A 288,358-nucleotide genomic window follows, 5' to 3' on the forward strand; every position below is an offset into this window, starting at 1 on the left:
CAGGCACCTGAGCTTAACGTTGAAAGATAAGCAGAAAGTTGACAGGCAAAAGCAGACCAATACAAAACAGACAAGTACAGGCAACTCTCCCCCATCCTTTATAATTCCAAGGTTAACATAAGAGGAACACCACTCACTATTATAACTATTTCCACAAGTGCATTCAGAAGAGAAGCAGGTCACTTGGTTGGAAAGGAAGTAGAGGGAACTTCCCAGATGGTGATGCCAAAGCTGAGTCTTGAAGGGTGAGCAGGACTAAGCAAAAGAGAAGGACAAGCCTGAGCAAAGGCCTGGAATGTGGAAGCCCATGCTGCATTGACAAGAGAGTGACTATCCAGGATGTCCTGAGTGTTTGACACCTGGAGGGCCTGGGAAGAGGATTTGTCTATCACAGGAAAGTGGGGCCCTGTCATAGAGAACTTTGATGGGCACACCACAGAGTGGAGAACTGATTCTGAATACCCTGGGAATCCAGGGAAGATTCCCAAGGAGAATGGTGACATAATTTTTTCATCTGTGGCCCTTTGGGAAGACAACCCTGGAGGCAAAATGGATTAGCCAGCCACATGTCAGAGGTGGGAGTTCATTATAATGTAAAATACAGGAAACCTGAACTAGGGCTTTGGAACTGGGAATGAAAGAAATCAGCAGTAAAGAGACAGGAGATATTGGAGAGGTAGGTCTGAAGTCAGAGGTGAAGAGCAAAACGCTGTCCGAGATTCTTTGAATGAGCCACGGTGATGAAAAATAACTCAAAGGGAAGTTAAAAGTTTAGCTGGGACAAAACAAGTGGTGCTTATAAACATTCACAGCCATAGAGAGGTAGTAATGCTTTCTTTAGAGCTCGCAGACTACTTCTTAGTTCAGCTCGAATTTCTCACCTCTTGCCCCAATCCCTAAACTGGATTTGATAAAAACTGTGAAGATTTAGCAGGGGATACTGTTGTAGTTTATCTTATGACAGGGCCGAAAGTAAGCTCATCACACGAGATGAATTGTGCCGAAGCACAGCAGTAGAGGGCTGCCGCTCGCTCAGGCAATACAGCCCCGTCTGTCCTGCTGTGGTAGCTTTTATTAAAGCATTATCTACGTTTACATTTTAAGACTTGTTTTCTTAACATTTCAGAAATGCCAAAGCAGCAACCTATGTTTTTATTAATTATACAAGCAATAATTGGCTTTCTTGAAAACATGCCGTGCTTCGTCCTTGAGCGCAAAAGCAGCACAAAGTTCCCACCATTATTTTGATTATACTGAAGTAGCACAAGGACATTTCCTTGCGTTCCCACCACTCTGATTATACTGAGGACATCTCGTGGATCAGTGCCCAAAGCACTCAATGCTTCTTCGCAGGCTCCCGGTTTGCCGGGGGGGCGGGGGGCTCAAAGCATTCAGGACTGTTCACAGCTCTGGCTTATTCGCATGCCCCCAGTTTGCCGGGGAGGGGGGGCTCAAAGCAATCAGGACTGTTTGCAGTTCTGGCTTATTCGCCAGCCCCCAGTTTGCTGGGGGGGGGGGGGGCTCATGGGTCACGTCTCCTTTCCATGTCCTCAGTTATTCCATTACAGGATACTGTCTTTAGAGGCTAGGCTCGAACCAGGACAATAGCTTCTTAACAGCAACTTCTTAACATTTTTGAACTTTGCTTTTCTACATGATGATTAGTTAGATGCAACTCTAGTGTAAATTACAGCATTTATTTGCTCTTATCTTCAAGGAATAATATGCAGCCAGATAAATTGCAGTAATTTGCCACTTTGCAACAACACCAGGCAAGGCACCTGATCATCAGTAGCTACTGGACACTCTTGTGTGTCATGTGTAAGGTGGGCACTGCACAACCAGTAGTGAGCAAGACCAACATTGTCCCTGCCTTCATTTCTAGTTGAGGAAGATGGGTGTGACAAAACAGGTGTGAGGGGTTCAGACAATGCCTCCATTTACTTCTTAATTTCAAGATTAAAATAAAAGAAACATTCTTGCTATATAATTATGTCCACAAATTCATTCAGAAGAGAGGCTGGTCATCCAGATGGAAAGGAAGCAGAGAGAGCTTCCCAGACGGTGATGCCAAAGCTGAGTCCTGAAAAGTGAGCAGTGTGATTGTAATCTTTCACAATGATAATGTTTTTTTCTATTTTACTTTTGTTTTACTTTTACTAATATATTTTTCTTTATTTTCATTTTACATCATTTTAATCATGTATTATATAAGATTGGATTTAATTATATAAGATTGGATTTAATCATGTATTACATAAGATTTTTACATGTTCATGGTGAATCAAATCATTATAGAATGACCCTTTGAACCCCAATTAATACTTTTTGTCTTAGTATTTTTAGTCTGATATTAATATAATTGACCTTGCTTTATTTTGATTAGCACGTACCTGGCAAATTTCCTTCCATCCTTTTATTTCAAACGTTTCTGTAGCCTTATGATTTGCCAGGTTTGGCATAAACAGCATATGGCTAGACTTGTTAATTTTCATCCAAAATGACAATCTCTGACTTTAACTGGAGAGTTTACCCCATTGACAATTTTTTATTACTGATTATGTAATAAAGTATAAATTTCAAATATGAACTTATTACTACCTTCTTACACTTTTCTTTCTATTTTCCTGCCTTTCCATAAATCTTTTTCTACTTTCTCGACTTCTAAAAGCTGATTTACTTGTTTTTCTTTGTTTTTCTCATTGCCTACCTCATGACTGAAATAGCAGATAGTAAAATGGTACGAATATGAAATTATTCAAAGTAATCGGAAATGGTAAAGGGATCAATTTTCCTGCCACATACAATAATGCGGTGAAGATCACCCTGATGTGTGAAACAGGGAGGCACTGGTGTCAAAAGAAACAAGTGTATCCTTCATGGCGCACAGAACAGCGTGTACGTTACTATTGTTTCACTGTAACCATTTGTTTCAAACTTTGGGCTGTACAGCAGCTCGGATATTAAGGGTCTGGAGCAAGTGCAAACACAGTACTCTCGGGAAGGGGTGGCGCTAAGGTCGATACCGGACCGGAAGTCGCTTTGCTGCCGTTTTTACCTCAGCTGCCTTGAAGCTCTCCTCCGTGTAGCGCCTTCCGGGCGCTGAGGTATCTTGTGAGGGCTTTGAAGACGGAGGGGTGGGTGAGGGTGTCATCGAAGGGGATTTGGGGGTTGATAATGGGTGGCTTTGGAGGCAGTATGGGGACTTGTTCGAATTTGAGTTGAGCGCTCAGATCATTATTTTCTGTCTTCTTATATTGTCAGCTGAGACCACAGTTGGGTATGTATTGTTTTCGTTAAGCTCTAAGTATTTTCTAATTTCCGTTATTATTATTTTTTTTACCAAGAGTTTAGAAATGCCTTTTCAATTTTCAAAAGTTAAGGCTTTTGTTTCTAACGCGACTTCTCTGTGCCCCGTGTGATGCTTATTCATTGGAAAGTGTTCAGACTTCCTTTAAGACTAAGGCCAGGGTGAGTTTTTATTAATATTGCATCTGTAGCTCGAAACTAGTATGTGTTCTCTGGTTGATAACTGTCTTAACCAAAACGTGTGTATTCTTTGTGTGTGTGCTTGCTCTTTTAATCTTTGAGAGTAATGATTTGCGTGTGTGTGCAAATGCACGCAAACGTTTAAAAACATTTGTATATTTATATATTTTAGTAGGCGTTACTGGGTTCCGGTAGGAGTAGTTTTCAGAATAAGGACTGTCAAATTCTTCTAGGTGAGTGAGTCAGGGCTGACAGCGCACAGCGTGGCACGTGCAAGTGGGGGAGGGGCAGGGCTTGGCATGGCTCAGCATGTGAGAGGTAAGGCAGAGCAGAGTATGTACAGGAAGTGGGGAGGGGTATATGAGGCTGAGAGTCTGGGAGGCGGGCAGGGCCTGGCAGCGCATGGGACCCACAGGGCTGGGAGCCTTAAGGCAAGACAGAGTGTGTCCAAGAAGGCAGAGTCAGGCATGTGGAGCCTGGAGAGACTAGGCAGACTGGGCGGGACAGAAAGGTGGGCGGAGCATGTCTGAGGGGCTGGGCCGGCTGGGCAGAGGAGGCTTGTCTGGGACCATGGTGTAGGGCAAGCAGGGTAGCAGGTGTGTCCTGGAGGGTGGACAAGGCAGGCTGAGCCCTCTAAGTGTAAGGAGGTGGAGTCTAGCTTTTCTGGGTGGATATGCAGGGCCTTATGAATTCGACTGGGCAAGATGCAGCCAGATGGACTAGCCAAGTGTGTCTGGATAAGGTGGGCAAGCAGGGCCAGGTGGTGCCAGTCATTCCCAGGCAGGCAAGACCTAGTGCATCCAGGCAGGTGCTGTGGGCCCCAGCCACAGTGGCCAGAGGGTGAGGCCAGGAGTGTTGGGGCAGGGTGAGCCCATCCCCACCCACTTAGTGCTGACCCAGAGCCCTCCTTCCATCAGCACAGGAGCGCTACTTATAATCCCTGGTCTCTGGTGAATCTAGGACACAGGGTGGTTGGGGGAATGGAGCTGGTGCGAGGGTCTGCCCGTCAGTTCTTAACTGTGATACTCTCAGAGACTTTGCCATAGTCCCCCTGACAACTGCTCACTCGATCACACCTGCCTCAACTACAGAAGTCTGAGCTGTCCCAGAAGTACCAGGTGGGGGCAATGCCATCGGCAGGAAAGGAGGCCATACACCAGCTGTTGTCTGAAAAGGACCTGCCTCAGTACTGAAGCTTATACCAGGACTTTTATATACGAGATTCTTGACAACCAAAGCCTGATGAGTGTATGGCAGGGCCCCTGCGTGGAAGGGTAAGGACATTGAAGGCAGGGAGGCTCAGCAATGAAGAGAGAGGCGGCACGGAGTGTCCAGAGATCATTTAAGAAACAAATTGGGGAGACCTGTCAGCATTTTTCTCGCCTACAGCCCTGGATGAATGACACTGAGGACTTCCCATTCCTAGATTCTGCACTGCAGAAGCAGGCAATGGATACGAAGAAAAGGAAGAATTTGAAGAAAACAGTGGAGTGGAAGGTGACAGAAATGGTGGAATGGGGGGCATGGAGGCAGAGGTTGGGGGCAGAATGCAAGGTAGTAGTACAGGGTTAGGGGGCTGACACTGATTCCCCTGCCCCTGCTTTGACCACTCTTGTCTCACAGAAGGAGAAGCAGCAGAAGCTCATGGAAAAGTCAGAAGACCCAGAGCAGTCAGGTGCCGAGCACCCAGCCTCACTGCGACAGTGCCTGGGGCCTGACTGTGTGCACCCCACCCGGCCAGGCTCCAAGTACTGCTCGGACGACTGTGGCATGAAGCTGGCAGCTGCGTGAGTGCACCTGGAGGTTAAGCAACAGGGAATAAAGTAGGGCATGATCTATGCCAGCTGTAAGTCCATCTACCCCGCTACCTATGCATCCTCCACCATTCGTCCACTCACCCACCTATCCATCCACCCTTACATCCACCGACCCGCTGAACCACCCATCCACATTCCATCCACCAACCCACTCATTCACCCTCAACAGTCACTTACCCACCCAGCTGTCTAGCCATGCACCCAACCATCCACCATCCAAGCACGCATTCACCAACATTCACTCATCTACCATTCATTATCCTAAACATCCACCATTCGGCCACTCATCCATTTCTTCTTATTTTGATGCCCCCACATACGCATTCCATTCTTGCTGTCTCCCCTTCCAGCCGCATCTATGCGATCCTGCCCAAGCGCATCCAGCAGTGGCAGAAGAGCCCTTGCATTGCTGAGGAGCATGGCAAGAAAATGCTCGAGCGCATCCACCGTGAGCAGCAGGACACCCACACCCGCCTGAAGGACTTAGAGTGCCATTTCCATGAACTTGAGGCCATCATTCAGCGTGGCAAGCAGCAGGCTGTGTGCAAAGATGAAGAGGTGAGTGGGAATGGGTGGGGTGGAGCAGAAAGGTGCCTGATATCTTGCCCTGCCGTCCCCACCCTGCACTGCTTTACTGGCCCTTCTACTGTCCTATGCAGAGTGACAAGCATGGCAGGAACAGCGTCAACCTGCAGATCTTCTGTGTCTCCTGCGGGCAACCCATCAATACGCAGGCTGCCCTGCGCCACATGGAGCGCTGCTTCGCCAAGGTTGGAGCATTGGCTGGGGGAAGATGGGGCAAGGGTGTTTTGGGCTGGGTGGGGTCCATGAGGAGGGGGGCAGGTTTGGTGCCGGGTATTTGTTGTAGAAGAGAATACAACACACATCCATGGCTCTACCCATTTGTGCTTTTCTTCCATCCTAAGTAAAGGGGCCAAGATTTGGGCATCAGCCACTGGTGAGGGGGGGACATCGGCTGAGCAGACAGGAGCGTAGGGTCCACAGGGAGCAAATGTGTTGTTTGGGGCTTTTTCATGGGAGGTTACGCAGTGTGTGTCTATAGTTCCTCCCATTTGTACTCTTTTTTCCCCAGTATGAGCGCAAATCGCCCTTCACGTCCATGTACCCCACTCGCATTGAGGGGTGAGTGTGAGTGCTGCTCAGGGTCAAAGGCACGATGTGGACAAGGTCAGGAGCAGGGTGGGCAAGATCAAGGGCAGGATGTGGGTAGGCTCAGAGACAGAGGCGGGCAGATTAGCGGCAGGGTATAGGTGGGGTTGGGGACAAAGTGTGGGCAGGGTTCAGGGTGGGACCAGCCTCCTCCTGACCCTTAGCACCTCACTTTCACCTCTCCCCAGAGCCACAAGGCTCTTCTGTGATGTTTACGACCCACGGAGTAAGAGGTACTGTAAGCGACTCCAGGTGTTATGCCCTGAGCACTCGAAGGACCCCAAGGTGAGACTTTTCTTTCTCTACCTCATCGCCCTCCATTCCTCCCCTTCTCCCTACCTGACCACCTTGCTCTCGTCCTCCAGTGCTTGATTGCCTCCTATTCCTTCTTCCTTCTGCCCGACTGCCTTCATGCCTCCTGACCAATCCCTATGTATCCCCTCCTCCTTTCCTGACCTCCCCTACACCCCCCCTCACTGCCCAATCACTTTCTAGTTTTACTTTTCTCCCTGCCTGTTTATTTATTCATAATCTCCTTGCCTGACCCCGCACCCCAACATTTCTCTCTCCCTCTGCCTGACCAGCCTCCGTTCCTCTGCTCCTCACTGCATAACCATTCCCCATTCTTCCCTTCTCCTTGCTTGCTCATCTCCCTTCTTTTCCTAGCCCCTGCCTGACCACCCCACAATCCCCCCTCCCTCCCTGCATGGTTACCCTCAATTCCTCTCTTCTCACTTGCTGACTTCCTTCCATTCTTACTCTCCCTGCCTCACTTCCCCAATCGCCTTCTCACTGCTTGTCATGTCCTAAATCCCTTCTTCTTCCCTGTTTGATCAGCCCCCATCCCTTTCACCCTCCCAGCCTTATTCCTCACCTCCCCCATGCTTTACCAACCCTCATTCATCTACTTCTCCCTGTCAGACCCCCCCTCCATCCTTCCTCTCCTTCCTGTTTGATCTCTTTCTGTTCTTCCGTCCTTCCTGCCTGATCACCTCCATTCCTACATCCCTGCTTAACTTCTTCCTCCATTCTCCATGATTGATCATCCCCCTTTGGCCCCCTCTTCTTTACCTAATCACTGAATTCCTCTCTTCCCCCCGCTAGGTCACCACTCCCCATTGCTCTCCTTCCTGCCTGCCTGCCCTCTATTCCCCTCTTCCTTGCATCCTGCCTGCCTGATCACCCTCCATTTGCCACCCTTCACGTACCTCATCATCTTTCATTCTTCCCCACAGGTACCGGATGAAGAAGTGTGCGGTTGCCCACTGGTGAAAAACGTCTTTGAGCCCACCGGTAATTTCTGTTGCCTCCCCAAACGCTTGTGCAATCACCACTACTGCTGGGAGAAGCTGAGACGTGCCGAGGTGGACCTAGAGCGCGTGTGCATGGTACGTTACATGGTACGTTACATGGTACGCCCCTTAGGGGCTGAGAAGCGGGATGGAATCCTAGAAGGCCCTTCTCATGCTTGCCCCCCACAGTTGCTCAAGCTGGAAGAGCTGGTTGAGCAGGAGCACAAGGTGCGCACAGCCATGAAGAATCGGGCAGGGCTGCTGGCCCTGATGCTTCATCAGACAACCCAGCATGACCCGCTCACCACTGACCTACGCTCCAGAGTAGACAGCTGAGCTCTGCTCAGCTGAGGTCCTGTACTCAACACCCTGTGCAAGGGAGACACTCTACGAATTCCTCACACACCTGTTCCTCTAACATCTTTCTCAGGGCATCTCAGAGTTTCTCTGCGCTTCTCTGTTCCCCATTTAGTCTCCTGTCTCGGTCTACGCCTCCTTGAGGTGGGGTGGTCCTCAAAATCCCCCTCTTTCTGTCCGTTCCTGTATCCTCCATCTCTTTCTTTCCTGAATCTGGGCCAGGAGATCTGCCCTGCCCTCATCTCCCACCATCCAGAGTTTTGTTTAAAAACTTTAGAACAAGAGATTTTAATATCCTCTGGTGGCCCCTAAGCCGTTCTCTCTGGCCACAAACCCAATTCCGAACCTCCAGTGGTGGTGGGTGACAGTGCAGCTTTACTTGGGGGGTGGGCTACAGTGCACATTTGGGGGTGCCTGTGATGCCCACTGTGCTCGGTGCATCCTCTTCTGTCAACGGAGATGTGATCTTATGAAGGGAATGCCAGTGACTCTTGTTCTCCTAAGTCCCCCATCCCAGTCCATCAAATATGTAGTTGGCACCTGATCAGTGTCCCTTGACCAACTTCTGTATAATTGTTAATATTCCCCAGGCCAGAGGTGCTGGGGAAACGTTGCAATGGAGGGAATAGGTGAGTGTGGGATAGTCCTCCTTGGTGATTCCACTTTGGGACACTGAGGAGAGTTCAGGGTGTCATAGCAATTATGTCCCTGCCCCCACTCACCTTGTTCCACCCTTTACCATACCACGAGGTCCCGGCCTTTTCTGTCAGCCTTGGCCCCTGCCAGTCCAGTCCTGGTCTATCTGTCTCCCCCACAAACCTGCCCATCCTGTCCTGTCCTCCTCCTCCCACTACCCTGCCCTGGGTCTGCCCTTTCCAGCTGGCTCTGCCCATTTCAAGCCTATAGGGTTGCCGGAAGAGGGCTGGGACCTCTGCCACATCTGCCTTTGCCAGCCCCAGCCAGGCCTCCTGTGCCAGTAGAGGTGTGTCAAGCAGTGCTGCCTGTGGGTACTGGTATGTCTCAAATGATGGACTTGAACTACTCTTCCTATTCTTTTTATATTCACGGGCCCCTTAGGGATATTTTCATTAATTTTCACTGTTACATTTTTACCCGGGGACTCACATATTTCACCTAAATGTTTAAGTATGTTGCTCTAGACTTATATCTCATATTCCACGATAACTAGTATATTAGTTCTCTAATGCACTACGTATCTGGTGCAATATCTCCTTTTTTATTACTAGTATTGTATTTTTTTCTTTTAAACTTCATCAGATTTTCCAGGAGCTGAGCCATATAGTCAATTATTAGAAAGGCTTACCTTTTTGTTTTATTTATACTCCCTAAATTTATATTTATGTACTTAAGCTTTTACTATATACTTAAGCTTTATGTACTTAAGCTTTTATTAACTGCCACCTTGATTTTTTTGTTTTGTGTTTCATTTTTCTATGTGTTTGCTTCATTTTGTTCTTTTTCTACCTTCTTGAGTCAAATTCCTAACGGTTATTTTTTGGTTTCCCAGTCTTTTTTTTAATAGTAAAGGATTTGAGACTCTACACTTTTTTCTAAATGTAGCTGTGTCTCATAAACTCTGGTGTGAAAGGTGCAACTTCAGAAGTGATTTCTCACTTTGATCCTAGCTATTGAGGAACGTTTCTTAGTTTCTAACTGGTTAAAGTAGTTTGGTTATCTTTTCTTTCTTTCTTTGTAATTATGGTTTTACTGTGATCAGAGAATGTAGCCTGTTGAATCTGAACTTGTAAACATTACTCAAGATTTTCTCTGTGGGCCAGATTACTCAATTGAATTTTGTAAAACTTTCATGGATATAAGAGAAGAAACTATATTCTCGGTTAGGTACAGATTACTCATTAGGACTTTTCAATCTAGTTTGAGGATTAACATTTCTTTACTCTGATTTTTTGTCTTTTTGTCTACTCCATCTGTTATATTATCAAAAGATAGAATAAATGTTATATTTTAAAACAAATTTCTCCTTATAGTTCTGTTTTTGGCAGGTGGGTGGGGGGATCCTAAAGTATGTATCTTTGGCCATTTTTCACAATGCCACTATGTGTTTTCTTTGTTTTGCTTGTTGAGTCCTTTTGACCTTGAATTTACTTTGGTAAGTACATCATCACTGCTGCTTTTATTTTGCTGCCACTAATCTGGTGTGTCTTTGGCTAAACCTTTATTTTGCATTTGTCTCTTTGTTTAAGATATACTTCTTTTAACTGCATATGAGAGTATTTTTTGCTCTAATCCCACATTTGTGTCTTGAGATTCAGTCCATTTAAATTTGTATAATGATGATAACCTTATTTTTTTGTATTATATTATCCTTATTATCAGTTTTACTACTTCCTAAATATAACTTTCATTCTCTTCTTCTTCCTAACACCTTTATGACATTTCTGTTCAGTTTTGTCCCCCCCCATACCTCATTAGTTTGGTAATTTTTATGTTTACTAATTGTCCAGTTATATATTTGGTCCTCTCTAACAGGCATGATTTATGTTTTTTCTATTATTTGATCAGAATATAATTAACCTTTCTTGGTAGAGAAAGATACTCTATCCTCCATATTTGCCTCAGCAAGGTGAACAGTATTATTTCCGGATTTTTCTAGAAACATTTAAACTGCTTTTATGAAGACTGTATTTTTCTTAGGTTAAGTCAATTCTGCTTCAAGAAAGCTTACTTAACATTTTTATTCAAAGTCCCCAGTCACTTTATTTGTCATAATTTAACTATAGCTATATGAATGTGTGCTTGAGGGTGTGTATTTTACCACAACAGTCATTGCTAACCATTGTCTTGCTCTGTTATTTTGAGATCTATCTTCTGATTTAGTATTCATTTATTTAGAATACTTCCTGTAGTGTTTTCCTCAAATAGAGTAAATTGGTAGAATAGGGTTCATATTATTTAATGTCTGAAGCTGTTTATTTCTCCATGGTCTATGGGAAGCAGCTTCTAAAATGGCTCCCAATGATCCTTGCCTCCTGGTATTCACGGCCTTGTGTAATTCCCTCCATTTGAGTAACTTGCTTCTAATCAATAGCATACCTTTAACACTGAGGAGATGCCACCTTCGTGATTAGATTACAAGAGATTGTAGCTTCTGTCTTGCTAACAGGCTGTCCCCCTTGTTGGATTTAGTGAACCAACTTGCCATGTTGGGGAGGCCCGTATAGCAGGGAACTGAGGGTGGCCTTTCACCAACAGTCGGTATGAAACTGAGGCTCTCAGTCCAACAGCCCACATGAACTGAATCCTGTAAACAACCATATAAGTGAACTTAGAAGCGGATCCTTCCCCAGTTGAGCCATCAGATGAGGCCCCAAGCCTAGCTGAGACCTTGAATGCAGCCTCATGAGAGACCCTAAAACAGAGGACCAAGCTAAGCTGTGCCCAGATTCCAGACTCATATAAACTATGAGATAATAAATGTGTGTTTTGTTAGGCCACTAAGTTTATGGGGATGTAGAGCCAGGCAATTAGGGACTGGAGGGTCAGTGGCTTTGTGAGGGACTTCTGGAATGAAAGCCATAACATCTTTCAGGAATGGTCAGTGTTTAGCTGCTCCATAAGTCAGTTTTGGAAACTATGCGGGTCAGTAACTGGCAGTCTGGGAAGACGGATGATTGGAAGCCTGCTGGGGGTGTGGCACTGGTGTGCCCGTGTTGGGCATTATTATTCAAGGTTCCTGTGGTCATCATGGATTAATGATATGAGGAGCATGGGCCATGCCAGTGACCGGGGGACTTTGAAGTATCCTCTGGCAGTCCCTGTAGTCCAACCATAGGTGGCTTCTGCTGGTCAGTAAATGATGGGCAGCCAGAGGAATCAGGGGCATGGTCCCAGGGATTTGGGACCTCACGTGGCCAGAGATCAACTTTCCTGAGTTCGTCAATCACTGGAGGACCTGGTGCACACCTGGTTTTCAGTGTCTAAGAAGTGGGTGGGGAGGGTGAGTTTGAGTTTTCATCTCTGTCAGAAGAGGGAGGACCAGGTAGGTTGCCCTGGATGTGCACTGAAACATGCAGAAGCTCAGTTTATGCACACAAGATGTTGTCTCCCCTCAGCCTGAGCACTTTGAAGACAATGGAAAATAGGAATATTGTTTATTGGGAGCCAACCCTGCATGGGGTTCAGAATCGCAGAGTGACAGGGACTTCCCTGGTGGTCCAGTGGTTAAGACTCCGCGCTCCCAATGTAGGGGGCATGGGTTTGATCCCTGGTTGGGGAAGATCCCACATGCCGCGTGGCACGGCCAAAAAAAAAAAAAAAAAAAAAAAAAGAATCGCAGAGTGACTGAGTATGGGCACTTTGGAGTCAGCTGAACTTGGCTTAAGTATTTCCTGGTCCTTCTACTTGCTAGCAGTGTGACCTTGGGCAACCGACTTCACCTCACTGTGCTTCCGCTGCTTCTACTGTCAAATGGTCCAAATGATGATCATTGTCAGGTAGCTGACAAGGTTGCAGTGAAAATTAAATGAGGTACCTGATATTGATCACCAGGGCCTCAGGGCAGAGGCAAGTTCCAGACTTGGCGTCCCTGAGACAGGTCACCATCTTCCTGCTGCATGAGCACCACGTGGCTGGTGTCCCACATCCAGAGCCCTTCCTGTTTCAGTGGAAAATGTGGTGCAGCCGATGGAAGAAAGGTGAGATGGGAGGGTCAGCCCCACAGCCTAGAGGAGGGGGAGGCAGCTCCCTGCAGGGTGTCTGCGAGCGAGGTCTGGGTCAGGGTGACCACCGGCCCCAGTCAGGGAGACGCTACCCCCTGATGTCCCGCACAGGCCCTTCAGTCCTCACTGGCTCTGTGCACATGCTCAGTTGATCCCCACCAGAGCTGCTTTCCCCCAGCACAATACTGTTAAATAAGCTATAGACCTAATTCAAATTTCACCATTTTTCCCACTAGTGTTCTTTTTGTTTCAAGATCTTCTCCAACCTTTGACTGTTCCTCCGTCTATCCTTGTCTTTAATGACCTTGACACTTTTGAAAAGTACAGTTCAGGTATTTTGTAGAATGTCTCTCAACTTAGGTGTGTCTGTTATTTTCTCATGATTAGATTGTGGTTTTGCATTTTAGCAAGAATGCCACAGAAATGTCCTCAGTGCACTTCTTGAGGAGGTACGTGATGTCGATGTTAAACTTGATCATTTGGTTAAGGTAATATCTGCTGGTTTCTCCATTGTAAAGTTTCTATTTTTCGCATTGTACTTAATAAATACCTTGGGGAAGATACTTTGAGACTATGCGAATATTCTGTTTCTATTCAATCTTTTGCCCACTAATTTTAGCATTTATCAGTGGATCTTGCCTACAACAATTATTACCGTGGTGTTTGCCCAATAGTGGTTTTGTATTTCCTTCATTCCTTCTACATTTATTAATTGGGATTATTCTCTAAGAAAGAGCTGTCCCTCCCCTCTCACTTATTTATTGTCTTTTTATTCACTTTTTAATTTATATCAGTATGGACTCATGGATATTTATTTTATTCTCTGGGTTATCCTCCAATACAGTAGCCCCTCCTTATCTGCAGTTTAGTTTTCCACAGTTTCAGTTACCCATGGTCAAATGTGGTCCAAAAATATTAAATGGAAAATTCCAGAAACCAACAATTTATAAGTTTTAAAATTGTGTGCCATTCTGAGTGGTGTGATTAAATCTCCCGCCATCCTGCTTCATCCTGCCTGGGGCTGTGAATCATCCCTTCATCCAGTGTATCCCACCCGTTTGTTGCAATATAGCAGTGATTGTGTTCAAGTAACCACTATTTTACTTAATAATGGCCTCAAAGTGCAGGAGTAGTGATGCTGGCAGTTTGGCTATTCTCTACTGTGCCTAACTTATAAATTAAACTTTATCATAGGTATGTATGTGTATAGGGAAAAATAGTATGTATGAGGTTTGGTACAATATGTGGTTTCAGGCATCCATTGGGGATCTTGGAACATATCCCCCATGGATAAGGGGGGAGCTACTGAACTAGCATTATTTATTGTGTTGCTCACATTGTCCCAGCTGTGGCCATTGGGAGCTCCTTCACGTTGGCTCCTGTGTCCTTTTTTTTATTGTTTAAATAAACTTTAAAAAATCTACAATAGCTTTCGATTTATAGAAAAGTCTCAAAGATAGTTTTCTCTATCGTTAACATCCTACATTGCTATGGTATGTTTGTCACAACTAAGGAACCAACATTGGTACATTACTGTTAACTAAACTACACACTTTATTTGCATTTCTTTGGTTTTAAACTAATGCTTTTTTTTTCTGTTGCAGGATCTCATCCAGGACACCACATTACATTTATTCATCATGTCTCTTTGGCTTCCCCTAGACTGTGAGTTTCTCAAACTTTCCTTGTTGTGATGACCTTGACAGTTTCTAGGAGTACTGGTCAAGTGATTGATAGAACATTCTTCAGTTGGTCTTATCTGACATTTTTCTCATTACCAGACTAGGGTTTGAGATTTTGGGAAGAATACCACAGAAGTGAAGTACCATTCTCATCACTTCATATCAGGGGTACATGCTATCAACCTGACTTATCCCCAATAATGTTAACCTTGATCACTCCCTTGGCAGAGGTTTGCCAGCTTTCTCCACTATAAAGTTACTCCCCACCCCCTTTCTATACTCCACTCTTAGGAAGCAAGTCACTAAGCACACCCAGGGATGGGGAGAGGATGTTAACCACTACCTCCTGGATGGGGAAATATCTACACACATTATTTGAAATTCTCCAAGTTATCTGTCTCATCTCTCCCATTTATTAATTTATTCAATCATGTATTTATATCAGTATGGACTTATGGATATTCATTTTTATTTCATGGGTTATAATCCAATACTATTGTTTATGTTTTGTTGCTCAGATCTCTAGCTTTGGCCATTAGGAGCTCCTCTGGGTTGGCTTCTGTATCTTTTTGACATGCCCTGCCTTTTTTGAGTACGTGCTTACTTTTTGGCACCACAAGATGTTTCAGGTTCATCTTGTAGTTTCCCTGCTCCAGCCCTGGACTCAAGCACTTCTCCAAGAAGCCCTAACTCCTTTTATTGGAGAATGGTATTGAGAAACAGGATCTGGGCACTAAATGTGCTCACTGACTAGGCAGAACACTCCAGTGTTACCTAGTATATTCTTAGAGCCCAATCAAGAGACAGAAATCACACAGGAGTTTGAAGAGAGCATGTTTAATATAAGTAATTAACTATAACAGGGAATTGGAGGAATGGGAGATTGGCTACTAAGAGGTAAAGAGCACTGCAAAGAATAGCAAATATAGGGAGTAGCCTTTATCCCTAGTGCTGAGATAAAGCACCTGAGAAAGAGGCCACTCCCCATCTCTCCACCCCGGCTTAGAATTTGATCTAATTGGAAAGGGCACGACCAAGACCCATTGGATGGCAGAGAAGTTTGCTGAGCTGGTTGGCAGGGCTTGATGGAAGTCTGCCCTCTGGGATGACGGGGGAAGACGTTTATGGGATGTGCCACATGCTTATGGCCGCTGGGTGCTACTGTCCACCTAGGGATGCACTGCAGAAGCCATGGGTGCTGCAGGAACTTGGTGAGAGCAGCACACCAGAGCTAGGAAGAGAAGTCACTTCCTCCTCCAGTGTCTTTCTATGCCCTCTACTGATAACTGAAATACTTAGGCTAATTTCTTTCCTTTCCCATCCTCTTCAGTGCCATTATACTATTCATTTTTAATATAGGTATGTTCATTTGTTAGCTTATATGTCATTTAGGGTTCACCCCACATTGTAGTTAATTTTAATTTTTTGGAGGATGTGAAACAGTATGGTTTCATGAATCAAAGCTACACAAAAAGGTATATTCAGAGAAGCGTCACTTATCTCCTTGTCCCTGCTATCCTGTCCCTTTCCCACCTATCCCCTGTAGGTAAGTGAGCTCTTTAGTTTCAAGTGTATCCTCCTGTATTTCTTTTGCAAGGACATGTATGTCTTCTTATATCCCCTTCTTTCTAGACACTCTTTAAAGCTTCACTTTCTTCACTTAACAGTATGAAATCATTCCATATCCATTCATAGTCTTCCTTTTGTTGGAGATCTTTAAGGTGGATTTCTAGATGTAGGATTGCTGACTCAAGAGGTAAGAACAAATGTAGTCTAGTTAGATATTACCCAATTCCTCGCCAGAAGGATTGAAGCAGTTTGTGTTCCCAACAGAAATATACTAGAGTGCTTTTTTCCCCACAGCCTCACCAACATAACATATTGTCACACTTTTAATTTTTACCAGTCTGATAGATGAGACATGGCATCTTGGTGTTATTTTAATGTGCATTTTGCTAATTGTAAGTAAGTTTGAGCTTTAAAAATATATTTGGTGGCCATCGTACGTCTCTTTTTCTTTTTGTGAATTACCTGTTCATGTCTTCCCATTTTTTAAATTTGTTTTTTATTAAAGTATAGTTGATTCACAACGTTGTGTTAATTTCTGCTGTACAGCAGTGATTCAGTTATACATATTCTTTTAAAATATTTTTTCCCTTGTTTATCCATTCCATATATAATAGCTTGCATATGCTAACCCCAGCGTCCCACTCCATCCCTCCCCCACCCTCCATCCCCCTTGGAAACCACTAGTCTGTTTTCTACATCTGTGAGTCTGTTTCTCTTTCGTAGATGCATTTGTGTCATGTTTTAGATTTCATATATAAGTGATATCATATGGTGTTTGTCTTTCTCTTTCTGACTTACTGCACTTAGTATGATAATCTCTAGTTGCATCCCTGTTGCTGAAAATGGCATTATCTCATTCTTTTTGATGGCTGAGTAGTATTCCATTGTATATATGTACCACATCTTCTTTATCCATTCATCTGTCAATGGACATTTAGGTTGCTCCCACATTTTTAAAATGAGGTTTTTAGGCCCATGTTTCTCAATTTTTAAGAGTTCTTTATATCAGGGATCAGCAAACTAGAACCCATAGGCCAAATCTGGCCCACCACCAGTTTTTATAAATAAAGTTTTATTGAAACACAGCCACACTCATTTGTTTACATATTGTCTATGCTGCTTTCACACTACCCCTGCAGAGTTGGTAGTGTAGATTGAGTCAATTCTTTTCGTTCTTTTTTTTCTTTAAGAATTTACCAAGTGTAATAAATTAGAGGTGAAGTCACAACAAAAGAATTTATGGCGTCCAAAAAAATTCACAAGTAGAAGATTCCTTCTATCAACTTCTCAGAGTCCCATGAGCTCTCCCCTGACCTCTGAAAGATGGGTTTTACCAAAATCTGGTTTACACTGAACTTTTCAGGTATATATGATCTGAAAAGAAAGAAGTATCTGATAAGAACCTGCCTGGTGCTCCTTCCTTGTTGCAGCCCTTCTTTGTGTAAGTGATCAGAATCAGGTCCAAGTGACACAGAACCAAGCATGACATATCACACCAAACACCATTTCCTGTCCAACCAATTCTCATCTCTCTCCAGTAATGAAGAGGTGGACGTTCTTCTTGGACTGCAGCATCTGTGCAGCCCGCTCGACCCCGACCACAGCAGCCAACCTCTGGGCATCGTACTTGGAGTAGAGGACAGTGCAGGTCCAGGCAGCTTCCTCTCCTCTGGTGGTGGCTTGCAGCATGTTACAGACTTCACTGTAGAAGTGGGGATATGTTGGCAGTTCATAGAAAATCAGGTTCCTGATGCCTTTTATTGTGTATCTTTTGTAGAAATGGAAGCGCTCTGTGAGGAGCAGGAACTGCTTCTCTCCTTGAAGGAAGAAGTGTCTGGCCCTGGAGACACCAGACTTCTGGGCACACTCGCAGATATGAGTGAAGTTCAGTTCCTCCTTCTTGAAGTAATTTCGGAGACGCACAAAGTCCAAGTAGGAGGGGACATAGATAAGCGTGTGAGACATGACTGCATCACGATACTGAGGCAAAATCTTGTTGACGAAAAAGTTAAACCTGGCATCAATCACTGAAGCTAGGTTTTCAGCTTCCATCCTCTGGAAGACACGTGGGAGCTGCACCAGGACATGACTGATGCAGCCTGTCATTGGGACGTTCCTCACAGCCACCTGGCCTTGCCCATGGACGCAGTATTTGATGAACACAGAGTTGATCTGGGCATCCTGCAGGGCCCCAGACAGCAGCGTCTGACGATAGTACTTGGACCAATTATTGAGGCTCCACATGCGCACTCGAGAAAAGTCCACCCCATGTGAGTCCAAGGGCAGTAGGTCCATGTGGTTCATCAAATGCAAGACATGCTCCCAGTTCTGCATCAGGTAAATGTCAGCTTGATCAATGATGAGAAGCTCAATAGAAGACAGAAAGTCAAAATCTCTCTTCTTCTCTCCTTCTCCACCAATGATGGTCCTCAAGCCCAGAGGGGAGGCAATGAGGATGTCTGACGAATAGAAGGGGGCATAAAGTCGGATGCTTCTCTGCAGTATTGCCACTCCAGTCCTGAAGTGGTCATCGATGTTGCCGACAAATACAGCTTCATAATCCTCAGGCCTCTTCAGGTTGGGTGGTCTCTCCTCGGGATCTGAGCCATACTCTCCATTAAACCTCTTTTTGTTGCCTACAATTATTTTCTTCTTGCTGTCGCCCTCAAGAAGACTGATGAAGAGCTGTACCACCCGCAAAGCAGCTTCCCGGAATGGCACCACTATCAGCACCTTGGGCCTCGTTAGCCCTTGGTCCCTGAAGTCATCATCATCACCCACCCCAAGTTTCTGGCTTCGGCACCTGCTGTTGTTGGTAAGCACCTGGGCATTGGCTTTGAGGACGTGATTTATCACATGTAGGCAGTACACGTGGCGGATCTCTTCCCCATTCTTCAGGGCAGTCCTTTCTGGGTAGAACAGGTCCTGGTAAGAATTCATAATTAAGAAGAGCTCTTTCTGGAGGGGTGTGAAGGGGCTACTTGAATTTGGGGGACCAGAGAGGAACTGGCTGTTGGTCTTGATCCAGGTGGATTCCAGAGGCTTCTGGAGATGAAGTGACTTTAAGTCAATGTCCTTTGGGGGTTTAAAGGTTTCCGGTTTCCAACTGTTGAAACCTGGATGAAAAGACAAGCTGGCCCAGGCTGGGCCATTTTAGCTGGTGGGTAGTTTTGGGATTTGTGGCAACAGCCTGGATTTCTTTTTCTTTCAGTTCTTTGTTTACATGTTGTGCAAATGGATCTTGTAATGCTTTCAGAGAACAGTTGCCTTCTCTTTCCTCTTCGAGAAAGTTGGTTTCTAGGCTGAAGAGTGACTCATGTTTTGCATCTGTAAACTCCTCTGGGGATTCCTCTGATGTGCCAGGTGGCCCGTGCCCATCTTTTCCCTTAGGGTCAGCAGGTAAGGCCGCATTCTTCTGCATGTCAGTAGACGCTACTGCCGTCTCTTCCTCCACACTGATGTCACTATCGCCATCTTCAAGATTCATTTCTGTCTCATCTATAACACTGTCTTCTTCTTCCTCTTCCTCCTCCTCATCTTCCTTGGAAACATCCTTTAATGTGGCAAGTAGTCTGTTGTAACCAGAAACTTGTTCTGGTTCACTCTCTGCTTCACTTTCAGAACTTGAAGTATCTAAACTCTCTGACAGTTGACAAGTCTGTGGTTTTGCTTCCTTTCTGGAAACCCTTGGAAGGTGGAAAACAGAAGTTCAATGTTTTGAAATAAAAGATTTGGTAAAGCTGTCTTCTCTTGTAACTTAGAAAGAAGATCAGTGGACGAAAGCAGTTCAGGAGCTTGTAGTTCTAAAGAAGTCATGATCCACACCATTGTAAAGAAATCATACCCCAATAAAGATGTTAAAAAAAAAAGTCATGATCAAGTGGGGTTTATTCCAGAGACACAAGGATAGTTCAACATCAGCCCGAGAGGCTTGTCTGCTCACCCGCCGGGGTGGGCGGGGCTGGGAGCTCAATTCTTTTCATTCTTGTTTCTTTATTCTGCTCTGTGGTAGTTATTTCCACTATTTTATCTTCCAGGTCACTTATCCGTTCTTCTGCCTCAGTTATTCTGCTATTGATTCCTTCTAGAGAATTTTGTATTTCATTTATTGTGTTGTTCATCATTGTTTCTTTGCGCTTTAATTCTTCTAGGTCCTTGTTAAACGTTTCTTGTATTTTCTCCATTCTATTTCCAAGATTTTGGATCATCTTTACTATCATTACTCTGAATTCTTTTTCAGGTAGACTGCCTATTTCCTCTTCATTCGTTAGGTCTGGTGGGTTTTTACCTTGCTCCTTCATCTGCTGTGTGTTTCTCTGTCTTCTCATTTTGCTTAACTTACTGTGTTTGGTGTCTCCTTTTTGCAGGCTGCAGGTTCGTAGTTCTTGTTGTTTTTGCTGTCTTCCCCCAGTGGCTAAGCTTGGTTCAGTGGGTTGTGCGGGCTTCCTGGTGGGGGGGACTGGTGCCTGTGTTCTTGTGGATGAGGCTGGATCTTGTCTTTCTGGTGGGCAGAACCGTGTCCGGTGGTGTTTTGCGGTGTCTGGGACCTTATTATGATTTTAGGCAGCCTCTCTGCTAATGGGTGGGGTTGTGTTCCTGCCTTGCTAGTTGTAGGGTGTCCAGCACTGTAGCTGGCTGGTTGTTGAATGGAGCTGGCTCTTAGCTTTGAATTGGAGATCTCTGGGAGAGCTTTCACTGTTTGATTTTACGTGGAGCTGGGAGGTCTCTGGTGGTCCAATGTCCTGATGTCGGCTTTCCCACCTCAGAGGCACAGGCCTGACACTTGGCTGGAGCACCAAGACCCTGTCAGCCACACGGCTCAGAATTAAAGGGAGAAAGAAAGAAAGAAAGAAAGAAAGAGAGAGAGAGAGAGAGAGAGAGAGAGAGGGAGGCAGGGAAGGAGGGTGGGAGGGAGGAAGAGAGAGAGAGAGAGAGAGAGAGAGAGAGAGAGAAAGAAGGAAAGAAAGAAAGAAAGAGAGAAAGGAAGGAAGGAAGGAGAAAAGAAAGAAAAAATAAAGTTATTAAAATAAAAAAATATTAAAAATTTTTAAAAAAAGAAAAAAGAAAGAAGAGAGCAGCCGAACCAAAAGAACAACTCCACCAGTGATATCAAGCCCTAAAACTATACTAAAAAAAAACCAAAAGCAAAAAAAACCGGACAGACAGGACCCTAGGACAAATGGTAAAAGGAAAGCTATACAAACAAAATCACACAAAGGATACACATACACACTCACAAAAGGAGAAAAAGGAAAAAATATATATATAAAGGAAGAGTAACGAAATCAATAAAGATATCTACCAATGATAATAAACTCTAAATACTAAACTAAGATAAACATAAAACCAGAAACAAATTAGATGCAGAAAGGAAACTCCAAGTCTACAGTTGTTCCCAAAGTCCACTGCCTCAATTTTGGCATGATTCGTTGTCTATTCAGGTATTCCAGAGATGCAAGTTGATTGTGAAGATTTAATCCACTGCTCCTGAGGCTGCTGGGAGAAATTTCCCTTTCTCTTATTTTTTGCACGGCTCCTGGGGTTCGGCTTTGGATTTGGTCCCACGTCTGCATGTAGGTCGCCTGAGGGTGTCTGTTCTTCGCTCAGACAGGATGGGGTTAAAGTAGCAGCTGATTAGGGGGCTCTGGCTCACTCGGGCCAGGGGGAGGGAGGGGTACAGAATGCGGGGCAAACCTGTGGTGGCAGAGGCCGGCGTGACATTGCAACAGCCTGAGGTGCGCTGTGTGTTCTCCCGGGGAAGTTGTCCCTGGATCATGGGACCCTGGCAGTGGCGGGCTGCACAGGCTCCCGGAGAGGAGGTGTGGATAGTGACCTGTGCTCACACACAGGCTTCTTGGTGGCTGCAGCAGCAGCCTTAGCGTCTCATGCCCATCTCTCATGTCCGCACTGATAGCTGCGGCTCACGCTCATCTCTGGAGCTCGTTTAGGCGGTGCTCTGAATCCCCTCTCCTTGCGCACCCCCAAACAATGGTCCTCCAACACTTCTAGGTAGGTCTCTGGACCTGCTGTGGCACTGTGGGGCCAGCTCACACTCTGATCTGGCCTTACTCCTGCATGTACTTGTCTCCAAAGTCCACAGTTGCCCCCAAAGTCCACAGCCTCGATTGTGGGAACACTCGTTTTCTCTTCAGATATTTCACAGATTCAGGTTTTACCAAGCCAATTGCAGGGGTTTAATCCGCTGCTCCTGTGGCTGCATGGAGAGATTTCCCTTTCTCTTCCTTGGTCGCATAGCCCCTGGAGTTCACCTTTGGTTTTGGCCCTTCCTCTGCCTGTCAGCCACCCTCAGGCATCTGTTCCTGCCCAGCCAAGAGGGGTGAAAGCAGAGGCTGATTAGGGCTCACTTGCTCACTCAGGCCGGGGAGAGGGAGGGATACAGCTGTCACAGTTGGGGTGTGGGGGGAGTGCCTGCAGTGGCAGAGGCCAGCAGGAAGTTGCTACAGCCTGAGGCATGCCATGCATTCTCCCAGGGAAGTTGGCCCCAGATAATGGGACCCTTGGCAGTGGTGGGCAGCACAGGCTCCCAGGAAGGTGTGGGCAGTGACCTGCACTTGCTCCCGGGACCCTCGGCAGCAGCAGCGGCAGCCGTCGCGCCCACCTCTGGGATCCTAGGTAGCAGCTGCGGCTCGCATGGGTGATGCCCTGCCGTCTGTGAGTGCATGTAGGTAGAAGCTCCTATGGTGGGATTGCCCCTCTCCTTGAGCACCCTGCAACAATGGTCTCTTGCCTCTCAGGAAGGCCTAGGCTTTTTCCCAGACTCCCTCAGTTGTGGTGCACTAGCCCCCTTCAGGCTGTGTTCACGCAGCCAACCCCAGTCCTCTCCCTGGGGTCTGACCTCCGAAGCCTGAGCCTCAGTGCCCAGCCCCCACCTGCCCTGAACAGACAAGCATCTCAGGCTGGGGAGTGGTGGTTGGCACCAATCCTCTGTGCGGGATTCTCTCTGCTTTGCCCTCCGCAACCCTGTTGCTGCGCTGTCTTCCATGGCTCCGAAGCTTCCGCACCGCCACCCCGCATCTCCGCCAGTGAATGGGCTTCCTAGTGTGTGGAAACTTTTCCTCCTTCACGGCTCCCTCCCAGAGGGGCAAGTCCTGTCCCTACTCTTTTGTCTCTGTTTTTTTCTTTTTTCTTTTGCCCTACCCAGCCACGTGGAGATTTTCTTGCCTTTTTGTAAGTCTGAGGTCTTCTGCCAGCGTTCAGTAGGTGTTCTGTAGGAGTTGTTCCATGTGTAGATGTATTTTAGATGTATTTGTGGGGAGGAAGGTGATCTCCATGTCCTACTCCCCTGCCATCTTGAAGGTCCTCCTGGAAGTTTTATATTTTTTAATTACAGATTCAATTTCACTTCTAGTGATCAGTCGGTTCAAACTGTGTTTCTGCTTGACTCTGTCTTGGCAGGCTGTATGTTTCTAGAAATTTGTCCATTTCTTCTAGGTTGTCCAATTTGTTGGCATATAACTGTTCACAGTATTCTCTTATGATTTTTTTTTTTTTTTTTTTTTTTTTTGCAGTACGTGGGCCTCTCACTGTTGTCGCCTCTCCCGTTGTGGAGCACAGGCTCCGGACGCGCAGGCTCAGCGGCCATGGCTCACGGGCCCAGCTGCTCCATGGCATGTGGGATCTTCCCGGACCGGGGCATGAACCTGTGTCCCCTGCATCGGCAGGCGGACTCTCAACCGCTGCGCCACCAGGGAAGCCCTCTCTTATGATTTTTTTAATCTCTGTGATATCATTATTATCTCTCTTCTTTCATTTCTTATTTTGTTTATTTGGGTCCTCTCTCTTTTCTTCTTTGTGAGCCTGGCTAAAAGTTTATCAGTTTCATTATCCTTTTGAAAACCCAGCTTTTGGTTTCATTTACCTTTTTGGTTTTTTTATCTCTATTTTTTTTACTTCCTCTCTGATCTTTATTATTTCCTTCCTACTTCTGACTTTGGGCTTTGTTTGTTCTTCTTTTTCTAATTCTTTCATGTGGTAAGCTAGGTTGTTTAGTTGAGATTTTTCTTATTTCTCGAGAATGGTCTGTACTGCTATGAACTGATTTTGCTGCATCCCACAGATTTTGGAAAATTGTGTTTTCATTTTCATTTGTCTTGAGGTATTTTCTGATTTCCTCTTTGATTTCATTGTTGACTTTTTTTTTAATAGCATGTTGTTTAGTCTCCACGTGTTTGTTCTTTCCCCCTTTTTCTTTCTGTAGTTATTTTCTAGCTTTGTGCCTTTGTGGTCAGAAAAGATACTTGAAATAATTTCTATCCTCGTAAATTTGTTGAGGCTTGTTTTGTGACTTAGTATGTGATCTATCCTGGAGAGCGTTCCATTTGCACCTGAAAAGAATGTGTATTCTGCTTTCTTTGCACGTAGTGCCCTGTAGATATCAATTAAGTCCAACTGGTCTATTGTGTCATTTAGGACCTCTATTGCTTTATTGATTTTCTGTCTCAGTGATCTGCCCGTTGATGTCAGTGGGGCGTTAAAGTCTCCTACTCTTATTGTACTATTGTCAATTTCTTCCTTTATGTCTGTCAGTATTTGCTTTACATATTTAGGTGCTCCTGTATTGGGCACATATATGTTAACGAGTGTAGTATCCTCTTCTTCTATTGATCCCTTTATCATTATATAATGCCCTTCTTTGTCTTTCATTATAGCCTTTGTTTTAAAGTGTATTTTGATACGAGTATTGCTAGCCCTGCTTTCTTGTCATTTCCATTTGCACAAAATAACTTTTTCCATCCCCTCACTTTCATTCTGTGTGTGTTTTCTCACCCTGAAGTCTCTTGTAGGCAGCATGTTGAAGGGTCTTGTTTTTTTATCCAGTCAGCCACCCTGTTTTGTTTGGAGTATTTAGTCCATTGAGATTTAAAGTAATTATTGATAGGTATGTATTTATTACCATTTAATTCCTTGTTTTCTCATTTTTTTGTAGTTTTTTGTTCATTTCTTTTTCTTTTTGTGGTTTGATGATTTTCTTTTGTAGTATGCCTGAGTTCCTTTCTTTTTGTTTTTTTGTGTATCTATTGTTGATTTTTGATTTGTGGTTACCGTGGGATTCATATATGTTGACCCATAATTGTATCTACTTGCTATAAACTGATAATCATTTAAGTTCACACACATTCTAAAAGATGTACATTTTTTACTTCCCTCCCCCACATTTTGTGATTTTGATGTTCTATTTTACATGTTCATGCTTATCCTTTTGCTGTTAATTGTAGTTACAATTGCTTTTACAAAATTTTTTTTGATTGTTTTTTAATCTATGTACTGGCTTATTTAAGTGATCATCAATCCTTTTATATATCTGCCTTTCCAATAGATTCTTGCTTCTTTTCTTTTTAGAGAAAACCCTTCAATATTTCTTTTAGGGAGGTTAATATTGCTGAATTCCTTTAGCTTTTGCTTGTCTGAGAAATTCTTTATCTTTCTTTCTATTCTAAATGGTAATCTTGCTGGGTAGGGTATCCTAAGTTGCAGGTTTTTCCCTTTCAGGACTTTGAATATATCATGCCACTCCCTCTGGCCTGCAAAGTTTCTGAAGAGAAATCAGCTGAGAGCCTTATGGGGGTTCCCTTGTAACTGACTCCATGTTTCTTTGCCGCCTTTAGAGTCCTCTCTTTATCTTTAACTTTTTCCATTTTAATTATGATACATCTTGGTGTGAGTCTGTATGGGTTCATCTTGCTTGGGACCCTCTGTGCTTCCTGTACCTGGATATCTGTTTCTTTCTTTAGGTTTCAGAAGTTTTCAACCATAATTTCTTCAAATACATTTCAATTCCCTTTCCTCTCTTTTCTCCTTCTGGAAGCCCTATAATGCGGATGTTGGCATGTTTTATATTATGCCGTAGATCTCGTATGTTGCTTTCGTTTTCTTTTTCATTTGTCTTTCTGTCTGCTGTTCTAATTGGGTGGTTTCCATTTTTCTATCTTCCAGATCAGTTATGTGTTCTTCTGTATCACCTAGTCTGCTGTTAATTCCTCCTAGTGTATTTGTCATTTCAGTTATTTTATTCTTCAGTTCTGCCTGTTTCTTTTTAATATTTTCTTGTTCCTTGTTAAAATTCTCACTGTGTTCATATATCTGTTTCCTTAATTCAGTTAGCATTTTATTGCTAATGCTTTGAACTCTTTAATAATAATAAATAATTTCTGTTTCATTAGTTGTTTTTTCAGGGGTTTTCTCTTGTTCTTTCATCTGAAAAAATCCCTCTGCCTTCTCATTTTGCTTAACTTCCTCTGTCTCTATGAAATTAGGTGAAATAGTTACCTATACCAATCTTGAAGGAGGGTCCTTGTGTGGGAGCATCACAATACTGTCTTCATGTGCCCAGTGGCTTTGATGGGAGAGCTGGATCTGAAGTGAGCATGAATCACATCTTCCCCCAGAGTGTGCTGGTAGCTATCACATTGGTAGAAGGTGGGGCTGGAAATGGAGGGGCTAGAGCCAGGGCCAGATGTGGTCTAGGGCTTCTCCTCTGCTCAGTGGCCAACACCACCCTGTTGGGGGTGGGGGTGGGGGTACGGGTGGGGGTGGGTCCTAAGTTGCTGGAGCATAAGTCCTAAGAGTCTGGTCTGAGCTGGCTCCATTCCCTCTAAGTGTGTGCTCTCCCGTCTCCCAGCACGGGCACCCTTGTCCCAAAGGGGAGCAGTACTGGAGGAAGAGGAGCTGGAGCAGGTGCTTGGTGTGGGTCAGGGCACAGGCTTTAGCAGTACCAGCACCAGTCACTGTTCTGGACCATTCCTGCAAGTGCCAGCAATGGCTGCCTTCACCTTGTTTAGATGCCATGCTGGGTCTGAGCCAGCTCGGTCCCTCACAACTGTGCACTCCCCTCTGCCATGGTAGCCCTCACCCTAATGCAGAGCTGCACCATGGAGCAAGTGGAGCCAGAGCAGATGCTTAGCTCAGGCTGGGTCACATGCTGGGTTGGTCATGGGAAACCAGCCAGAGTCCTGGGTAGTTTCAATATGCTTCCCCACCCTTGTTCCGGGGAGTAAGCAAGCATGTGCATGCTCTTCATGAGTGGTGTGTAGGTTTCTTACAGCCCTCCTATTAGTCTCACTGGTTTTCAAACCAGCTCCAGTTTCTTGTCTTCCCCGTGTCAGACCCCAAGGCTGGGTGCTCAATATGTGGCTTGAACTTCTCACTCCCCAGGGAGGACCTCTGAGCCTGTGCAGTCCCCTTCATCTTCTGTGCCCCCTCTCAGGGGTGCAGGTCTTGACCTGATTGCTTCTCTTCCCTTCCTAGCTGATTCTGTGTGGATCATTTTTACAGCCATTTTGCCAGTCTCCAGTTTGTTTTCAGTGAGAATTGTTCCACACGTTGATGTATTTTTCATGTGTTTGTGGGTATAGGTGAGCTCTGCATCCTCTTCCTCTGCCATCTTGATCTCCCCTTCTCTCTTCCCTCCTCCTTTTTTCAATCTCCTCTTCTCCTGAACTTTGAAAAACTTTAAGAATGACAGAAACAGGTTTCAAAAAAACTGTTCTGAAAGCTGCAGGCATGAGATTGCACCTCTGATCCTGAGAAGAAGGCATGGAAAACTGGAACAGTCCCTCAACAGTTCGAACCACAAATTTTCAGCAGTTACAGATAAGAAAAATTGCAGCCTGGGACAGACCACAGTCATATGCCCTTCTTGCCCTATATAAATTAATCCTGCCTCAGCTTGGGAAGTTTATCGTTCTTAAGTTTCTAACTGATGCACATCCGTTGAGTAAAATCTTTAAGTACTCTTAGAGTCACAGTTTTTCTCTCGACAGGTTCATTCTGTAATAATAAAGGGGTTAATTCATCAAAAGGACATAACAATCCTGAATGTTTAGGGACCTAATAACAGAGCTTCAAAAAATGTCAAGAAAAACCTGATAGAACTGCAAGGAGAAATAAATCAATCCACAATTACAGTCCAATATTTCAACACCCTTCTCTCAATAATCACTAGAATAAGTAAACAGAAGAGAAGAAGTAAGGATATAGAAGACTTGGATAACACTATCAACCAACTTGCCCTCATTGACATTTATAGAGCACATCGGCAGACTACACTTCCTTTACAAGAGCACATGTAACCCATTTACCAAGATAGACCATATTCAGGGTCATGGAACCAATCAAATACATTTAAAAGTATTCATATCATACAAAGTATGGCCTGGGACCAGAACTGAATTAAATTAGACATCAAAACCAGAAAGATCCCTGGAAAATCCCCAAATGTTTTGAAACTAAATTACATACTTCTAAATAATCTGTAGATGAAAGAAGAAATAAAACTTGAAATTATAAGATATTTTGACCTAAATGAAAATGAAAGCACAGCATATAAAAATTGGGGGATTCAGCTAAAGAAATATTTAGAGGTACATTTATAGCACTAAGCATTTATATTAGAAATTAAGAATGCTCTTAAAGCAGTAATCTCAGCTTCCTTCTTAAGAAACAAAAGCTGTACGAGCAAATTAAATCTAAAGTAATTAGAAGAAGGGAAATAATAAAGATCAGAGCAGAAATCAATGAAATAGAAACCAGAAAATCTATAGAGGAAATCAATGAAACCAGAAGCTAGTTCTTTGAGAAGATCAATAAAATTGTGAAACCTCTAACCAGAATGATCAGGAAAAAAAGAGAGAAGACACTAGTCACTAAGATTAAGAATGACAGAGGTGAAATCACTGCAGGTCCTAAAGATGTAAAAAAGGATAAAAGGGAGCACTATTAGCAAAGATGGAGGAGTTAGGACCCCTGGAATTTCACCCTTCCATAAAAGCAATGAAAAAACTGGCAAAATATTGTCAAAATCAACTTTTTCACAACTCTGGAAATCAACCAAAGTTTTTCAGTTACCTGGGAAGCATTTAATCAAGAACATATACTGAATCTCAGTACGAACAGCAAGTTCTGTGGCATTTTAACTTTCCCTACTCCCACCCCCAGCTCCCCAGTTCAGTGGCAGACTTGAAAAGACCACATTCCCGGTACCGGTAGGCAGAACGGAGTTATTGCTCTTTCTAAGAGCTGCTATAAACATGGGAGGACAAATATCTCTTTAAGACCCTGCTTTCAATTCTTTTGAATATATATCCAGAAGTGGAATTGCTGGATCATATGGTAGTTCTATTGTTAATTTTTTGAGAAACTGTTAACACTTTTTTCCATAGTGACTGTACATTTTACATTCCCACTAACAGTGCACAAGGGTTCCAATTATTCCACATCCTTGCCAACACTAGTTATTTTCTGTTTTTTGATAGTAGCTCTGCTAATGAGTGTGAAGCGGTATTACATGTAGTTTGGATTTGTATTTCTCTAACAATTAGTGATGTTGAGTGTATTTTCATGTGCCTGTTGTCCATCTGTGTGTCTTCCTTGGAAAATGTCTATTCAGGTCCTCTGCCCACTTTTTTTTTTTGGCCGCACTGTGCAGCTTACGGGATCTTAGTTTCCTGACCAGGGATTGAACCCGTGACCCCTTCATTGGAAGCACAAAGTCTTAACCACTGGACTGCCAGGGAAGTCCCATGCCCACTTTTTAATTGGGTTGTTTTGTTGTTGAGTTTTAGGAGTTCTGTATATATTCTGGATATTAATCCCTTATCAGATATACAGTTTGCAATCATTTTCACCCATTTTGTGTGCTGCCTTTTTCACTCTATTGATAGTGTCTTTTTAAAAATTAATTAATTTGTTTTTGGCTGCATTGGGTCTTCGCTGCTGTGCGTGGGCTTTCTCTAGTTGTGGCACGCCGGGGCTACTCTTTGTTGCGGTGCACAGGCTTCTCATTGTGGTGGCTTCTCTTGTTGCGGAGCCTGGGCTCTAGGCGCGGGCTTCAGTAATTGTGGCACGTGGGCTCGGTAGCTGTGGATTGCAGGCTCTAGAGCGCAGGCTCAGTAGTTGTGGCACACGGGCTTTGTTGCTCCACGGCATGTGGGATCTTCCTGGACCAGGGCTTGAACCCATGTCCCCTGCATTGGGAGGTGGATGCTTAACCACTGCACCACCAAGGAAGCCCTGATAGTGTCTTCTGATGCACAAAAATTTTTAATTTTCATGAAGTTCAATTTGTCAAATTTTTTTGGTTGTTGTTGTTGCCTATGCTTTTGGTGTCATACCCAAGAAACCATTGCTGAATCTAAGGTTGTGAAGTGTTTGCCCTATGTTCTTAGAGTTTTAGATCTTACATTTAGGTCATGGATCCATTTTGAGTTATTTTTTTAATATGGTGTTAGGTACGGATCCAACTTCATTCTTTCCCATGTGGATATTCAGTTTTCCCAGCACCATTTGTTGAAATGGCTGTTTTTCCCCCACTGATAGCCTTGATAGTACTGATCGCCTTGATAGTCTTGATAGCCTTCTCAAAAATCATTTGATCATATATACAAGGGTTTATTTCTGGATTCTCTGTTCTATTCCATTGGCTTATATGTTTGTCTTTATGCCAGTACCATATTGTTTTGATTACTGTACCTTTGTAGTAAGACTGAAATCAGGAATTGTGAGTCGTCCAGTTTTGTTCTTCTTTTTCAAGATTGTTTTGGCTATTCAAGGTCCCTTGAGATTCTATATGAATTTTAGGATTTTTTTTGTGTGAAAAAAATTGGGATTTTGATAAAGATTGCATTGAATCTAGATCAGTATTGACATCTTACCTATGTTTTCTAATCTATGAACATGGGTTATTTTTCCATTTATTTCTGTCTTTATTTTCTTTCAGAAATGTTTTGTAGTTTTCATTGTACAAGTCTTTTAACTTCCTTGGTTAAGTTAATTCCTAAATATTTTTATTCCTTTTGATATTATAAATGCAATTGGTTTTTAAATTTCCTTTTTGGATTGTTCATTGTTAGTGCATACAAATGCAACTGATTTTTGTGTGCTGACCTTATGTCTTGCTACTTTGCTGAATTTGTATATTAGTTCTAACAGGGTTTTTTTTTGGTGTCTCTATGGAATGTAGGGTTTTCTACATATAAGAGCATATTATCTGTGAACAGAGATCATTTTACTTCTTCTTTTCCAATTTATATGCCTTTTATTTCTTTATCTTGCCTAATTGCTCTGGTCAGGACTTCCACTACTTTGAATAGCAGTAGCAAAGGTGGGCATCCTTGCTTTGTGTCTGACCTTAGAGGAAGTTTTCAGTCTTTTACCACTGAGTATGGTATTTTCTGTGGGTTTTTCATACATCAATCTTACTATGTTGAGGTAGTTTCTTTCAATTCCTAGTTTGTTGATTTTTTTTTATCATGAAAGAGTGTTGAATTTTGTCAAATGCTTTTTCTCCATCAATTGAAATGACCATTTGGCTTTTCGACCTTTCATTTTGTTAAGTTGGTGTATTACATTGTTCAGTTTTCATGTTGAGCCAACCATGCATTCCAGAAATAAATCCCACTTGATCATGTTGTATAATCCTAATATGCTGTTAATTTGGTTTGTTGACTATTTTTGCATCAATGTTCATAAGGGATTTTTGTCTGTGATGGATTTTTTTTTTCCTGTAGTGTCTGTCTGGCTTTGGGATCAGCATAAGGCTGGCTGATTATGAATGAATTATGAATGAATTAGGGAACATTCCCTACTCTTCAATTTTTTTTGAAAAGCTTGAGAAGGAATGATGTTAGTTTTTCTTTAAATGTTTGGTAGAATTCATTGGGAAAGCTATTAGGCCCAGAGATTTCCTTTCTTGGGAGATTTTTGATTACCGATTCAATCTTTTTACTAATTATTGGTCTCTTCAGATTTTCTATTTCTTCATGGTTTAGTCTTGGTAGGCTTTGTTTTTCTAGGAATTTGTCCGTTTCATTTAGGTTATCCAATTTGTTGGCATACAATTGCTCAGAGTACTCTCTTTTAATTCTTTTTATTTCTGTAGAATCAGTAGTAATGTACTCACTTTCATTTTTGATTTTAATAATTTGAATCCTCTGTTTCTTTCTTAGTCCATCTAGCTAAATGTTTATCCATTTTGTTGATCTTTTCAAGAATCAGCTTTGGGTTTTGTTGCTTTTCTATCACTTTTCTATTCTCTATTTCATTTTATCTCTAATCTTTATTATTTCTTTCCTTCTGCTAGCTTTGGATTTAATTTTTTCCTCTTTTACAGGTTCCTTAAGTTGCAAAGTTAGATGTTGACTTGAGATCTTTCTTGTTTTTTAATGTGTTTATAGCTATAAATTATCCCTTAGCATTGCTTTCACAGTGTCACATAAGCTTTTCTTTTTCTTAATTTTACTTATTTTTGGGCTGTGTTGGGTCTTCGTTGCTGTGCACAGGCTTTCTCTAGTTGTGGCAAGCAAGGGCTACTCTTTGTTGCAGTGCACAGGCTTCTCATTGTGGTGGCTTCTCTTGTTGCAGGGCAGGGGCTCCAGGCACCAGGCTTCAGTAGTTGTAGCACGCGGGCTCAATAGTTGTGGTATGCGGGCTCTAGGGTGCATGGGCTTCAGTAGTTGTGGTGCGTGGGCTCAGTATTTGTGGCTCATGGGCTCTAGAGCGCAGACTCAGTAGTTGTGGTGCATGGGATTAGTTGGTCCATGGCATGCGGGATGGTCCTGGACCAGGGATTGAACCCATGTCCCCTGCATTGGCAGGCAGATTCTTAACCACTGCACCACTAGGGAAGTCCTCCATAAGCTTTTGTATGTTATGTTTTCTTTTTCATTTGTCGCTAAGTATTTCCTAATTTCCCTTGTGATTTCTTTATTGATCCATTGGATGCTTAAAAGTGTGTTGTTTAGCTTCCACAGATTTCTGAAATTTCCCGTTTTCTTTCTGTTATTGATCTCTAATTTCATCCCATTGCTTTTATTTTTTTAATATTTTATTTTCTTCTTATATTTTATACAGCAGGTTCTTATTAGTTATCTATTTTATACATATTAGTTTATATATGTCAATCCCAATCTCCCAATTCATCCCACCACCGCCCGCACCCCACTTTCCTCCCTTGGTGTCCATACGTTTGTTCTCTACATCTGTGTCTCTATTTCTGCCTTGCAAACCAGTTCACCAGTACCATTTTTCTAGATTCCACATATATACATTAATATACGATATTTGTTTTTCTCTTTCTGCCTTACTTCACTCTGTATGACAGTCTCTAGATCCATCCACGTCTCTACAAATTACCCAATTTCGTTCCTTTTTATGGCTGAGTAATATTCCATTGTATATATGTGCCACATCTTCTTTACCCATTTGATTGTCGATGGGCATTAGGTTGCTTCCATGCCCTGGCTATTGTAAATAGTGCTGCAATGAACATTTGGGTGCATGTGTCTTTTTGAATTATGGTTTTCTCTGGGTATATGCTCTGTAGTGGGATTGCTGGGCCATATGGTAATTCTATGTTTTGTTTTTTAAGGAACCTCCATACTGTTCTCCACAGTGGCTGTATCAATTTACATTCCCACCAACAGTGCAAGAGGGTTCCGTTTTCTCCACATCCTCTCCAGCATTTGTTGCTTATAGATTTTCTGATGATGCCCATTCTCATTGTTTTTAGAAAAGATACTCTGTATGATATCTAACTTTTAGAAAATATTGAGATTTAATCTGTGGCCTAACATGTGGTCTATCCTGGAATATGTCCCATGTACACTTGTGAAGGATGTGTATTCTGCTGTAGTGGGTAGAGTGTTCTGTATATGTCTGTTAGATCGAGTTTGTTTACTGTGTTGTTCATGTCCTCTGTTTCCTTAGTTATCTCTTGTCTGGTTGTTGTATTCATTATTGTGAGTAGAGTATTGAAGTCTCCAACTATTATTGTAGAACTATCTATTTCTCCATTCAATTCTGTCAATTTTTTCTTCATATATTTTGATGTTCTGTTATTAGGCATGTAAATGTTTATAATTGTTATATATTCTCACTGTTACGAACTTTTTATTAATATATAATGTCCTTCCTTGTCTCTTGTCAAGAGTTTTTGACTAAAAATTTATTAGTCTGATATTCGTATAGCCATCCCTGCTCTCTTTTGTTTATTATGCATGGAATAACCTTTTACATACTTTAACTTTCAGCCTATTAGTGTTCGGGGATCTAAAATGAATTTCTTGTAGACCCCATACAGTTGGATCACTTTTTTGAAAAAAATCCTTTCTGCCAATCTCTATCTTTTGATTGGAGAGTTTAATCCATTTACATTAAAGTAATTACTGATAAGGAGGGACTTACTTCCATTTTGGCATTTGTTTTCTGTATGTCTTTTAGCTTTCTGTCCCTCCTTCCCTGCAACACTGTCTTCCTTTGCGTTTAGTTGTTGGGTTTTTTTTTTTTTTGATAATGAAATTTTAAAATTCCTTTCTTATTTCCTTTGGTGTATATTTTATAGCAATTTTCTTTGTGGTTACCATGGGGGTTTCATTTAACATCCTAAAGTTATTACACTCTAATTTGAATTTACACCAGCTTAATTTCAGTAACATATACAAATTTCTCCTTTAATAGCCCCATCCCCACCTCTTTCAGTTGTTGAGTTCACAAAATTACTTCTTTATACATTGTGTGTTCAAAAACATAAGCTAATAATTTTTAAAAATACATTAGCCTGTCAAACTATGAAGATAACAAAATGTGGAGTTACAAACCAAAGTTATACTAATAGTAGCTTCTAGATTAATAATTGCTTTTTATAATGTAGTAGTCTCTTAAATCATGTAGAAAACAAACAGTGTAGTTATGCACCGTTGTTACAATAATGCTGCCTCTTATAATTGCCCATGTATGTACCTTTACTGAGATCTTTATTTTTTCATATGGCTTCAAGTTACTCTCTATTGTCCTTTCATTTCAACCTTCAGGACTCCCTTTATCATTTCTTTTTTTTTTAACATCTTTATTGGATGTATAATTGGAGTGTTGGAGTATATTGGAGTATAATTGCTGTACAATGGTGTGTTGGTTTCTGCTTTATAAGAAAGTGAATCAGTTATACATATACATATGTTCCCATATCTCTTCCCTCTTGCGTCTCCCTCCCTCCCACCCTCCGTATCCCACCCCTTTAGATGGTCACAAAGCACCGAGCTGATCTCCCTGTGCTATGCGGCTGCTTCCCACTAGCTATCTATTTTACGTTTGGTAGTATATATATGTCCATGCCACTCTCTCACTTTGTGAAGACTATTTCTTAAAATAAACCTTAAAACTTTGGTTTTTATAACATCCAATATATGAATCACCAACAACTGTTGTAGGAACACTGTGCTGGGAGTCCTTCACACTCCAGCATTGCCTTAACTGTCTAGTAGAGGAGAGAAACCTGCAACCCACACAGTGACACAAAGCAGAATGACAGAGGTGTTGTGAGAAAACTGAAAAAGGAGGAGCAAGGGGTTTGGGGAAGGCTTCCCAGTGGGGCAGGCACCTGAGCTTAACGTTGAAAGATAAGCAGAAAGTTGACAGGCAAAAGCAGACCAATACAAAACAGACAAGTACAGGCAACTCTCCCCCATCCTTTATAATTCCAAGGTTAACATAAGAGGAACACCACTCACTATTATAACTATTTCCACAAGTGCATTCAGAAGAGAAGCAGGTCACTTGGTTGGAAAGGAAGTAGAGGGAACTTCCCAGATGGTGATGCCAAAGCTGAGTCTTGAAGGGTGAGCAGGACTAAGCAAAAGAGAAGGACAAGCCTGAGCAAAGGCCTGGAATGTGGAAGCCCATGCTGCATTGACAAGAGAGTGACTATCCAGGATGTCCTGAGTGTTTGACACCTGGAGGGCCTGGGAAGAGGATTTGTCTATCACAGGAAAGTGGGGCCCTGTCATAGAGAACTTTGATGGGCACACCACAGAGTGGAGAACTGATTCTGAATACCCTGGGAATCCAGGGAAGATTCCCAAGGAGAATGGTGACATAATTTTTTCATCTGTGGCCCTTTGGGAAGACAACCCTGGAGGCAAAATGGATTAGCCAGCCACATGTCAGAGGTGGGAGTTCATTATAATGTAAAATACAGGAAACCTGAACTAGGGCTTTGGAACTGGGAATGAAAGAAATCAGCAGTAAAGAGACAGGAGATATTGGAGAGGTAGGTCTGAAGTCAGAGGTGAAGAGCAAAACGCTGTCCGAGATTCTTTGAATGAGCCACGGTGATGAAAAATAACTCAAAGGGAAGTTAAAAGTTTAGCTGGGACAAAACAAGTGGTGCTTATAAACATTCACAGCCATAGAGAGGTAGTAATGCTTTCTTTAGAGCTCGCAGACTACTTCTTAGTTCAGCTCGAATTTCTCACCTCTTGCCCCAATCCCTAAACTGGATTTGATAAAAACTGTGAAGATTTAGCAGGGGATACTGTTGTAGTTTATCTTATGACAGGGCCGAAAGTAAGCTCATCACACGAGATGAATTGTGCCGAAGCACAGCAGTAGAGGGCTGCCGCTCGCTCAGGCAATACAGCCCCGTCTGTCCTGCTGTGGTAGCTTTTATTAAAGCATTATCTACGTTTACATTTTAAGACTTGTTTTCTTAACATTTCAGAAATGCCAAAGCAGCAACCTATGTTTTTATTAATTATACAAGCAATAATTGGCTTTCTTGAAAACATGCCGTGCTTCGTCCTTGAGCGCAAAAGCAGCACAAAGTTCCCACCATTATTTTGATTATACTGAAGTAGCACAAGGACATTTCCTTGCGTTCCCACCACTCTGATTATACTGAGGACATCTCGTGGATCAGTGCCCAAAGCACTCAATGCTTCTTCGCAGGCTCCCGGTTTGCCGGGGGGGGCGGGGGGCTCAAAGCATTCAGGACTGTTCACAGCTCTGGCTTATTCGCATGCCCCCAGTTTGCCGGGGAGGGGGGGCTCAAAGCAATCAGGACTGTTTGCAGTTCTGGCTTATTCGCCAGCCCCCAGTTTGCTGGGGGGGGGGCTCATGGGTCACGTCTCCTTTCCATGTCCTCAGTTATTCCATTACAGGATACTGTCTTTAGAGGCTAGGCTCGAACCAGGACAATAGCTTCTTAACAGCAACTTCTTAACATTTTTGAACTTTGCTTTTCTACATGATGATTAGTTAGATGCAACTCTAGTGTAAATTACAGCATTTATTTGCTCTTATCTTCAAGGAATAATATGCAGCCAGATAAATTGCAGTAATTTGCCACTTTGCAACAACACCAGGCAAGGCACCTGATCATCAGTAGCTACTGGACACTCTTGTGTGTCATGTGTAAGGTGGGCACTGCACAACCAGTAGTGAGCAAGACCAACATTGTCCCTGCCTTCATTTCTAGTTGAGGAAGATGGGTGTGACAAAACAGGTGTGAGGGGTTCAGACAATGCCTCCATTTACTTCTTAATTTCAAGATTAAAATAAAAGAAACATTCTTGCTATATAATTATGTCCACAAATTCATTCAGAAGAGAGGCTGGTCATCCAGATGGAAAGGAAGCAGAGAGAGCTTCCCAGACGGTGATGCCAAAGCTGAGTCCTGAAAAGTGAGCAGTGTGATTGTAATCTTTCACAATGATAATGTTTTTTTCTATTTTACTTTTGTTTTACTTTTACTAATATATTTTTCTTTATTTTCATTTTACATCATTTTAATCATGTATTATATAAGATTGGAATTTTTAAATGTTCATGGTGAATCAAATCATTATAGAATGACCCTTTGAACCCCAATTAATACTTTTTGTCTTAGTATTTTTAGTCTGATATTAATATAATTGACCTTGCTTTATTTTGATTAGCACGTACCTGGCAAATTTCCTTCCATCCTTTTATTTCAAACGTTTCTGTAGCCTTATGATTTGCCAGGTTTGGCATAAACAGCATATGGCTAGACTTGTTAATTTTCATCCAAAATGACAATCTCTGACTTTAACTGGAGAGTTTACCCCATTGACAATTTTTTATTACTGATTATGTAATAAAGTATAAATTTCAAATATGAACTTATTACTACCTTCTTACACTTTTCTTTCTATTTTCCTGCCTTTCCATAAATCTTTTTCTACTTTCTCGACTTCTGAAAGCTGATTTACTTGTTTTTCTTTGTTTTTCTCATTGCCTACCTCATGACTGAAATAGCAGATAGTAAAATGGTACGAATATGAAATTATTCAAAGTAATCGGAAATGGTAAAGGGATCAATTTTCCTGCCACATACAATAATGCGGTGAAGATCACCCTGATGTGTGAAACAGGGAGGCACTGGTGTCAAAAGAAACAAGTGTATCCTTCATGGCGCACAGAACAGCGTGTACGTTACTATTGTTTCACTGTAACCATTTGTTTCAAACTTTGGGCTGTACAGCAGCTCGGATATTAAGGGTCTGGAGCAAGTGCAAACACAGTACTCTCGGGAAGGGGTGGCGCTAAGGTCGATACCGGACCGGAAGTCGCTTTGCTGCCGTTTTTACCTCAGCTGCCTTGAAGCTCTCCTCCGTGTAGCGCCTTCCGGGCGCTGAGGTATCTTGTGAGGGCTTTGAAGACGGAGGGGTGGGTGAGGGTGTCATCGAAGGGGATTTGGGGGTTGATAATGGGTGGCTTTGGAGGCAGTATGGGGACTTGTTCGAATTTGAGTTGAGCGCTCAGATCATTATTTTCTGTCTTCTTATATTGTCAGCTGAGACCACAGTTGGGTATGTATTGTTTTCGTTAAGCTCTAAGTATTTTCTAATTTCCGTTATTATTATTTTTTTTACCAAGAGTTTAGAAATGCCTTTTCAATTTTCAAAAGTTAAGGCTTTTGTTTCTAACGCGACTTCTCTGTGCCCCGTGTGATGCTTATTCATTGGAAAGTGTTCAGACTTCCTTTAAGACTAAGGCCAGGGTGAGTTTTTATTAATATTGCATCTGTAGCTCGAAACTAGTATGTGTTCTCTGGTTGATAACTGTCTTAACCAAAACGTGTGTATTCTTTGTGTGTGTGCTTGCTCTTTTAATCTTTGAGAGTAATGATTTGCGTGTGTGTGCAAATGCACGCAAACGTTTAAAAACATTTGTATATTTATATATTTTAGTAGGCGTTACTGGGTTCCGGTAGGAGTAGTTTTCAGAATAAGGACTGTCAAATTCTTCTAGGTGAGTGAGTCAGGGCTGACAGCGCACAGCGTGGCACGTGCAAGTGGGGGAGGGGCAGGGCTTGGCATGGCTCAGCATGTGAGAGGTAAGGCAGAGCAGAGTATGTACAGGAAGTGGGGAGGGGTATATGAGGCTGAGAGTCTGGGAGGCGGGCAGGGCCTGGCAGCGCATGGGACCCACAGGGCTGGGAGCCTTAAGGCAAGACAGAGTGTGTCCAAGAAGGCAGAGTCAGGCATGTGGAGCCTGGAGAGACTAGGCAGACTGGGCGGGACAGAAAGGTGGGCGGAGCATGTCTGAGGGGCTGGGCCGGCTGGGCAGAGGAGGCTTGTCTGGGACCATGGTGTAGGGCAAGCAGGGTAGCAGGTGTGTCCTGGAGGGTGGACAAGGCAGGCTGAGCCCTCTAAGTGTAAGGAGGTGGAGTCTAGCTTTTCTGGGTGGATATGCAGGGCCTTATGAATTCGACTGGGCAAGATGCAGCCAGATGGACTAGCCAAGTGTGTCTGGATAAGGTGGGCAAGCAGGGCCAGGTGGTGCCAGTCATTCCCAGGCAGGCAAGACCTAGTGCATCCAGGCAGGTGCTGTGGGCCCCAGCCACAGTGGCCAGAGGGTGAGGCCAGGAGTGTTGGGGCAGGGTGAGCCCATCCCCACCCACTTAGTGCTGACCCAGAGCCCTCCTTCCATCAGCACAGGAGCGCTACTTATAATCCCTGGTCTCTGGTGAATCTAGGACACAGGGTGGTTGGGGGAATGGAGCTGGTGCGAGGGTCTGCCCGTCAGTTCTTAACTGTGATACTCTCAGAGACTTTGCCATAGTCCCCCTGACAACTGCTCACTCGATCACACCTGCCTCAACTACAGAAGTCTGAGCTGTCCCAGAAGTACCAGGTGGGGGCAATGCCATCGGCAGGAAAGGAGGCCATACACCAGCTGTTGTCTGAAAAGGACCTGCCTCAGTACTGAAGCTTATACCAGGACTTTTATATACGAGATTCTTGACAACCAAAGCCTGATGAGTGTATGGCAGGGCCCCTGCGTGGAAGGGTAAGGACATTGAAGGCAGGGAGGCTCAGCAATGAAGAGAGAGGCGGCACGGAGTGTCCAGAGATCATTTAAGAAACAAATTGGGGAGACCTGTCAGCATTTTTCTCGCCTACAGCCCTGGATGAATGACACTGAGGACTTCCCATTCCTAGATTCTGCACTGCAGAAGCAGGCAATGGATACGAAGAAAAGGAAGAATTTGAAGAAAACAGTGGAGTGGAAGGTGACAGAAATGGTGGAATGGGGGGCATGGAGGCAGAGGTTGGGGGCAGAATGCAAGGTAGTAGTACAGGGTTAGGGGGCTGACACTGATTCCCCTGCCCCTGCTTTGACCACTCTTGTCTCACAGAAGGAGAAGCAGCAGAAGCTCATGGAAAAGTCAGAAGACCCAGAGCAGTCAGGTGCCGAGCACCCAGCCTCACTGCGACAGTGCCTGGGGCCTGACTGTGTGCACCCCACCCGGCCAGGCTCCAAGTACTGCTCGGACGACTGTGGCATGAAGCTGGCAGCTGCGTGAGTGCACCTGGAGGTTAAGCAACAGGGAATAAAGTAGGGCATGATCTATGCCAGCTGTAAGTCCATCTACCCCGCTACCTATGCATCCTCCACCATTCGTCCACTCACCCACCTATCCATCCACCCTTACATCCACCGACCCGCTGAACCACCCATCCACATTCCATCCACCAACCCACTCATTCACCCTCAACAGTCACTTACCCACCCAGCTGTCTAGCCATGCACCCAACCATCCACCATCCAAGCACGCATTCACCAACATTCACTCATCTACCATTCATTATCCTAAACATCCACCATTCGGCCACTCATCCATTTCTTCTTATTTTGATGCCCCCACATACGCATTCCATTCTTGCTGTCTCCCCTTCCAGCCGCATCTATGCGATCCTGCCCAAGCGCATCCAGCAGTGGCAGAAGAGCCCTTGCATTGCTGAGGAGCATGGCAAGAAAATGCTCGAGCGCATCCACCGTGAGCAGCAGGACACCCACACCCGCCTGAAGGACTTAGAGTGCCATTTCCATGAACTTGAGGCCATCATTCAGCGTGGCAAGCAGCAGGCTGTGTGCAAAGATGAAGAGGTGAGTGGGAATGGGTGGGGTGGAGCAGAAAGGTGCCTGATATCTTGCCCTGCCGTCCCCACCCTGCACTGCTTTACTGGCCCTTCTACTGTCCTATGCAGAGTGACAAGCATGGCAGGAACAGCGTCAACCTGCAGATCTTCTGTGTCTCCTGCGGGCAACCCATCAATACGCAGGCTGCCCTGCGCCACATGGAGCGCTGCTTCGCCAAGGTTGGAGCATTGGCTGGGGGAAGATGGGGCAAGGGTGTTTTGGGCTGGGTGGGGTCCATGAGGAGGGGGGCAGGTTTGGTGCCGGGTATTTGTTGTAGAAGAGAATACAACACACATCCATGGCTCTACCCATTTGTGCTTTTCTTCCATCCTAAGTAAAGGGGCCAAGATTTGGGCATCAGCCACTGGTGAGGGGGGGACATCGGCTGAGCAGACAGGAGCGTAGGGTCCACAGGGAGCAAATGTGTTGTTTGGGGCTTTTTCATGGGAGGTTACGCAGTGTGTGTCTATAGTTCCTCCCATTTGTACTCTTTTTTCCCCAGTATGAGCGCAAATCGCCCTTCACGTCCATGTACCCCACTCGCATTGAGGGGTGAGTGTGAGTGCTGCTCAGGGTCAAAGGCATGATGTGGACAAGGTCAGGAGCAGGGTGGGCAAGATCAAGGGCAGGATGTGGGTAGGCTCAGAGACAGAGGTGGGCAGATTAGCGGCAGGGTATAGGTGGGGTTGGGGACAAAGTGTGGGCAGGGTTCAGGGTGGGACCAGCCTCCTCCTGACCCTTAGCACCTCACTTTCACCTCTCCCCAGAGCCACAAGGCTCTTCTGTGATGTTTACGACCCACGGAGTAAGAGGTACTGTAAGCGACTCCAGGTGTTATGCCCTGAGCACTCGAAGGACCCCAAGGTGAGACTTTTCTTTCTCTACCTCATCGCCCTCCATTCCTCCCCTTCTCCCTACCTGACCACCTTGCTCTCGTCCTCCAGTGCTTGATTGCCTCCTATTCCTTCTTCCTTCTGCCCGACTGCCTTCATGCCTCCTGACCAATCCCTATGTATCCCCTCCTCCTTTCCTGACCTCCCCTACACCCCCCCTCACTGCCCAATCACTTTCTAGTTTTACTTTTCTCCCTGCCTGTTTATTTATTCATAATCTCCTTGCCTGACCCCGCACCCCAACATTTCTCTCTCCCTCTGCCTGACCAGCCTCCGTTCCTCTGCTCCTCACTGCATAACCATTCCCCATTCTTCCCTTCTCCTTGCTTGCTCATCTCCCTTCTTTTCCTAGCCCCTGCCTGACCACCCCACAATCCCCCCTCCCTCCCTGCATGGTTACCCTCAATTCCTCTCTTCTCACTTGCTGACTTCCTTCCATTCTTACTCTCCCTGCCTCACTTCCCCAATCGCCTTCTCACTGCTTGTCATGTCCTAAATCCCTTCTTCTTCCCTGTTTGATCAGCCCCCATCCCTTTCACCCTCCCAGCCTTATTCCTCACCTCCCCCATGCTTTACCAACCCTCATTCATCTACTTCTCCCTGTCAGACCCCCCCTCCATCCTTCCTCTCCTTCCTGTTTGATCTCTTTCTGTTCTTCCGTCCTTCCTGCCTGATCACCTCCATTCCTACATCCCTGCTTAACTTCTTCCTCCATTCTCCATGATTGATCATCCCCCTTTGGCCCCCTCTTCTTTACCTAATCACTGAATTCCTCTCTTCCCCCCGCTAGGTCACCACTCCCCATTGCTCTCCTTCCTGCCTGCCTGCCCTCTATTCCCCTCTTCCTTGCATCCTGCCTGCCTGATCACCCTCCATTTGCCACCCTTCACGTACCTCATCATCTTTCATTCTTCCCCACAGGTACCGGATGAAGAAGTGTGCGGTTGCCCACTGGTGAAAAACGTCTTTGAGCCCACCGGTAATTTCTGTTGCCTCCCCAAACGCTTGTGCAATCACCACTACTGCTGGGAGAAGCTGAGACGTGCCGAGGTGGACCTAGAGCGCGTGCGCATGGTACGTTATGTGGTACATTACATGGTACGTTACATGGTACGCCCCTTAGGGGCTGAGAAGCGGGATGGAATCCTAGAAGGCCCTTCTCATGCTTGCCCCCCACAGTTGCTCAAGCTGGAAGAGCTGGTTGAGCAGGAGCACAAGGTGTGCACAGCCATGAAGAATCGGGCAGGGCTGCTGGCCCTGATGCTTCATCAGACAACCCAGCATGACCCGCTCACCACTGACCTACGCTCCAGAGTAGACAGCTGAGCTCTGCTCAGCTGAGGTCCTGTACTCAACACCCTGTGCAAGGGAGACACTACGAATTCCTCACACACCTGTTCCTCTAACATCTTTCTCAGGGCATCTCAGAGTTTCTCTGCGCTTCTCTGTTCCCCATTTAGTCTCCTGTCTCGGTCTACGCCTCCTTGAGGTGGGGTGGTCCTCAAAATCCCCCTCTTTCTGTCCGTTCCTGTATCCTCCGTCTCTTTCTTTCCTGAATCTGGGCCAGGAGATCTGCCCTGCCCTCATCTCCCACCATCCAGAGTTTTGTTTAAAAACTTTAGAACAAGAGATTTTAATATCCTCTGGTGGCCCCTAAGCCGTTCTCTCTGGCCACAAACCCAATTCCGAACCTCCAGTGGTGGTGGGTGACAGTGCAGCTTTACTTGGGGGGTGGGCTACAGTGCACATTTGGGGGTGCCTGTGATGCCCACTGTGCTCGGTGCATCCTCTTCTGTCAACGGAGATGTGATCTTATGAAGGGAATGCCAGTGACTCTTGTTCTCCTAAGTCCCCCATCCCAGTCCATCAAATATGTAGTTGGCACCTGATCAGTGTCCCTTGACCAACTTCTGTATAATTGTTAATATTCCCCAGGCCAGAGGTGCTGGGGAAACGTTGCAATGGAGGGAATAGGTGAGTGTGGGATAGTCCTCCTTGGTGATTCCACTTTGGGACACTGAGGAGAGTTCAGGGTGTCATAGCAATTATGTCCCTGCCCCCACTCACCTTGTTCCACCCTTTACCATACCGGCCTTTTCTGTCAGCCTTGGCCCCTGCCAGTCCAGTCCTGGTCTATCTGTCTCCCCCACAAACCTGCCCATCCTGTCCTGTCCTCCTCCTCCCACTACCCTGCCCTGGGTCTGCCCTTTCCAGCTGGCTCTGCCCATTTCAAGCCTATAGGGTTGCCGGAAGAGGGCTGGGACCTCTGCCACATCTGCCTTTGCCAGCCCCAGCCAGGCCTCCTGTGCCAGTAGAGGTGTGTCAAGCAGTGCTGCCTGTGGGTACTGGTATGTCTCAAATGATGGACTTGAACTACTCTTCCTATTCTTTTTATATTCACGGGCCCCTTAGGGATATTTTCATTAATTTTCACTGTTACATTTTTACCCGGGGACTCACATATTTCACCTAAATGTTTAAGTATGTTGCTCTAGACTTATATCTCATATTCCACGATAACTAGTATATTAGTTCTCTAATGCACTACGTATCTGGTGCAATATCTCCTTTTTTATTACTAGTATTGTATTTTTTTCTTTTAAACTTCATCAGATTTTCCAGGAGCTGAGCCATATAGTCAATTATTAGAAAGGCTTACCTTTTTGTTTTATTTATACTCCCTAAATTTATATTTATGTACTTAAGCTTTTACTATATACTTAAGCTTTATGTACTTAAGCTTTTATTAACTGCCACCTTGATTTTTTTGTTTTGTGTTTCATTTTTCTATGTGTTTGCTTCATTTTGTTCTTTTTCTACCTTCTTGAGTCAAATTCCTAACGGTTATTTTTTGGTTTCCCAGTCTTTTTTTTAATAGTAAAGGATTTGAGACTCTACACTTTTTTCTAAATGTAGCTGTGTCTCATAAACTCTGGTGTGAAAGGTGCAACTTCAGAAGTGATTTCTCACTTTGATCCTAGCTATTGAGGAACGTTTCTTAGTTTCTAACTGGTTAAAGTAGTTTGGTTATCTTTTCTTTCTTTCTTTGTAATTATGGTTTTACTGTGATCAGAGAATGTAGCCTGTTGAATCTGAACTTGTAAACATTACTCAAGATTTTCTCTGTGGGCCAGATTACTCAATTGAATTTTGTAAAACTTTCATGGATATAAGAGAAGAAACTATATTCTCGGTTAGGTACAGATTACTCATTAGGACTTTTCAATCTAGTTTGAGGATTAACATTTCTTTACTCTGATTTTTTGTCTTTTTGTCTACTCCATCTGTTATATTATCAAAAGATAGAATAAATGTTATATTTTAAAACAAATTTCTCCTTATAGTTCTGTTTTTGGCAGGTGGGTGGGGGGATCCTAAAGTATGTATCTTTGGCCATTTTTCACAATGCCACTATGTGTTTTCTTTGTTTTGCTTGTTGAGTCCTTTTGACCTTGAATTTACTTTGGTAAGTACATCATCACTGCTGCTTTTATTTTGCTGCCACTAATCTGGTGTGTCTTTGGCTAAACCTTTATTTTGCATTTGTCTCTTTGTTTAAGATATACTTCTTTTAACTGCATATGAGAGTATTTTTTGCTCTAATCCCACATTTGTGTCTTGAGATTCAGTCCATTTAAATTTGTATAATGATGATAACCTTATTTTTTTGTATTATATTATCCTTATTATCAGTTTTACTACTTCCTAAATATAACTTTCATTCTCTTCTTCTTCCTAACACCTTTATGACATTTCTGTTCAGTTTTGTCCCCCCCCATACCTCATTAGTTTGGTAATTTTTATGTTTACTAATTGTCCAGTTATATATTTGGTCCTCTCTAACAGGCATGATTTATGTTTTTTCTATTATTTGATCAGAATATAATTAACCTTTCTTGGTAGAGAAAGATACTCTATCCTCCATATTTGCCTCAGCAAGGTGAACAGTATTATTTCCGGATTTTTCTAGAAACATTTAAACTGCTTTTATGAAGACTGTATTTTTCTTAGGTTAAGTCAATTCTGCTTCAAGAAAGCTTACTTAACATTTTTATTCAAAGTCCCCAGTCACTTTATTTGTCATAATTTAACTATAGCTATATGAATGTGTGCTTGAGGGTGTGTATTTTACCACAACAGTCATTGCTAACCATTGTCTTGCTCTGTTATTTTGAGATCTATCTTCTGATTTAGTATTCATTTATTTAGAATACTTCCTGTAGTGTTTTCCTCAAATAGAGTAAATTGGTAGAATAGGGTTCATATTATTTAATGTCTGAAGCTGTTTATTTCTCCATGGTCTATGGGAAGCAGCTTCTAAAATGGCTCCCAATGATCCTTGCCTCCTGGTATTCACGGCCTTGTGTAATTCCCTCCATTTGAGTAACTTGCTTCTAATCAATAGCATACCTTTAACACTGAGGAGATGCCACCTTCGTGATTAGATTACAAGAGATTGTAGCTTCTGTCTTGCTAACAGGCTGTCCCCCTTGTTGGATTTAGTGAACCAACTTGCCATGTTGGGGAGGCCCGTATAGCAGGGAACTGAGGGTGGCCTTTCACCAACAGTCGGTATGAAACTGAGGCTCTCAGTCCAACAGCCCACATGAACTGAATCCTGTAAACAACCATATAAGTGAACTTGGAAGCGGATCCTTCCCCAGTTGAGCCATCAGATGAGGCCCCAAGCCTAGCTGAGACCTTGAATGCAGCCTCATGAGAGACCCTAAAACAGAGGACCAAGCTAAGCTGTGCCCAGATTCCAGACTCATATAAACTATGAGATAATAAATGTGTGTTTTGTTAGGCCACTAAGTTTATGGGGATGTAGAGCCAGGCAATTAGGGACTGGAGGGTCAGTGGCTTTGTGAGGGACTTCTGGAATGAAAGCCATAACATCTTTCAGGAATGGTCAGTGTTTAGCTGCTCCATAAGTCAGTTTTGGAAACTATGCGGGTCAGTAACTGGCAGTCTGGGAAGACGGATGATTGGAAGCCTGCTGGGGGTGTGGCACTGGTGTGCCCGTGTTGGGCATTATTATTCAAGGTTCCTGTGGTCATCATGGATTAATGATATGAGGAGCATGGGCCATGCCAGTGACCGGGGGACTTTGAAGTATCCTCTGGCAGTCCCTGTAGTCCAACCATAGGTGGCTTCTGCTGGTCAGTAAATGATGGGCAGCCAGAGGAATCAGGGGCATGGTCCCAGGGATTTGGGACCTCACGTGGCCAGAGATCAACTTTCCTGAGTTCGTCAATCACTGGAGGACCTGGTGCACACCTGGTTTTCAGTGTCTAAGAAGTGGGTGGGGAGGGTGAGTTTGAGTTTTCATCTCTGTCAGAAGAGGGAGGACCAGGTAGGTTGCCCTGGATGTGCACTGAAACATGCAGAAGCTCAGTTTATGCACACAAGATGTTGTCTCCCCTCAGCCTGAGCACTTTGAAGACAATGGAAAATAGGAATATTGTTTATTGGGAGCCAACCCTGCATGGGGTTCAGAATCGCAGAGTGACAGGGACTTCCCTGGTGGTCCAGTGGTTAAGACTCCGCGCTCCCAATGTAGGGGGCATGGGTTTGATCCCTGGTTGGGGAAGATCCCACATGCCGCGTGGCACGGCCAAAAAAAAAAAAAAAAAAAAAAAAGAATCGCAGAGTGACTGAGTATGGGCACTTTGGAGTCAGCTGAACTTGGCTTAAGTATTTCCTGGTCCTTCTACTTGCTAGCAGTGTGACCTTGGGCAACCGACTTCACCTCACTGTGCTTCCGCTGCTTCTACTGTCAAATGGTCCAAATGATGATCATTGTCAGGTAGCTGACAAGGTTGCAGTGAAAATTAAATGAGGTACCTGATATTGATCACCAGGGCCTCAGGGCAGAGGCAAGTTCCAGACTTGGCGTCCCTGAGACAGGTCACCATCTTCCTGCTGCATGAGCACCACGTGGCTGGTGTCCCACATCCAGAGCCCTTCCTGTTTCAGTGGAAAATGTGGTGCAGCCGATGGAAGAAAGGTGAGATGGGAGGGTCAGCCCCACAGCCTAGAGGAGGGGGAGGCAGCTCCCTGCAGGGTGTCTGCGAGCGAGGTCTGGGTCAGGGTGACCACCGGCCCCAGTCAGGGAGACGCTACCCCCTGATGTCCCGCACAGGCCCTTCAGTCCTCACTGGCTCTGTGCACATGCTCAGTTGATCCCCACCAGAGCTGCTTTCCCCCAGCACAATACTGTTAAATAAGCTATAGACCTAATTCAAATTTCACCATTTTTCCCACTAGTGTTCTTTTTGTTTCAAGATCTTCTCCAACCTTTGACTGTTCCTCCGTCTATCCTTGTCTTTAATGACCTTGACACTTTTGAAAAGTACAGTTCAGGTATTTTGTAGAATGTCTCTCAACTTAGGTGTGTCTGTTATTTTCTCATGATTAGATTGTGGTTTTGCATTTTAGCAAGAATGCCACAGAAATGTCCTCAGTGCACTTCTTGAGGAGGTACGTGATGTCGATGTTAAACTTGATCATTTGGTTAAGGTAATATCTGCTGGTTTCTCCATTGTAAAGTTTCTATTTTTCGCATTGTACTTAATAAATACCTTGGGGAAGATACTTTGAGACTATGCGAATATTCTGTTTCTATTCAATCTTTTGCCCACTAATTTTAGCATTTATCAGTGGATCTTGCCTACAACAATTATTACCGTGGTGTTTGCCCAATAGTGGTTTTGTATTTCCTTCATTCCTTCTACATTTATTAATTGGGATTATTCTCTAAGAAAGAGCTGTCCCTCCCCTCTCACTTATTTATTGTCTTTTTATTCACTTTTTAATTTATATCAGTATGGACTCATGGATATTTATTTTATTCTCTGGGTTATCCTCCAATACAGTAGCCCCTCCTTATCTGCAGTTTAGTTTTCCACAGTTTCAGTTACCCATGGTCAAATGTGGTCCAAAAATATTAAATGGAAAATTCCAGAAACCAACAATTTATAAGTTTTAAAATTGTGTGCCATTCTGAGTGGTGTGATTAAATCTCCCGCCATCCCGCTTCATCCTGCCTGGGGCTGTGAATCATCCCTTCATCCAGTGTATCCCACCCGTTTGTTGCAATATAGCAGTGATTGTGTTCAAGTAACCACTATTTTACTTAATAATGGCCTCAAAGTGCAGGAGTAGTGATGCTGGCAGTTTGGCTATTCTCTACTGTGCCTAACTTATAAATTAAACTTTATCATAGGTATGTATGTGTATAGGGAAAAATAGTATGTATGAGGTTTGGTACAATATGTGGTTTCAGGCATCCATTGGGGATCTTGGAACATATCCCCCATGGATAAGGGGGGAGCTACTGAACTAGCATTATTTATTGTGTTGCTCACATTGTCCCAGCTGTGGCCATTGGGAGCTCCTTCACGTTGGCTCCTGTGTCCTTTTTTTTATTGTTTAAATAAACTTTAAAAAATCTACAATAGCTTTCGATTTATAGAAAAGTCTCAAAGATAGTTTTCTCTATCGTTAACATCCTACATTGCTATGGTATGTTTGTCACAACTAAGGAACCAACATTGGTACATTACTGTTAACTAAACTACACACTTTATTTGCATTTCTTTGGTTTTAAACTAATGCTTTTTTTTTCTGTTGCAGGATCTCATCCAGGACACCACATTACATTTATTCATCATGTCTCTTTGGCTTCCCCTAGACTGTGAGTTTCTCAAACTTTCCTTGTTGTGATGACCTTGACAGTTTCTAGGAGTACTGGTCAAGTGATTGATAGAACATTCTTCAGTTGGTCTTATCTGACATTTTTCTCATTACCAGACTAGGGTTTGAGATTTTGGGAAGAATACCACAGAAGTGAAGTACCATTCTCATCACTTCATATCAGGGGTACATGCTATCAACCTGACTTATCCCCAATAATGTTAACCTTGATCACTCCCTTGGCAGAGGTTTGCCAGCTTTCTCCACTATAAAGTTACTCCCCACCCCCTTTCTATACTCCACTCTTAGGAAGCAAGTCACTAAGCACACCCAGGGATGGGGAGAGGATGTTAACCACTACCTCCTGGATGGGGAAATATCTACACACATTATTTGAAATTCTCCAAGTTATCTGTCTCATCTCTCCCATTTATTAATTTATTCAATCATGTATTTATATCAGTATGGACTTATGGATATTCATTTTTATTTCATGGGTTATAATCCAATACTATTGTTTATGTTTTGTTGCTCAGATCTCTAGCTTTGGCCATTAGGAGCTCCTCTGGGTTGGCTTCTGTATCTTTTTGACATGCCCTGCCTTTTTTGAGTACGTGCTTACTTTTTGGCACCACAAGATGTTTCAGGTTCATCTTGTAGTTTCCCTGCTCCAGCCCTGGACTCAAGCACTTCTCCAAGAAGCCCTAACTCCTTTTATTGGAGAATGGTATTGAGAAACAGGATCTGGGCACTAAATGTGCTCACTGACTAGGCAGAACACTCCAGTGTTACCTAGTATATTCTTAGAGCCCAATCAAGAGACAGAAATCACACAGGAGTTTGAAGAGAGCATGTTTAATATAAGTAATTAACTATAACAGGGAATTGGAGGAATGGGAGATTGGCTACTAAGAGGTAAAGAGCACTGCAAAGAATAGCAAATATAGGGAGTAGCCTTTATCCCTAGTGCTGAGATAAAGCACCTGAGAAAGAGGCCACTCCCCATCTCTCCACCCCGGCTTAGAATTTGATCTAATTGGAAAGGGCACGACCAAGACCCATTGGATGGCAGAGAAGTTTGCTGAGCTGGTTGGCAGGGCTTGATGGAAGTCTGCCCTCTGGGATGACGGGGGAAGACGTTTATGGGATGTGCCACATGCTTATGGCCGCTGGGTGCTACTGTCCACCTAGGGATGCACTGCAGAAGCCATGGGTGCTGCAGGAACTTGGTGAGAGCAGCACACCAGAGCTAGGAAGAGAAGTCACTTCCTCCTCCAGTGTCTTTCTATGCCCTCTACTGATAACTGAAATACTTAGGCTAATTTCTTTCCTTTCCCATCCTCTTCAGTGCCATTATACTATTCATTTTTAATATAGGTATGTTCATTTGTTAGCTTATATGTCATTTAGGGTTCACCCCACATTGTAGTTAATTTTAATTTTTTGGAGGATGTGAAACAGTATGGTTTCATGAATCAAAGCTACACAAAAAGGTATATTCAGAGAAGCGTCACTTATCTCCTTGTCCCTGCTATCCTGTCCCTTTCCCACCTATCCCCTGTAGGTAAGTGAGCTCTTTAGTTTCAAGTGTATCCTCCTGTATTTCTTTTGCAAGGACATGTATGTCTTCTTATATCCCCTTCTTTCTAGACACTCTTTAAAGCTTCACTTTCTTCACTTAACAGTATGAAATCATTCCATATCCATTCATAGTCTTCCTTTTGTTGGAGATCTTTAAGGTGGATTTCTAGATGTAGGATTGCTGACTCAAGAGGTAAGAACAAATGTAGTCTAGTTAGATATTACCCAATTCCTCACCAGAAGGATTGAAGCAGTTTGTGTTCCCAACAGAAATATACTAGAGTGCTTTTTTCCCCACAGCCTCACCAACATAACATATTGTCACACTTTTAATTTTTACCAGTCTGATAGATGAGACATGGCATCTTGGTGTTATTTTAATGTGCATTTTGCTAATTGTAAGTAAGTTTGAGCTTTAAAAATATATTTGGTGGCCATCGTACGTCTCTTTTTCTTTTTGTGAATTACCTGTTCATGTCTTCCCATTTTTTAAATTTGTTTTTTATTAAAGTATAGTTGATTCACAACGTTGTGTTAATTTCTGCTGTACAGCAGTGATTCAGTTATACATATTCTTTTAAAATATTTTTTCCCTTGTTTATCCATTCCATATATAATAGCTTGCATATGCTAACCCCAGCGTCCCACTCCATCCCTCCCCCACCCTCCATCCCCCTTGGAAACCACTAGTCTGTTTTCTACATCTGTGAGTCTGTTTCTGTTTCGTAGATGCATTTGTGTCATGTTTTAGATTTCATATATAAGTGATATCATATGGTGTTTGTCTTTCTCTTTCTGACTTACTGCACTTAGTATGATAATCTCTAGTTGCATCCCTGTTGCTGAAAATGGCATTATCTCATTCTTTTTGATGGCTGAGTAGTATTCCATTGTATATATGTACCACATCTTCTTTATCCATTCATCTGTCAATGGACATTTAGGTTGCTCCCACATTTTTAAAATGAGGTTTTTAGGCCCATGTTTCTCAATTTTTAAGAGTTCTTTATATCAGGGATCAGCAAACTAGAACCCATAGGCCAAATCTGGCCCACCACCAGTTTTTATAAATAAAGTTTTATTGAAACACAGCCACACTCATTTGTTTACATATTGTCTATGCTGCTTTCACACTACCCCTGCAGAGTTGGTAGTGTAGATTGAGTCAATTCTTTTCGTTCTTTTTTTTCTTTAAGAATTTACCAAGTGTAATAAATTAGAGGTGAAGTCACAACAAAAGAATTTATGGCGTCCAAAAAAATTCACAAGTAGAAGATTCCTTCTATCAACTTCTCAGAGTCCCATGAGCTCTCCCCTGACCTCTGAAAGATGGGTTTTACCAAAATCTGGTTTACACTGAACTTTTCAGGTATATATGATCTGAAAAGAAAGAAGTATCTGATAAGAACCTGCCTGGTGCTCCTTCCTTGTTGCAGCCCTTCTTTGTGTAAGTGATCAGAATCAGGTCCAAGTGACACAGAACCAAGCATGACATATCACACCAAACACCATTTCCTGTCCAACCAATTCTCATCTCTCTCCAGTAATGAAGAGGTGGACGTTCTTCTTGGACTGCAGCATCTGTGCAGCCCGCTCGACCCCGACCACAGCAGCCAACCTCTGGGCATCGTACTTGGAGTAGAGGACAGTGCAGGTCCAGGCAGCTTCCTCTCCTCTGGTGGTGGCTTGCAGCATGTTACAGACTTCACTGTAGAAGTGGGGATATGTTGGCAGTTCATAGAAAATCAGGTTCCTGATGCCTTTTATTGTGTATCTTTTGTAGAAATGGAAGCGCTCTGTGAGGAGCAGGAACTGCTTCTCTCCTTGAAGGAAGAAGTGTCTGGCCCTGGAGACACCAGACTTCTGGGCACACTCGCAGATATGAGTGAAGTTCAGTTCCTCCTTCTTGAAGTAATTTCGGAGACGCACAAAGTCCAAGTAGGAGGGGACATAGATAAGCGTGTGAGACATGACTGCATCACGATACTGAGGCAAAATCTTGTTGACGAAAAAGTTAAACCTGGCATCAATCACTGAAGCTAGGTTTTCAGCTTCCATCCTCTGGAAGACACGTGGGAGCTGCACCAGGACATGACTGATGCAGCCTGTCATTGGGACGTTCCTCACAGCCACCTGGCCTTGCCCATGGACGCAGTATTTGATGAACACAGAGTTGATCTGGGCATCCTGCAGGGCCCCAGACAGCAGCGTCTGACGATAGTACTTGGACCAATTATTGAGGCTCCACATGCGCACTCGAGAAAAGTCCACCCCATGTGAGTCCAAGGGCAGTAGGTCCATGTGGTTCATCAAATGCAAGACATGCTCCCAGTTCTGCATCAGGTAAATGTCAGCTTGATCAATGATGAGAAGCTCAATAGAAGACAGAAAGTCAAAATCTCTCTTCTTCTCTCCTTCTCCACCAATGATGGTCCTCAAGCCCAGAGGGGAGGCAATGAGGATGTCTGACGAATAGAAGGGGGCATAAAGTCGGATGCTTCTCTGCAGTATTGCCACTCCAGTCCTGAAGTGGTCATCGATGTTGCCGACAAATACAGCTTCATAATCCTCAGGCCTCTTCAGGTTGGGTGGTCTCTCCTCGGGATCTGAGCCATACTCTCCATTAAACCTCTTTTTGTTGCCTACAATTATTTTCTTCTTGCTGTCGCCCTCAAGAAGACTGATGAAGAGCTGTACCACCCGCAAAGCAGCTTCCCGGAATGGCACCACTATCAGCACCTTGGGCCTCGTTAGCCCTTGGTCCCTGAAGTCATCATCATCACCCACCCCAAGTTTCTGGCTTCGGCACCTGCTGTTGTTGGTAAGCACCTGGGCATTGGCTTTGAGGACGTGATTTATCACATGCAGGCAGTACACGTGGCGGATCTCTTCCCCATTCTTCAGGGCAGTCCTTTATGGTTAGAACAGTTCCCGGTAAGAATTCATAATTAAGAAGAGCTCTTTCTGGAGGGGTGTGAAGGGGCTACTTGAATTTGGGGGACCAGAGAGGAACTGGCTGTTGGTCTTGATCCAGGTGAATCCAGAGGCTTCTGGAGATGAAGTGACTTTAAGTCAATGTCCTTTGGGGGTTTAAAGGTTTCCGGTTTCCAACTGTTGAAACCTGGATGAAAAGACAAGCTGGCCCAGGCTGGGCCATTTTAGCTGGTGGGTAGTTTTGGGATTTGTGGCAACAGCCTGGATTTCTTTTTCTTTCAGTTCTTTGTTTACATGTTGTGCAAATGGATCTTGTAATGCTTTCAGAGAACAGTTGCCTTCTCTTTCCTCTTCGAGAAAGTTGGTTTCTAGGCTGAAGAGTGACTCATGTTTTGCATCTGTAAACTCCTCTGGGGATTCCTCTGATGTGCCAGGTGGCCCGTGCCCATCTTTTCCCTTAGGGTCAGCAGGTAAGGCCGCATTCTTCTGCATGTCAGTAGACGCTACTGCCGTCTCTTCCTCCACACTGATGTCACTATTGCCATCTTCAAGATTCATTTCTGTCTCATCTATAACACTGTCTTCTTCTTCCTCTTCCTCCTCCTCATCTTCCTTGGAAACATCCTTTAATGTGGCAAGTAGTCTGTTGTAACCAGAAACTTGTTCTGGTTCACTCTCTGCTTCACTTTCAGAACTTGAAGTATCTAAACTCTCTGACAGTTGACAAGTCTGTGGTTTTGCTTCCTTTCTGGAAACCCTTGGAAGGTGGAAAACAGAAGTTCAATGTTTTGAAATAAAAGATTTGGTAAAGCTGTCTTCTCTTGTAACTTAGAAAGAAGATCAGTGGACGAAAGCAGTTCAGGAGCTTGTAGTTCTAAAGAAGTCATGATCCACACCATTGTAAAGAAATCATACCCCAATAAAGATGTTAAAAAAAAAAGTCATGATCAAGTGGGGTTTATTCCAGAGACACAAGGATAGTTCAACATCAGCCCGAGAGGCTTGTCTGCTCACCCGCCGGGGTGGGCGGGGCTGGGAGCTCAATTCTTTTCATTCTTGTTTCTTTATTCTGCTCTGTGGTAGTTATTTCCACTATTTTATCTTCCAGGTCACTTATCCGTTCTTCTGCCTCAGTTATTCTGCTATTGATTCCTTCTAGAGAATTTTGTATTTCATTTATTGTGTTGTTCATCATTGTTTCTTTGCGCTTTAATTCTTCTAGGTCCTTGTTAAACGTTTCTTGTATTTTCTCCATTCTATTTCCAAGATTTTGGATCATCTTTACTATCATTACTCTGAATTCTTTTTCAGGAAGACTGCCTATTTCCTCATCATTTGTTTGGTCTGGTGGGTTTTTACCTTGCTCCTTCATCTGCTGTGTGTTTCTCTGTCTTCTCATTTTGCTTAACTTACTGTGTTTGGTGTCTCCTTTTTGCAGGCTGCAGGTTCGTAGTTCTTGTTGTTTTTGATGTCTGCCCCCAGTGGCTAAGGTTGGTTCAGTGGGTTGTGCGAGCTTCCTGGTGGGGGGGACTGGTGCCTGTGTTCTTGTGGATGAGGCTGGATCTTGTCTTTCTGGTGGGCAGAACCGTGTCCGGTGGTGTTTTGCGGTGTCTGGGGCCTTATTATGATTTTAGGCAGCCTCTCTGCTAATGGGTGGAGTTGTGTTCCTGCCTTGCTAGTTGTAGGGTGTCCAGCACTGTAGCTGGCTGGTTGTTGAATGGAGCTGGCTCTTAGCTTTGAGATGGAGATCTCTGGGAGAGCTTTCACTGTTTGATATTACGTGGAGCTGGGAGGTCTCTGGTGGTCCAATGTCCTGATGTCGGCTTTCCCACCTCAGAGGCACAGGCCTGACACTTGGCTGGAGCACCAAGACCCTGTCAGCCACACGGCTCAGAATTAAAGGGAGAAAGAAAGAAAGAAAGAAAGAAAGAGAGAGAGAGAGAGAGAGAGGGAGGGAGGCAGGGAAGGAGGGTGGGAGGGAGGAAGAGAGAGAGAGAGAGAGAGAGAGAGAGAAAGAAGGAAAGAAAGAAAGAAAGAGAGAAAGGAAGGAAGGAAGGAGAAAAGAAAGAAAAAATAAAGTTATTAAAATAAAAAAAATATTAAAAATTTTTAAAAAAAGAAAGAAGAGAGCAGCCGAACCAAAAGAACAACTCCACCAGTGATATCAAGCCCTAAAACTATACTAAAAAAAAAAACCAAAAGCAAAAAAAACCGGACAGACAGGACCCTAGGACAAATGGTAAAAGGAAAGCTATACAAACAAAATCACACAAAGGATACACATACACACTCACAAAAGGAGAAAAAGGAAAAAATATATATATAAAGGAAGAGTAACGAAATCAATAAAGATATCTACCAATGATAATAAACTCTAAATACTAAACTAAGATAAACATAAAACCAGAAACAAATTAGATGCAGAAAGCAAACTCCAAGTCTACAGTTGTTCCCAAAGTCCACTGCCTCAATTTTGGCATGATTCGTTGTCTATTCAGGTATTCCAGAGATGCAAGTTGATTGTGAAGATTTAATCCACTGCTCCTGAGGCTGCTGGGAGAAATTTCCCTTTCTCTTATTTTTTGCACGGCTCCTGGGGTTCGGCTTTGGATTTGGTCCCACGTCTGCATGTAGGTCGCCTGAGGGTGTCTGTTCTTCGCTCAGACAGGATGGGGTTAAAGTAGCAGCTGATTAGGGGGCTCTGGCTCACTCGGGCCAGGGGGAGGGAGGGGTACAGAATGCGGGGCAAACCTGTGGTGGCAGAGGCCGGCGTGACATTGCAACAGCCTGAGGTGCGCTGTGTGTTCTCCCGGGGAAGTTGTCCCTGGATCATGGGACCCTGGCAGTGGCGGGCTGCACAGGCTCCCGGAGAGGAGGTGTGGATAGTGACCTGTGCTCACACACAGGCTTCTTGGTGGCTGCAGCAGCAGCCTTAGCGTCTCATGCCCATCTCTCATGTCCGCACTGATAGCTGCGGCTCACGCTCATCTCTGGAGCTCGTTTAGGCGGTGCTCTGAATCCCCTCTCCTTGCGCACCCCCAAACAATGGTCCTCCAACACTTCTAGGTAGGTCTCTGGACCTGCTGTGGCACTGTGGGGCCAGCTCAGACTCTGATCTGGCCTTACTCCTGCATGTACTTGTCTCCAAAGTCCACAGTTGCCCCCAAAGTCCACAGCCTCGATTGTGGGAACACTCGTTTTCTCTTCAGATATTTCACAGATTCAGGTTTTACCAAGCCAATTGCAGGGGTTTAATCCGCTGCTCCTGTGGCTGCACGGAGAGATTTCCCTTTCTCTTCCTTGGTCGCATAGCCCCTGGAGTTCACCTTTGGTTTTGGCCCTTCCTCTGCCTGTCAGCCACCCTCAGGCATCTGTTCCTGCCCAGCCAAGAGGGGTGAAAGCAGAGGCTGATTAGGGCTCACTTGCTCACTCAGGCCGGGGAGAGGGAGGGATACAGCTGTCACAGTTGGGGTGTGGGGGGAGTGCCTGCAGTGGCAGAGGCCAGCAGGAAGTTGCTACAGCCTGAGGCATGCCATGCATTCTCCCAGGGAAGTTGGCCCCAGATAATGGGACCCTTGGCAGTGGTGGGCAGCACAGGCTCCCAGGAAGGTGTGGGCAGTGACCTGCACTTGCTCCCGGGACCCTCGGCAGCAGCAGCGGCAGCCGTCGCGCCCGCCTCTGGGATCCTAGGTAGCAGCTGCGGCTCGCATGGGTGATGCCCTGCCGTCTGTGAGTGCATGTAGGTAGAAGCTCCTATGGTGGGATTGCCCCTCTCCTTGAGCACCCTGCAACAATGGTCTCTTGCCTCTCAGGAAGGCCTAGGCTTTTTCCCAGACTCCCTCAGTTGTGGTGCACTAGCCCCCTTCAGGCTGTGTTCACGCAGCCAACCCCAGTCCTCTCCCTGGGGTCTGACCTCCGAAGCCTGAGCCTCAGTGCCCAGCCCCCACCTGCCCTGAACAGACAAGCATCTCAGGCTGGGGAGTGGTGGTTGGCACCAATCCTCTGTGCGGGATTCTCTCTGCTTTGCCCTCCGCAACCCTGTTGCTGCGCTGTCTTCCATGGCTCCGAAGCTTCCGCACCGCCACCCCGCATCTCCGCCAGTGAATGGGCTTCCTAGTGTGTGGAAACTTTTCCTCCTTCACGGCTCCCTCCCAGAGGGGCAAGTCCTGTCCCTACTCTTTTGTCTCTGTTTTTTTCTTTTTTTCTTTTGCCCTACCCAGCCACGTGGAGATTTTCTTGCCTTTTTGTAAGTCTGAGGTCTTCTGCCAGCGTTCAGTAGGTGTTCTGTAGGAGTTGTTCCATGTGTAGATGTATTTTAGATGTATTTGTGGGGAGGAAGGTGATCTCCATGTCCTACTCCCCTGCCATCTTGAAGGTCCTCCTGGAAGTTTTATATTTTTTAATTACAGATTCAATTTCACTTCTAGTGATCAGTCTGTTCAAACTGTGTTTCTGCTTGACTCTGTCTTGGCAGGCTGTATGTTTCTAGAAATTTGTCCATTTCTTCTAGGTTGTCCAATTTGTTGGCATATAACTGTTCACAGTATTCTCTTATGATTTTTTTTTTTTTTTTTTTTTTTTGCAGTACGTGGGCCTCTCACTGTTGTCGCCTCTCCCGTTGTGGAGCACAGGCTCCGGACGCGCAGGCTCAGCGGCCATGGCTCACGGGCCCAGCTGCTCCATGGCATGTGGGATCTTCCCGGACCGGGGCATGAACCTGTGTCCCCTGCATCGGCAGGCGGACTCTCAACCGCTGCGCCACCAGGGAAGCCCTCTCTTATGATTTTTTTAATCTCTGTGATATCATTATTATCTCTCTTCTTTCATTTCTTATTTTGTTTATTTGGGTCCTCTCTCTTTTCTTCTTTGTGAGCCTGGCTAAAAGTTTATCAGTTTCATTATCCTTTTGAAAACCCAGCTTTTGGTTTCATTTACCTTTTTGGTTTTTTTATCTCTATTTTTTTTACTTCCTCTCTGATCTTTATTATTTCCTTCCTACTTCTGACTTTGGGCTTTGTTTGTTCTTCTTTTTCTAATTCTTTCATGTGGTAAGCTAGGTTGTTTAGTTGAGATTTTTCTTATTTCTCGAGAATGGTCTGTACTGCTATGAACTGATTTTGCTGCATCCCACAGATTTTGGAAAATTGTGTTTTCATTTTCATTTGTCTTGAGGTATTTTCTGATTTCCTCTTTGATTTCATTGTTGACTTTTTTTTTAATAGCATGTTGTTTAGTCTCCACGTGTTTGTTCTTTCCCCCTTTTTCTTTCTGTAGTTATTTTCTAGCTTTGTGCCTTTGTGGTCAGAAAAGATACTTGAAATAATTTCTATCCTCGTAAATTTGTTGAGGCTTGTTTTGTGACTTAGTATGTGATCTATCCTGGAGAGCGTTCCATTTGCACCTGAAAAGAATGTGTATTCTGCTTTCTTTGCACGTAGTGCCCTGTAGATATCAATTAAGTCCAACTGGTCTATTGTGTCATTTAGGACCTCTATTGCTTTATTGATTTTCTGTCTCAGTGATCTGCCCGTTGATGTCAGTGGGGCGTTAAAGTCTCCTACTCTTATTGTACTATTGTCAATTTCTTCCTTTATGTCTGTCAGTATTTGCTTTACATATTTAGGTGCTCCTGTATTGGGCACATATATGTTAACGAGTGTAGTATCCTCTTCTTCTATTGATCCCTTTATCATTATATAATGCCCTTCTTTGTCTTTCATTATAGCCTTTGTTTTAAAGTGTATTTTGATACGAGTATTGCTAGCCCTGCTTTCTTGTCATTTCCATTTGCACAAAATAACTTTTTCCATCCCCTCACTTTCATTCTGTGTGTGTTTTCTCACCCTGAAGTCTCTTGTAGGCAGCATGTTGAAGGGTCTTGTTTTTTTATCCAGTCAGCCACCCTGTTTTGTTTGGAGTATTTAGTCCATTGAGATTTAAAGTAATTATTGATAGGTATGTATTTATTACCATTTAATTCCTTGTTTTCTCATTTTTTTGTAGTTTTTTGTTCATTTCTTTTTCTTTTTGTGGTTTGATGATTTTCTTTTGTAGTATGCCTGAGTTCCTTTCTTTTTGTTTTTTTGTGTATCTATTGTTGATTTTTGATTTGTGGTTACCGTGGGATTCATATATGTTGACCCATAATTGTATCTACTTGCTATAAACTGATAATCATTTAAGTTCACACACATTCTAAAAGATGTACATTTTTTACTTCCCTCCCCCACATTTTGTGATTTTGATGTTCTATTTTACATGTTCATGCTTATCCTTTTGCTGTTAATTGTAGTTACAATTGCTTTTACAAAATTTTTTTTGATTGTTTTTTAATCTATGTACTGGCTTATTTAAGTGATCATCAATCCTTTTATATATCTGCCTTTCCAATAGATTCTTGCTTCTTTTCTTTTTAGAGAAAACCCTTCAATATTTCTTTTAGGGAGGTTAATATTGCTGAATTCCTTTAGCTTTTGCTTGTCTGAGAAATTCTTTATCTTTCTTTCTATTCTAAATGGTAATCTTGCTGGGTAGGGTATCCTAAGTTGCAGGTTTTTCCCTTTCAGGACTTTGAATATATCATGCCACTCCCTCTGGCCTGCAAAGTTTCTGAAGAGAAATCAGCTGAGAGCCTTATGGGGGTTCCCTTGTAACTGACTCCATGTTTCTTTGCCGCCTTTAGAGTCCTCTCTTTATCTTTAACTTTTTCCATTTTAATTATGATACATCTTGGTGTGAGTCTGTATGGGTTCATCTTGCTTGGGACCCTCTGTGCTTCCTGTACCTGGATATCTGTTTCTTTCTTTAGGTTTCAGAAGTTTTCAACCATAATTTCTTCAAATACATTTCAATTCCCTTTCCTCTCTTTTCTCCTTCTGGAAGCCCTATAATGCGGATGTTGGCATGTTTTATATTATGCCGTAGATCTCGTATGTTGCTTTCGTTTTCTTTTTCATTTGTCTTTCTGTCTGCTGTTCTAATTGGGTGGTTTCCATTTTTCTATCTTCCAGATCAGTTATGTGTTCTTCTGTATCACCTAGTCTGCTGTTAATTCCTCCTAGTGTATTTGTCATTTCAGTTATTTTATTCTTCAGTTCTGCCTGTTTCTTTTTAATATTTTCTTGTTCCTTGTTAAAATTCTCACTGTGTTCATATATCTGTTTCCTTAATTCAGTTAGCATTTTATTGCTAATGCTTTGAACTCTTTAATAATAATAAATAATTTCTGTTTCATTAGTTGTTTTTTCAGGGGTTTTCTCTTGTTCTTTCATCTGAAAAAATCCCTCTGCCTTCTCATTTTGCTTAACTTCCTCTGTCTCTATGAAATTAGGTGAAATAGTTACCTATACCAATCTTGAAGGAGGGTCCTTGTGTGGGAGCATCACAATACTGTCTTCAGGTGCCCAGTGGCTTTGATGGGAGAGCTGGATCTGAAGTGAGCATGAATCACATCTTCCCCCAGAGTGTGCTGGTAGCTATCACATTGGTAGAAGGTGGGGCTGGAAATGGAGGGGCTAGAGCCAGGGCCAGATGTGGTCTAGGGCTTCTCCTCTGCTCAGTGGCCAACACCACCCTGTTGGGGGTGGGGGTGGGGGTACGGGTGGGGGTGGGTCCTAAGTTGCTGGAGCATAAGTCCTAAGAGTCTGGTCTGAGCTGGCTCCATTCCCTCTAAGTGTGTGCTCTCCCGTCTCCCAGCACGGGCACCCTTGTCCCAAAGGGGAGCAGTACTGGAGGAAGAGGAGCTGGAGCAGGTGCTTGGTGTGGGTCAGGGCACAGGCTTTAGCAGTACCAGCACCAGTCACTGTTCTGGACCATTCCTGCAAGTGCCAGCAATGGCTGCCTTCACCTTGTTTAGATGCCATGCTGGGTCTGAGCCAGCTCGGTCCCTCACAACTGTGCACTCCCCTCTGCCATGGTAGCCCTCACCCTAATGCAGAGCTGCACCATGGAGCAAGTGGAGCCAGAGCAGATGCTTAGCTCAGGCTGGGTCACATGCTGGGTTGGTCATGGGAAACCAGCCAGAGTCCTGGGTAGTTTCAATATGCTTCCCCACCCTTGTTCTGGGGCGTAAGCAAGCATGTGCATGCTCTTCATGAGTGGTGTGTAGGTTTCTTACAGCCCTCCTGTTAGTCTCACTGGTTTTCAAACCAGCTCCAGTTTCTTGTCTTCCCCGTGTCAGACCCCAAGGCTGGGTGCTCAATATGTGGCTTGAACTTCTCACTCCCCAGGGAGGACCTCTGAGCCTGTGCAGTCCCCTTCATCTTCTGTGCCCCCTCTCAGGGGTGCAGGTCTTGACCTGATTGCTTCTCTTCCCTTCCTAGCTGATTCTGTGTGGATCATTTTTACAGCCATTTTGCCAGTCTCCAGTTTGTTTTCAGTGAGAATTGTTCCACACGTTGATGTATTTTTCATGTGTTTGTGGGTATAGGTGAGCTCTGCATCCTCTTCCTCTGCCATCTTGATCTCCCCTTCTCTCTTCCCTCCTCCTTTTTTCAATCTCCTCTTCTCCTGAACTTTGAAAAACTTTAAGAATGACAGAAACAGGTTTCAAAAAAACTGTTCTGAAAGCTGCAGGCATGAGATTGCACCTCTGATCCTGAGAAGAAGGCATGGAAAACTGGAACACTCTCTCAACAGTTCGAACCACAAATTTTCAGCAGTTACAGATAAGAAAAATTGCAGCCTGGGACAGACCACAGTCATATGCCCTTCTTGCCCTATATAAATTAATCCTGCCTCAGCTTGGGAAGTTTATCGTTCTTAAGTTTCTAACTGATGCACATCCGTTGAGTAAAATCTTTAAGTACTCTCAGAGTCACAGTTTTTCTCTCGACAGGTTCATTCTGTAGTAATAAAGGGGTTAATTCGTCAAAAGGACATAACAATCCTGAATGTTTAGGGACCTAATAACAGAGCTTCAAAAAATGTCAAGAAAAACCTGATAGAACTGCAAGGAGAAATAAATCAATCCACAATTACAGTCCAATATTTCAACACCCTTCTCTCAATAATCACTAGAATAAGTAAACAGAAGAGAAGAAGTAAGGATATAGAAGACTTGGATAACACTATCAACCAACTTGCCCTCATTGACATTTATAGAGCACATCGGCAGACTACACTTCCTTTACAAGAGCACATGTAACCCATTTACCAAGATAGACCATATTCAGGGTCATGGAACCAATCAAATACATTTAAAAGTATTCATATCATACAAAGTATGGCCTGGGACCAGAACTGAATTAAATCAGACATCAAAACCAGAAAGATCCCTGGAAAATCCCCAAATGTTTTGAAACTAAATTACATACTTCTAAATAATCTGTAGATGAAAGAAGAAATAAAACTTGAAATTATAAGATATTTTGACCTAACTGAAAATGAAAACACAGCATATAAAAATTGGGGGATTCAGCTAAAGAAATATTTAGAGGTACATTTATAGCACTAAGCATTTATATTAGAAATTAAGAATGCTCTTAAAGCAGTATTCTCAGCTTCCTTCTTAAGAAACAAAAGCTGTACGAGCAAATTAAATCTAAAGTAATTAGAAGAAGGGAAATAATAAAGATCAGAGCAGAAATCAATGAAATAGATACCAGAAAATCAATAGAGGAAATCAATGAAACCAGAAGCTAGTTCTTTGAGAAGATCAATAAAATTGTGAAACCTCTAACCAGAATGATCAGGAAAAAAAGAGAGAAGACACTAGTCACTAAGATTAAGAATGACAGAGGTGAAATCACTGCAGGTCCTAAAGATGTAAAAAAGGATAAAAGGGAGCACTATTAGCAAAGATGGAGGAGTAAGGACCCCTGGAATTTCACCCTTCCATAAAAGCAATGAAAAAACTGGCACAATATTGTCAAAATCAACTTTTTCACAACTCTGGAAATTAACCAAAGTTTTTCAGTTACCTGGGAAGCATTTAGTCAAGAACATATACTGAATCTCAGTACGAACAGCAAGTTCTGTGGCATTTTAACTTTCCCTACTCCCACCCCCAACTCCCCAGTTCAGTGGCAGACTTGAAAAGACCACTTTCCTGGTACCGGTAGGAGCAGAACGGAGTTATTGCTCTTTCTAAGAGCTGCTATAAACATGGGAGGACAAATATCTCTTTAAGACCCTGCTTTCAATTCTTTTGAATATATATCCAGAAGTGGAATTGCTGGATCATATGGTAGTTCTACTGTTAATTTTTTGAGAAACTGTTAACACTTTTTTCCATAGTGACTGTACATTTTACATTCCCACTAACAGTGCACAAGGGTTCCAATTTTTCCACATCCTTGCCAACACTAGTTATTTTCTGTTTTTTGATAGTAGCTCTGCTAATGAGTGTGAAGCGGTATTACATGTAGTTTGGATTTGTATTTCTCTAACAATTAGTGATGTTGAGTGTATTTTCATGTGCCTGTTGTCCATCTGTGTGTCTTCCTTGGAAAATGTCTATTCAGGTCCTCTGTCCACTTTTTTTTTTTTTTGGCCGCACTGTGCAGCTTACGGGATCTTAGTTCCCTGACCAGGGATTGAACCTGTGACCCCTGCATTGGAAGCACAAAGTCTTAACCACTGGACTGCCAGGGAAGTCCCATGCCCACTTTTTAATTGGGTTGTTTTGTTGTTGAGTTTTAGGAGTTCTCTATATATTCTGGATATTAATCCCTTATCAGATATAAAATTTGCAATTATTTTCACCCCTTTGTGTGTTGCCTTTTTTACTCTATTGATAGTGTCTTTTTAAAAATTAATTAATTTATTTTTGGCTGTATTGGGTCTTCGTTGCTGTGCGTGGGCTTTCTCTAGTTGTGGCAAGCCGGGGCTACTCTTTGTTGCGGTGCACAGGCTTCTCATTGTGGTGGCTTCTCTTGTTGCAGAGCCTGGGCTCTAGGTGCGGGCTTCAGTAATTGTGGCACGTGGGCTCAGTAGTTGTGGCTTGCAGGCTCTAGAGCGCAGGCTCAGTAGTTGTGGCACACGGGCTTAGTTGCTCCATGGCATGTGGGATCTTCCTGGACCAGGGCTTGAACCCATGTCCCCTGCTTTGGGAGGTGGATGCTTAACCACTGCACCACCAAGGAAGCCCTGATAGTGTCTTCTGATGCACAAAAATTTTAAATTTTCATGAAGTTCAATTTGTCAAATTTTTTTGGTTGTTGTTGTTGCCTATGCTTTTGGTGTCATACCCAAGAAACCATTGCTGAATCTAATGTTGTGAAGTGTTTGCCCTATGTTCTTAGAGTTTTAGATCTTACATTTAGGTCATGGATCCATTTTGAGTTTTTTTTTTAATATGGTGTTAGGTACGGATCCAACTTCATTCTTTCCCATGTGGATATTCAGTTTTCCCAGCACCATTTGTTGAAATGGCTGTTTTTCCCCCACTGAATGGTCTTGATAGCCTTCTCAAAAATCATTTGATCATATATACAAGGGTTTATTTCTGGATTCTGTTCTATTCCATTGGCTTATATGTTTGTTTTTATGCCAGTACCATATTGTTTTGATTACTGTACCTTTGTAGTAAGACTGAAATCAGGAAATGTGAGTCGTCCAGTTTTGTTCTTCTTTTTCAAGATTGTTTTGGCTATTCAAGGTCCCTTGAGATTCTATATGAATTTTAGGATTTTTTTGTGTGAAAAAAAATTGGGATTTTGATAAGGATTGCATTGAATCTAGATCAGTTTTGACATCTTAACTATGTTTTCTAATCTATGAACATGGGTTATTTTTCCATTTATTTCTGTCTTTATTTTCTTTCAGAAATGTTTTGTAGTTTTCATTGTACAAGTCTTTTAACTTCCTTGGTTAAGTTAATTCCTAAATATTTTTATTCCTTTTGATATAAATGCAATTGGTTTTTAAATTTCCCTTTTGGGTTGTCCATTGTTAGTGCATACAAATGCAACTGATTTTTGTGTGCTGACCTTATGTCTTGCTACTTTGCTGAATTTGTATATTAGTTCTAACAGGGTTTTTTTGGGGGGGCGTCTCTATGGAATGTAGGGTTTTCTACATATAAGAGCATATTATCTGTGAACAGAGATCATTTTACTTCTTCTTTTCCAATTTATATGCCTTTTATTTCTTTTTCTTGCCTAATTGCTCTGGTCAGGACTTCCACGATTATGTTGAATAGAAGTAGCAAAGGTGGGCATCCTTGCCTTGTGTCTGATCTTAGAGGAAGTTTTCAGTCTTTTACCACTGAGTATGGTATTTTCTGTGGGTTTTTCATACATCAATCTTACTATGTTGAGGTAGTTTCTTTCAATTCCTAGTTGTTGATTTTTTTTTAATCATGAAAGAGTGTTGAATTTTGTCAAATGCTTTTTCTCCATCAATTGAAATGACCATTTGGCTTTTCGACCTTTCATTTTGTTAAGTTGGTGTATTACATTGTTCAGTTTTCATGTTGAGCCAACCATGCATTCCAGAAATAAATCCCACTTGATCATGTTGTATAATCCTAATATGCTGTTAATTTGGTTTGTTGACTATTTTTGCATCAATGTTCATAAGGGATTTTGGTCTGTGATGGATTTTTTTTTCTTGTAGTGTCTGTCTGGCTTTGGGATCAGCATAAGGCTGGCCTCATAGAATGAATTAGGGAACATTCCCTACTCTTCAATTTTTTTTTGAAAAGCTTGAGAAGGAATGATGTTAGTTTTTCTTTAAATGTTTGGTAGAATTCATTGGGAAAGCTATTAGGCCCAGAGATTTCCTTTCTTGGGAGATTTTTGATTACCGATTCAATCTTTTTACTAATTATTGGTCTCTTCAGATTTTCTATTTCTTCATGGTTTAGTCTTGGTAGGCTTTGTTTTTCTAGGAATTTGTCCATTTCATTTAGGTTATCCAATTTGTTGGCATACAATTGCTCAGAGTACTCTCTTTTAATTCTTTTTATTTCTGTAGAATCAGTAGTAATGTACACTTTCATTTTTGATTTTAATAATTTGAATTCTCTGTTTCTTTCTTAGTCCATCTAGCTAAATGTTTATCCATTTTGTTGATCTTTTCAAGAATCAGCTTTGGGTTTTGTTGCTTTTCTATCACTTTTCTATTCTCTATTTCATTTTATCTCTAATCTTTATTATTTCTTTCCTTCTGCTAGCTTTGGATTTAATTTTTTCCTCTTTTACAGGTTCCTTAAGTTGTAAAGTTAGATGTTGACTTGAGATCTTTCTTGTTTTTTAATGTGTTTATAGCTATAATTATCCCTTAGCATTGCTTTCACAGTGTCACATAAGCTTTTCTTTTTCTTAATTTTACTTATTTTTGGGCTGTGTTGGGTCTTCGTTGCTGTGCACAGGCTTTCTCTAGTTGTGGCAAGCAAGGGCTACTCTTTGTTGCAGTGCACAGGCTTCTCATTGTGGTGGCTTCTCTTGTTGCAGGGCAGGGGCTCCAGGCACCAGGCTTCAGTAGTTGTAGCACGCGGGCTCAGTAGTTGTGGTATGCGGGCTCTAGGGTGCATGGGCTTCAGTAGTTGTGGTGCGTGGGCTCAGTATTTGTGGCTCATGGGCTCTAGAGCGCAGACTCAGTAGTTGTGGTGCATGGGATTAGTTGGTCCATGGCATGCGGGATGGTCCTGGACCAGGGATTGAACCCATGTCCCCTGCATTGGCAGGCAGATTCTTAACCACTGCACCACTAGGGAAGTCCTCCATAAGCTTTTGTATGTTATGTTTTCTTTTTCATTTGTCGCTAAGTATTTCCTAATTTCCCTTGTGATTTCTTTATTGATCCATTGGATGCTTAAAAGTGTGTTGTTTAGCTTCCACAGATTTCTGAAATTTCCCGTTTTCTTTCTGTTATTGATCTCTAATTTCATCCCATTGCTTTTATTTTTTTAATATTTTATATTATTCTTATTTTTTATACAGGAGGTTCTTATTAGTTATCTATTTTATACATATTAGTTTATATATGTCAATCCCAATCTCCCAATTCATCCCACCACCGCCCGCACCCCACTTTCCTCCCTTGGTGTCTATACGTTTGTTCTCTACATCTGTGTCTCTATTTCTGCCTTGCAAACCGGTTCACCAGTACCATTTTTCTAGATTCCACATATATACATTAATATACGATATTTGTTTTTCTCTTTCTGCCTTACTTCACTCTGTATGACAGTCTCTAGATCCATCCACGTCTCTACAAATTACCCAATTTTGTTCCTTTTTATGGCTGAGTAATATTCCATTGTATATATGTGCCACATCTTCTTTACCCATTTGATTGTCGATGGGCATTTAGGTTGCTTCCATGCCCTGGCTATTGTAAATAGTGCTGCAATGAACATTTGGGTGCATGTGTCTTTTTGAATTATGGTTTTCTCTGGGTATATGCTCAGTAGTGGGATTGCTGGGCCATATGGTAATTCTATGTTTTGTTTTTTTTTTGTTTTGTTTTTTTTTTTTTTTTAACATCTTTATTGGGGTATAATTGCTTTACAATGGTGTGTTAGTTTCTGCTTTATAACAAAGTGAATCAGTCATACATAAACATATGTTCCCATATGTCTTCCCTGTTGCGTCTCCCTCCCTCCCACCCTCCCTATCCCACCCCTCCAGGCTGTCACAAAGCACCGAGCCAATATCCCTGTGCCATGCGGCTGCTTCCCACTAGCTATCTACCTTACTATGTTTGTTAGTGTGTATATGCCCATGACTCTCTCTCGCCCTGTCAAAGCTCACCCTTCCCCCTCCCCATAACCTCAAGTCCGTTCTCTAGGAGGTCTGCGTCTTTATTCCTGCTTTACCCCTAGGTTCTTCATGACATTTTTTTTCTTAAATTCCATATATATGTGTTAGCATACGGTATTTGTCTTTTTCTTTCTGACTTACTTCACTCTGTATGACAGACTCTAGGTCTATCCACCTCATTACAAATAGCTCAATTTCGTTTCTTTTTATGGCTGAGTAATATTCCATTGTATATATGTGCCACATCTTCTTTATCCATTCATCCGATGACGGGCACTTAGGTTGTTTCCATCTCCGGGCTATTGTAAATAGAGCTGCAATGAACATTTTGGTACATGACTCTTTTTGAATTTTGGTTTTCTCAGGGTATATGCCCAGTAGTGGGATTGCTGGGTCATATGGTAGTTCTATTTGTAGTTTTTTAAGGAACCTCCATACTGTTCTCCATAGTGGCTGAACCAATTCACATTCCCACCAGCAGTGCAAGAGTGTTCCCTTTTCTCCACACCCTCTCCAGCATTTATTGTTTCTAGATCTTTTGATGATGGCCATTCTGACTGGTGTGAGATGATATCTCATTGTAGTTTTGATTTGCATTTCTCTAATGATTAATGATGTTGAGCATTCTTTCATGTGTTTGTTGGCAGTCTGTATATCTTCTTTGGAGAAATGTCTATTTAGGTCTTCTGCCCATTTTTGGATTGGGTTGTTTGTTTTCTTGTTATTGAGCTGCATGAGCTGCTTGTAAATTTTGGAGATTAATCCTTTGTCAGTTGCTTCATTTGCAAATATTTTCTCCCATTCTGAGGGTTGTCTTTTGGTCCTGTTTATGGTTTCCTTTGCTGTGCAAAAGCTTTGAAGTTTCATTAGGTCCCATTTGTTTATTTTTGTTTTTATTTCCATTACTCTAGGAGGTGGGTCAGAAAGGATCTTGCTGTGATTTATGTCATAGAGTGTTCTGCCTATGTTTTCCTCTAAGAGTTTAATAGTTTCTGGCCTTACATTTAGGTCTTTAATCCATTTTGAGCTTATTTTTGTGTATGGTGTTAGGGAGTGATCTAATCTCATACTTTTACATGTACCTGTCCAGTTTTCCCAGCACCACTTATTGAAGAGGCTGTCCTTTCTCCATTGTACATTACTGCCACCTTTATTAAAGATAAGGTGTCCATATGTGCATGGGTTTATCTCTGGGCTTTCTATCCTGTTCCATTGATCTATCTTTCTGTTTTTGTGCCAGTAGCATACCGTCTTGATAACTGTAGCTTTGTAGTATAGTCTGAAGTCAGGGAGCCTGATTCCTCCAGTTCCTTCTTTCGTTCTCAAGATTGCTTTGGCTATTCGGGGTCTTTTGTGTTTCCATACAAATTGTGAAATTTTTTGTTCTAGTTCTGTGAAAAATGCCAGTGGTAGTTTGATAGGGATTGCATTGAATCTATAGATTGCTTTCAGTAGTAGAGTCATTTTCACAATGTTGATTCTTCCAATCCAAGAACATGGTATATCTCTCCATCTATTTGTATCATCTTTAATTTCTTTCATCAGTGTCTTATAATTTTCTGCATACAGGTCTTTTGTCTCCTTAGGTAGGTTTATTCCTAGATATTTTATTCTTTTTGTTGCAATGGTAAATGGGAGTGTTTTCTTGATTTCACTTTCAGATTTTTCATCATTAGTATATAGGAATGCCAGAGATTTCTGTGCATTAATTTTGTATCCTGCCACTTTACCAACTTCATTGATTAGCTCTAGTAGTTTTCTGGTAGCATCTTTAGGGTTCTCTATGTATAGGATCATGTCATCTGCAAACAGTGACAGCTTTACTTCTTCTTTTCTGATTTGGATTTCTTTTATTTCCTTTTCTTCTCTGATTGCTGTGACTAAAACTTCCAAAACAATGTTGAATAATAGTGGTGAGAGTGGGCAACCTTGTCTTGTTCCTGATCTTAGTGGAAATGCTTTCAGTTTTTCACCATTGAGGATGATGTTTGCTGTGGGCTTGTCATATATGGCCTTTATTATGTTGAGGAAAGTTCCCTCTATGCCTACTTTCTGCAGGGTTTTTATCATAAATGGGTGTTGAATTTTGTCAAAAGCTTTCTCTGCATCTATTGAGATGATCATATGGTTTTTCTCCTTCAATTTGTTAATATGGTTTATCACATTGATAGATTTGCGTATATTGAAGAATCCTTGCATTCCTGGAATAAACCCCACTTGATCATGGTGTATGATCTTTTTAATGTGCTGTTGGATTCTGTTTGCTAGTATTTTGTTGAGGATTTTTGCATCTATGTTCATCAGTGATATTGGCCTGTAGTTTTCTTTCTTTGTGACATCCTTGTCTGGTTTTGTTATCAAGGTGATGGTGGCCTCGTAGAAGGAATTTGGGAGTGGTCCTCCCTCTGCTATATTTTGGAAGAGTTTGAGAAGGATAGGTGTTAGCTCTTCTCTAAATGTTTGATAGAATTCGCCTGTAAAGCCATCTGGTCCTGGGCTTTTCTTTGTTGGAAGGTTTTTAATCACAGTTTCAATTTCAGTGCTTGTGATTGGTCTGTTCATATTTTCTATTTCTTCCTGATTCAGTCTTGGCAGGTTGTGCATTTCTAAGAATTTGTCCATTTCTTCCAGATTGTCCATTTTATTGGCATAGAGTTGCTTGTAGTAATCTCTCATGATCTCTTTTATCTCTGTGTCAGTTGTTACCTCTCCTTTTTCATTTCTAATTCTATTGATTTGAGTCTTCTCCCTTTTTTTCTTGATGAGTCTGGCTAGTGGTTTATCTATTTTGTTTATCTTCTCAAAGAACCAGCTTTTAGTTTTATTGATCTTTGCTATTGTTTCCTTCATTTCTTTTTCATTTATATCTGATCTGATTTTTATGATTTCTTTCCTTCTGCTAGCTTTGGGGTTTTTTTGTTCTTCTTTCTCTAATTGCTTGAGGTGCAAGGTTAGGTTGTTTATTCGAGATGTTTCCTGCTTCTTAAGGTGGGCTTGTATTGCTATAAAATTCCCCCTTAGAACTGCTTTTGCTGCATCCCACAGGTTTTGGGTCGTTGTGTCTCCATTGTCATTTGTTTCTAGGTATTTTTTGATTTCCTCTTTGATTTCTTCAGTGATATCTTCATTATTAAGTAGTGTATTGTTTAGCCTCCATGTGTTTGTATTTTTTACAGATCTTTTCCTGTAATTGATATCTAGTCTCATAGCGTTGTGGTCAGAAAAGATACTTGATACAATTTCAATTTTCTTAAATTTACCAAGGCTTGATTTGTGACCTAAGATATGATCTATCCTGGAGAATGTTCCATGAGCACTTGAGAAAAATGTGTATTCTGTTGTTTTTGGATGGAGTGTCCTATAAATATCAATTAAGTCCATCTTGTTTAATGTATCATTTAAAGCTTGTGTTTCCTTATTTATATTCATTTTGGATGATCTGTCCATGGGTGAAAGTGGGGTGTTTAAGTCCCCTACTATGAATGTGTTACTGTCGATTTCCCCTTTTATGGCTGTTAGTATTTGCCTTATGTATTGAGGTGCTCTTATGTTGGGTGCATAAATATTTACAATTGTTATATCTTCTTCTTGGATCGATCCCTTGATCATTATGTTGTGTCCTTCTTTGTCTCTTTTAATAGTCCTTATTTTAAAGTCTATTTTGTCTGATATGAGAATTGCTACTCCAGCTTTCTTTTGGTTTCCATTTGCATGGAATATCTTTTTCCATCCCCTTACTTTCAGTCTGTATGTGTCTCTAGGTCTGAAGTGGGTCTCTTGTAGACAGCATATATAAGGGTCTTGTTTTTGTATCCATTCAGCTAATCTGTGTCTTTTGGTGGGAGCATTTAGTCCATTTACATTTAAGGTAATTATCGATATGTATGTTCCTATTCCCATTTTCTAAATTGTTTTGGGTTCGTTATTATAGGTCTTTTCCTTCTCTTGTGTTTCTTGCCTAAAAAAGATCCTTTAGCATTTGTTGTAAAGCTGGTTTGGTGGTGCTGAACTCTCTCAGCTTTTGCTTGTCTGTAAAGGATTTAATTTCTCCATCAAATCTGAATGAGATCCTTGCTGGGTAGAGTAGTCTTGGCTGCATGTTTTTCTCCTTCATCACTTTCAGTATGTCCTGCCACTCCCTTCTGGCTTGTAGGGTTTCTGCTGAGAGATCAGCTGTTAACCTTATGGGGATTCCCTTATGTGTTATTTGTTGTTTTTCCCTTGCTGCTTTTAATATGCTTTCTTTGTATTTAATTTTTGACAGTTTGATTAATATGTGTCTTGGCGTATTTCTCCTTGTATTTATCCTGTATGGGACTCTCTGTGCTTCCTGGACTTGATTAACTATTTCCTTTCCCATGTTAGGGAAGTTTTCAACTATAATCTCTTCAAATATTTTCTCAGTCCCTTTCTTTTTCTCTTCTTCTTCTGGAACCCCTATAATTCGAATGTTGGTGCGTTTAATGTTGTCCCAGAGGTCTCTGAGACTGTCCTCAGTTCTTTTCATTCTTTTTTCTTTATTCTGCTCTGCAGTAGTTATTTCCACTATTTTATCTTCCAGGTCACTTATCCGTTCTTCTGCCTCAGTTATTCTGCTATTGATCCCATCTAGAGTACTTTTAATTTCATTTATTGTGTTGTTCATCGTTGCTTGTTTCATCTTTAGTTCTTCTAGGTCCTTGTTAACTGATTCTTGCATTTTGTCCAATCTATTGTCCATTCTATCTCCAAGATTTCGGATCAACCTTACTATCATTATTCTGAATTCTCTTTCAGGTAGACTGCCTATTTCCTCTTCATTTGTTAGGTCTGGTGCATTTTTATCTTGCTCCTTTATCTGCTGTGTGTTTTTCTGTCTTCTCATTTTGCTTATCTTACTGTGTTTGGGGTCTCCTTTTTGCAGGCTGCAGGTTCGTAGTTCCTCCTGTTTTTGATGTCTGTCTCCAGTGGCTAAGGTTGGTTCAGTGGGTTGTGTAGGCTTCCTGGTGGAGGGGACTAGTGCCTGTGTTGTGGTGGATGAGGCTGGATCTTGTCTCTCTAGTGGGCAGGTTCACGTCTGGTGGTGTGTTTGGGGGTGTCTGTGGCCTTATTATGATTTTAGGCAGCCTCTCTGCTAATGGGTGAGGTTGTGTTCCTGTTTTGCTAGTTGTTTGGCATAGGTTTTCCAGCACTGTGGCTTGCTGGTCGTTGAGTGAAGCTGGGTGCTGGTGTTAAGATGGAGGTCTCTGGGAGATTTTCGCCGTTTGATATTATGTGGAGCTGGGAGGTCTCTTGTTGATCAGTGTCCTGAAGTTGGCTCTCCTACCTCAGAGGCAGAGCCCTGCCTCCTGGCTGGAGCACCAAAAGCTTTTCATCCACACGGCTCAGGATAAAAGGGAGAAAAAGTAGAGGGAATTAGTAGAAGTATGAGGAAAGAAAGAAGGAAAGGAGGGTAGGAAGGAAGGAAGAAAGAAAGAAAGAAGCAAATAAGGAAAGAAGGCAAGAAGGAAAGAAAGGAGGGAGGGAGGGAGGGAGGAAGGAAGGAAGGAGGGAAAGAAGGAAAAAAGACAGAAAGAAAGAAGATACAGTAAAAATAAAATAAAGTATAATAAAGTTATTGAATTAAAAAATTATTATTTAGAAAAAAAAAGGGACGGAAAGAACCTTAGGACAAATGTTGGCAGCAAAGCTATACAGACAAAATCTTACACAGAAGCATACACATACACCCTCACTAAAAGAGGTAAATGGGGAAAAATCCTAAATCTTGCTGTCAGAGACCACCTCCTCAATTTGGGATGATTCGTTGTCTAAAGGAGGGAAGAAAGGACGGAAAGAAAGAAAGAAAGAAAGAACGAAGGTAAAGTATAATATTGTTATTAAAATTAATTATTAAGAAAAAAAATTAAAAAAAAAACATGGACGGATAGAACCCTAGGACAAATGGTGGAAGCAAGACTATACAGACAAGATCTCACACAGAAGCATACACATACACATTCACAAAAAGAGGAAAGGGGAAAAAATCATAGATCTTCCTCCTAAAGTCCACTTCCTTAATTTGGGATGATTGGTTGTCTATTCAGGTATTCCATAGATGCAGGGTATATCAAGTTGATTGTGGAGCTTTAATCCGCTGCTTCTGAGGCTGCTGGGAGAGATTTCCCTCTCTTCTTTGTTCTCACAGCTCCCAGGGCTAAGCTTTGGATTTGGCCCTGCCACTGCGTGTAGATCGCTGGAGGGCGTCTGTTTTTTGCTCAGACAGGATGGGGTTAAAAGAGCCGCTGATTGGGGGCTCTGGCGCACTCAGGCCGGCGGGGACGGAGGGGCACAGAGTGCGGGGCGGGCCTGCGGTGGCAAAGGCCGGCGTGACTTTGCACCAGCCTGAGGCGCGCTGTGCGCTGTCCCGGGGAAGTTGTCCCTGGATCCCGGGAACCTGGCAGTGGCGGGCTGCACAGGCTCCGCGGAAGAGGGGTGTGGAGAGTGACCTGTGCTCGCACACAGGCCCCTCGGTGGCGGCAGCAGCAGCCTTAACGTCTCCCGCCCGCCTCTGGGGTCCGCGCTTTTAGCCGCGGCTTGCGCCCGTCTCTGGATTCCGCGCTTTCAGCCGCGGCTCGCGCCCGTCTCTGGATTCCGCGCTTTCAGCCGCGGCTCGCGCCCGTCTCTGGATTCCGCGCTTTCAGCCGCGGCTCGCGCCCGTCTCTGGATTCCGCGCTTTCAGCCGCGGCTCGCGCCCGTCTCTGGATTCCGCGCTTTCAGCCGCGGCTCGCGCCCGTCTCTGGGGTCCGCGCTTTCAGCTGCGGCTCGCGCCCGTCTCTGGGGTTCGCGCTTTTAGCCGCGGCTCGCGCCCGTCTCTGGAGTTCCTTTAAGCAGCGTTCTTAAACCCCTCTCCTCACGCCCCAGGAAACAAAGAGGGAAGGAAAAGTCTCCTGCCTCTTCGGCAGGTGCAGGCTTTTCCCCGGACTCCCTCCCGGCTAGCTGTGGTGCACTAACCCCTTCAGGCTATGTTCAAGCCGCCAACCCCAGTCCTCTCCCTGCGCTCCGGCCTCAGCTCGCAGCCCCACCCGCCCCAGCGGGTGAGCAGACAAGCCTCTCGGGCTGGTGAGTGCCGGTCGGCACCGATCCTCTGTGCGGGAATCTCCCCGCTTTGCCCTCCGCACCCGTTGCTGTGCAGTCCTCCGCAGCTTCGAAGCTCCCCCCTCCGCCTCCCGCAGTCTCTGCGGGAACACCACTCACTATTATAACTATTTCCACAAGTGCATTCAGAAGAGAAGCAGGTCACTTGGTTGGAAAGGAAGTAGAGGGAACTTCCCAGATGGTGATGCCAAAGCTGAGTCTTGAAGGGTGAGCAGGACTAAGCAAAAGAGAAGGACAAGCCTGAGCAAAGGCCTGGAATGTGGAAGCCCATGCTGCATTGACAAGAGAGTGACTATCCAGGATGTCCTGAGTGTTTGACACCTGGAGGGCCTGGGAAGAGGATTTGTCTATCACAGGAAAGTGGGGCCCTGTCATAGAGAACTTTGATGGGCACACCACAGAGTGGAGAACTGATTCTGAATACCCTGGGAATCCAGGGAAGATTCCCAAGGAGAATGGTGACATAATTTTTTCATCTGTGGCCCTTTGGGAAGACAACCCTGGAGGCAAAATGGATTAGCCAGCCACATGTCAGAGGTGGGAGTTCATTATAATGTAAAATACAGGAAACCTGAACTAGGGCTTTGGAACTGGGAATGAAAGAAATCAGCAGTAAAGAGACAGGAGATATTGGAGAGGTAGGTCTGAAGTCAGAGGTGAAGAGCAAAACGCTGTCCGAGATTCTTTGAATGAGCCACGGTGATGAAAAATAACTCAAAGGGAAGTTAAAAGTTTAGCTGGGACAAAACAAGTGGTGCTTATAAACATTCACAGCCATAGAGAGGTAGTAATGCTTTCTTTAGAGCTCGCAGACTACTTCTTAGTTCAGCTCGAATTTCTCACCTCTTGCCCCAATCCCTAAACTGGATTTGATAAAAACTGTGAAGATTTAGCAGGGGATACTGTTGTAGTTTATCTTATGACAGGGCCGAAAGTAAGCTCATCACACGAGATGAATTGTGCCGAAGCACAGCAGTAGAGGGCTGCCGCTCGCTCAGGCAATACAGCCCCGTCTGTCCTGCTGTGGTAGCTTTTATTAAAGCATTATCTACGTTTACATTTTAAGACTTGTTTTCTTAACATTTCAGAAATGCCAAAGCAGCAACCTATGTTTTTATTAATTATACAAGCAATAATTGGCTTTCTTGAAAACATGCCGTGCTTCGTCCTTGAGCGCAAAAGCAGCACAAAGTTCCCACCATTATTTTGATTATACTGAAGTAGCACAAGGACATTTCCTTGCGTTCCCACCACTCTGATTATACTGAGGACATCTCGTGGATCAGTGCCCAAAGCACTCAATGCTTCTTCGCAGGCTCCCGGTTTGCCGGGGGGGCGGGGGGCTCAAAGCATTCAGGACTGTTCACAGCTCTGGCTTATTCGCATGCCCCCAGTTTGCCGGGGAGGGGGGGCTCAAAGCAATCAGGACTGTTTGCAGTTCTGGCTTATTCGCCAGCCCCCAGTTTGCTGGGGGGGGGGGCTCATGGGTCACGTCTCCTTTCCATGTCCTCAGTTATTCCATTACAGGATACTGTCTTTAGAGGCTAGGCTCGAACCAGGACAATAGCTTCTTAACAGCAACTTCTTAACATTTTTGAACTTTGCTTTTCTACATGATGATTAGTTAGATGCAACTCTAGTGTAAATTACAGCATTTATTTGCTCTTATCTTCAAGGAATAATATGCAGCCAGATAAATTGCAGTAATTTGCCACTTTGCAACAACACCAGGCAAGGCACCTGATCATCAGTAGCTACTGGACACTCTTGTGTGTCATGTGTAAGGTGGGCACTGCACAACCAGTAGTGAGCAAGACCAACATTGTCCCTGCCTTCATTTCTAGTTGAGGAAGATGGGTGTGACAAAACAGGTGTGAGGGGTTCAGACAATGCCTCCATTTACTTCTTAATTTCAAGATTAAAATAAAAGAAACATTCTTGCTATATAATTATGTCCACAAATTCATTCAGAAGAGAGGCTGGTCATCCAGATGGAAAGGAAGCAGAGAGAGCTTCCCAGACGGTGATGCCAAAGCTGAGTCCTGAAAAGTGAGCAGTGTGATTGTAATCTTTCACAATGATAATGTTTTTTTCTATTTTACTTTTGTTTTACTTTTACTAATATATTTTTCTTTATTTTCATTTTACATCATTTTAATCATGTATTATATAAGATTGGAATTTTTAAATGTTCATGGTGAATCAAATCATTATAGAATGACCCTTTGAACCCCAATTAATACTTTTTGTCTTAGTATTTTTAGTCTGATATTAATATAATTGACCTTGCTTTATTTTGATTAGCACGTACCTGGCAAATTTCCTTCCATCCTTTTATTTCAAACGTTTCTGTAGCCTTATGATTTGCCAGGTTTGGCATAAACAGCATATGGCTAGACTTGTTAATTTTCATCCAAAATGACAATCTCTGACTTTAACTGGAGAGTTTACCCCATTGACAATTTTTTATTACTGATTATGTAATAAAGTATAAATTTCAAATATGAACTTATTACTACCTTCTTACACTTTTCTTTCTATTTTCCTGCCTTTCCATAAATCTTTTTCTACTTTCTCGACTTCTAAAAGCTGATTTACTTGTTTTTCTTTGTTTTTCTCATTGCCTACCTCATGACTGAAATAGCAGATAGTAAAATGGTACGAATATGAAATTATTCAAAGTAATCGGAAATGGTAAAGGGATCAATTTTCCTGCCACATACAATAATGCGGTGAAGATCACCCTGATGTGTGAAACAGTGAGGCGCTGACGTCAAAAGAGACTAGTGTATCCTTCATGACGCACAGAACACCGTGCATGTAACTATGGTTTCTCTGTAACTATGGTTTCTCTGTAACCGTTTGCTTCAAACTTTGGGCTGTACAGCAGCTCCGATATTAAGGGTCTGGAGCAAGTGCAAACACAGTACTTTCGGGAAGGGGTGGCGCTAAGTTCGATACCAGACCGGAAGTCGCTTTGCTGCCGTTTTTACCTCAGCTGCCTTGAAGCTCTCCTCCGTGTAGCGCCTTCCGGGCGCTGAGGTATCTTGTGAGGGCTTTGAAGACGGAGGGGTGGGTGAGGGGGTCGTCGAAGGGGATTTGGGGGTTGATAATGGGTGGCTTTGGAGTCAGTATAGGGACTTGTTCGAATTTGAGTTGATCACTCAGATCATTATTTTCTGTCTTCTTATATTGTCAGCTGAGACCACAGTTGGTTATGTATTGCTTTCGTTTTCGTTAAGTTCTAAGTATTTTCTAATTTCTGTTGTTATTATTTTTTTTCCTCAGAGTTTAGATATGCCTTTTCAATTTTCAAAAGTTAAGGTTTGGGCTTCCCTGGTGGCGCAGTGGTTCAGAGTCCGCCTGCCGATGCAGGGGACACGGGTTCGGGCCCCGGTTGGGGGGGTCCCACATGCCACGGAGCGGCTGGGCCCGTGAGCCATGGCCGCTGGGCCTGCGCGTCCAGAGCCTGTGCTCCGCAACGGGAGAGGCCACTAAGTTAAGGCTTTTGTTTCTAACGCGACTTCTCTGTGCCCCGTGTGATGCTTATTCATTGGAAAGTGTTCAGACTTCCTTTAAGACTAAGGCCAGGGTGAGTTTTTATTAATATTGCATCTGTAGCTCGAAACTAGTATGTGTTCTCTGGTTGATAACTGTCTTAACCAAAACGTGTGTATTCTTTGTGTGTGTGCTTGCTCTTTTAATCTTTGAGAGTAATGATTTGCGTGTGTGTGCAAATGCACGCAAACGTTTAAAAACATTTGTATATTTATATATTTTAGTAGGCGTTACTGGGTTCCGGTAGGAGTAGTTTTCAGAATAAGGACTGTCAAATTCTTCTAGGTGAGTGAGTCAGGGCTGACAGCGCACAGCGTGGCACGTGCAAGTGGGGGAGGGGCAGGGCTTGGCATGGCTCAGCATGTGAGAGGTAAGGCAGAGCAGAGTATGTACAGGAAGTGGGGAGGGGTATATGAGGCTGAGAGTCTGGGAGGCGGGCAGGGCCTGGCAGCGCATGGGACCCACAGGGCTGGGAGCCTTAAGGCAAGACAGAGTGTGTCCAAGAAGGCAGAGTCAGGCATGTGGAGCCTGGAGAGACTAGGCAGACTGGGCGGGACAGAAAGGTGGGCGGAGCATGTCTGAGGGGCTGGGCCGGCTGGGCAGAGGAGGCTTGTCTGGGACCATGGTGTAGGGCAAGCAGGGTAGCAGGTGTGTCCTGGAGGGTGGACAAGGCAGGCTGAGCCCTCTAAGTGTAAGGAGGTGGAGTCTAGCTTTTCTGGGTGGATATGCAGGGCCTTATGAATTCGACTGGGCAAGATGCAGCCAGATGGACTAGCCAAGTGTGTCTGGATAAGGTGGGCAAGCAGGGCCAGGTGGTGCCAGTCATTCCCAGGCAGGCAAGACCTAGTGCATCCAGGCAGGTGCTGTGGGCCCCAGCCACAGTGGCCAGAGGGTGAGGCCAGGAGTGTTGGGGCAGGGTGAGCCCATCCCCACCCACTTAGTGCTGACCCAGAGCCCTCCTTCCATCAGCACAGGAGCACTACTTATAATCCCTGGTCTCTGGTGAATCTAGGACACAGGGTGGTTGGGGGAATGGAGCTGGTGCGAGGGTCTGCCCGTCAGTTCTTAACTGTGATACTCTCAGAGACTTTGCCATAGTCCCCCTGACAACTGCTCACTCGATCACACCTGCCTCAACTACAGAAGTCTGAGCTGTCCCAGAAGTACCAGGTGGGGGCAATGCCATCGGCAGGAAAGGAGGCCATACACCAGCTGTTGTCTGAAAAGGACCTGCCTCAGTACTGAAGCTTATACCAGGACTTTTATATACGAGATTCTTGACAACCAAAGCCTGATGAGTGTATGGCAGGGCCCCTGCGTGGAAGGGTAAGGACATTGAAGGCAGGGAGGCTCAGCAATGAAGAGAGAGGCGGCACGGAGTGTCCAGAGATCATTTAAGAAACAAATTGGGGAGACCTGTCAGCATTTTTCTCGCCTACAGCCCTGGATGAATGACACTGAGGACTTCCCATTCCTAGATTCTGCACTGCAGAAGCAGGCAATGGATACGAAGAAAAGGAAGAATTTGAAGAAAACAGTGGAGTGGAAGGTGACAGAAATGGTGGAATGGGGGGCATGGAGGCAGAGGTTGGGGGCAGAATGCAAGGTAGTAGTACAGGGTTAGGGGGCTGACACTGATTCCCCTGCCCCTGCTTTGACCACTCTTGTCTCACAGAAGGAGAAGCAGCAGAAGCTCATGGAAAAGTCAGAAGACCCAGAGCAGTCAGGTGCCGAGCACCCAGCCTCACTGCGGCAGTGCCTGGGGCCTGACTGTGTGCACCCCACCCGGCCAGGCTCCAAGTACTGCTCGGACGACTGTGGCATGAAGCTGGCAGCTGCGTGAGTGCACCTGGAGGTTAAGCAACAGGGAATAAAGTAGGGCATGATCTATGCCAGCTGTAAGTCCATCTACCCCGCTACCTATGCATCCTCCACCATTCGTCCACTCACCCACCTATCCATCCACCCTTACATCCACCGACCCGCTGAACCACCCATCCACATTCTATCCACCAACCCACTCATTCACCCTCAACAGTCACTTACCCACCCAGCTGTCTAGCCATGCACCCAACCATCCACCATCCAAGCACGCATTCACCAACATTCACTCATCTACCATTCATTATCCTAAACATCCACCATTCGGCCACTCATCCATTTCTTCTTATTTTGATGCCCCCACATACGCATTCCATTCTTGCTGTCTCCCCTTCCAGCCGCATCTATGCGATCCTGCCCAAGCGCATCCAGCAGTGGCAGAAGAGCCCTTGCATTGCTGAGGAGCATGGCAAGAAAATGCTCGAGCGCATCCACCGTGAGCAGCAGGACACCCACACCCGCCTGAAGGACTTAGAGTGCCATTTCCATGAACTTGAGGCCATCATTCAGCGTGGCAAGCAGCAGGCTGTGTGCAAAGATGAAGAGGTGAGTGGGAATGGGTGGGGTGGAGCAGAAAGGTGCCTGATATCTTGCCCTGCCGTCCCCACCCTGCACTGCTTTACTGGCCCTTCTACTGTCCTATGCAGAGTGACAAGCATGGCAGGAACAGCGTCAACCTGCAGATCTTCTGTGTCTCCTGCGGGCAACCCATCAATACGCAGGCTGCCCTGCGCCACATGGAGCGCTGCTTCGCCAAGGTTGGAGCATTGGCTGGGGGAAGATGGGGCAAGGGTGTTTTGGGCTGGGTGGGGTCCATGAGGAGGGGGGCAGGTTTGGTGCCGGGTATTTGTTGTAGAAGAGAATACAACACACATCCATGGCTCTACCCATTTGTGCTTTTCTTCCATCCTAAGTAAAGGGGCCAAGATTTGGGCATCAGCCACTGGTGAGGGGGGGACATCGGCTGAGCAGACAGGAGCGTAGGGTCCACAGGGAGCAAATGTGTTGTTTGGGGCTTTTTCATGGGAGGTTACGCAGTGTGTGTCTATAGTTCCTCCCATTTGTACTCTTTTTTCCCCAGTATGAGCGCAAATCGCCCTTCACGTCCATGTACCCCACTCGCATTGAGGGGTGAGTGTGAGTGCTGCTCAGGGTCAAAGGCACGATGTGGACAAGGTCAGGAGCAGGGTGGGCAAGATCAAGGGCAGGATGTGGGTAGGCTCAGAGACAGAGGTGGGCAGATTAGCGGCAGGGTATAGGTGGGGTTGGGGACAAAGTGTGGGCAGGGTTCAGGGTGGGACCAGCCTCCTCCTGACCCTTAGCACCTCACTTTCACCTCTCCCCAGAGCCACAAGGCTCTTCTGTGATGTTTACGACCCACGGAGTAAGAGGTACTGTAAGCGACTCCAGGTGTTATGCCCTGAGCACTCGAAGGACCCCAAGGTGAGACTTTTCTTTCTCTACCTCATCGCCCTCCATTCCTCCCCTTCTCCCTACCTGACCACCTTGCTCTCGTCCTCCAGTGCTTGATTGCCTCCTATTCCTTCTTCCTTCTGCCCGACTGCCTTCATGCCTCCTGACCAATCCCTATGTATCCCCTCCTCCTTTCCTGACCTCCCCTACACCCCCCCTCACTGCCCAATCACTTTCTAGTTTTACTTTTCTCCCTGCCTGTTTATTTATTCATAATCTCCTTGCCTGACCCCGCACCCCAACATTTCTCTCTCCCTCTGCCTGACCAGCCTCCGTTCCTCTGCTCCTCACTGCATAACCATTCCCCATTCTTCCCTTCTCCTTGCTTGCTCATCTCCCTTCTTTTCCTAGCCCCTGCCTGACCACCCCACAATCCCCCCTCCCTCCCTGCATGGTTACCCTCAATTCCTCTCTTCTCACTTGCTGACTTCCTTCCATTCTTACTCTCCCTGCCTCACTTCCCCAATCGCCTTCTCACTGCTTGTCATGTCCTAAATCCCTTCTTCTTCCCTGTTTGATCAGCCCCCATCCCTTTCACCCTCCCAGCCTTATTCCTCACCTCCCCCATGCTTTACCAACCCTCATTCATCTACTTCTCCCTGTCAGACCCCCCCTCCATCCTTCCTCTCCTTCCTGTTTGATCTCTTTCTGTTCTTCCGTCCTTCCTGCCTGATCACCTCCATTCCTACATCCCTGCTTAACTTCTTCCTCCATTCTCCATGATTGATCATCCCCCTTTGGCCCCCTCTTCTTTACCTAATCACTGAATTCCTCTCTTCCCCCCGCTAGGTCACCACTCCCCATTGCTCTCCTTCCTGCCTGCCTGCCCTCTATTCCCCTCTTCCTTGCATCCTGCCTGCCTGATCACCCTCCATTTGCCACCCTTCACGTACCTCATCATCTTTCATTCTTCCCCACAGGTACCGGATGAAGAAGTGTGCGGTTGCCCACTGGTGAAAAACGTCTTTGAGCCCACCGGTAATTTCTGTTGCCTCCCCAAACGCTTGTGCAATCACCACTACTGCTGGGAGAAGCTGAGACGTGCCGAGGTGGACCTAGAGCGCGTGTGCATGGTACGTTACATGGTACGTTACATGGTACGCCCCTTAGGGGCTGAGAAGCGGGATGGAATCCTAGAAGGCCCTTCTCATGCTTGCCCCCCACAGTTGCTCAAGCTGGAAGAGCTGGTTGAGCAGGAGCACAAGGTGCGCACAGCCATGAAGAATCGGGCAGGGCTGCTGGCCCTGATGCTTCATCAGACAACCCAGCATGACCCGCTCACCACTGACCTACGCTCCAGAGTAGACAGCTGAGCTCTGCTCAGCTGAGGTCCTGTACTCAACACCCTGTGCAAGGGTGACACTCTACGAATTCCTCACACACCTCTTCCTCTAATATATTTTTCAGGGCATCTCAGAGTTTCTCTGTGCTTCTCTGTTCCCCATTTAGTCTCCTGTCTCGGTCTATGCCTCCTTGAGGTGGGGTGGTCCTCAAAATCCCCCTCTTTCTGTCCGTTCCTGTATCCTCCGTCTCTTTCTTTCCTGAATCTGGGTGGGGCCAGGAGATCTGCCCTGCCCTCATCTCCCACCATCCAGAGTTTTGTTTAAAAACTTTAGAACAAGAGATTTTAATATTCTTTGGTGGCCCCTAAGCCGTTCTCTCTGGCCACAAACCCAATTCCGAACCTCCAGTGGTGGTGGGTGACAGTGCAGCTTTACTTGGGGGGTGGGCTACAGTGCACATTTGGGGGTGCCTGTGATGCCCGGTGTGCTCAGTGCAGGTCCTGGTGCACACCTGGTTTCCAGTGTCTAAGAAGTGGGTGGGGAGGGTGAGTTTGAGTTTTCATCTCTGTCAGAAGAGGGAGGGACAGGTAGGTTGCCCTGGATGTGCACTGAAACATGCAATCAGTTTATGCACACAAGATGTTGCCTCTCCTCAGCCTGAGCACTTTGAAGACAATGGGAAATAGGAATATTGTTTATTGGGAGTCAACCCCGTATGGGGTTTAGAATCACAGAGTGGCTAAGTGTGGACACTTTGGAGTCAGCTGACCTCGGCTTAAGTATTTCCTGGTCATTCTACTTGCTAGCAGTGTGACCTTGGGACAACCAACTTAGCCTCACTGTGCTTCAGCTGCTTCTATTGTAAAATGGTCCTAAGGATAATCATTGTCAGGTAGCTGGCAAGGTTGCAGTGAAAATTAAATGAGGTACCTGATATTGATCACCAGGGCCTCAGGACAGGGGCAGGTGTGTCACAGGAGGAGCAAATTCCAGACTTGGTGTCCCTGAGACAGGTCACCATCCTCCTGATGTGTGAGCACCATGGGGCTGGTGTCCCACATCCAGAGCCCTTCCTGTTTCAGTGGAAAATGTGATGCAGCCGATGGAGGAAAGGTGGGATGAGCGGGTCAGCCCCACAGCCTAGAGGAGGGGGAGGCAGCTCCCTGCAGGGTGTCTGCGAGCGAGGTGTGGGTGGGGGTGACCACTGGCCCCAGCCAGGGAGACGCTCCCCCCTGACGCCCAGCACAGGCCCTTCAGTCCTCACTGGCTCTGTGCACACACTCAGCTGATCTCTACCAGAGCCTGCTTTCCCCTGATCCTTGGGGATTTCCTGATTTCTCCTCTATCCTGATCTAGGGCAGAAAAATCCCTTTTCTTTGGAACTTAGAGAATGGCAGGGTAGTAGGGTGACCACGCTCTCTAGGGCCCTTCTGCTTCTTCCTCCTCCTCTCAAAGATGAGTAAAGTGGCCTGAGAAGGTACATGACTTGCCCAGGCCTATGGGATTGTGAGTGACAGCAGTGGACTGGAACCTGGTCTCCTGGTTCCTCGCCTTCCACCCTCAGCACACAATAGCCAAGACCAAGTTTCCCACTAAAAGTTCCCCTCAAGGGATTTCCCTGGTGGTCCAATGGTTAACACTCTGAGCTTCCATTGCAGAGGGCACAGGTTCAATCCCTTGTCAGGAAACTAAGATCCTGCATGCCGAGCGGTAAGACTAAAAAAAAAATGTTCCCCTTGAGAGTCCGTAAACAGAGGCAGACGATGAGGGAACCAGACCTTGCCCCACAGTTCCCTCCTTCCTGTGGATGTTGTCACCTCTGGGGACAGGCTCATTTTCACAGGGGCTCAGGGTCATATGGTCAGTAAGACAGTATATATGACAAAACTCTATTATTTTAGTTTTGTTTATTATACAGTTATATTTGTAACTATTACAAATATAACTATTTGTATAATAAAACTAAATATAAAGCAAGTTATACACTACAAATAAGTAGAAAGAATAAAATTTAAATGACCTCTGTTATCTCCTAACTAAATTCTATTAACATTTTGATTTTTTTTTTTTTTTTTTGTGGTACGCGGGCCTCTCACTGTTGTGGCCTCTCCCGTTACAGAGCACAGGCTCCGGACGCGCAGGCTCAGCAGCCATGGCCCATGGGCCCAGCTGCTCCGCAGCATGCGGGATCTTCCGGGACCGGGGCACGAACCCATGTCCCCTGCATCGGCAGGCAGACTCTCAACCACTGTGCCACCAGGGAAGCCCCATATTTTGATTTTTTTGCTTTCAGATATTTTTTCTGGCTCTGAGCTTTGGTGTTTATGTTCATGAGTGTTTAGTATATTCATACATGCACATTTAATTTAAATGAAAACTAGAATTGTTTGGTTACCTTCTCTCTTTGCTCTGTATTCTAACTTAAGTATTTTTCCACGTCAGCAAATATTTTTGTATACAATTTTAATAGCTGCATAATATTGAGTCTTTGAATATATCATAATTTTTATAACCAATATACTGTTAGTTAACATTTATGAAGGATAGTTTTGGTTTTGACTATTTTGACTACTATCACAGTAGTGAAATTCCTGCATTTAAATCTTCATGCACATACATGATTGTTTTCTAGAAATTGAAATCTTGGATCAGGGTGCAAGGACAGATATTAAACGACTTAGGAGGCGATAGTTGTACACTTGGTCCCAATGAGAAACCTGCCTTTTCCAAGTGTCACACAATCATATCAGTCACAGATACACAGCGTGTGGCCACAGAAATGTGGTGCCCCCTGGGTCTCCCACAGGGTGTGGCCCCCAGCTGAAGTGTGGGTGTTTCTGGGCTGGTGAATCTGATCTCTGCAACGTACCTGCACATCATCCCCTCTGCAGCTTTGACTTCACAGACCCAAGCCCCTTCCCAGGAACAGCAGGAAATAACCAAGTTTTTAATAACCAAGTTTTTAATTTAATAGATTAATTCATGTATTTGTTTGTTGTACCCATTGCTTTTCCAGTGTTTTTAGGGGGCATTAAAGAATCCCTGTAGTAAAATGTCCAGGTATGACTCTATAAATTTAGGTCAGAGAAGATATAGACAGAACGAACAAAGTCAGCACTAGAATCTATTTGGACTATAGGCATTTGGGCCTGATGGTCCTGCAGAGTAATTAAATTTGAGCTAGAAGTTTTTTTCTTATCTTCCTATCAGATATAGCTGGAAAGGAAACGCAGTCGTTTGTAAGATTTACATTGGCCACAGGGAGAAAATGTGACAATTCTTCCAGGGTAAAGGTTTCCTGATAATTGAATTTCAAAAACAAATTTGATCTCATTATGGAGTATGGGTGAGGTAACCTTATACTTTATCATCCAAATCAGGACACTTTAGAATGGGAAGGGGCATCATTAATAATTATGCCGGAACAACAGGTGTAAACTGGACAGAGGGTCAGCCTAATGAAAAAGACGAGTGTCGTCAACAGTAATCTTGTCATAAGTGTATGATGATAGGGTTTGCCACAGCCATCTTCTAGAACAATGGTTCTCACAGTATGTTTCTTGGACCACCACCAGCAGCATCATTTGAGAGACTGGTAGAAATGCAAATTCTCGGGTCCTACACCAGACTTTTGGTTATGAGGTTTAGTAGTCTGTGTGTTGACAAGCCCTCTAGGTGATTCTGATGCATGCTCAAGTTTGAGAACCGCTGGTTGAGAACCATCTAAAAGAAGCCGAGGGCGTAGGGCCCAAGCAGAACACAGTGGATAGGGTTCTTCATGTGCACACCTCACTGATGATTTCATTTCATACAGGTGCAAACCATCCTACATTTTAACTTTCCTCTGGGGCTTTTGACACTACTTGGGCCTTAGGTAGGTCAAAGTTAAAAGAATATATTTATATCAAAACACCATATTGGGGGCTTCCCTGGTGGCACAGTGGTTGAGAGTCCGCCTGCCGATGCAGGGGACACGGGCTTGTGCCCCGGTCCGGGAAGATCCCACGTGCCGCGGAGCGGCTGGGCCCGTGAGCCATGGCCGCTGAGCCTGCGCGTCCGGAGCCTGTGCTCCGCAACGGGAGAGGCCACAGCAGGGAGAGGCCCGCGTACCGCAAAAAAAAAAAAAAAAACCAACCTTACCATATTGTATACCTTAAGTATATATAATTTTTAATTTGTCAACCATTCCTCAATGAAACTGGAAAATTTTTTAAATATTTAAAAACATTGGTAATAGAATATGCCATTTTCAGTCTGGGCTTAAAGTTCTGTGCAAAGACTCTGTGGTCAGTTCCTCTTTTAATGTTGTTTTTAAAAATCTCTACTTAAAATATGTTATCCTGAAATATAAAATACAATTGCAATAGGGACTATAATTCTTTCAAGATACAAAAGTTAGTTAATATATCTTCCCTGCATATATAATCCCTCCATGGTGATCCATTAGATCAAGGAAAAAATTCTTACTTTTTCTATGATGGAGTCCAGCATTTGTCCTCAGATTTTAAATTTATTTTGCTTCCCTGAATGTCACATAGACCCTTCTTCTTCTACATAGAGCTATTTGACATCAAATAGTTTTTCACTTCCATACCTTTGCACTTTGTATCACATGCCTTATCATCCAATTTAAGCTTCTCCAACACTGGCGGGTAAACTTACTCCCTCATGGAGAACTTACCTTTCCTACCTACCTGTATTTGTTTTTCACATTTCAGGGTTGCTACAGGACAAGGGGTGTGTGTATAATATATTTCTCCCTTCCCAGTTCCTGGCATAACATTTGCTACTCGGTACTCAACGGCCCAGGAAAGGTGTTTCTGGCAGTTCTCAAAATAGCGGGAGGACTTAAGAGGGTTGTTTAGTCCTCATTTTTATCAATATTTTTTAAATTGAAGTATAGTTGATTTACAATGTTGTGTTACTTTCTGCTGTACAGCAAAGTGATTCAGTTATACATATATATACATTCTTTAAAAAATATTCTTTTCCATTATGGTTTATCATAGGATATTGAATATAGGTCTCTGTGCTATACAGTAGGACCTTGTTGTTTATCCATTCTATATATAAAAGCTTACATCTGCTAACCCCAACCTCCCACTCCATCCCTCCCCAGCCCCCTCCCCCTTGGCAACTACCAGCCTGTTCCCTATGTCCATGATTCTGTTTCTGTTTCACAGATAGGTTCATTTGTGTCATATTTTAGATTCCACATATAAGTGACACCATATGGTATTTGTCTTTCTCTTTCAGACTCACTTCACTTAGTATGATAATCTCTAGTTGCATCCATTTTGCTGCAAATGACATTATTTCATTCTTTTTCATGGCTGAGTAGTGTTCCATTGCATATTTGTACCACATCTTCTTTATCCATTCATCTGTCAACGTAGTTCTCATTTTTAGTAAAGAATAACTTTTACTGCATGAACACAGTGAATTGCAGAAATTTCAATTATATTTCTTTCTCCTATAAAATATTATATAATATTAGGTATTTAGTAGTAGGCATACTATGTTATATACCAGGATTAAAACTCATTAAAAAATTATTAACTAGGAGATGTGGGTTATTCTGGGCTGGGGTGGGAAAAGTACCGGATGAACCTGAACATTTTGTTGTACCAGAAGGTCAGGATGTGCTCAAGGAATCATGGGACATGTCAAAAGGACATAACATTCCAGCTGCAAGTGACTCCCACTGGCCAAATCTGAGACTATTTTAAAATTCAAATTAAATATAGTAATAAATTATTAGAGAAATGCAAATTAAAACTACAGTGAGGTACCATCTCACACTGGTCAGAATGGCCATCATTAAAAAGTCTACAAATAACAAATGCTGAAGAGGGTGTGGAGAAAAGGGAACCCTCCTACCCTGTTGGTGGGAATGTAACTTGGTACAGCCCCTATGGAGAACAATATGGAGGTTGTTCAAAAAACTAAAAATAGAGTTGCCATATGATCCAGCAATCCCACTCATGGGCATATACCCAGACAAAACTATAATCCCACTCGTGGGCATATACCCAGACAAAACTATAAAACCACCCCTCTAGGTGGTCACAAAGCACCAAGCTGATCTCCCTGCATACAGGTCTTTTGTCTCCTTAGGTAGATTTATTCCTAGATATTCTATTTTTTTGTTGCAATGGTAAATGGGAGTGTTTTGTTAATTTCACTTTCAGATTTTTCATCATTAGTGTATAGGAATGCAAGAGATTTCTGTGCATTAATTTTGTATCCTGCTACTTTACCAAATTCATTGATTAACTGTAGTAGTTTTCTGGTAGCATCTTTAGGATTCTCTATGTATAGTATCATGTCATCTGCAAACAGTGACAGCTTTACTTCTTCTTTTCCGATTTGGATTCCTTTTATTTCTTTTTCTTCTCTGATTGCTGTGGCTAAAACTTCCAAAACTATGTTGAATAATAGTGGTGAGAGTGGGCAACCTTGTCTTCTTTCTGATCTTAGTGGAAATGGTTTCAGTTTTTCACCATTGAGAACGATGTTGGCTGTGGGTTTGTCATATATGGCCTTTATTATGTTGAGGAAAGTTCCCTCTATGCCTACTTTCTGGAGGGTTTTTATCATAAATGGGTGTTGAATTTTGTCTCACACCAGTCAGAATGGCCACCATCAAAAAATCTACAAACAATAAATGCTGGAGAGGGTGTGGAGAAAAGGGAACCCTCTTGCACTGTTGGTGGGAATGTAAATTGAGACAGCCACTATGGAGAACAGTATGGAGGGTCCTTAAAAAACTACAAATAGAACTACCATACGACCCAGCAATCCCACTACTGGGCATATACCCTGAGAAAACCATAATTCAAACAGGGTCATGTACCACAATGTTCATTGCAGCTCTATTTACAATAGCCAGGACATGGAAGCAACCTAATTGTCCATCGACAGATGAATGGATAAAGAAGATGTGGCACATATATACAATGGAATATTACTCAGCCATAAAAAGAAATGAAATTGAGTTATTTGTAGTGAGGTGGATAGACCTAGAGTCTGTCATACAGAGTGAAGTAAGTCAGAAAGAGAAAAACAAATGCCACATGCTAACACATATATATGGAATCTAAAAAACAAACAAAAAAATGGTCATGAGGAACCTAGAGGCAAGACGGGAATAAAGACGCAGACCTACTAGAGAATGGACTTGAGGATATGGGGAGGGGGAAGGGTAAGCTGGGACAAAGAGAGAGTGGCATGGACATATATACACTACGAAATATAAAATAGATAGCTAGTGGGAAGCAGCCACATCACACTTGCATTGGAAGAATCAACATTGTGTGGTGATATGTCTGGATAGAATTTTGAAAGCAGAATGCTGTTCTCCTCCAGCCAGCACCATGGTAAAAATTCTTTTAGGATTTTCCCTGATTTTCCCAGTTAACAGGTGAGTTTCCTGGAGGAAAAGCCTATAAAAGCTTGGAACACCCCATGCCTATAGGCATCAGGAACTTCACACTAGAACAGTGACCCACACATAAACTTTAAAAATTTGTTAAGTATTTCTAGCTGAATCTTCTTACTAGCTTAAGTGGCATATGGTAGTATCTGTACCAGGTAAGCAAATGATGGCCTTTTTTCTCCCTGTAGGCACCTATTTTTCTCCAGATATTGGGTTACAGGCATACTTCATTTTATTGCACTTTACTATACTTCGGAGATATTGCATTTTTTGTTTGCTTGTTTTTAACGAATTGAAGATTTGTGGCAAACCTGCATTGTCAAATTTTGGTTAGCATATTTTAGTAATAAAGTATTTTTAAATTAAAAAAAAAGAATCAACATTGTGAAAATGACTCTACTACCCAAAGCAGTCTACAGATTCAATGCAATTCCTATCAAACTACCACTGGCATTTTTCACAGAACTAGAACAAAAAATTTCACTATTTGTATGGAAACACAAAAGACCCCGAATAGCCAAAGCAATCTTGAGAACGAAAAACGGAGCTGGAGGAATCAGGCTCCCTGACTTCAGACTATACTACAAAGCTACAGTAATCAAGACAGTATGGTACTGTCACAAAAACAGAAAGATAGGTCAATGGAACAGGATAGAAAGCCCAGAGATAAACCCACGCACATATAGGGTCACCTAATCTTTGATAAAGGAGGCAAGAATATACAGTGGAAAAAAGACAGCCTCTTCAATAAGTGGTGCTGGGAAAACTGGACAGCTACACGTAAAAGAATGAAATCAGAATACTCCCTAACACCATACACAAAAATAAACTCAAAATGGATTAAAGACTTAAATGTAAGGCCAGACACTATAAATTTCTTAGAGGAAAACATAGGCAGAACCCTCTATGACATAAATCACAGCAAGATCCTCTTTGACCCACCTCCTAGAGAAATGGAAATAAAAACAAAAATAAACAAATGGGACCTAATGAAACTTCAAAGCTTTTGCACAGCAAAGGAAACCATAAACAAGATGAAAAGACAACCCTCGGAGTGGGAGAAAATATTTGCAAATGAAGCAACTGACAAAGGCTTAATCTCCAAAATTTACAAGCAGCTCATGCAGCTCAATATCAAAAAAACAAACAACCCAGTCCAAAAGTGGGCAGAAGACCTAAATAGACATTTCTCCAAAGAAGATATACAGATTGCCAAAAAACACATGAAAGAATGCTCAACATCATCATTAGAGAAATGCAAATCAAAACTACAATGAGATATCATCTCACACTGGTCAGAATGGCCATCATCAAAAAATCTACAAACAGGGCTTCCCTGGTGGCACAGTGGTTGAGAGTCCGCCTGCTGATGCAGGGGACACGGGTTCGTGCCCCGGTCCGGGAAGATCCCACATGCCGCAGAGTGGCTGGGCCCGTGAGCCATGGCTGCTGAGCCTGCGCGTCCGGAGCCTGTGTTCCGCAACAGGAGAGGCCACAACAGTGAGAGGCCTGCATACCGCAAAATAAAATAAAATAAAATAAAATCTACAAACAATAAATGCTGGAGAGGGTGTGGAGAAAAGGGAACCCTCTTGCACTGTTGGTGGGAATGTAAGTTGATACAGCCACTATGGAGAACAGTATGGAGCTCCTTAAAAAACTAAAAATAGAACTACCATATGACCCAGCAATCTCACTACTGGGCATATACCCTGAGAAAACCATAATTCAAAAAGAGTCATGTACCAAAATGTTCATTGGAGCTCTATTTACAATAGTCAGGACATGGAAGCAACCTAAGTGTCCATCAACAGATGAATGGATAAAGAAGATGTGGCACATATATACAATGGAATATTACTCAGCCATAAAAAGGAATGAAACAGTTATTTGTAGTGAGGTGGATGGACCTAGAGACTGTCATTCAGAGTGAAGTAAGTCAGAAAGAGAAAAACAAATACCATATGCTCACACATATATATGGAATCTAAAGGAAAAAAATTGGTCATGAAGAACCTAGGGGCAAGATGGGAATAAAGATGCAGACCTACTAGAGAATGCACTTGAGGATATGGGGAGGGGGAAGGGTAAGCTGGGACAAAGTGAGAGAGTGGCATGGACATATATACACTGCCAAACGTAAAATAGATAGCTAGTGGGAAGCAGCCGTATAGCACAGGGAGATCAGCTTGGTGCTTTGTGACCACCTAGAGGGGTAGGATAGGGAGGGTGGGAGGGAGGGAGACTCAAGAGGGAAGAGATATGGGGACATATGTATATGTATAACTGATACACTTTGTTATAAAGCAACAACTAACACACCATTGTAAAGTAATTATACTCCAATAAAGATGTTTAAAAAATCTTTTTATTGGAGTATAGCTGATTTACAATGTTATGTTAGTTTCAGGTGTACAGCAAAGTGAATCAGTTATACATATACCCACTCTTTTTTTAGATTGTTTTCCCATATAGGTCATTACAGAGTATTGAGTAGAGTTCCCTGTGCAGTCGGCTCTTATTAGTTATCTATTTTATATATAGTAGCGTGTATATGTCAATCCCAATCTCCCAATTTATCCCTCTCCCCTTCCCCCCGGTAACCATAAGTTTGTTTTCTACATCTATGACTCTATTTCTGTTTTGTAAATAAGTTCATTTGTACCATTTTTTTAGATTCCACATATAAGTGATATCATATGGTATTTGTCTTTCTCTGTCTGACTTACTTCACTCATTATGACAATCTCTAGGTTCATCCATGTTGCTGCAAATGGCATTATTTTGTTCTTTTTTATGGCTGAGTAATATTCCATTATATATATGTACCACATCTTTATCCATTCCTCCGTTGATGGACATTAAGTTTGCTTCCATGTCCTGGCTATTGTAAATAGTGCTGCGATGAACATTGGGGTGCATGTATGAATTCTTTGGATTAGTGTTAGCATGGTACATGTTTTGCCATCCATTTACTTTTAACCTATTTTTGTCTTTATATTTAAAGTGGATTTCTTGCACAGAACATATAGTTGCGTCTTGCTTTTTTATCCAATTGAAAAATCTCTATTTGCCATTTACATATAATATGATTATAGATGTGGTTGTGTTGAAATGTATCATATGGCTATTTGTTTTCTATTTGTTCTATCTGTTCTCTTTTCCCTTTTTCCTTTATTTCTGTCTTATTTTGAATTAAGTATTTTTTATTATTCCATTTTATATTCCTCGTTGGGTTTAAGAGCTTTAATACTTTCTCGTTTTATTTTAGTTGTTGCTTTAGAATTTATAGTATTAATATCATTAACTTATTACAGTCTACCTTCAAGTGATATTATAGCACTTTATGTATAATTCAAGAACCTTTACAACATACTTCAATGTACCCTCCTAAGTTTTGTGCTATTGTTGTTATATATTTCAATTTGCATATATTATAAATGGCATGATTCATTGTTATTTTAATTTTAAACAGTTGATTATCTTTTAAAGAGATCCAAATAATAAGAAAAGTATTTATATTTACTCATGTAGTTACCATTTCTGGTGCTCTTCATTCCTTTGTGTAGATGTAGATTTCCATCTGGTATCATTTGCCTTCTGCTTGAAGGACTTCCTTTAACATTTTTTGTAGTGCAGGTCAGCTGATGATGAATTCTTTAAACTTTTGTATGTCTGAAAATGTCTTTATTTTGTCTTCATTAAAAAAATAATTTTGCAGGTAGAGAATTCTAGGTTGCTGGTTTGTTGTTGTTAATTTCAGTAAAGTTCTTGCTCCACTGTTTCCTTGCTCCACTGTTTCCTGGCTTGTTACTGACAAGAAAACTGCTTTCGTCCTTATCTTTGTTCCTGTGCATTTTCTTTTTTTCTCTAGGATTTTCTCTTCACCAGTGGTTTTGAGCAACTTGATTATGATGTGCCTTAAGTAGTTTTCTCATGTTGCTGTGCTTAGGATTTGTTGATTGTTGTATCTTTGGGTATATATTTTTTATCTTATGTGGAAATATTTCAGCCAATATTTTTTCCAGACACCCATCTCTCTCCTCTCTTCAGGAAGCCCCACCTCCTAATACATTTATGAAATGACAAAATTTTGGAAATGGAGACCAGGTTAGTAGTTGCCAGGGGTTAGGGAAAGGTATAGGAGGGGGAGGTAGGTGTGGTTGTAAACTGCAACACCAAGGATCCCTGTGATAGAAGTGTTCTCTACCTTCATTCAAACCTCTAACTGTGATAAAATTGTATGAAACTAAACACACACACACACAAATGAATACAAGTAAAACTGGGAAAATCAGAATAAGATCAGTGTACTGTATCAGTGTCAATATCCTGATTGTGATCATAGTTTTGCAAGATCTTACCACTGGGGGAAACTGGGTGCTATGAACTAAATGTCTGTGTCCCCCACAGATTTCATAGGTTGAAATCCTTACCCCCAAGGTGACAGTAGTGGGATGTGGGGCCTTTGGGAGGTAATTATGTCATGAGAGTGGAGCCCTCATGAATGGGTTTAGTGCCCTTATAAGAAGAGACATGAGAACTAGCTCTCACTCTCTGATCTTCACCATGTGAGGATACAGTGAGAGGATGGCCACCTGCAAACCAAGAAGTGGGCTCTCACCAGACATCAGATCTGCTGGCACTTTGATCTTGGACTTCCCAGCCTCCAGAACTGTGAGAAGTAAATTTCTGTTGTTTAAGCCACCCAGTCTATGGTATTCTATTATAGCAGCCTGAATGGACTAAGGTACTTGGTAAAGGATATACAGGACCTCTCAGTATTATTTGTCATAATTGCATGTGAGTTCACAATTATTTTAATTAAAATTCCAATTTAAAAAGGCATGTATGGGACAATTAAAGGACATTTGTATAATAAGTAGGTAACAAATGATATTAAGAAAATATTGTTAATGTTTTAAGTATGTTAATGGTATTGCAGTTAAACAGAGATACATACTAAAGGAAGTAAGGACAAAACATATCATTTCAGTGATTTGCTTTAAAATAATCCTTCAGTAGTAGATAAAACAAGATTAGTCATATGTTCATAACTGTTGATAGTTGTTGTACATGGGCGATGGGTACAAGGGGTTTATTATACTATTTTTTGCATTTCTGAATAGCTTGAATATTATGCAGTACACGTGGATAAGTTCTGTAATGCCAAAAATTAAAAGATAATTTCTAAGAAAAAGGGAGGAAATGACCACAGGAAAAAACTGGACTGAAAATGTTGTATATGACTAATGCCACTTATAATTTTGACCTATCTGTTCCTCAAGCAGTGTCAAAAGGCTGACCAAGAAAAATTATTACACAGTATTACTGAAGTGCATTTAGCCCACGCATTGATACATATAATTTAGTCTTTTCTGTTTGTATGATGTCAGACCATCAGAAAGGTGTGCCCTCAGACAGTTTTGGTTTCTTGTTATAATACATTTGCTGAGATCTGCTTTGACTGTAGGGCTTTGGCTTCCTCTGGAAAAAAATGCTCTAGAATAGGGGTAGGCAGCTACACTCATTTGTTTACATATGGACTATGGCTGTTTTCATGCTACAAAAGCCGAGCAAAGTAGTTGTAACAGAGACTATGAGCCACAAAGCCTAAAATATTTACTACTGGGCCCTACAGAAAATATTTGCCAAGGGCTGCTTTAGAAGACAGCCAAAGAAAACACACAGTACTACATGCAAGATGGGGTTGCTATAACAGGGAACTATATTCAATATCCTGTGATAAACCATATATATATATATATATATATATATATATATATATATATATATATAACTGAATCACTTTTCTGTACAGCAGAAATTAACACAACATTGTAAATCAACTATACTTCAATATAAAAAAGTAAAGAACTTCCCTGGAGGCACAGTGGTTAAGAATCCCCCTGCCAGTGTAGGGGACATGGGTTTGAGCCCTGGTCCAGAAAGATCCCACATGCCGTGGAACAACTAAGCCTGTGTGCAACAACTACTGAGCCTGTGCTTTAGAGCCCACAAGCTACAGCTACTGAGCCCGTGCACTGCAACTACTGAGCCCACGTGCTGCAACTACTGAAGCCCGCGTGCCTAGAGCCCATGCTCCTCAGCAAGAAAAGCCACTGCAATGAGAAGCCAGTGCACCGCAACTAAGAGTAGCCCCTGCTCGAGAAAGCCCGCACGCAGCAATGAAGACCAAATGCAGCCAAAAATAAACTTTAAATTTTTTTTAAAAAGTAAAAAAAAAGATGGGGTTGCTGTAAGTGACATCGTTTCTGTATTATTAGGCTGACTATATGTGCAAGTTGTCACAGCATAATTATGAACAGAGTCCCCTCTATCAATTTATATGAATATCTATCAAAAACCTTTTGAAAACCCCATACCAGGAAGTTTCTACCACAGAGGAACTGTCATGCTGTCCTTGTGGACAATTTAATCACCTAACTGCTTGTGTTTCTTTTATTCTGTATCTGCCACAAAGAACACAAATTTGCAGTTGGATTTTAATAGCCATGTTACTAAAATTCATTCAGCATTGTGTGAATAGCTACAGTCTAATTATGCTCTGTTGTTGACTTTGTCCACTCTGTCTATATTTTCCCTGATCCTAACTTTATAGATTCATATGTGTTCATTTTACTATACTGATTATAAACCTCATAAATCCAATGGTAAATGGAAGCAGCAACTAAACAAATAAAGGAACAAACAACAATGCACCAGAGACTGAGTATTTTCTAGTTCTTTTTTGGGAAGGAGAAGAGATCTATGGTCAGAGCTGGGGAAATGAGGGGTTACAGGTGAGAGGGTACCTTCCAGAGTCTGGAATCAGCTGGGAGCTGCCTCCCCCTCACCTAGGCTGTAGGGGTGCATCAGCTGCATCAGTTTCCACTGAAACACGCAGGGCTTTGAATGTGGGACACCAGTGACTTGGTGCTCACGCAGCAGAAGGATGGTGATCTGTCTCGGGGCAGCGAGTCCAGAATCTGCTGCTTCAGTGAACCACATGCCCCTGCCCTGAGGCCCTGGTGACAGGTTAGGGCCAACTCCTCACTGAATTCCTGCCCCTGGAGACCCCTCCCTCCTCACCTCACACATGCTGCCATGTCCCTCTGCAGCCAGGGCTGGGGACCACTGGGGAGAGCTCCAGTTGGCTGGCATCTTCTTGCTGGGCCTCAGCCCCCAGGCTCTCTTGCTGACAGCTCTGCTCTTCCTGGGAGCCCGAGGCCAGGTGGGCACCCATGGACTCAACCAGAGCTGCTGAGGCCTGAAGGAAGATTCTGCAGCCTTCACTATGGGGTCTTACCCAGGGGCTCCGCAGAGACTTCAAGAAAACTGGAAAGACAGTGTCCACATGGTCAGTTACTCAACATTCATCCCACGAACACTTCCTGCAGGCACCAAGGAGTGGCTAGCTGTGTTGAATACAGCTATTCTGTATTCAAAATACAGATACAGCTATTCTGTATCTGAAAATACAATTTTCTCTGAAGAGAAAAATTCAGAAAAAAACGAACTCTAGTTTATAGTCATGGTGGAATATAGGAAAGATGATAAAATTTGGATTAAAATTACTGAAGGTTTGAATCCCAGGTCTCCCACATGTTAGCTGGGAGTACATGAAGAAGTTACTTTCAGATACAGGTTCCAAAACAAGACCGATATGCGTATCTTAAGAGATAGTAAAAACTACATGAGATGATACTTGTAATGGTAAGCATTGAATAAATATTAGCAATTACTGTTATTGAAAGGCACACATCAGGTACCTCATTTAATTTTCACAACTCTGACAATCAGTTCCGACTATTATTATTCTACCCATTTTACAGATAAGAAAATAGAGGCGTAGAGATTTTTTAAGTCATGTGTACTAAGATCACAAAACTAAGTGGAAAGACAGGATTCAACCCAGATCTGTTAGTTCCAAAATTCACACTCTCAGCCACTCAGTAATATTGCATCAAATGCCCAATCCCTGACCTGCTCTAGCCTGTTGACAATTGGTCACTACGGGTCCCAGATCCCTGAGACCACATCACTGTCATCTCTGGCTGGTAGTAGAAGCCATCAATGACTCATTGAACCACATCAAATGCAGGGTGCTACTGAAAAACTAACCAAACATTGACATGGCACAGACTCTTAACATTAATTCAAACAGATTGCAAATTACTTTTCCAAGAGGGTAATTAGCCTGGTTTTCAAAGGCCCCTCAAATAATCCCCAGCAGAGGATCCCAGTAACATACCCCCACCAGGAATCCAATCATTGATCTGTCTAGACAGCTAATAACTGATCCTTACTTACAGTACCTGAAATGGACTAAAGGAGAGGCCAGATGCTGACCTTCCAGGCCCCAATTAACTGACTTCACATGGCCACAGTTCCTGATACCCATAGGACACCAAATCACTGATCCCAAGTATTTTCAAAATAAGACTGCCCCAAAGTCTCCAGTTGCCAAAGCTCCAAGGCTCTCAGTCAACTCACTGACTATGTCAGCCTTTCAATCATTATCTTGCAGAGATCTTAATCACTGACTTCTACAATCAATGATTCCTACAGAGATGTAATCACTTTCCCCCAAAATGCCCAAGTATTATTTGCTAAGGGCTCCTTCAAATGCACATTCACTGCTGACAAATTAGTAACTCCAGCAGGACTTCCCATCACTGATACCATTAGGCCTGAAATCAGTGGTTCCTAACTCTGCCTGCACATCAGAATCAAACTAGGATCTTCTAAAATCTTCTAAAAATGCTTATGCAAAGTTCCACTCCTGAATGAATGTAACTTAGTATCTGTGGGCCCAGGCATCTGTATTTGTAAAAACTGCATAAGCGATTCTGATGCATTGTGAGGAGTGGGAACCACTGTGTTAAATCTGATCCTCCCCCACATGCATCCTCCTAGCATCAGACTTCTCACTTACAACAATGGAAGCCAGAGTCATTTAACATCTACAGACCATGGAGAGAAGAGGACTTCAGTGTAAGGAGATTATATCCCTCCTAAAGATCCTATTTCTCAGCCAGAACAAAAGAAGGACAGTTTTAGACATGAAATAATTTGAAGAGTGTTCCATCAATTTACCATAGTGAAGGAAAACATTCAAGGAAGTATTCTAAATAAAAGAAAATTGAATCAGAAGTGAGATCTCAAAAGAACAAAACAATGCATATGCAAACACACACGTTCACCTGGTCATCGTGAGATCTTTGAAAACAACAGGACTTGTATGTATGTAAGTGCGTGTACAATCATAACAGAGGAAGAAAATGTGACTGGGAATTTGAAATTTAAAATGCTAAGTACCTTTTAAAGCAGAAACCTAAAGAAAATATAAACGACCTGTAATAAAAAATTTTAATTACCTTTGAAAGGTCCAGAAGTATAACTGTCTTGCTGAAGAAAATTGAAAGGAGAGGGCATGTCTCTATAGGTATAAATGGGGAAAATATAAACTTAATTATGTTTGATAGAAATGGGAAGATATACCTTTAAAGATTTTATAAAAGTTAAAATTCCCTGACTTAAAAGGTGAGTGGGTTGGGGAGAGAGGGGGTGAATGGTCATGCCTGCATTAAGTCATCAAAAGTAAGAACAGAAAAAAGAAAGCAGAAAATAATATAAATAGTAAACATAAAATAAGAAACAAGGCATAGAATTAGGTATACTATGGTTATGTGAAATTGAATCAGTTGATTCATTCTGTAGAGAGATAAGATTGGAATAAAAAAGCAAGCACAATGAGACATAGTTATAAGAAGCATAACTAAAACACAGCAGCAATTTGCAAAATAAAGGGCTGGGCAAAGATATGCCAAGCAAAGTCCAGAAAAAGGACAGCCAGTTTGGTGATATAATTATAAAAGGGAATTTCAAGGTCAGAAGCATCCAATTGGTATAAACAGGTTATATATAAAGGCAGAGCTAGTAGACTAAGGAACTTAGGAAGAGTGAACTTAGGAACTCTAATTCAAAAAATTAAACCCAACCCCAAATAGCCCAAAACAATCTTGAAAAAGAAGAACAAAGTTGGAGGTCTTACACTTACTGATTTCAAAACTTATTACAAAGCTACAGTAATCAAAACAGTGTGGTACTGGCATGAAGACAGATATATAGACCAATGGAATAGGGAACCCAGAAATAAATGGGTCATATATGGTCAAATGATTTTTGACAAAGGTGCCAAAAGCATTCAATGTGGGAAAGGTTAGTCTCCTCAATAAATGGTGCTGGGAAAAAACCTGGATATCCATGTGCAAAAGTATTACCTTACACCATATACAAAAATTAATTCAAAATATATCAAAGACCTAAATATAGGACCCAAAACTATTAGAAGAAAACACAGGGGAAAAGCTTCATGACATTTGTATTTGGCAAAGATTTCCTGGATATGACACCAAAACATAGGAAACAAAAGCAAAAATAGGCAAATTGGACTACATCAAAATTAAAAACTTCTGTGCATTGAAGGACACAATCAATAGAGTGAAAAGGCAACCTAGGGAATGGAAGAAAATATGTGCAAATCATATATCTGATAAGGGGCTAATATCCAGAATATATAAAGAACTCCTATAACTCAACAACAACAAACCCAGATAACCCAATTAAAAAATTGGCAAAGGATTTGAACAGACATTTCTCCAAAGATGATACATGAATGGTCAACAAGCATATGAAAAGATGGTCAACATCAATCATTAGGAAAATACAAGTCAAAAAAAGTGAGATAACACCTCATACCCACTAGGATGTCTACTATTAAAAAAAAAAGAAAATAACAAGTGTTGGCGAGGACATGGAGAAATTGGAACTCTTGTGCACTGCTGATGGGAATATAAAATGGTGCAGCCACTATGGAAAATAGTACAGCTTTCCTCAAAAAAAGAAAAATAGCAATCTCACTTCTGGGTATATATCCAAAAGAATTGAAACTAGGATCTCAATGACAAATTTGCACACTCCTGTTCATAGCAGCACTATTCACAATAGTCAAGAGGTGAAAGCAACACAAGTGTCCATCAGGAGATGAATGGATAAAAAAAATGTGGTATATTCATGCAATAGTATATTATTCAGCATTAAAGAGGAAATTCTGACACATGCTACAACATGGATGAAACTTGAAGACATTATGCTAAATGAGGTAAGCCAGTCACAAAAAGATAAGTCCTGGATGATACCACTTACATAAGGTATCTAGAATAGTCAAATTCATAGAAACAGAAAGTAGAATGGTGGTTGCCAGAGGCTGAAGGAGGGGGAAATAGGGAGATGTCGTTTAATGGGTATACAGTTTCCATTTTGTAAGGTGAAAAAGTTCTAGAGATTGTTTGCAAAACAATGTGAATATACTTAACACTATTGAACTGTACACTTAGAAATGGTTAAGATGGTAAATTTTATAGTACGTGTTTATTTTTGCCACAACAAAGGTAATTAAAAATAGATAAAGAAATAAAAATCAAACTCAAAATGCACCCACAACACTGAAGTTATACACTTTGTACCAGATGTTATTTCACACAGCAAAAGCTATATTTATAAGAAAATGTACAGTCCTACATGATTCGTTATTAAAATGAGAGAAAACCTCAAAAAAGCTAAGTACTCAATCTGAGTAATTAGAAAAAGAAATTAGAAAAAACTCAAAATATGCTAATAAATCCCCTAATAAAACCTAAATGCGATATATATGTGTATATTATATGTACATTGAGAGTATAAATAAAGTGAAGAGCTCATTCTTTGAAATGACCAGTTACATGAATAAATTTCCAGCAAATCTGATAAACGAAATAGAAAAAAAATACAATATTAGGAAGGAGGAGATATTACTACTAGAGGAGATATTCCGCTAAACATTATTTCTAGGAGAATATTATGTGCAAATCCATAGCAACATTTAAATATGGAGGTGAAACAGGTGCTTCTCCAGCAAAATAAAAATTAATGCAAAAAAAGAAAGAGCAAAAAAATCTCTAAGTGACCAGTGTATAGAAGTCAGAAAGTTTGTAATGTGTATCATTTTTAAAAAAACACCAGCTTTGGGATTTCCCTAGTGGCGCAGTGGTTAAGAACCCACTGTCAATGCAGGGGGCACGGGTTCGAGCCCTGGTCTGGGAAGATCCCACATGCCGTGGAGCAACTAAGCCTGTGGGCCACAACTACTGAGCCTGTGCTCTAGAGCTCGCGAGCCACAACTACTGAGTCTGCGTACCACAACTACTGAAGCCTGTGAGCCTAGAGCCCATGCTCCACAACAAGAGAAGCCACCGCAATGAGAAGCCCGCGCACAGCAATGAAGAGTAGCCCCTGCTCGCTGCAGCTAGAGAAAGCCTGCGCACAGCAACGAAGACCCAACGCAGCCAAAACAAAAACAAAAAAACAAAAAACCCAGCTTTCTGTACTATTTTTTGCAATGTCCTGTGAATCTATAATTATCTCAAAATAAAAAGTTAAATACAGTATGGTGACAGACAGTTACTAGACGTATCATGGTGATAAATTTGTAAGAAATATAAATGTTGAACCACTATGCTGTGTACCTGAAACTATTATAATATAGTATGTCAACTCTACGTCAATTAAAAAAGGAAAGTTAAGTACAAAAAAAAAGGTACCAGGATGAAACTGACTTAATATGGAGTGCAATCTAACTTTTAAAAAACAGTATTTCTACAGTTTTTAAACAGTTCTAGACCAGGGGATGGCAAACTACAGGCTGCAGGTCAAATCTAGTCCTTGGCCGGTTTTGTAAATAAAATTTTATTGGAAAACAACCATGTCCGTTCGTTTACATATTGTCTGTGGCTGCATTTGCTACAGCAGCAGAGTTGAGTAGTTGCAAGAGAGACTGCAGTACTGGCAAAGCCTCAAATATTTACTATTTGGCTCTTTACAGAAAAAGTTTGCTAATCCCTGTTTCAAATAATAATAGAAAGTTGGAAATCTTCCAAATTTATTTTATGAAGCACTGTTACCTTACCTAAAAAATATAGTCCTAATACAAACAGTTATCTGGAGATTATTTCATCTTATAGATGCAAACATCTTTAATAAAATATTAGCAATTTGAGTCCAGTAAGGCTCAAAAGAAAAATTTACCCCATGAACAAATTAGGTTTTCCGATAAGACAAAGATGGTTAATGCTAGTCCATTTATCAATTTACCTATTACGTCAACAAATTAAGAAGAAAAACTATACAACCGTATCAATGGATATAAAAAGGGCATTTGACACAATTCAGCAGTAATTCTTAAAATTTTGTAGGAAACTACAAAAATTCGGCAAAGATCATAGTCTCAAAACCACCAGGAAGTATAAAACTAAAAGGTAAAATGCTGAAGACAATTTCCATTAAAACCAGTAACAACATGGGGTTGTTCCTATGCCAACAGTGTTTGAAAGCTCTAGCTGATGCAATTAAATATGAAGATGAAATAAACTGCTTCAATATCAAGAAAGGAGAGAAAATCATTTTTATTTGCAGGTTATATCATTGTATACTCAGAAAACTAGCACAGGGAATTTTGACAAGGTGATGGGGTACAAGATTGAAACAGATGGAGAGGAAAAAAATATCCTATTTCCAATAATGACAACACAAAATACCTAAAAGTGAATGTAACAAGAATGGTGCTGGACTCAAAATAGAAAAACTAATAGTTATTATTCTAGAATATAATATAAAACTTAAGCACATGGAGAGGCAGACCATATTCCTGGGCAGGAATACGGTAAAATAAAAATATCACTGGTTCAATATTAACCGTATTGACAAGTGCCAAGCAGAATTCCAATTCTTTTCCAGATTGGTAAAACAATTTCAAACTCTGTATGCATGTATAAATAGCCAAGAAAATTATGTAAAGGAATACTGAAGGGATGCTTGGACTAGCAGATATTAACATTTACAATAAAACTAATGCAATCAAAACAGAGATAAATAGGCCAGTAAAATAAAAGAAAATGTCCATACTTTGATCTTAATATGTACAGGAATAGATATGACACCAGCGATGTTCAATTGAGGGAGTACAGAAAAGTTCACTATGTAAAAGCCAGGGGAAAGAGGAGGAACGAACAAAGGCTATGGAAATGCAGAGAAGGAATCAAAGTGCCCAAATAACCAGAAAAGATCTCAACCACTAATAGGTGGAAAAGGTAAAACAGAACTAGATATAATTATTCAGCCCTCAGAACAATAAAAAATGCAAAAGAACATCATCCAGTGCTGGAGAGGATTTGGGGAAATGGGGGTATTTATATATTGCTGATGGGAATATTTCATACACATTTCCGTATACATAGATATATGTATTATACATTGTATATATCGATATAATATATACACAATGTATTATAATACATATATATAACACTTTTGAGAGGCATTTGGCAATGTCTATTTTAAAAATACACACACTTGTACCTAATAATAAGGTTCAAATACAGCAAAAGCCGACACAAGCAAAGAGAAACGCACAAATCACCATTACACTGCCCTCTACAGAGCAGGTAGGTGAAAAAAAAATCAGAGAGGGTATACCAGTTTTGAACAACACAATTAACAATCGGAGAACACATATTCTTTGAAAGCAATAGATGGCACATTTACGGGACTTGGCATAAGGCAAGTCTCCACAGGTTTCTAGGAACGTTCATGACACAAATCACATTATCTAACCTCTGAGAAATTAGGTTAAAAATCAATAACAAAAGGATTAACTGTTTATTGCAAAACAGAAACGCGCTTCAAAGTGACACGTGTGAAATGAAAAAAAATCATAACTGAATTTTAAAATACTTGGAAATGAACAATAATGATAATACGATACAACAAATCTTGTGGGTCTTAGATGGAAATGTATAGCCTTAAGGCTTAAATTAGAAAAAGAAAGGCTGACTAACAATTAGCTGGGCATCCGATGTAAAAGATCCCACCACTGAATCCACAGTAGCCCCATCACCCACCCAGATTCCGCCCCCCACCATCACTCAGCTCAGAGTAGCCAATCCCCTTCAAAATCACCTCTGCGTGACGCTAACTCGTAAACAGCTGAGAACCGCTTCCCTTCCAAGTGCCGACCTCCAACACCCGGGTGTTTAGTGGAGGGGCGGGGGGTGTCTCATGCGCATGCTCAAAAGCACTTGCGAAGCTCCGTTCCCCAATCAACAGGGCACTTTCACGCAGAGTCCGTGAGAGTTCCCTTAACCTCTGCGGCTTTGCTGGGCTCGGAATATGGCCGCATCCAAATGTTGCTGCTTCAGGGGGCCGCCATCATGGAAGGGTGTCCGTGCCGTACAGTGGAAGAAGCTGTTGCCTCCTGCCTCACGCAGCAGAACAGTGGGGCTGCCTTGGGAGGAGGTGGACTACCCTTCTTTGGGTAGACTTCCTGGTGCATGGGGGTCTTTGCATTTAGCCTCTGAGGGGCTCCTAGGGACATGGCACGGGTGAGAGGGGAGCCATTACTAATGAAAAGAGTAAGAAGAAGAACCCAGAGTGTGTCTGGGAGATACCACTGGAGTTGAGGGGAGAAATGTCAGGATGGTACCCTCCCCTGGCCGATACTATGGAGTGTTGTAGAATGGAGAGTAGGAGCGATACTGTACCCCTCCCCCCCCAGATACCACGAGGGGAGAGAAGTCGGGGTGGGAGCGTCGGGGTAATCTCAATCAACCCTCACACTAGTCACTCCAACTGAAATAATTGGTATCAACAAAAATTAGTTTATTTATTTGTGGGCCGCACCTCCTGGCTGGTAGGATCTCAGTTCCCCAACCAGGGATTGAACCCGGGTCACCACAGTGAAAGCCCAGAATCTTAACCAGCAGGCCACCAGGGACATCCCCCCCCCAATTAGTTTTAAATTGATATGGCTAATGGTTGTTTTCTCTGTCTAATGAAATGTGTCAGTAAAAACATCTTCTAGGATTATTCATACTTCCTTGTAAAATAACATCTAAGTAATAATTATGCAAGTGCAGCCTTACAACAAATTTCCAATCCTGTCCCACAAGGAGTTTGTTGCCCCTTAGGGCCTCAAATATGGAAATTATGGAGAAGCCATTGCCCCTATGGGAGATGTCGTGGGGGCAGAGGTGAGAAGAATCCACCATATCCCCTCAATGGATGAACTGCTACACATTCTTCAAAACCCATCTCACATGTGTCCTGTGGGAAGCCCTCTCTGACGGTGGTAGAGGCTCAATGCCAGCTGAAGGTCCTTCTGACACGCAGGTCCTATTTGAAAGGACCTGGCCCTGAGCTCTGGTGTTCTCTATGTCTTTGTGCCCTCAGATCGGTCACGTCCTTTTTGGGCCCCAGTTCAACATTCTGGACAGCAGAGGGCTGGACTCTGTGATTACCCAATAATAGTGTGAAATTTTTCCATTAAAAAGCTGGGTGTAAAATAAATAAGCTATCATTGCCTTCTATCTACTGACACATGTAAATGGTTGTGGCTGTTTGTCCAGAGGTCCCTGCTCAGTAGATATTGTAAACTATTTTTTACCTACTAAAGGAAGGCATGCAAGACAAGACTGATCAGAAGACTGTGGGTATTACTCCTTGCATCTACCGTAGGGCAAAGAGGTACTCATCATTACATCCTTAGCTGCAGATATGAAAATATTCTGACCTTGCGTTCTTCCTCGTTTTCAACTACATGTCCATATAAATGTGAGGATTCGAGACTGGCCTGCTCCAGGATGCAGGGCAGTCAGTGGTAGAGTTTAAAAGGAGACTCTGATGTTCCTACTTAAAGTGCAGTCCTCCAGCATTTCCAATTCACATCACTCTGCCCTATCCACCCCTCTTTAGCAGTTATCACCTTTCAACGATGTTTATTGCCTCTCTTCCCCACTAGGATGTCAGGTCCAGGAAGCTAGGGACTTGGGGGCTGTTTTGTTTTACCAAACAACAAGTACCAAGAGCAGTGACTGGTGATCAATAAATATGTGGTGAATGAATGAATAGGGTCTTACATACTTAGAAGTTCTCCATCTCTAGTATTTTCTGCATTACTCTAGAAAACAATTTTATAATTAGTCATGTCATCCAGAGATGCCTGCAGAGTCTTTAGGAGGGAATAATTAATCTTTTAAGAAAATAAATCCAGTGCATGTGTTTTGCTGCTCTCTACATGTATGGTAAGATACTAAAAATAAGGCAGTTGATTACTCCACATATGTGAGAAGCAGAAATCACTGCAGTATCAGCACGAACAAAGAAATGAGCAAACAGTAAATGAATAAGATAATTTCTGATAAAAAGGAAGGCTATGAAGAAAACGAAAGCATGGCGAGGAGCTAGAGAGTTGTGGGGTAGATCGGGGAAGAAAAACATCCGAAGAAAGGACATTTGAGCAGGTGCACGAGTGGTGTGATGGAGTGAGCCCTGGGGCCAGAGCACTTTTGGCAGGGGCCACAGAAAGTATCAATGCCATGGAGCTTCTGCCTCCCTGCTCATCCCACGACTGGGTGGCATCTCTGGGCTGGAGCCAGAGATTTTCTTACCCCATTCAAGAAAGGGACATCACTTTTCTCCATGCAGACTTCCTCTTTTTACATTTAAGTGTTTATCTAACAGTTTAATTTTCCCAATTAACTTAAATATTAGTTAGTTTCAATAATATAATTAGCACTTATGCACCTACCACCCAAAAGAAAAGGTATGGCCTTAATAACCTCCATCTATCCATGTGTTCCCCCAATTGATGGCCCTGCCTGCCCTCAGCTGAGGTAAGTATCATCCTAAATCCCAAGTTCATCAATTTTTGATTTCCTTTTTATATAATTTTATCACAACTATACAAAATCCTAAATAGTTCATGTTCTTTATATTAGTAGCTTTTAATTTTATAAACGTGTGTTATGTTTTATATACTATTTTGGGAATCACAGGGTTTGTTTTTTCCCTTAAACTCATCCTTATTGTTGGGTACTGTTCTAGTTCATTCATTTTGACTCCATCCATTTTTGTTTCCAGGTCTTGCTATTGTGAACAGGATGCCATGCATATCCTAGGTTTCATGTGCAAGTGTTTCTCGTGGATATATTCCTAAGAGTGGACTGGATAGATTGTGAGGTATGTACATATTCGCTGTAGGAGGAAATGCTAACTATTTTCTAAAGTAGTTACACTGGTCTATATTCCTTCAACAGGGCAAAAAGATCCTGTAGCTGTACATCCTCTGCAACATTGTACTGTCAGACTTAAATATTTGCAAATTGAATGGGTGTAAAATGTCATCTCATCATGTCATGATTTGTATTTCCCTGATCGCTGATGACTTTGAACATCTCTTCATATGTTTTTTTTTGAGCCAGCAATAAAATGAAGACTATATTATTAAACTTACATAACAAAAGTTCCAGTCCCCAACTCTAACTACTTGAATATGTTGGCTCCTTTTGGTCATTTTTTATTCTTCAAAGGAAAACAGCCATGAAGTTGATACAATGCAGAAAAGAAAACTTTACATGCTGAAAGGAAAGTAATAGCACTCTTATTTGCACTTGACTCAATCAATTGTGCAACCTCAGGAACACAATAAATGCACATTGACTGTTTATACATCATTAATATTGCAAAATCAACTATATTATCATAAATTTTCTTTACTTATCTCAGAATATAATCTCCAAAGACTGTAGTCTCCATGAAACAATTGTCTATCTGGAATTACTTTGTCCCCCTAAATGAGGCTAGTTACTTTTTTCCTATTAGGAAGCCATCCAAAGTTTGATTCCTTTCACAGTCATATCTCAAATGTCTATTTCTGAATTTATTTTGTTGCAAGCTTACAGTTAGCAGTTGACAAAACCTTTAACTTTTTTTATACCCACAACAATTTGACAAAATATTTTTTACGTTTCATATGTTTATTGGCTCTTTTTTTTCCTTCTCTGAAATAGTCTAATAGACTTAGTTTTTTAAAAACGTAACCATAGTGCTATTACGACACTCACATTAACAATGATTCCTGGAGCTCTATTAGACATGTATGCATGCCAAACATGCTTCCACTTATTCCATTTCTTCTTTCATTTATTCATTCAACAAACACTCAGACCAGGGCTGTAGGGGCAGAAAGAGAATCTGGGATAATCAGAGAGTCCAACCCTCTAAGAAAGTAAAAATTAGCTCAGGGTATAAAAGTCTGCTCTGCCACTCATAAGGCTGGGAGAACAGACACAGATTAAGTCAGATGCGATATTAACAGAAAATATTATTTCTCCCAAGGATGTCCTGCAGCTGTAATGTCATAAATAACTCCTACTTTGAGTGACTACTGCTTTTTTACTCACTGAGAAACTGTTCTCTACAATCATAGGCTATCAGAAACTACTGTTTGAAGTGATATCAGTACAGATAAAACATCTCACTCTTGCTGAAGATTATAAGTCACTTAGACACCGCAGCTAAGATTTCTAACCCCAGTGCAGAGAGAAGGGGTATCTAGATACAAAATTCTGTATCTATCTTAACTTTATGGTTTCCAAGGAAACAGGATTCTGGGTTCACTGCATAGTCCACATACAGCCCTGCTTTGCTTTGAGTTTACCAGAACACTGCTTCATTCACATTTCACCTGAACTTCACCATTCCTCAGAATTCCATAATAACTCTATTTTTTCCTTTGTTTAGTGAGCCACCCCATGGTTCCTCTGGCGTGTGGTCTCCCTCACTGACTGATAGATTTGTCTGACTACAGATTAATCCCAGATGGTCTTAGGCTAATTGGGATAGGACACCTTTACATTCCAGATTGTTAAACTGAGGCCCAGAGGGGATGTGACCGGACTGACAGCATCCAGCAAGTTCACACCTGAGCCCCTCAAAACACCTTCTTCACTTGAGGATTCAAAAAGGCCTTCAGAGGGTTACAGAGCCTTCTACCTCTTTCAGGAAGATTCCCTGGAGGAGATATCTGAACTTGGTTTTGAAAGATAAGTAGGCATTCCCAGGTGAAGGGTAGCATGACTTCTTCCCCTTCTGCCCCAGTAACATCTCCCAGAGGGCACAGGCATCTCCAGAATTTCCATATTGGGGGTGATAAGGGGCAACAAATTGGTTGAAGGGCAGAATCAATCTTGTCTTAAAGCTACACTTGCAAAGTAAGGGCACTATTACTATATAGATTTTATTTTATAAGAAAATAAAAATAAATTTTCCTAAAGATACTTTTATTGACATATTGCATTAGATTAAGGGAAAAATCAAAAACCTTTATTGGTAAGAACTTTTACTTTAGCTCGGGTAGCTGGAGTGGGAGATAATGTAGATTATGGGAGCATCCAAACCCCACAGCCAACCCCAACAAGCCCAGCAGAGGGGAATCTAACACTGACTCCTCCCCCTTTTCCCCAGGGCTATATCCTAGGAGGGCTTGCAGGTCCCTGATTTCTTCCCTTTCTACCCTCATGGTATGTTCCAGGAGAGGCCCGCAAGCAGTCCTACTTCTTCTCATCCTGTGGTATCTGCCAGGAGATAACAGCCACTGGCACCTCTGCGTCTTTCCAGAGGCCTCTCAGCTTCTCTGAACATTATTACACAGATCCCAGGATGCCCGCCCAGAGAAACGTCCCCACCCTCTCTCCCCACCATCTGTGAGACAGCGCCAGTGCTCAGCAATGTGAGTTTAGAGGCTTCCTCATCCTCTGTACGGAATGGACACTACTCCAACATGGCGTACTCCATGAGGAAGCGCAACCTGGGCGCGGCCATGTTCCCCGCCTGACAATGCTGCCTAGGGGCACTGAAGGCAACTAAACACAGACTCCGTAACATCTCCATGTTGGCTCTGGCTGACTGCGGCTTCGAATGTGATTTTGCGCATGTGGAGAACCACGCCCCTTCGTGTAAAGCCCCAAACCCCGAGAAGGGGCGGTGCTAGGGGTGGTGACCGGAAACTGCTGCGGTTTTCGGCCGCGGTTTAATAGTTGTTGTCAAGAGGATCCTAATGCTCTTTGCCGGAGGGATGTGGAGGTGATGGGGACCCGGGGAGGGTGAGTGTTGGGGAATTCTGTGTGGTCAGTGATGGAATCGGTTGTCTGAATGTAGTTGGATGATTCGCTTGTTATTTTTCAGGCTTTCCTCTTTTCTCACATCAACGTTAAGGTCTTAAAATTCACTCTGAGACCCACAAGGTTTGGTGCATTATGTTATAAGTGTTTTCTAAGAGTTGATTATTATTTTTTTGCTCATGAATTATTTAAAAGTGCGCTTTCATTTTACAGAAGTTTATCTTTTTACTAGACTTCTAACCTTAGTTTTCTGTGGTTAGAAAAATGTCTACATGAAGCTCATTCCTTGAAATATGAGGGGAGTCATGGCCTAGTCCTTGGTGAATTGTTTTATAAATGTTCCATGTATAATTCGAAAATAATATTTAATTGTTTAGTCGTCAATTGTGTTGTACAAAATTTGTACTTTTTTCCCCTGCTAGTTCTATTACAGAGAAAGGAGAGATTAAGTCTTCACTGTGATGATGATTTGTTCATTTCTCCTTCCTGCTGTCCATGATACATTTTGAGTTAAGTTTTATATAAAGTGTGAGACTTAGATCAAGGTGCATTTATTTGGCTGTCCAATTACTCAAGCACCGTTTGTTAAAAAGACGGTAGTTCCTCCACGGACTCGTTCTGTACCTGTGTCAAAAATAAATTTGCCATACTTTTGTGTGGCTATTTCTAGGTTCTCTATTATGTTCCATTTATTTATGTGTCTATGTGTCTTTTATCATGAATGTGTGTTGAATTTTGTCAATACTGTGTGAATTTATATGGTTTTTCTTCTTTGGCTTGTTAATATGGGGGAATGCCCTTATTGATTTTTGAATATTGAATCAGCTTTACATTCCTGGAATAAGCCTTACTTGGTTGTGGTGTATAATTCTTTTTTTATATTGCAGGAATTGATTGGTTAATGCTTTTTTTTGAGGATTTTTGTGTCTAAGTACGTGAGAGATGTTGGTCTATAGTTTTCTTTTTTTGTACTTTCTTTTTCTGGTTTTAGTATTAGGGTAATACTGATCTCAATAAATGAGTTAGAAAGTGTTCTCTTCTATTTTCTGGAAGAGATTGTGTAGAATTATGTTATTTTTCTTTAAATGTTTGATAGAATTCTCCAGTGAAACCATCTGGGCCTGGAAATTTCCTTTTGGAAGCTTTTGATTATGGCTTCAATTTCTGTAGTAGTCAAATGACTATTCGGGTTATCTAATATCTTTTCAGAGTATCTTCATATTTAATAGTGGGTAAGTTGTGGGAGTCTCTGTTTTGTGAGGAATTGGGCTATTTCATCCAAGTTGTTGAATTTATGTGCATAAAGTGGTGTGTGGTATTCCCTTACTTTTCTTTTAATGGCTGCAGGATCTATAGTTATATCTCCTGTTTCATTTCTGATAATGGTAATTTGTGTCTTATCTCTTTTTATCTTTGTCAGTCTTGCTAGAGGATTACCAATTTTATCGGTCTTTTCAAAGAACCAGCTTTTGTTTTCATTGATTTTTCTCTATTGTTTTTGTTTTCAATTTTATTGGTTTCTGCTCTTATATCTATTACTTCTTTCTTTCTATTTGCTGTGGGTTTTCTTTGCTCTTCTTTTTCTAGTATCTTATGGTGGGAGCTTACCTTACTGATTTAATACCTTAATTCTTTTCTAATATAAACATTTAGCATTATAAATTTCCCTCTCCACGCTGCTTTATCTGCATCCCGCAAATTTTGATATGTTGTATTTTGATTTTCATTCATTACTTTTTAATTTCCCTTGAGACTTCCTCTTTGATCCATGGATTATATAGAAATGTGTTGTTTAATTTCCAAATGTTTGGAGACTTTCCTGTTACCTTTCTGTTATTGATTTCTAGTTTGATGCTATTATAATCAGGGAACATATGCTGTATGATTTCAATTTATTAAGGTTTTTTTATGACCCTGGAGAATGTAGCACAGGTGCTTGAAGAGAATGTGTATTCTATTAGTGTCTGGCTGCAATAGAATGGGTATGTTCAGTTAGGACACCCTTTTCTTGGTCCTTTGATTAAGGGGAGCAGGCTTTTCTTAGAGCTTTTTTTGTCTGTAGCTATTGATGGTTCTGAGTTATAAGCTTTTCTAGTGCCCTGTTTGTGATATATGGGAGGGAAAATGAAACCCAGGGAACTCACCGCTGTGTTGTTCCTTAGGCCCTGAGGTCTGTGGACTGTCTGCCTTTCCTTTTTACCTTTCAGAGTCTTTCTGTTTGTATTTGCTGTTATGTCATTTTTTCCCTGGTCTCTTCTACATTCATTATTCTCTTCTACCTGTATTTTCCTGTATTAACTTTGTTAATTTACATTTTGCTAGGGAAGCATCTGCTTCACATCAATATTAAAATATGTTGCTATACAGTTATGCATAATATCCCGCAATAACTACTTTGAAACACTGCCTGATCTGGGAAAGATTCTCATTCTGTCTCTCTCTCCCTCTCCCTTTCCCTCTCCCTCTCTCTCTCCCTTGCTCTCTCTCTCTTTCTCTCTCTCTCTCTCTCTCTCTCTCTCTCTCTCTCTCTCTGTGTGTGTGTGTGTGTGTGTGTGTATGTTTTTAAACTCTTCTTTATCTCATTTGCTAGGGGGTTATCTGTGACATCCGTCATTTTAAAGGACCAGCTTTGTTTTCTTTAAACTCCCATTGTTATATTTATTTGACTTATTTAAGGTTTTTATTAGTTACTATTTTCCTTTCGGGGGGGTTGCTTCATTTTGGTTTTTTTCTACTTTTGACGTTTTAGATTGAATACTTAGCTCTTCTTTGTTTTTATTTATTTATTTATTGTATAAAACATTTACTTTGTTGGTCTTTGGGGGCAGTTTGATACATCACCAGTGTATCACAGCTGAGCCATTAATCTTGTAGCTTCCTCACCATTAACTGGTTCATTTTTATGACACTGCTGAGGAGTCCGCTGTTTCTGCAGAGGTTCAAGAGAAAGGCCTTTTAAGAAATGTGCAGGTTCCTTTTGTATATCTCCAGAAGCTGTTTCCACTCTATTAACTTTTTCATCATTCACAGTGTTTATCTTCTTAAGATTAGTGGTAACTGGTTTTTGCTGTATTTTTTTTTTTTTTTTTTTTTTTGCGGTACGCGGGCCTCTCCCTGCTGTGGCCTCTCCCGTTGCGGAGCACAGGCTCCGGACGCGCAGGCTCAGCGGCCATGGCTCACGGGCCCAGCCACTCCGCGGCATGTGGGATCCTCCCGGACCGGGGCCTGAGCCCGTGTCCCCTGCATCGGCAGGCGGACTCTCAACCACTGCGCCACCAGGGAAGCCCGGTTTTGCTGTATTTTTTAACCTTAAAGTTTTTTGGCTGGCTCTATGGAATACATTCCTGGACTTCTGCCCTCTTAGTTTGTTCTTGGCCATTGTCTTTGATACCCTCGTGCAGCTGCTCAAGCTCCAGGTGATACCATCTGCACCTGTTATATTTATTTTTAATTAAAAATAAAGCCATTTAAATCTATAAATTTCACTCTGTATACAACTTTAGCGTGTTCCATGACTTCTGGTAAAAATTGTTTAGCTTCTGTATTGATTTCCGACTTTGATCCTGGGTTTTTTAGCAAAGTGTTTTTTTTTTTTTTTTTTGCGGTACGCGGGCCTCTCACTGTTGTGGCCTCTCCCGTTGCGGAGCACAGGCTCTGGACGCACAGGCTCAGCGGCCATGGCTCACGGGCCCAAGCCGCTCTGCGGCATGTGGGATCTTCCTGGACCGGGGCACGAACCCGTGTCCCCTGCATCGGCAGGCGGACTCTCAACCACTGCGCCACCAGGGAAGCCTGTTTCTTTTCTTTTAAAACAGATTTATTTACTTAGATATATAAAACAGACTTATTTATATATATTCAATACCTTAAGATTCACCCATTTAAAGTATACAATTCAGTGGTTTTTAGTACATTTAGTACATTAGTTGTTCAGTCATCACCACAATCTAATTTTAGAATATTTTCAACACCCCAGAAAGAAACCTTGCACACATTAGCAGATATTCACCATTCATGCCACCCCCTACCCCGAGCCCTAGGCAACTTCTAATCAGTTTTCTGTCTCTATATATTTGCCTATTCTGGACATTTCATATAAATGGAATCATAAAATATGTGGTCTTTGTGACTGGCTTCTTTCACGTAAGATAATGATTTCAAGGTTCATTCACGTTATAGCGTGTATTGGTACTTCTTTTTTTATTGCCAAATAATATTCCATTGTATGGACACACCAAATTTTGTTTATCTGTTCATCAGTTGATGGACATCTAAGTGCTTTCTGCTTTTGGGCTACTATGAATAATACTGCTGTGAATATTTGTATACAAGTTTTGGAGTGGACATGGGTTTTCATTTCTCTTGGTAGATACCTAGGAGTGGAACTCCTGGGTCATATGACAACTCTATGGGTAGCATTTTGAGGAACTGCCAACCTGTTTTTCAGAGTGGCTGCACCATTTTACAATTCTACCAGTAATGTATGAGCTCAATTTCATTCACATCTCACAAACACTTGTTACTATCTTTTTTTGCCATCTTTGTGTATATGAAGTAGTCTCCTAATGAATAGAACATTTTTGATTTTTAAAAATATTTATTTATTTTTTGGCTGCGTCGGGTCTTAGTTGCGGCATGCAGGACCTTTTGTTGTGGCATGCAGGCTCTTCGTTGCAGTGCGCGGGCTCCAGAGTGTGTGGGCTCTGTAGTTGCAGCAGTCAGGTTCTCTAGTTGTGTCGCACGAGCTTAGTTGCCCTGTGGCATGTGGGATCTTAGTTCCCTGACCAGGGATCAAACTGGCGTCCCCTGCATAGCAAGACAGATTCTTAACCACTTGACCACCAGGGAAGTCCCAGAACGTTTTTGGTTTTGATTACATTTCCCGAAGGACTAATGACGTTGAACATCTTATACTATAATCAGAGAATGTAGTCTGTCAATTCCCAACATTCAGACATCAACAAGATTTTTTGTGTGGCCAGGTTATTTGATAGAATTTTGTAAAAGTTCCATGGGTGTAAGAAAAGAAAGCATATTCTCTTTCTTTGGCACAACATCATCTTTATGTGTTTAAAATTTAATTTGTTCATACCTTTAATTTTATTTTACTCCTTATTTCTTTTACTCTGTTGTTTCCTCTTCATCTCATTTCTTACTTTTGTTGTCCTAATTAAGTTCCTCTTCATTTTATGTGATATTTACCCTTTCCCAACAAGAATGACTATATCTGTAGTGCCTGTATTAGTTGATCGTAATGAAATTGTACCTCAATTTGGACACAGAGACACCCTCCCCTCCCTAGTTCCCTCAACAGGAGAAACATTTTTCACCTCTGGATGTTTTTGAGGTAATTAAAAATTTTAGTCCCAGGCTACTAGTATTTTCCTTATTGCATATCTCTTCTGTTTTAAGAAACTTTACTTAACATTTTTATTCCAAATTACGGTCATGTTTTCAACATTTGTTAAATAGAACCATGTTTATTTTGAGCCTCCCACATAAAAGGTACCATGTGATGTACCACTGAGAATGTGAACTTGAAAGCCAGGTAGACTGAGTTTGATTTAACATCACAAACCTCTGTTTCTGTATGCATAAAATGAGATAATAATAACTACAGCAACACATGGATGACGTGATTGTTGTGCAAATTAAATGAGGTACCTCCTTCTGTATATTACATGAGTCCTTGTAATACCAGTACTTGCTAATATGAATTAAATGTTTACCTGGGCCAGTCTGGTGCTGAGTGCCTTAAACACATCATCTCATTTAATTTTCACAACCCCTTGAAATAAATAGTTTTGATTTGTTTTGGGAAAAAAATCTGAAGAAACGTTTTCATATTCATATAGCTAAAGGTTGGCAGAGCTAGAAATGAAGCTTTTATTAATTTTAGTCTAAATCTCATGGTCTTGCTCATATTCCATTGTAATGAATAACTTGAATTGGTGTTGATGTGGCTTTGTCTACTCCACAGTATCCAGTGTCGTGAGCTATACTTCGGTGCCCTCAGGAAGCGCTTGTGGGGTGAATGTTGAATGCCTGACCAAGTGGACACTGTCTTTCCAGGTTTCTTGGAGTCTCTGTGGAGCCCCTGGGCCAGACCCCATAGTGAAGGCTGCAGGATCTTCCTTCAGGCCCCAGCAGCTCTGGTTGAGTCCACAGGTGCCCACCTGACCTCGGGTTCCTGGGAAGAGTGGAGTTGTCAGCAAGAGAGCCCGGGTGCTTAGGCCCAGGGGGAAGATGCCAGCCAACCGGTGCGCTCCTGGGCCATCCCTGGCCCTGACTACAGGGGGGTGTGACAACTCCTGTGAGGTAAGGAAGAAGAAGAGGTGCCCAGGGACTGGAATTCATCCAGAATGAAAGATAATATCTCATTATTTGAATTTGTATGACTTTTTTTTTAACCAGGCAACATAATCAGGGGGTTTTTATTGGATTTATTTCCCTTATGTGAATTTCCTTTTCCTGTCCATTGCTGATTTATTTATTTTAGCTTATGGATGTTTACAGTTGTTTTGAATATTAAGGTTAATAACCCTTTATCTTTCTTATATATTTTTGTGAATATTTTTTGCCACTTTGTAATTTGAAATTAGTTTCTAGTTTTATTTATAAGTGGCAAAAGGTGCCAAGTAGTTTTTGAAGTCTTCTTAAAACCGTGGCTCTTCCCTGCTTTGTTTCTCCCAGATTCCAACTCCCTAGAAGCAAGCATTCTTAATCTTTTTAATGGATTTATTTTTTTTTCGTTTGGGGCATTATCTATTGACTTTCCACTATGGAAGGTAGAGGTTCAGCTTTTCCTTGCACCTCCACTCATATACACATTTGCCTCTAGCTATCACTGTTTTTATTAGATCTACTGTCAGGGTTTATTATTGTGACTGTTTATAGTTAAGTCATGTAGTGTCCTTGCTGTGATTACTATTTCTGTACAACTTTTCCTTTTGCCTGGAATTAACTATTTTTTTTCTGGTTTAGTCATTTCTTTGCTTTACTATATACATATCAATAATTCAACTCCAAATTCTTTCCAGTTGTTTAAATCTCCACTCTGTATATTCAAACATATTAGGTAATGATCATAGTGACAATAATTATAAACACTCATATAATGTTTACTATATGCCCAGCACTGTTACACACACACTACATATACTAACTCATCTTCCTAACAACCTGGAGAAGTAGGTACCATTGTTATTTCCACTTTATAGAAGGGGGAACTGGGGCATAAAGAAAAACTATCTGGCCCAAGTTAACACAGCTAGTAATGGAGGGGGGGCTATCTCAGCTCTGGGTATCATGTCTTCTCTTTGAAGAAATCTCTCCTGGACCTTACTGATTCACTGAAGGCTGGTTTGGTTGCTCTCTCAGCTTCACACACAGCTATGACCTTGGTGTGTTCTGTTCGCCATCCCTCAGGAAATCCTTTTTACCTCTGTCTTGTGTCAGATTTCCTTTCCTGGGAATCCTGTCCTTCCTTCCTGTTTCCTGGATCCTGTGTCTTCCTCTTTCTTGGTTTACCCCCTAATTTTTTGGAGCACATCCTCCAATATGTCCCTGAGAATGGATGCATGACAGGTGAACTTTATGAAGCTTTGCATGTCTGAAAATGTCATGCAAAAATGTATTTATATAATATATATAATTGTATAAATAAACTTATAGAAGTAATAAAAAGTAATAAATACCATGGAAATATATTTATTTGACCCTGATACTAAATTTATCTTTTTGGCTGGGTATAGAATTCTAGGTTGGAAATCATTTTTGTGTAGAATTTTACAAGTCTGTTTCCAGTCTAGTCATTTTCTACCCATACACACGTTTTCTCTGCTTTTCAAAAAACTATTCTTGTTCAGTTGTTGATCCTCCATATTTTAAATTCTTTGTCCTACTGATTTCCATTTCTTTTTCTTTTGCTCACCTTTCTAGTTTTTTTTTAAACTTCACCTCCCAGGTTTTCTTCTATGTCTCTCATTAATGCTGTTCTATATTGTTGGAGGATGGAAGCAATGAAAAGTGCCCACCAAACTGGGAAGGTATCTTGAGACTGAAAAATGAGGCAGGCAGCTCCATATAATCAATGGATCAGTTTATTGTTATAGGGTAACTTACTCACAGGGTGGGATCAAGGGGGCGATGATCCAGAAGTATTTGCAGCTGCATTCTGCACAGCTGAGGGACGATTGGGACAATTTCATAGTTAACCTAGGGTATGGGGGTACGTGCTTGGAAACAGGAAGTGCATTCCTAAGTCAAGATTTATGAATGGGTAACTGGTCTTATGAGCACTGGGAATATGTCAGTGAAGGTCTTCATTATTGTTTATAAATTTATTTTATTTTTATTTATTTTTGGCTGTGTTGGGTCTTTGTTGCTGCACGTGGGTTTTCTCTAGTTGCGGCAAGCAGGGGCTACTCTTCATTGTAGTGCATGGGCTTCTCTTGTTGCGGAGTGTGGGCTCTAGGCGTGCAGGCTTCAGTAGTTGTGGCACGCGGGCTCAGTAGTTGTGGCTCATGGGCTCTAGAGCACGGGCTCAGTAGTTGTGGCTCATGGGCTCTAGAGCACAGGCTCAGTAGTTGTGGCACACGGGCTTAGTTGCTCTGTGGCATGTGGGATCTTCCTGGACCAGGACTTGAACCCCTGTCCCCTGCAATAGCAGGCGGATTCCCAACCACTGCGCCACCAGGGAAGCCCTTCATTATTGTTTAAAGACTACCAGAGCGTAGAGGCCACCAGACCTAACGATCGTGAAACAATATCTATTAACTACAAAGCCCTTGGTGACAGAGAAGAGGCTTACCACACAGTACAGCTCTAGGCAGGGTCATTGGAAGGACAGGAGGAACTGCAGAGGCCCAAGATGGCATCTGTTATGATGACAACCATACATAAGTTTTTATTTTAAATAGCTCTGTTTCTTTTCAGGATATTCCCTTATAATAGCATACTATTTTTGTTTTATGGATGTAGCATCTTATCACTCTAAGGACATTAGTAATAGTTTTTTAATCTAATTTTTAAAAAGTAATAGACACATGGCTCAAAAATAAAAAATTTAAAAGTATATAAAAATTTAAAATATACAAAGCTATATAGTCTAAATTCTCTTACCCATCTTTCTCCTATCTGTTCATCTCTCTTTAATACATATAACCAAGTTAGTTAGTTTTCTCTGCATGAGTTTCTTTATGCAGATAAAAGCAGCTGAGAACTCCTTTTAAGTTCATGAAAGGTGTCCCACAAAACAAATTTTTATCAATTTTTAGTAACTTTAGGTCTTTTGGTGAGATAGAATATGAATTATAAACAATGCTGCCATGAACATTTTTGTTCATGTCTTGTCATGTACATGTGTCCACCCCTTTCTTGACTATATGCATAGGGGTGGAGTTAGTGGGTCGTAGATTCAGCCTATCTTTTAAAAATGTTTTTATTGTGAAATATAACATATATCCAGAAAAGTGTGCAAAACAGACATGTACAGCTCAGTGATTTTTCACTATATAGGTCTAGAAAATACCCATAGTCAGCATTCCAGAATCCCCCTACTTCCAAAGATAACTACTCTACTGACTTTTATGATAATTACTTCCATTGAGAAGAAAATCACAAGACACAGAGTGGAAAAAGAAACAGACAACAGAGGAGTTATATCCAGGATGTATAAAGAACAACAAAACAATAAGAAAAAGCAGACTACCCAGTAGTCAGAGGCCTTATTTGAATAGGTGTGTAACAAAGGAAGAAATCCAAATGACTAATAACACCTGAGATGTTACTCAATCTCTTTAGTCATCAGGGAAATGCAGAAGTTAAACCACAATGTAATACCACTACACTCCCACCAGAATGGCTAAAATTAAGAAGTCTAACAATGACAAGTGTTAGCAAGGATAGGGGGTCATATCAGTAGTTCATATACTCGTTTCAGCACATATAGCTGCTGCTATGTTAGCTCATATCAGCAATTCATATGCTGCTGGTGGGAGGGTAAATTGGCACAATCTCTTTGGAAAACATTTTAGCCTTCTTTATCAAAGCATACATAGACCATATGAGGAAACACTTCTAGGAAAATACCCAAGAGAAATCCTTGGCTAATGTACCGGGACACACATTTAAATGCTCCCTGTAGCATTACTTGTAACAGCAAGAAACTGGAAATAACTTAAATGTCCATCAATAGTAGAATGGATACAAAAATTGAACATAATATTGAGTGAAAGAATCCAGACACAAAATAATTTGTATTGTTTTAATTTATGTAAATTAAAGCAGAACAAAACCATATTGTACAGGGATGTATGGTTAGGTGGTGAAACTCAAAAGCAAGTGCTTACTATCAGAGGCAGGATAGTGGTTTCCATGATTGATGGGGAGACTGGGTGGAAGGAGGGAAAGAGGCATGAGGAAGGCTTCTGAGGTGGCAATGTTCTGTTTCCAGACCAGAGTGGGAATTATGTAGGTATTTGCCTTGAATAATTAGTTAAGCCAAATATTTACGTTTCATGTATTTTTTGAATGAGTATTATATTTTATAAAAATCTTTTGAAAAGGAAAAGAATATCTACCCTCCAATTTTGACCGCAGTCTCCCATAAACCCTTTCCAAAGACAGCTACAAAAACATACATACATACACACACAGACACACACACACTCTGCTATAGCCATTTTTAAACTTCCAACACTTTTCTCATTTAACAGTAAATCTTGGTGATCATTAAATGTCAGTAGATATAATGAGTTGCCTCATTCTTTTTAAAGGCTGAATCTTATTCAATTATATGGATATATCACAATATAACCAGCCCCCCGTTAATAGACATTTAAGATGCTTCCAGTCTTTTGCTATTACAGACAATGCTGCAATGAAAATCCTTATTTCATCCTTCTACATATTTCAGTTGACACAAGAGGGAATATGTTTAAAGAGAAATTTCTGCAAATGGAATTCTCAGGACAAATGATATATATGCATTTTTATTTTTGATTGATATAGCAAAATGACCTTCTTTGTGAGTTGTATCAGTTGTATAAGAATGCCTGTTTTCACCATACCCAGGACAGAAGAGTGTCTTGTCATATTTTTCTTTTTGGCCCATATAATAAGTTAAAACATGGTATATTAGTACAGATCTAATTTGCATTTCTCATGTTATGACTAAGGTCGAATATATGTAATTGTGTTTAAAGATCCATTTATATTATTTTTCCTGAGCTGATTTTAAATTTCCTTTGCCCATTTTTCTATTAGGTTTTTGCTATTTACGTATTAATGACAGTAGCTCTTTGTCTGGGTCTGTCTCTGGGTCCCAAATATTTTCCCTCAACTTCTCAGTTGTCTTTTAAAGGAAAATATTGACTTTTTCTCCGTGCATTTCACATAATTGTGCTTATCAATCTTTTATGTCCTCCAAGCTTTGTGTCATAAGTAGAAGGCCTTCCCCATTGCTCAGCTATATTTAAAAAAAAATTCTTGCATTTTCTTTTTAGTATTGGTACTTTCATGTTTTTAGTTTTGCTTTTTACTTCTGTGACTATCTGGATTTCTGGTTGTTGTTGTAAAGCCTTAGCTAGGGATCAATCTTCCTTTTCTTCAAGATGCCTACACATTTGTCCCATTACCAGTTATTGAATAACCTATATTTTCCCCACTAATATGCAGCACTACATTAGGATATATATATATATATATATATTTATATTCTAATACATAACTCTGGGTATATTTATGCACCTTATTCTCTTCTGTTGATCTAATAGTCATAGTCTTTATGATTCTAATTTCTCTGTATTTATAGTTTATTCTAATACATAGGAGGGCTAAGTCTCTGATTACTCTTCTTTTTCAGAAATTTACTGTTTTCTTGACTATTTTATTTTCCGTACACAATTTATAATCAGCTTACCAAATTTAAAAATAATCCTCTTGTCATTGTCAGCGAGTTTGCATTAAACTTGTATTTTAAGATACGACCATTCGTCTCTTTATGATAATTCAGATTTACTACTAAAGTACAGAGTATGTCTGTGTTTTTTTCAAGTAATCTTTGCATTTTCCATTAGTGTGATAAAGTTTTCTTCTTCAAGTATATTTTTGACATCAGTGCTTGTTTCTGTTACCTAAATGAAAAAATACAATGCAAATGTATATGAACGTATATCATTACAAAATGGAACTAAAATGACAATTATACACACAGATAGTTGGAGAGTGAGTGAAAGGAAAAACAAAGAATCCTATGGTTCTCTTATTCTTGTTCAGGAGAACGATATAGATATTGATGGACCTTGTTAGAGAAACAAGCGTATACTTATGGTTCCCTTTTCTCCACATCCTCTCCAGTATTTATTGTTTGTGATCTTTTTAATGATGGCCATTCTGACTGGTGTGAGGTGATACCTCATTGTAGTTTTTATTTGCATTCCTCTAATAATTAGCAATGTTGAGCATCTTTTCATGTGCCTATTGGCCATCTGTATGTCTTCTTTGGAGAAATGTCTGTTTAGGTCTTCTGCCCATTTTTTTGATTGGGTTTTTTTGTTGTTGTTATTGAGTTGTATGAGCTGTTTGTATATTTTAGAAATTAAGCCCTTGTTGGTCACATCATTTATAAATATTTAAGGGAGACAGATTTCTAATCTCAGTCATTCATGAGACAGAATGGGGAGTTGGAGGGTCTGTGTCTGGCCTTGTCAGCAGATACAGGCAAAAGGAGAAAGGTCTGCATTTGTTCTTGTCACAGGTAAACAAGGGAGTCGTTTGCAAGTCGTATGGGGGTCATGGGAAAGAGTGGACAGCCAGACTTAGATAAATCATGTGGGAAGAATGGTTGTTTGTGGTAGGTCATTTCTCAAAAAGGAATACAAGTAGGTAGGAGGGATTTCTTAATTGTCACTGTTTTCAGGGCTCAGGTGAAGTTCGACATTGTCGGGGTTCTCAGTTCTGTTTGAAAACTTGCGTCCTAGATGTCCATGCCCCCGGCCACATGGCATTCTTCTGCCCCACAGAATGGCTGAGTGATGACCAAGAGAAGTGGTTCAGGGAGACATTTGGAGGTGTTGGCAGGTGTTTTGCGTGTGAGATGCAGGAGCTGGGACCCTACCTGCTGTTTCTGACAGACTTCTTAGCAAGATTAAGGGGAATGGTGAGAGCATCCTGGTCGTAGGTATTGGAAGACCTGACAGTTAAATTTAAGGCTTTTGCAACAGTTTGGGAGAGATGTGCCAGGGCATTTTCCTTTGTGAGGAAGGCTCCAGGGGGTGGTTCTGAAAGGCAAAGATCATTAATGCCTGTCCCTTTCCTGTACCTCCTGAGGTCTGAGGTGTTTCCTCTTCAGGTTCTGTGTTGTTCCTCATCCTCTACTGACACAAAATCATTATGGCCCATTCTAGTAGCTATAAATTCACCTCCCCCTGCCCAATTATCTTCTACTAGTTCCCAGACCTTTCACCTGAATGGGTCAGGTACAAGAAAGACAAGGGCATTTTTATAAACTCACAGAGATCTGTTATGTTGTGCACTTTGGCCCATAGTAAGCAATGTACTGAACCAAGTAGTAATTAGCCTTGTGATCTAGGACAGTGTCCATCCAACCAGAGAATCCAGGTAGCTGAACCAGAATTAAATTTCAGTCTCTCAGGCTCCCTCCCTGCTGGCTGGGCTGCCACGCAGAGGGTTACCAGCCAGGCTGGTCTGGGGTCGCTAGGTGAAAGAAAGATTATACCCAGGAATGTTCAGCGGAGGATCCCAGATTGTTAAAATATGTCCATATAACCCCTGATCACTAATTACCCAGGGAGCAGCTGAAAGGAACTGATTACTTTCTGGGGAGAGCCATATTCATTGACCCAACTGCTTTACTAGGGTGTGTGGACCAGAAGGAGGCAAGGGTGATAGAGTCTGAAATCCTTTTGAGTCCATTTCTGAGGAGGCCATTCCAACACTCGACAATACCAGATGCTGGTGGATGGTTGGGGAGTGTGGAAGTCCATCAGATACCTTGACTATCAGCCTATCATTACATGGCTTTTGCAGTAAAAGGTGTACCGTTTTCAGGCTGCAGATAAATAGTCCAGGATGCTGAAAACTTGACACAGACTAATTCTAAGGGCCACAGCGGTGTGGCTGGAGTCAGCTGAGCAGACTGCAACACTTCAACCTGAAAAAATGTCAACAATGGTGCAACAGTGGTGACATCCCTGAGAGCAGGCTCTTGAGGTGTGATGCTGTATGCCAGGAGCAGGCGGGCCCACAATTCATGCAGTGTGTCCTTCCTCATCCCAATGGGTCATCTTTTAGAAGGAGTCATGTTTTGGCAGGCAGTGGTAGCTTCTGCGTCAGAAAGCTATAGTCTTGCAATTTGCGCCCAGTCTGTGATGATGGTTGTGTTGCCATGTCCGTGTGATGATGGATGCAGAAAAGCAATAGCAGTAATATAGGCCCTGAAGGCTCCATCAGCAGTGTGATTCCAGTCAGTATCATCAGAGACTGGACCCTTACCATGGGCACCTACGTGGGTGACCCAGACCGTTTAATTAGTAGCCTTGTTTTGTTTCCATGGCCCACAATACCAAAGAAGGCTGCCCAGTCTCCCAGCCTGTAGTCTTCCAAGTGGGAGACTGAACAGCTGGACATTGGCAATAGCTTAAGAGTCAATAGATATCAAAGGGAATGTTGGCCAGAGTTACAAGCATAGGCTTGAGTTCTGCCTGCTGAGGGGAGTGCTCACATCCATCCTCAGTTCTACTAAGGTTGAACAGCCACAGAGCCTGGTAGAAACCATTAGATTCCAGCTTAGACCACTCATTAGTGGATCAGGTCTAGGCATTTGAGGGATCTTCTATGAATCGAGTGCCCCATGAAGCCCAGCAGCCTTGCTCCACGGTTGGCAGAGTGGGAAACAGATTTTCCCCCAAAGGGAAAATCTGTCCCATTTTCATGTGAAGCCAGGCCAGCTGTGCTCTTGAATATATTCTTTCCTTTTGACAAATGAGGCTTTTGGGCCCTTCCCATCTTGTTAGTCATCGAGTCTGAATTGACCTACCCCCAGAGGGGAGTATCAAGCTGGAGGGTTTGCAAGGCCTCCATGAGTTAGGTGTTCAGTTTCGACAAGGGCCCAGTAGTAAGCTAATAGCTGCTTTTCATAAGGGGTATAGCTAGTAGGTGTGTAAGGAAGATGACAAAGCCTGTACCCTAGGGGGCTTTTCCAAACGGAGGCTGCCCCCCGTTGCTAGCAGCCCCAGTAGGCAACACCATCAGTTACACGGACTGGTAGCTCAACAGGGTCATTTAGGCTTTGGGGACCCTGAAGGCAGAGAGCAGAGAATGTGCCACAGCGTGCCAGATAGCATCCTACACTGACCGTTGGTTTGGGCCTCACTCAAAAGACATTGTGGTTTAGCCAACATAAAGGATCAAATAGAATGTCCAGGTGAGGCACATATTGTCTCCCATTCCCAAAGAGCCCAGTGTGATGTTGGGCTTCCTTTTTGGCATAGGGTTCAAAGAGATAGAAGTTTTTCTTTGCAAGAGGGATAGAGCATCGTCCATCCACCCAGAGGTCCCAGACACTTTAGTCGAATTTTGTCAGGGTTTACCAGCGACCTCTGATGGCAAAGGCGTAATAATACTATGGGCGGAGCCATTGAAATTAAGGCTTCCGACTGGCTAACCAAGAAGACTTCATCTATATAGTGAAAAGTTTGGACAGCAGAGGGTAGAGGCAGTCTCGCCAAAGCCTGACCCACTCACTGGTGTGAAACGCCGAGGTACTCTCATTACTTCTGGGAGAGCACTGCCAACGTATATGGAAGGCCTTGCCATGTGAATGCAGATTGGTCGTGGTCCTTGGTGTCAAGAACTGTGTAGGGGCTGAGATTTTACCCTACTAGTAAGCTAAGAAGTTGGCTTGCCACAGTTTCAAGTATGTTGACAGAGGCCATGAGACTCCTGAGTCAGTGATGGGAGACTTTATTTGTCACAGAAAAATCAGTAGCCAGAGTCAGCATGGTTGCATGTTAGGGAAAAAAAATTAAATCTCATAGCAACCCAGGAAATATAAATATGCAAATATAAAATAGAAAGAAAATTGTTTTGTTATTGAATAAGCATCAAAGCAGACCACAGTGTGCATCACAAGCAATTAGCTAAAGAGATTGCAAAGACAGAAAGAAATCTCACCCTTTTCTGGGACAGAGCAGATAGAGTCCATTACCTGCTTGTTTTCAAGATAAATGATAACTTATCAAGTCCTCATGCAAGAGGACTTGACAGGACAATTCAGTCTACATTCTTTCATAGTTCATCCTAAGTTCACCTGGTAATGGGAGTGGCCATCTGTGCTAGTTAATTGCCTTTATCTAAAGGCAAAATCAAACTGCTCCTGTCTCTATGACAAGCAGGTAGTTCCAGCTTAGAGCCAGGTGCCTAGGCTAAGCTCCCAGGGTGACAGGGAGATAGGGTGCTATCTTTCTTCCTTGTTATCTACATGTCAATGAGGTGTCTCCCAGACCCTTAAGAAAAACATTCCTGGGTTATAATGCTGACAAAAGGCTTATTTAACCTTTTAAAAGATTTACATACATATAAAAGGGGCAGAGGGAGGATTTACAAATACCAGGTTTCTCAAGGAAATACTCTAAGAAAAGGGTGGGGGGAGGGAGTCTCCTCTTTTGGCAACAGGGAAAATTCCATTTTTTTTTTATCCTTACAACTTTCCTTTTATAATAACACCACACTTTTATAATTATCTCACTGCATTTTCTACCTTTCTGTGGGCAGTTTGCTGCCACCTAAATATCTAGTAAGTCCACACAATAGCTAAGCACAGCAATTAGGAAAATTACCATAGGGTGAATTTTAAAAGTCAGTGCAATATATGCGTTGGGGGAAAAAACCTTTGAATATGTCTTACCAGTAGTTAAAGCACATTCTTGATTAGCAATGTTCAAAAGCTCTCTGTTCCTCATATGTTACTTTTACAAACTGTTGTATTATCTTTATTCCTTGCTCTTTCAAATGATTAATTATTTAAGTATTATTTTGTAGTTCCTTATGAAGTCTTACCCAGTCCAAGGCCAAGGAGTAGCTCTCTGGGGGCCTGATAATTAATTTTTGTTTGTTTGTTTTTTGATGTGGACCATTTTTAAAGTCTTTATTGAATTTGTTACAATATTGCTTCTGTTTTATGTTTTGGTTTTTTGGCTGGGAGGCATGTGGGATCTTAGCTCCCTGACCAGGTATCCAACCTGCACCCCCTGCATTGGAAGGTGAAGTATTAATCACTGGACCACCAGGGAAGTCCCTAATTAAGATTTTTTTGTGGCTGCTTCCCACTAGCTATCGGTTTTATGTTTGGTAGTGTATATATGTCCATGACACTCTCTCACTTCGTCCCAGCTTACCCTTCCCACTCCCCGTGTCCTCAAGTCCATTCTCTACATCTGCGTCTTTGTTCCTGTCCTGCCCCTAGGTTCTCCAGAACCATTTGTTTTTAGATTCCATATATACCGTGTAGCATACGGTATTTGTTTTTCTCTTTCTGACTTACTTCACTCTGTATGACAGACTCTAGGTCTATCCACCTCACTACAAATAACTCAATTTCGTTTCTTTTTATGGCAGAGTAATACTCCACTGTATATATGTGCCACATCTTCTTTATCCATTCATCTGTCTATGGACGCTTAGGTTGCTTCCATGTCCTGGCTATTGTAAGTACAGCTGCAATGAACATTGGGGTACATGTGTCCTTTTGAATTATGGTTTTCTCAGGGTATATGCCCAGTAGTGGGGTTGCTGGGTCATATGGTAGTTCTATTTTTAGTTTTCTAAGGAACCTCCATGCTGTTCTCCATAGTGGCTGTATCAATTTACATTCCCACCAACAGTGCGAGAGGGTTCCCTTTTCTCCAGCATTTATTGTTTGTAGATTTTTTGATGATGGCCATTCTGACTGGTGTGAGGTGATACCTCATTGTAATTTTGATTTGTATTTCTCTAATGGTTAGTGATGTTGAGCATTCTTTCATGTGTTTTTTGGCAATCTGTATATCTTCTTTGGAGAAATGTCTATTTAGGTCTTCTGCCCAGTTTTGGATTGGGTTGTTTGTTTTTTTGGTGTTGAGCTGCATGAGCTGCTTGTACATTTTGGAGATTAGTCTTTGTCAGTTGCTTCATTTGCAAATATTTTCTCCCACTCTGAGGGTTGTATTTTCGTCTTGTTTATGGTTTCCTTTGCTGTGCAGAAGCTTTGAAGTTTCATTAGGGCTCATTTGTTTATTTTTGTTTTTATTTCCATTTCTCTAGGAGGTGGGTCAAAAAGGATCTTGCTGTGATATATGTCATAGAGTGTTCTGCCTATGTTTTCCTCTAAGAGTTTTATAGTGTCTGGACTTACATTTAGGTCTTTAATCCATTTTGAGTTTATTCTTGTGTATGGTGTTATGGAGTGTTCTAATTTCAGCTCGGTGCTTTGTGACCACCTAGAGGTGTGGGATAGGGAGGGTGGGAGGGAGGGAGACACAAGAGGGAAGAGATATGGGGATATATGTATATGTATAGCTGATTCACTTTGTTATAAAGCAGAAACTAACACACCATTGTAAAGCAATTATACTCCAATAAAGACGTTAAAAAAATAAAAAGAAAGAAAAGATTTTTTTTTCTTATAAGCCCAATGAATTTCTCCCGAGTTCCTGTTGTTCAGTAATTAACATCACACGGACATAATGTAGCCCTGCAGTAATGGTTCCATCTCCCCAAATAGTATTTCCCAGATGCAAAACACAGAGACAGCCATGGTCATTTCTAGTATATTATTATGAGGCACCCTTTGAAGGGTACAGATTGAACTTCCAGTGCTTAATGTAGTTTTAATTATTTTAAGTCTTGAGGAACAACCCCGTCTATGGGCCGTTGCTTGCATTGGTCCAAATCAATAACAGGCATGCAAATCTCCCTGAATAATAGGCATCTACTTTTGTTTATCCATACTGGGACTGGAGAGAACTTGCATCCTAAAATTAATACAGTGACATAAGACCTATCTTCTGCAGTCGCTATCTATAAATGCCAGGTTTCTGTTTGTCTATTAATTAGATGCTGTTTTAAACCATTCTTCTGTCCCTTCTGGTATAGTCATAGTGCAATACCTGTTTGTTCCCTTGAATATGCTGTAATTCTGAACTAGTGATGCTGTCCTAGAGTTATTTGATAGCTAACTGCTCCTGGACTGTACAGATGAGTGGCTCTGAGACCTATGTGGTGATTTTTTTTGCCCCATCATTAAATTATTCCAAACAGTCCGATTCCAGAATTTTCTCAGTTTCCATTTGACTTGAGTTTCCATGGCTTTTAAACATCTTGCATGATGTGATTCCATGCAGTTTGCTATTGTATTATGTGTTTTTGTAGTTATCCCAAAGCACCAAGTTTATTATTCAAAATCTCATTACCAAAAGAGTTAGCTATACCTGTGCCTGTTCCTGTTTCTTCCAGGATTGTATTCCGATAAGCCTTCTTTTGCCCTTGTGTGGTCCCAAACAGGCCCCTTAAACAGATTCCATAGTGGGAGGGCTCAGGGATACAAGTCTAGTTGTGAAGACTGATTTTAGCCTCAGATATATTAAGAGAAACTATCCACCTATAATCCTAGGGGCTATTAAAATAGACTCAGGGCATTACCATGTTCCAAACGTAGTAGGGAGATCTCGTTTATATATATCTTACAGGGTCTGTTGATAGGATTCTCACCAGTTTGTATGATGTAATTTACCATCACTATCTCTACAGCTATCAGTAGTCTTATTGAACCAAACCCTTACCATAGTAAAGGCAAGAGAACAATTCCCTAGTAGGATTACTCCTACAGTTCTCTTGATTGTAGTATAGTTAAGAGAGTTCTTTCTTCTATAACGATCCTTCCAGTCAAACTAGTTAAAACATTTTTGTGTCAAATTTAGGGCTGGAGTATCTTGATGCATATTAGTTACTTTACTTTGGTATTATAAAAAATTACTAATGAATATGGTTCCACCTTTACTCTGCCAATAATTGACTTGTTTGACTTAAAAGTCCAGATCATGTCTATTCTGAGAATACAATATGGAGTTGATTAGAAATATGTAATTGTGGAGACCATTACTTGGAGTATAGAAAAAAAAAGCAGTATAATATGTGTTTTCTAGTAAAATCTGATTCTTAGGTAGTTGAAATAACTCTGCTGTGACTAGGACAGCAAGGCAGTTATGAGAATGGTAATGTTTGCTTGTAGGGGAGGAAAAAATAATTTTCTTTCTACCCTTCTAAGTTCTTGGCTGAGACCCCTTTAATAAAAGATAAATTAATAAGAGAAAACAAGTTTATTAACTTACATACCTCATGTATATATGGGAGATACCCAGGGAACAATGAGTCACTCAAAACGGTGGCTTAGAATTCCGGCTTATATAGCATCTTCAGCAAAGAACAATAAATTTATGGGGAAACGACAGGACAAAGGAAAGCAGTTTTAGGTTTCCAAGGGCAGCATACTGTGGGAACATAAATATATGGGAGAAGGCTAATGGTAGATAAAGGCTAGTTAATAAAGTTCGTTATGTAGGTGCCATCTCCAGGCTGATAGGGTCTAAAGTTGCCTCCCATGATTAACTTTTGTCCTTCCTGGGAGAGAGGAGAGGAGAGACATCTTTGAAAATTTATATCTTTTTAAAAAAATTTTTATTGGAGTATAGTTGGTTTACAATGTTGTGTTAGTTTCTGCTGTACAGCAAAGTGAATCAATTATAGATATACATATATCCACTCTTTTTTAGATACTTTTCTCATATAGGTCAATACAGAATATTGAGTAGAGTTCCCTGTGCTATTCATTGATCCTTATTTGTTATCTATTTTATATATAGTAGTGTGTATATGTCAGTCCCAATCTCCCATGAAACTTTATATCTTACTTTTAGGCAAATGGGAGGGCAGGGAGCTTTTCTTGTACCTGCTTCTTCTCAACTGCATTCAGCTCAAAATAATCCTTATGCCAAAGTGACATATTCTGCTACTCTTCAACCTCATTTCAGTTGAGCTCAATACCAGTATCAGTCACTCTAGAAAACTTAAGTTTCAAGTCCTTTGTGGGAGCGACAGTCCAGTCCTCCTGAGGTACTGGCTTCATAGGGAAAGCATGAATCCAACTGTATTTTTTCTTTTACTTGGAAAGATCCCTCCCAGTGTGGTGACAGCCTGTCTTTTCCTGGGACTCTTTTATGTAGATGAAATCTCCCTTTTGATAGAGGTGGCAGACTTTCCAGGGGGTCTTTCCAGGTTCTTATGACTTTATGTCTCAGGGTTTCTGGGGAAGAGAGAAACCCTTTTAAGAATTGAATATGATTATGGGAAGATTCAGTTAAATTAGGCACAGGACATGGTCTCAGACCAAAATTCATAGGCCTGCTAAACATAAGTTCAAAGAGAGTGATTTCATGCTTGCTGGCAAGGGTTGCTCTAATTTTTAACAAGCTAGTGGTAAAGCTGTAGGCCTTTTTAACCCTAATTGGTTGCTGAATCTTGGCCAATGAGTTTCTTTAGAGTTTGATTCATTTGCTGTACATGTCCACAGGAATAAGAATGATAGGCTATATGATAGCTTGTAGAAATCTGTAAACATTTTTGTAATTCTTGAACAGCAGTGGAAATAAATTGACTTTTTCTGTCTGATTCAACGTGCTCTGGTATCCCCAAAGTGGAAATTACGTTTATTAAGGGAACCTATACCATTGCCTGAGCACTGGCTTTTTGAAGAGAGGAAAACTTCAGGCCATTCTGACATCATACACACCATAAGTAGACAAAACCTCCTATGTTCTGCAAGCATTACTTCTATGAAATCCAACTGCCAGCAGTTCCTGTTGGATGGGAAGTTGGTTGGGGAAAACTTCTGGTGCTTACCTTGGGAGTGGCCTGCAAAGAATTCTGCTGACAGATAGCACATCTCTTTAATATGTTTTGAATAAGTTCATCTCTTTGGTAGGTGTAGTGAGAGTCTTTAAAATGCCTTTATCAATGGTGAAAAACTGAAAGCATTTCCACTAAGATCAGGAACAAGACAAGGTTGCCCACTCTCACCACTGTTATTCACCATAGTTTTGGACGTTTTAGCCACAGCAATCAGAGAAAACAAAAGAAATAAAAGGAATCTAAATTGGAAAAGAAGAAGTAAAGCTGTCACTGTTTGCAGTTGACATGATACTGTACATAGAGAATCCTAAAGATGCTACCAGAAAACTGCTAGAGCTAGTCAGTGAATTTGGTAAAGTAGCACTTCCGGGGGCTGGAATGGGGGAAGGGCTCTCCCACCTCCATGGCCTCCTTGCCTCCCCAGGGAGAGGGGAAAGGAGTCAGCCAGCTGTCAGTGCTAGAAGCTTCAGGATCACGCGCTCGGACAGCGGACTTTCTCTAAGAGCCCGTGCGCCCATCCTCAACCAGGAGAAGACGCTCAACCTCCCACATGTCCCGTCCACCTGGGTTTCAGAGGATCTTGCCTTCTGACCCGGAGGCAAAGGGATTGAAGCCATCGTCTTCCTCCCTTACTAGAAACACAAGAAGAAGCTGAGAGTGAAACACAAGAAGAAGCTGAGAGTTACGTGGCCGGATCAACCCAGGCTCCCAGTGCAGTGTTAGGACTGAGGGCCCCAAGGGGGGAAAGTGGGAGACTCGCCCCTTCCAGCTCATTCGCACCTGCTCCCTCCGCCCTGCTGTGGGTCGGGCTCTCTGCCAGCGTGGCCTACCCCTTGCGTAGCTTTTGTGATTTGATGTTCTGTTTATTTACTAAGTGGGCAGGTTACAGGTGTGGTGCAGGAGTCCTGAGGTTTTGCTGCTGTATACTTTTTTTCTTTTTAAGATTTTGGTTTGTCAGGCTTGCTATGTTCATTTCACGCAGCGAGGGTTTTCTCGTGCCCGAGACGGCCACGGCCAGCAGGAGTGAGCTTTATTGTGTGAAGAGTTCAGGGAGGTCTGTGTCTTTATGCCTGTCTTACCCCTAAGTACTTCATGACCTTTTTTTTTTCTTAGATTCCATATATATGTGTTAGCATATGGCATTTGTTTTTCTCTTTCTGACTTACTTCACTCTGTATGACAGACTCTAGGTCCATCCACCTCACTACAAATAACTCAATTTCGTTTCTTTTTATGGCTGAGTAATATTCCATTGTATATATGTGCCACACCTTCTTTATCCATTCATCTGTTGATGGACACTTAGGTTGCTTCCATGTCCCGGCTATTGTAAATAGAGCTGCAATGAACATTGTGGTACATGACTCTTTTTGAATTATGGTTTTCTCAGGGTATATGCCCAGTAGTGGGATTGCTGGGTCATATGGTAGTTCTATTTGTAGTTTTTTAAGGAACCTCCATACTGTTCTCCATAGTGGCTGTATCAATTTACATTCCCACCAACAGTGCAAGAGTGGGGGAAGGGTAAGCTGTGACAAAGTGAGAGAGTGGCATGGACATATATACACTACCAAACGTAAAATACATAGTGGGAAGCAGCCGCATAGCACAGGGAGATCAGATCAGCTCAGTGGTTTGTGACCACCTAGAGGGGTGGGATAGGGAGAGTGGGAAGGAGGGAGACGCAAGAGGGAAGAGATATGGGAACATATGTATATGTATAGCTGATTCACTTTGTTATAAAGCAGAAACTAACACACCATTGTAAAGCAATTATACTCCAATAAAGATGTTAAAAAAAAAAAAAAGAGTTCAGGGAGGGAGGTGCCAGCCTGGGGTATCAGTTCCCAAAACCAGGGTGACGGTACCGTTCTGAACACTTCACTCACTCGCCTTTTACTTGGGCCGCCCGACTTCCTGTTCTCGCTAGAAAGAGAAGTAATTTTCCAAACGAGGAGCAGGCCAAACACCGAAGGAGCTGGGCTTGCCGGCCGCTTCCCACCCTGCAAGAGCTAGCGTGGTTGGTTTGGGGTTTGGTTTTCACGATTTCTGAGTTAAAACTGCAGGCCGCTTCTGCCTTCCAAATCCCGCACGAGGGCACAGGTGCGTGGCGAGCATCCCAAGTGGCTGTAGCCATGTTTTAGCTGCTTGGAGACAGACAGTGGTGTTGAGGATGACACGGCCTGTCAGAAAATACCGGTTGAGGCAGACTTCTTGTATGCATATTCTACAGCACCTGGTTACTATTCCTGGCGAAATTCAAAGGACGGATCCTGGTTCATCCAGTCACTTTGTGCAATGCTGAATCAGTACGCTCACAAGCTTGAGCTTATGCATACTCTCATTTGGGTTAACTGAAAGCTAGCGATAGAATTCGAGTCCTTTTCCACTGATTCTGCTTTTCACGCAAAGAAACAGATTCCTTGTATTGTGTCTATGCTCACAAAAGAACTGTTATTTTTAATCACTAAAGAAATGGATGATTTTTTTAAATTTGTATGCCAAGTGAGGAAACGGTGTAACTGATACTATATTTTCCTCTCTCATTTAAATCTAATCTAATCCCCCAGGTGATACTTGGAAACATGTCACTTTCATAGAAATAAAACTACTATGAAGCTACTTCAGACACAATCAGGTAGTTGAAATTGAATTTAAGAATAAATAAAAATGGATAGTGGTACAGTCATTATGAGAGGATTGTAAATTAACAGCTCTCATAATTAGTAAGTTTTAGTGCTTATGCTATGCTACAGATTTTCAAGGAATTATGGAAGAAGTTAAACATTGCAGTAATGTATTTCATTGATATGGATATGTTGTTGTATCAGAGAATGTGTTATGGTTTTTGTCAAACTATAGAAATGATGATGTGGAATAATGTATCCTAGAAATTGGTGGTCCGTGTGCGTGGTCAAAGGCTTGAAGACCTTGATCTTAGAATTAGTATTTGGAGATAAGACAATGGTATTTTTACATCACTTCTCTGAGCACATGGTTTTTTGATGCATGTCTTTGTTGTTAAAAGAAAAAATCATGTTTAGTATTGAAAAAGGAACTAAATGTTTTAATTGAAAATGTGTGAGAAAACTAAGTTGACGCTCTCAAGGTTAAATGCAACATTAATAGAGGGAGACAGAGTTAGGACTATAAGGTGCTGAAATGCAACTCTTCCCACTAGCTGCTGGGCCTCGCTCGCATTCCCACAGAATATCTGAAGGGCTCTTATGTCAAAACCTCAAACTTTGATCACACTGATAGCAGCATGAATTGAAGAAACTCTGTAGGAACATACTAAAATACAACTTGCAGAATACACAGTGAGGTGTAAGGAAGAAACAGTAAATCAAGCATCTGGGCACTCCGTAATTAGAAGAATAGTTGGAGGTTGAACAGGGACACAGCGCAGCCTATGTGATGAAGGCAGAGCCATAGACTGCGGCTTCAGGAAAAGGAATGCTGGCTAATTATCTTCATAGGTACTGGTGTGCCTGGAGGATGCTCCCAAGGCAAGAAGCTCCAAGAAAGTGAACCAAATCAAACTTCTGAAATGGAAATTTTCCAAAGATGGTGAGAGTCATAATAAAAATCATAGCACTCTTTTTTTTTTAATTTTTCAATGATGGCTTTTAACTGGATGTTAAATCAAATTCTTATCTGCCTTTTTGTAGATAGCACATTATATAAAATACACTTAGCACCACTACCAATGTAACGGATACACTGAATAACAGTTCACTTCTCACTTTACACTGAGGGGGAGAAGGGCTGCGGTTGTCAGCCTGTCAGAAATTAAGTATGTAAATTAATGCTTAAGTGTATGAATTTGAATATGATTTACAAGAGGCTTGGAGTGTTGTTGGGGGAAAATACTGAGGTTTCTCTCTCCCCTTCAAGGTTAACACGTGCTCAGTGACCTTTACAGACTGCACGCGGGCATGGGTGTGCCCATGTGTGCACTTGGCCACCGAGCTTTGGCCGGGAGCTGAAATACTCGTGAAGAGCAAATCCTGGACTCCTTCTGGAACGCCCCTTTCTGCCATCCATGAATGTCAGCCCATAATAGCAATTTCATTAGCATTTCCTCATTTTCCAGTATAAGCAGTGAGTGTGGCCTGATAATATGGGCCCTCATCCATCCTTTGCAGAGTATGGGAAAAATCATAGCACTCTTTGTAGTAAAATTTTTCAGCATGTTAAGTTGTATTCTGTTGACATTTACAATCAAAGGAGAATGATACTGTTATGATCATATACTGTTCTCTGAAATGAATGGACCATGGCACCCAGGACTTTATCAGTCATCCAGTCTTCCCTCCTTTGGTGCCAGGGAAACTGAAGGCCAGAGAGGAGAAGCAGCACAGCCCCCAGCCAGGGAGGCCTGGCTCCGAGCCTTCTAGCTCAGGAGGTGTTGAGCTGTCCCTGCATCGCTGTATCCTGCTGGTTTTCAGTCTGACATTTCCTGTGAGCTTTCTTTTTTTTTTTCTTTAAAGCAAGATTTATTACTAGAGATATTTCATAATATAAAAGAGCCAATTTAACAAAACAATATAAAAATTTTATATCTGTACACAGCTAATAACATAGCCTCAAGATAATAAAACATAAATGGAGAAAAAAAAGAGAAATAATCAAATCCATACTCAGTGGAAAATTTAACATACCTCTTTCAGTTACTGAAAGAAAAAACAGGCAAAAATTCAGATATAAAAGACCTGAACAACATAATTAATGAACTTGAGCCAACAAAAATATATAGAGCACTGTAACCAACAACTTCCGGGTACATATTCTTTTCAAGAGCACAAGGAATGATTATAGAAATAAACCACATGCTGTGCAATAAAGTTTTTAATATGTCATTTTAAATTATCATTCAGCTAAAAATATTTTTAAATTTCCTTTTTTTGTCCCATGAATTACTTAGAATCCTGTGAGCTTTCTTTTGCTAAAAGAAAGGAACTCACATTTATAAATGAGAACTATTTGTTTTGACTATGTCTGTAACTTTTTCTAAGTAAGTGAAGCATGTAGTGGTATCTTAAGGTGTGTTTCTGTGTGGCAGTTTTATAAAAAATTGGTTATTATGAATTTTTATTCCCAAATATAAATTTTAACTTAAAAATATAAAACTAAAACACTTCAGTGGTGATCTATTACTAAAAGAATTCATGCTATTTCATGATCAGACTCCAGCCTACTTCCTTGGATTTTTTTTCTCATAATTGCCTCCTTGAGATATTATATAATCTCTCCTTTTCACAAAGCTGTTCGCTCTTTCCTTAATTACTGTGTATTTTCCTGTCTCCACACCAATTTCTTTGTCTTTTCTGGAAAACATTTTCCCTTACTTATCTCTATCACACTTATTTTTTCCAGGATTCAGTTTAAACTGTACCAGCTCTATGGAACCTAAACCTACATCCCCAGTAGAATCAACTGTTTTCTCTTTGGGGCCCACATTGTACCCTGAATATATTTATAATATACACTTTTTTTGTGTGTTTTTTGAAATGAGTTATATTTGAACGACATTGAATTACCCAGATCTTAAATGGTATAGTTTAATGAATTTTGACAAATATGTATACCCATCACTCAAATTAAAATATAGACCATGTCCATCACCCTTGAAGGTTCCCGCTTAATCAGTCAATATCCTCCCCCTGAGGCAATCATTGTTAATATTTTTAATCCCTATAGATTAGCCCTGCTGGTCCTTGATTGTCATATAAATAGAATCATACGGTTTGTGTTTGGCTCTGTGTTTGGCTTCTATTTGTAAATTTTTGAGAGTCATCCAGGTTGTTTGTTCTACCAGTAGCTCTTTCTTTTTTATTGCTGAATATTCAATTATATGAATATGCTATAATTTGTTTATGCATTTACCTGCTGATGAACATTTGGAATGTTTCTAGTTTTTTTATCATGATAAATCCTGCTATAAATATTCTTGTGGAATTTTTCTGAGGACATATTGTTGTCATTTCTTTTTAGTATCTACCAAGGAATGGAATTGCCAGATTACAGGCCGGTGTATATTTAACTTTATTAGAAACTGCCAAACCAGGGACTTCCCTGGTGGGGCAGTGGTTAAGAATCCGCCTGCCAATGCAGGGGACACAGGTTCGATCTCTGATCTGGGAAGATCCCACATGCCGTGGAGCAACTAAGCTCGCACGCTACAACTACTGAGCCTGCATGCCCTAGGGCCCACGTGCTGCAACTACTGAGTCCGCACGCTTTAAGGCCCACGTGCCAAACCACTGAGCCCGCGTGCCTAGAGCCCATGCTCTGCAACAAGAGAAGCCACCACAATGAGAAGCCCGGGCACCACAACGAAGAGTAGCCCCTGCTCAACACAACTAGAGAAGGCCTGTGCACAGCAGCGAAGACCCAACACAGCCAAAAAAAAAAAAAAAAAGAAACTGCCAAACAAGTTTCCAAAGTGATAGTTCAGTTTTACATTTCTACCAGCAATTTTTCAGTTTTTTTTAATTTTAGCTTTAAAAGTGAGTGTATAGTGCTATCTCAGTGTAGTTTAAATTGCATTTCCCTTATAACTAATGATGTTGAACATCTTTTAATATGCTTTATTGGTATGTCTTTTTCATGTGTGTCTGTTCAAATATTTTGCCCATTTAAAAAAATTGGGTTACAGGCTTCCCTGATGGCACAGTGGTTGAGAGTCCGCCTGCCAATGCAGGAGACACGGGTTCGTGCCCCGGTCTGGGAGGATCCCACATGCCGCAGAGCGGCTGGGCCCGTGAGCCATGGCGGCTGAGCCTGCGCGTCCGGAGCCTGTGGTCCGCAACGGGAGAGGCCACGGCAGTGAGAGGCCTGCGTACCGCAAAAAAAAAAAAAAAAAAAAAAAAAAAAAATTGGGTTACATGTCTTTTTCTTTTTGCTTTGTAGGAGTTCTTTATACATTCTTAATATGAGTGTTTTGTATACATATTGCAAATATTTTCTCCCAGTCTGTGTCTTGGCTTTTTGTTTTCTTAATGACATCTTTTTTAAATTTTTATTTTATTGAAGTATAGTTGATTTACAATGTTGTGTTCAGCATTTCTGCTGTACAGCAAAGTGATTCAGTTATACATATATATATTCTTTTTCACATTCTTTTCCATTATGGCTTATCACAGGATATTGAATATAATTCCCTGTGCTCTACAGTAGGACCTTGTTGTGTATCCATTCTGTATGTAATAGTTTGCATCTGCTAACCCCAAACTCCCAATCCATCCCTCCCCCACTGCCCCTCCCCGTTGGCAACCACAAGTCTGTTCTCTATGTCTATGAGTTAATGACATCTTTTGATGAGCAGAAGGTTTAATTTTGATAAGGTCCCATTTATCAAAATTTTCTTTTGTGGTTGTTGCTTTTTGTACTATGTCAAGAAATCCTTGCTTGTCCCAGCATTGCAAAGATGTTCTCTTATGTTTTCTTCTGGGGCATTTTTAGTTTTAGTTTTTATGTTTAGGTCGATAATACAGTTTGAATTAATTTTTTGTTGACTTTTTCTGTCATTTGTTTTCTATTTCATTAATTTTTTTGATCTTTGCTAGTTCTTTTACCTTCTTTGGGTTCATTTGGTCTTTTACTTTCTAGCTCCTTGAGGTTAAATTTTAGGTCATTGATTTTAGACTCTTTTCTAATATAAGCATTTAAAGCTATAAATTTCCTTCGAAATTTATCTTTATTTGCTTCATGCAAATTTTGATTTTTTTTAGTAAGCAGCCTTCTAAGTTGGCTGTCAGTGATCCCCACTTCTCGGTATTCATACCCTTGTGTAATCCACTCCCCTTTGTATGTGGGCTGGACCTAGTGACTTGCTTCTAAGAAACCGAATAAGGTAAAAGTGTTGGGATGTCACTTATGTGATTAGGTTATAAAAGACTGTAACTTCCATCTTGCTGGCACTCTCTCTCTCTGGTTCTTCTTGCTTGCTGGCTTTGATGAAACAAGCTGCCATGTTGTGAACTTCCCTATGGAGAGATCCACGTGGCAAAGGACTGAGGGCAGCCACTGGCCAACAGTCAATAAGGAACTGAGTCACTCAGTACAACAGACCTCGAGAAACTGAATGTTATCAACAACCACTTGCCTGAGCTTGGAAGTGGGTCATTCCAAGTCAGTGTTCAAGATGGACGTAGCCCTGGCCAACATCTTGACTGCAGCCTTGTGAGAGACCCCAAGTGAGAGGACCTATTTAAGCCACACCCGGGCCCCTGACCCACTGTGAGATAATGGATATTGTTGTAACTCACTAAGTTTTAGGGTAATTTGCTATGCATCAAATAGAAAGCTAACACAGATTTTGGTACTGGGAGTAGGGTGTTGTCATAACACACCTAAAAATGTGGGAATATCTTTCAAACTTGGATGTGGGTGGAGGCTGGAAGGATTTTAAGGAGCATATTAGAGAAATCCTAAATTGCCTGAATAGACTATTAGTTGAAATTTGGACTATAGGATGCCGATGAAGGCTCAAAAGGAAGTGAAGGACATGTTTTGGAAACTGGAGGAGCTTATGTGATAGAAACTTAGCAACACTGTCATCTGCAGTTATGTGGAAAGTAGAGAATTGTGCTTCATGAACTTGGTGATCTATCTAATATTTCCAAGAAAAGTGTTGGAGGCATCAAGTTTCTTGCTGCTTTTAGCAAAATATGAAAGGAGATAAACTGAGAGAAAGACTGTCAAACACAAAGGATCCAGGACTTGATGGTTTTGAAAATTATTAGCCTCTTCAGATAGCACAAGATTCTAAAGTTAAGAAATAGCTCTGCGAAATTGAGCTATTTGTAATGAGGTGGATAGACCTAGAGTCTGTCATACAGAGTGAAGTAAGTCAGAAAGAAAAAGACAAATACCGTATGCTAACACATATATATGGAATTTAAGGAAAAAAATGCCATGAAGAACCTAGGGGTAAGACAGGAATAAAAACACAGACCTACTGGAGAACGGACTTGAGGACATGGGGAGGGGGAAGGGTGAGCTGTGACAGGGCGAGAGAGAGTCATGGACATATACACACTAACAAATGTAAGGTAGATAGCTAGTGGGAAGCAGCCACATGGCACAGGGATATCGCCTTGGTGCTTTGTGACCGCCTGGAGGGGTGGGATAGGGAGGGTGGGAGGGAGGGAGACGCAAGAGGGAAGACATATGGGAACATATGTATATGTATAACTGATTCACTTTGTTATAAAGCAGAAACTAACACACCATTGTAAAGCAATTATACCCCAATAAAGATGTTAAAAAAAATAGCTCTGAAACACTACCAGGAAAATATGATCTAGAAATAAAGCAAAAGATGTGACTATACAACCTTTTCTTAAGACCTCAGATCAGAGGACTAGAGCATTCAGCCACACAAAACTCCCCTTGAAGAGATTAAGAGTGCCTCACAGATCTCAATCAAGCAAGAGGGCCTCTAGGAAGCTTAAGAGTGTGTCCCTCAGCCCTCTCAGCAGGAGTCCAAGATAAAGAATGGCTTATCTCAAACAGATCTGTAGGTGCACTTTTCGTCTAAGGGAGTGAACCCAGTGAGATTCACAGACAACTCATAAAATTTTAGAGCAAATTATATGAACAGAAACACTACCACCTTAGACTTAAAGGGATAGAGACAATACAAAAATGGAAAGATGTCAGACCTTCAAAATTCTACCGGTAGGAAGCAGACTGAGAAAACTCTTCTGCTACCTTTCCTGAAATGCTACCTTTCAACCTTTCATGAAATAGGAAAGATGGCTCAGAGGGTGGGACCAGAAACACAGAGGGTAGAACCAAAAGCCATGAAGAACTTATCAAGGCACTCCTAGATTTGCCCAGCCAGATAAAACTTATTTTCTTCATCATTTAAAAACTTTGTAGTTTGTATTCTGTATTTTGACCTCTGTTTCTTCTGTTGAGCACTGAGTGGTCATTTTAATCACTGTTTCCCTGTATGTAATATGTCTTTTTTTTGTTTGTTTTCTGGCTGCTTTCTTTTCTTCTTTGGTTTTCATTAGTTTGACTACACTGTGCATAGGTGTGGTTTTCTGTGGATTTATCCTGCTTGAATCTGTAAATTTATGTCTTTTACCATATTTGGGAAGTTTCTGCCTCTTATTTTTTTATATAAATTTATTATTTATTTTTGTCTGCATTGGGTCTTCGTTGCTGTGTGCGGGTTTTCTCTAGTTGCGGTGAGCAGGGGCTACTCTTCGTTGTGGTGCATGGGCTTCTCATTGCAGTGGATTCTCTTGTTGCAGAGCACGGGCTCTAGGTGCACGGGCTTCAGTAGTTGTGGCACGCGGGCTCAGTAGTTGTGGCTCGCGGGCTGTAGAGTGCAGGCTCAGTAGTTGTGGCGCACGGGCTTAGTTGTTCCACAGCATGTGGGATCTTCCCGGATCAGGGCTCAAGCCCGTGTCCCCTGCATTGGCAGGCGGCTTCTTAACCACTGTGCCACCAGGGAAGTCCATGCCTTTTTTTTTTTTTTTTTTTTTTTGCGGTACGCGGGCCTCTCACTGTTGTGGCCTCTCCCATTGTGGAGCACAGGCTCCAGACGCGCAGGCTCAGCCGCCATGGCTCACAGGCCCAGCCGCTCCGCGGCATGTGGGATCTTCCCGGACCGGGGCACGAACCCGTGTCCCCTGCATCGGCCGGTGGACTCTCAACCACTGCGCCACCAGGGAAGCCCCACTTGGTTATTTTTTTAAATTGAGGTATAATTGACATATAACATTATATTAGTTTCAGGTATATAACATGATCATTCAATATTGTATATATTGTGAAATGATCACAATAAGTCTAGCTAACATCCATTACCATACATAATTACAAATATTTTCTTGTGATGAGCACTTTTAAGATTTACTTTCTTAGCAACTTTCAAATATGCAATACAGTATTATTAACTATAGTTATCATGCTGTATATTACATCCCCATGACTTATTTATTTTATAACTGGAAGTTTGTACCTTTTGACCCCTTCACGCATTTCACCCACCACCCACTCCTGCCTCTGGCAACCACCAACTCTTCTCTGTATCTGTGAGCTCTGTTTTCTGTTTTTCTTAGACTCCACATATAAGTGAGATCATATGGAATTTTCTTTCTCTGTCTGATTTATTTCACTTAGCATAATGCCCTCAAGGTCCATCCATGTTGTTGCAATGGCAATATTTCCATCTTTTTTATAGCTGAATAATATTCCATTGTGTGTGTATGTGTGTGTGTGTGTATGTGTGTGTGTGTATATACACACACACCACATTTTCTTTATCCATTTTTCCACTTATGGATGCTTAGGTTGATTCTATATCTTGGCTATTGTAAATAATGCTGCAGTGAACGTGGGAGTGCAGATATCTTTTTGATTTAATGTATTCATCTTCTTTAGATAGATACCCAGAAGTGGAAGTGCTGTGTCATACCTAGTTCTGTTTTTAATTTTTCGAGGAACCTCTATCTTGTTTTCCATAGTGGCTGCACCAATTTACATTTCCACCAACAGTGCACAAGGGTTCCCTTTTTCCTGTGTTCTCACTAACACTTGTTATTTCTTGTCTTTTTGATGATAGCCACTCTAACAGGTATGAGGTGATATCACATTGTGGGTTTGATTTGCATTTCCCTGATGATTAGTGATATTGAGCACCTTTTCTTGTACATGTTGGCCATCTGTATATCTCTTTGGAGAAATGTCTGTTCAGATCCTCTGCCTGTTTTTTAATCAGATTTTTTTGGGTTTTTTGCTGTTGAGTTGTATGCGTTCTTTATATATTTTGCATATTAACCCCTTATCAGATATATGATTTGCAAATTTTTTTTCCCATTCAGTAGGCTGCTGTGTCATTTTGTTGAAGGTTTCATTTGCTGTGCATAATATTTTTACTTTGGTATATTCCCACTTGTTTATTTTTGTTTTTTCTTGCCTTTGCTTTTGGTGTCAAATCCAAAAATTTATCTCCAAGACTTATGTCAAGGAGCTTACCACCTATGTTTTCATCTAGGAGTTGTATGATTTCTGATCTCATGTTCTAGTCTTTAATCCATTTTGAGTTATTTTTTGCATGTAGTATAAGATAGTGTTCCAGTTTCATTCCTTTGCATGTGGCTGTCCAGTTTTCCCAACACCATATATTGAAGAGACTGTCCTTTCCCCATTTTATGTTCTTGGCTCCTTTGTCATAAGTTAATTGACTGTATATGTGTGGGTTGATTTCTGGGCTTTCTGTTCTATTCTGTTGATCTGTATATTTGTTTTTATACCACAGTCGAGTTACTTAATACATTCATCACCTCACAGAGTTGCTTAGTTTGAGTGTGTGTGTGTGTGTGTGTGTGTGTGTGTGTGTGTGTGGTGAGAACACTAAAGTTAATTTTTGTATATGGTGTGAGATGTGGGTCAAGGTTTGTTTTTTTCCTCCAAAACTCATATCCATTTGTTCCAGCACAATTTTTAAAAAAGACTTTTCCTTTCCCCCTTTGGCACCTTTGTCCCTTTCCCCTTTGGCACCTTTGTCAAAAACCAGTTGTCCATATGTGTGCAGATCTGTTTCTGGATTCTCTATTCTGTTCCATTGATATATGTGTCTGTACTTAGATCAATACCACACTGTCTGATTATTGTAGCTTTAAAGTAAGTCTTAACATTGCATAGTATAAATCCTCCATGCTAATCCTTGCTTTGTGTATTCTAGTTCCTTTGCATAGCCATATAAACTTTTAACATCTCCCTGTCAATTTTTACCAAAAAGTTGACAAATAATTGGCTGAACAAGTAGAAGACAAATGAGTAAAGTGATATAAAATTTCAGCAGCACTCAATCAAGTTGATTTATATATTATAACTGCACCCACCAATAACTGAATATGCATTCCTTTCCAGGGACACATGAAACGTTCTTCTGGATAGAACATATGTTGAAATCATACAGAGTATGTTTTCTGACCACTATGGAATTAAATTAAAATTGGCCAAAAAAAAAGGCATCAAGAGAAAATGGCTATGTTTTTGAAGACTAAATGAAAGCAGCAGTAGAGGGAGCTATGTAAAGTGAAAAAAATGTACATTCTTCCTTCTAAAAGTTATAAAACACAAATTCCCATTAAAATGAGCAACAAAATAGGATCAAGTTCAAATCCTGTACGGAAATATTATTTTTAAAAATGAAAGACTGAGGGGCTTTCCTGGTGGCGCAGTGGTTGAGAGTCCGCCTGCCGATGCAAGGGACACGGGTTCGTGCCCCGGTCCGGGAAGATCCCACATGCCGCGGAGCGGCTGGGCCCGTGAGCCATGGCCGCTGAGCCTGCGCGTCCGGAGCCTGTGCTCCGCAACGGGAGAGGCCACAGCAGTGAGAGGCCCGCATACCAAAAAAAAAAAAAAGAAAGAAAGAAAGACTGAGTGTTGTACACAATGAATAGCAGAAATTTCCAATTAGATATTTGTATTCTGTACATTATGTATAAGTAGGTATTTAATAGGCATACCCTATGGGATATTATGGTAAAAGTTACTAAAAACAATTTTCTATCTCTTCCCTATCCCGCCATGCTGACCATGTCACCCTGAACGGGATTGTGTTGTTACAGGTGTCAGTGTCCTTTGAGGACGTGACTGTGGACTTCAGCAGGGAGGAGTGGCAGCAGCTGGATTCTACTCAAAGGCGCCTGTACCAGGACGTGATGCTGGAGAACTATAGCCACCTTCTCTCACTGGGTAAGCAGAGCCACTCTGTGAACCTACAAGGACCTTGTTATGGGTAAAATTGTGGCCCCCCCCCAAAGAAAATATGTTGAAGCCCTAACCCCCACTACTTCTGAATGTGACCTTATTTAGAAATAGGGTCTATCCAGAAGTAATCAAGCAAAAACAGGGTCATTAGATGGGCCCTAATCCAATATGACTGGCATCCTTATAAAAAAGGGACATCTAGACACAGAGACACAGAAACACAGAGGGAAGGCAATGTGAAGACATACAAGAAAAAGATGACCATGTGACTGGAGTGATGCATCTATAGGCCAAGAAATGCCTGAGGCCACGAGAAGCCAGGAGTGAGGCATGGAACAGTTCCCTCCCTAGCACCTTCAAAAAGAGCATGGCCCTGCTTAAACCTTGATTTTAGACTTCTGGCCTCCAGAACTTCAAGACAATAAATTTCTGTTGTTCTGAGCCACCCAGTTTGTGGTACTTTGTTACAACAGCCCTAGGAAACTAGCACAGCTTTCTGTACTGGGAAGCGGGGTGCTGCCGTAACAAATACCTACAAAATCCATGGAGGTGGCTTTGGAATTGGGCAATGGGTAGAGCCTGGAAAGATTTTCAGGTGCTTGATAGAAAATGTCTAGATTGCCTCAGAGAAACTGTTGGTAGAAATAGGAGTGTTAAAGGTGTTTTTGGTGAGGTCTCAGATGGAAGTGAGGAACATATAATTGGAAACTAGTGGAAAGGTGATTCTTATTATAAAGTGGCAGAGAATTTGGCTGAATTGTGTTCTCTTGGGTAGAAAACAGAAGTCGTGAGTGATGAATTTGGATATTTAGCTGAGGAGATTTCTAAGCAAAGTGTTAAAGGCAGGGCTTGGTTTCTGCTTCATACTTACAGTAAAATGCTAGAGGAAAGAGAAATTGAAGAAGGAATTGTTAGTAAAAAGGAACTAGAATATGAAGATTTGGAAAATTCTCAGCCTATCCATACTGTAAAATATAAGAAGGTGTACTCTGGAAAGAGCACCAAGGGTGTGGCTGGATAACCAGTTGCTAAAAAGATTAGGTATATGATTTGTGGATCCAGTCAACCATCTCAGAAGAAACGCTGCCAGCTTGGGCTGAAGAGGACGGAGGCAGGGAAAAAGGAAGGAAGGCTGGGGTTCTGGGATTCTACAGACAGGAAACAGTCCAGTAAAGCTATTTGGCTATGAACACCCTTCAAGAAAAGGGATGAATGTCCCCCAAAATGGTTCAGAAGCCAGCAGGGCTGTCACTGCCATCACAGGCCCAGAGGGCACAGACTGGGGAGATGCAGGGTGACTGGCTGTCACCTCTTTGTTTCCAGAAGGTGAGCCACCTAATTAGTTCCAGAGCTAAGAGGGCAGGGCCACCACCCAGGTGTGAGGTCGCCACATCTGATCTGAGGTCACACCTCTTAACATGCTCTCTTGAACTCTCTCTTCAACTTTCCCTTATGGTACTTGTTGACTATCAATTTTGAGCCAGTATTTAGCCTTAGACGGAGTTTACTACCCACTTTAGGCACATTCTCAAGGAACACGACTCTGGGAGGACCCAGTCTCAGTGCTCCAAGGGCGGCTCCTGGCCTCATACCATCCACAGGCTGGGCCTCCATCATAAGGCCTTGGGCCCCTTACGAGCAGCACTGGGAGGCAGGTGTTGCCCCTCCTTTTGTTTATGGAAGAGCCAGACACAAAAACTTACTCTTCAAGACCTTAGAAGGGATATCTCAACATGCCCCACACCACTGGACCCCTAGAAATTTCACTGCGATAGAAGGCCCCTAAATTTTTGTCAGATTTATTTCCCACCTTCTGCCACACAAATGTCTTATCCATAAGTCTAGAGTAGTTGCTCCTCCTTGCTCACTAGGTCTAATGAGCATAGTATCATCCGTGTAATGGACCGATGTGATGTCCTGTGGAAGGGAAAGTTGATCAAGATCCCTGCAGACTAAATTATGACATAGGACTGGAGAGTTGATCTGCCTCTGAGGTAGGACAGTGAAGGTGTATAGCTGGCCTTGCTAACGGAGAGAAAACTGCTTCTGCTGGTCTTGACTAACAGGTATTGTTTTTTAAAAAAGCATTTGCCAGATAAATAGCTACATACCCGGTATCAAGGAGTGTGTTCATTTGCTCAAGCAACAAAACCATATCTGGTACAGCAGCTGCTGTTGGAGTCACTAGCAGGTTGAGTTTATGATAATCCACTGTCTTCTGCACAGGCCAAATAGGCACGGTGAATAGGGATGTAGTGCAACCACCACCCTGCATCCTTCAGGTCCTTGATGGTGGCAGTAGTCTCTGCAGTCCTTCAAGAATGCGGTACTGCTTTTGGTTTACCATTTTCTGAGGTAGAGGCAGTTCTAGTGGCTTCCACTTGGCATTTCCCACCATAAAACGCCTCACTCCATAGGTCAGGAAACCAATATGGGGATACTGCCTGTTGCTGAGTATGTGTATTCCAGTTATGCATTCCTGGACCAGAGAAATAACCGCAAGATGGCTTTGGGGATCCACTGAGCCCACTGTGTGTGATGGACCTGAGCGAAAACTCCATTGATCACTTCACTTTTATAAGCCCCTACGCTGTCTGGTGGGCCACAGTGATGTTTTGGGTCTTTTGGAATTAGTGTCAGTTCAGTGCCAGGGTCCAGTGATATCTGGTAAGCCTCATTGTTTTTTTCCCCAACGCACAGGTACCCTGTAAAGGGCTATAGGTCCCTTTAGGGAAGGTTGGGAGAAAGGTTAGTAGTATAAATTTTTGGCAGTGTCATGGGTTCCTTCCTTCAGGGACCCAGCCTCCCCTTCATTCAAAAGTGTTCATTCCGGGTATATAAACTGGCTCAAGTCTGAGAATTGATTGAGGAGCCAGGACTCTGTGTTTTGATGTTTCAAGTTAGACCTCTGTTCACTTGACCTAGGACTCTTCTCCTTATACAGATCAAGTAAGAATTTAGTAGATTGCCCACCTATTTCTTTTCTAGGGATGTCAGGATCAACTAGCCAACCCCATAGATCTCTGTGAATTGGACTTTTTGTTTGTTTGTTTGTTTTTTTGGCAGCACAGAAAGTTTGTTTTATTTCTAATGTATATTAAAGACATGTATGCATTTTTTCCTATTTGACAATAGTATGGTATATGAGAAAGAAGTTTAAATCTTCACCCGGCCACTTGTTGAGTGAATAACTAAGCCTCTTACTAGCTATGTGATTTTGGAATTTTACCTCTCTGAGCCTCAGTTTCCTTATCTAAAGGGACTAAGAGGAGAGTTATTTTCAAGATGAAATGAATGAATTTATCTAAAGTGCCTAGGGCAGTGTCTGGTACATAATGAATACTCAGTATTCTTTTATTTCCCCTTTCCTTGCTCTTAATTTGTTGATATGTCTGTCTGTGAGCAGATGAGCCACTCTGTAACAGGTGTTATATTTAATGCTATTCCCCTATTCTCATACAGTGTTAGAAGGATAGAGAGGTATAGACATATAACACGTAAATATATGAGTATGTAGCATAGTTTCATAAATATCTGAAAACTGTTCTTTGCTAAATGTTCATATACTGTTTTTGTCCTGCTTTTCTTAGACTGTCCTAACTCTGCTGCCTTGAAAGAAGGTTATCTCTTAAATAATGGAACACTAAGATAAAGGTTTGTTTTGAAAGATGTCTGAAGTCTAATGAGTAGGAGAATGAATTAAAACAGTATTATAAAAATGTCTACTCTTATGTGTGAATCGGACTTTTCTGATTACTGCTTTGACCCTGTGGTAACCGCATCCACCTTGCATTTGACAACTCAATGCCTCTGTTTGGCCCCTGCCACCCCAGGATCCAATTACTCCCATTGCATTTAGGTTTCCCAGTTCACTGGCAGAAGTTCCCACTGAAATTTCTGACCTACAGCAAGGAGTTTGCAGCAAAGAGCAATCACAGATTACCCGGGGCCCCTTCACAAATTTATTAGTCACAGTCATCATGACAGGTGTGTCTCTGGACCCTCCCAGTGTGAGTGAGCAGACCTTCCACGATAAATCCACTCTAACATTCCAATCTCCCTAAGCCTTTGGATGCCTTCCTCTGTAGTACACCAAAGTAGTCCTGGCATTTCAGCTGCATTTAGTGTGGGCCATGTTTTGGTCCATGTTTCAACCAACCAGCCAAACACACTGTTTCAGCCCTTCCTAACCCCTCAAGTGGCAACATTACATTCAGAATCTGCTTAGTGTACACATATCAATAATTTTGGCCTGATCCAACTTCATGTTCTTTCCATTATCCCACACTCTTAATATCCATTTCCACACATATTCCCCAGATTTCTGTCCGTATAGATTGGACAAATCATGCAGTTCTTTTGGAGTATCTCACGCCTCCTCATGGGTCACACTCTGTACCTCACCCTTGGGCCTTGATGAGACTTAAGTCTAGTTATAGGTCTGGAAGCAAAGAAGGGTGGTAGGCATAGGTCCTGAGGGGAACCAGCAGTACCTTACAAGGCAAGTCCCTCAGGGGAGCCCACTGCAGGCTCCTCTGGCAGAGGAGGGTTAAACTTCTCAGTTGAGTTGAGGGTAAAAGAGCTGCTTCTACTGGCAAAGACTCATCTGAATTTAGAAGTTCAGTGTCCTCATATGTCTCCATTCCAGTTTTCAGGATCCCGTTCCTTCCTCATCAATGCTCTCCTTTAACAGCAGACACTCTGTGAAGTTGGGAATTCAATTTGTGTTGTAATTTAGCCACTCACAGGATGAGCCTCTGGGTTTGGTTTTCAGCCATCTCAGCTCTGCAGCTATAGGAGCTAAGGGTTACTTTCAGGACAGACAGAGAAATTTTCAGGTCACTTATGCGATGCATGATCTGGAAAATCAAATCCCTGAGCTCATCCTTTTCTTTCCCCACTTCATCCAGCGCAATTAGGAGTAACCAGGCAATCTTATTATACTTGGAAGTTTGACAAAAATTTCCAAGGTATCAAATACAAGGTTATCCAGAACCTCACTTCTTACAAGCATTTGATTAGGAGTATCCAGTGTTGATATTTTGCATATCTCTATTGCCATGTTACACCAGGGACTATTAGTGCCCTCCTTACTACTGAAATAGAGTCATTAGTGCTTTTGAATCTAATCAGAATAAGGAATCAATTCTAGAAATCCCATAATTAATTCAGAAAACTCATCCTTGAGATTCTGTTCCTCTAGAGCCACTCTCTATTATGGTTCTGCAGAGAAATAGAACCAATAGGATACAGGTATATACATATAGAGAGTATACACATACGTGCATGCGCACGTGTGTACATAACTACAGAGTAGGGGGGAGAGATATATTTTAAGGAACCAGCTCACCCAGTTGTGGGGACTGGCAAGTCTGAAGGGCAGGCCAGCAGGCTGGAAACTCAGGTGAGTTGATGTCGAACTTTTGAGTCTGAAATCCACAGGGCCGGCCACAGACTGCAAACTAGGCAGATTTCTTATGTCGCAGTCCTGAAGCAGAATTCCTTTTTCCACTACCCCGTTTTTTGTTCCCTTTGCTCTCAGCAAGCACCTCAGCTGGTTGTGGTTTTTTACCAAGTGGGATGACCCAAAACTTTATTCCTGAAGGGTCTGGCCCATCAGTAGTGCTGCCTGAGTTGAATTGTTGTAGTTTTCCATTGACTTTAATCACAGGGCATGATAGTATGCCTTATGGGGTCTCCTGTATTCTAGACATACTCTTCTTTACCTCCATCATGATGTAGCAGTCCAGTTTCCCCTTGGTGGTCAAGATCAACCACCACAGCCAGCACAGTAACTCCCTTCTTTGCCTGTTGATTCAGGGACATGAAAAGACCAAGATGTCCAGGTGGCAGACTTAACTTCCAGTTCAAGGGAATCATTGTTGTGTCTCTCGGTGGAAGTGTTCCTCCCTTTGGAACTAAAACATATAGAACAGCAGAGCATAAGGTTGCCGGTACAGGAAGCAAAATTTTTGCTAATGGGTCACTAGTGGTAATAGTAAGTGGTGCCACTCCTGGCCCGGGGCTGAGTGGGTGGGGCTACCACCCTCGTGGGCTTGGAGGACAGAGTGTTGTACCAATGAGAATTATTGTGAAGCCTTAAAATCTAATGGAATTTGCCCTGCTAGGTTTCAGACTTGCTTGAGACCTCCCATCCCTTTTTAAATTCTAATTTCTCCCTTTTGGAATGGGAGTATCATCTATCCTCTGCCTGTCCCACCACTGTATTTTGGAAGCAGATAACTCATCTGTTTCCACAGGTTTGCATGGAGAGGAATGTTGTCCCAGAATGACTCATACTCAAGTCTCACCTGTAAGATTTGGATGATTTAGATGATGTGATTTGAGACTTTGAGTTGATGTTTAGATGAGATTTTAGACGTAAGAGTTGATGCTGGGATGATTAAGACTTTGGGGGATGCTGGGATGGGGTTAGTGTATTTTGCACATGGGAAGGACATGAATTTTGGGGCATCAGAGGGCCGGCTCTTACGGGTTGAATTGTGTCCCCTCAAAAAAATATGTTAAAATCTTAACCCCCAGTACCTCAGAATGTGCCCTTATTTGCAAGTAGTAATCTTTACAGAGGGGATCAAGTTAAGATGAGGTCATTGGTGTGGGCCCTAATTGAGTGGTATCCTTACAAAAAAGGGAAATTTGGGCACTGAAATAGGCACACATAGAGGGAAGACAATGAGAAGAGACGCACAGGGAGAAGACAGCCATGCGACTGGAGTAAAATGCGTTTACAAGCCAAGGAATGCTAAAGATTTTTGGCAAGCACAAGTGCTAGAAGATGCAAGGAAGGATTCTCCCCTATATCTGCCAGAGAGAACATGACCCTGCTAACACCTTGATTTGAGATTTCTAGCCTCCAGAAATATGAGACAATACCTTCCTATTGTTTTAAGCCACCCAGTTTTCAGTACTTTGTTAGAGCAGCCCTAAGGGAACTAACACAGAACCTCAGAGAGGCTGCTTCCATCCTCAGCTGCTGAGTGCTCTGGGGCATCTGAAATGTGTGATGGTGTCATCCTTGATTGGTCTGAGATTCTTCATTCCCTTTGCACCTTTGCGCTTATTACTCTTGTCCTAATGAAATGTGGTCACTTTTCCAAAGAACAAATGGAAAGCAATTAGCTGGACCCCATTTTCTATCATTTCCTGTTAACAGGGTGTGAAATTCCCAAGCCTGAGGTCATCTTCAAGTTGGAGCAAGGAGAGGAGCCTTGGACGTTGGAGGAGGAAACCCCACATCAGAGCTGCTCAGGTGAGCGAGTGTGATCCGGGCAGAAGGGAGACATGGAAATACTTGAGGCTGATACTTGTAAAAGGCTATGATTGCTACCCTTTTTTTTTTTAACATCTTTATTGGAGTATAATTGCTTTACAATGGTGTGTTAGTTTCTGCTCTACAACAAAGTGAATCAGCTGTACATATACATGTATCCCCATATCTCTTCCCTCTTGCGTCTCCCTCCCTCCCACCCTCCCTTCCCACCCCTCTAGGTGGTCACAAAGCACCAAACTGATCTCCCTGTGCTATGCGGGTGCTTCCCACTGAAGGTTCAAAACTTTAGAGACTTCTTGAAAATAGATAACATTGGCCTCTCTGGTACCAAATTGCTCTCTCCCTTTATTTCCCTTACTGTTATCAACTGTCTTCTTGGCTTGGCTTTCCTCCAGGAGGATTGCTGCAATATGTATAGTCTCGATCATATGACAGGCTTCCTCAGTATGGATCTGGTTTTCTTGGATATTCTCTCCTTCCATCACATTTTTATGCTTTAGTACCGAAACCCCACTCCCAGGGTCTTAGATCCTTATCATATACATTCAGGTTTTAATGGATTTACCATCTTTGAAGATCAGTTGGTTGCCTCACTCCTGTTCTCCCTGGTGCCCTTTCACCTTCTTCTCCATCTCATTTTCATCTTCTCACTCTAAGATACCAATAAACTGTCATCTACAACCAGCCTCACCTTCTTTTCTCTTTGTAGGTATTGCCTTTAGATTCCTCACTTCTCTCCATCTTCCCTATCTCACGCCTCTCTCCCACCTTCTGACTTTATGATCCCTGTCACCTAGCATTTTTTCTTTTAAAATCAGCTTTATTAAGGTATAATTTACATACCATAAAATGTATCCATTTTAAGAGTACAGTTTCCTGAGTTTTGACAAAGGTACACACTGATATAACCACCACCCCAATCATGACATATTACATTCCATCACACAGAATGCACCTTCATGCCCCTTGAAGTTAATACTCAACACCACTTCGGCCCCAGGCAACCATTGGCATGCTTTTTGTTATTATAGATTAGATTTGTCTTTATTAGGGTTTCATATAAATGGAATCATACTGTATATACCCTTTGGCGTCTGACTTTATTTGTTCAGCATAATGATTTTGCAATTCATTCATGTTATTGAGTGTATCACTAATTTGTTCCTTTTAAATAGTGAATACTATTCCGTGGTATGACTATACTGTAATTTGTTTATCTCTATACCTGTTGATGACAGGTGGTCATTGTTTGGTTATTATGAATAAAGCTGCAGTGAACATTCTGATATGTCTTTGTGTGAACATATGTTTACATTTCTCTTGCATAACTCACCTAGGAGTGGAGTTGCTGGTATAATATAATCAGTGTTTGCTTACCTTTCTTATAATTTCTTATAATTGCCAAACTGTCTTCCAAAGTGGCTGTATTATTTTACATTCCTAACAGCAATACATGAGAATTTCTGTTGTTCCAAATCCTCACCAACACTTGCTATCATCAGTCTCTTTAATCTTTGCTATTATAGTGGATGTATGAGTTTAAGTTGCATTCCTCTGATGAGTAATGATGTTAAGTATCTTTTCATGTGCTTATTGACCATTTGTACATTTTTGTGAGTTGTCTATTCAAATATCTTTCCCATTTTTTATTGGGTTGTTTGTCTTCTTTGTATTGAGTTTTAAGAGTTGTTTATATTTGCTCTATACAACTCCTAAGCCAGATATATGTATCACTGATATTTTGTTCCAATCTGTGCCTTGCAATTTTTTAAAATATTTTTTTAACTTTTATTTTATATTGGAGTATAGCCAATTAACAATGCTGTGATAGTTTCAGGTGCACAGCAAAGTGACTCAGCCATACATATACATGTATCCATTCTCCCCCAGCCTCCCCTCCCATCTAGGCTGCCACATAACATTGAGCAGAGTTCCCTGTGCTATACAGTAGGTCCCTGTTGGTTATCCTTTTTAAATATAGCAGCGTATACATGTCAATCCCAAACTCCCTAACTATCCCTTCCCTCCACCCTGCCCCCCACTGGTAACCATAAGTTCATTCTCTAAGTCTGTGAGTCCGTTTGTGCCTTGCAATTTTATTTTCTTACGTTGCCTATCAAAAGGCAAATATTTTAATTTTGATGGAGTCTAATTTATCATCTTTTTCAAACTTTTAGTATTTTTTGTGATCTGTTTAAGAAATCTTTGCCTACTACAAGGTCACAAAAATTTTCTCATATTTTCTTCTATAAGTTTTATTATTTTAGCTTTTTCAGTTTAGGTCTATGATCCATTTTGTGTGTTTAATGTAAGGATTGATGTTCATTTTTTTCAATACCACATTCAGTTGTTCTAGAACCATTTGCTGAAGAGACTTTTTTCCCACTGAATTTCCTAGGCACATTTATTAAGATCAATTGATTTCATATATGTGAACCTATTTCTGGATTCTCTATTCTGTTCAATTGATCTATATGTCTTTCTGGTTTAAAATGAAGGTTTTATTATTATTTATGTATGGTGAGGTCAACAGATCCAGAGACAACTGCCATTGAAAATAGTTTGTAACTCACAGTTCTCAAGAGGAGGAGGCATGCCACACCACGTAGGGTCACACCAGGGAGCACCAGGGTCAATCACGAGGTAGAATTTGTGAGGAGGAAGCATGGGCAAGAGACTTTATTGTGATTTTCATGGAAATAATGGGTGAGCCAGAGTAATCAGGCTGGGGAGGTTTAGAATTAGCTAGTTTGAGTAATTTCAGCTGGCTCTGGGGTGTAGGGAGTTGCCTGGTACCCAGCCCTGAAGTGATTTGGGCATGGGGCTAGTGGCTCAACCTGTGAGATCGTGATGAAGGAGATAATTGGTGGATATGGGCTCTGGATTGGTTGTTTTGCATATGAAAGGTACGTTAAAGGGAAGTCATTTACTGCCTCTAGGAAATAACTAGGCCTGGGAGGGGCAGTCTCTCCAGGATCAGCAAGGCATCAGATGCCAGAGCATCAAGAATACAGAAAATAAGAAAATATAGTTAATACACTGTCCTTTTGCCAGACCCATACTTAATTACTGTAGCTTTTATAATGAGTCTTGAAGTCAGGTAGGGTAAGTTCTCCAGCTTGGCTTTTTAAAAAAATTACTTTAGCTCTTCTAGGTCATTTGCATTTCTATATAAATTTTATAATCAGTTTGTAATTTTTTTGAAAAAGCTTGCTGGGATTTTGGTATTAATTCTGTAGATCAATTTTAGGAGAACTGACATCTTAATAATATTGAGCCTTTGAATCCATGAATATGACAACTTCCTACATCTATTTAGACCTTTGATTTCTTTCAGCAATGTTTTATAGCTTTCTGTTTAGAAGTTTTATGTATCCTCCATTAAATTTATCCCTAAGTATTTAATGTTTTTTGATACTATTATAAATGGCATTGTGTTTTTTTTATTTTCAGGTTGTTCATTGCTAGTATAAATTGCTAGTGATTTATTTTTGTATGTTGACTTTGTATCCTGAGGCATTTCTAAATCCACCTATTAGTTTTCTTGTAGGTTCCTTGGGGTTTTTCATGTAAGTAATCATCATCACTTTAAGGGCACTTTTACTTCTTCCTTTCCAATCTCATGGTTTTTATTTCTTTTCCTTTCCTTATTTCACAGTCTAAGACCTTTAGTTTGATGTTGAATAGAAGTGTTGAGCATGGGCATGCTTGCCTTGTTCTGATATTTGGGGCAGAAAGTTCGTACCATGAAGTATGATGTTAGCTGTAGGTTTTTTGAAGCTGCCCTTTATCAGGTTATGTAAGTTCTTTCTAATCCTAGCTTATTGAAGAGGTTTTCTCTTATCATGGTTACATATTGTATTTTGTCAAGTGCTTTTTCTTCATCTTATTAGAGTGATCATATGATCACTTTTATTTTGTTAATATGTGAATTTATTTATTGATTTTCAAATGTTAAATTGACCTTGCATTTTTGAGATAAATACTAGTTGATTTTGATTTACTACCCTTATTATATCAATGCATTGTTGGATTCTATTTACTGATTTTTAAAAAAATATTGGCATTTTTCATGAGTGATATTGGTTTGTAGTTTTCTCTTCTTTTGCAATATCTTTGTCAGGTTTCAGTATTAGGGTTATGCTGGCCACAAAAAAAAATGAGTTGTGAAGTTTTCCCTTCTCTATTATCTGAAATAGTTTGTGTAAGATTGTTACTTTTTTTACTGTTTCATGGAATTCACCAGTGAAACCATCGGGCTTGGAATTTTCTTGATGAGAAAGTTTTAATAACAAATTCAATTTCTTTAATAGACATAAGGCTATTCAGATTTTCTGTTTCCTCTTTTGTCAGACATAGTAAGTTGTATTTTTTAAGGAATTTGTCTATTTCCTTTATGTTGTCTAATTTAATTCTGTTGTGGTCTGAGAAAAGAATATATTTAGCTGTTGATGGGTGTTGTGTACTAATATTGTATATATATATATATATAAAATCTATATATAGATTTAAAGTTGTTGTGTGTTGTTGAGATCTGTTGCTTTATGGAATTATATTCTACTTTTTCAATCAATTATTTGTAATTATAGGGGATAAAAACTGACAAGGAGATTTTAAAGTTTATATGGATATACAAAGGACCTAGAATAGCCAACACAGTCTTGAGAAAGAAGAAAAAGTATGAAAGATTTACACTACCTAATGTTCAGATTTACTATAAAGCTACAGTAATTCAGACAGTGTCGTATTGGTGTAAGGACAAACAGATATATAAATGGAACAAAAGAGAGTCCAAAAAGAGACCCACATGTATATGGACAGCTGAGTTTTGAGAAAGGTGCAAATACAATTCAGTGGGAGAAAGGAACATCTTTTGAACAAATTGCACTTGAACAAATGGATATTAGTATCAAATGGAAGGAAAAAACCTTGACCCAAACCTCACACTATATACAAAAATTAACACGAGCCATAGTAGGACTGAATTGTTTCCATTGGACCAACCCATCTAACAGATCAAAACTGTTAATTCTATCCATCTCTTTTTTTTTTTTTTTTTTTTCGGTACGTGGGCCTCTCACTGTTGTGGCCTCTCCCATTGCGGAGCACAGGCTCCAGACGCACAGGCTCAGCAGCCATGGCTCACAGACCTAGCCGCTCCGCGGCATGTGGGATCTTCCCAGACTGGGGCACGAACCCGTGTCCCCTGCATTGGCAGGCGGACTCTCAACCACTGTGCCACCAGGGAAGCCCCCAAACTGTTAATTCTGGAAAATATATTTTAAAAACTACTGAAGACACTGGAGAGTGACCAAAAGAACATTTTTCTAGGTCATCATATATTGAGTAATTTTGGATTGTATCTTGAACATTATCAGTGTTATGTTGTAGTAACACTATATTCTGTTACACTGTTCTGCGTTTTCTCACAGTAGGCAATTAACCAGGTTATACTCAAATCGGAGATGCTGTCTCACCTAAGGTGGATAGCAACTCAGATCTCTGTTCAGACTTCCTCTAACTTCTGACTTCTCTCCAAAATCTGCTTGCTTTTATTCAGTCTACCAATACATATTTTGTTTTGTTTCTCTAGAGCTTACAGTTACTGTCTGTAGAAGAATTTTTGTTTAGGAGGTTACTTCTCCATACTAGAAGTGGAACTCTTACAGTTGATCCTTGTACATTTACCCTGTATTCTGAGACCTTGCTAATAAATTCACTCATTAATTCTAGTGAGTCTTTTTGTAAATTCCTTAAAATTTTCTGTATCCATTGTCATGTCTTTTTATCATTTCCTTTTTAGTCTGCATGCCCTTTATTTTTATTTTATCTTGTCCCCAATCTGAAGGCAAAGTCTTTCAGTCTTTCAGCATTAAGAATATTAGCTGTGGTTTTCCTTAATTAATTTGTGGCAATTTATTTTTATTCCTAGTTTGAAGAGTTTTTAACATGAATGGATATGAGATTTTCAAAATGCTTTTTCTGCATTTATTGATATGAACATTTTATTCTGGTAATGTGATGAATTTCACTGATTTTCAGATGTTAAACTGACCTTGCATTCCCAGGATAAACCTTACTTGATCATGATGTATTATCTTCTTTCATGTATTTCTTGATTCAATTTGCTAGTATTTGGTAAGGGTTTTTATCTCTTATGTTTCTGAGAGATATTAATCTTTAGTTTGGGGGGATTTTTTTCATCTTTGATTTCAGTATCATGTTAATGCTAACCTCATAAAATGAGTTGAAATTCCATGCCTGCTCTGTCTTCTGGAAGAGTTTGTGTAAAATTGCTATATTTGCTAGGATTTTTCAAAGTTCACTCCTCTGTTCGGTGATTTTGTATAAGATTGCTTTAAATTTTATAATTTTTCCTTAAATATATGATAAAATTTACCAGTGAACTCATCTGGGTCTGAAGTTTTCTTTGTGGGATTATCTTTAATTTCAAATTCAGTTTCTTTAATAGATATAGGAATGTTCACATTTTCTATTTCTTCTTGTTTTGATAATTTTTCTTTCAAGGAGTTTGTGCATTTTATCTAAGTTGTCAATATTTGACATTCAGTTGTTTCATAATATTCCTGTATTATCATTTTAATGTCTGTTGTATCTTCAGTAATGTGCCCTCTTTCTCTGAAATTGATAAAATTTCAATTCAACAGGATTACAAAAATATAAATTTGTATGCACTTAATAACATAGCCTCAAAATATATACAGAAAATATGGATTATACTAAAAGGAAAGATAAATACACAATCATAGTTGGAGATTTTGATATGCCTATCTCAGTAATTGATTTTTATCTGTTTACAGACAAAAGAGTCTGTAAAGATGTAGAGGATTTGAACACAATAAACCAGTATGACCTAACTGACATACATAGGTCACTCCATCCCACAACTGTAGATTACACGTTCTTTTCAAGTGCATGTGGCACACTGACCAAAATAGACCCTATTTTGGGACATAAAGCTAATTGCAACAAATTTCAAAGGATTGAAATCATACATTATATGTTCTCTAGTTATTGTTGAAATAAATCAAAACTCTGAACAGAGAGACAATTAGAACATATCCAAATGTTTAGAAAGTAAGCAGCATATATACACATAGCTCATAAGTCAAAGAAAAAAACCACAGTGGAATTAGAAAATATTTTGAGCAGAATGATAATGAAGATATGACACATCAGGGCTTCCCTGGTGGTGCAGTGGTTGAGAGTCCGCCTGCCGATGCAGGGGACACGGGTTCGTGCCCCGGTCCGGGAAGATCCCACATGCCACGGAGCGGCTGGGCCCGTGAGCCATGGCCGCTGAGCCTGTGCGTCCAGAGCCTGTGCTCCGCAATGGGAGAGGCCACAACAGTGAGAGGCCCGCGTACCGCAAACAAACAAAAAAAAAATATGACACATCAGAACTTGTGGGATGAAGCTGAAGTACCACCCAGATAGAAATTTATTGCTTTATATCAAGATGGTAGAGTAGGAAAATCCTGAGCTCATCTCCTCCCACAAACACACTTAAATTACAGCTACACAGAGAACAACTAACTATCTTCGAGAATGACATGAAGACTAGCAGAACAGATTTTCTACAACTAAGGATATAAAGAAAAGGCCACATTGAGATATGTAGTAGGGTCAGAGACACAGTCTATTCAGAACCCACACACCCAGTATGATGACCCACAAGCAAGAAGGTATCATAACTGCAGAGGTCCCCCTTGAAAAGTGAGGGGTCCAAGCCCCACGTTGCACTCTCCAGCCCAGGATACCTGCACTAGGAAGACAAGTCCCCCAACATCTGGTTTTGAAAACCAGTGGGGCTTACATCTGGGAAAGCTGGAGGGCTGTCAGAAACTAAGACTCCACTCTTGAAGGGCTCACATACAGACTTACTCTCTCTGAGTCCCATTGCAGAGGTAGCAGCTTGAAAGTGCCTGGGTTATACGAGAATGAGATTCACTGACTAATTTTAGAGCATGTGCCAGAGGGGCAGGGATTTAGTGGAACTTTCTCTAAGGACAGAAGTGCTAGTGCATTTTTTTTTACTCTCCTTCCACCTAGCTGGCCTGGTGCTGGCAGGTACCATTTCTGTCACTCTCCCACTCTCCATTAGCCTCACTAACACCATGCACCCAGTGTTCCTCTAAGGACCCACCCCACTCCACCCAGTGGGCAGCCTCAGCTGGCCCCAGTGCCCCCCCAAAGTGGGTCCTGCTCCAGGGGGCCATTCCACCCTCCAGCATGCTCACAGCAATCATGGCCCAACCACAACAGGTGAGTACATGCAGCCCACACAGAGGATACCCCTGGAGCACCTGGTTCTGGTGACCAGGGGGGATTGTATCACTGGATATTAAGAAGATATTATGATGAACTTTATGCTAACAAATTTGATAACTGAGACGAAATGGACACAGTCCTAGAAAAACACAAGTTATAAGAAATGTCACAAACAGAAAGAGAAAAATTTTAGTAGTCTTTTTATCTATTAAAGAAGTTTAACCTAGAATTTAAAACCTCTCTCCATTGGTAAATTCTTCCTGTCGTTTAAAGAAATAATACCAGTATCGTACAAGTTCCTTTGGAGAACAACAAAAACAAAAAAATAATATTTTCCACCTCATTTGATAGTAAATTGAACTATATTAGAATAAAAAATTACTCTTCTTGCAAAGGTATCATCATGGTCAGAATGGTGGTCACCTCTGGAGGTCAGTAATTCACTGGGAAGGACCACAAGGAAACTTCCTGGGATAATTAAAATATTTTATATTTTCATCTAGGTGGTGGTTACATGGGGTATAATATGAAAAAACTCATGAGTTCTACATTTAACATCTGCATTTTACTGTATAGAAATTATACCTCAATAAATGAAGAATTTCTTATGCAGATCATCTCATGAGCCTGTGAGATTACTCCTTGGAGATATTTATATAGGAATGGTATTGCTTGATCATTGGAGTATACATGCTGTACACAAGTGTGCCCATTTCACCACATCTATGCCAGTACTTGGCATTACCCAGATTTCTTATTTTGTGGCCAATCTAATGGATGTAAAGTGGTATTGTGGGATTTTTCCCCTTTTTAATATCTGTTATCCATTTGGGTTTCCTCTCCTGTGAATTTCTTGTTCCTATTATTTTATCTTGTCTAACCATATAGTTTTTTCTATTCTTGACTTGAACCTAATTTGGTCACTTCCTTTTCCATTGAGCCTTTTCCCCCCACTGAGATGCCACTGGCTATGGATGTTGTTTACTGGCTTCTGGATATTTGTTCCCGTAGTAATTAATTCAAAAGATTCTGAACACTTAAGCTTTTTATTTGTATTCTTAAGAGTTCCATATTGGCACCACTAGTTGCTATATTATAACTGGGCTTTAGTACCACACTTACCTACATATTAGACAATTCCCACAGAATATTCTACTTTATTCATCCTTACTTAGTATGTGAGAAATTGGCATTATCATTGCCCAAATCAGGAATCTTCAACATTCCAAACTTTGTCAGATTCTGCTGTTTCTTGTTTCTTCCCTCTTAGCTATCTTCTCCTACTCATTACTCTGCAATTCCTTTTTTTTCTTTTTAAAAGAATACTATTTAGATATCCTCTCATCTTAACTCCTAGTATCATCACCTAGAGCAAGTCTGTATTTTCTTATGCTTGGATTTGCAGATTCCATTCTTGTTTCTAGTTCATCTTAAATGCCACTGATAGATTTCATTACCTGAGACACTGCATTTTTCTTTGCCATTAGCTTTATGAAGTAAAGCTATTAATATTAAATATTAACTTTTTTGCAGTCCAAATGATTTTATTTTTTAAAATTTATTTTATTGAAGTATAGTTGATTACAACATTGTGTTAATTTATGCTATATAAGACAGTGATTGTTATACATATATACTTTTTCATATTCTTGTCTATTATAGTTTATCACAGGATATTGAATATAGTTTCCTGTGTCAATTACTCCATGTTATATAATACATGACCAGTAGCTCTTCTCTCAGTGCCACCTACAACATGGCCATTTATTTCCAATAAAAGTTGTATCTGTGCAGTTTCCTTAATTCATGCTTTCCTCAGATTTTCACCTTGTCTTTAATGCCTACCAAATATAAAGTTCGTCTCTGCATCTAGGCTCTTTATTATTTTGTGCTTTGCCTATCTAGGCAATAGATACTTTCATTTTGTTTCATCTCAGGTTATCGTCTATTACATAAAACTCCCCTTACCTACTCCAAAGTAATTGCTCTTTTCCGTTTCTGTTCCCCCAACACTCAGATGCTTCTGCCCCTAGTAATTTTGAAAGTCCCTGAAAATAAGAGCCTGTATCTTATTTTCATTATCCAAATACTAAGCACAAAGAAAATACCAATATTAACTAAACAAATTTGTGGGGGACAAGAATATGAGTATTTTGCTCTATTTCAGAAGGGTTTTTAAAAGTTCTACTAAGAGGAATTCAATGGAACATAGACTGCAATTGGAAAGTAAAGACAATGGAATCAAATATTTAAAAGTTTACTGTCTATGCATTGTTTCTATTTTTAAAACATTATTTATTTTGGCTGCTATTAGTCTATTAAAATGATTAGCAAAATGAATAGCACATAGGGTGTCTGCTTCTGAGGTTCAGAAAAAAGTCTCACTAACAATATGATCAGATTAATTTTCAAAATAAAAGACTCAAACTATTTGATGAAGCATACATACATTTTTAAATGGCACAAAAGAAGATGCTAAGCAGGAATGGAGGAAGAGGATATGAACATGTCATTTTATTTGGGAATAAAGTGAACTTTTGTGAGGCATTTTTTTGAGTGGCAAAGAGAATGCCAGCTTGCATGTACAGTTCTTTCTAGACTGATGACTCTCCATTTATGTACTGTTCATTGAATATATGGGCTCAGGAAAGGTGTAGAGAAGCTTTCTATTGCAGGAGCAAATTTTTTACAATGAATATTGGTGCTGGTGATCTAAATATTGTCCAATACAGCAGAGGGTTAGAAGTTAAGTTCTATTTATGTTAGACATTTTATATACATTTAAGTGTTAAGTAAAGTGAGAAGTGAAGCCACTGCTAAAACCAAGCCTAGGAATCCAGGGGTTAATAACTTACAAATAAAGTAAAGCCAAATGTGTGAGAATAAAATGCAACTTAAGAATAAGAGGAGGGGGCTTCCCTAGTGGTGCAGTGGTTGAGAGTCCGCCTGCCGATGCAGGGGACATGGGTTTGTGCCCCGCTCCGGGAAGATCCCACATGCCGTGGAGCAGCTGGGCCTGTGAGCCATGGCTGCTGAGCATGCACGTCCAGAACCTGTGCTCTGCAAAGGGAGAGGCCACAAAAGTGAGAGGGCCGCATACCGCAAAAAAAAAAAAAGAATAAGAGTAGGAAGAGGCCTTCAAGATCGTGGAGGAGTAAGACGTGGAGATCACCTTCCTCCCCACAAATACATCAGAAGTACATCTACATGTGGAACAACTCCTACAGAACACCTACTGAACGCTGCCAGAAGACCTCAGACTTCCCAAAAGATATATATTATTTTCCTTTTTCCCTTGCAAAAATTCCCTTGCAAGTGTGTATGTGTATGCTTCTTTGTGTGATTTTGGCTGTATAGCTTTGCTTTTCCATTTGTCCTAGGGTTCTGTCTGGTTGTTTTTTTTTTACACTATAGTTTTTAGCACTTGTTATCATTGGTGGATTTGTTTTTTGGTTTGGTTGCTCTCTTCTTTCTTTTTTATTACTTTTTAATTTCTTTTAATTTTTAATAGTTTTTAAATTTTTTATTTTAATTTAATTTTATTTCTTTCTTTCTTTCTTTCTTTTTTCCTCCCTTTTCTTCTGAGCCATTTGGCTGACAGGGTCTCGGTGCTCCGGCAGGGTGTCAGTCCTGTGCCTCTGAGGTGGGAGAGCCGAGTTCAGGACGTTGGTCCACCAGAGACCTCCCAGCTCCATGTAATATCAAATGGCGTAAGCTCTCCCAGAGATCTCCATCTCAATGCCAAGACCCAGCTCCATTCAACGACCAGCAAGCTACAGTGCTGGACACCCTATGCCAAACAACTAGCAACACAGGAACACAATCCCACCCATTAGCAGAGAGGCTGCCTAAAATCATAATAAGGTCACAGACACCCGAAAACACACCACCAGACAGGGTCCTGCCCACCAGAAACACAAGATCCAGCCTCATCCACCAGAACATAAGCACCAGTCCCCTCCACCAGGAAGCCTACACAACCCACTGAACCAACCTTAGCCACTGGGGGCAGACACCAAAAACAACAGGAACTACGAACCTGCGGCCTGTGAAAAGGAGACACCAAACAGTAAGTTAAGCAAAATGAAAAGACAGAGAAACACACAGCAGACGAAGGAGCAAGGTAAAAACCCACCAGACCAAACAAATGAACAGGAAATAGGCAGTCTACCTGAAAAAGAATTCAGAGTAATGATAGTAACAGTGATTCCAAAATCTTGGAAATAGAATGGAGAAAACACAAAAAACGTTTAACAAGGACCTAGAAGAATTAAAGAGGAAACAGACAATGATGAACAACACAATAAATGAAATTAAAATTTCTCTAGAAGGAATCAATAGCAGAATAACTGAGTCAGAAGAACGGATAAGTGACCTGGAAGATAAAATAGTTGAAATAACTACCACAGAGCAGAATAAAGAAAAAAGAATGAAAAGAATTGAGGACAGTTTCAGAGACCTCTGGGACAACATTAAACACACCAACATTCGAATTATAGGGGGCCCAGAAGAAGAGAAAAAGAAAGGGATGGAGAAAATATTTGAAGAGATTATAGTTGAAAAATTCCCTAATACAGGAAAGGAAACAGTCAATCAATTCCAGGAAGCACAGAGAGTCCCATACAGGATAAATCCAAGGAGAAACACGCCAAGACACATATTAATCAAACTACCAAAAATTAAATACAAAGAAAAAATATTAAAAGCAGCAAGGGAAAAACAACAAATAACATACAAAGGAATCCCCATAAGGTTAACAGCTGATCTTTCAGCAGAAACTCTGCAAGCCAGAAGGGAGTGTCAGAACATGTTTAAAGTGATGAAAGGGAAAAAAACCACAACCAAGATTACTCTACCCAGCAAGGATCTCATTCAGATTCGATGGAGAAATTAAAACCTTTACAGACAAGCAAAAGCTAAGAGAATTCAGCACCACCAAACCAGCTTTACAAAAAATGCTAAAGGAACTTCTCTAGGCAGGAAACACAAGAGAAGGAAAAGACCTACAATAACAAACCCAAAACAATTAAGAAAATGGTAATAGGAACATACCTATCGATAACTACCTTAAATGTAAATGGATTAAGTGCTCCAACCAAAAGATATACACTGGCTGAATGGATACAAAAACAAGACCCATATATATGCTGTCTACAAGAGACCCACTTCAGACCTAGGGACACGTGTAGACTGAAAGTGAGGGGATGGAAAAAGATATTCCATGCAAATGGAAATCAAAAGAAAGCTGGAATAGCAATTCTCATATCAGACAAAATAAACTTTAAAATAAAGACTGTTACAAGAGAGAAAGAAGGACAGTACATAATAGTCAAGGGATCAAACCAAGAAGAAGATAGAACAATTGTAAATATTTATGCACCCAACATAGGAGCACCTCAGTACAGAAGGCAAATGCTAACAGCCATAAAAGGAGAAATTGACAGTAACAAAATCACATTAGGGGACTTTAACACCCCACTTTCACCAATGGACAGATCATCCAAAATGAAAATAAATAAGGAAACACAAGCTTTAAATGATACATTAAACAAGATAGAGTTAATTGATATTTATAGGACATTCCATCAAAAAACAACAGAATACACTTTCTTCTCAAGTGCTCATGGAACATTCTCCAGGATAGATCGTCTCTTGAGTCACAAACCAAGCCTTGGTAAATTTCAGAAAATTGATATCTTAACAAGTATCTTTTCTGACCACAACACTATGAGATTAGATGTCAATTACAGGGAAAAAATTCTGTAAAAATTACAAACACATGGAGGCTAAACAATACACTACTAAACAACCAAGAGATCACTGAAGAAGTCAAAGAGGAAATAAAAAAAATACCTAGAAACAAATAACAATGAAAACACAACAACCCAAAACCTATGGGATGCAGCAAAAGCAGTTCTAAGAGGGAAGTTTATAGCAATGCAATCCTACCTCAAGAAACAAAAAACATCTCAAATAAACAACCTAACCTTTCACCTAAAGCAATTAGAGAAAGAAGAACAAAAAAACCCCAAAGTTACCAGAAGAAAAGAAATCATAAAGATCAGATCAGAAATAAATGAAAAAGAAATGAAGGAAATGATAGCAAAGATCAATAAAACTAAAAGCTGGTTCTTTGAGAAGATAAACAAAATTGATAAACTGTTAGCCAGACTCATCAAGGAAAAAAGGGAGAAGACTCAAAAGTCTTGAAAAAGGAGAAGTAACAACTGACACTGCAGAAATACAAAGGATCATGAGAGATTACTACAAGCAACTATATGCCAATAAAATGGACAACCTGGAAAAATGGACAAATTATTAGAAAAGCACAACCTTCTGAGACTGAAGCAGGAAGAAATAGAAAATGTAAACAGACCAATCACAAGCACTGAAATTGAGACTGTGATTAAAAATCTTCCAACAAACAAAAGCCCAGGACCAGATGGCTTCACAGGCGGATTCTATCAAACACGTAGAGGAGAGCTAACACCTTACCTTCTCAAACTCTTCCAAAATATAGCAGAGGGAGGAACACTCCCAAACTCATTCTGCGAGGCCACCATCACCCTGATACCAAAACCAGACAAAGATGTCACAAAGAAAGAAAACTACAGGCCAATATCACTGATGAACATACATGCAAATATCCTCAACAAAATACTAGCAAACAGAATCCAACAGCACATTAAAAGGATCATACACCATGATCAAGTGGGGTTTGTCCCAGGAATGCAAGGATTCTTCAATATACGCAAATCAATCAATGTGATAAACCGTATTAACAAATTGAAGGAGAAAAACCATATGACCATCTCAATAGATGCAGTAAAAGCTTTCGACAAAATTCAACACCCATTAATGATAAAAACTCTCCAGAAAGTAGACATAGAGGGAAATTACCTCAACATAATAAAGGCCATGTATGAGAGATCCACAGCCAACATCGTTCTCAATGGTGAAAACTGAAACCATCTCCAATAAGATCAGGAACAAGACAAGGTTGCCCACTCTCCCCACTGTTATTCAACATAGTTTTGGAAGTTTTAGCCACAGCAATCATAGAAGAAAAAGAAATAAAAGGAATCCAAACTGGAAAAGAAGAAGTAAAGCTGTCACTGTTTGTAGATGATATAATACTATACATAGAGCATCCTAAAGACTCCACCAGAAAACTACTACAGCTAATCAATGAATTCAGTAAAGTAGCAGGATACAAAATTAATGCACAAAAATCTCTTGCATTCCTATACACTAATGATGAAAAATCTGAAAGAGAAATTAAGGAAACACTCCCATTTACCATTGCAACAAAAAGAATAAAATACTTAGGAATAAATCTACCTAAAGAGACAAAAGACCTGCATGCAGAAAACTATAAGACACTGATGAAAGAAATTAAAGATGATACAAACAGATGGAGAGATATACCATGTTCTCAGATTGGAAGAGTCAACATTGTGAAAATGACTATACTACCCAAAGCAATCAATGCAATCCGTATCAAACTACCAATGGCATTTTTCACAGAACTAGAACAAAAAAATTCACAATGTGTATGACAACACCAAAGACCCCAAATAGCCAAAGCAGTCTTGAGAAAGAAAAACAGAGCTGGAGAAATCAGGCTCCCTGACTTCAGACTATACTAAAAAAGCTACAGTAATCAAGACAGTATGGTACTGTCACAAAAACAGAACGATAGATCAATGGAACAGGATAGAAAGCCCAGAGATAAACCCACGCAGATATATGGTCACCTTATCTTTGATAAAGTAGGCAAGAATATACAATGGAGAAAAGACAGCCTCTTCAATAAGTGGTGCTGGGAAAACGGGACAACTACATGTAAAAGAATGAAATTAGAACACTCCCTAACGCCATACACAAAAATAAACTCAAAATGGATTAAAGACCTAAATGTAAGGCCAGACACTATAAAACTCTTAGAGGAAAACATAGGCAGAACACTATGACATAAATCACCGCAAGATCTTTTTTGACCCACCTCCTAGAGAAATGGAAATAAAAACAAAAATAAACAACTGAGACCTAATGAAACTTAAAAGCTTTTGCATAGCAAAGGAAACCATAAACAAGACGAAAAGACAACCGTCAGAATGGGAGAAAATATTTGCAAATGAAGCCACTGACAAATGATTAATCTCCAAAATTTACAAGCAGCTCATGCAGCTCAATATCAAAAAAACAAACAACCCAATCCAAAAATGGGCAGAAGACCTAAATAGACATTTCTCCAAAGAAGATATACAGATTGCCAACAAACACATGAAAGAATGCTCAACATCATTAATCATTAGAGAAATGCAAATCAAAACTACAATGAGATATCATCTCACACTGGTCAGAATGGCCATCATCAAAAAATCTAGAAACAATAAATGCTGGAGAGGGTGTGGAGAAAAGGGAACCCTCTTGCACTGGTGGTGGGAATGTAAATTGATACAGCCACTATGGAGAACAGTATGGAAGTTCCTTAAAAATCTAAAAATAGAACTACCATACAACCCAGCAGTCCCACTACTGGGCATATACCTGAGAAAACCATAATTCAAAAAGAGTCATGTACCACAATGTTCATTGCAGCTGTACTTACAATAGCAAGGACATGGAAGCAACCTGAGTGTCCATCGACAGGTGAATGGTTAAAGAAGATGTGGCAGATATATACAATGGAATATTACTCCACCGTAAAAAGAAACGAAATTGAGTTATTTGTAGTGAGGTGGATGGACCTAGAGTGTGTCATACAGAGTGAAGCAAGTCAGAAAGAGAAAAACAAATACCGTATGCTAACACATATATATGGAATCAAAAAAAAGTGGTTCTGACGAACCTAGGGACAGGACAGGAATAAAGACGCAGATATAGAAAATGGACTTGAGAGAATGGAGTTGAGGATATGGGGAGGGGGAAGGGTAAGCTGGAATGAAGTGAGATAGTGGCATGGACTTATATATACTACCAAATGTAAAATAAATAGCTGGTGGGAAGTAGCTGCATAGCACAGGGAGGTCAGCTCCATGCTTTGTGACCACCTAGAGGGGTGGGATAGGGAGGGTGGGAGGGAGATGCACAAGGGAGGAGATATGGGGATATATGTATATGTATAACTCATTCACTTTGTTATAAAGCAGAAACAAACACACCCTTGTAAAGCAATTATACTCCAATAAAGATGTTAAAAATAAAGAAAAAGAATAAGAGGATGAGATTTTATATGGGAGATGTGTTCAGAGTACAGTATCAAAATGACTAACAGGGGAAAACTGGATTTGATGATTCAGAGCATTCTCAGTATCTAAAAACTCTTGCTGGTAAGATAGTGTGTAATTCTTCATTTTACAATTATTATTGAGATTCGCATATGTCTCATGAACTGTACTGGTAATGGAACAATCTGTGATTCCCACTCTGGGCAAGAATAGTATAATAATTGTGTTAAAGATAATTCACAGTAGTAAAGAGAGCATTAGATACAGTGACTTAAATACAGAATTTTATTTCTCTCTTATATAAAGTCTCTAATATCACAGGCCATTGGAAAACCTAGTTGCTCCTGCTTATTTATGAATCCAGGTTCCTTCCACTACTCAACTCCACTGTCTCTTGGATTCTTTGTGGCATCTGCATGTTTGAATCCATGTTGCTGTCAAGTCCAGGTTTTAGTAAGCAAGAGGGTAGAAGAAGGTATAGAGAAAACATGCCTACTGTTTCAATGCTCTGGTTTGAAGGTAGCACCCGTTTTTTTCTCTCACATTCTGTTTAGAACATTGTCACATGGCCACACCAATTTTCAAACGAGGTTGAGAAATGTTATATGACTGGGCAGCCATATGGCTGGCTACTACTCTGTTATTGCAAAAGAATGATGAAACAGATTCTAGTGGGCAGCTTTCAGTCTACCACAGTTGGTTTGTCATCTCTCTGATTTTGTACTTCTTGTTAAATATATATAATTTTTGTTCCAAGAAAACAATAACACCTGGATGGAGAGTTGGAGTATAGACATCCATTTATTGTTTGTATAGGTCAAGATGGTTGTGATCACAATATTTTTCCTATAGGCATGAATAAATTAATTTTTTCAGTTTTATTGAGATATAATTGACATACAGCATTGTATAAATTTAAAGTGTACAGCATAATGACTGGACATATATATATTGTGAAATGATTGCCACAGTAAGTTTAGTTAACATCCATATCATATAGATACAAAAAAGAGAAAGAAAAAATTTTTCCTTGTGATGAGAACTTTTAGGATCTACTCTCTTAGCAAATTTAACTGTTTTTTATCACCTTAATTTGATATTGTTGCTAATAAGCAAGAATCAGTGAGATAAGTGAGGATTTAGAATTGAAAGCTAATGAGGACTTAGACTCTGAGTCACCCCTTCAAGCCAAGCTAATGAGGACTTAGACTCTGAGTCACCCCTTCAAGCCTAGGCTCTCCACAGAAATTTCCCCTTTAAACCCTTGTCTGTTTAATCTTCACTTCACCCTACTTGATATCCCCTACCAAAATAGAGCTAGATTGCTTAGCTGAACTCCAATCTCCAATACTGAATATATATATATATATATATATATATATATATATATATATATATATATATATATATATATATAAAATCATTCTGAACTTCACTTTCCTTATCTACAATGGTGAATAATAATAGAAAATACCTCATAGGGCTTTTGAAAGGATTAAATGAGTTCATATATATATATTTCTTAGAACAATGCCTGGAACATCATGTCATATAAGAGCTTGGCACATAATAAGTGCTATATATGTATTTTCTGTCATTATCATCATCATCATCATCAAATTTACTGGTTTCCCTGTGTTCAATTTGGATTAATTTATGTATACCTTTTAATCTTCTGCCGTCTATTCTTTGTGTCAATTTTACTTTTTCATTCTGTTTTTAGATGAAAAGTTTGGGATTAAGACCTCACAAAAAAGAATTTCTGGAAAAGTTTCATTTCATAGTGAAATGGAGGGTGAAGATACAAGAGATGATTCATTGTATTCCATTTTAGAAGAACTGTGGCACGGTGCTGAACAGATAAAAAGCTATCAGGAAAAACAGAACAAACCTCTGAGTCATGCTGCTTTCATCAATAAGAAAATATTGAATACAGAATGGGATTATGGATATAAAGACAGTGGAAAATTTGTTCATCCAGGCCCAAATCGTATTCCTTCACAGAAAAGATCCCATAAACGTGACTCATTTGGAAAGAGTTTAAAGTATAATTTAGATGTACCTATTCATAATAAAAACAATGCAACAAAGAACTTTGATAAAATTATTGGACACGGTGAAGTTTTCACCCAGAGCTCTTCTTATACTAACCATGAAAATACACATACAGGAGTGAAATTCTGTGACAGCAATCCATGTGGAAAAGTCTTCAGCTTCAAACAAGCACTCAGTCACAATCTGAAATTTCCTGTTGGGGAAAAAGCAAATATGTGTACTGAACTTGGGAAGATCTTCACCCAGAGGTCACACCTCTTTGCACCTCAGAGAATTCATACTATGGAAAAACCTCATGAACTTAGCAAATGTGTGAATGTTTTTACACAGAAGCCACTACTCAGTATATATTTGAGAGTTCATAGAGATGAAAAACTGTATATATGTTCTGAGTGTGGGAAGGCGTTCATCCAAAATTCAGAATTAATTATGCATGAGAAAATTCATACTAGAGAAAAACCCTATAAATGTAGTGAATGTGGAAAATCATTTTTCCAAGTGTCATCTCTACTTAGGCATCAGACAACCCATACTGGAGAAAAACTTTATGAATGCAGTGAATGTGGGAAAGGCTTCTCCCTCAACTCAGCCCTCAATGTACATCAGAAAATTCATACTGGAGAGAGACACCACAAGTGCAGTGAGTGTGGGAAAGCCTTTACCCAAAAATCAACACTCAGAATGCATCAGAGAATTCATACAGGAGAGAGATCCTACATATGTACTGAATGTGGGCAGGCCTTCATCCAAAAGGCACACTTGATTGCACATCAAAGAATTCATACTGGAGAGAAGCCTTATGAATGCAGTGACTGTGGGAAATCTTTCCCTTCTAAGTCACAACTCCAGATGCATAAGCGAATTCACACAGGAGAGAAACCCTATATATGCACTAACTGTGGGAAGGCCTTTACCAACAGGTCAAATCTCAATACTCACCAGAAATCTCATACTGGAGAGAAGTCTTATATATGTGCAGAATGTGGAAAAGCCTTCACAGACAGGTCAAATTTCAATAAACACCAGACAATTCATACTGGAGAGAAACCCTATGTCTGTGCTGATTGTGGGAGGGCCTTCATCCAGAAGTCAGAGTTAATTACACATCAGAGAATCCATACTACAGAGAAGCCTTACAAATGTTCTGACTGTGAGAAATCCTTCTCCAAGAAACCACATCTCAAAGTACATCAGCGAATTCATACAGGAGAGAAACCATATATATGTGCAGAATGTGGGAAGGCCTTCACTGACAGGTCAAATTTCAATAAACACCAGACAATTCATACTGGAGAGAAACCCTATAAATGTAGTGACTGTGGAAAGGGCTTCACTCAGAAATCAGTTCTGAGTATGCATCGCAATATTCATACATGAAAGTAAACCTGTTTCTTGAAAATGAGAAAACCTTATCACAGAAATCAGGTCTAAGTGTGTATTATAAAATTCAACCAAGACCGATCATATATGAATACATTGTATAATAAAAAGAATTCATCAGGCTGTTTCACCTGAGAGGAGAAAAATTATTCGGAAGAGACCCTCTAAGAATGCACTGAATGAAGGGGAACTTCCATATTTTCACAGCCTCACAAAATATAATAGAATTCATACCAGGGAAAATGCTGTCAGTTTGAGGCATTAGGAAAAGCCTTCCTGTACAAAGTATTATATAAGGCAAGTTATTATCAAATTCTTTATAGATGGAGTATGCAAAATCATATAAATGACTGTAATGTTTACTGTGTTATATTAAGCAATTTAAAGTGGCAACAAAACAAAAGGTAGGACAACAAAATGATATATTTAATGTGTAGACCTTCTCTCAGTTCTGTAGAGTATTTGCAGCAGAACACATTGCACAATGGGAGGAATAATTGAATTGAAATTTTTTTTTGGATTTAATGTAATTGTGTCTATCAAATATGTTTCCTATTGAATATTTTGCTCATGTGAATCCACAGTTTTAAAGTCATTATGGTTTTATATATACACACATCTGCTGATATAATTTTACACGAATACATACATATAATCCTATCATTCATACTGGTTTCCATGACATCGTATTTTTATCTTCCTTCATTGTGGTACAATGCAAAATAGCCACAGATCTCTCCCATCCTTTTATGCACCCCCCTTTGTAATATTACTCTGTTGTTTTTCTTATTAAGAGGTGGAGCTCTCTCTCTACTCCTTGACTCTGAGCTTGGCCATGTGACTTGTTTTGGCCAATGTACATTAACAAAGAGATTCAAGAAGATGCTGGGGAAGTGTGTAAAGCCTGCCTCGAGTCTTACCCTCTCTTGCTGCTCTTTGGAATTCCAAGACCTTCATGTGAAGAAACTCAGATTACTGAGGGATGAGAAGCCACATGGAACAGAGATGAACCAGGCCAGCTGAAGCCCCTTAGACCAAATGCCAGACATGGGAGTGAGGCTTTCATCAACCTCCAGCCCCAGCCACGCCAGCCCACACCAGAAGAGCCACACCAGTTATCCCAGCCAACCTGGAGAACTATGAGATAAATAAAATGATTATTGTTTTAAGCTACTAAGTTTGGGGTAGTCTGTTGCACAGCAAATGCTAAGTAATACCTAAAAGTGTACGTCTACTGGGGGTATTGTTTCAAAATATAAGACATGACATTAGCTTTGGGCCTGGACAGCAGGCAGAGACTGGAAAAACAATGAGGAAAACTGTTAAGAAAGGCTGGAAAAGATGGCAGTCTGTGTTGTTTAGTAAGGGAAAGAAATAGCAAAACAGTCACCATCCTCTGTGGAAAGATAGAGAATGTACCAAATGAACTTGTGGATCTGGCTAAAGAGATTTCCAACAGAATGTTGGAATTATCAGTTTGCTTCTTTTAGCTGCATGTGATAAGATACAGAAAGAAAAGTATGAACTAAGCAAATAACTGTTCCATTTGTGAGCAGAATTCAGAAGAAATAACAGAAAAGCCAGGACTTGGCTGGGTTGAAAATAACTTCTTCACATCTCCAGTCTCTCCAGCCACCAAAATATTCTCAAGGTGAAAAAATGGCCCAAGGGTAGAGATCAAATCGTAGATGTGGTTCTAAGACCCTTTGTTAAAATGTGTGAAATATTTAAGTTGGAGTTTGGGAGACTCAGCTAAGTCAAACAGCTTCTTAAAACTTCACATTTTCCCAGTAGCCTGACACACTGCTCAAAGTAGGGAGGGTAAAAAGAATTGTTGATGTCGCATTTGGGACATGGAGTAAATACAAACCAGATTTATAGAAACTTGTAACATTTTTAATAGAGTTTTACTAGCAAAACTACCTCCAGGTTGGACTTAAAGGGACTGAAACAGTCCAAAATGAAAAGTGGCCTCTGGACTCCCCTCTCTAACTTCTGTGAACAGGAAGCAAGCTGAGAAAGTTACTCAGCTGCAAACAAGGGCCATTTCTTATGGGAAAAGAAGGCTGTCTCAGAAGACCCAAGAACGATGTACTAAAATGGACTGGGAAGCCATTCCCAGGTAGAACTGTGACCTAAGCAAGAAACATTATTTGCCCCTGGGGCAGGGAAACCTGACAATTTTTGCTCTCTGGGATTTCAGAATTATTATGGAACAGTGACATATGTGCCTCTTGTTCCTCCCCTTTTTGAATGGGAGTATCTGTTGCAGTTATCTTGTCCCTATCTCATTATTGTATTTATATTTATGTGTGTGTGTGTGTGTTGGGTTGGGGGGGTGGTCATATAACTTGTCATTTAACTCACAGGTCTCTGGATCAAGAAACTGAGAAACTGCACCCAAGGAGCCTCAGCCATATCTGAACCTGATGCAGAAGACTTAAAGTCTTAGATTTGAGCCTGATGCTATAATTTGGGATAAACGTTTAGAGGTCTTGGAATGGAGGTGAACATATTTTGCATGGTATAATAATGTAAATAATTTATGACCAGAAGAGAGACTGTTAGACAGAAAATGCTACAAATTTCTATCCTTATATGTATGCCTGTTTTCAGTTATTATTTTGCTTTGTGTTTCAGTTGGGATAATTTCTATTAACCTATCTTCAAGTTCACTGATTTTTAACCCCTACCCTGGCTCTGTTAGATCCCCTGATGAACCCATTGAAGGCATTCTTCATCTCAGTTATGTTTTCTTTTCATTTCTAGTATTTCCATTCTCTCTGCTGAAATTCCCCATCTGTTCATACCTGTTGTTTACATTTTCCACTACCCTCTTTAACATATTAATTAATCATTGTTATTTTAAATTCCCTGTTTGACAGTTCCAACAACTGGATCAACTGAGTCTGGATCTGTTGATTGCTTTGTCTCTTGACAGTGGATTGTTTTCTCTTGCTGTTTTGCATGTAATTTTTGGCTGAATGTCCAATGTTGTATGTAGGAGAGTAGAAACTAAGGTAAATATTTATTCCTGGGAGTAGATAATGGCTGCTTTCCTTATAGGTCATTAGCATAGGGGAATTGAGTCCATCTAGTCAGGATTTAGGCTGGGTTTAGGTTTTGTTGCTCTCTTTACCTACAGTGTGTCAATGACTTCAAATTTCTCTAGTGTTACCTTGTGCTTAGAGTAGGCACTGGTTTTCCAGATAATTTTTCTCAATATTCCTGAACCACCCTTGCCTTTAGGTGTTTCCTATGTGCCTGTATCTCAGAGAGACTCCCTCTCTATGCTCTTGCTTCTCCCTTAGTAGTAGACTTCTATTATTACCTGGGTCTTGGTGACCTGATGAGTGGGGGGACAGGAGTTGTCCTGGGCCAGCCTCAGTCTTAGGCAGGCCCTGTATCCCTAGGTCTTGGAGGGTGAGGCTTTTTCAGTGATCCTGCCTTCCCCATTAGTATAAAGCCTTAAATGGTCTGGGCCTAGGATGGTTTCCTGCCCTTCCTCTGTGAATGGAAGGTTTTTTCCCTTTTCCTTTCCTCTAGCCACAGTGGATCTTCACCTATGTCCTGTGGGCAACAAGGTTTGCTGCACTTCCCCCAGTGGCTTAAGGCTTTTGTTTTGTAGGGGAATAGGGTCCCACTGGGGCTTTGTGCCATTTCTGTATCAGCAGCTGTCCCCTTGCAGGCCTACACCACTGAGAGAGGCTTTCTCCAATCCCACCCTATCCCCAGTGTTTCTTGTGAGCACCCAGTGGAGGTCTGTGGAGAAGAACCTGCAAATGGGGGCTAACTACCCCTAGGTCTGCAGCTCTCAGAGGTCCTATATTCTCACACTATCCCACACTCAGCCTTTAGAAATTTATTTAAAATTCTTGCTGAATTCTTACTGCTGGTGTGGTAGACCCATCTTCCTTCCTGCTCTGCCATAGGTGACCAGTGATAACTTCCTGTCTCCTTTGAGGCATTTGCCTTATATATCAAGCTAGTTGGTTGCTCTATGATGAGTTCAAGAAAAGTTATGATTTTGTAGATTACCTGAATTTTTTCTAATTATAAGAATGGGAGCTCTTTTCAGGTGTCTACATTCTAGCCAGAATCCAGAAGTCTGGATGGTCTCCTTTAGTCACTACCATCAGAATATATGCCACCTTTCAATATGATTTTGCCACTTCACCCAAGAGGTAGAGTCCATTTCTCCAGCCCTTGAAACTGGATTTGGCCACTTCTTTGGCCAGTAGGACATTAGCAAATATGACACAAGCAGAGGCTTGAGAAGTACTTGCACACTGAGGTTTGCCCACTCTTGCTGCTCTTTGAAATCCTGAGCCCAAGTGTGAAAAAGCCTGGATTATGCTATTAGAGGATGAGAGACCTTATGGAGCAGTGATGGAGCAGAGATGAGCCATCCCAGTTGAGGTGCCCTAGACCAACCATATTTCATCTGCCAGATGTGTGAATGAAGCCATTCTATCCATCTAGCCATGGTCAAGCCTACTGTGGTCGGCAGCCTCTGAGATGACCTTGAATTATCGCCACCTCCTGGTATCTACACCCTTGTGTAATTCTGTTCCCTTGAGTTTGGGCTGGATTAGTGACTTGGTTCTAGTGAATAGAATGAGGCAGAGGTAATGGGATGTCACGTCCAAGATTAGATTACAGAAAGATGGGGGCTTCCATTTTGGATGCTGTCACTCTCAGAGGGTTTACTCTAGGGGAAGCATGAGGCAGCCCTATGGAGAGACCCACATGAGTGAGTTTTGGAGCATATTTTTCCATTCTAGCCTTCTCATAAGACCAGAGCCTCAGCTTACAGCTTGACTGCAACCTTATGAGAGACCTTCAGCCAAAGGCACCCTTCTGAGCCTCACCTGAATTCCTGACCCACAGAAACCGTGAGATAATAGATGTTGTTTTAAGCTGCTAAATTTTAGGGTAATTTGTTAGATAGTAATAGATTACAATAGTAATACACTGGCCTAGACTAGAAAAGCTCTGCCATCCACTCCACCCATCCCAGACGACTCACAGAATCGTGGATTAAAATGTTGATTGTTTTAAGCCACTAAGTTTTGGGTGGCTTATTACCGAGAAAAAGGTAACTAATACATTTATTATTTACTGAATTTCCTCCTCCACTATTTATCCCCAACAGATAACCAGTACTAATTAACCACTATGAACACTTTCATGTTTTAATCTGTGCTCATAATTGTATATAGATATACATATGTTACATGCTTATAATCAGACAGAAGCTGTATAAGGATTGTTTTCTTCCTTGATTTTCAAATATGGGATCATGTCACACAACTATCTCTGCTTGCTTTATTACTCAACAATAACGCTTTTGAATGATTGCATGATAGTTCGTGGGGTGGATGTGCAATAATTTATTCAACCATTTATATATTAAGATTTATTTATACACCCCCTTTTCAACTTAGGAGCAATGCTGTTCAAAATATTGAGGCAATTTGCATAGTGGTTGGGTAGATAGGCTCAGGAACCAGTCAGCTAGGGTTTCAATCCTGGCTCTACCAGTTACTAGCTATGTGACCTTGGACAGGTTAGTTAACCTCTCTGTCCTGATTTCTTCAGCTGTAAAGGATGGATGTTCACAGTAGTACCTATCTCATAGATTTGACATGAGATGTGTATAAACTTCCTAGGGCTGCTGTAATAAAGTACCACAAACTGAGTGGCTTAAAACAACAGAAATGTATTGTGAGGGCAGAAGTCTGAAATTAAGGTGTCAGCAGGGCCACACTCCCTCTGAAGGCACTAGAGAAGGAATTGTTTTGTGCCTCTCACCTAGTTTTTGGTAGTCTCAGTCATTCCTTGGCTTGTGGATACATCACTCCAGTCATACAGCCATTTTCTTCCCGTGCGTCTTCACATCGTGTTCCTTCTGCTAGTCTGTCTCTGTGTCTAATTTTCCCTTTTTTTAAAATAAGAATACCAGTCATATTGGATTAGGCCCACCCTACTGGCCTCATTTTAACTTGATTACTTCTGTAAAGACTCTGTTTTCAAGTAAGGTCACATTCTGAGGTACTGGAGGTTAGGACTTCAACATATCTTAGGGGGGTACACAATTACTCATAACAAGAAGTTGATGCACTTATCTGTGTAAAGCACTTAGAACTATGTGTGGGGAGAAGTTCTTGATGAATACTAGATACACCCCACTTCCTGAGCCTGCCAAGTCCCCCCTACCATTCTCTATGCTTGGGCAGGATTTGAGAGCTTGTGTGTGGTATCTTAGTCTCATCCAACTACCTAAAGAAAACGTTTAGAGTGACAGGGAAAGCAGGCCGAGGACCAAGGCTTGTGCTATCAGCATTTGAGGACCAGGCCAAGAAAGATTCATCTACAGAGGATAATGGGAAGGAAAAGCTGGAGAGGTGAAAACATACCAGGTGAGCAAGGGGTTCACAGAGAACAGAGTGTTTCCAAGGAGTGTTTCAGTAGAGGAACTGTCCACACTAGAGGTCAATTCACATGAGGAAAGAAAACCGGTGCTTGGATTTTGTGACAAGGAGGTCATTATTAACTTTGGTGAGTGTTATTTTAGAAGTGAATTTAACTAAGGAAAACAACTGAGCAAATTTGAAGGAGTTTCTGAACTCAGGTGGTGTTACTTCACCACAAAACTTTTCCAGTAGAAAAAAAATTAGGTTATTGGGCTGTATTGTTCTACTGTTGTCTGGGTTATGCTGAGAAATGTGTTTTCAAGAATCCTGTGTGACTCCAGGTTAGAGTCGGCCCAAAGTAGAAATTGCATGAGATTCGGGAGGTCAAAGTGAAGGAACAACCATTACTCCAAAAGTTTGAGATTAGATACAGGGAAGGACAGATGCAGAGATACCCGGAAGGTCTTAATTTTTCCTCACTCTCTTCCACTCTGTATTCAGCCCTTTCTATCTCCCAGCCCTGCTTACCTACAGTGGCCCCAGGCCTGCCACCGGATGCCTAGCTGCAACCCACAAAGGCAACAGTTCTTAATATATTTCTCCATCAGCTCCCCTTTCATAGTCTCACTTAAGCAGCTGGATGTGCCTGGCTTCTCAGATTTTCTTGCAAGCACTGACTTATCCACCCATGCCAGTGTTTCAAAAGGGCTGGTTTAGTGACTTCTCTAATCTTCCAGCTTCCCCTTCCATACCTTTGCTTCCCCAGCTACTCCCACAATTGTGCATGATCTAATTCATATAAAAATTCCTTATTCCATAATACTCATAATGAATCCACTTCCCTGATTGAACCTTGATTGTTAAAGTTACACTTTCTTCTCCTGAGAACTTGGTAAGCATTGCTCTTCTAAAATTGAGTGGTACCATTGAGAAGTCTTAGATTAACCTGATATTTTTCTTGTTATGTTTCTGCCACGTGATTCTTTTTTTATGCTGGAAGTTAAGGATCTTTAGAAGCATATGCCTTAGTCTTGATTTTTGTGAGCTAATTTTAACTGGGTTATAGTTAGCTGTTCCAATCATGATTCAAGCCTTTTATTTCAGGGACGTTTTATTTTGTTTAACTTTTTTATCTGGTCCATCTCTTCTCTTCTTCAGGGACATCAAGTATGCATATGTAATGTGTCTTTGTCATCTTCTCCGTCCATTTCTTACCACTCTACATTCGTTTCATACATTCGTTTCATACATTCGTTTCATTATTCTTTTTGGTTGTTTGTGATTGGCTCTAGCCTCCTGTTCAGAGATAATTCTCCATGAATTCTTAATGTCTAGACATCAAGCCAGTGTGCTCAGGTTTATTTACATTCCAGAACAGTAAAGATAGAGAATGTCTCCCTCCCTGGAGACATTCCCAGAGAAGATTTACTTACATTCTAGGACAATAAAGGTAATGTCTCTCTTCCTAAGACGAGAATGGGCAATAAATCAATATAACAATATTGTGTTTTCCCCACATTTTAATTATGTCAATTTTCAATCATGTAGAAGTACTGAAAGAACAGTACAATGAACACACATACAACTTTCATCTAGATTCAACAATGTATATGTAAATTTTTTCCTGAATAATTGATGGTAAGTTATAGACATTATAACATTACACTCAAATATTTGAGCATCCATATCCTAAAAATAAGGACATTCTCCCCATAACTAGATCATCATTATCAATCTAATTCTCATATGATATCTAATACGATATATCCAGTCCATTCTCAAATTTCTCTCATTGTCTCCAAAATATATTTTACAACTTTATTGAGGTATAATAACATATAGTAAATAACATATAGTAAATGAAACTTGTTTAAAGTGTACAATTTGATGAGTTTTGACATATGTATGTACCTTTAAAACCATCACTACAATAAAAATAACATATCCATTACCCATAAAAGTTTCCTTATGCCCGTTTGTCATCCAACACTCCCTCCCCACACCCTTCCCCCCATCCACAGGCAACCACTGATCTGTTTTTTCTCACTATAAATTAGTTTGAATTTTCTACAATTTTATATAAATGGAATTGTACTGTAGGCATTCTTGTTTTGTTTTGCTTCTTTCATTCAGCATAATTATTTTGTGATTCGTTTTTGTTGTTACATGTATCTATAGTAATTACTTTTTACTGCTAAATGGTATTTCATTGTATAGATGTACCAAATTTGTTTATCCATTCTTGTGTTGATAGAAATCTGTGTTGTTTCTAGTTTTTGGCTATTATAAATAAAACTGATATGAACATTTGAATACAAGTCTTTGTGTGGATGTAGCTTTCATTTCTCTTGTGTGAATACCTAGGATTGAATAGTTTGGTCATACACTGAGTGTATATTTAGCTATTTAAGAAATTTGCAAACTGTTTTCCAAAGTGCTGTACCATTTTACCTTTCCACCAGCAGCATGTAAGTGTTCCATTTGCTTCACATCTTTGCCCTCACTAGGAATGATTATTCCTTTTAATTTTAGCCATTTTTGTGGGAGTCATGTGGTGTCTCACTGTGGTTTTAACTTACACTTTCCTAATAACTAATGCTATAGATCATCTTGTGCTTATTTACAATCTATATATCATCTTGGTTGATATATCTTTTCAAATACTTTGCCCAGTTGTAAGAGTTCTTTATATATCCTAGATATAAGTCCTTTGTTGGATATATATTTTGCAAACATTTTCTCCCAAGTTTACCTTTTCATTTGAATAACAGAAGAGCAAAGGTTTTTAATTTTAATAAGTCCAGTTCATTTATACGTTCCTTATAGTTCATGCTTTTTGAGTCATGGTTAAGAAATTTTTGCAAAACTCAGGGTCACTAAGACTTTATCCTATGCTTTCTTCTAGACATTTTATAATATTGGTTCTTACATTTAGTCCTGCTATCCATTTTGATTTAATTTTGTATATGGTCTTAGGAAACGGTTTAGGTTCACTTTGTTTTGCATATGGCTGTCCAATTGTTCAAGAACCATTTGTTTAAAAAAAAATTATCCTCCCTCGATTGACTTGCCTTGTCATTTCTGTAAAAAAGTCATTTGATTGGTTGTATTTCTGGAAGTACTTCAGTTCTGTTTTTCCATTTGTCTATCTTACTGCCAGTACCACTGTTGGCATTGTTGTAACTTCTGTATTACTCTAGCATTAGTGATTACTGTAGTTTCATAATAAGTCAAAGTCAGTTAAGTCCTCCAACTTAACTTTTCTTTTCCACAATTGTTTTGGCTATTCTAGGTCTTTTAAATTTCCATATGAATTTTAGAATCAGCTTGTTGGTTACTATAAAAGGCCTGCTTGGGTTTTGATTGGGATTGAATTGAATCTATAGATATATTTGGAAATAATTGACATTTTAATAATATTGAGTTTTCAGATCCATGAACAGGGTATATATTTCCATTTATTTAGGTCTTCTTTCATTTCTCTCAGAAGTGTTTTGTAGTTTTTAGTATGCAAGTTTTATACATTTTGTCAAATTTATCCCTAAGTATTTCATATGCCTATATTATTTTAAATGGTATTAATTATTTTAAAATTTCCAATAGTTATTTGCTAGGATAGAGAAATACAATTGACTTTCACATGTTGATCTTGTATCCCATAACCTTGTTAAGCTCACTTATTAGTTCTAGTAGCTATTGTTGATCCTGTTAAGCTTTTCTACATAGACAATCATGTCATCTGTGAGAAATGGTAGTTTTGCTTCTTCCTTTCCATTATAGGTGCCTTTTATTTATTTTCTTGTCTTATTGTACTGGCTACAGTACAATGTTGAATAGAAGTGATCAGAGTGGATATCTTTGCCTTTTTCTTGATCTTAGGAAGAAAATATTTAGTCTTTCACCTTTGAGTATGTTAGCTGTGGGTTTTTCATATATGTTCTTTATCAGGTTGAGGAAGTTACCTCTATTACTAATTTGTTGATAGTTTTTATCAAGAAGAGATGTTGGATTTTGTCAAATGTTTTTTCTCCAGCTATTGAGACAATCATATAGCTTTTCTTTTTTAATTTGTTAATCTGTCAAATTACATTGATTATATTGATTTTTGATAGTTAAATAAATCTAGCATTTCTGGAATTAAACCCCTCCTAATCATGATGTATTATCATTTTTATATATCACAGGACTCAATTTGCTAAAGTTTTTGTTAGGAATTTTTGCATGTATTCTTATTTAGGATGTTGGTTTTTAGTTTTCTTATATTTTCTTTGTCTGCTTTTGGTATCAGGATAATGCTGACTTCATAGAATGAGTTGGGAAGTGGTCCCTCCCCTGGAAGATTTGGTGTAGAAATGGCGTTATGTCTTCCTTTAATGTTTGGTAGAATTTGCCAGTGAAGCCATCTGGCACTGGTATTCTTTTATAAAAGATATGGTGTATATTTCATGGAATATTATTCATAAAAAGAAGAAAATCCTGCCATTTGTGACAACATGGATGGACCTTAAGAGCATTATGCTAAGTGAGGAAGTCAGACAGAGAAAGACAAGTACTGTACGATATCACTTATATGTGGAATCTTAGAAAACCAAACTCATAGAAACAGAGAACAAAATGGTGTTTACAAGGAACTGGGAAGGGTGAGGCAATGGGGAGATGTTAAAGGGTACAAACTTGCAGTTAGAAGATGAATAAGTTATGGGGAGCTAATGAATGGCATTGTGACTATAGTTAACAATACTGTATTATATACTTGAAAGTTGCTAAGAGACTGGATCTTTAATGTTCTCACCACAAAAAGAAATGATAATTATGTGACATCATAGGGGTATTAGCTAATGCTATGGTGGTAATCATGCTCCAGTATATAAGTGTATCATATCAACAGGTTGTACACCTTAAACTTACACAACGTTAAATGTCAATTATGTCTCATTTTTTAAAAAAGTTTTTAACTAAAAATTCAATTTAATGGTTATAAGGCTATTCAGTTTATCATTTTCTTCACTGAGCTTTAGTAGTTTGTATTTTTCAAAGAATTTGTCTATTTCACATAAGTTGTCTAATTTAGGAGCAAAATGTTGTTCATCATATTCCTTTTTTATCCTTTTAATAAAATCTGGAGGATCTGAAGTGATGTTCCCGTCTCCCATTCTTGATATTAGTAATTTGTGTCTCATTTTTCTTCTGGGCAGTTTGGCTAGAGATTTATCAATTTTATTGATTTTTCTCAAATATCCAGCTTTTGGTGTGATTGATTTTTCTCTATTGTTTTTCTGTCTTCAATTTTATTTATGTTCCCTTGTTTATTATTTCCTTTCTCTGCTTACTTTGAGTTAAATTTGCTCTTCTTTTTCTAGTTTCTTATGGTTGAAGCTGAGTCACTAATTTGAGATGTTTCTTCTTTTGTAGTATAAAGTTTTAGTGATATAAATAACCCTTTAAGCACTCATTTAGTAGCATCTAATATATACTGATATGTTGTCTTTACATATTCATTCAGTTCAAAATACTTCCTAACTTACCTTGGGATGTCTTCTTTTTCCCGTGTGTTATTTAGATGTGTGTTACAGTATCCAGATATTTTAGAATTTTCCACTTTCTGTTATGATTTATAATTTGATTCCATTGTGATCAGAGAATATACTTTGTATGACTTGAATACTTATAAATTAATTGAGACTTCTGTTACAGTACAGAATATGGTCTATCTTGGTAAAAGTTTTATGCACACTTGTAAAGAATGTATTTTTCTCTTGTTATGTGGCATGATCTATAAATATGAATTAAGATCTTTGATAGTATGATTCAAGTCTTCTGTAGCCTTACTGATTTTATGTCCATTCTATCAGTTATTGAGGGAGAGGTATTGAAATCTCCAACTAACATTGTGCTTCTTTCTATTTCTCCTTTCAGTTATACAGTTGATGCTTTATCTATTTTGAAGCTCTGTTATTAGGTATACAGCATTTAGGACTGTTATGTCCATTTGTTGAGTACGCCCTTTTTTCATTATGAAATGACTCTGTCATGGTAAAATTCTTATATTAATAGCCACTTCTTTTTTTCTTTTGATCCGTTTTAGCAAGTATGTATTTTCCCATCACACACACTTATATATAGTCTCCAGCCCTTCCAGAGGCTGAACTGATACCACATGGCTCAAAACCCTTACCATAAATCCCATTGTTGGCATAGACTACCCAGCATGGTTCCAGGCTCCCAGGTAACAGACACTCTTATCAGGCAGGACACTCCAAGGGCTTAGAGGTTACCTCCTAGGAGCTGGGTCAAGGGGCCAAGCCTTTCTTTGGGCAAGGTTTATCCTTTAGTGAACACCAACCTTTTTTCTGTTCCAGGATCCAATGCAGTTTATCACATTGCTTTGAGTTGTCATGTTTCCTCAGTCTCCTCCAACCTGTGACAGCTTCTTTGGTCTTTATCTTTCATGATCTTGACACTTTTGAAGATTAGTCTTGTAGACATGATAAGTAGTCTTGTAGAAATGTTCCTCAATTTGCATTTGTCTGATGTTTTATCATGAGCATATTGAGGTTATGGATTTGGGGGATGGATATCACAGAGATTATGTGCCCTTCTTGTTGCATTATTTCAGGGGACAGATTATATGAATGTGACTTATTACTAAGTGATATTACTAAGTGACATTAACCTTGGTCACTTTGTTATGGTGGTGTCTCCCAAGTTTCTCTGTTGTAAAGTTACTGTTTTTCCTCTTTCTATACTCTTCACTGACTCAAAAGTCCTCATACTGAAGGAAAGGGCGATTAAGCTCTACCTTCTGGATGGAGGGGCATCAAAGAGTTTGTAGTCATAAGTTAAAACTACCACAAGGGATATATTTTGAGGTTGTGCAAATGTCCTGTTTCTCCTTAAAGTTTCATCCATTAATTTTAGCATTCATCAATGGCTCTTGTTTTGTTCTAACAGTGATTTTCTTTCCCTCATTGCTTCTACATTTATTAACTGGCATTCCTCTATAAGGAATATTTGTCTTTTCTATTCTTTGTATTATAATCCAGTACTACATTATGTATTATGTGGCACAAATTGTTATAGGTTTGGCCATTGTTAGGTCTTTCAGCTTGCCTCCTGAGTCCCTTTAACATGCCCCCATCATTTTATCGTGGAGGAGGGTACTTCCTTACTTACTGGAACTATAAGAAAGTCCAGGCTCATCTTGTAATTTCCCTGATCCAGACCTAGAATCAGCTATTAATTTCTCCAAGGAGATCTGGTTTCTTTTGTTGGAAAGTGGCATTTAGAAACCAAGCTCTCGGCATTATGTATGTTTATTGTTACTGGCATGTCACTGCTAGGAGTGTCAAAGAGCTAGGAAATACATGTATGTATCCTACCCATGTATACACATATTTATTTTTATTTCTTTAGCTATCTATCTGTATATATTTTTAAAGAAACATGAGTTCATGCTGATATTCCTGACTTGAACCCAGTACTACGGGGTTCCTTTAGCCTTCTCCCAGCCCTTGCTTATTTGCACTTCTTTATCTTGACAGGAAAGAAAAACAGTCAACTCCATTTCTGTGGGCCAATTTTGGGGTTCCCTATTCTCTATTCAGTTCCACTGATCTGTGTTTCTGAATTTTTGTCATTACCACACTGTCTTGATAACTGTAGCTCTACAGTGAGTCTTTAAATTGGGTAGTGCAAATCCTCCAATTTTGTTTTTTCATAATTGTTTTGGCTATTCTTGCTCCTCTATTTTACCATAACAATTTTAGAATTAGCTTGTCAAGGGTGGTGGGGTATAGCTCAGGGGTAGAGCATTTGACTGCAGAATTAGCTTAAAAATAACTTTAAAATGCTTGTTGGGAATTTAATTGGAATTACATTGCATCTATAGATCAAATTGGGGAAGAATTGGCATTTTAATTATATTGGGTCTTACAACCCATGAGCATGGCCTATCTTTCCATTTATTTACATGATATTTTATTTCTTTCATTGATTTTTTTTCAGTATACAGATCCTGTACATATTTTGTTAGATATATACCTAATTAGTTTGTCTTTGTGGTCATATTATGTGTGTTATATTTTTGTTTTTTTGTGTTTTTTTTAACATGTGTTATATTTTTAAATTTCAAATTCCAATTGTTCATAGCTGGTATGTAGGATATAATTGACTCGTATATTTGACAGTGTATCCTGAAATCTTGCTAAACTTGCTAGTTCTAGGAGCTTTTTTCTAGACTTTAAATTTTTATCTACATAGACAATAATGTTGTCTGAAAATAGAGTCTTCTTTCTTTCTCTCCAATCTGAATGTCTTTTATTTCCTTTTCTTATCTAATATAGCACTGTCTAGGACTTCCAGCAGAATATTGAATAGGAGTGATCAGAGAAGACATACTTGCCTTGTTTCTAATCTTAGAACGAGAGCATGCAATTTCTCACCATTCAGTATGATGTAAATTGTAGGGTTTTTGTAGATTCCATTTAATAGGTTAAGGAATTTCCATTCTGTTCTTAATTTGCTTTGAGTTTTTATCATAAGTGGGTATTTATCAAATGCTTTCTCTGTATCTACTGAGATGATTATATGGCTTGTCTTATTTAGTCCATTAATATGGTGAATGAAAATGATTTTCAAATGTTGAAACAGCCTTGCACTCCTGGCATGAACCCCTCATTGTTGTGATATGTGAAATACATATGTGTTTGTATGTATGTGTATACATATACATATGTGTATATGCATCTCTTTTATAAATTGTATATTTTTATAAATCTTTTATAAATTGTATATTTTTATATCTTTATAAATATAAATATATAAAATATATTTATATATTTATACATATAACTAATATTTTAATGAAGATTTTTGTGTCATGTTCATGAAGGATATTAGTCTTCAGTTTTTTCTGTCATATCATTTTCTGGTTTTAGTATTTGGGTAATGCTGCCTAATAAAATGAGTTAGGAAGTGTTCCCTCCTCTTTTTTTCTGAAAGAAGTTATGTTTTCTGAAATGTTGGCAAGGGTATGGAGAAATTGGAACTTTCATGAATTGCTTTTGGGAATATAATATGGTACCACCTCTGTGGAAAATAGTTTGGCAGTTCCTCAATAAGTTAAACGTAGAATTACCAAATGACCCATCAATTCCACTTCTAGGTATATACCCAAAATAGTTGAAAACAAGTGTTCAAACAAAAACGTGTGCATGAACATTCACAGAAGCACTATTCACAATAGCCAAAAGGTGGAAACAACCCAAGTGTCCATCAGCTGATGAATGGATAAACAAAACATGGTATATCCATAAAATGGAATATTATTCAGCCATAAAAAGGAATGAAGCATAGATTCATACCACAACATGGATAATCTTTGAAAACATTACACTAAGTGAAAGAAGACAGACACAAAAGGCCACATATTGTATGATTCCATTTAAAGGAACTATCCATAACAGGCATATCTGTAGAAACAGAAAGTGGTAGTGGTTGCCAGGGGTTGTGGGAGAGTGGGATGAGGGGTGATTCTTAATGGGTAGGACCTTTTTTTTTTTAAGAAGTTTTTTGTTTAATTTTTAATTTATTTCTGGCTGCATTGGGTCTTTGTTGCTGCATGCGGGCTTTCTCTAGTTGTGGCGAGTGTGGGCTACCCTTCATTGTGGTGGGCGGGCTTCCCATTGTGGTGGCTTCTCTTGTTGCAGAGCATAGGCTCTAGGTGCGGGCTTCAGTAGTTGTGGCTCACCGGCTCTAGAGCGCAGGCTCAGTAGTTGTGGCACACGGGCTTAGTTACTCCGCAGCATGTGGGATCTTCCCAGACCAAGGCTCAAACCCATGTCCCCTGCATTGGCAGGCAGATTCTTAACCACTGACCCACTGGAGAAGCCCCAGGAGGTTTCTTTTTGAGGTGACAAAAATATTGTGGAACTAGATAGTGGTGATGGTTGCTCAACATTGTGAATATACTAAATGCCAAAAAATTTCTGAGAGAGAGAGAGGAAGGGAAGGAGGAAGGAGAAAGGAGGAATGAGGAAGGAAGGAAGGAAGTGGGGGGAGGGAAGGAGGAAAGGAGGAAGGGAGGGAGGGAGGGAGGGATGGAAGAAGAAAAAGAAAATGTGTGTAGCTTGAGTTAATATACATTCATATACAGTCCTCCCTGGGTAACCATGGGGATTGCTTACAGGACTCCTGCAGGTACCAAAATCTGAGGATGCTCAGGTCCCTTACAGTTGGCCCTCTGTATCTGCCGATGCAGAACCCACAGATATGGAGGGCTCACTGTATTTCCAAGCCTCCAAGTTAGCTAAGAGGGCCTAGAAGAAATAATAACCCAATGAGTACCAATGAATATACACAGCAACCAGATCTAGGTTTCTCAATATCATTTTCTAATAAAAGGAACCAGAGCTCCTTGAAATAGTTGAACTGGGGCAGGGAAAATACAAAATGAGGTGGAGCAACTTGTAGTTCCAGGAAGTAAGGAAGTACTCAAAAAAAAGATGCGGGCATACCAAAAGGGCACCATAGCCAATCTGAGTCTGCTTGCAATGGCCAAAGGTGGAACAATTTGAAACAGAAGATAAATAACCATATTATTAGATTATAACCCATAGAATAAAATAAATATGAGTACAAGTTGATATAAATAAATAGATGGGGGAAAGGGACAACTCTTACTTACAGAATAATTCTAATTAATAAAGGCAAAAGGAATGAGGGGAGTATAAAAGCACTATTTTTTTAGAACACCACAGTAAAAAATGTTGCAGACAAGATCCATCCACGGGTGCTAAAATTAGTAGGTGAAAATTTGATAGGAAACAATGTATTTGCATAGTCTCAACATATTTTTCCCAAGATATTTGTTAATTACAAAGGGAAAATAGTAAAATCAGAGTGGAGAAACCTGGCAGACACCACTGGGTTAACCAATCAAGGTTAACATCACCATGGTGGCACAAGAATGGGAATGTAGTTAATGCCACTGAACTGTACGCTTAAAAATGGGCTAATATTGGCTGTACAGCAGAAACTGACACAGCAGTGTAAAGCAACTATACTCCAATAAAAAAATAAAATAAAAAATAAAAGCAGGCAGACTGGCAAAAAAATTGGGTTAATATTGGGAATTTCCTCGCGGTCCAGTGGTTAGCACTCTGTGCTTTCACTGCTGAGGGTGCGGGTTCAATCCCCAGTCCAGGAACTAAGATCCCTCAAGCGCACAGCACGGCCAAAAAAATGGGGGATTAACATGGTAAATTTTATGTTACATGTATTTTGCCACAATTTTTTAAAAAGTAATCTTACATCTATGACTGAGGAAGAAGGGGGCACTGACAGCCCCAAGATATGATATATCCTATGAAATACTTGGGACAAACTTATACTAAGAAATGATTTATTGTTTATCTGAGATCCAGATTTGTCTATTTTTATTTGCTAACTCTGGAAAGCCTACCCAAGAGGCCACACTTTCCATTTGAACCAGAACTTGCTCTGAATGAACAAAGCTTGCAATAGCGTTCTAAGAAACTCAAAACCCCAAGGAACTCCGGCATGTCCTTTTTCACTTGTATTACTTCCCTGTGTGAGCCAGCTCTTTACACTGAGAATGATATAAAAGGAAAGAAAGATCAGGCAACATAGAATTCCTCTTCCTTTCAGTCCTTCCTTGCTCATCAGTAAGCCTAAGGTAGAGAATGTGCATGTATCAAGAAGGGAAATAAAAACAGTTGAGTTCATTTTGTGCAGTGTTTCCACTGTTTTCATAAGAGCTAAATAGATATACAAGCTATGAAATCTGAAAAAAAAGGTTTAACATCACCAGGAAATAACATAGACATTATGTGCCCCCTGATATATAGCCCTGGGAAGGGTATATCACTTCTGTAGTACTCTTGTCAAAAATGTGTAACTTCGACCTAATAATAACACAAGACAAACTCAGATTGAGGAACATTCTACAAAATAACTAGTACTCTTTAAAGTGTCAAGGTCATGAAAGACAAGAAAAGACTAAGGGACTTCCACAGATTGGAGGAGGCTAAAAAGACATGAAAACTAAATGCCATGTGGTATCTTGGATTGGATTCTGGAACTAAAAAAGGACATTAGTGGAAAAACTGGTAAAATCTGATGAATAAGGTCTGTAGGTCAGTTAATCATATTGTTCTAATGTAAGTTTTTAGTTTTCATAATTATATCATGGTTATGTTAACATGAGAAGAAAGTGGACAAAGGGAATATAAGAACTTTGTGCTATTTTTTCAACTTTTCTGTGTCTAAACTTATTTCAGCATAAATGTCTAAATAAAAGTTGAATGATCATGATCAAAAACATCTTAGATGTAGAATTTAGAACTGTTTGTCATATAGTAAGTATATGCTTTATAAGAAACTGTTGAACTGTTTTCCAAGGTAGTTATACCATTTCACACTTCCACCAGGAATTTATGGGAGTTCCAGTTGCTCCACATCTTCACCAGCACTAGGTAGACCAATATGTATTGTGGTAGTCAGCTTCTAAATGGCCCCAACGATAGCCACTTTCTGTTCACTCCCTTGTGTAATCCCTTCCCCCTGAGTGAGGCTAGATGTATTGATTCACTTCTAACGAGAATACAGCAAAAGTGATGGGATATCACTTCCAATATGAAAAGACTGTGGCTTCTATGTTGGGCACTCTCTCTATCTTGGATAACTTACACTGGCAAAAAAAAAATTCCATATTTTGAGCAGTCCTATTGTGAGGCCCACGTGGTGTGGCAGACTGAGGTCCATAGTCCATCAGCCCACAAGGAACTGAGGCCCTCAGTCCAGCAGCCATGTGAATTAGCTTAAAAGTGGATCCTTCAGATGACTGTATCCCAAGGTGACATCCTGACTGCACACTCTTGAGAGATCTTGAGTCAGAAGCACCCAGCTGTGCCAATCCCAGATTCATGGCCCACAGAAACTGTGATATAATAACTATTTGCTGTTTTAAGCCACTAAATTGTGAATAATTTGTTACTCAGCTATAGATAACTCAAACATATATAAACCACATCGAGTTATTATCCTTTACCTATGACAATGGCAAAAAAAAAAAAGGTTGATGAGTGGGAACACAGTCACTCTCATACCGTGATGTTATAAGTGCAAAATAAAAATAGTACAGATCTGAGGAGGGGCAATATAGGGGTAGGGGATTAAGAGGTACAAACTATTAGGTATAAAATAAGCTACAAGGATGTATTGTACAACACAGGGAATATAGCCAATATTTAATAATAACTATAAATGGAGCATAACCTTTAAAAATGTGAATCACTATATTTAAAATTTTTTTAAAGACAGCATTGTTTGCAAAATATTTTCTCCCAGTCCATAGGTTGTCTTTTCATTTTGTTTATGGTTTCCTTTGATGTGCAAAATCTTATAAGTTTGATTAGGTCCCATTTGTTTATTTTTGTTTTGATTTCTTTTGCCTTGGGAGACTGACCTAAGAAAATATTGCTACGATTTATGTCAGAGAATGTTTTGCCTATTTTCTCTTCTAGGAGTTTTATGGTGTCATGTCTTATATTTAAGTCTTTAAGCCATTTTGAGTTTATTTTTGTATATGGCGTGAGGGAGCGTTCTGACTTCACTGATTTATATGCAGCTGCCCGGCTTTCCCAACACTACTTGCTGAAGAGACTGTCTTTTCTCCACTGTATATTCTTGTCTCCTTTGTCGAAGACTGACTGTAGGTGTGTGGGTTTATTTCTGGGTTCTCTATTATGTTCCATTGATCCATATGTCCTAGCCACAGCAATGAGGCTGTCTTACATATACACAACTTACCAAAAAGCATATTATATAGGTGCAGCCCCACTTCTTTTGACTTAGATCTACTCAATAGTCTCTATTACTAAAATTGTCAATGCTTGGCATGGGACCACTCTTGTCAAATGCTGCAAAACATTACAATACCATTTGACAACCCCATAGGGGTTATCTTGACCAAAGACAGATCAGTTGGTGGCCCCTGACAGAACTGTATTGGATTTGTGACATAAATGCCTACTGACTATTAACTGCAAGTTGCACAGCATCTGTTATCTTGGTAAATTAATGCCTACCTTCAAAAGAGCCCCTAATATCACCCAGAGTTTCTTTTGCTTCAATAAGTTTCCTTTTCAGAGAAAGAAGTCTTTAGATAATTTGATTCCAGAAGGAGAGAGACTGGACCTTGATTTGAGTCCAAAGACTTTACTCAAGAGGAATTTTGGACTGCCTTTTTCTGTCACCAAGTCTCTTCTTTCCACACTTTGTAAGAGGCCAGAAAAGTGGGTGAAATTCTATATACTATTGTTCAGAGAACAGCAGGAAAACTAGACAAGGTCACTAAGGCTATAGAACTCCTTGCAGGAGAGGTTCATGAAATCAGACAAGCAGTGGTTGAGCATACAGCCACTCTAGATATAATATTGGCCTCTCAAGGTGGAAGAATGTTGTACCTATATTCCAATAGGTTCTCTGGGATCTTTAACATTACTAAAAATATCAGAGAAACAAACAAGCAAATCAATGTATCTGATATTTTTGCTAGTCCACCAATATCTGCTTCTGCATACTCTTCAGATTAGGAATGGGATCTGCTCTTTTCCTTTACTTGGGTAAACTTGGCTCTTGACTTAGGAGTGTACTACACAATCTTAGTATAATCATTCCCCTAGTGTTCGTGTTACAGTGTTTAAATGTGGGACCTCCAGAGTCCTAAATGCTACTGTGCAGCCACTGTCCTTTCTGATGATGCAACACTAAGGTGCTTTTGAAGGAATGTGAAGAATGGACATTTGTCCAACTACAGATTACGTTCTCCAAACCATCTTTAGATCAATGTAACCCAGACAATGGTGAAGATGTGAATTTTCCAGAATAATATTCTATAGTTGAACTCACCTGCCCTTGGCCAAAAGGGGTAGTGAAGAGTAAAAACTTCTCTGGGACAGAAAGAGTGAAAATCAGCTCAGAGTGAGAAAGAAAAAGGCAGCACTGCATAACAGGTACAGATAAAGACAATTGCAAGTTAACAGGAAATACTATTTCTCCTAAATTCATACAGCAACTGTAAAATGCCACAAAGACACGTTTTTTCTCTAACTACTACTTTCTTATCAATGATGACCCCCAGATCCACTTTGCTATTCACATCTATTGCTGGAGATTTCCACCCCTTCCCATCTGGGTCCCTGCCTCACTCACCTCTGCTTACACACATGGCCATCACATCAGACTGCCATCTGGGCCCCAGGAAGCAGGAGTCCAAGATCAACCTGAAATGGCAGATCTGACCACCCATCCCCATCCCACTTAAGGGTGACCTTTGATGGGCCTGAAACCCCAGGAATATTCTCTATCAGCAGGAGGATGAAATGTTTCTTTTGTTTTTCAATTTTATTGAAGTATAGTTGATGTACAATGTCATGTTAATTTCTGCTATACAGCAAAGTGATTCAGTTATACATATATACATTATTTTTCATATTCTTTTCCATTATGGTGTATCACAGGATATTGAATATAGTTCCCTGTGCTATACAGTAAGACCTTGCTGTTTATCCATTCTCAATGTAATAGTTTGCATCTACTAAGCTTGATTCCACCACAGAGATGGCCTCAGTGAAAAACCACAATAGGGTGAGGGCCACAAATATGGTCATCCATACAGTGGGACCTCTCCTTCTGGAGCAAAAGTGCTATTACATGGACTTTGGCTGTATCCATTAAGATCATGGCTTTCAATCTGTCTCTCACCTTGGAAAATGTTGTCACCAGCAGAGGTGTGATTTGGGGGGCAAGTTCTTCAACCTCTCTGTGGATTTATGCTTTATATCTCTTGTAAAAAGAATACATACACATGCATGAATGAAGTAATTTAAATCGTTTTAAGATATAGAAAGGCATTGGCAGGCTTTAGTACAGGATATTTTCACAGATGTCACTGTGCATACTAAATAAGAAATGTGTTCCAGTCTCAATTATTGTAGATTTACATAATGCAGTCCCAGCTGACCTTAGAATCACTTTATTTGGCAACCTCAAGAAAGCAATGCTTGTGTGCCTTTGGAACTGGCTGGATATCTGTTTTGTCTGATAATTCAATTTACTCACTCTAAAAAAATGAAACTCCACATTGAGCATATCTATACTAAATGTTATGAAATCCTGCATCTAGAATCTGACTTCATTAGAATAGTAATAGAAAATATGCTTTTTAAAAAGTTTTATTTTTTGAAAAGGTAGTACATCCACATAGTACAATTTTCAAAAGTTCTGAAAGGATATACAGTTGTCTCCCTCCCATTCCTTCCCTCCAGCCACCCACTTCCCCTTCCCTTTCCCAGAGGTAATCAGGGTTCCCAGCTTCTCGTATATCTTTCCAGAGATAGTTTATGCATATACACTCAATTATGTATTCACCATTCGTTCTCCTTTTTACTTACAAATGGTAGCATATTATCCTCAGTATCCTGCACCTTGCTTTTCTAATAATGTATATTGGAGGTCATCCCACATCACTACTCAAATGTTGTCCAAGTTCTCTTTATCCATTTTTTTTTTTTGTCTACCTAAAAGGTTGCTGTGCGAACATTCCATGATTTCAGGAGCCATGTGGAAAGCTTCCAATCTTTTGTTTTCACAAACAGTGCATCACTGAATACCTCTGTGTGTTCATCATTTTGTACATGCATGAGTATATACATTCCTAGAAGTGGAATTGCTGGCTCAAAAGCCATGTACATTTATGGTTTTGATTGCCTTGGAATCATTCCTCATTGAATAAGAGTTTTTCCTGGACTTGTTGTTTGCTGGAAGTTCATGTAAGGGAAGAAATGGGGCCACATTCTAGGCAGATCAGAGTTTTTCTAACTGGAATTACTTTTGCATTTGGTAGGTTTTTCAGACTTGACTTTCCAGAGTCAGTAAATAGGGGCAGCTGTTGGGTTCTTCACAAGAACACGCCCTTCTCTTTCCCCAGCCCCTGCCAACTGCTCCTCTCATGAGTATAGACTACTTTCTGCAAATATGGCTTGTCTGAGCAATTCCTTGTTGAGGCCCCTGCCTGTCTCTCCTGAGACTCCAAATGGGTCTAGGAAACGTCCCACCTGCCCATGCTCTCTGTTACCATTGTTATGTATCTATTTGGTCTTGCACTCAGCCTAAAACTTGGCTAACAGTCCTTACCAGTGCTATCTCACATCTGCAGCCTTGACCACTCCTCTCTAGCCTTTGAAATCTCCTTGCACTGGTGCTTGATTTCCTCTGCCTCTGGCAGCCCTCTCTTCAGGGTTTCAGCGATCTCCTAATTTTGTCAGATACAGAGATTACACGTCCACTTCTTTTTCTCCTAGTAGTTTTGGGCGAAGACTGAGATGGAAAGAAAAAAAGGCTGACTTTACTCCCCATATTTAAACCAGAAGTCAGAACATACTTTTAAAATGTTTACTTAAACTGACAAAACTTTCCTTCAGTGAAGATAACTGCATTGTTGACTCTCTAATGTGCAATGAGCTTAGACTTCCGGGTATGGCCTTTCCCATGGGCTTTCTTTCCTGTATGTGTTCTCTGATGTACAATAAGATTTGACTTTTGAGTAAAGGCTTTCCCACATTCTGTACACTTATAGGGTTTCTCTCCAGTATGAGTTCTCTGATGTACAGTGAATGTTGATTTTTCTCTGAAGGCTTTGCCACACTCTGTGCACGCATAGGGTTTCTCTCCTGTGTGTGTTCGCTGATGTATTATGAGCTGTGACTTCTGGCTGAAAGCTTTCCAACATACAGGACATTCATAGGGCTTCTCTCCTGTATGGATTCTCTGATGTATAATCAGCTTCGACTTTTCTCTGAAGGCTTTGCCACATTCATTACATTTATAGGGTTTTTCTTCTGTATGCGTTCTTTGATGTATAATGAGATATGATTTCTGGGAAAATGCTTTTTCACATTCATTGCATTCATAGGGCTTCTCTCCTGTATGACCTCTCTGGTGTAGCATGAGATAGGATTTCTGAGAGAATGCTTTCTCACATTCATTACATTCAAAGGGTTTCTCTCCTGAATGAGTTCTTTGATGTACACCAAGGTTTGACTTTTGGGTGAAGGTTTTCCCACACACATCACATTCATAGGGTTTCTCTCCCGTATGAGTTCGCTGATGCACAATGAGGGTTGACTTCTCGTTGAAAGACTTCCCACATTCCGTACATTTATGAGGTTTCTCTCCCGTATGAGTTCTTTGATGTATAATGAGAGTTGACTTATCACTGAAAGTTTTCTTACACTCATTACATTCATGGGGTTTCTTTCCTGTATGAGTACTATGATGTATAATTAGATCAAGCTTCTGTATGAAAGATTCCCCACATTTGGTGCATTCGTAAGTTTTTTCTCCTGTGTGGGTTTTCTGATGGACAATGAGGTTTGACTTCTGAGTGAAGGCTTTTCCACATTCATTACATTCATAAGGTTTCTCTCCCGTATGAGTCCTGTAATGTATAATGACAGTTGACTTTTCCCTGAAGGCTTTTCCACATTCTGGACACTCAAAGGGCCTCTCTCCTGTATGAGTTCTCAGGTGTATAATGAGCTGAGATTTTTGGCTAAAGGCTTTTCCACATTCTGTACATCCAAAGGGTTTCTCTCCTGTATGAGTCCTCCAATGTACAATGAGGTGTGACTTCTTGCTGAAGGTTTTCCTACATGCAGTACATTCAAAGGGTTTCTCTCCATTTTTAATTCTCTGATGTAGACTAAGACCTTTCTTTTGCCTGAGGGTCTTCCCACACTCTTTATATCCATAGGGTTTTACTCCAGGAGTTGTTTTCTCATACTCAGTATGGAAGAATAATTTTGCACATTCATTATCATGCTTCTTTCCTGCAGAGCTTCTACTAAATAAGTCTAAATTATCTACCATATTATATCCAAATGACTCAAATTTATGGGGCCTTTGTATTGAAGCAACAAGGTTTGTATTCAGATGAAGTATGTTTCCGAATTCATTATAGTCAAGGCCACTCTTGGTGGTAATTGTTTTCCTGTCAGGGAATCCAACTTGCATCAGATATTTATCTTGGTCATCCTGATGCTGTCTCTCAAACTGTTCATCAACCTGGCAGGCTTCTTCTAGAAAGAAGTACAATAAACCATCTTTATACTTTGACATTATGGAATGGACCTTCTTTAGAAATGCCCTACCATATGAAAGCTGATACTGATATCTCATTTTATGAGTTCCTGGAGAATCACAGCCATCAAATCCTGTTCTTTTACTAAACTCCCACCTGCTAGCCTTTTTGTTACCCAAAACAATCTTACCCTAACATCTCAGTCTTTCTTACCTCTACTTTTACATCACTCTGGAGATATTATCACCCTTTATTTATCATATGAACTCTTAACTGTTCCTGACTTACATTATTTCCACCTAGACAGAAATACAACACTGTGACTTGTGGACTCAAATCTTACAACAATCCTGAAGCCCACATTCTCAGTAAATGAGAGAAATATCTAGAATAATTAGCCTTACAAAAACAAAGAAACCTAAATATCCTTGCCCAATTTGGATTCACCTTTGTATTCATCCAAGTTTGCATTCACAGTTCTTCAACACCACCTTCTGCTTCTGTCTACACTAATTCCACTAAAAACTCCATCTATTATTAACTCCAAACCCTTCCTCATGTTCCGTCACTCACATAGCCCCGTCCTCCATATTTTGCTATATTCAGAATCTAGATAACTTTCAAGAAGCAGTTCAGTCTTTTCAAAAAAGCTTAATCTGATCTTCCTCAATAACTTTAACTTTCATTAACTTCTAAAGTAGTCAGTTATCTGTACCACTCATTTAGACAGTTAAAATTGCAAGGCCTTGCCTTTAATATACCATACTTCATCAATTATAAGATGCATATTATTCCACATTTTAAAACCTCTGAATCCAGATTCACCTTACAATCAATGACATGTCATAAATTGCTGGAAAATTTTATTTCTCAGTGGTGTGTCTTAAAACCAATGGTATCCTGGACAGTAAATACTTTTTGCACATACACTGAATTTTTATTTTTTGTAGTTTAATTTTCTTCTCACCTTTTCCTAAAATTTTATATGAAAAATTTCAAACATACAGAAAAGTTGAAAGAAGAGTACAATAACTACTCATATTACCACTTAGATTTAATAACAACATTTGAGAGTAATACTGAATTTTAAAAGGGATCATGCAGCTGTGGCTTCTCTTCCTATGACTTCCTTTCTTTCCATAGTAAAGCACTAGTTCTTAACTGAGAGTGAATATCATAATCATAAGAAAAGCTTTTACAAAATACATTCGATGGGACCCAAGCTCCACCAAGGATCTACTGAATCTGGACCTCCTTAGGTGGTTAAGAAGCAACATAGCACATGTGGCTAGGGTCATAAGTTCTCTAGGCCAGGATCAAATCCTGGATCAGACTTTTACATGTTCTGTGACCTTAGGCATATTAGCTAATCTATTTGCATCTTAACTTTCACACCTGGAAAACAGGAATTATAACAGTGCCCACCGAAATGTAATGTTTATGTACAGCACTTCAAATGTTTACTAGAATAACAACTACCACTATTACAATACAGCTACTACTATTATGATTGAGTCACTACATTACTATAAAAAGAAGTAAGGACTATCTCAGTATATTTAACATGTTCTTGAATTAACTGAATAAAGAAGGTGTATAAAAATAAGCACAGTAGGCTAACATTTTTCTAAGGAGGAAACAAATATATAAGTATATATTTAAAATAATATAGGCTCATACTATAAAAAACAATGGAAGGATAAATCTTTAAATTTTAACAAATGGTTACCTATGGGGGAAGGAAGAGAGAGAGTAGGATGGAGAGGGAAAGAGGCTGGACTTCTTTGAATATACCTTGTTTTCTAGGTTTGATTTTATTTTCTAGGTTTGATTTTGGAACCAAGTTAATATTTTGCAAATATTTTATATACTCACAACCATGCTAAAAAGTCTTGATTCTCAATGGCACCAACATGATTACCTCAATTGATCCAACCCACTATACACATTCAGCAATCTCAGAATAATATTAACAATATTACCATCAGATGTAAGATTAATAAATTAAAAACCTTTAAGTCCAGAATTTGATTTGGAAATATACATTTGAATACATGTCTTTCTCTTAAAAATCTTTGTTTACGTAGTTCCTAGCTATGTCAATGAAAAGGCCTAAGAAACAATTCCCTAACATCCAAATTGTGGTCACAAAACATTATTTACCACTAAAAAGAACCAAGGCTCCTTGGAGAAATGGCTGATTCCAGGGCAGAGAAAGGAACTGTATAATATGAGCCTGGAACATCTTGTAACAACAGAAAGCAAGGAAGCTACCAAAGCCTAGGGACCCAACTTGAAGGGGTTTCCACTGGCCAGAGATAGAGCAGTTTGATTTATAAAAAGGATAAGGCAATGGATCAAAACATAGAAGTGTTTAAATCCATAAGTCCATAAATGATACTCCAAAAAGACATACTAGGCTTTGAATGATGCTACAAAACCAACTCATTTTGAAAACTGATAAAGAAATGGAAAAATACATGTAACTCATATATAACCAAATACAGTTGACCCTTGAACAATGCAGGGGTTAGGGGCACTGACCTTCTGCACAGTTGAAAATCCAATTGTAACTTATAGTTGGCCCTCCATATAGGTAGTTTCTCCTCCTAGTCTGCGGTCCCACATCCGTGGATTTAACCAACTGCAGATCATCTAGCACTGTACCATTACCATTGAAAAACGCATATAAGTGGACTTGCACAGTTCAAACCTGTGTTGTTCAAGGGTCAACTGTAATAGATGGAGGGCAATCCCTCTTTATTGAAGTATTCCAGCTAATCAACAAAGAAGGAAAGTTCTTTACAGAAAAATGCCAACTTACAAATGTAGAAGGAATGATAGAAAATGCACCATTTTTCTAACCATCTTAGTAATAATTGATTCAGGCAAGAATCATCAGTGAACGTTAAAACCACCGGGTAAAAATTTTGGAGGAACAGGATATTCACACAGTTTGGCAGTTCCACAAAATGTTAACACAAACAGCTATCACATGGTCTAACAACTCCACTCCTATGTATGTTCTCAAAAGAAATGAAAATGTACATTTCAAAACTTCTACATGAATGTTCATAGCAGCATTATCTATAATACCCCAAAAGTGGAAATAACCTAAATGTCCATCAACAGATGAATGGATAAACAAAATGTGGAATATCCATACAATGAAATACCATTCCCCCATAAAAAGTGATGACACATGCTACAATATGGACAAACCTTGAAAACATGCCAAATGAAAGAAACCAGACATAAAATTCCACATTTTGTATGGTTCCATTTATAAGAAATGTCCAGAATAGGCAAAACTATAGAGATAGAAAGTAGATTAGTGCTTGCCAGGGGATGGGGGTTGGGGAATGGAGAGTGACTGATAAGGGATAGGAGTTTCTTTGGAGGGTGATGATAATGTTCTAGAATTAGATAGTGGTGATGGTTAGACAGTATATTCTGTGAATATAATAAACATCCTGAGTTTTTGAGTTTCACTTCAAAAGAGTGAATTTTATTATATGTTAATTATATCTTAATAAAGCTGTTGTTAAAGAGAGAATCAAGATGCTTTAGGAGAACAAATCTCATAGGAATGTCTAAACTGGATGGAATCAGGTAACCCAATCTGGGATTAGAGCATTAGTGCCTAGGCCTGTGACTCATTTGGGCCTGGCTTCAGATGAGCAGTGGGAGGTAAGAACGATAGAACTGGCAGGGCGTGGGGCCAGCGGACTGTCATTTACAAGACAACTTTATACAGGGAAATGGAGCTGTGCAGAAACTTATTGGTGAGCACCAACCTAAGGAGAGTGGTCTGGTGGGTGTAGGATAGGGGAGGGGGTGTCTTAGGTGTTCATGTCCCTGTCCTCCAACAACCATTCCTGAGATATTCCTGGAAGTCCTTTCACAGGTCCTCACCCCTGACTGACAAGCTGGGACCTCCTGTCCCCATAGCCTGAGTCAATCCCACTTACCTGGAAAGCTCCAAATTGGGATTTTTCCTTCTGGCAGGCATGGCTCTTCTACCTCCAATTTAAGGATGAGATCTGGTTTGGTAACCTGCTGCCCTGCTAATGAGAAATGACAGCAATACCTCCTTGGTCTTCAGAGCCTCTGAGAAAAAGGAAGGTGGAGTTTGGGGCAGTACAAGCGATATATCACTTGACACAATGGTCGTCAAACCAATTCACCTGAGTTTTGAGTTCACAAACACCTTGTCAGGAAAGCAAAGGGGGAAAAGGAACTCTGATCCATGGAATTTAATGACAAACTCTTCAATCAGTTCAGAGGCCTTGGAAGTTTCCAAACTTGAGAAAGGAAAGGCGTTCTATTGGACAGAATAATCATAAACAGCAAAATTACCTGAGGAAGCCATTCTTACCCACAGAGACCAGGTTGCTGTAGGTCTCCAGCATCACATCTCTGTACAGGTTCCTCTGTGGAGGGTTCAGGTATTGCCACTCCTCCTGGGTGAAATCCACAGCCACATCCTCAAATGTCATGAGTCCCTATAATTGCACATTCTTTTATTCTAATATGCTTACCACTGGGTGATAAGGATGGAATGAATGTAGGGGAACTTCTGACTGGGTTTCCAGTTCATGATGATAATTTAATACAGGATGCCTATCAAGTTAGTGACCTACTTTGTGGGAAAAAAAAATCACAAGTCATGGTAGAGAAACTATTACATTAAATAACAGAATATTTAAGACAATGTGGCATTAGCACAAGGATAGATGGATAGACATATAGTCCAGTAGAACTAAAAAGATAATCCAAATATGTACGGACACCTGAGTTATGATAAAGTTGAAACTGCAAAACAGTGGTGACAGGATGATATTTTCAAGTAAATGTGGATGGGTTACCAGATATCTATATGGGGACAAAAATGACATTTAACCCCCTAACTCTCACTATATACAAAAATCTGCTACAGGTAATTTGTAAATCTAATGTGAAAGGTAACACGATGAAGTGTCTGGAAAATAATATAGGAAAATGTTTTCATAAGCTTGGTGTAGGGAAAACATTCAAAAACAAGACATGAAAAGCACTACTCATAAAGGAAAAGACATACATGTTACAAGATTAAAAATACAGCAGTAAAGGCAACCTATAGATGGGGAGATTATCGGCAGCTTTCATAAGTGATAAAGCGTTCTGATCTGGAACATATAAAATAACCCCTACAAATCAAAAGACACATACAAACAATGCAGAAAAATAGAAAAGAGATGTGAATAGATACTTCACTAAAAGGAAAAAATAAACATATGGACATATGTTCTATGAACATAAGAAAATATACCCAACCCTGTTAGCACTCAGGTAAATGAAAATTTAAGCCACATTGAGACACCACTTGGCACCCACCAGAAACATTATAATTATATGACTAAAATGCCATAAGATGTGGCTTCCCTGGTGGTGCAGTGGTTGAGAGTCCGCCTGCCGATGCAGGGGACACGGGTTCGTGCCCTGGTCCGGGAAGATCCCACATGCCGCGGAGCGGCTGGGCCCGTGAGCCATGGCCGCTGAGCCTGCACGTCTGGAGCCTGTGCTCCGCAACGGGAGAGGCCACAACAGTGAGAGGCCCGTGCACTGCAAAAATAAATAAATAAATAGATAAATAAAATGCCATAAGATTGTGTTGAAATGGGAACTCGCACACGCTGTTAGTAGGAATGTTAAAAACTGGTATAACTGCTTGGGAAAACAGTTTGGCATTATTTACTAAAGTTAATGATTTGCAAACACTATGACCCAGAAATTCTACTCTTAGGTGCACACTTTAGAGAAAATCATGCACATGTGCTCTAGAAAACAAGTACAAGGATGTTCACAGAAGCACTATTTCTAATACTAAGTTGTGGGAAAAATCCAAATGTCCCTCAAAAATACAGTAGGTAAATTGTGGCACAATCTTTCAAAGGAATACTATGTGGTAATGAAAAGGAATGAACTACAGCTGCATATCCAACACAGATGAATGTCACAATTGTACTAATGAGCAAAAGAATCCAGCCACAAAAGAGCACATACTGCATAATTCTATTTATATACAGTAAGAGAACAGGCAAGCCTAATCCATGATGTCAGAAGTTAGGAGAGTGATTACATTTGAGGCTGATATTGATTGAAAGAGGGCATGAAGGGGGATTTAGGTCGTGATTTATGTTATAATCTTCACGTTGACCTGGGGGTGGCTCCACAGTGTGTCCACTTTGTGATAATTCATCAAGCTGTACACTTATAAACTGTACTTCATGTATGTTATAATTAAAGGTACTTTATATCTTTATACTTAAAATTATTTTTGACAAATGCAAAGGCACTTTGATGGAAAATGGGAGTTCCCAGTTCAACAAATGGTGTTGGAACAACTCGATATCCATATGCCAAAAAATAAAAATAAAAAAAGAACTTCAATCCATATCTCCAACATATACAAAAATTAACTCAAAATGGATCACAGACCTACATGTAAAATCTAAACCTATAAAATTTTTAGAAGAAAATATAAGAGAAAATCTTTTTAACCTTAGGTTTACCAAGTATTTCTTTGATGTGACACCAAAATTCAAAAGACACTGTTAAAAGAATAAAAAGCCATGGAACAGGAGAAAATATTTACAAATCATATACCCGACAAAGAAGCTGTATTGAGAATACATAAGAACTAGAACTCTCAAAACTGAAAAAAAAAAAAGCAAAAGAGACATACTTTTACCAAAGATATATAAATGGGAAATAAGCACATACAAAGATGCTCAACATCATTAGCCATGAGGAAACTACAAATCAAAACCACAATGAGCTACCACTACATACGTATCAGAATGGGAAAAGAAACTGACAATGCCAAGTGCTGGTGATGTGGAACAACTGGAAGTCTCATTTATCATAGATAGGGATGCAAATGGAACAGCCACTTTGGAACAGTTTTCTAGTTTCTTATGAAGTTAAGCATATACTCCCATAGGACCTGCAATCCCACTCACAGGTATATTTACCCAAGTGGAAAGAAAACTTATGTAAACCCAAAAACCTGTACATGAACATTTATATAGCAGGTATATTTGTAATCACCAAAATATGGAAACAACCCAAATGTTTTTCAACCAGTGAGTGAAAAACAAACTGTAATCTATACAATGTAATACTACTCAACAAGAAAACTGAAAGAACTAATGATACATGCAACAACATGGGTGAACCTCAAATGTATTACCTTAAGTGAAAGAAGCCAGACTCAACAAGCTACATACTGTATTATTCCATTTATATAACATGGGAAAGGCAAAACTATAGAGACCAAAAATATATCAGTGATTACAAGGGGCCAGGGTGCAGCCAGGGGTTGACTACAAAGGGGAAATACAGTTGACCCTTGACAACACAGATTGACAATCTGACAACACAGATTTGAACTACATGGGTCCACTTATATGCAGATTTCTTTCTTTCTTTCTTTCTTTCAGTAAATATATTGGAAAAATTTTTGGAGATTTGCAACAATTTGAAAAAACTCACAGATGAATTGCATAGCCTAGAAATATTGAAAATATTAAGAAAAATTTAGGAATGTCATGAAAGCATAAAATATATGTAGATACTATTCTATCCTTACATAGGCATATGGTGATATTTATATAAAATTAATAATGTGTTAGTTTTCCTACTATTTTATAACTTTGCTTTCAAAGAATTTTATTACCGTACAGTATGCCCTTGTCTCTCATAATTGGAGAAACTGCTTATCAGCCTATCATCACAGGTAAGTGGGTTTTTAAAAAATATAACAATGTTTCCAATACAGTATTATGAATATGACTGTAATACTGTATGCCATAAAATTATATAACCATTCATTAGTATATAGGCTAAGCTACCATGAAGCAATCATATCGACTACACTATGCTACCATAAAGCAATCATATTGCTGCTTCGTTATCAATGTATAAATCGTTATAACTGTAAATAAATATGAATTTCTTTTTCATATTATCTTTTCATTGTTGATATCGTGTTAATAATCTGTATAACATCTACAGTATTTTGTATCACATAAGACAATATTAATGTAGGTACTGACAGACGTGATTCATCTTGTAAACAGACGACACAAACTTAAGTATCGACAAATACAGTGCAGTACTGAACATGTATTTTCTCTTCCTTATGATTTTCTTAATGACATTTCCTTATCTCTAGCTTACTTTATTGTAAGAATACAGTATTTAATACATATAACATACAAAATATGTGTTAATAGACTGTTTATGTTATTGGTAAAGCTTTTGGTCAACACTAGGCTATTAGCAGTTAAATTTTGATGGAGTCCAAAGTTATACGTAAATTTTCAACTGTGCAGGGAGCTGGAACCACTAACCCCCGAGTTTCCAAGGGTCAACTGTATTGGGAGGCGATAGAACTGTTCTACATCTTCATTGTGGCAGTGTCAAAACTTGCAGAGTTTGCCAAAAGATGCAGAACTGTACACTGAAGGCCTATTTTACTGTATACAGATTATACCTTAATTTTTTATTAAAAAAATTAAGGTTCCTCCAGGTAATTTGGAATAACTTCACCTGTTAAAGGTGAAGTAGTTAAATCCAAATCTCTTCACATATCCTCCAAACAACTATACAGATCAATATGAAGAACAAATAAAACTACACATAACCTATACCTTCAGTATAACTTATAATAGAAAATAGAGAGTACTATACACATTTCTAATTACCTATGATTGAAAAACAAATACCAAATTCCAGCTCAGCTGGCTTTCAAATTACTGCCACAAACCTTTCTGGAGTGTGAGAAGGGTATGAAGAAAACAGTCAAGAGAACAGAGAGGGGAGCAGAGAACCTAATAATGAGCTGAAATCAAAGCTTAGAAAGAGAAAATCTACCATAAGTATAAAAACACTGAAAAGTGGGCTAGATCAGTCACAGCACCAGCTATAAGAACGGTATATGGGACTCAAGGTGGCAGTCACAAAAAAGCATCACCTCCAAGGGAGCAGATGATAAAAAGGAATGAGGAAGAACCATGTGGAGATTGGGTTGTAAAGGGGAAAAGCTAGAGGGGGAAACTGAAGGTCATGTGAGACAAAAAATGACCTAAACAAACTAAAACAAGTCAGAGCACACACAAGGGGCCCCTCCACAGTGCCAAAAGAAAGTCTCCATTAAGGGAACTGCAGTTTGCCTCACTGACAAAAGAGGGGGCTCTTGAGCCAAGAATCGTGCAAGTCACCACAACCTCCAACAGTCCTTAAAAAGATGAAAACAGTGTGCATCCATTCAAAGCTTGAGAACAACAGAAAATGAGAAAATATTTCAGGTGATAAGAAATTCACCCCACAATGGCATTAGCAAAATGACAGAGTAGGCAGCTCCCAGCCCTTAGCTTCTCTCCCACTACCACCCCAAAAATGAAAATTAAAAAACAAACAAAACAGTGTCAGAACCAACTTTGTCAAAACTCTGGAAAACAAAGGTTTGCAGTAACCACATGGAATCAAGAAAAAGGCAACTTAAAAGACATCAGGAGGGCTTCCCTGGTGGCGCAGTGGTTGAGAGTCCGCCTGCCGATGCAAGGGACGCAGGTTCGTGCCCCAGTCCGGGAGGATCCCACATGCCGCGGAGCAGCTGGGCCTGTGAGCCATGGCCGCTGAGCCTGTGCTCCGCAACGGGAGAGGCCACAGCAGTGAGAGGCCCGCGTACCGCCAAAAAAAAAAAAAAAAAAGACATCAGGAAGACTTCATGGCATCTTTACTTGCCCCTCTCCTAAGAGACAGCAGTCTTGAAGCAGCAGCAGCCAATGTTCCCCATGTGGGACCCCCAACCCCTAATTCTAAAGGAAGCAGAGCAGACCTTATTCACAAATTAGTGTGTGTCTGTTCTAACCTGTCTGGGGCTACCAGAAAGACTGATGCAAGGTGCTCCTCTCTGTTTCACCTAACTCTGAACTCAGGCCAGAAAGCAGTAGGCATTGCTCTTAAAGGCTGCAAGGCAAACTAACAACCCAGAGATGCCTGGGGCAAAAGATTACAGTCCAGACAGACAACAGACTGCCTAAGGCCTGAGAGGAAATACTGGGGGGGATTCTTTGGGAAATTAGGACATTCAAAAGCACCCATGTACAGGGGAATGTAGAAAGCCACACATATGCCCAGGATAAGACTCATGCTCACAAGAGACCTTAGAAGACTCTAACTGCTCTAATTCTTCCTGAGCATAGAAAAATGAAAAGCTTCCAAATTTGTACAAGAACTGAGTATAAATTTGACACATAAACTCATTTAAGGTTGTACAAAATAGGAAAATGCAGACTAATCTCACTTATGAACAACAGTGCAAAAAATCCTAAATAAAATACAGTTAACCCTTGAACAACACGGGGGTTAATCTACGTATAACTTATAGTCAGCCCTCCATATCAGTGGTTTTCCACATCTGTGGATTCACCAAACATGGACTGTGTAGTACTGAAGTATTTACTATTGAAAAACATCCACATATAAGTGGACCCAAACAGTTCAAACCCATGTTGTCCAAGGGTCAACTGTATAAGCAAAAGGAATAGATCCACATGACCAATTAAAATTTATTCCAGGCATACAATGATAGTTCAATATTAGAAGATTCATTAACAAAAATCACCATTAAACAAACCTAAAGAGAAAACTTACATGATTAATCTAATTAATATAAGAAATGCTGATACAAAAATATTGAAACAGAATTCAGTACCCAATCCCAATTTAAAAAAAAAACAGTAAAGATTAGAATAAATGGTAATTTCCTTAAAATAACCAGATAGGAAGGAAGGGGGGGGGGAGAGAGAGAGAGAGAGAGGGAGGGAGGGAGGGACAGAGGAAGGAAGGAAGGAAGGAAGGAAGGAAGGAGGTTTTACATAGGGGCCTTGAGTCACCATGAATAGCATAACGATGTAAGTTTAGGTGGGGGCTGGCCACACCAGAAAGATCAACCACATGATTTAGGGTGGGGGTTTTGGGTCACTCCCAGAGGGGCTGGAGACAGACAGCAGCCACATGGACAATCATGCCTATAAAATGAAGCCCTAATTAAAAACTCTGGGGGACTTCCCTGGTGGTCCAATGGCTAAGACTCCACGCTCCCAATACAGGGGACCCAGGTTCGATCCCTGGTCTTGGAACTAGATCCCACATGCCGCAACTAAAGATCCTGCAGGCTGCAACTAAAAGATCCTGCATGCGGCAGTGAAGATCCCGAGTGCCACAACTAAGACCTGGTGCAGCCAAAATAAATAAATAAGTAAATGTTTACAAACAAACAAACAAAAAACTCTGAACACCGAGGATCACAAGAGCTTCCCTGGTTGACAGAACTCCATGTGTACTATCACACATCAATGCCAACCACACAAAGTCATGCACCCTGACTCCATGGGGAGAGAAAAATGGAAGCTCCATGTTTGGTACTTTCTGGGGCTCTGCCCTATGTACTTCTTCCCTTGGCAGGTTCCAATCTGTATCCTTCCCCTGTAAAAAGCCATAACCATGAGTATAACAGTTTTCAGTGAGTTCTGTGAGTCCCTCCAGTGAATTGTCAAACCCAAGGGTGACCTTGGGGACCCCCAAACTTGTAATTGGTGTCAGAAGTGAGGGTGGTCTCTTATTGGGACAGTTCCCTCTAACTTCAGAGTTGTCCAACTCTTCATAGATAGAATGATAGAAAGTCACAAACATGTAGTTATCCCTAAGTTATTTTATAAATTTAATGTGATCCCAATTTAAAAAACAAGCTTTTTAATGGTACTAAACAAGGTAGTACTAAAGATCATATCAAAAAATAAATGTGCAACAATAGCTAGAAAAGTCTGGAAAAGAAAAACTGTGAGGAAGGGAGTAGCCCTACCAAATACCAGAACATACTCTGATACAGGCATTCTCTTAAAGCACAGGGTGAAAGACCTACTTTTTAATAAGTGGTGCTGGGTCAACTGGAAAGCAATTTGGGAAAGGCTAAATTGGATCTATACCTCATTACATACACAAGTATAAACACCAAATGGATTGGGGGCTAAATGCAAAAAACGGAAACCAAACAAAGTACTAGAAGAAAGCATGGGTGAATGTCCATATAACCTGAATGGAGGGAAAGACTTTCTAACTATGAATAAAAATTCAGATGTAATAAAAGATTAATAAATACAACCACAAAAATATAAAAACACTTTGGTAGGTCCAAAGACAAATGACAAACCAGTGGGGGAAATCTGTTGTAACATATATCACAAATAAAGATTGCTGTAACATATATCACAGATAAAGATTAATATCCTTAATATATAAAGAACTCTTAAAAATCAAAGGGAAAAGAAGAACAAATATGTGATAGAAAATTAGACAAAAAACATAAGACAATTAACAAGAGATATAAAAATGGCTCTTATAGATATTTTATTTATTTTTTGGCTACACTATGAGCTTGCAGGATCTTAGTTCCCCAACTAGGAACTGAACCTGGGGCCATGGCAGTGAAAGCGCCGAATCCTAACCACTGGATCGCCAGGGAACTCCTGTAAATGGCTCTTAAATATATGAAATTACATTCAACTTTACTCATAATAATAGTAATGCTAATTAAAACTATACAGACATACCATTTCTTACCTAGCATATTAGAAAAACTTAAAAGCCAGACAATATACTCTGTTGGTACAGCCATAGAGAAACAGGTACTATCACACATTGTTGGTAGGAATGTTAAACAGTACAACCCTTATGGAAGGGAATTTAGCAATATCTAATAAATTGTGTTTACCCCTTTGACCCATCAATGCCACTTGTAGGAATTTACATAGAAGATATACTTGCACAAAAAGGAAACAACATATGCACAATATATTTCATTTCAGCATTATTCTTTTTTTTTTTTTTTGCGGTACGCGGGCCTCTCACTGTTGTGGCCCTCTCCCATTGTGGAGCACAGGCTCCAGACGCACAGGCTCAGTGGCCATAGCTCACAGGCCCAGCCACTCCGTGGCATGTGGGATCTTCCCGGACCGGGGCATGAACCCGTGTTCCCTGCATCGGCAGGCGGACTCTCAACCACTGCACCACCAGGGAAGCCCCAGCATTATTCTTTATTACAAAATACTGAAACAACCAAAATTCACATGTACATAGGAGAATGGTTGAACAAACTGGTACATCCACTAATAGAATACTATACAGCTATAAAAATGAACGAGTCACATAAACAGAACAATTAAAGTTCGTATGAAATCACAAAAGACTGAATAGACAAAGCAATCTTGAGAAAGGACAACAAAGCTGGCGGCATCACACACCCTAATTTCAAACTATATTACAAAGCTATAGTAATCAAAATAGTATGGTACTTGCATAAAAACAGAACATAGATCAATGGAACAGAATAGAAGGCCCAGAAATAATCCCATGCATAAATGGTCAATTAATTTATGACAAAGGAGCCAAGACTATACAATGGGGAATAGACAGCCTCTTCAATAAATTCTAAAATAAACTGTGTTGGGAAAACTGGACAGCCACATGCAAAAGAATGAAACTGGAGCACTATCTTATACTATGTGCAAAAATTAACTCAAAATGGATTAAAGACTTGAACATAAGACCCCAAACCATAAAATTCCTAGAATAAAACATAGGTAGTAAGCTCCTTGACAATGGTCTCGGTAATGATTTTTTTTGCATTTGACACCAAAAGCAAGGCAACAAAAGCAAAACTCAACAAATAGGACTACATTGAAAAAAAAGAGCTTCAGTACACCAAAGGAATCCATCAACAAAATGAAAAGGCAACCTACCAGATAGGAGAAAACATCTGCAAATCATATAATTGATAAGGGGTTAATATCCAAAATATATAAAGAACTCACACAACTCAGTATCAAAAAAACAAACAACCCAATTAAAAAATAAGCAGAGGGGGTTTCCCTGGTGGCGCAGTGGTTGAGAGTCCGCCTGCCAATGCAGGGGACATGGGTTCGTGCCCCGGTCTGGGAAGATCCCACATGCCGCAGAGCGGCTGGGCCCGTGAGCCATGGCCGCTGAGCCTGCACGTCTGGAGCCTGTGCTCCACAACGGGAGAGGCCACAACAGTGAGATGCCCGCGTACCGCAAAAAAAAAAAAAAAGCAGAGGACCTGAATAGACATTTTTCCAAAGAATACATACAGATGGCCAACAGGCACATTAGAAGATGCACTAATCATCAGAGAAATGCAAATCAAAACTACAATGAGCTATCATCTCACACCTGTCAGAATGGCCATTATCAAAGAGACAAGCAGTAGCAAGTGTCAGCAAGGATGTGGAGAAAAGGGAATCCTTGTGCACTGTTAGTGAGAATGTAAATTGGTGCAGCCATTAGGGAAAACAGTATAGAGGTCCTTCAAAAAATTAAAAATAGGGCTTCCCTGCTGGCGCAGTGGTTGAGAGTCTGCCTGCCGATGCAGGGGACACAGGTTTGTGCCCCGGCCCGGAAGGATACCACATGCCATGGAGTGGCTAGGCCCGTGAGCCATGGCCACCAAGCCCGTGTGTCCGGAGGCTGTGCTGCACAATGGGAGAGGCCACAACAGTGAGAGGCCCGCGTACTGCAAAAAAAAAAAAAATTAAAAATAGAAATACCATATGATCCAGCAATTCCACTTCTGGGTATTTATTCAAAAGGAAACAAAAACACTGACTGGAAAAGATATTTGCACCTTCATGTTCACTGCAGCATTACTTCCAATAGCCAAGACAAGGACTCAGCCTAAGTGTCCATGGCTGGATCAATGGATTAAGAAAATGTGATAAGGAGGCTAGGAAGATGGCGGAAGAGTAAGATGCGGAGATCACCTTCCTCCCCACAGATACACCAGAAATACAACTACACGTGGAACAACTCCTACAGTACACCTACTGAACGCTGGCAGAAGACCTCAGACCGCCCAAAAGGCAAGAAACTCCCCACGTACCTGGGTAGGGCAAAAGAAAAAAGAATAAACAGAGACAAAAGAATAGGGACGGGGCCCACACTAGTGGGAGGGAGCTATGAAGGAGGAAAGGTTTCCACACACTAGGAAGGCCCTTCACAGGCAGACTGTGGGTGGCGGAGCGGGGAGCTTCGGAGCCACGGAGGAGATCGCAGCCACAGGGGTGCGGAGGGCAAAGCGGAGAGATTCCCGCACAGAGGAGTGGTGCCAACTGGCACTCACCAGCCTGAGAGCCATCTCTGCTCACCCGCCGGGGCGGGTGGGGGCTGGGAGCTGAGGCTTGGGCTTCGGAGGTCGGATCCCAGGGAGAGGACTGGGGTTGGCGGCGCGAACACAGCCTGAAGGGGTTAGTGCACCACGGCTAGCCGGGAGGGAGTCTGGGAAAAGGTCTGGACCTGCCGAAGAGGCAAGAAACTTTTTCTTCCCTCTTTGTTTCCTGGTGCGCGAGGAGATTCAGAGCGCTGTTTAAAGGACCTCCAGAGACGGGCGCGAGCCGCGGCTATCAGCACAGACCCCAGAGACGGGCATGAGACGCTAAGGCCACTGCTGCTTACACCAAGAAGCCTGTGTGCGAGCACAGGTCACTATCCCCACCTCCCCTCACGGGAGCCTGTGCAGCCTGACACTGCCAGGGTCCCATGATCCAGGGACAACGTCCCCAGGAGAACGCATGGTGCGCCTCAGGCTGGTGCAATGTCAGGCCGGCCTCTGCTGTCACAGGGTTGCCCTGCATCCGTGCCCCTCCCTCCCCCCGGCCTGAGTGAGCCAGAGCCCCTGAATCAGCGGCACCTTTAACCCCGTCCTGTCTGAGCGAAGAACAGACGCCCTCCGGCGACCTACATGCAGAGGCAGGGCCAAATCCAAAGCAGAGCCCCGGGAGCTGAGCGAACAAAGAAGATAAAGGGAAATTTCTCCCAGCAGCCTCAGGAGCAGCGGACTAAAGCTCCACAATCAACTTGATGTACCCTGCATCTGTGGAATACCTGAATAGACAACGAATCATCCCAAATTAAGGAGGTGGACTTTGAGAGCAAGATATATTATTTTTTCCCCTTTTCCTCTTTTTGTGAGTCTGTATGTGTATGCTTCTGTGTGAGATTTTGTCTGTATAGCTTTGCTTTCACCATTTGTCCTAGGGTTCTGTCCATCTGTTTTTTGTTTTACTTAAAAATTTTTTTTCTTAATAATTATCTTTTATTTTAATAACTTTATTTTATTTTATCTTACTTTATTTTATTTTATCCTCTTTCTTTCTCTTTCTTTCTTCCTTCCTTCCTTTCTTTCTTTTCTTTCTTTTTTTTCTTTCTTTCTACTTTTTCTCCCTTTTATTCTGAGCCGTGTGGATGAATGGCTCTTGGTGCTGCAGCCAGGAGTCAGTGCTGTGCCTCTGAGGTGGGAGAGCCAACTTCAGGACACAGTTGGTCCACAAGAGACCTCCCAGATCCATGTAATATCAAACAGTGAAAATCTCCCAGAGATCTCCATCTCAACACCAACACCCAGCTTCACTCAACGATCAGCAAGCTACAGTGCTGGACACCCTATGCCAAACAACTACCAAGACAGGAACACAACCCCACCCATTAGCAGGGAGGCTGCCTAAAATCATAATAAGGCCACAGACACCCCAAAACACACCACCAGATGTGGACCTACCTACCAGAAAGACAAGATCCCGCCTCATCCACCAGAACACAGGCACTAGTCCCCTCCGCCAGGAAGCCTACACAACCCACTGAACCAACTTTAGACACTGGGGACAGGCACCAAAAACAAAGGGAACTACGAACCTGCAGCCTGCAAAAATGAGACCCTGAACACAGTAAGATAAGCAAAATGAGAAGACAGAAAAACACACAGCAGATGAAGGAGCAAGATAAAAACCCACCAGACCTAACAAATGAAGAGGAAATAGGCAGTCTACCTGAAAAAGAATTCAGAATAACAATAGTAAAGATGATCCAAAATCTTGGAAATAGAATAGAGAAAATACAAGAAACATTTAACAAGGCCCTAGAAGAACTAAGGAGGAAAGAAGCAATGATGAACAAAACAATAAAGGAAATTAAAAATACTCTAGGGCTTCCCTGGTGGCGCAGTGGTTGAGAGTCCGCCTGCTGATGCAGGGGACATGGGTTTGTGCCCCGGTCTGGGAAGATCCCACATGCCGCAGAACAGCTGAGCCCGTGAGCCATGGACGCTGAGCCTTCACGTCTGGAGCCTGTGCTCTGCAACAGGAGAGGCCACAACAGTGAGAGGCCCGCGTACTGCAAAAAAAAAAAAAAAAAATACTCTAGATGGGATCAATAGCAGAATAACTGAGGCTGAAGAACGGATAAGTAACCTGGAAGATAAAATAGTGGAAATAACTACTGCAGAGCAGAATAAAGAAAAAAACAATGAAAAGAACTGAGGACAGTCTCAGAGACCTCCGGGACAACACTGAACGCACCAACATTCGAATTACAGGGGTCCCGGAAGAATAAGAGAAAAAGAAAGGGACTGAGAAAATATTTGCAGAGATTACAGTTGAAAACTTCCCTAATATGGGAAAGGAAATAGTTAATCAAGTCCAGGAAGCACAGAGAGTCCCATACAGGATAAATCCAAGGAGAAACACACCAAGACACATATTAATCAAACTGTCAAAAATTAAATACAAAGAAAACATATTAAAAGCAGCAAGGGAAAAACAACAAATAACACACAAGGGAATCCCCATAAGGTTAACAGCTGATCTTTCAGCAGAAACTCTGCAAGCCAGAAGGGACTGGCAGGACATATTGAAAGTGTTGAAGGAGAAAAACCTGCAACCAAGATTACTCTACCCAGCAAGGATCTCATTCAGATTTGATGGAGAAATTAAAACCTTTACAGAGCAGCAAAAGCTGAGAGAGTTCAGCACCACCAAACCAGCTTTACAACAAATGCTAAAGGAACTTCTCTAGGCAGGAAACACAAGAGAAGGAAAAGACGTACAGTAACAAACCCAAAACAATTAAGAAAATGGGAATAGGAACATACATACTGATAATTACTGTAAATTTAAATGGATTAAATGCTCCCACCAAAAGACACAGACTGGCTTCTGGATACAAAAACAAGACCCATATATATGCTGTCTACAAGAGACCCACTTCAGACCTAGAGACACATACAGACTGAAAGTGAAGGGATGGAAAAAGATATTCCATGCAAATGGAAATGAAAAGGAAGCTGGAGTAGCAATTCTCATATCTGACAAAATAGACTTTAAATTAAAGAATATTACAAGAGACAAAGGAGGACACTACATAATGATCAAGGGATCGATCCACAAAGAAGATATAACAATTGTAAACATTTATGCACCCAGCATAGAAGCACCTCAATACATAAGTCAAATACTAACAGCCATAAAAGGGGAAATCAACAGTAACACATTCATAGTAGGGGACTTTAACACCCCACTTTCACCAATGGACAGATCATCCAAAATGAAAATAAATAAGGAAACACAAGCTTTAAATGATACATTAAACAAGATGGACTTAATTGATATTTATAGGACATTCCATCCAAAAACAACAGAATACACATTTTTCTCAAGTGCTCATGGAACATTCTCCAGGATAGATCGTATCTTGGGTCACAAATCAAGCCTTGGTAAATTTAAGAAAATTGAAATTGTATCAAGTATCTTTTCCAACCACAACGTTATGAGACTAGATATCAATTACAGGAAAAGATATGTAAAAAATACAAACACATGGAGGCTAAACAATACACTACTTCATAACGGAGTGATCACTGAAGAAATCAAAGAGGAAATCAAAAAATACCTAGAAACAAATGACAGAGGAGACACGACAACCCAAAACCTATGGGATGCAGCAAAAGCAGTTCTAAGAGGGAAGTTTATACCAATACAATCCTACCTTAAGAAACAGGAAACATCTCGAATAAACAACCTAACCTTGCACCTAAAGCACTTAGAGAAAGAAGAACAAAAAACCCCCAAAGTTAGCAGAAGGAAAGAAATCATAAAGGTCAGATCAGAAATAAATGAAAAAGAAATGAAGGAAACGATAGCAAAGATCAATAAAACTAAAAGCTGGTTCTTTTGGAAGACAAACAAAATAGATAAACCATTAGCCAGACTCATCAAGAAAAAAAAGGGAGAAAACTCAAATCAATAGAATTAGAAATGAAAAAGAAGTAACAACTGACACTGCAGAAATACAAAAGATCATGAGAGATTACTACAAGCAACTCTATGCCAATAAAATGGACAACCCGGACGAAATGGACAAATTCTTAGAAATGCACAACATGCCAAGACTGAATCAGGAAGAAATAGAAAATATGAACAGACCAGTCACAAGCACTGAAATTGAAACTGTGATTAAAAATCTTCCAACAAACAAAAGCCCAGGACCAGATGGCTTCACAGGCCAATTTTATCAAACATTTAGAGAAAAGCTAACACCTATCCTTCTCAAGCTCTTCCAAAATATAGCAGAGGGAGGAACACTCCCAAACTCATTCTACGAGGCCACCATCACCCTGATACCAAAACCAGACAAGGATGTCACAAAGAAAGAAAACTACAGGCCAATAACACTGATGAACATAGATGCAAATATCCTCAACAAAATACTAGCAAAGAGAATCCAACAGCACATTAAGAGGATCATACACCATGATCAAATGGGGTTTATTCCAGAAATGCAAGCATTCTTCAATATACGCAAATCAATCAATGTGATAAACCATATTAACAAATTGAAGGAGAACAACCATATGATCATCTCAACAGATGCAGACAAAGCTTTCGACAAAATTCAACACCCATTTATGATAAAAACACTGCAGAAAGTAGGCACAGAGGGAACTTTCCTCAACATAATAAAGGCCATATATGACAAACCCACAGCCAACATCATCCTCAATGGTGAAAGGCTCAAACCATTTCCACTAAGATCAGGAACAAGACAAGGTTGCCCACTCTCACCACTTATTCAACATAATTTTGGAAGTTTTAGCCACAGCAATCAGAGAAGAAAATGAAATAAAAGGAATCCAAACCGTTAAAGAAGAAGTAAAGCTGTCACTGTTTGCAGATGACATGATACTATACATAGAGAATCCTAAAGATGCTACCAGAAAACGACTAGAGCTAATCAATGAATCTGGTAAAGTAGCAGGATACAAAATTAATGCACAGAAATCTCTAGCATTCCTATACACTAATGATGAAAAATCTGAAAGTGAAATCAAGAAAACACTCCCATTTACCATTGCAACAAAAAGAATAAAATATCTAGGAATAAACCTACCTAAGGAGACAAAAGACCTGTATGCAGAAAATTATGACACTGATGAAAGAAATTAAAGATGATACAAATAGATGAAGAGAGATACTATGTTCCTGGATTGGAAGAATCAACATTTTGAAAATGACTCTACTACCCAAAGCAATCTACAGATTCAATGCAATCCCTATCAAACTACCACTGGCATTTTCCACAGAACTAGAACAAAATATTTCACAATTTGTATGGAAACACAAAAGACCCCGAATAGACAAAGCAATCTTGAGAACGAAAAACGGAGCTGGAGGAATCAGGCTCCCTGACTTCAGACTATGGTAGAAAGCTACAGTAATCAAGACAGTATGGTCCTCGCACAAAAACAGAAATATAGATAAACGGAACAGGATAGAAAGCCCAGAGATAAACCCACGCACATATGGTCACCTTATCTTTGATAAAGGAGGCAAGAATATACAGTGGAGAAAAGACAGCCTCTTCAATAAGTGGTGCTGGGAAAACTGGACAGGTACCTGTAAAAGTATGAGGTTAGAACACTCCCTAACAGTGTACACAAAAATAAGCTCAAAATGGATTAAAGACCTAAATGTAAGGCCAGAAACTATCAAAGTCTTAGAAAAAAACAAAGGCAGAACACTCTTATGACATAAATCACAGCAAGATCCTTTTTGACCCACCTCTTAGAGAAATGGAAATAAAAACAAAAATAAACAAATGGGACCTAATGAAACTTCAAAGCTTTTGCACAGCAAAGGAAACCATAAACAAGACCAAAAGACAACCCTCAGAATGGAAGAAAATATTTGCAAATGAAGCAACTGACAAAGGATTAATCTCCAAAATTTACAAGCAGCTCATGCAGCTCAATATCAAAAAAACAAACAACCGAATCCAAAATTGGGCAGAAGACCTAAATAGACATTTCTCCAAAGAAGATATACAGATTGCCAACAAACACATGAAAGAATGCTCAACATCATTAATCATTAGAGAAATGCAAATCAAAACTACAATGAGCTATCATCTCACACCTGTCAGAATGGTCATTATCAAAGAGACAAGCAATAGCAAGTGTCAGCAAGGATGTGATCATTTTGCAATATACAGAAATATCAAATCATTGTGTTGTACACCTGAAGCTAATATAATGTCATATGTCAATTATATCTCAATTAAAATAAAATGAATGAGGACAATATTTATAAACATACATGCAGCAATTTCTAGGTTATATTGTTAAGGGATAAAAGCAAAGTGCAAAAGACTCTATAAATAAAGTATACTACCTTTTTGAAGGAAGGGGAAATTTTTAAAATATACCTTTATTTGCTTCTTTTGAAAAGAAACACTATAAGCATAAATCAGAGGCTAACAAGATTGGTTATCTCCAAGGTAGAGTGAGAATGGGGTAGAAGGTACAGGGGAGAGGTGACAACTATGTGTATATATTTCTGTATGGTTTTGTCTCTTCAAATCATATTAACATTTTACATATAAAGAATAAAATTAAATCAACAAAAATGGAAAGAAATAAAATCTAAAATGGAATACAAACAGAAAAAAATGAACTTAACTGTATACCAAATAAATAACATAAGCACACTAGATTGGAAAAGGAAAAATTCATTCAAGTAACTTCTAAACAGAGTACTTTGATTACATATCCTCAGTATAAAAAAGGCATGCAAACAAATCATGTACTGTACTCAATAGGTTTATTTTTCACAGATGTGGGTGCATGAATTCTGATTCTACTTTCTGTATATTGTAAGACTGAGCAAATGAGTCAATATATTGATGCTAGGATCCAGTGCTCTCACTGTTGGTGAAGGCAGATGCAAATATGGAATGAGAGAGGTCTAAGAAGATTCCTGGGATATTGTATGAATTCAAGGTATGTGTGTGTGTATATACAGACACACACATACATACACAGACATATAAATAGAGACACACACACAGAGTTCACTGAAAGGGCCTAGAAGTAATGACGCCCAGCAGCAATGAGCACACCCAGCACCCAGATTTTGATTTCTATAAATAATTATTTACTAACAGGAACCAGTGCTCCTTGAAGAAATGGCTGATTCTAGGTCTGGGGTAGGGAAAGTAAAAGATGGAGGCTGGAACATCTTATTACGTCGAAACTAAGGAAGTGCTCAGAAAATTATCAGGATGTGACAAAAGGACACAAAAGCCAGCTTAAAGGGACTCCCACTGGATAACTCAGGGACAAGTGAGCAGCAAACTAAACAGTGACAGTAATGGATTATAATCCACTGAAAAAAATTATAATCCATAAAAATAAAAATACTGTATTACTGATATAAATAAATAAATAAGAGGAAGTCCCACCTGCTAACACCATCACTTACCTTGGGCATTAGGATACCAACATGTGAATTTTGGGGGCACACAAACATCTATAGACCATAGCAAAGGTCAACAAACAAAAATCAATCATATTTCTATATACTGGCAATGAATACTCGCAACTGGAATTTTTAAAAACAAAACCATTTACAATGGCTTAAAAAATGAAACATGCCATGTTGTTATGGAGTGAACTGTTTCCTCCCCTAAAATTCTTAAGTTGATGCCCAAACCCCCAATGTGACTGTATTTGGAGATGGGGCCTTTAAGAAGGTAATTAAGGTTATATGAAGCCATAAGAGTGGGGTCTAATCCAACAGGACTGGCGTCCTTCTAAAAATAGGAAGAAACACCAGAGCTCCCTCTCACTCTGCAGATGCACAAAGGAAAGACTGTGTGAGGACAGTGAGAAGGCAGCCGTCTACAAGGAAGAAAGTTGTCACCAGAAACCAACCCTGATCTGGGACTTCCAGCCTCCAGAACTGTGAGAAAATAAATTTCTGTTGTTTAAGCTACTCAGTCTGTGGCGTCTTATGGCAGCCTGAGCAGACTAATACACAATGTATACGCTCTGTATGTTGAAAATTACAAAATGATGATGAAATGAATAAAAGATCAAAATAAATGGAGAGACATACTGTGTTGGACTGGAAGACACAACATAATAAAGATGTCAATTCTCCCCAAATTGATCTATAGGTTTAACTCAATTCCTATCAAAATCCTAGCAAGGGGACTTCCCTGATGGCACAGAGGTTAAGAATCCACCTGCCAATGCAGGGAACACGGGTTCAAGCTCTGGTCCAGGAAGATCCCACATGCCGTGGAGCAACTAAGCCTGTGTGCCACAACTACTGAGCCCACGTGCCACAACTACTGAAGCCCGCACACCCTAGAGCCCGTGCACCACAACTACTGAGCCCACGTGCTGCAACTACTGAAGCCCACACGCCTAGAGGCTGTGCTCTGGAACAGGAGAAGCCACCACAATGAGAAGCCCGCACACAACAGAGTAACCCCTGCTTGCCGCAACCAGAGAAAGCCCGCGCAACGAAGACACAACACAGCCCAAAAAAATTAATTAAATTATTCTAAAATTGATATATAATGACAAAGGCAAAGGAACAAGAATAGCCAAAATTTTTTGAAAAAGTAGAATAAAGTTGGAGAAGTCATACTACCTGATTTCAAGACTTACCATAAAGCTGCAGTAATGAAGACAGTGTGGTACTGGCAGAGGGTTAGATACACAGATCAATAGAACAGAAGAGAGTGGAGAAATAGACCCCACAAATATGGCCAACTTATTTTTGACAAACCATAAAATCAATTCAACGGAGAAAAGGTGGTCCTTTCAACAAATGGGGTTAGAACAAATAGAAATCCATTTGCAAAATTATGAACCACGACCTAATCCTTACACCTTACATAAAAATTAATGCAAAATTGATCTTAGGTCTAAATGTAAACCTAAAACTGTAAAACTTATAGAATAGGAGAAAATCTTCATGACCTAGGGTGATATTGTGATCTATAATAAGAAATATATTTTTGGTCTTAGCTCCCAATTTCTGGCAGAAAGAGCTCCTGAAACCCTTGGAGTTTCTTAAGTGAGGAAAGCAATAAAGGTGTCTTTTGTTATGTTAATGAGATGACTTTGGGACCCCCACCTAAGGAGGGGGAGCTGGTTGACAGGAGAACCAACCACGTGATTAGAAGGTTGGAACTTTTAGTCCCGACCCCTAACCTCAGGGAAGGGGAGAGGGGCCGGAAGTTGAATCAAAAGCCAATTGCCAAATAAATAAATAACAACAACGCCAATGAGTTAATCAATCATGCCTATGTAATGAAGTCTCCATAAAAACCCAAAAGGACTGGGTTCAGAGAGATTCTGAATTGGTAGACACATGGAGGTGCTAGGAGAGCGACACACCTGGACCTAGAGAGGGTATGGAAGCTCCACGCCTCTTCCCATATACTTTGCCCTTACATATCTCTTCCATCTGCATGTTCATCTGTATCCTTTATCATATCCTTTAAAAAACTGGGAAACGTGTTTCCCTGAGTTCTGTGAGACACTCTAGCAAATTAGTCGAACTCAAAGAGGGGCTCGTTGGAAGCTCCAATCAATAGCTGGTTGGTCAGAAGCACAAGTGATAAGCACTGGGCTTTTGACTGGCATCTTAAGTTGGGAGGTGGGGGCAGTCTTGTGGAACTGAGCCCTTAACCTTGGGATCTGACACAACCTCCAGGTAGATAGTGTCAGAATTAAGTTGTAGAACACCCAGCTGGTGTCACACAGAATTGCTTGTTCTGGGCGGAAACCTCCACACATTTGGTGACCAGAAGTATCAGAAGTGAAGCGTTCTGTGTGAGAGTAAAGGAAGATTCACAGGAGTGACACAGTACGAAAGAACTGGGGTTTTCTCTACATAGGAGGTAGAAGACTAGAGGTTTTCCATTTCACCTAGTGTTAGGCAAAGAGTTCTTAGACCTGACACCAAAAGCACAACCCATAAAGGAAATGGTTTATAAACTGGACATTTTCAAAGTTAAAAATTCTTGCTCTGTGAACAACACTATTAAATGAAAAGACAAGCTACACACTTGGAGAAAATATTTACAAACCATGGATCTGACACAGGACTTGTACACAGAATATATAAAGAACTCTCAAAACTCAGTAGTGATTGGTCTTCCCTGGTGGCGCAGAGGTTAAGAATCCGCCTGCCAATGCCGGGGACACGGGTTCGAGCCCTGGTCCGGGAAGATCCCACATGCCTCAGAGCAACTAAGCCCATGTGCCACAACTACTGAGCCTGCACTCTACAGCCCTCGAGCCACAACTACTGAGCCCACGTGCCACAACTACTGAAGCCCACGCACGTAGAGCCTGTGCTCTGCAACAAGAGAACCACTGCAATGAGAAGCCCGCACACCGCAACGAAGAGTAGCCCCCGCTCGCCACAACTAGAGAAAGCCCGCCCACAGCAACGAAGACCCAACACAGCCAAAAATAAATTAATTAATTTTTAAAAACCTCAATAGTGATAAAACAAACAATCCAATTTAAAAATGGGCAGAAGACCTGATTGGACACTTTGCCAAAGAGGATATGTAAAAAGTAAATAAGTATATATAAAGATATTCAACATCATTGGCCATTAGGGCAATGCAAATTAAAGCCATTATGAGATAACACTACACACTAGAATGAGTAAAATTAAAAACGCAGTTGACCCTTGAACAACATGGGTTTGAGCTGCATGGGTCCACTTATATGTGGATTTTTTTCAATAAATGCATACTACAGTACTACACGATCTGCAAGTTAGTTGGAAACACACATACAGAGGGCCGATTGTAGGTGGATTTTCAACTACTGGGGGAGTCAGTGCCCCTAACCCCAGCGTTATTCAAGTGTCAACTGTACTGACAACAAGTGCTGGCAAAAATGTGAAGCAATTGGAATTCTTAAACATTACTGGTAGAAATGAAAAATAATTCAACCATCCTAGAAAACAATTTGGCAGATTCCTAAAAAGTTAACATACACTTACCACATGACCCGGCAATCCAATATTTACTCTAGAGAAATGAAAACATATGTTCACACAAAAACCTGTATATGAATGTTTAAAGTAGCTCTACTCACAACTGCCAAAAACTGAAAATAATTCAAATGTCTTTCAAAAGGAGAATGGATAAATAAGCTGTGGTACATCTACATCATGGAATGCCACTCAGCACTAAAAAGCAAAGAACTATGGACACACACAACTTGGCTGAATCTCCAGGGAATCATACTGAGTGAAAAAAAATCTAATCTCAAAAGGTTACAGACTATGTGATTTGATTTATATCACATTCTTGAAATGACAAAATTCTAGAAATGGAGAACAGATCAGTAATTGCTAGAAGTCTAGGCATAGGGTGAGGGGGGGAAAGGGATTGATGTGGCTATAAAAGGGTAACATAAGGGATCCTTGTGGTGATGGAACTGTGTCTTAACCATATCAATGTGAATATCGTGGTTGTGACATTGTGCTATGATTTTGCAAGATGCTACCATTGATGCAAACTGGGTAAAGGATACATGAGATCTCTCTGTATTAATTTTACAACTGCATGTCAATCAATTGTTGCAAAAGAAAGTTTAATTTGTAAAAAGAAAAGTTATATACTGTATGATACCATTTATATGACATCCCTGAAGAGATAAAACTCTAGTGACACAGAACAGGTCTGTGGTTGCCTGAGGTTACAGGGAGGGGAGGATATGACTAAAAGGGGTTGCATGAGGCAGCTCTTTGGCGGGATGAAACTATTCTCTATCCCATAGATTAGTTATAACAATCTACGTAGGTGTTAACATTTATCGACCTGAACAACAAAATCAACTTTACAGTACACTAATTTTAATAATAAAAAAAATTTAAGTGAAAGAAAAAAGATGGTGGGCTGTGGGTGCCTATAGGACTTTGTCCCTGGCCAAATGAGAATCAAAAGTCCAACTGAGAAAATTACTTCAGCAAAATCATTTGGAAGACAAACAAATTCCCTAAGATATTTCATTCCCAAATTACATCTAGATATTATGTCTCCAGCTCACTGAAGAATGCTGTAAGGAATACCTGCAGGAAACCAGAGACTGCATTTATCATTAGGCTGTGATTGAGGACAATTCCACCATTCACACGAAGATTCAGCAAAGAAAGGCCTTGAAAGGCAATTGCAGGAAACCTTTACTTCCCTGAGGGCTTGATGTGTTCTCTCCTTGATGAGTAAAGTGAGCCAGACTACCTCTGGCTGCCAGAGAAATTTGCAACTCAACTAATATTGTACTGCGTAACTGTCTGTTGCCCTAAGTCATTTGTCTACATTCTAACCTGGCCTTGCTGCTGTCTCATTTTCCCTGATTCTAATGCTTATTTATAAATAATTTTCTTTTATGTCTGAGATTCCTACATCACTCATCACATTCATGGTAAAATAAAAGAAGGAACACACAATATCCTTACCTGGGCTTTGGCCATTTCCTGCTCTTCTTGGGAAAAGACAGATGTATGAAGCCTGAGCTAAAAGAGTGGAGAAGTGGAGAGCATATGAGAGACCCCATCAGGCTTCCAGTGCCCAGAATTATCGGCCTAGAAATCCCCTCACATGAAGCTGCTCTGTGGAAGTTTGGGCGACCATGTGGTTTTAACAACCACTTGTGTATTCTTGAGTATTTTCCTCATGTGAACATCTAACACAAAAGGTTTTCTTCTATACATACTTGTGTACTGACTCAGAAATTGTATTTCTAGGTATTTTCCTTAATGAAATAATGTATCATAATTTCTCTTTAAGTACCTTCATCTCAGCATTGACTTTAACAATGCCAAACTTAAACGATCCTCTATGACCCATGATATGGGATTAATAAGGAAATACAAGGGATTAAATTCTATGTAGCTACTGAAAATAATGTTGTATGGTACTGTACACTTATTATCTGTGTATTTTCTGTACATATATCTAAATTACAAGTTTTTTAAATGTTACAGAATAAATCTTTAAGCTGAATCGCAGTAACTTCTAAATGAAAACAAAGGCAGGTTATCAAACTTCAGGAACCCATTTTAAAACCATACGTTAAATGTTTAAAAATGCATATCCCTTATACACACTAAAAAGTGTCTAAAGAATGAACATTTAAACAGAGGGGGCTAAAATTAGTTCTTTTTATTTTCTTCTCTATTTTCTAATCAATCTATAATGCAAATGTGTTACTTACGTGTTAAATGCCAAAAAACCCCACTGAACTTTAACACTATTATTCCCAGGCGTTTTAAGCCCCATCCCCACCCCCACCCCGCCAGACCCCACAACACCAGACCCTGCCCACGCCTCCCAAGCCCCAGGCTCTGCGCGAGGCCCCTAATCAGGTGAGTTCTCTCTGGTGCCTCTTCTTGCTTCTCCTCACCTCACTGGGGACGTCTTGCCCAGGAGCCAAAAGGAAGCCTTCGGGTGCAGATTCACTTCAGCTGGAGCATTCACACAAGGCCCCTACCTCGGGGCTCGGGCAAGGGGAGAGGAACAGAGAGAGAGGCGGGGGCGCCTAAGGAGGAGCTTGAGGGGTGCGTATGAACCCTTAGCGCAGGTCACTGTGCTGGAAAATGTGTAAAAGTCAACGTTTAATATGCCCCATTCAACCCCGACTAGCCCCATAACTTTGTCTACCATTGAGCCCACAAACCCTCATTCGCTGACCTCTCGGTCCACCCCACAACCTCCCACATCAGTGACCCCCCCAACACCCGCTTCATTCGTCCCCCAGAACTCCCCATCACTCAGCCCATCACCCCTACTACTCGCCCCCTCAACCTCTCTCTCGACACAGATTTTGTGCTCGCTGCAGAGGAGACCGTTACGAAAACTGGCCCCAAGAAGCACTTCCGCTTTGGGACCAACTCCGGCTCCGCAGCCCAGAGGGCTGTAGCGGCCGGTGTGCGCACGCTCAGTGGGGGCTTTGAGCCCGCGTACACCAATAGTCAACATGGGGACCCCTCCCGCCTGCCGGACGCGAATGCGACGGGGCTGCAGCGCAGGCGCAGAGGGGAGATGGCCGCTCCGGTGACGTCACTGCTCTGAAACGATGGCCGCGCCCACTGCGTCTCTTCCCTTCGAGGGCGGCAGTGTAGAACAGGTGCTTACTTTGATTTGCGGAGGCCGTTATTCCTAAGACTCCAAAGATCGGTTTCCTTATGGAGGGAGGGAAAGGGCCCAATTAAGGAGAATGCTAGCAGGCAGAAATTTCATGTCTTGAACCTGGAGGGCAGTATCGGGTTTGCAGGTGTAATTGAATAGGAAGTCGGGATGCGTGGCGGAATTGCTCAGCATGCACAAAGGCTAGGAGGTAGGGAGAGGTCACTGGCTCCATCCAGTGGCTAAGGCTGGGAGTTTACAGCCTAGCGTTTGAAGGACGGTGTGCAGACAAACAAGAAGCTGAAGAATAAATAAATGGCCACCTAGTACACACACACACCGGGATGAAGGGGATGTGTTAAGTAGTGACTGACAATGTTGTTGTCTCAGGATGGGCAGGGACGATCTCCTTTTGTCGGGGGTGACAGTTACGCTGGTCAAAAGGAGCCGGCCGCACAAATATTTGAAGCAAAGAACTTTGTGGTGGAGGGCGCGGCTGTTACAAAGGCCCTGAAGTAGGACCTGGTTTGGCACGTTGGAGGAACAGAAACAGTGTCAGTGTGTTGGGCATATAGAAGGTGTGGGCAAGGGAGAAGTGAGTGGGTGCCAGATGCTGTAGGGCCTCCTCTGCCAGGGACAGAGCTCATGTCTCATTCTGACATAATGGGATGCCATTAAGGGGGATCAGATTTTTAAAACACCAGTCTGAAGCAATCCAGCATTATATATTAACTTTAAAAATACACGTAGATTAGACTCTTGTTTATTGCCTGTCTTGTACCCCTAGGACATGAGCTCCGCAGAAATTTGCTTAAGCACCTCCCATATGCCAGGTAGTGTTCTACATATTGGGAATACTGCAGGAGAGAAAACAGAACCAACCAAACAAACAAACGTGATGGAACAGCCTGGTTGCAAACTCCCACCTACCAGCTGTGTAATCTAGGGCAGGACTCAACTCCTCTGTGCTGAATTTCCTCATCTATAAAATGGGGGATAATGACAGCACCTACCTCGTTAGGACTGTGGTGACAAATGAGCTGATAATTGTAAATGGCTTAGAACAATGCCTGGGACACAGCAAGTGCTGTGTAACTGATGATGATGATTAAAATAAAATTAGACGTGTGTATGTATAAAACTTTTTTTAATAAGAAGAAAAAAATAAAAAGATGACCTGCAGGCTGCTTTGTGGATGACAGATTGCAGAGGGCAAGGGCGAAAACAGGAAGAACAATAAGGAGGCTCCTGCCAACAGTCCCAGCAAGTGATAATGGAGGCTCAGACCTAGCTCAGTATCTCCTGTGTGCCAGGCACTGTGTGAAGCACATGACATGACCTGCCTCAGATAGTCCCCACTTTCTGTGAACAATCCTGTGGTCCCACCCGTCTTGTTAGGTGAGGAAACTGAGTCCCAGAGAGACTAAGTAACTTGCCCAAAGTCACACAGTTTCCCAAGATCAGATCCTTAACTTCTACCCAATAATACTCTTCTTTTGTTTATTCAGTATCCCACAGAACTTCCAGAAAATATCTGAGGGTGTTCATTCCAGAACCATTAAAACCAGGCAAGGAATTTTTTTTGGGGGGGGGGCAGGAATATAGATGGAGCTTCCTAGCAGACAAAGCAAAGAGAGAAAGCAGGGAAGTAACTCAGGTCTCTTGCTCTCTTAAGGATCTGTACCTCCTGGGTACAAAACTTGTCAACTCTCTTAATGAATTAGGATATGGAAAATAGGAGGGGCTGGACCTTTAGGGCCCCTGTCAGTCTGGCCTCTTCCACCCTGTAAACATAACTTCTCCACCACCTTGTACACACATATATACACACACCCCTGTGTGGAGGGGGAAATCCTATAGGGTTGGTGGGTGTTGGGGTACAGTGATTTCCAACTCCAAAAATATTCTGAGCCAGTGATACAGCCCTGCAGAAACTGTCCCAGGGTTCACAGTGCATATCCACAAGCTATGTGAAACCAGATTTTCTGCTGTGGAGCTAGGATGCCCACTCTCTGTCCTGGGCATCCTCTACCATCAGTCCCTACAGGTACAAACTCATTCAGTGGCCTAAGCAGCAGGTAGCTAGGTGAAGGGGTGTGGAAAGCTGACAGGTAGCTGGTCCCACCACAGAATCTGCACGATGTGACACTCCAACCCAAAGGCCACCCCCACCTCGCTGGTGAGTCATTAAAACTGCTCTTAAGATACATTTTCTCAAAACTGTGGAAGTGTTGCCAATTGTGAGCAATCATTTTGGACCATGAGGTAGCAGGTGAGTTTGGCAGAGCTACAGCATATGAGCAGCCAGCTCTCTGGTGAGCTTGGAGCTGCCACTCTAGCCCTCCAAGAGAGGAATCCCTGCCTCCAAGAGAGGAATCCCCTTCCATCCTCTTGAAGCTATTGGTATTTAGGGTGGTATTGGTATGTGCAGCCAAACTGAATCCTGAACAATACATCAGACTTTTCTGTCTTGGCAGATGTGTCACTAAACAGAGACATGTGGGACCAGTGAGGGCAGGGGGCGATGAATAATGGTGAATGAAGGACAAATTGGGAATGAATGGGGGCAAGGAGAGATAAAGGGGGATGGCAGGGAGGTGAATGAGCAGTAGAGTGGAGTGAATGTGGGTAGTGTGGGACAGAGTGAGGAAATAACTACGCATTCAATTTTTTTTTTTTTTTTTTTTTTTTTGCGGTACGCGGGCCTCTCACTGTTGTGGCCTCTCCCGTTGCGGACCACAGGCTCCGGACGCGCAGGCTCAGCGGCCATGGCTCACGGGCCCAGCCGCTCCGTGGCATGTGGGATCTTCCCGGACCGGGGCACGAACCCGTGTCCCCTGCATCGGCAGGCGGACTCTCAACCACTGCACCACCAGGGAAGCCCTACGCATTCAATTTTGAATCAATTTAAGCTTAAGGATGAGACTGAGTAAGTGATGGGAAAATGAGGCACCGTCTAAGTGGCAAAAAGTGAAAGAGGGAGTGGACTGTGAGTGAATGGGGCAATGAAAGGTGGTGAATGTGAATGGGGTTGATAAAGCATGAGAGTGCAAGTTGATATGAGTACTAAGGATTGAAGTGTAAATGAATGATGGTTTATGGGGCACAATATGAGTAAGGAGAGGTGAATTTAGGGAGAAAGTAGCAGTGAATGGAAGTCATGTGAGGCACAGAGGGAAGAATGGGGGACACAAGGGGCAGAATAAGAGGAAACAGAAATGAATACAAGGTAGAATGTGAATAAGTGAATCGAGTCGAGTTTGTTTGAGTGGGGATACTACGAGGGAGGAGAGCGACCAGAGGTGAATAAGAGGCAGACTGGGATTAGATGGGGTAGGTATGCGGGGCAGCATTCCAGTAATGTGCAGAGATCCCAGTGGGAATCAGCCCAGGTGAATGAGCAAAAGCATGTGCGTGAATGGAGGTAATGTTGGGCACAGTGAGAGGGGATGGAAGTAAAGAGCAGAAGAAGGTGGATAATTGGGTATTGTGAGGCAAGGGGAGAGGGGCTGAAGGTCACATAGCCCAAGGTGAGTAAAGTGGGGGAAATGGAGCCCAATGTGAGCAAAAAGTGGTAAATCCGAGGCAGAGTGGGAGCAACTCAAAATGAATCGGGAGCAGAACAAGAGTGATGAGTGGAAACAGGGGTTACATCGGGAGTGACTTTAAATGAATGAGATAATGGGAGGCAGTGAAGATTGAGAAAGAATGGAGGTGACCAAGTGTAGAGTGAGTATGTGTGGATAACTTGGGCTAGTGTTTGGGAGTAATACAGTTTCAGGAAATGCAGGTAATATGGGAGAAGCGCTTGAGAGAATAGAAGTGAAGAAGGGGCAGAAATAGAGTGAATGAGGGAGGGAATGAGGCCCAGAGTCAATGAACAAAGGTGAAGGATGGGCCACGTGAGAGCGGATGGGAGTCATTTGATGCGGTGTCAGGCAGTGAAGATGAAAGTAGGAAATGAGAGTCTGAGTGGGAGTGAATGGAGGTGAAGAAGGAATAGGATGTGAGAGAGCTTGGGTAAGAGTAAGTAGAGGGTTAGGGAATTGCAGTAACACGAGGCCCAGTGTGAATGAATATAGGTGGATAAGAGGCAGTGTAAGTGGATGAGGGAATAAAACGTAGAATGAGAAGGGGGGTGAAAAAGCAGTAGAGTGAACATGTATACATAATATGTAATGTGGGGCAGAGTCTGATTAAATGGGTGTAACATGGGGCAGATTCCAGTAAATGAGGGTGGAACGAGCACACTAAGTGAAGAGAGGTGAAGGAGGTGCTGAGAATGAGTAAATAGAGGTAATGTGGAACAAAGGGGAGAGCACAGTGGTCATATTTTATAAAGCATGAGGAATCCGAGGTGGTAGTAGGCATGGTGTAGTGACCAGAGCTGACTACTCAGCAGAGTGGGGGAAATGGAGGTGATGAGGGGCAGAATGAGTGGAAATGGAGGTAACCAAGTGGAAGAGCATGATTAATGGGAGTAGAGTGGGACAGTGTTAAGGAATGTAGGGGAATGTGGGCTGAGTGTGAGGTCTAGTACCTGGGACCTGTCTGTCCTTTTTGTGTCCCAAGCCCCTCTCTCCCTGCATCCCTTTCTGATATCTCTGGGTTTCTCCCTGTCCTTGTCTCCTTCCACCTCTGTGTATACATTAGTATCTTTCTTTTTCTTTGTTTCTGTCTTTAACAGAGCTAGCACAGGGGAAGATGGTGAGATGCCCAACCCTCTGGCTTCTCTGTTCCAGAATCTGTCACTTAGATCTTCACAGAGCCCAAAATTCCAGCATACCCTTAGTTCTGAGCACTGAAGGGTGAGTCTGAAGCAATGGGTCAGGTAGGAGGGCTTGTGCATGTCATAATGCAGGCCTGGGACACGATGGTGGTGACCCTGGCCATGCTGATGCCTGCCACTGTGGATGCCAAGATCTTCCAACGCTGCGACCTGGCAATGAAGCTGGAGGAGGCGGGCCTCAATGGCTTCAAGGGCTACACCATTGGAGGCTGTGAGACTTGTCACCCCATGCCACGAGCCGCCCACCACACTCAGACCCAAGCCCTCCCCCATTGCCATTTGTTACCTCCCAGGCTAGGGAATGATCCTCTCAGTCACCCTCTGACTATGATGAGTACTTTAACTAACCCTAGTTTCATCATCATTGCCTTCACAACCATTTACCCTCATCTCTACTAACACCACCATCACTACCATCCATGTCATCACTGCTGTTATCACCATGGATACCATCACCACCACCATTACTGGTATCTCACCAGAATCACCAACATCAACCCCAAACCAAGAATTCACCCCCAACAACTAAGATGAAAACCATCCCTGGGGGCTTCCCTGGTGGCGCAGTGGTTGAGAGTCCACCTACCGATGCAGGGGATGCGGGTTCGTGCCCCGGTCCGGGAGGATCCCACATGCCGCAGAGCGGCTGGGCCCGTGAGCCATGGCCGCTGAGCCTGCGCATCCGGAGCCTGTGCTCTGCAACGGAAGAGGCCACAACAGTGAGAGGCCCGCGTACCGCAAAAAAAACCAAAAAACAAAAAAGCAAACAAACAAACAAACAAACCCATCCCTGCCCCATTCCCTCATCCTACCCTCTCTCCTATTACCAAGACCCATGCCCATCTGCTACCTCCCCCCTCCCTGCCCCAGTGCTGTGCATGGCACACTATGAAAGTGGCTTTGACACCTCCTTCGTGGACCACAATCCTGAAGGCAGCAGTGCATATGGCATTTTCCAGCTGAACTCCACCTGGTGGTGTGACAGTGGTGTTACACCTACCCAGAACCTCTGTCACATGGAGTGTCATGGTGAGGCAGCATTGAGGACACCTTGAAGCCCTGCCTGGCCTCACTCCCCAACACGCAGAGGGCAAGACTGTCTAAGCCATAGCCTTGAGTAACAAGCAGAAAAATGATAGGGAAAGGAGCAGACTTGCCTGGGCTGTTACAGACACCAGCCTGTATCCTTACCCAGACTGCACTGAGATGTTGTCTAGGTAAGGAGGACTCAGAGCTCCCAAACCTCACCTAGAATGGAGGCTGCCATTTTCTAGGACTCAGGAAACAATACACTTAGCTCCAAGTGGAATGGAGGGGGGAACTGTCCTGATTTGGGGTTGGGGTTGTCCAGGCCCTGAAGGAAGAAGCAGACATCTGTCTGTAGGAACAGAAACAAGGTACCTCTGTGCAGAAAGGAGAGAATTTTTCAGACAAGAGTGTGGTATTGTTGAGGACAAAATTGAATAGCAGTAGAAGTTGTTCAGGGTTCGCCAAAATGGTGTTTGAGGTTGTCCAAGATAGGCCAAAATGGAGACTGTGGTTATTTGGGACCAGCCCAAGTGGAGGTTGAAGTTGTCCAAGTCCTGCCACAGTGACAGAAGAGATCACCCAGGACTTGCCAGCTTGAAGGCTGAGGTTATCCAGGACTAGTCAACATAGTGGTTGAGATCATTAACTAGTCAGAATGGCAGTTAAGGTCATCCTTGTCTAGCCACCATAGCAGTTGATGTCATCTAGGACCAGGCACCATGGTAGCTGAAATTGAACAGGACTAGCCAACATAGAGACTGAGGTCACTTGTAACTAGTAAAAATGGGTGTTGATGTTATCCAGGACCTGACAACATAGTGTTTGAAGAGTCCCCAGGACTGACCAACCTTGCAGTGGAGTGGCTTTCCAGCCAGCCAACAGCCATTGCAGTTGAGATCATTCATAACCACACAAAATGACAGTTGAAGTCATCTGGAACTGGCCAACATGGAGTCTGAGGTTGTCCAGGACCAGCCAATATGGTGGTTGAGGTTATTCATAACCAACAAACATGACAGTCAAGATCACTCAGGATCAGTCAATGAGTTAAGGTTGTACAGAACCAGTCAACATGGCAGTTGATGTAATTCATAGCCAGCTAATAAGTGAATCAAGGTCATCTAAAATCAGGCAATATAGTGGTTGAAGTTATTCAGGCCCCAAGAAACCCAGAACCCCTTGTCCCTTCATACACTGTCACCCTGTCCCCAATACACCAGATTACTATATCCCTCTCTTCCTCCTAGAACTGTTCAACCGCCATATTCTGGATGACATCATGTGTGCCAAGCAGATAGTGTCCTCACAAAACGGTATGAATACCTGGTAAGTCTCATGGGGATGTCTTGGACTCTGGGCAGCCAGGATAGTGGCACTACCACCCCATCAGCCTGTCCACTTCATCCTCCCTCTCTCCCTTCATTTCCCAGGGATTCTTGGAGCCAGCACTATTCTGGCCATGATTTATCTGAATGGCTCAAGGGGTGTCATATGTATGCAAAACCTTACACAACAGAAATTAATTCATGACTCAGCTTCCCAGAGATAGAGATTTCATTTTCCTTTCTGTCCTTTCTTTTGTGGATTTAATAAAGGATGATATCTATAAACAATTCAAGAGACTCCTGATGTCTGACTCTCTTCATTTTTCCAATGCCTGAAGGTACCCCTATTCAATCACTCCCTCCATATATTCAAAGCTGTAATCAGGGGACACAAGCTCACTCAGGGTGGGGGTGGAGGATAATGTAGTGATTAAGAGCATAGGTTCTCCTGGGTTCAGAAACAATCTCTACCACTTACTGTCCCCAAGTTGCCTTGGGTAAGGCACTTAATTTCTTTGTGCCTCAGTTTCCTCATCTGCAAAATGAGGATGATAGTGGTAGTAACTATCTCATGGGTTGTTGAGAGAATTAAATGAATTAATGTTTGTAAAGCACATAAAGTGTTTAGTACACAAGACAATTCTAGGTCTGGAAATAGAAGGGTGGGGTGGGGAGGTATGAAAATTGGCTTCCCTTAAAAAGTATCACTCTCAGTTGAAGTAACAACAGGGTCTTTAATTAAGGTAGATACAGTCTCTTCAGGGGGAAATGGAATTGGTTTCAGCTTACAGAGAAAGCTCAGTGGGAATTAGGATTTTAAAGTATTCACATTCTCCCACATCCTCCCACATTATTACCATTCTAACTCTCAGCCCCCAACTCCTTCTTTCATGATCTGTAACCGAAGTTTCAAATGACAAACTGGAAATTTAGGCCAGGAATTCAATGGATGCACAAAGTAATAATTATCTTTACAGAATCCTCGGGTTTCGGTCTATGTCTTGAGCAGAGAATTTAGGAATTTGAACTTGCCATTCTTTCTCTTTGTGCTGACCAGCCCCATTGGAAACAGCCACCCCCGTGAGGAAGCAGTCCCTCACGTCCTTTGTACTCTTTGGTTGGGGTGGATATTCAACTACCCAAAGCCTTGTTTTCAGTGTTGACTTCATCCAGATAAGCACAGATGATCATTAAAGCAGTTATCTGCCACTGTATGCCAAGGAATGCCAGAGCCCCCTTCCTTAATGCCACGTGGATTTCCCCTGCCTTCAGTCCCAACCAGCCTAGAAAACCAAATCTCGCATTTCCCTGGGGTCCGTTAAAGGTATCATCACTCTGGATACCAACTTCTGAATGAGATAGTTATTTATCAAAAGCAGCATAAATAAACTCTGGTGAATTTAAGTAAAAAGCAGATCTCCTAAAAGCCTATCAGGTAGCTCATAGTATTTCTGGGAAGACTGCATGATCTAGCTCAGACAGGGGGAAGGTCCACACAAAGAAGAAGCCAAAATCTTGAACGTAGAATAGGTTGGGGCAAGAATATTGGCATTATCAACTGTTGCTACTTCTGAAAACTGGATTTGATGCCCTAGTGTTTCCTTTACATTTTTTCCGATTATGCATCTTTTCTAATAATTTACAACATTTATAGTATATTTATCATTGTTATTCCTTTAGTGGTTATCTTTAAACCTCTAATTTTATATCATTTGATAAACTCTTTTTTCGGTAGATAGCACTTATTCCCCATTATGGAAGATGTGAAAGCAGCTGTTCTTCATAATAGACTGTATTAGGTTTTTTTCTATGAGAGTTTGATATTAAATCTGGAATATTTCCCTTAATATCATTGCCATGGGACTATGTTTATCGAAATCAATTAAATTGGGTTTCTCTTGATACCTGTGCCCAGATTTACCATGTTTGGCTTTCATATATTCAAGGCTTCAAAGGACTGCAGTCTTGAACAACCTCTCTGATGTAAAATAGTCATTCACTATACACCCATTATAACAACTACAGAGGCCAAGTATTTTGCACCAGGATCTTGGCTCTTGCTATTCTTTATGCCTGGAATGTTCTTACCCCCAGTATGGCTGGCTCCTTATTTTTAGAAAGACCTTCCCTGACCGCCTTAGCTAAGGCATGATCCTTTCACCTCACCTTTTTCTTTTCCTTTCACTTTTTTATGAAGGATTTTCCATTTTCAGTTCTTTTGCAAAGTTTCTCTTTTCTCTGAGTTCTTTAATCCATGATGAACTTTAACTTCTGGAAGGTTTTTCTTATATTCAGGAAAGCCATAGGGTTTCTCGCCTATGTGGGTTCTTCGATGTAGAGTGAGTTTTGACTTCTCTCTGAAGGCTCTACTACACTTATCACATTTATAGGGTTTCTCTCGTGTGTGAGTTCTTTGATGTATGACGAGATATGATTTCAGGGAGAAAGCTTTCTCACATACATTACACTCATAGGGTTTCTCCCCTGTGTGAACTCTCAAATGAATAATGAGATATGACTACTGGAAGAAAACTTTATCACATTCATTGCATTCATAGGATTTCTCAAATTTTTCTCCTGTATGAGCTCTCCAATGTAACACAAGATAGTACTTCAGGGAGAAGACTTTCCCACATACAGTACATCCATAGTTTTTTTCTGTATGAATTCTTTGATGAGCACTGAGATTCAGCTTAAGGGTGAAGGCTCCTCCACAGTCTGAACACACATAAGGTTTCTCTCCTGTATGAGTTCTTTGATGTCTACGCGATTTTGATTTCTCTCTGAAGGATTTGCCACATTCATTACATTCATAGGGTTTCTCTCCTGTGTGTGTTCTCTGATATGTACCTGTTTTTTGTTTTGTTTTGTTTTGTTTTTTTTGTTTTTTATTTTGCGGTACGCAGGCCTCTCACTGTTGCGGCCTCTCCTGTTGTGGAGCACAGGCTCCGGACAGGCAGGCTCAGTGGCCATGGCTCACGGGCCCAGCCGCTCCGCAGCATGTGGGATCTTCCCAGACCGGGGCACGAAGCCGTGTCCCCTGCATCGGCAGACGGACTCTCAACCACTGCGCCACCAGGGAAGCCCTGATATGTACCTTTTGATTGAAGGTTCTCGCACATTCATTACATTCACAGGATTTCTCTTCTGTGTGAGTTCTCTGATATATAATGAGCTTTGTCTTTTCTTGGAAGGCTTTGCCACATTCGTTGCATGTATATGGTTTATCACCTGTGTGCGTTCTCTGATGTATATACAGTGCTGATTTCTCTCTGAAGGATTTGCCACATTCATTACATTCAAAGAGTTTCTCTCTTTTGTGCGTTGTACTTCTGATATACACTGAAGCGTGCCTTCTTGTTGAAGGCTTTTCTGTATTCTGTACATCTGTAGGGTTTTTCTCCTACATGAGTGATCTGATGAGCAATAAGGAGTGAATTCTTGCTGAAAGTTTTTCTACACTCAGGAAATTAACAGATTTTCTCTCCATCTTGAGTTATATTATGCTGAACAAAGAATGGGTTATGCTTATGACCTTTCCCACCCACATTATGGTCATGGGATTTCATTCCATTATTTTTCTCAAGCCTGCCATGAATTAATAATTTTCCACATCCATTACATTCATAACATTCTGAGCTGCAAAGCCTCTATTATGACCGAGTAAACCCTAATTATCTTGAAAACTTTTCTGAGTCATATATATAGGGAGTGTGTAATGAGAAACCACCCCTGTGCTCTGAGCAAGTGGGTTTACAAATCCATTATATTCGTGACCTCTATCCTTAGTCAAATTTTTCTCATTAATGGATATAGCTTGCCTCAGGTGTCTGTTTTGGTTTTTCTGGTACCTCTCCAGCTGGTCAACTTGCCAGACTTCTAGAAAGAAGAATAATAAACCATACCGTGTGAATACACCTTTTGTCAGAAGCAGACCTTTGTAGGGTTGACTTTTATTTTCTTTTGACTAGATACCAGTCAGAAAGAAATTCGAAGCACATGTCTCTCCTATATGCTGAGCTTAAGGGGAAAAAAGCTCAAATTGCTCTAATAGATATTGGAACAGGAGAGTAACAATAAATATAAGTGACTTTGATTGTTTAAGAAAAGTACCTTAAAACTGAGGAGAGAAAGTGAAAATAGGTTTAGGTAGCCACTGAGTAGGAAAAAAGGATTTTTTGAAATGGTATCAGATCTAGGATTTGGAGGGAGGGGACTCAAAGTAGGATGGAAAGAGCCTTTCAGGAAGGCTGAAAATAACTGAGGTGACCAAGGGAAGAAGCAGAAGGACAAGGCCAATTATAGTCAAGTTCCTCTCCATCTCATTCCAAGATTACCATGAGACAGTAACTCACAAAACTAACAATTTGGAGTTAGAAAAGAAAAGTTCATATGCTTTAGGAAGATATTTCTGAGCTTTAAGAGATGTCTGGCACTCACTGACACACTGGAGTCTTACCCTCATCATCTCCCACCTATTCATTTCTTATTTACCTGTACAACTCGAACTTGAGATTTCTCTCTCTATGATCCAAAGTCCTCTCTTCTCCAAAGAGGTAATCATATCTACTTCAGTAACAGGATACCCTGTAATGGGAAATGATACAAGACTTGGGCACATCTGTGTGGGCTTCAGGGCCTCAAAGTAATTAGTAAGGTACATTTTAATAAGCATAAGTTTCACATGAGAGGTGAAAATACAAACACCTTGTTCAGTCTAAGAGCAATTAAGAATCTTTAGTTCCTCAGAAATAGACTCACAGACAGAGAAAACAAACTTATGGTTCAAAGGGGAAAGAGAGGGGGAGGAGGGATAAATTAGGTGTATGGGATTAATAGATACAAACTACCATACATAAAATAGATAAGCAACAAGGATTTACTGTATAACACAGGGAACTATATTCAATATCTTATAATAACCTATAATGGAAAAGAATCTCAAAAAAATATATGTATATATATAACTGAATCACCTTGCTATACACCTGAAACAAATACAATATTGTAAATCAACTATACTTCTATAAAAAAAATTTTTAAAGAATCTTATGGTTACCAAAGGGGAAAGGGAGTGGGAGAGGGATAAATTAGGAGTTTGGGATTAGCAGATACAAATTACTATATGTAAAATAGATAAACAACAAGGACCTACTGTATAGCACAGGGAACTATATTCAATATACTGTAATAAACCATAATGGAGGGACTTCCCTGGTGGTCCAATGTTTAAGACTCCACGCTTCCACTGCAGGGGACGCAGGTTCAATCCCTGGTCAGGGAACTAAGATTCCATATGCCGCATGGCACAGCCAAAAAAATGAAAAAAAAAAGTAAACACGATGGAAAAGAAGATGAAAAAGAATATATATATATATATATATGTATATATAACTTAATCACTTTGCTGTACACCAGAAACTAACACAACATTGTAAATCAACTATACATCAATAAATAAAAATAAGAATCTTTAGTTCCTGGAACTTGAGGTCAAAGTATTACTACACTTCAGAGATGGAAAGTTGTTCTATTGGGTACAATATGAATTACTCAGGGAATCTGTACTCACCCACAGAGACCAAATGGCTATAGTTCTCCAGCATCACATCTTTGTACAGGGTTCTCTGAGTAGGGTCCAGATGATTCCACTCCTCCTGGGTGAAGTCCACAGACACATCTTCGAATGACACCAATCCCTGTAATTACGTACTTCTATTCAATCAGTTTGATAAAAATTAAAATAATATATTATTTAAATTACTTATTTATTTATGCTGCATGAGGTCTTTCTTTTTTTTTCCGGAGTTCAAATTTTTCCTATTGTCTTATTATTTTTCAACTTATTTGTTCATGGCATGATCCTAAATAGCTTCAAGCATTGAAGTTGGGCTATATGTTTCTTTTTTTTTTTACATCTTTATTGGAGTATAATTGCTTTACAATAGTGTGTTAGTTTCTGCTTTATAACAAAGTGAATCAGTTATACATATACATATGTTCCCATATCTCTTCCCTCTTGCGTCTCCCTCCTTCCCACCCTCCCTATCCCACCCCTCCAGGCGGTCACAAAGCACAGAGCTGATCTCCCTGTGCTATGCGGCTGCTTCCCACTAGCTATCTATTTTACGTATGATAGTGTATATATGTCCATGTCACTCTCTCGCTTTGTCACAGCTTACCCTTCCCCCTCCCCATATCCTCAAGTCCATTCCCTAGTAGGTCTGTATCTTTATTCCTGTCTTACCCCTAGGTTCTTCATGACATTGTTTTTTCTTAGATTCCATATATATGTGTTAGCATACGGTATTTGTCTTTCTCTTTCTGACTTACTTCACTCTGTATGACAGACTCTAGGTCCATCCACCTCACTACAAATAACTCAGTTTTGTTTCTTTTTATGGCTGAGTAATATTCCATTGTATATATGTGCCACATCTTCTTTATCCATTCATCTGATGATGGACACTTAGGTTGTTTCCATCTCCTGGCTATTGTAAATAGAGCTGCAATGAACATTTTGGTACATGACTCCTTCTGAATTTTCTCAGGGTATATGCCCAGTAGTGGGATTGCTGGGTCATATGGTAGTTCTATTTGTAGTTTTTTAAGGAACCTCCATACTGTTCTCCATAGTGGCTGTATCAGTTCACATTCCCACAAGCAGTGCAAGAGTGTTCCCTTTTCTCCACACCCTCTCCAGCATTTATTGTTTCTAGATTTTTTGATGATGGCCATTCTGACTGGTGTGAGATGATATCTCATTGTAGTTTCTTTTTGCTATCATCATGCCATCTTATTTAAAGTTCATTAATTTTTTAGATAGATGATACATGCAGAAGTTTCAAAATTTGAAAGTTAAAACATACATACAATAAAAAGCCTCCATCTCACCCCTTCTCCTAGCCACCCAGGCTTCCTCTCGCCAGGCAGGCACTATACTCTCTAGCTGCCCAGATAAGGTAGGAAATAGGACAATTTACAAAGTTCTTAAGGATCAAGTTTTATCACAAAAGAAAGGCACTTTTTTTTTTGAGGGAGGAGAATTTTAAGCTCTTAAAGAAATTTGTCAAAAGGATGCCTACACAGCAAATGCTCTTGAGTAAAATCATGGAAAATAAACTCAGTAATATCTATGGACAACGTAGAGAAGTTCCTCATTTCTGAGCTCTTCATCTGTTTCAGAATTTAAAGAAATACTTTGTTGAATTCCCCAAATTCTGTCCCATTAAAAAAATCAAGAAGGACAGACTTTGACCTGGGTATTTTGAGGGAAAAATTTACCCCAAACCTCATTTATTTCTGCCCTCAAGGAACCTTAGCTCCTGAGTTATGTTTAATTTTGAAAAGGACTACAACCTGATTTGATTCTAAGATAATTCGTCCTCCAGATGAAGCGCTGTGTGACTGAATGGGGAAATCTTTTGGCTAAAATTGTTTAGTGTTATCTATTTACATATGACAGTGCAACTGACAAGAGTTTGGTCTGACATAATTACTATTTAGCTGTTCTCCTAGGCAGTAATTGGTCAACAGGTTCAACTGCTTTTAGAGGCCACTCCTGGAACGTGAAAGTGGTGCCATGTGATCAGCATAAAAAGGGTCCTTCTCTTCTGTTGGCCAAATAGGTACCTTGGATTTGGAGCTAGTACCAAATAGTCCAGGTACAAGTTAAACTCAGAAGGGGTTGTGTGCCACTGAAAAGATGCTATAGTTGTCAGAAAGTGAATCCTGTCAGCTCTGATTCTCAGACTAGTAGGGAATTAAATGTGGTAAAGGGGTATTAAAAACCTTGGGTCAACGCACATTATGTATTCTGGCCATAAATCATTGCCTGTAGAATGAAGGACTGACACCAGATCAGTAATTGCCAGAAAAATTAAAATTTTCATTAAATGAAACAAAAGGCAACATTTGAACAGTTAAACCTCAAACCAGCCTGCCTTCCAGGGGGCATAAGAGGTGGAGTGACCCAGGCCTGGACCTTGTTGAGCAGAACTGGCATAGAATTCCAAGGAAATGAGAGGAGGTGAAATGGGTCTATATCTCATTTTTGTTTTTAATGGTCTTGGGGTCCATCTAGTTAATGGAGGTACAGATTTCTCCAAAAATCAGACCTGTAAATTGCAGTAGGTTAAAGAGCTCCCAGGACAGGGCTTCCTTGGGACCGTTCTCTGGCTTAAGACTTGTCTTAGGGAGTGTACTGGAAGCAAAACAAGAGCCCTTGTCCCGAAGCTGCAGCAGCAGAGCCAGGCCTTGACAGAGATCTGTAAGTCACAGTTCCTCCCATCACAGTCCTGTGAAAACAAAGCCCCAGCCACCAAATACAGTCTAAGGGCCAGGCCTCCCACTGAGGTTTGTGGGAGCCCCTCCCCTGCCCCTCCTCCCCTGCCATGTGTGAACCCAAGGCATCTTTCTCAGAAGTACACAAAAACCACGTGCTTCCTTGCTAGTCTGCCTCTTTTTCTTAGCTCCCTAACAGTTCCTTCCCAGATATGGGGCAGAAAAAAAGGGGTTGGATTCTCCACCAGAAAGCTCTGTTTCTGGGTTTAATTGATCTCTAGTTCACGGTGGCAATGGCTCTTTGGCCCACCCTGGCCTCTTCTCATCTTTCAACCAAATCGTTAATAACCTGTAAACAAACAAACAGCTGTCCAAGGGGATCCAAATATTAAAAAAGCCCTGAGGTGAATCTTTTTTTTAAGTTTTTCTATTTTTTAATTAATTAATTTATTTTTTACATCTTTATTGGAGTATACTTGCTTTACAATGGTGTGTTAGTTTCTGCTTTATAACAAAGTGAATCAGTTATACATATACATATGTTCCCATATCTCTTACCTCTTGTGTCTCCCTCCCGCCCACCCTCCCTATTCCACCCCTCCAGGTCGTCACAAAGCACCGAGCTGATCTCCTTGTGCTATGCGGCTGCTTCCCACTAGCTATCTACCTTACGTTTGTTAGTGTATATATGTCCATGCCACTCTCTCGCTTTGTCACAGCTTACCCTTCCCCCTCCCCATATCCTCAAGTCCATTCCCTAGTAGGTCTGTGTCTTTATTCCTGTCTTACCCCTAGGTTCTTCATGACATTGTTTTTTCTTAGATTCCATATATATGTGTTAGCATACGGTATTTGTCTTTCTCTTTCCGACTTACTTCACTCTGTATGACAGACTCTAGGTCTATCCACCTCATTACAGATAGCTCAGATTCGTTTCTTTTTATGGCTGAGTAATATTCCATTGCATATATGTGCCACATCTTCTTTATCCATTCATCCGATAATGGACACTTAGGTTCTTTCCATGTCCTGGCTATTGTAAATAGAGCTGCAATGAACATTTTGGTACATGACTCTTTCTGAAGTATGGTTTTCTCAGGGTATATGCCCAGTAGTGGAATTCCTGGGTCGTATGGTAGTTCTATTTGTCGTATTTTAAGGAACCTCCATACTGTTCTCCATAGTGGCTGTGCCAGTTCACATTCCCACCAGCAGGGCAAGAGTGTTCCCTTTTCTCCACACCCTCTCCAGCATTTATTGTTTCTAGATTTTTTGATGATGGCTATTCTGACCACTGTGAGATGATATCTCATTGTAGTTTTGATTTGCATTTCGCTAATGATTAATGATGTTGAGCATTCTTTCATGTGTTTGTTGGCAGTCTGTATGTCTTCTTTGGAGAAATGTCTATTTAGGTCTTCTGCCCATTTTTGGATTAGGTTGTTTGTTGTTTTGTTATTGAGCTGCATGAGCTGCTTGTAAATTTTGGAGATTAATCCTTTGTCAGTTGCTTCATTTGCAAATATTTTCTCCCATTCTGAGGGTTGTCTTTTGGTCTTGTTTATGGTTTCCTTTGCTGTGTAAAAGCTTTGAAGTTTCATTAGGTCCCTTTTGTTTTTATTTCCATTTCTCTAGGAGGTGGGTCAAAAAGGATCTTGCTGTGATTTATGTCATAGAGTGTTCTGCCTATGTTTTCCTCTAAGAGTTTGATAGTTTCTGGCCTTACATTTAGGTCTTTAATCCATTTTGAGCTTATTTTTGTGTATGGTGTTAGGGAGTGATCTAATCTCACACTTTTACATGTACCTGTCGAGTTTTCCCAGCACCACGTATTGAAGAGGCTGTCCTTTCTCCACTGTACATTCCTGCCTCGTTTATCAAAGATAAGGTGACCATATGTGCATGGGTTTATCTCAGGCTTTCTATCCTGTTCCATTGATCTATATTTCTGTTACTGTCTTGATTACTGTACCTTTGTAGTATAGTCTGAAGTCAGGGAGCCTCATTACTCCAGCTCCATTTTTCGTTCTCAATACTCCTTTGGCTATTCGGGGTCTTTTATGTTTCCATACAAATTGTGAAGTTTTTTGTTCTAGTTCTGTGAAAAATGCCAGTGATAGTTTGATAGGGATTGCATTGAATTTGTAGATTGCTTTGGGTAGTAGAGTCATTTTCACAATGTTGATTCTTCCAATCCAAGAACATGGTGTATCTCTCCATCTACTTGTATCATCTTTAATTTCTTTCATCAGTGTCTTATAATTTTCGGCATATAGGTCTTTTGTCTCCTTAGGTAGGTTAATTCCTAGATATATTCTTCTTTTTGTTGCAGTGATAAATGGGAGTCTTTTCTTTATTTCACTTTCAGATTTTTCATCATTAGTATATAGGAATACCAAAGATTTCTGTGCATTAACTTTGCATCCTGCTACTTTACCAAATTCATTGATTAGTTCTAGTCGTTTTCTGGTAGCATCTTTAGGATTCTCTATGTATAGTATCATGTCATCTGCAAACAGTGACAGCTTTACTTCTTCTTTTCCGATTTGGATTCCTTTTATTTCCTTTTCTTCTCTGATTGCTGTGGCTAAAACTTCCAAAACTATGTCGTGTAAGAGTGGTGAGAGTGTGCAACCTTGTGGTGCTCCTGATCTTAGTGGAAATGTTTTCAGATTTTCACCATTGAGAATGATGTTGGCTGTGGGTTTGTCATATATGGCCTTTATTATGTTGAGGAAAGTTCCCTCTATGCCTACTTTCGGAGGGTTTTTATTATAAATGGGTGGTGAATTTTGTCGAAAGCTTTCTCTGCATCTATTGAGATGATCATATGGTTTTTCTCCTTCAATTTGTTAATATGGTGTATCACATTGATTGATTTGCATATATTGAAGAATCCTTGCATTCCGGGAATAAACCCCTCTTGATCATGGTGTATGATCCTCTTAATGTGCTGTTGGATTCTGTTTGCTAGTATTTTGTTGAGGATTTTTGCATCTATGTTCATCAGTGTTATTGGCCTGTAGTTTTCTTTCTTTGTGACATCCTTGTCTGGTTTTGGTATCAGGGTGATGGTGGCCTCATAGAATGAGTTTGGGAGTGTTCCTCCCTCTGCTATATTTTGGAAGAGTTTGAGAAGGATAGGTCTTAGCTCTTCTCTAAATGTTTGATAGAATTGGCCTGTGAAGCCATCTGGTCCTCGGCTTTTGTTTGTTGGAAGAATTTTAATCACAGTTTCAATTTCAGTGCTTGTGATTGGTCTGTTCATATTTTCTATTTCTTCCTGATTCAGTCTTGGCAGGTTGTGCATTTCTAAGAATTTGTCCATTTCTTCCAGGTTGTTCATTTTATTGGCATAGAGTTGCTTGCAGTAATCTCTCATGATCTTTTGTATTTCTGCAGTGTCAGTTGTTACTTCTCCTTTTTCATTACTAATTCTATTGATTTGAGTCTTCTCCCTTTTTTTCTTGATGAGTCTGGCTAACGGTTTATCAATTTTGTTTATTTTCTCAAAGAACCAGCTTTTAGTTTTATTGATCTTTGCTATCATTTCCTTCATTTCTTTTTCATTTATTTCTGCTCTGATTTTTATGATTTCTTTCCTTCTGCTAACTTTGCGTTTTTTTGTTCTTCTTTCTCTAATTGCTTTAGGTGCAAGGTTAGGTTGTTTATTCGAGATGTTTCCTGTTTCTTAAGGTAGGATTGTATTGCTATAAACTTCCCTCTTAGAACTGCTTTTGCTGCATCCCATAGGTTTTGGGTCATCGTGTCTCCATTGGAATTTGTTTTTAGGTATTTTTTGATTTCCTCTCTGATTTCTTCAGTGATCACTTCGTTACTAAGTAGTGTATTGTTTAGCCTCCATGTGTTTGTATTTTTTACATATCTTTTCCTGTAATTGATATCTAGTCTCATAGCATTGTGGTTGGGAAAGATACTTGATACAATTTCAATTTACTTAAATTTACCAAGGCTTGATTTGTGACCCAAGATATGATCTATCCTGGAGAATGTTCCATGAGCACTTGAGAAAAATGTGTATTCTGTTGTTTTTGGTTGGAATGTCCTATAAATATCAATTAACTCCATCTTGTTTAATGTATAATTTAAAGCTTGTGTTTCCTTATTTATTTTGATTTTGGATGATCTGTCCATTGGTGAAAGTGGGGTGTTAAAGTCCCCTACTATGAATATGTTACTGTCGATTTCCCCTTTTATGGCTGTAAGTATTTGACTTATGTATTGAGGTGCTCCTATGTTGGGTGCATAAACGTTTACAATTGTTATATCTTCTTCTTGGATCGATCCCTTGATCATTATGTAGTGTCCTTCTTTGTCTCTTCTAAAAGTCTTTAATTTAAAGTCTATTTTGTCAGATATGAGAATTGCTACTCCAGCTTCCTTTTCATTTCCATTTGCATGGAATATCTTTATCCATCCCCTCACTTTCAGTCTGTATGTGTCTCTAGGTCTGAAGTGGGTCTCTTGTAGACAGCATATATATGGGTCTTGTGTTTGTATCCATTCAGCCAGTCTGTGTCTTTTGGTGGGAGCATTTAATCCATTTACATTTAAGGTAGTTATCGAGATGTATGTTCCTATTCCCATTTTCTTAATTGTTTTGGGTTTGTTATTGTAGGTCTTTTCCTTCTCTTGTGTTTCTTGCCTAGAGAAGATCCTTTAGCATTCGTTGTAAAGCTGGTTTGGTGGTGCTGAACTCTCTCAGCTTTTGCTACTCTGTAAAGGTTTTAATTTCTCCATCAAATCTGAATGAGATCCTTGCTGGGTAGAGTAATCTTGGTTGTAGGTTTTTCTCCTTCATCACTTTAAATATGTCCTGCCAGTCTCTTCTGGCTTGCAGAGTTTCTGCTAAAAGATCAGCTGTTAACCTTATGGGGATTCCCTTGTGTGTTATTTGTTGTTTTTCCTTGCTTCTTTTAATATGTTTTCTTTGTATTTAATTTTTCACAGTTTGATTAATATGTGTCTTTGCGTGTTTCTCCTTGGATCTATCCTGTATGGGACTCTCTGTGCTTCCTGGACTTTATTAACTATTTCCTTTCCCATATTAGGGAAGTTTTCAACTATAATCTCTTCAAATATTTTCTCAGCCCCTTTCTTTTTCTCTTCTTCTTCTGGAACCCCTATACTTCGATTGTTGGTGTGTTTAATGTTGTCCCAGAGGTCTCTGAGACTGTCCTCCGTTCTTTTCATTCTTTTTTCTTTATTCTGCTCTGCAGTAATTATTTCCACTGTTTTATCTTCCAGGTCACTTATCCGTTCTTCTGCATCAGTTATTCTGCTATTGATCCCTTCTAGAGTATTTTTAATTTCATTTATTGTGTTGTTCATCATTGCTTGTTTCATCTTTAGTTCTTCTAGGTCCTTGTTAAACGTTCCTTGCACTTTCTCTATATTTCCAAGATTTTGGATCATCTTTACTATCATTATTCTGAATTCTTTTTCAGGTAGACTGCCTATTTCCTCTTCATTTGTTAGGTCTGGTGGGTTTTTATCTTGCTCCTTCATCTGCTGTGTGTTTTTCTGTCTTCTCATTTTGCTTATTTTACTGTGTTCGGGGTCTCATTTTTGCAGGCTGCAGGTTCGTAGTTCCCTTTGTTTTTCGTGTCTGTCCCCAGTGGCTAAAGTTGGTTCAGTGGGTTGTGTAGGCTTCCTGGTGGAGGGGACTAGTGCCTGTGTTCTGGTGGATGAGGCGGGATCTTGTCTTTCTGGTGGGCAGGTCCATGTCTGATGGTGTGTTTTGGGGTGTCTGTGGACTTATGATTTTAGGCAACCTCTCTGCTAATGGGTGGGGTTGTGTTCCTGTCTTGGTAGTTGTTTGGCATAGGGTGTCCAGCACTGTAGATTGCTGGTCATTGAGTGAAGCTGGGTGTTGGTGTTGAGCTGGAGATCTCTGGGAGATTTTCGCCGTTTGATATTACGTGGATCTAGGAGGTCTCTTGTGGACCAGTGTCCTGAAATTGGCTCTCCCAACTCAGAGGCACAGCTCTGACTCCTGGCTGCAGCACCAAGAGCCTTTCATCCACATGGCTCAGATTAAAAGGGAGAAAAAATAGAAAGAAAGAGGATAAAAGAAAATATAATAAAGTAAGATAAAATAAAGTTATTAAAATAAAAAATAATTATTAAGAAAAAAATTTTTTAAGTGTAAAACAAAACAACAACAACAACAAAAAACGGACGGATAGAACCCTAGGACAAATGGTGAAAGCAAAGCTATACAGACAAAATCTCACACAGAAGCATACACATACACACTCACAAAAAGAGGAGAAGGGGAAAAATAATAAATCTTGCTCTCAAAGTCCACCTCCTCAATTTGAGATGATTCGTTGTCTATTCATGTATTCCACAGACGCAGGGTACATCAAGTTGATTGCGGAGATTTAATCCGCTGCTCCCGAGGCTGCTGGGAGAGGTTTCCGTTTCTCTTCTTTGTTCGCACAGCTCTCGGGGCTCAGCTTTGGATTTGGCCCCGCCTCTGTGTGTAGGTCGCTGGAGGGCGTCTGTTCTTCGCTCAGACAGGACTGGGTTAAAGTAGCCGCTGATTCGGGGACTCTGGCTCACTCAGGCCGGCGGGAGGGAGGGGCACGGGGTTCCGGGCGAGCCTGTGGCGGCAGAGGCTGGCGTGACATTGCGCCAGCCTGAAGCGCACCGTGCATTCTCCCAGGGAAGTGTTCCCTGGATCCCGGGACCCTGGCAGTGGCGGGCTGCACAGGCCCCCTGGAAGGGTGGTGTGGATAGTGACCTGTGCTCATGCACAGGCTTCTTGGTGGCGGCAGCAGCAGCCTTAGCATCTCATGCCCGTCTCTGGGGTCCGCGCTGTTAGCTGTGGCTTGCGCCCGTCTCTGGAGCTCCTTTAAGCAGCGCTCTTAATCCCCTCTCCTCGCACACCAGGAAACAGAGGCGAGAAATGTCTCTTGCCTCTTTAGCAGGTCCAGACTTCTTCCCGGACTCCCTCACGGCTAGCCGTGGTGCACTAACACCCTGCAGGCTGTGTTCACGCCGCCAACCCCAGTCTTCTCCCTGTACTCCCACCGAAGCCCGCGTCTCAGCTCCCAGCCCCGCCCTCTCCGGCGGGTGAGCAGACAAGCCTCTCGGGATGGTGAGTGCCAGTCGGCACCGATCCTCTCTGCGGGAATTTCTCCGCTTTGCCCTCTGCACCCCTGTTTTTGTGCTCTCCTCCACGGTTCCAAAGCCCCCCCCCCCGCCACCCGCAGTCTCCACCCGTGAAGGGGCTTCTAGTGTGTGGAAACCTTTCTTCCTTCACAGCTCCCTCCCACTGGTGCAGGTCCCGTCCCTAATCTTTGGTCTCTGTTTATTCTTTTTTCTTTTGCCCTACCCAGGTACGTGGGGAGTTTCTTGCCTTTTGGGAGGTCTGAGGTCTTCTGCCAGCGTTCAGTAGGTGTCCTGTAGGAATTGTTCCACGTGTAGATGTATTTCTGATGTATCTGTGGGGAGGAAGGTGATCTCCGCGTCTTACTCTTCCGCCATCTTCCCCTTCTCTGCACCAGGTCTTAGTTGCAGCATGCCGGATCTTCGTTGCAGCATGTGGACTTCTTAGTTGCGGCATGCTGACTTCTTAGTTGCAGCATGAGGACTTCTTAGTTGTGGCATGAGGGCTCTTAATTAAGGCATATAGGATCTAGTTCCCCGACCAGGGATTGAACCCAGGCCCCCTGCTTTGGGAGCATGGAGTTTTACCCACTGGATCACCAAGGAAGTTCCAAAATTAAAATAATATTTTTTAAGAAGGGAATATTCTTAAGAGAAAAGCTACTGGTTAATCATTTCAAAGATGCCTTCTCTGAGATATTTGCAATACCTGTATCTAACAAAGGACTTTTATACTATAGAAACTATAAAGAACTCCTACAAATCAGTAAGATAAATATATTTTTAATAAATTTATTTATTTTCTTTATTTAGTTTTGGCTGCATTGGGTCTTCGTTGCTCCACGTGGGCTTTCTCCAGTTGCAGCGAGCGGGGGCTACTCTTCTTTGCGGTGCACGGGTTTCTCATTGCGGTGGCTTCTCTTGTTGCGGAGCATGGGCTCTTGGCGTGTGGGCTTCAGTAGTTGTGGCACACAGGCTCAGTAGTTGTGGCTCGAGGGCTCTAGAGGGAAGGCTCAGTAGTTGTGGTGCAAGGGCTTAGTTTCTCCACAGCATGTGGAATTTTCCTGGACCAGGACTCAAACACGTGTCCCCTGCATTAGCAGGCAGATTCTTAACCACTGTGCCACCAGGGAAGCCCCCAGTAAGATAAATATAAACAATCCAATAGAAAAAGATTTGAACAGACACTTCACAAAAGATGATATATAAATGGCCAATTAACATATTTAAAGGTGCTCAAAATCATTAGTTATCAGGGAAATTACAAATTTAAACCACAATGAGATACTACTATATACCAACAGAATGGCTAAAATTAAGACCAAAAACCCAAATGTTGGTGAGGATGTGAAACAACTGGAACTCTCGTATATGGTGAGAGTAGAATGGTACAGCCTTTTTGGAAAACATTGTAACTCAATCTACTATTGCTGAGCATACCCCTAACCTAGGACCCAGCAATCCCACTCCTAGGTAAATATCCAACAGAAATGAGCACATATGTTCACCAAGATATAAACAAGAATACTCATAGAAGTATTATTTGTAATAGCCAAAATGGAAACATCCAGCAGCAGTAGAATGGATAAACAATTGTAATATATTTATATAATAGAATCACAGTAATGGAAAAAAAACAAACTACTGATATATAAAATAACAAGAATGAGTCTCAAAAACATCATGATAAGTGAAAAAAAGCCAAACCCAAAGAATAATAACGTATGATTCCATTTATATGACATTCAAGAACAAGCAAAAATGATCTATGATGGTGAAAATCAGATAGTGGTTACCCATGAGTCAGGGGATAGCAATTGAAAGGGGCATGAAGGAGGCTTCTGGGTGGCTTGTCATTTACTGTTTCTTGAGTCAGGTACTGGTTACACAGGTGTTTCCAATTTGTATAAATTCATGAAACTATATACATTATATACTTTTCTCTGTATGCTATGCTTCAATAAAATGTCTATCCCAAAAGACTTTTACCTAAGTTATATTTCCATAAAAGGTTTTTAAAATAGTAAGACAAAGATTTAAAAACCCACAGGAGGGCTTCCCTGGTGGCGCAGTGGTTGAGAGTCCACCTGCTGATGCAGGGGACACGGGTTCGTGCCCCGGTCCGGGAAGATCCCACATGCCGCGGAGCGGCTGGGCCCGTGAGCCATGGCCGCTGAGCCTGCGCGTCCAGAGCCTGTGCTCCGCAATGGGAGAGGCCACAACAGTGAGAGGCCCGCGTACCTCAAAAAAAAAAAAAACCCACAGGAGAAAGGACAATGTATATAAAAGAACAACTCACAAAATAAATATAAAAAGGAAAAAATATGAAAAGATATTCAACCTTAACTGATAATTAAATAAACACAAACAAAAGAAATGAGATATTTTCAACTGTCCAATGGCAAGGATTAAAAACATGATAAAAGGATTAGGAAGGGTATTTTTATTCATTATTAGTGGAAGTATAAACTTGCACTAACTTTTCAAAAGGCAATTTGGCAATGTATATGAAAACTCAAAATGTACCCAGCTTTTGAACCAGAAATTTTAGAAATGCTCACCACAGTATACAAAGATAGATGACAAGAAAGGTCACTGCCATGGTGTGACAGAAATTACACAGAAGTCCTTGAAAATGGGGCTGATTAATAAGTCATGTCATACGCATACAAGAGGAAAATATGCAGCTGTTAAAAATCTCTTTTCAGCTCCTGAGTCTTCCAAATTTTTGTTTAAACACAAATTACTTTGATAGTAAGAATTTTTAAAATTGCAACAGTGATACCTGGCACACAGGGTGTTGCAAGGTTTAAATATAATGTCTTAAGTGTAAGAATTTGTCACAATGTCTAGCATGAGATATCAATAAGTATTGTTTTCCTTCCCTGCCAGGTAAAGATGCAAGGTAAATAGTTTCGTATTTAAGAACTCAGGCTCTGCTCTCAGAGAGAACTGAATTCAGATATTGGCATTCCCATTTATTAGATGTCATGATTAATTAATTTATCTAACCTTCGATAACTTCACCTATAAACAAAAGTAATCGTAATACCTAACAAATTGGATTATTTGGGGAATTAAATGAGCTTAATATAAAAGTTACTCTTCTTACTGCCTGGCACATAACAAGCTTTCAGTAAATATTAACTGCTAATATTTGTATGTCAAAGTAAAAGGGTAGCTACAGGCATGGTTTGACTTTTTTTTATTGGAGTAAGTAGACTTTTGGATCCATATAGTGAATTCAAACATGAGCAAACAAAATAGATGTCCCTTAGAGAATAGATTTGTGCTTGCTAAGGGGGGATGGGGGATGAGGAAGGGATGGATTGGGAGTTTGGAGTTAACAGATGCAAACTATTATACATAGAATGGATAAACAACAAGGTCCTACTGTATAGCACACGGAACTACAATATATTCAATATCCTTTGATAAACCAGAATGGAAAAGATATGAAAAATAATGTATATATATGTATAACTGAATCACTGTGTTGTACAGCAGAAATTAGCACAACATTGTAAATCAACTATACTTCAATAAAAATATAATCGCTATGTCCTAAAAGTGAAATATCTTCTATCAACAAGTATTCATTGAGTAGGGACTATCCCAGCTATGCCAGTGACCAGCTGTGCAACCCCACTGCCACTTGCTTATGCACTCTGGGACTCAGTTTCCTCATCTGTAAGATGTGAATAATAATAGTATTCACTTCTTAGGGTGACTGTGAGGATTAAGGGGGTCATGCATATAAAGTGCTTAGTACAGTGCCTGGTGCAATGTAGACTCTTTATATGTTAGCCCCTGTTACTGCCACTAATATTATCATTCTCATCATCATCTGTATTATCATTATCATTACTATTACTACCATTATCAATATTATTACATAAAGTAAAAACAGGGAGTTGCAAGACAGTTTGTATATCATGAGCAAAATTTAGCAAAAGGAAGATGTACGTTAACTATATATGTATGTAAACATAAAGAACAAGGGAGAGAGAGAGAGGTATATAGATGGAAATTAATCAAATATTCCATAGAATTGGTTATTTGGGATGAGTGAGATCATGAGATATTTTCTCCTTTCAGGTTGTACATTCCTAAAAGAATTTGAAGTTATGGTGCCACTTCTATATCATGAGATACATATGAGAGGGGAAAAAGTGACAAAACAATAAAGATTTTTTTGAAAGGGCAGAAGGGAAAGAACTGAATATAGTCAGGGGCATCATGAATTCCAAGCTTGAAAAGGAGAAGGGCAGACCTATGGGCTTCTCAGGCTGTGCTGAAGTCCCAGATGAGAAAAAAATGTATTGGAAAATAATTTGAAAGGCATGGGGCTTACTGATTCTTCCTGATCATCAGTTTTCTCCCTGAATTGAGCCAGAACATAAGAGAGCCCCTTGTGCTGTCATGGCTTTTGTTTCCTGAAGAGTTGCATCCCTTTAGTTCTGCCTCATCAGGACACCTTTGGCTGACATGAAGACATATGTTATGCCACACACAGAGCAATCCTATCCCTGTATTTATCACAGAATCGCTGATGAGGACATGGCTAACCCATCAGAGAAATGTCTTGAAACATCAACGTCAGGAAATCTTTGCTGCTGAGAAGTGGCTCACTTTCTCTATATGGGTGAGATAAATAAAGCAAATGATTGTGTTTCCTTCCCTTTATGTCATGGCTTCCAGAAAGCTCAGAAAAATAACTATAGCTCAACATAATTATGAAGGATCCTATGATCTATATATACACATTTCAATTTTGCTTTAGGTTTGCTCTACTTCCCTAGTCCTAACTTTTTATGTGTTTATACAGATACATTTTATGGTATAAATAATAATATACTAAAGATATAAGGCTCATTATGTGTGTGCCAGGCATTATTCTAAACACTTAATATTAATTCAGTTGATCTTCACAACAATGATAAAGGTGTAGGTATTATTATTACCGTCATCATCATCATCATCCCCATTTTACAGACAGGGAAACTAAGGCACAGAGAGGTTAGAGACTTGCCTAAGCTCACAAAGCTATTAAGGACATTTTGGCTCCAGTGTCTGTGCTCTTAACTACTACTGCTTCCTTGCTTCTAAGTGTCCTAACCTAGGTCGCAGGAAGAGGAACAAATAACAACTTACCTGGAACTTAGTTATGTCTGACTTGTGGAGCGAGGGCAGTGGCCCAAAAAGGCAGATCTATTGAGAGGCGGAGAGAAGAAAAGAGAAGAGTCGGGTATGGCATGGAAAACCCATATCGAAAGTTCACCAAATCATCAGGCTAGAAATCCATAAATGCCAGCTGGTAAAGTGGCCGTGCTGTAGCCAAGAAAAATGGGAAAGAACATTTGTTTTTCCCACAGATCCCCATCATTCAACAGCACCACCCTATCACAGACCTCATAAACCTCCCAACACTCACTCTCACCCAATACTGACTCCAGAGACCCACGCCCCATCACACACCCTTCAGAACCCACCCATCACTCCAAATATTCCCATCATTCACCCTACAGATTCCCCCATCACAGACCCCACAAATGCACCATCGCACACACACCCATCAATTACTTTACAGACCCTATCATTCATCCCACAGCCCCCCATCACAGACACCACAACCCCAGTCACTGACTCCATAGACCCCATCACTCAGCTTACGGACCTCTCATCATGTACCCCTGGAGACTCTTATTAGTCATCTCAGAGCACCCCTCCAAATAATCATCCAGTAAATTCACATCTTTACAAAGCCCACACTCACCCGTTTCACTCTGCCCGCAGACCACCAGCCCTGTCTCACTTCCATTCTGAGTGAATCCTCTATCGTCCTTCATCCCCTGCTCTGATGTTAAGAACCGAATTCTTATTCTGGCGAGGTCCGCCTGGTGTTTCCAGAATCAGTCACAACTTCCTCCAACAACTACTTTCTTGGCCCTTGATCCCCACCATCGGTACAGTCTGTCACTCTTCCTGCTCATGCGCAGTTGCTCTTCCTAATGCCACTGATGATAGTAGCCCGTAGCATTGTTGCTAGTAGTGTTCTGTAATGGCCTTGACTGTATGTGGCTGGCCAGAAAATAAACCTTCAAGGGAGCAGACATCTTTACAAAGGTTACCACTCTGTACAGCAGAGAAATGTGCCTCTTAAAGTTTAGAAGAGATGGGATTTGGGGAAGAATTTGAAAACTTGCGATAAGAGTGGAGCCCTAAAGGCTAGTGATGGACGAGTTATACTCAAGTTTTTGGGGGTTGATGAGAACTCGTATGTACAAATGTACAGCTGAGGACCACAGACCCCTATGGGGAGATACCACTGCAGAAATGTGGGAGGGAGGCCAGGAATAATAGATCTCCCTGGGAACTATTACTGGGAAGAAGAGAGGCAAAGCCGGGAATGATACATTCCTCTAGAGATCGGTACCACTGGGGTGATGGGGAGAAAGTATGGGGTGGTAGTCCTCTCCAGAAGATAACATTAGGGAGATGGAGGAAAGCATAGTTACTATTGGGCTAGGAGAGGTGAAGGCCCGGGTTGGTACACTCCTCTGTGAGAGATACCACTGGGGCAGATGGTGGGTGGGGGGGCAGGGTACAATTCTGTACTCAGGGAAAGAGACGTGTGAAGAAAGTGGTACTGGTAAACATAAGTGCAGAGAGAGTTGGAGACAGAAGCCCAGGGGGAATTGGGGCAAGGTGGGGTCCTAATCAGAGACTAGGTGAGAATCCAGACCTGATGGTGACCCACCAGGCCCACTTTACATCCTCCTCCTGGGAATCTACCCCAGAAAGATAAGGGGTGACCAAGATACCAGGGTCAGAGCTCTGGTATCAGGCGAGGGGCTCCGGGCCTCTGTGAGGCCTAGAGGAACAAACAGGGGACAAACCAGTGCTCAGGTTCTGAACCTTAAACACTCTACCATATTAATCATACTCTACCACTTAGGCATGTGAAAGGCAAAATGCATGTGATACTAAAGGAGATTATTGCAATAGGGATAAAGGCAAGGAAGGGGACCTGGGATTTTATAGAGGCAGGTAAAAAAGGAGTCATAGTTGAGTCATGAGGAAGGATGAGGACAGGTCTTATCTTGGAATATGCAGAAGCATTGGGGACTGCTATGAACTGAATTGTGTCCCTCCTAAAATTCATATGTTAAAGCCCTAACCCCCAATGTGATATTATTTGGAAATGGGCCTTTGGGAGGTAATTAGGGTTCGATGGCATCATGAACCATCATTATGGCTCACCAGGGTGGGGCTTAGGTCGAATGGGATTTGCGCCCTTATAAGCAAACTACATAAAGAAGAGGCTGTGTGAGGACATAGTGAGAAGGTGGCTCTCTGTAAGCCAGGAAGAGAGCTCTCCCCAGGAAGCAAATCAGCCACCCCTTGATCTTGGACTTCCCAGCCTCCAGAACTGTGAGAAATAAATTTCTGTTGTTTAAGCCACCCAGTCTATGGTATTTTGTTATGGCAGCCTGAATCGACTAATACAGGGACCTTTGTAGTTCCCTTTCCTGGAACACAAAAGGGTAGGGGGATTTCTTCACTATCACTGCTTTCCAGAAGCACAGGCCTCCCTCAGATATAAAGTGCAACACTGTCAGTCACCTCCATTCCAGCTCACTCTGCCCCTCATGGCTTCCATTCTTCCTTCCTCTACCAATCATTCAAATCTACTCCCTCCCACTGTGCCCCAGATTTCCTCCTTTCAATCACACTGTTTATTCACTTCCATTCACTCTGCTTCATGGCCACCATTCACACACACTGTACCTCATATTAATACCTTTTTTTTCAAACAAAAGTTCTCACATATTTATTACTGAACCAAAGAGAACATAGAAACAAAGAGAAAAATCACTTTTCTAATAAAACATGTCCAAATGTCCAGAGAGCAGTGATGTTTTCAGCTTGATATAAGATGCTAGTGACCTTGATATAGCATAAATATGTGTGCCATCTCATATGTGCCAAGAACCCAGCTTGGTTCTTCTCCACTGTCTCCTCTTGAAGTTGTAGCTGATTTTATTATCAGTTTAATCCGAATCCATTGAGGAATGGGACTATTCTGCTTCTGTTTCTTGGCCGGGAATCACTTGATCCTGAAAGTCTGTGAGAAGAAAGACATGGTGAGGAACAGAATCAATTGCACACACACCACAATGGTTGAGAAAGGGAGAGAGAGTTAACACCTTTTTTATTGTGGTAAAATACACATAACATGAAATTTACTATTTTAATCATTTTAAAGTATACAATTCAGTGTCATTTAGTACATTCACAAATGCTGTGCAACCATTACCACTATCTAGTTCCAGACCATCTTCATCACCCCAAAAGAAAACCCCGTATCCATTAAGCACTCATTTCCCATTCCCCTCTGCCCCCAGCCCATGGTTACCACTAAGCTATTTTCTGTCTCTATGGATTTGCCTATTCTGGATATTTCATATAAATAGAATCATACACTATGTGGCCTTTTGTTTCTGGCTTACTTCACTTAGCATAATGTCTTCAAGATTCATCCATGTGATGGCATGGTATCAGTATTCATTCCTTTTCATGGATAAATTGTAGAGCTATACCACATTTGGCTTATCTACTCATCAGTTGATAGATATTTGGGTTGTTTCTACCTTTTAGCTGTTGTGAATAGTGCTGCTATGAACATATGTATACAAATTTTTGTTTGAACTCCTGTTTTCAGTTTTATTGGGCATATACCTAGGGGTTGAATCGCTGGATCATATGGTATTTCTATGTTTAACCTTTTGAGGAACAACCAAACTGTTTTCCGCTGTGGCTGCACTATTTTACATTCCACATCAGCATTGTAGGTGTCCAATTTCTCCACATTCTCCTATTTCTCCACATGATCCTATTATAAATAGAATTATGTTTCTTAATTTTCTTTTCAGATTGTTCATTGCCACTGTATAGAAATAAAAGTGATTCTTATATGTTGATTTTGTATTTTGCCACTTTGCTGAATTTAGTTATGAGCTCTAATAGTTTTTTGTGAATTCTTTAGGAATACACACACACACATATATATAAAATCATAACATCTGGGAATAGAAATAGGTCTACTTCCTTTCCAATTTGGGTGCCTTTTATTTCTTTTTCTTGACTGAAAATTGCTCTGGCTAGACCTTCACGTACAATGTTTAGTAAAAGTGGCAAAAGTGGGCCTCCTTGTCTTGTTCCTGATCTTAGGGAAATGCTTTCAGTCTCACTATTGAGTACGACAGTAGCTGTGGGTATTCTATAAATGCCCTTTATCAGGTTGAGGGAGTTCCCTTCTATTCCTAGTTTGTTGAGTGTTTTTATCATGAAAGGATATTGGATTTTGTCAAATGTTTTTTCTGCATCAGTGAGATGGTATCATGTGATCCAAGATATTTTCTAATTTCTACTGTGATTTGTTCTTGATCCATAGGTTATTTACATGGGTTTTTTTTCAAACTGGATGTGTTTTATTGTACATAAATCATGCCTCAATAAAGTCATTTATAAACCTTTTTTTGTGGCCCAGTTTCAGTCGTATCTTGTCCAGGGAGCCTTCCCTGGTCAATCCTGCGTTGATATTTCCTCTTACCTCTTTCTCTTCTGATGAGCATCCCCCTGAACGCTCCACTACAGTCCAACTCGTGCTGCTCAGGGCCAGCACAGCAGGCATTCGTACGTATCTGGGGACACGAGAGGAACTAAATGAATGGTGTTTAGAAAAGTGACAGAGACATCTGCCAGGAAGTAGTGTCATTCCCTCTGACCCTCAGTTTCCCCATCTGTAATAGGGAATGTAATGGGGTGAGGGGACCACAGGATCCCTCTCTCCCTTTTATCTCTTATCATTTCTTTCACTCTGCCTCTCATCTCTGCCACCTCTATATCAAGCTTGCGCTCTCTGTCTCTGTTTCTCTCCCTGGGTCTGCTCTTTTTCCTGCCTCTGGTCCTCACTCTCTGTCTCTGTCTTAATCTACTTCTCATCTTTGCCTCCTTCCTCTTTTTTCGGTCTCTGCTCCGACCCTCACTGAGAACTCCAGTTCCCCCACAGGTACCCATACCAACAGACATCTCGGTTCCCTTGTCATATTTCTAACAAGTCAGACCTGATAGAGAGAGTTATAAGCTGGTCTGTCAGTTGTTCTGGGCCAGGGTGAGGGGGTGGGTGATGGAAAGGAAGGTGGAAAGGGAAGAGGAGAGTTTATAAAGTCACTATTTAAAGACACACACAGGCCTGCTGGACTCTGTCACCAGCTCTGAGTCACCAGAAAAACACTGCAGCAGGAGCCCTCTTGTCCACATGGCCTGGGTCCTGTGCATCCAGCCCGGAACCCTCCCACAGGGCAGAGCCTAATGGTGTGGTTAAGCATATGTTACTGATTGTTAGACCAACCTAGGCTAGAGTTCCTCCTTGGCTACTCAGTAGGTGGTGTCCCTATGCAAGTTACATCACTTTTCTGTGACTCGGTTTCCTCATCTCTAAAGTGGGGGTAAAAATAACATATGATTCACAGGATTGTTGCAAAGATTATGAGACATATAGAAAGAACTTAGCACAGAGCCTAGCACCATCTGATACATAGAAGCTCTTATTTTTTATGAGGAGCCTCTACTTTGCACCAGCTCTGTATTTAGACCTAGGGATGCTAAGATGGAGGAGACAGACACACAAGCAAAGAATTATAGTGCAGCTTAATCAGTATGCTACTAGGGTGGAGTGTGCAACGTGTGCTGGGAACCCAGGAGAGAATGTGTGTGTGTGTGCACGTGTGTGTATGTTTATTCTGCCAGGAAGGATAAGACCAGACTTTACAGAACTGGTGTCATCTGTCTTGCACTGTGAGGAACAGGGGCAGATGACAGGGAAGAGTAATAGTAAGTACAAAGGCCAAGTGGTGGGAAGTGAAGGGCACAGATGGGGACAGCAAGCAGCTCAGTGTGACTGTGGCTCAAGTGATCTGCAGGGACTCTGTGGTAGATGCAGCGAGAATGGAGGGCCAGGGCTCTCCACATTGCATGCCACCCAGCTCCATTCGTTCATTTTATTCCACATTTGCTAAGCATCTAGTTCGTGTCAGACAACATCTTAGGTGCCTGGGTGACAGAGACAAATAAGACATGCTCCCCTTTCTTAGACAGCATGCCCTGCCCTAGGGTAAGAAACCTGGGCTCCTTCTCATTCTCTTACTAAAAGCCATGATGGGGGAGCAATCTCCTGTCCTGTCTGGAATTCAGTTCCTCATATGCACAGTGGGCACAGCCCCTGCTTGTTTGTCCATTTTAAGCAAACACTTTTGGAGTGGTAGTTCTGGACTCCGTGCTGGCTGCGGGGGATAGGAGAGGACACAGGGCCCAGCTGGGCTGCCCTCAAGGAGCCAAGGCTCACCTTTAGGAGAACGGAGAGGAGTTGAATGAAATCATGTCCATGATCTAGGGCCTTTGGCAGCACACAGTTGGGTAATAAGCGTGACTTATTTTCAAACATCTGAGGATTTTCTAGTTATCTGTTATAGACATGTAGTTTAATTCCATTGTGGTCAGAGAATATACACTGTATAACTTCATCCTTTGAAATTTGTTGAGACTTTCTTTATGGACCAACATGGGTTCTTTTTTTAAAAAATAAATTTATTATTTATTTATTTATGGCTGCGTTCGGTCTTCGTTGCTGCACACAGGCTTTCTCTGGTTGCGGCGAGCAGGGGCTACTCTTCGTTGCGGTGCGCAGGCTTCTCATTGCGGTGGTTTCTCTTGTTGCGGAGCATGGGCTGTAGGTGTACAGGCTTCAGTAGTTGTGGCTCGCGGGCTCTAGGGCACAGGCTCAGTACTTGTGGCACACGGGCTTAGTTGCTCCGTGGCATGTGGGATCTTCCCGGACCAGGGCTTGAACCTGTGTCCCCTGCACTGGCAGGCAGATTCTTAACCACTGTGCCACCAGGGAAGTCCCCAACATGGGTTCTATTTGGATAAATGTTCCTTGTGCACCTGAAAAGACTAAATTCTTCAGTTGTTGGGTGTAGTAATTATATGAAGTTGTGCCAATTATATGAAGTTGGTTAATTGTGATGTTCAACTCTTCTATAACATGTCTGATTTTTTCCTGTTTATTCTATTACTGAGAGAGGTGTGTTAAAATCTCTATGTTGTAGATTTGTCTATTTCATCTTGTAATTCTATCAGCTTTCACTTTATATATTTTGAACCTATGTTATTAGGTGATGTAGTAGGCAGAATAATGGACCCCCAAAGATATCCTGTCCTAATCCCCAGAAACTAAATATGATGAGTTGCCATGCACATGAATGTTTTGTTACATGACAAAAGGGACTTTACAGATGTAATTAAGATTATTAATCAGTTGATCTTAATTTAGAGAGATTATCTCAGATTACCCATATGGGCCCAGCGTAATTACATGAGCCCTTAAAAGCAGATACCGGGGGCAAGGGTGGAAGAGGAAGGCAGAAGGGAAAGTCAGAGATTCAAAGCACAGAAAGAAGCTGCCATGCTATTGTTAGCTTAAAGATGGAGGGGACCATGTGAAAAAGAAGTGAATTATGACAACAAACTGAATGACTTTGGAAGTAGATTCTTCCCTAGAGCCTCCAGAAAGGTACACAGCACTGCCAACACCATAATTTCAACCTTATGAAACCCTAAGAAGAGAACCCAGCTGAACCGCACTTTGCCTGGACTTCTGCCCCCATGGAAACTGTGAAGTAATAAATGGGTGTTGCTTTAAGCAGCTAAGTTTGTGGTAATTTGTTACAGCAGCAACAAAAATTAATAATGCAGGTAGATTAAAATTTTAGAATTGTTCTATCTTCTCTTGAATTGACCCTTTTATCATTATGAAATTTTCCGCTGTATCTTTAGCATTACTTCTACCTTACAGCCTACTTTCTTTGCTATTATTATAGCTACAACAGCTTTCTATTAGTGTTTGCATTGCATATATTTTTTCATTTTTTTATGTTCAGCCTTTCCATGCTTCTTCACTCCTTTCTATGTTTCTTGCTTCCATTTGGGATCAGATTAAATAACTTTAATATTTAGTATTTCTAGTAGTATAAGTCTACTGGTGATGAATTCTCTTAGCTTTATAGTAAGCTTTGTAATAAATATTTGTATTTATTTCACTTGCCTTTTTGGACTACTGGTATAGAATTGGGTATAGAATTCTCAGTTGACAGATTTTTGTTTCCTTTCAGTACTTCAATGATATCATTCCATTTTCTTCTGGTTACCAGAATTTCTCTTGAAAAAAACAGCCATTCATCTTACTGTTTTTCCTTTGTCCTTTTTTCTAAGGACAGCTTCTAAGGTTTTCTTTATAACTTTGGGGTTCATCAATTTGAGTATGATGTGTTTAGATGTAATTTTATTTGTGTTTAGTACTTAGGGTTTGGTGTGCTTCCTGAAACTGTGGGCTGATGACTTCCATTAGTGTTGGAAAATACTCAATATTTCTACAAATATTACTTCTGTCCCCATTCTCTCTATCCTCTTGTCAAGCACAAGGCAAGGCAAGGCAAGGCCAAGGCCTGACATATTCAGCCTGTAAAGAAACAATGAGCCCCTTCTAGATTCAGACTGTTTATTACTTACTTAGACAGCAAACAAAAGGATCAACCAAAGATTACAGCTCCCTAAGACCCTGTGCACGGCAGCACCAAAACAAAGGGGCCTGATGACTGCAACAGGAAGGATAGGACACTGTTACTGAGAAACCTATAGCCATGCTGCAGCTAAGAAGTTTTATAGCCTGCAGCTCCACCTTAAGGGAGTGAGGCAGAAAACTTCATACCTCATTAGAACCTGCGGCAAGAGAGAAGTGCCCTCCCAGAGGAGATAGGGAGGCAAGTGGGAAATGACCCTATAGGTGCTCCTCACAAGCCTCTCATGCTCTCATTTTCTAGGAACAATACAGTCATTCTTCCAAGACATAGATTCAGCTCTAGTTCCAACCCTGTCTATGTGGCCTATGTGGATACATACAAGGTCACCGGGGCACTGTGGAGGAGCTGTTCCACCACAGCTCTCTTTCATTTATGTCTTTTATTCTGTTATACTTTATTCTTTTTTCTCTTTTGCTACTTTTGTATATTTTCTATTGTCCTGTCTTCTAGTTCATTATTCCTGTTTTCTACTGTGTTCAATCTAAAGTTAAGGCCTTCCAATGAGTTCTTAATCACTGATATTAGAATTTTGGGTTCTAGCATGCCCATTTGATCCTTTCCTTAGTGATTGTAGTTCTCTGTTAAATTTTTCCATCTTTACATCTATTTGTCCTTCTTTCCCTCCATATTCTTGAACATATTAATCATAGTTTTCTTCTGGCTGCAGATAGAATCTGGTGAAATCACATCGATCCCATTGAGACTTGATTTTAGGCTTTGTTGAGGCTGGTCTATTCCACTTATACCTCACTCATAGGGTGTAACCCTTACTACTAAATTGTAGCTCTTAGTCCAAGGGCATGGCTCTTCTGGGTCTCAACTGAAAGCCTACAGTGCATGCCAGGGCCACTCTACCTTGGTGGGGCCTGAACTCCATCTTTTGCTTCTCTAGTACCAAATAGCTACCAAAATCTCCACTCATCTCTTCACTCTCCAAGCTACAGTTTTCTACTGGGTTTCTTGGAATCTTGCCCTGCACACATAGAGCTTAGAATCAGACAAAGAGGTATTTGTACACAGATATTTTGGCTCTCTCTCTGCAGTTCCTTCCTCTCTGAGATTTTTTGCTTCTTAATCCCAACTGTTTTGGCAAGCTAGTCACTTTCTGAATGGTCTCTATTCCCTCTTATTGTCTTGCACTGCCATTTGGAAAATACCAAAGTAAAAGTAGAACTCCCTGTGCTTCCCTTCTCTCAAGAATTGTAGCTCCTCAAGTCCTGCATGCATTGGTGGGTTTCCAGTACCTTCAGACAAGTTTTGTATGTATTTATCCAGCATTTATAGTTGTTTTAGCAAGAGAGTTAGTCCAATACAAGCTACTACATTATGGACAAAATTAAAAGATGCCCCACACTTAACCTCTACTTTTAGATCTTGGTTTTCATATCTCTAAATTCTATTGAATGGGAAAAATTTTACAGTGATCAGCCTGACAAACAAAGCCTAACACAGTCAAGATTCACCCATGCATCTAAACTTGCATTACACAAGTTCCCCCAAAATGTCATGTTTTATTCTATTAAGGATACACATTTTTATTCACACTGTAACATCTGTAAAATCAGGTTGTTTTACTATTAATGGCAAGAAATGGTTCCATTAGCAGAGGGATTTTTCTTCCTTAGAGGTACATAAAATAATGTTGCATCTTACAATTGATGGTAGCTTAAATTAGATGAAATAAAGTAGCTTCTGTTCCACTGTGTTCTAATTAGTTCTCCAATACAAATAATGCCTTATTCATATCTAATCACAACCCTTTGCTTATATACATATGCTCCCTCACTTTATTCTTCATCTTTTTTTCCCTGTTTGTAACTTCCTGACATTATTTGGGTAGTAGCTACTAAGCAAAACTTTCAAAAGTTACTATTAACTTAATTAAGGTTTCTATTAACTTTTCCACCATTAAGGTCCTTCTGATTTCACCTTGAACCAGGGCTACTGTTATGTTTTCCATATCAGTATATCACTGGTAGAGATCTTGAATCCTGGGACTTTCCTAAATGTTCTACCATCAAGGCTCCTCTGGTCTGAACTTTAACTTCAGCCTTTTAAAATTATTCCACTGTTGGTGATCATTTGGTTGAAATTCAGCCTAGATGTATGTTAACTCTTCCACAATCATTGCCCCTGTGATCTTGAAATCAAACCCAAGTCCTATCAATTATTGTATTACCAATGCCTTTCTGGACCATCAGTGGACCCTGGCTTGTCCTTGTCCTCTGATAACAATTCCACCATTAAAACTCCTCTGATATGAGATTTCAGTTATATATTGCTGTGTAACAAATGACCACAAAACTTAGTGACTTAAAACAACAATGTATTATTTTTAAGCATTCTGATGATTGACTGGGTGATTCCTCTGCTCTTCTCACATGGGCTCACATATGCAGCAGCAGTCAGCCGGAAGGTCCAGGAAGACCTCTCTCTCATGTCTGGGGCCTCACCTGGGATGGCTGTAATGGCTAGAATGGCTGGGCCTCTCTTCTCCACTTGGATTTCCATCCTGGGGTTCTTTACATAATGGAGGAAGAGTTCTACGAGTGAAGTCAGAAACTGCAAATCTGAAACTCTTGAGATTTGGGCTATAACAAGCATGACATCACTTCTGCAACATTCTACTAGTCAAAGTAAGTAACAAGGTCAGCCCAATGTAAGAATGGGAGAAGCAGCAAAGGACTGTGGTCATTTTAAACTTACCACATGTGACAAAGAAACAATGCCCCTGCTAACTTTTCCAATATCAATGCCCATCTGATCTAGATCTTAAATCAAATTAGCTATCAATTCTTCCACCATCAATGCTTCTCTGTTTTTTAGATTCATGAATCTGTTAACTCTTCCACCATCAATATAACTAAGGTCTAAACTGTATCTTTGGTATTGTTGATATTCCCCCTAAAACAACCCCTCTAAAGTATGCAAGGAGTCCAGGTTTCTCTTAACACTTCTACTAGCAATGCTCCTCTTGCCTGAGCATCAAACGTAGATCTCATGCAACCATTTCACAATCAATGACTCTGCTATGGATCATAAAACTGTGACTTTGTTAATTCTTTTGTAATCAAAGTATGGGTCTCAAATTATGAGTCCACTTTTCCATCATCAGTATAGATCACGTGTATTCTTGAATCTGAATATTGAATCTGTTCTGACATCTGTTAATTCTATCTGAGACTTTGGGATTCCAGGGGCAGAAAGATTGTAAGTGATAGACAAAGACTGGCCTTGGAAGATCTCAGAGGGGCCAATGGGAGGCTGGAGGATATTAACACTGTGAGTTACAGGCAGAGGTGAACTGTACCCATTTGAGGGGCCAATGGAAAGCTTGGCCAGTGACAATACTAGGCTGAAAGTGACAGGCAAGGATAGACACTGGGAAGACAATGGAAGCCCTGAGGGACAGTTATGCTTGGGCTATAAGTGACAAGCAGGAGTTGACTCTGCCCCACTGAAGGGCCAATGGGAGGCTCAGAAGGCAGTGAGAATGTGACACTAGCACTCTGAATGACAGCCTGGGATGGGCTCTGTCACATTGAAAAGCCAATGGGAGGCCTGGAAAGTGGTAACGCTGGTGATGACAGACTGGGGGGGTTGGTCCTGCCAAAATGAAAGCATCAACGGGAGTCCTGGAGGTGCTGACCCTGGGGCTTCAAGTGACAAGTGAGGGTTGGCTTTATTAGCATTGAAGAATCAATGGTAGACCTGAAGGATGGCAGTGCTGGGGTTTGATGGTCAGGTGAGGTGGGCCCTGCCAGCACTGAAGGACCAATGGAAATTCTGGAGGAGGTGGACACAATGGCTGTGACTGACAGGCAGAAGCAGGCTTTATCCTATTGAAGGCCAAATGGGAGGTTGGGGGGGAGGTGACACTGGGTCTAAATACCAATAAGAGACATGGAGGGTGGTAATGCTGGGCCTGTGAGTGACAGGCCAGGTCAGGTTCTACTGGCATTGAAGACTCAATGGAAATTGTAATGCTAGGGCTATGAGTGACAGACTGATGGCATACCCTGACACCTATCAAGGACCAATGGAGACCTAGCCCTGAGACAATTTAGGCAAGGGAAATAGTGGCTCGGTGTGTGACAGTTAGATAAAGGGGGTGGTTGGCTTGCATATGAGAGGTGCGTCCATGTAAGTTGTTTGCTATTTTTAGGAACTAGCTAGCCCTGGGGGGAGGGGGAGCAGTCTCTCCCCAGCCAGCAGGAATTTTAGGATGTCAAAACATCATAAGAGGAGGAGGGGGAAGATGGCGGAAGAGTAAGATGCGGAGATCACCTTCCTCACCACAGATACATCAGAAATACATCTACACGTGGAACAACTCCTACAGAACACCTACTGAACGCTGGCAGAAGACCTCAGACCTCCCAAAAGGCAAGAAACTCCCCACGTACCTGGGTAGGGAAAAAGAAAAAACAGAGACAAAAGGATAGGGACGGGACCTGCACCAGTGGGAGGGAGCTGTGAAGGAGAAAAGGTTTCCACACACTAGGAAGCCCCTTTGCGGGCGGAGACTGCGGGTGGCAGAGGGGGGAAGCTTCGGAGCCGTGGAGAAGAGCGCAGCCACCGGGGTGCGGAGGGCAAAGCGGAGAGATTCCCGCACAGAGGATCGGTGCAGACCGGCACTCACTAACTCGAGAGGCTTGTCTGCTCACCCGCCAGGGTGGGTGGGGCTGGGAGCCGAGGCACCGGGAGAGGACTGGCGGCCTGAACAGCCTGAAAGGGTTAGTGCGCCACGGCTAGACGTGAGGGAGTCCGGGAAGAAGTCTGGACCTGCCGAAGAGGCAAGAGACTTTTTCTTCCTTCTTTGTTTCCTGGTGCGCGAGGAGAGGGGATTAAGAGCGCTGCTTAGAGGAGCTCCAGAGACGGGCGTGAGCCGCGGTTAACAGCGCGGACCCCAGAGACGGGCATGAGACGCTAAGGCTGCTGCTGCCGCCGCCAAGAAGCCTGTGTGCGAGCACAGGTACTCTCCACACCTCCCTTCCGGGGAGCCGGTGCAGCCGGTCACTGCCGGGTTCCCGGGATCCCGGGACAACTTCCCCGGGAGAACGCACGGCAGGCCTCAGGCTGGTGCAACGTTACACTGGCCTCTGCCGCCGCAGGCTGGCCCCGCACTCCGCGCCCCTCCCTCCTCCCGGCCTGAGTGAGCCAGAGGCCCCGAATCAGCGGCTCCTTTAACCCCGTCATGTCTGAGCAAAAAACAGATGCCCTCCAGCGACCTACACACAGAGGCGGGGCCGAATCCAAAGCTGAGGCCCAGGAGCTGTGGTAACAAAGAAGAGAAAGGGAAATCTCTCCCAGCAGCCTCAGAAGCAGCGGATTAAAGCTCCACAATCAACTTGATGATTGAGGAGGTGGACTTTGAGAGCAAGATTTATGATTTTTTCCCCTTTTCCTCTTTTTGTGAGTCTGTATGTGTATGCTTCTGTGTGAGATTTTGTCTGTATAGCTTTGCTTTCACCATTTGTCCCAGGGTTCTATCCGTCCATTTTTTTGTTGTTGTTGTTGTTTGCTTTTTTTTTTTAATTTTTTTCTTAATAATTATTTTTTATTTTAATAATTTTATTTTATCTTTATTTTATTTTCTTTTACCCTATTTCTTTCTTTCTTTCTACTTTTTCTCCCTTTTATTCTGAGCCGTGTGGATGAATGGCTCTTGGTGCTACAGCCAGGAGTCAGTGCTGTGCCTCTGCGGTGGGAGAGCCAACTTCAGGACACTGGTCCACAAGAGACCTCCCAGCTCCACGTAATATCAAACGACAAAAATCTCCCAGAGATCTCCAGCTCAACACCAACACCCAGCTTCACTCAATGACCAGCAAGCTACAGTGCTGGACACCCTATGCCAAACAACTAGCAACACAGGAACACAACCCCACCCATTAGCAGAGAGGCTGCCTAAAATCAAAATAAGTCTACAGACACCCCAAAACACACCACCAGACGTGGACCTTCCAACCAGAAAGACAAGATCCCGCCTCATCCACCAGAACACAGGCACTAGTCCCCTCCACCAGGAAGCCTACACAACCCACTGAACCAACTTTAGCTACTGGGGACAGACACGAAAAACAAAGGGAACTACGAACCTGCAGCCTGCAAAAAGGAGACCCCAAACACAGTAAGATAAGCAAAATGAGAAGACAGAAAAACACACAGCAGATGAAGGAGCAAGATAAAAACCCAGCAGACCTAACAAATGAAGAGGAAATAGGCAGTCTACCTGAAAAAGAATTCAGAATGATAGTAAAGATGATCCAAAATCTTGGAAACAGAATAGAGAAAATGCAAGAAACATTTAACAAGGACCTAGAAGAACTAAAGATGAAACAAGCAACAATGAACAACACAATAAATGAAATTAAAAATACTATAGAAGGGATCAATAGCAGAATAACTGAGGCAGAAGAACTGATAAGTGACCTGGAATATAAAATAGTGTAAATAACTACTGCAGAGCAGAATAAAGAAAAAAGAATGGGGCTTCCCGGGCTTCCCTGGTGGCGCAGTGCTTGAGAGTCCACCTGCTGATGCAGGGGACACGGGTTCGTGCCCCGGTCCGGGAAGATCCCACATGCCGCAGAGTGGCTGGGCCCGTGAGCCATGACCACTGAGCCTGCGCATCCAGGACCTGTGCTCCGCAATGGGAGAGGCCACAACAGTGAGAGGCCCGCATACCATAAAAAAAAAAAGAAGAATGAATGAAAAGAACTGAGGACAGTCTCAGAGACCTCTGGGACAACATTAAATGCACAAACATTCGAATTATAGAGGTTCCAGAAGAAGAAGAGAAAAAGAAAGGGACTGAGAAAATATTTGAAGAGATTATAGTTGAAAACTTCCCTAATATGGGAAAGGAAATAGTTAATCAAGTCCAGGAAGCACAGAGAGTCCCATACAGGATAGATCCAAGGAGAAACATGCCAAGACACATATTAATCAAACTATGAAAAATTAAATAAAGAAAACATATTAAAAGAAGCAAGGGAAAAACAACAAATAACACACAAGGGAATCCCCATAAGGTTAACAGCTGATCTTTCAGCAGAAACTCTGCAAGCTAGAAGGGACTGGCAGGACATATTTAAAGTGATGAAGGAGAAAAACCTACAACCAAGATTACTCTACCCAGCAAGGATCTCATTCAGATTTGATGGAGAAATTAAAACCTTTACAGAGCAGCAAAAGCTGAGAGAGTTCAGCACCACCAAACCAGCTTTACAACAAATGCTAAAGGATCTTCTCTAGGCAAGAAACACAAGAGAAGGAAAAGACCTACAATAACAAACCCAAAACAATTAAGAAAATGGGAATAGGAACATACATCTCGATAACTACCTTAAATGTAAATGGATTAAACGCTCCCACCAAAAGACACAGACTGGCTGAATGGATACAAAAACAAGACTCATATATATGCTGTCGACAAGAGACTCACTTCAGACCTAGAGACACATACAGACTGAAAGTGAGGGGACAGATAAAGATATTCCATGCAAATGGAAACCAAAAGAAAGCTGGAGTAGCAATTCTCATATCCGACAAAATAGACTTTAAAATAAAGACTTTTAGAAGAGACAAAGAAGGACACTACATAATGATCAAGGGATAGATCCAAGCATAAGATATAACAATTGTAAATATTTATGCACCCAACATAGGAGCACCTCAATACATAAGTCAAATACTTACAGCCATAAAAGGGGAAATCGACAGTAACATATTCATAGTAGGGGACTTTAACACCCCACTTTCACCAATGGACAGATCATCCAAAATCAAAATAAATAAGGAAACACAAGCTTTAAATTATACATTAAACAAGATGGAGTTAATTGTTATTTATAGGACATTCCATCCAAAAACAACAGAATACACATTTTCCTCAAGTGCTCATGGAACATTCTCCATGGTAGATCATATCTTGGGTCACAAATCAAGCCTTGGTAAATTTAAGAAAATTGAAATTGTATCAAGTATCTTTTCCGACCACAACTCTATGAGACTAGATATCAATTACAGGAAAAGATCTGTAAAAAATACAAACACGTGGAGGCTAAACAATACACTACTTAGTAACGAAGTGATCACTGAAGAAATCAAAGAGGAAATCAAAAAATGCATAGAAACAAATGATAATGGAGACACGACGACCCAAAACCTATGGGATGCAGCAAAAGCAGTTCTAAGAGGGAAGTTTATAGCAATACAATCCTACCTTAAGAAACAGGAAACATCTCGAATAAACAACCTAACCTTGCACCTAAAGCAATTAGAGAAAGAAGAACAAAAATACCCCCAAAGTTAGCAGAAGGAAATAAATCATAAAGATCAGATCAGAAATAAATGAAAAAGAAATGAAGGAAATGATAGCAAAGATCAATAAAACTAAAAGCTGGTTCTTTGAGAAGTTAAACAAAATTTTAAACCATTAGCCAGACTCATCAAGAAAAAACGGGAGAAGATTCAAATCAATAGAATTAGAAATGAAAAAGGAGAAGTAACAACTGACACTGCAGAAATACAAAAGATCATGAGAGATTACTACAAGTAACTCTATGCCAATAAAATGGACAACCTGGAAGAAATGGACAAATTCTTAGAAATGCACAACATGCCAAGACTGAATCAGGAAGAAATAGAAAATATGAACAGACCAGTCACAAGCACTGAAATTGAAACTGTGATTTAAAATTCTTCCAACAAACAAAAGCCCAGGACCAGATGGCTTCACGGGCCAATTCTATCAAACTTTTAGAGAAGAGCTAAGCCCTATCCTTCTCAAACTCTTCCAAAATATAGCAGAGGGAGGAACACTCCCAAACTCATTCTACAAGGCCACCATCACCCTGATACCAGAACCAGACAAGGATGTCACAAAGAAAGAAAACTACAGGCCAATATCACTGATGGTCCTAGATGCAAAAATCCTCAACAAAATACTTGCAAACAGAATCCAACAGCACATTAAGAGGATCGTACACCATGATCAAGTGGGGTTTATTCCCGGAATGCAAGGATTCTTCAATATACGCAAATCAATCAATGTGATACACCATATTAACAAATTGAAGGAGAAAAACCATATGATCATCTCAATAGATGCAGAGAAAGCTTTCGACAAAATTCAACAACCATTTATGATTAAAAAAAAACCTCCAGAAAGGAGGCATAGAGGGAACTTGTCTCAACATAATAAAGACCATATATGACAAACCCACAGCCAACATCGTCCTCAATGGTGAAAACCTGAAAGCATTTCCACTAAGATCAGGAACACAACAAAGTTGCCCACTCTCACTGCTCTTATTCAACATAGTTTTGGAAGTTTTAGCCACAGCAATCAGAGAAGAAAAGGAAATAAAAGGAATCCAAATCAGAAAAGAAGAAGTAAAGCTGTCACTGTTTGCAGATGACATGATACTATACATAGAGAATCCTAAAGATGCTACCAGAAAACGACTAGAGCTAATCAATGAATTTGGTAAAGTAGCAGGATACAAAATTAATGCACAGAAATCTCTGGCATTCCTATACACTAATGATGAAAAATCTGAAAGTGAAATCAAGAAAACACTCCCATTTACCACTGCAACAAAAAGAATAAAATATCTAGGAATTAACCTACCTAAGGAGACAAAAGACCTGTATGCAGAAACTTATAAGACACTGATGAAAGAAATTAAAGATGATATAAATAGATGGAAAGATGTACCATGTTCTTGGATTGGAAGAATCAACATTGTGAAAATGACTCTACTACCCAAAGCAATCTACAGATTCAATGCAATCCCTATCAAAGTACCAATGGCATTTTTCATAGAACTAGAACAAAAAATTTCACAATTTGTATGGAAACACAAAAGACCCCGAATACCCAAAGCAATCTTCAGAATGAAAAATGGAGCTGGAGGAATCAGGCTCCCTGTCTTCAGACTATACTACAAAGCTACAGTAATCAAGACAGTATGGTACTGGCACAAAAGCAGAAATATGGATCAATGGAACAGGATAGAAGGCCCAGAGATAAACCCATGCACATATGGTCACATTATCTTTGCTAAAGGAGGCAGGAATGTACAGTGGAGAAAGGACAGCCTCTGCAATAAGTGGTGCTGGGAAAACTGGACAGGTACATGTAGAAGTATGAGATTAGAACACTCCCTAACACCATACACAAAAATAAGCTCAAAATGGATTAAAGACCTAAATGTAAGGCCAGAAACTATCGAACTCTTAGAGGAAAACATAGGCAGAACACTCTAAGACATAAATCACAGCAAGATCCTTTTTGACGCACCTCCTAGAGAAATAGAAATAAAAACAAAAATAAACAAATGGGACCTAATGAAACTTCAAAGCTTTTACACAGCAAAGGAAACCATAAACAAGACCAAAAGACAACCCTCAGAATGGGAGAATATATTTGCAAATGAAGCAACTGACAAAGGATTAATCTCCAAAATTTACAAGCAGCTCATGCAGCTCAATAGCAAAAAAACAACAACCCAATCCAAAAATGGGCAGAAAACCTAAATAGCCATTTCTCCAAAGAAGATATACAGAGTGCCAACAAACACATGAAAGAATGCTCAACATCATTAATCATTAGAGAAATGCAAATCAAAACTACAATGAGATATCATCTCACACCAGTCAGAATGGCCATTATCAAAAAATCTAGAAACAGTAAATGCTGGAGAGGGTGTGGAGAAAAGGGAACACTCTTGCACTGTTGGTGGGAATGTGAATTGGTACAGCCACTATGGAGAACCGTATGGAGGTTCCTTAAAAAACTACAAATAGAACTACCGTAGGACCCAGCAATCCCACTACTGGTCATATACCCTGAGAAAACCGTAATTCAGAAAGAGTCATGTACCAAAATGTTCATTGCAGCTCTATTTACAATATCCAGGAGTTGGAAAAACCTAAGTGTCCATCATCGGATGAATGGATAAGGAAGATGTGGCACATATATACAATGGAATATTACTCAGCCATAAAAAGAAACGAAATTGAGTTATTTGTAGGGAGGTGGATGGACCTAGAGTCTGTCATACAGAATGAAGTAAGTCAGAAAGAGAAAGACAAATACCATATGCTAACACATATATATGGAATCTAAGGGAAAAAATGTCATGAAGAACCTAAGGGTAAGACAGGAATAAAGACACAGACCTACTAGAGAATGGACTTGAGGATATGGGGAGGGGGAAGGGTAAGCTGTGACAAAGTGAGAGAGTGGCATAGACATATATACACTACCCAGCGTAAAATAGGTAGCTAGTGGGAAGCAGCCGCATAGCACAGGGAGATCAGCTGGGTGCTTTGTGACCACCTAGAGGGGTGGGATAGGGAGGGTAGGAGGGAGGGAGATGCAAGAGGGAAGAGATATGGGAACATATGTATATATGTAAGTGATTCACTTTGTTATAAAGCAGAAACTAACAACAACAACAAAAACATCATAAGACACAGAAAATAAAAAATGTAATTAGTACAGTGGGGGGGGAGGAGAGGGTTTATAAAATTAGACAAAACCATAATTATAAAGCATTAATGGCTTGGTGAAAAAAAAAGAAAGGACCAATGGAAAGCCTAGACAGCAGTGACTCCTAGGTTGTGAGTGATGGGCAGGGACAAGTCTTGCCAATATGAAGCCCTAATGTGAGGCAGTGACCCGGGGCTAGGAGAAGTGGTACCAGCACTGAAGCCAATATGAAGGCTGCAGGTGGTAATGTTCAGACCAAGAGTGACAGGTAGGGGTAGGCTCTGCCACATTGAAGAGCCACCATCTAAATCCCTTTGCTTTCAACATGAATCTGGACTTCTACAAACTATTCTACCATCACCTCTTTCGTATTCCTAACCATAAACCTGAGACTGTCTTATCTATTTCACCACTAATGGATCTGACATCCCAATTGTACTTCAGTTAACACTTTCACCATCAACACCTTTCTGGTCTAACCTTAAACCCAGGTCTCTTAAATATTGTGCCATTAATAGCTTTCTGGTCTCATATCAGTTCCAGCCCTATTCCATCATAAAAGCTCTTTTGGTGTAAATCTTGAATCCAGACTTCTATTAACAATACCACCATCAATACCCCTCTGCTTCTAACCTTGTATCTGGCCCTATGTTAACTATCCCAACATCAACTTCATTTTGGTCTGGATACCAAATCCCAAGCATCAAACAACTCTTCTATCATCACTGTCCCCCTAAACTGACCTCCAGTTTGGGTCTCTGTTAACTCAATTACCATCAATTTCCTTCTTTTTTAGAATTTGTCCTTGGTTCTATTATCTTGTCCTTGATCAATTCCCCTCTGTATTGTAATGAGAATTAATGCCTCATTAAGTCTTCCAGTATCTCTGATATTCTAGACTGACCTCAAAGTCAGCCTCTCTAAACTACTCCACCTAGAACTTGAAACTATCCTAATTAACCCTTTAATAATTAGTGCAATACAAAACAATAAATACCCGTGGATCTAGGCTTCAAATCCTGGGCCTCCATTAATTCCCTCATCAATGACTCTCCACTTTGAAATTGAGAAAGACCTCTGTCAACTTCTCCACTGTGAATATCCATCTGCTGTGACCTTGAAGCCAGGTCACTTTAAACTACCACCATTAATACCCCTTGAACTTCTGGGGACTTCCCTGATGGTGCAGTGGTTAAGAATCCGCCTACCAGTGCAGGGGACATGGGTTCGAGCCCTGGTCCAGGAAGATCCCACATGCCATGGAGCAACTAAGCCCGTGCGCCACAACTACTGAGCCTGCACTCTAGAGCCCGCAAGCCACAACTATTGAGCCCGTGTGCCACAACTACTGAAGCCCGCCACATCTACAGCCTGTGCTCCACAACGAGAAGCCACTGCAGTGAGAAGCCCGCACACCGCAACAAAGAGCAGCCCCCACTCACTGCAACTAGAGAAAGCCCGCACAGCAATGAAGACCCAGTGCAGCCAAAAATTAATTAATTTTAAAAAATATCCCTTGAACTTCTGTTAACTATGCCTCCATCAGTGTCCCTCAGCTATAACTTCAAACCCAGAGCCTCTGTTACCTCTTCCAACATGAATGCCCCTCTGGACAGACCTCAAACTCAAGTATTTTTTAACTATTGCCCAATCAATGTCTCTGTGGACTAATCTTAATCCCAGGCCCCTGTTAACTCCTCCACCACAAATTACCTTCTGGTCTAGATCTCAAATTCCAGGCCTCTGATTTATCTACCTCTATCAGTTTTCTTCTGGTCTGACTTCAAACTGTGGTCTGTGAACTCTTTCAACATCAGTGCCCATTTGGTATAGATCTAAAATCATGAACCTCTATTACAAATTCTATTATCAATGCTCTTCTCAACTCAGGGCCTAGAATTAACACCTTTACCTTCAAATTCTCTCTGGACTGATACTGAACCTGGATACCTGTTATCTGTTCCACCATCAATGCTCTTCCTCTGACCCACGTGTAACTCATGCGTCTGTTCACTATTCTTCCATTAATGCCTTTCTAGTCTAACCTTGAATCTGGGTCATTGTTGAGTACTTTAATATCCAGCTTTTCAGGTCTGAACTTGAACTCAAGCCTCTCAGTTTTATCACCAGCTTTATTGAGGTATAATTGAGAAACAAAGTATATATATTTAAGGACTGCACATGATGAGACATATATCTATATCTATATCTATATATGTGTGTGTGTGTGTGTGTGAATGAGCACCACAATTAAGTTAATTAACGCATCCATCACCTCACATAGTTACTTTTTTTTTTTGGTGTGGTAAGAACAGTTAAGATCCACTTTCTTAGCAAATTTCAAGTATACAATGTAGTATTATTAACTATAGTTACTATGCTGTAAATTAGATCCCCAGAACATATTCATCTTATAACTGAAAGTTTGAACCCTTTGACCTACATCTCCCCATTTCTCCTACCCCCAGCCCCTGGCAACCACCATTCTACTCTCTGTTTCTATAAGTTCGATTATTTTATATTCCACATATAAGTGATACCATACAGTATTTGTCTTTCTCTGTCTGGTTTATTTCCCTCAGCATAATGTCCTTCAGGTTCATCCATGTTGTTGCAAGTGGCAGGATTTCCTTCTTTTTATTGCTATATAATATTCCTGTGTGTGTGTGTGTGTGTGTGTGTGTGTGTGCATTTTCTTGATCCATTCATCTGTCAACAGGCACTTAGGTTGTTTCTATACCTTGGCTATTGTGAATAATGCTGCAATGAACATGGGAGTACAGATACTTCTTCGAGACCCTGATTTCATTGCCTTTGGGTATATACCCAGAAGTGAGAATACTGGATCAATTTTTGAGGAATCTCCATTCTTTTCCCCATAGTGGCTATACCAATTCCCATTCCCACAAACAATGTATAAATGTTTCATTTTCTCCACACTCTCACCAACACTTGTTATCTCTTGTCATTTTGATATCAAGCCTCTTTTTAGTATTGTACCATCTATGCTGCTCTGAAATGACCTTTAGCTTGGGCATCTTCAAATTATTCCATTAGTGACTCTCTATTCTAGACCTTGAAACTGTGCTTCCATTCACTTTTATACAATCAGTGTCCCTTGATTCTGAACTCAAACCTATGTCTCTGTTAACTATGCCAACATCAAACCAACAGCCTTTCTCACCTGATCCTAAACTTGGGCCCCTGTTCATTCTTCCTCTATCAATGACCCTGCGATGTTTAATTTTATATATCAATTTGACTGGGCCATGACTGGTTAAACACTATTCTGGGAGTGTCTGAGAGTGTTTCTGGATGAGATTAACATTTGAATTGTAGACAAGTAGATTGCCCTCCCTAAAGTGGGTGCGCCCTATCCAATCTACTGAAGGCCTGAATAGAAGAAAAGACTCAGTAAGGGAGAATTCACTCTCTCAGGCTGTCTTTGAGCTGGACATCAGTCTTTTGCACTGGGACTGGAACTTAGACCGTTGGCTCTCCTGGGTTTCCAGCTTTCTGACTGCAGATCTTGGGCCTTGTCAGCCTGCATAACTGTGTGAGCCAATTACTTTATAATAAATCTTTTTATGTATGCATGCACGCACGCATGCGCACACACACACACACACACACACACACACACACACACACACACACAATCAGTTCTGTTTCTCTGAAGAACCCAGATTAATACAACACCTTTGTTCTGCTTTGGCACCTGGGCCCCTGTTAACTATTTAATCATTAATGCCTCCCTGGTTTGACCTAAAATTCAGGCTTCTGTTATGTATCCCATCATTACTAGCGCTCCACTATAACCTAAACCTGGGCCTCTGTTAATAGTTCCACCATCGATGACTTCAATCCCAGCATTCTTCAACTATTCCACCATCATTGCTACTCTGATCCAGGCCTCTGTTATTCATCCACTGACAATTTTCCTTTGTGAACTCAAACACTTGTCTCTGTTGACTCTTCCACCATCTGTTGTTGACTTGAACTTGGACTTATTTTTACTCTTCCACCACCATTATCCCTCTGCTCTGACTTCCTATCCTGGTCATGATTTTGCTACCAAAGCCCTCTAGTCTAGATTTTGAACCCTTCTGCTAAGAGTTCTATCAGCAATGATCCCCTAATCTAGATATCAAATCCTAGGCCTCTATTAATACTTCCCCCACTGTGCCCCTCTGCTTTGATTGCAAATTTAGGCCACTCTTAACTCTTCCACTATCAATGGCTCTTTGGTCTAAATCTCAAAGCCTAGGCTCTGAGCTCTCTTCCACCATCACTGCCTCTCTGCTTTTATTGTCAGTTCAGGCACTTGTTAATCGTTCTAACGTTAATGCCGCCCTGGACAGACTGAAAAGTTGGATATTTATTAAATTTTCCACCATTTATGCTGCTATGGTCCAATCTCAGTTCTGGGCCCCTTCAAGTGACTACAGAAGAGTTTGGATACCAGGAGAAGTGACTCATTGGAAGGCATGAAATACATTAATATAACAATCTGCCACACTTGTTAACAATTCCCATATCACTAACCTTCTGATTCAGGTCTCTGTTAACTTTTCCAATATTAATGGCCTGTGATTCTTAAATCTGTGACTTTATGAATTCTTCTACCATCAGTACTCCTCTGGTCTGGATCTTGTTCCTGGACATATGGAACAAATTTCACCATAAAGTTCTATTTGGTTTGACCTCAAATCAAGGCTTGTATTGTATTTTCAACCATTGGTGTGTTACCAAATCAAACTTGGGTCTGCTTGCCTACTGTGCAGCACTACTGACATCAGGTTATGGTGAAGGAAAGTATAGAATTAATTGCAGATGCCAAGCAAGGAGAAGGGACAGCTCATGCTCAAAAGACCAGAACTTCCCATGGCTTTCAGGGAAGGGTTTTTAAAGCAACATTAGGGTTGGGGATTGCAGGGTGTGTGATCAGCTCATGGACTTTCTTCTGATTGGTTGTTGGTGGTATGGTAATAGGGTGATGTTTCAGGAATCTTACTCATCAAGCTTCTGGTTCCAACCAGTCTGGGGTCTAGTGCTTGTGCTCAGCATGTAGTCATCATCCCTCACCTGAGTAGAGTGTTTTAGTTCCCACTGAACAACTCAAAGATATGTGTCAGATTGTTATGTATATCCCTTGAGGAGGAACTAGGACTCTGTTTTGTCACTGAACTATTGTTCATTGACTGCTTTTCCTTTGTTTCAGCATTCCCTCACTTCCCTAATTAGTAAGTGCTTGAGTCTGCTCTTTGGAGCTCAGAGAAGGTCTAGGAGACTAAAGTCTTTTTCTACAAACAAGAAACAGGGGACAAAGAGGAGCTTTTGTAGCCAGGAAGTTCCTGCAGGGTTCTGCTCAGTTTCAATCCTCCCCCCTCCCTTTTTTGATATTCCTCTATCCTGAGGGGAACAGGGACAGGACAAGAAGGGAATAAAATTTTAGATAGAGATGTTAATCAAAAACATGGTGGGGGAACTCTGTTTTAGGGGGACTTGGTTCAAATGCTCCTCTAATCTCATCTTGAACCTGGGTTCCTCTCAATATTTTCACCATCAAAGATCCTCTATTTTAACCTTAAATCCAAAACTGTGTTAATTATTCCAGCAAAAGAGTTCTTTGTAGACCTCAAACCCAACTCTCTGTTAACTCATCCACCATTAATGTCCCTGTGAGCTGATGTTGACCCTAGGCCTCTGTTAACTCTTTCATTATTAATGCTTCTACAAGTAGAACCCATGATCTAAACTAGGACTCTGTTAACGCATGTGAAACAGAATTCATACTTTACGGCAAGACAAGAAAAATTTAAACATAAAAATTATTCTCTGCCCTTTAGCCTCCTCCCTCCCCCCCACGGTGTGTTGTGTATCTGCATTATGCATCGACCAAACCTCCCCCATTGGCAGGAGTACCTGCTCAACCATAAAGAGGAACATTCTCCTAGCAACAGCAAGACAACTCCTTAAAAGACAACATTCCTTCTTGATCTTGTAAGAGGTCACATGACCCACCAGGCTGACACTTAGATCTGGATTATGTAAACTGTCAATAATATGTCATTTAATGTACAGCCCTCTGTCTCAAAAAACTTATGTAACTGTGCCTTGACTTCTAACCGGTGGAACAGTTCTCAGCTTTCTGTGATGCTCTTCCCAGGTTATAATCCTAAAATTTAGCTCACATAAAATTTTCCAATCCTTTCTTAGATCAAATGATTATTTTTCAACACTCTTCAATAGTCTATGACTCTCTTGTCTAGATGTCAAATCCTGGGCTACTGTTAACTTTTCCACCAACAGTGTTCCTCTATATTAGATCTTAAGATTGGACCACTGTTAACCTGCCCACCATTAATGGCTCCCTAGTCTAAGATCCAATTTTTCCTGTCTATTAACTCCTCCACCATCAGTGTTTCTTGGCTATGATCTTAAACCTGGGCCTCTTTTAACTATTTCCCCGTCAATGCTCCTCTCTCTTTGATCTAGAACCTAGGCTTCTAATAAGTCATTCACCACCAATGCCAATGCCCCTCTGGTCTTACCTTGAATATGGATCTTTGTTAAATATTACAACATCCATGTCTTTCAGGTCTGAACTAGAACCCAAGCACTTGTTTACTATTGTACCGACACAGTCCTTCTGGTCTTACCTTGAACTTGGTCCTGTTAAAACCATTTCACTACCAGTTCCTCCTCTAATCTAGACCTCAATCTTGGACCCACATGTTTCATTTGCTTGCTATGTCTCAGGAGTATCTTAATCATCTTTAGTATTGCTTTTAATGATCCTCTAGCATTCCACACTTTGGAGGTATCATTTGTTTCTCCAATACCCATGGTTGGAGTTTGGGTTATTCCCAATTTCTTGGTGTTAATAACAAACCTGTGATGAAGACTCCTAAAGTTAAATCTCTGTGAAAATACATGATTATTGCCTTAGGATGAATTTCTAGAACTATAAATAGAATTGCTGGATCAAAGGAGGGCAACAAGTAGTTCATATGAAGAGACAACATTTTTACACTTTCCAATAGAAAGATGCTTGCCACCCAGGTCTTTCAACACTCTGTTCTTCCCCTTGAGCCCTTTCTAAACAGGAGTAGAAAATGATATAATCCCTAGCGAGATGTTTGTTTATCCTGTGCAGTAAAGACTTAATGCAGCAGGCCTGGGCTTCCCAAACCCTGCATATTCCAAACCTCTTCAGGGCTGGCCCTTAACCAGCTCCTGGGCAATAATCTATGAGTCCCTGGAATATCTTGCCTGATAAGAGCATCTTTGTGTAACTGAGATTGTGGGCCACACCAGATAGTTTATGCTAAAACCTGATTTATGTTGAATGTACATTTTTGTATGTCTGGGGCTTTGGGCCACACTGTATTGGTTTGACCTCTGGAGGGCTGGAGACTAAATAGTTAAGATGAGTCACGCAGGTACTCCATGCCTATGTGACTGACCCCCAGTAAAAATCCTGGATACCAAGGTGCCAGTAAACTTTCCTGGTTGGCAATACTTTATACATATTGTTACACATCATTGCTGGAACAATTAAGTGCCGACCATACAACATCACTGGGAGAGGATAACTGGAAACTAGGGCCTGGTTTCTTCTGAGCTCTGACCTATGCACTTTTTTTCCTTTGCTGATTTTAATCTGTGTTCTTTCACTGTAATAAACCATAATCGTGAGTACAACCACTTTCCTGAGTTCTGTGAGTCCTTCTAGTGAATCGTCAAACTGAGAGTACTCCTGGAGACCCCATATTTGGCATCAGAAGTGCCATTCACTAGAATGACCTTGACTCACTGAAACATAGCAAAAGTATTGTTTGGGAAAAGGAAGGATGAGTGGATACGAATTGATGAACCTTTGATGCCTGGATAGCCTCCAAGTCACCCTTGGTATAAAATAGTAGCTGTGAATTTACCAGAGGTAAAAGTTACCAGTGGAATTTAGAAATGACAGACCTAACTCCTGAGGAGTTGCCTCACTGGATGTATTAGAGTTCTCCAGAGAAACAGAACCAAAATGAACCAAATATACATATAAACACACACACACACACACACACACACACACACACACACACACATATGATTTATTATAAGGAATTGGCTCATGAAATTATAGATGCAGAGAAGTCCCACAGTATGCTATCTGTAAGTTAGAGATCCAGGAAAGTTGGTGGTATAAATCCCAGTCCAAGTCTGAAGGACTGAGAACGAGGAGCACCAATGGTATTAACCCCAGTCCAAAAGCAGGAGTAGACCAATGTCCCAGCTCAGTCAGTGAAAGAGAGCAAATTCTCCCATCTTTCACGTTTTTGCTCTTTTCAGGCCCTCAACTGATTGGATGGGTCCACCCACACTGGGGAGGGCGCTCTGATTTACTCAGTCTGCTGATCCAAATACTAATCTCATCTGGAAATACCCTCACAAATACACCCAGAAATAATGTTTAGCCCAATATCTGGGCACCCAATGATTTAGTCAAGTTGTCACATAAAATTACCCATCACACTTGAAATATAAGGATATGCAAAATAACAAGAAACAAGCTAAATATACAATCTCTTGGTTATTATTATCTGTAACAGCTAAAATGAAAGCAGAGTGTTGAGGTAGATTCTGACACTGTGCCAACCTCAGATTTCAGCTGGTCTGAGCTATAGCTGCTAGCCTCAGAGCCACTACCAAAGGAGAAA

At 41.0% G+C, this 288,358-nt stretch overlaps 4 protein-coding genes and 2 pseudogenes across 7 annotated transcripts; 2 read left to right on the forward strand and 4 right to left on the reverse strand.

Moving 5' to 3' along the window:
• Positions 1–17,384: 17,384 nt before the first annotated feature.
• On the reverse strand, positions 17,385–19,693 carry LOC309977915 (U3 small nucleolar RNA-associated protein 25 homolog; annotated as a pseudogene). The gene has a single exon. The product of its transcript is annotated as a U3 small nucleolar RNA-associated protein 25 homolog (transcript).
• A 33,105-nt stretch (positions 19,694–52,798) lies between these two features.
• LOC309977830 (U3 small nucleolar RNA-associated protein 25 homolog) lies at positions 52,799–54,932 on the reverse strand (annotated as a pseudogene). The gene has a single exon. The product of its transcript is annotated as a U3 small nucleolar RNA-associated protein 25 homolog (transcript).
• A 57,924-nt stretch (positions 54,933–112,856) lies between these two features.
• On the forward strand, positions 112,857–176,888 carry LOC309978556 (uncharacterized protein; the record flags this gene model as incomplete). Its single annotated transcript, XM_082865092.1, has 5 exons — positions 112,857–112,913; positions 119,004–119,249; positions 148,499–148,625; positions 155,815–155,910; positions 175,180–176,888. Exons 2-5 carry the CDS (start codon positions 119,178–119,180, stop codon positions 176,886–176,888), a joined length of 2,004 nt encoding a protein of 667 aa, XP_082721218.1. The 5' UTR covers positions 112,857–112,913; positions 119,004–119,177.
• Positions 115,754–116,310, reverse strand: LOC309978555 (ribosomal biogenesis factor-like; the record flags this gene model as incomplete). The annotated part of the gene is made up of 2 exons (XM_082865091.1): positions 115,754–116,151; positions 116,227–116,310. 2 exons carry the CDS (start codon positions 116,308–116,310, stop codon positions 115,780–115,782), a joined length of 456 nt encoding a protein of 151 aa, XP_082721217.1. The 3' UTR covers positions 115,754–115,779.
• A 23,651-nt stretch (positions 176,889–200,539) lies between the features above and the next one.
• Positions 200,540–230,253, reverse strand: ZNF182 (zinc finger protein 182). Of its 2 annotated transcripts, none has more exons than XM_082864706.1 (4): positions 230,201–230,253; positions 206,848–206,974; positions 206,441–206,533; positions 200,540–202,467 (listed from the first exon to the last, which is right to left on the reverse strand). In XM_082864706.1, the coding sequence occupies exons 1-4, from the start codon at positions 230,213–230,215 to the stop codon at positions 200,837–200,839; spliced, it is 1,866 nt and encodes a 621-aa protein (XP_082720832.1). In that variant the 5' UTR covers positions 230,216–230,253; the 3' UTR covers positions 200,540–200,836. The 2 variants fall into 2 exon arrangements, with proteins under 2 accessions (XP_082720832.1, XP_082720831.1); XM_082864705.1 differs by having other exon boundaries at positions 206,441–206,536.
• A 6,471-nt stretch (positions 230,254–236,724) lies between these two features.
• LOC309978557 (sperm acrosome-associated protein 5-like) lies at positions 236,725–239,217 on the forward strand (the record flags this gene model as incomplete). The annotated part of the gene is made up of 4 exons (XM_082865093.1): positions 236,725–236,869; positions 237,529–237,687; positions 238,935–239,013; positions 239,118–239,217. 4 exons carry the CDS (start codon positions 236,725–236,727, stop codon positions 239,215–239,217), a joined length of 483 nt encoding a protein of 160 aa, XP_082721219.1.
• Between the last annotated feature and the right edge of the window lie 49,141 nt (positions 239,218–288,358).

The sequence above is a fragment of the Leucopleurus acutus genome, assembly GCF_964270905.1.
Source record: "Leucopleurus acutus genome assembly, chromosome: X".
Taxonomy (NCBI): domain Eukaryota; kingdom Metazoa; phylum Chordata; class Mammalia; order Artiodactyla; family Delphinidae; genus Leucopleurus; species Leucopleurus acutus.

Coding starts and splice junctions, on each gene's coding strand:
- ZNF182 (XM_082864705.1), bottom strand. Junction 206,537..206,847: donor CAGCAACCTGGTCTCTGTGG/GTAAGAATGGCT, acceptor ATTTCTCATTAG/CAGGGCAGCAGGTTACCAAA. Junction 202,468..206,440: donor CCCAATTTGGAGCTTTCCAG/GTAAGTGGGATT, acceptor ACTTCTTTCTAG/AAGAAGCCTGCCAGGTTGAT.